This window comes from Cotesia glomerata, linkage group LG7 (genome assembly GCF_020080835.1).
Source record: "Cotesia glomerata isolate CgM1 linkage group LG7, MPM_Cglom_v2.3, whole genome shotgun sequence".
Taxonomy (NCBI): domain Eukaryota; kingdom Metazoa; phylum Arthropoda; class Insecta; order Hymenoptera; family Braconidae; genus Cotesia; species Cotesia glomerata.
The window spans coordinates 6,356,152-6,624,602 of record NC_058164.1 but is presented as its reverse complement, the minus strand read 5'-3'; the positions used below and the strand labels follow the sequence as shown (position 1 = coordinate 6,624,602).

The 268,451-nt window shown below is 29.9% G+C and overlaps 20 protein-coding genes and 1 long non-coding RNA gene across 47 annotated transcripts; 12 read left to right on the top strand and 9 right to left on the bottom strand.

Annotated features, from left to right (window-relative positions):
- The first annotated feature begins 57,721 nt into the window (after positions 1-57,721).
- LOC123269029 lies at positions 57,722-64,365 on the top strand. Of its 2 annotated transcripts, XM_044734522.1 has the most exons (4): positions 57,722-57,814; positions 58,669-58,874; positions 59,036-59,193; positions 59,595-64,365. In XM_044734522.1, exons 3-4 carry the CDS (start codon positions 59,110-59,112, stop codon positions 64,092-64,094), a joined length of 4,584 nt encoding a protein of 1,527 aa, XP_044590457.1. In that variant the 5' UTR covers positions 57,722-57,814; positions 58,669-58,874; positions 59,036-59,109; the 3' UTR covers positions 64,095-64,365. The 2 variants fall into 2 exon arrangements, with proteins under 2 accessions (XP_044590457.1, XP_044590456.1); XM_044734521.1 differs by lacking the exon at positions 57,722-57,814 and having other exon boundaries at positions 58,560-58,874.
- Positions 64,366-66,225: 1,860 nt separating this feature from the next.
- Positions 66,226-69,467, bottom strand: LOC123269031 (zinc finger protein 224-like). The gene is made up of 2 exons (XM_044734526.1): positions 69,030-69,467; positions 66,226-67,960 (listed from the first exon to the last, which is right to left on the bottom strand). Exons 1-2 carry the CDS (start codon positions 69,403-69,405, stop codon positions 66,291-66,293), a joined length of 2,046 nt encoding a protein of 681 aa, XP_044590461.1. The 5' UTR covers positions 69,406-69,467; the 3' UTR covers positions 66,226-66,290.
- Positions 69,468-71,509: 2,042 nt separating this feature from the next.
- Positions 71,510-76,120, top strand: LOC123269033 (plasminogen activator inhibitor 1 RNA-binding protein-like). 5 transcript variants are annotated; one of them, XM_044734528.1, is made up of 7 exons: positions 71,512-71,937; positions 72,829-72,979; positions 73,134-73,349; positions 73,494-73,502; positions 74,080-74,163; positions 74,283-74,805; positions 75,653-76,120. In XM_044734528.1, the coding sequence occupies exons 1-7, from the start codon at positions 71,676-71,678 to the stop codon at positions 75,758-75,760; spliced, it is 1,353 nt and encodes a 450-aa protein (XP_044590463.1). In that variant the 5' UTR covers positions 71,512-71,675; the 3' UTR covers positions 75,761-76,120. The 5 variants fall into 5 exon arrangements, with proteins under 5 accessions (XP_044590467.1, XP_044590463.1, XP_044590465.1 ...); XM_044734530.1 differs by having other exon boundaries at positions 71,517-71,937; positions 74,092-74,163; XM_044734529.1 differs by lacking the exon at positions 73,494-73,502 and having other exon boundaries at positions 71,517-71,937.
- A 2,522-nt stretch (positions 76,121-78,642) lies between these two features.
- On the top strand, positions 78,643-94,238 carry LOC123268890 (plexin-B). The gene is made up of 4 exons (XM_044734323.1): positions 78,643-79,470; positions 82,591-83,502; positions 84,679-90,308; positions 91,394-94,238. The coding sequence occupies exons 2-4, from the start codon at positions 82,980-82,982 to the stop codon at positions 91,499-91,501; spliced, it is 6,261 nt and encodes a 2,086-aa protein (XP_044590258.1). The 5' UTR covers positions 78,643-79,470; positions 82,591-82,979; the 3' UTR covers positions 91,502-94,238.
- A 2,412-nt stretch (positions 94,239-96,650) lies between these two features.
- Positions 96,651-98,839, bottom strand: LOC123268899 (integrator complex subunit 12). Of its 3 annotated transcripts, none has more exons than XM_044734343.1 (5): positions 98,626-98,839; positions 97,985-98,507; positions 97,487-97,852; positions 97,217-97,274; positions 96,651-97,152 (listed from the first exon to the last, which is right to left on the bottom strand). In XM_044734343.1, the coding sequence occupies exons 2-5, from the start codon at positions 98,141-98,143 to the stop codon at positions 96,947-96,949; spliced, it is 789 nt and encodes a 262-aa protein (XP_044590278.1). In that variant the 5' UTR covers positions 98,144-98,507; positions 98,626-98,839; the 3' UTR covers positions 96,651-96,946. The 3 variants fall into 3 exon arrangements, with proteins under 3 accessions (XP_044590278.1, XP_044590277.1, XP_044590279.1); XM_044734342.1 differs by having other exon boundaries at positions 98,630-98,839; XM_044734344.1 differs by having other exon boundaries at positions 96,651-97,137; positions 97,985-98,838.
- Positions 98,840-99,339: 500 nt separating this feature from the next.
- Positions 99,340-99,948, bottom strand: LOC123268904. Its single transcript, XR_006510327.1, has 2 exons — positions 99,766-99,948; positions 99,340-99,633 (listed from the first exon to the last, which is right to left on the bottom strand). It is a non-coding gene; the product is annotated as an uncharacterized LOC123268904 (long non-coding RNA).
- An 860-nt stretch (positions 99,949-100,808) lies between these two features.
- LOC123268901 (zinc finger Ran-binding domain-containing protein 2-like) lies at positions 100,809-111,645 on the bottom strand. Of its 2 annotated transcripts, none has more exons than XM_044734348.1 (6): positions 111,307-111,645; positions 111,140-111,192; positions 110,926-111,007; positions 110,361-110,700; positions 110,201-110,288; positions 100,809-100,909 (listed from the first exon to the last, which is right to left on the bottom strand). In XM_044734348.1, exons 1-6 carry the CDS (start codon positions 111,378-111,380, stop codon positions 100,809-100,811), a joined length of 738 nt encoding a protein of 245 aa, XP_044590283.1. In that variant the 5' UTR covers positions 111,381-111,645. The 2 variants fall into 2 exon arrangements, with proteins under 2 accessions (XP_044590283.1, XP_044590282.1); XM_044734347.1 differs by lacking the exon at positions 100,809-100,909 and adding an exon at positions 108,993-109,284 and having other exon boundaries at positions 110,185-110,288; positions 111,307-111,630.
- Positions 100,852-107,221, top strand: LOC123268891 (probable serine/threonine-protein kinase yakA). Of its 3 annotated transcripts, none has more exons than XM_044734327.1 (7): positions 100,852-101,295; positions 101,372-101,580; positions 102,776-103,444; positions 104,173-104,623; positions 104,714-104,921; positions 105,009-105,426; positions 105,469-107,221. In XM_044734327.1, the coding sequence occupies exons 1-7, from the start codon at positions 101,004-101,006 to the stop codon at positions 107,035-107,037; spliced, it is 3,816 nt and encodes a 1,271-aa protein (XP_044590262.1). In that variant the 5' UTR covers positions 100,852-101,003; the 3' UTR covers positions 107,038-107,221. The 3 variants fall into 3 exon arrangements, with proteins under 3 accessions (XP_044590262.1, XP_044590260.1, XP_044590259.1); XM_044734325.1 differs by having other exon boundaries at positions 105,466-107,221; XM_044734324.1 differs by having other exon boundaries at positions 105,009-107,221.
- Positions 111,646-112,870: 1,225 nt separating the features above from the next.
- Positions 112,871-115,849, top strand: LOC123268894 (general transcription factor IIH subunit 4). Of its 2 annotated transcripts, none has more exons than XM_044734332.1 (7): positions 112,871-112,986; positions 113,092-113,800; positions 113,922-114,127; positions 114,964-115,137; positions 115,228-115,314; positions 115,381-115,596; positions 115,692-115,849. In XM_044734332.1, the coding sequence occupies exons 2-7, from the start codon at positions 113,168-113,170 to the stop codon at positions 115,768-115,770; spliced, it is 1,395 nt and encodes a 464-aa protein (XP_044590267.1). In that variant the 5' UTR covers positions 112,871-112,986; positions 113,092-113,167; the 3' UTR covers positions 115,771-115,849. The 2 variants fall into 2 exon arrangements, with proteins under 2 accessions (XP_044590267.1, XP_044590268.1); XM_044734333.1 differs by having other exon boundaries at positions 112,871-112,989; positions 113,094-113,800.
- Positions 115,850-116,488: 639 nt separating this feature from the next.
- Positions 116,489-118,387, bottom strand: LOC123268898 (cyclin-C). 2 transcript variants are annotated; one of them, XM_044734341.1, is made up of 5 exons: positions 118,280-118,387; positions 118,073-118,206; positions 117,893-118,002; positions 117,598-117,804; positions 116,489-117,083 (listed from the first exon to the last, which is right to left on the bottom strand). In XM_044734341.1, exons 2-5 carry the CDS (start codon positions 118,102-118,104, stop codon positions 116,629-116,631), a joined length of 804 nt encoding a protein of 267 aa, XP_044590276.1. In that variant the 5' UTR covers positions 118,105-118,206; positions 118,280-118,387; the 3' UTR covers positions 116,489-116,628. The 2 variants fall into 2 exon arrangements, with proteins under 2 accessions (XP_044590276.1, XP_044590275.1); XM_044734340.1 differs by lacking the exon at positions 118,280-118,387 and having other exon boundaries at positions 118,073-118,252.
- A 1,967-nt stretch (positions 118,388-120,354) lies between these two features.
- Positions 120,355-127,209, top strand: LOC123268897 (sprouty-related, EVH1 domain-containing protein 1). 3 transcript variants are annotated; one of them, XM_044734337.1, is made up of 6 exons: positions 120,355-120,902; positions 121,909-122,242; positions 122,987-123,155; positions 123,431-123,489; positions 124,630-125,201; positions 126,629-127,209. In XM_044734337.1, exons 1-6 carry the CDS (start codon positions 120,883-120,885, stop codon positions 126,783-126,785), a joined length of 1,311 nt encoding a protein of 436 aa, XP_044590272.1. In that variant the 5' UTR covers positions 120,355-120,882; the 3' UTR covers positions 126,786-127,209. The 3 variants fall into 3 exon arrangements, with proteins under 3 accessions (XP_044590272.1, XP_044590273.1, XP_044590271.1); XM_044734338.1 differs by lacking the exon at positions 120,355-120,902 and adding an exon at positions 121,226-121,794 and having other exon boundaries at positions 123,464-123,489; XM_044734336.1 differs by lacking the exon at positions 120,355-120,902 and adding an exon at positions 121,226-121,794.
- Positions 127,210-131,267: 4,058 nt separating this feature from the next.
- Positions 131,268-133,037, bottom strand: LOC123268903 (adrenodoxin-like protein 1, mitochondrial). The gene is made up of 4 exons (XM_044734349.1): positions 132,833-133,037; positions 132,345-132,396; positions 132,002-132,249; positions 131,268-131,464 (listed from the first exon to the last, which is right to left on the bottom strand). The coding sequence occupies exons 1-4, from the start codon at positions 132,936-132,938 to the stop codon at positions 131,361-131,363; spliced, it is 510 nt and encodes a 169-aa protein (XP_044590284.1). The 5' UTR covers positions 132,939-133,037; the 3' UTR covers positions 131,268-131,360.
- A 107-nt stretch (positions 133,038-133,144) lies between these two features.
- Positions 133,145-135,982, top strand: LOC123268900 (methylosome subunit pICln). Of its 2 annotated transcripts, none has more exons than XM_044734346.1 (6): positions 133,145-133,298; positions 133,370-133,496; positions 133,588-133,733; positions 133,843-134,016; positions 135,337-135,468; positions 135,539-135,982. In XM_044734346.1, exons 2-6 carry the CDS (start codon positions 133,378-133,380, stop codon positions 135,640-135,642), a joined length of 675 nt encoding a protein of 224 aa, XP_044590281.1. In that variant the 5' UTR covers positions 133,145-133,298; positions 133,370-133,377; the 3' UTR covers positions 135,643-135,982. The 2 variants fall into 2 exon arrangements, with proteins under 2 accessions (XP_044590281.1, XP_044590280.1); XM_044734345.1 differs by having other exon boundaries at positions 133,148-133,298; positions 135,331-135,468.
- A 590-nt stretch (positions 135,983-136,572) lies between these two features.
- LOC123268892 (regulator of nonsense transcripts 2) lies at positions 136,573-140,509 on the bottom strand. Of its 3 annotated transcripts, none has more exons than XM_044734328.1 (2): positions 140,216-140,509; positions 136,573-140,167 (listed from the first exon to the last, which is right to left on the bottom strand). In XM_044734328.1, exon 2 carries the CDS (start codon positions 140,159-140,161, stop codon positions 136,691-136,693), a length of 3,471 nt encoding a protein of 1,156 aa, XP_044590263.1. In that variant the 5' UTR covers positions 140,162-140,167; positions 140,216-140,509; the 3' UTR covers positions 136,573-136,690. The 3 variants fall into 3 exon arrangements, with proteins under 3 accessions (XP_044590263.1, XP_044590264.1, XP_044590265.1); XM_044734329.1 differs by having other exon boundaries at positions 136,573-140,165; positions 140,228-140,509; XM_044734330.1 differs by having other exon boundaries at positions 136,573-140,152; positions 140,228-140,509.
- Positions 140,510-141,187: 678 nt separating this feature from the next.
- On the top strand, positions 141,188-141,664 carry LOC123269009 (BCL-6 corepressor-like protein 1). The gene has a single exon (XM_044734498.1). It carries the CDS (start codon positions 141,188-141,190, stop codon positions 141,662-141,664), a length of 477 nt encoding a protein of 158 aa, XP_044590433.1.
- A 1,879-nt stretch (positions 141,665-143,543) lies between these two features.
- Positions 143,544-147,584, top strand: LOC123268895 (SHC-transforming protein 1). 2 transcript variants are annotated; one of them, XM_044734335.1, is made up of 9 exons: positions 143,544-143,929; positions 144,177-144,296; positions 144,360-144,430; positions 145,008-145,068; positions 145,133-145,470; positions 145,551-145,789; positions 145,878-146,024; positions 146,853-147,091; positions 147,186-147,584. In XM_044734335.1, exons 2-9 carry the CDS (start codon positions 144,195-144,197, stop codon positions 147,318-147,320), a joined length of 1,332 nt encoding a protein of 443 aa, XP_044590270.1. In that variant the 5' UTR covers positions 143,544-143,929; positions 144,177-144,194; the 3' UTR covers positions 147,321-147,584. The 2 variants fall into 2 exon arrangements, with proteins under 2 accessions (XP_044590270.1, XP_044590269.1); XM_044734334.1 differs by lacking the exon at positions 143,544-143,929 and adding an exon at positions 143,998-144,101.
- Positions 147,585-148,069: 485 nt separating this feature from the next.
- Positions 148,070-152,756, bottom strand: LOC123268893 (WD repeat-containing protein 97-like). Its single transcript, XM_044734331.1, has 14 exons — positions 152,523-152,756; positions 152,019-152,297; positions 151,601-151,913; positions 150,656-150,941; positions 150,395-150,570; positions 150,235-150,310; positions 150,104-150,177; positions 149,914-150,020; positions 149,682-149,857; positions 149,545-149,615; positions 149,334-149,473; positions 149,167-149,272; positions 148,525-149,090; positions 148,070-148,283 (listed from the first exon to the last, which is right to left on the bottom strand). Exons 1-14 carry the CDS (start codon positions 152,694-152,696, stop codon positions 148,197-148,199), a joined length of 2,631 nt encoding a protein of 876 aa, XP_044590266.1. The 5' UTR covers positions 152,697-152,756; the 3' UTR covers positions 148,070-148,196.
- A 346-nt stretch (positions 152,757-153,102) lies between these two features.
- On the top strand, positions 153,103-157,780 carry LOC123268868 (protein fem-1 homolog B-like). Of its 5 annotated transcripts, XM_044734292.1 has the most exons (12): positions 153,105-153,238; positions 153,306-153,444; positions 153,503-154,264; positions 154,735-154,912; positions 155,243-155,460; positions 155,536-155,876; positions 156,072-156,393; positions 156,467-156,607; positions 156,674-156,903; positions 157,166-157,282; positions 157,354-157,460; positions 157,523-157,780. In XM_044734292.1, exons 3-12 carry the CDS (start codon positions 154,130-154,132, stop codon positions 157,678-157,680), a joined length of 1,947 nt encoding a protein of 648 aa, XP_044590227.1. In that variant the 5' UTR covers positions 153,105-153,238; positions 153,306-153,444; positions 153,503-154,129; the 3' UTR covers positions 157,681-157,780. The 5 variants fall into 5 exon arrangements, with proteins under 5 accessions (XP_044590226.1, XP_044590224.1, XP_044590225.1 ...); XM_044734291.1 differs by having other exon boundaries at positions 153,103-153,444; positions 153,526-154,264; XM_044734289.1 differs by having other exon boundaries at positions 153,103-153,444.
- A 1,467-nt stretch (positions 157,781-159,247) lies between these two features.
- On the top strand, positions 159,248-160,891 carry LOC123268837 (probable ribosome production factor 1). Its single transcript, XM_044734233.1, has 3 exons — positions 159,248-160,042; positions 160,294-160,558; positions 160,626-160,891. Exons 1-3 carry the CDS (start codon positions 159,454-159,456, stop codon positions 160,801-160,803), a joined length of 1,032 nt encoding a protein of 343 aa, XP_044590168.1. The 5' UTR covers positions 159,248-159,453; the 3' UTR covers positions 160,804-160,891.
- A 107-nt stretch (positions 160,892-160,998) lies between these two features.
- LOC123268836 (THUMP domain-containing protein 3-like) lies at positions 160,999-163,917 on the bottom strand. The gene is made up of 6 exons (XM_044734232.1): positions 163,670-163,917; positions 163,000-163,112; positions 162,119-162,778; positions 161,861-162,040; positions 161,473-161,610; positions 160,999-161,209 (listed from the first exon to the last, which is right to left on the bottom strand). Exons 1-6 carry the CDS (start codon positions 163,761-163,763, stop codon positions 161,021-161,023), a joined length of 1,374 nt encoding a protein of 457 aa, XP_044590167.1. The 5' UTR covers positions 163,764-163,917; the 3' UTR covers positions 160,999-161,020.
- A 279-nt stretch (positions 163,918-164,196) lies between these two features.
- Positions 164,197-267,730, top strand: LOC123269007 (E3 ubiquitin-protein ligase Rnf220-like). 5 transcript variants are annotated; one of them, XM_044734492.1, is made up of 9 exons: positions 164,197-164,417; positions 166,821-166,934; positions 168,989-169,484; positions 191,824-191,961; positions 264,011-264,276; positions 264,764-265,031; positions 265,446-265,909; positions 266,678-266,752; positions 267,053-267,730. In XM_044734492.1, exons 1-9 carry the CDS (start codon positions 164,235-164,237, stop codon positions 267,122-267,124), a joined length of 2,076 nt encoding a protein of 691 aa, XP_044590427.1. In that variant the 5' UTR covers positions 164,197-164,234; the 3' UTR covers positions 267,125-267,730. The 5 variants fall into 5 exon arrangements, with proteins under 5 accessions (XP_044590427.1, XP_044590428.1, XP_044590429.1 ...); XM_044734495.1 differs by lacking the exon at positions 164,197-164,417 and adding an exon at positions 164,451-165,131; XM_044734493.1 differs by lacking the exon at positions 166,821-166,934.
- The last annotated feature ends 721 nt before the right edge of the window (positions 267,731-268,451 follow it).

Below are 268,451 nucleotides of genomic sequence, written 5' to 3'. Positions count from 1 at the left end.
CTAATTTTTTTCTGTTTTTTTTTTTCTGTTAAATATAATTATTATTCAGTTGAGGTTCTTAATATTTAATGTTTTTGTTCTTTTTAATTTTATAAATAAATTATCTGAGTGAGTGAAATATTCTGTGCTATTTGTAAACTCTTTAAATCTGGAGGTTATTAATATCAAAAACAATAAAAATATAAATAAATGTTTATGTAATATTGTACACTCTGCTCAGAGAACCATTCTGTTTTATTCAGATCTTGTATATTTACATTTTTAAATCTTTGATAACTCTCCGAGTTTTAAATTTAAATTATTTATATAAATATATACTGTTATGTGTAGCTGAAGAGAAAATTATAATTACATTGCTGATTAAACATTAAATATTTAAATATTAAAATTGGATTTTTATAAATTTATTTTACAAGTATTTAAATATTTTTAATAAAAAAATCTCGAAATTTTTTTATTGAAATAAATTTTCATCCAAATTTCATAGAAATGATTATTAATTTAAAAAATCTATAAATATATAAATTATATATCCTATTTTATTCTTGAAATCTTAATAAAATGAATTCTTAATTATCGTATTTATTATTAAAAAAAATTGTGTCAGTGAATTAATAATCACTTGTGAATCCGATAAAATTTATTCTTCGATAATTATAATATTTCTTATCAATACTAACATTATTACTATTATTATTACGATAATAATGATAATAATAATAATAAAAATAAATATTGCCTGTCTGTATTGGGTAAAAATGTTGATAGTTGTCGCGACCGAGAGGGAGAAATATTTAATAATTATAATAATAATATATAATAAAAAGAGTGCGAGATAACAAAATAGAATGAAAGAGAGATAAAATAATCTAAAAGAATATAATGTATCGTGGTACTGCAATAATCCGGTTTCTAAAAGTGTTTTCCATCGACCCGGGTAATTTAATTATCCATGCTGGTGTGTTCTTCCAACGACTGTTCAATCGATAGAAGAGCCGTGCCAGATATCTATACGTACACACATATACAATAAAATATTTCGGGCGAATCGAGTAAAGTAGACAAGCCGCTTTTTAAATAAATTATTTCTATTTAAATATTAAAATTAAAATTAATATAAATTAACTGAATACTGAACAATTATCAAGCGATCTGACGTAGCATCTTGCTCCCAAAATTTTGTTCAACTGCCTTGTGTCTCACTTACTCCTAAATTAACAGTCACCACATCCGCCCATTTTTTTCACCAACAAATTATTGGACTAAATTATTATAAAAAAATTTATATAAGGCCGTACAAATAAATTGCTGGTCGATTTGCGACGCTTGAATGACAAAGGTCACTATAAATAATAATAATAATAATAAAGATAATCTTGAGAGATTAAAAAAGAGCGTACAGAAGACAGTATATTATCTTGTAGGAGTATTTCTGGTAGCGGAAAAGTATGGGGACAGTTCCCTTGGGATTTAATCCGGTTGGAAAATTTCTTTATACGAGCGAGAAAGCATCAGGATTCCCGGTACGGAAAACGACGGGTATTACTTCTATATCTTTGAGGGAATCGGGATAACTGAGAAATTGGGAGTTGGGTTTATTGCGGCACAAGGTTATCAATGCCGGTGGATTTACGCTAAATGTATTTCTCAATATATATATATATTTATGAGGTTCTTCATTTTTTATTATCCAATTCTTTTCATTATAATATAATATAATAAGTACAGCGCATACGTCTCGTCATAAAATTATTATTATATTATATATTGCATAATAACTTTGACCCTGACGAAAGACGTTTGTAAGATAATTTGATGAATCTTGGCATCATAAAAATTTTCATTTTTTTCGTTTGTAATTTTAAAGATAAAAAATAATTTTTTTAAATTTTATATTTAAATTTCTTTATACAAAAAATTTTTCTCAGAGTTTAAATAAAATTTGATGTTATCTCCGTGCATGTCAGATGGATGATAATAATTTATAATGTGTAATTATTGAATAATAGATTTGAAATTCTTATTAATTATTTTAAGTGTCAATTTTTGAATAATGAATGATAACAGAAATAATTATCGTGGGAATAATTTATTAATGACAGCCCGGGAGTGTAATCAAAAGATATGAGGGGCAGAGGGTTATAGTTAGCCGTACAGATATACACCTGTGTTGGAATAATACTGCCAGATGTTGAACACGCGTCGCAATAACGCATTAAACAACAACATTAATAACACTTCGGATTATATGATAATATCGATTGACGTATTTTTTATTTAAAACATTTAGTCTGTGACGTCACGCGTCGGAAGAGTAAAGTGTGTTAACATTGAATTGTGTTGCTCGTTACGCAAATAACCATTGAGATAAATTATTTTATATCACAACACACTTTGTACTTTAAATAAAATTATTTATTTCAATGTATAATAGCAAAAATGGTTAATTGTATTTGAGTTTCATTTCGTTAAATCCGATCATTAAAGGTTCATCTCATGTTGTACATGATTAAAAGCGGGATCAATTTATTAAATTTGCTCAGATAATTACAACATGAGTGATGATTTAAATTATGATGAATAAATATTTGTTTTCTGTCTGTTTTAATTCCGAGGATAATATTTCATGCCAGATTTAATTGTACGTCACTATTAATTAATTATAAATGCCTCTTACAATAATTTGTTATTTTACTCGGTAACCTTTGAAATTATCAGAGATTTTATTTTACAGTATTCTTTTTTTTTATTTTATTAGAAAAAGATCTGATTTTTTTACACTCTATCTAATTTAAATAATTAATATTTTTTCTTATTTTAGACTTTAATTTATTGATTAAATTATTTTTTTTAATTGTGTGGATTTAAAAAATTTTTCATAAATTTTATCAAAATTCTAGGGTTAAAAAAAATAAAAAAATAAAAAAATTTTTTATTTTTAAAATTCCTAAGCTTTGTAAAAAAAATTTAAATAAAAAAAATATCAAATAAATCTTGAGAAAAAATAATTCAATTGAATCTAAATAGTTAAAAGTCTAAAAAAAAATTATGCAAACTTAATTTTAAGTATATTTCCTCATCACGGGTCTCAATTTCCATTTCAGTAGTGATAAACGTGATTGGTTAATAGAGTATGACAAAAGTGAGACATGAAACAGTTGAAGAAAGTTAAAGATAAATAGATAAAGATACGAATTATAAATTGTGAACACGTGTTTGACATTTCGATGTTACCAGGGCACGTTTCTGCAGTCCGAGACAAGACGAAATTATCTGTCCTACTCTCAATTACAAATACAACACATTGCATATTAATGTATTGACAATGTTTGTGTTTATTTAATTATTTACTAAAGAAAACAAAATAACTATAACAAAAAAAAATAATATTAATATTTATAATAATAATAATAATAATAATAATAATAATAATAATAATAATAATAATAATAATTAAATATTAATAATATATTTATATATTATTTGTACCTAATATGTTGAACTGAAAAAATTAGGAGATTTGTAATAATTTTTTGCGTACTTTATTTATTTAAATAATAAAAATGTATATCGGTGTTTGTGTTGGTGAATAAAAAATTTTATTTGACATTTTTGTGATGAGTAATTTAAGTGTAAGAAAATTACTTGGGACACTGATTATTAAATATTTAATTGTATTGCGCAAGTTTAATTTTCTATTATTGAAAATAAAAAAAAAAAAAGCTAACTGTTAATTTAGTCTTGTTAGGTTTTAATAATATAAATTTAATTAATGAGATATTAAACTATAATTATCGAATATCGAATCTAGCGTTGCATTTATTGCACATTGATTTATTTATGTTAAAGCAATTAAAAAATTTGTAAATTTTTTTTTTTTGTTTTTAAGTTTGTAAATGCGATTATAGCGAGTGCGTGCAGAAACAAGATTGGATAAATTATATGTTTAATTGTTGTTATTATTATTGTTTAAAAAAAAAGTTATTAGTTATTTTATTATTATCAGTTATTATTATTATCATATAAAAGAATCTCTGTGTATAGTGTGAAATACATGTATGAATGTGGTTAATTGGTATGAAATAATAAAATATTTAAAAAATAATATGGTGACAATTTTATGAGTGGAGAAGATGCGCCGTCGGTCGCAAGAATCTCGATGAAAATAAATTTAATTATTTATATCAGCTCGATTATAATTACTGAGTGGAGAAACAAATAAAAATATAATTAATGATGATTATTATTATTGTTTTATCAGAAAGGCTTGATGTATGTTTTAATTTTTTGCTGGAAAAAGTTACAAGTAATTAATTAAAGTTATTAAGTGAAAAGGGAAAATGATAATGATTATACAAATTTAACCACGCATCGAAGCATTATTAATTCGGTCGTGTCGCCTTGTGATTATGTTCGTAAATTTAGATTACTATTCGCTATAAATATATAAATATAAATAATAAATAAATAAATATATATAAATATATAAATATATGTAGGTGTTAAAAGGAAGATGAAGATGATTAAATAATGAATATTAAAACAAAATAATGAATAATAATATTAATAATTATTATTATGATAAATAAATAAATAAAACTATGTATTATTTGATCTAGTAAGAATCATTTATGGAGAAGTAAATTTACCAATCTCATTTTTTGTAAATATTATAATTTAAATAAAATCCTATTGTAAAGATTGTATGTCTTGGATGTTATTATGTTATATTATGTTTACTTTTACAATTTTATTCCCTCTAGATTTAGATTTTATTGTTTTTAAGTTTATAGTTGGTAAGGTTGTTGATTTAGGTGATAATTTTTACTTGGATACTTGGAAAATATAAATACCTTGTTTTTTAAATTTTTATTGTGATAATGTTACAAGTAAGAAAATTATTTAGTCAATTTAGATTTTTTGATTACTCAAAAATTGAAACTAATTCGTTCTTTTTTTTATTAAAAATTTTATATTTTTAAAATAATCCTTTTAACATTATTATATTTTTAGAAAAATTAAAAAAAATACTGAATATAATTTTTATAAATTTTCTAGACCGTAAAATTAAACAATTACCAAAAATTAAATTTTTTATACGGTGTAATTATCAATAATTGCAATGAAAAATTATCTTAATTCATCATAATTCTAAAAATAATTTTTTTCAAGTCTCAGAAAAGTAATAAATAAATTTTTCTATTTACTAACAATCAAAACATCAACTTAAATTGACAATTTAGTAATTAAAAAGCCGTATTGTTGAATAATTTATTTTCGATTGATTATTCATAAAATTCTTTCCAAGTCCACAACTTTCATTATAAAATTATCCGAGTAAATTATAACTCAGTAAACTAATTAGCTTGAGCTAGCATTAAGCCTACTAAAAATAAGACAACAACTTTAAAGTCAGGCACTCAAACGATTAAACAAAACCCTCTTAGCAATTATCCATTCAGCAATAACCGATTTGAATAGCAAACATAAGTCCAGCGCATTATCGCAAAAGCTTAGTCACTCGGTAAATAAACGCCTCAAGAGAGAGCTATTTAGACTTCAGAAAATATAATCTTTCACGATACGCATTGTATTATTGAACTTGAAAATCTATATATAATAATAGTGTCATAAAATAAATTTGTTATCGATCACTTAACTCTGCTCCTTGATATTGTGTAATATATATATTCAACTGATAACAGCTTCATACTCACGTTTTATGATTAAACCATTGACCGGTGTTTGTAATCGTAATTTCATTGATATCAATAAAAAGACGTCTCGCTCGAACATTGAATAAATAATAAAAGCCGAGAAGGTAAATCACTATTAAGCGTATATATAGTCTCTATACGTGTCTCAATGACAAATCATGCATTATTCATTTTTTATTAACTTCTTTTTAATAAAACTACAAGTTTAAGTTTAGAATGTTGATTCATTCATTCATTCATATTTTTCTCTTCACTGGTTTCTATATAAATTTCAAATAAAAAAGCTTCATAAATCACCAATCACTTGCAAGCACTCGATTACGCTTTTGCATTATTTATATCAGCTTCGGATCGCTAAAAAGCGACCATAAATCGCATTACAGATATCATAAGGACCTAGTCATTCTTAAAAATGATTAATCTTGCTATGAAAAAAATTATCAGTGCCAAAATTATTAAATTAAAATCCAAATTCTACAAAAAATATATTTTTTAAACAGTAAAAACATAATTATAAATAAAAATAAAGTGAGTAATAAAAAAAAAAAATTTATTTAATTGTAAAAAAGGCGTGGGGTATTTTTTAAGATATTTTTACAGTAACTCGACTTGAACAAATATTTACCTCAATTGATATTACGCATCCCACGCTTTTTTTTTTTTCAATAAAATAAATTTTTTTATTAATCACTCTACTTTTATTCAGAATTTTTTTTTTTTTTTTTTAATTTGTTTAGAGTCGCATAAACTGCTAAGGTCATGAGCGACTACAGTAGGGGGTAAACTTTTGAGATTGGAACTCGTTTTATTTTTTTTTTAGGCTGAGTAGAATAATACACTCAAATATTGAAAATATTCATTGGTGTACGCCGGACTCGAACCCGGTCCAATGCTTTGGTAAGCAAGGGCCGGATCCGATAGGGCTACTGCGCGCCTTATTTAGAATTATTTTCTGATTTTTAATTTAATTTTTTTTTATTAATTTTTCAATCTATAGATTGAATTATATATGATTATATAAATTATATATAATTTATTTTTAAGATAAAAAATGAAGAAGCCATCAGTGAACTTGAATGTCCTTCCAAGACATGGCCAAGATTATTTTTTCTTCTTCGTAGGCGGATCTAAGCAAGCTCATTGTTTATGCGTTATGATACTGTTATTATACCTCTGGCATTAATTGTGTGATCTTGATAGAGTCTCGGGGGATGAAGGATGAAAATCGAGACTCAAATCGGTTATCACTGAGATTGAACACCAGCACCGACTACCGATTACCGGCTTCTGGTATACGACGATGATGATATCACATACATATGGATATAATGTAATAATAGCGGTATGTGGAAGTAAAGGAGTATACATATATATATATGAATATAGGATATGATAGGAGCATATAGAGTGTCATCTCTCGAATCTTCTTCGATTCCATTTGGTCCTCATTTCTTCACTCGTTTGCTGTTAACTGAGGAGCGTCGTTGGGAATACATTATCTGTCCTTTATGCTGCTCTCTCTGTAGCTAGTTTCCTCTCGTGGATTAACTCTCGAGTAACTTGTAAGCCTCCGGCTATTCGTGATTATCTTTCGTCCCTTTTGATTAACTATCTGGAACATCGAAGCCCGTGTAAGTATTTGTGTGTATAAACTTTTAACATTTTCTCTTGTTTAACCAAAAAATCCGCGGATTACTCTCTTGTTTTGTTTTATATTTATTATATATTTATTTATTTTTCGAGAATTTTCGAGTTTTAGTTTGAATAAAATAACCATTAGAAGGAATTATGGGTTTTTTTTTATCATAAAAGTAGTTGAATTATTTATTAATAATTTTCAAAGTTTTTATTATGTAAAAATTCGAGTAGTTACAGTTTATTTCTTTTTTTATTTAACAAGCTTTATTAATTTTTATTAAACAATTTTTTAATATAAGATTAATTCATGAATATTTATTAAAAGTTAAGAAATATTTTCTAAGTGTATCAATATTTTTCTGAGACTTTGAACAAAAAGTAAATCCAAAAATTTTACTTTGACAATTTTTATAATTTCAATAGAAAATTTTATCAGATCAGATAGAATTAAGATACATTAAGAATTTTCTTATAAAAAAAATAGAGAAAATAAAATCAATAATAAAAGGGCGATTCCGCGGGAGACGATTTTTGACATAAATTTTTAAATCACAGTGTTTATTACTTTTTTTTATACCAATTTTTTTCAATTTGAGGAGGGTAAGAGCATTTGTGTTGCACGAACGTCAAAGTCTAATTTGAAAAGCAAATTAGTTTTGATAACTGCTACTAAAAAAAAAACGTAGAAAAGTTGCAAAAAAAGTTACGCAAAAGTTACGCGTTTCTGATGTTTACAGCGATTCTGAAGATGAACCTTAAGTCTGATAAATCGCCGACCATTCCAAACAAATAATTTATTTCAGTTACATAGGAAAGTGCTAATTAGTGATGCAGCATCTATGATCTCATATCTTTAATTTAAAGTTACATGGAAATGTTTATATTTACTACAGTGAGACGTGTTGCACCCGCGACTGGATAAAAAGTGAATAATTTATAACATTTATTTCTTTTAATAATTTTATTTAAATTAATAATTAGTTTGTTTTGTATTCTTTTAAAGAATGTAAAAATAATTTAATAAATATTCCATAATTAACAGACTTTTTTCATTCTAGCTTCATGACCTTTAATGGTGGGCCGATTTCGTTGCACCCGCGATAGCACTTTGAACCTCTCCTGTGTCTATTTAGACATTTTATTAAATGTTTTTTATATTAATTTTTGTAAAACAGATTACAATGTAATCCTGCGACCAGTCATTTCTTTAAAAAGAGTTTTTATTTTCTTAGTAAGAAGCCTTGAGTGAGTCTAAATGTTGCACCCGCGAGTACGGAATCGCCCAAAACAATAGTTGTAATAAATTACAGAATTTTTTTTTCAATTAAAAAAATTTATTAACTAGTAATAAATATTTGATCATTGTCAATATATTTATTAACAGCTAATAAATTTATTATTCTTCCAAAAAAATGTTTATTAATAATTTAAAAAAATATTTAGTTATATTAAATAACCCTGATTAAGAAATATGATTTGGAATGATTCGAAAAATTTTAATAATTTCATATTGTATGATATCACAAAATTATGATTCACAATTATTCAAAATGATTCAAAATTCTTAGTTCTGAATAATTTTAAATCATAATTTTATTATTCAAAATTATTCAGAATGATTCAAAGTTCTTAGTTCTGAATCATTTTGAATCATAATTGTATTATTCAAAATTATTCAAAGTTTTTAGTAGTATATGATTTTAAATCATAATTATATTATTTGAAATTATTTAAAATGATTCAAAATTCTTAGCTGTCCATAATTTTGAACCATAACTTTATGACTTAAAATAACTCGAAATGATTTAGAATTGCTCATTTTGAATACTTAAAAATTACTCATTTTAAATACTTAAAAATTGTAAAATTATGATTTAAATTAATTCAAAATAACTTGAAATTTAATTTCTATTAATTTTAAATTATTTTTTCGACATTATTATTAGAAATAATTTATCAAATTAAATTATTTTAATTATATTAAATCAAAAAATAATATTAAAATTGTCAAGTCCTTATTTAATATTTAAAAAAATTTTGGAATAATTCAAGCATTTGACATCTTTTATACTAGAATCAGAAAATAATATTTCATAATTAAAAATAAAAGGAAATTATCGAAAACTATAAAAGAAATTACTATTCAATTATAAGGATAACTTAATAGTTATGATTAGGACCTATAATTAGGAGACATCAAATTGAGGAAATTAATAAGAGATATTAAAATAATGTCACAACATCATAATTGTTTTTAGTAATAAACTTTTTATTAGTAATTTTTTGTTACATCTTACTATTGCTTTCATCGCTTGCTTCTTCATAATCTTTCTCTTCATTTTCCATTGACTCAATATATTGATTTTTTAATAGTTCTTCCAGTTCCTTGTCTGAAATTTCTTCATCTTTCTTTTTTACTTTTCTTGTTCTGGGAATTATAGATTCTTCTTCTTCTTCTTCTTCTTCTTCTTCTTCTTCTTCTTCTTCTTCTTCTTTTTTTTCCCTGTTTTTCTTCTTCTTCTACTTCGTCATTACTTTTTTCTTCTACTTTTTTCTTGCTGTTCTTTTCCATTTTTCTTTCAATTTTTGACCTTTTTACATTAGAAATGTACCTTCCCAGGTATGTATATAATTTTTTAAATTCCATGTCTTTTTCGAGTTTCCCTAAAGTTGACATGTATGGTGAATTTTTAAGGTAATACATATAAAAATCTGAAATAAATGAACAACAATAAATATATCATGAGATACAAACGAGCAGAATCATATGAGTAAGTTCAACCCATCAAAAATAATATTGTCATTATTTTTTTTATTATTACTTTGACTAAAATAATTACTACCATGTAAATAATGATAATTTTTGAAAAAATATCTGTTGTAGTTAAATATTATTTCACCTCAAAAAATAATTTGATACTGAAAAGAAAAATATTTAAGACAGAATAGGCACTATTTGAATAGTTACAAAAAATAGACGGTTATACACAAAGCACTGCACGAAATAAAAATGAATAATGATTTGGTCTTGGTAGGAATCAATTCAAGTTTATCAATTAATACGATAAAACGAATAACCAGAATTAAAATAAGGATACATGGAATAATGAAAAGAATATAGATTCAAAATCTGCAAATAAACTTTTAAATGGAGATAATGTAGTAGGAGGATATAGGATCTTAAAAAAGTACCAAGAAGGACATATTATTCCGTGAACTATGAGATATGACAAGAAAAGTCACAAGTCCTAAAGGGATCATGAATCAAATGGCGAACCGGTGTTTACGGGACAATATGTTCAGAGGTCAACTTTCGACGGCTTCAAACGAAACTACTTGGCAATTTTGCAAAGCGATATTAGATAAAAAAAAAGAAATAAGAAATTGTATCAGAACCAACGATGGGGTTTTATTAATACAAAATGATGTTAAAAACGTAATACCAGAAGAGGAACAAATTTATACCCGATGTATTTATAATAGTGTAGTGTTTTATGGTACACTTTATACTAAAGGCAATAAAACAAACAACACAACAGTCTACTTAGATAACAATAAAATTGCTAAGATTCATTGCTTTTATAATCGACATGATCAAGTTTACGTAAAGGTAACAGTAGCTGCAGTAGAAAAATTTGATATTTTTGAACATATATTTGTTATAAAAGAGTGGGAAAATAAATTTACAATTATAGATATAAAAAAAATAGTATCAAAAATGGTATTTATTAGAGTAGAAAATTTATCTTTGATTTCTATGACTGACTATGTATGTCTACAACTCAATAGTTTTGAGGTTCAATAAAAAATAAGATTATACCTATGTAACAATGACAATTCAATCTTTTGTATCCCTATAACGACACCTTCATTACCATTCTATTTATCAAACTAATAACAATTAAATGATTATGATCACTCTGGGATCGAAAATATTAAAAGAAATTTATAAAATTTAAAATTACCCAAACGAGCTTTCAATGTTATTCAGTATTATTTAAGATGATTTGGAAGTTGGAATCATTTCAAATAATATTAAATCCTCTGGAAAACCAGAAATTATAATATTATTTTATCATTCAATATTATTCAAAATGATTCGAACGTTTAAATTATGCTAAATAATTTTATATCATCTGAAGAACCAGAAATTTCTATATTATTTTATCATTCAATATTATTCAAAATGATTTGGAAGTTGAAATCATTTCGAATAATATTAAATCATCTGATGAACCAGAATTTTCAATATTATTTTATCATTCAATATTATTTAAAATGATTCGAACGTTTAAATTATGCTAAATAATTTTATATCATCTGAAAAACCAGAAATTTCTATATTATTTTATCATTCAAAATTATTCAAAATGATTTGGAAGTTGAAATCATTTCAAATAATTTTAAATCATCTGAAGAACCAGAATTTTCAATATTATTTTATCATTCAATATTATTCAAAATGATTTGGAAGTTGAAATCATTTCAAATAATTTTAAATCATCTGAGAACCAGAATTTTCAATATTATTTTATCATTCAATATTATTCAAAATGATTTGGAAGTTGAAATCATTTCAAATAATTTTAAATCATCTAGAAAACCAGAAATTATAATATTATTTTATCATTAAATATTATTCAAAATGATTTGGAAGTTGAAATCATTTCAAATCATTTTAAATCATAAAATAATATTACATTTTTTTATTATTTGATATGATATAAAATGATTCGTTGTAAAATTTATGCTTGAAAGTCAAATCATCCTGACAATTTGGGATGATTTGAAATGATTAAACCCGCGTCTTTTCGAATCATTCCAAATGAGATTTCTTAATCAGGGAAATTAACAAATAAATAAATTTATTGAAAATTGATAAATTCTATCATCAGTGTAAAAAAAAGTTTACTTGAACCAAAAAAATTGTAAGGAAATAATTTTGGGGAAAGAAGAAATTTTTTTGGTTAAAAAAAATTATACTTTATCGAAGATAAATTTTTTCTCTAAATTATTTCTTGTCAAGAATTTTTTCTTTCTGTGTAGATTTTTCTATCTTGAGAAATATCCATTAGTCTTCTCGGCTTAGCTGGCAGAAATAATCCGCCTTCATTGAGAATTTCTACGCTATCAATTTTGTTGTTGACGATACCTACAATAGAAAAAGCATAACTTGTACATAGTATCGATTATTGTAACTCCAATTAGAGAGTAGTAATAGAATGTGTATTTGCAGTTTAAGTTGAAAGGTATAATGCAAATTTATTGTAATAATGTACTGAATAATCAAAACACAGTATTAACTGACTAAGTATCTAAATAGAGTTGAATATTGAATATAATCCATAACAATAACAATAAACCTTTAACCAGTTACCAGAATTAGTACGAAACATATAAACCCATTAGTAATACAATTATTAATAATAGATAATCGGTCTTCTCAATCCCACAAATCATCTTGATTAGATGTTGTTGATCTGCATCCTACACACTTCCAGCTGTATTAATTACTTCGTATGGTTGCTTATTACCGGTGCATCCACCTCAATAATATTGACGTCTTAATTATTATACACATAATATGTATTCGGGTAATTGAACCTTTGTGAATTTTTAATATTCTACAGAGGAGTTTAGTTGTCATTTTTGATTATTAATTGATTGGCTTAGCGTTAAATGTAATACAAATTTGCATAATGACGTATTATATCCTAGATATTGAGGTAGATAAGACGCAAACGGAAATCACAGATACCACATTCAGATTGTAGCAATGATAGTTCCGTTCACTTATCACACTGATTGCGGTTAGGTGAGCTGATGGATTTATGGTCTTTTTATTGTTTTGATATTAACATTTATTTAGATGACCTTCTGAATATTTATAAGTTATTTTATTTTTAGGGTATCCTGTCACCAAATTTTTTTTTCACAAAAAATTTGTTAAAAATAACTTTTTAAATTGTATCGTATTCTGATCAAAAAAATTTCATCAAACTCTTTAAAAGTATGTTTTTGGTTCAAGATTTTTTCTCTTTAAATCAAATTAACTTGTTTTTATCAGTTTAGTTTGTTTATGTAAATAAAAAATTTTTAATTATTTAATTTAAAAATATTTAAGTTTTTAAAATTTAAAAGCAGTTATTTGGTATTAAAATTTTTGAATTTTCAAAGCAGTTTATAAAAATTCATTACGTCTATTAATGTCAAATAATTAATTAAAGATTTTTTTTTATGTAAATTGAATCTCTCAAATCTTTCAGTCTTATCTAATTAAAAATATAATTAAAAAATCTCAAAATCTCTCAATAACAAGTCAAAAAAATTCTATTTGACCTTTCAATGATCTCTTAAAATTTAAAAGAAAAAATGATCCTTGACAGTCAATAGCAAGCCTCAGGTTCTACAAGAAATAACTTTTAACACAATAATAACAATCATATTTCTATTTTCAAAACCAATAGTCTATTAATAAATTCAAAGTTATTGAATTAATTATTATTTTTCTATCGTTCACTGACGTAATGCTCGTAAATAAATAGGTCAAGGTAAAAACATTTTGAGATCACGGTTAGGTAGCGTTTATTAAATCCGATGGTTCAGCTCCACGGTCTGTGGACTACGGGTTACAAAGGATTTATTTATCAATGAGAAAGTATGATCATATTTTTATACACACATATATTATTTACTCCTATCCGCTGTCGTATTATACAAATCGGTGCTCGATTTAGCTTGGAAATAAAAAGAATAAAAGTTTTATGTCATTGCATTGCATTAAATTATATTTAATATTTTAACATTACCATTCAATTATTATGAATCATTAACATGAATATTTCCAATCGATTTTTAATTCAGTTCACCCGGAATGGAGACTTGAAGATAAATAAAACTAAAAATAAAAAAAACTGTATCAATAACGAGGTTTATTAGTTTATATTTTATTTCAAGGATACTTAATCAATTTTTCTTTCGATTCTTTTCATCTGGTAATTCAATAAAATTTCTTATTTTCTTAGCTATTTTTTTTTTTTTTTCAACTAATATAAATTTGTTTGCTGAAGTAGTCTCTGGAAATTCGATTCACTACCCACTATTTTTATTTTTATTAAATATATTTCATTAAATTAATTTGATAACTTAGAAAAATAAATAGAAGAATATTTAGTATTTCTTTAAACAGAGTTTGAGTTCAAGAGCGAGGGAGTAAATAAGTAAGAAATAAAAATGCGATATAATTTATATGTATATAGACAAGTAAAAGCAAGTGTAGGTGTGAGAAAATCCGCGTCATCTACGAGTTTACTTAGTCGCTCAAATAGTTATTGATGGAAAAGTAAAAAAAGATAAAAGTGAAATAAATGGAATAGTCAGTTAAGTCGAAAAAAGTATTTCTTGCATTAAATTTTCTCTATTTCATTACTCGAATCTTTCTGGTGCTCTCATTTTCCGTGGCTTTGCCTTTATGCGTCTAAACAAGCTTTTTATACTTTCCAGTCCAATAAAAATTCAACTGACAATTCAATTGCGCTTCTTCTTTTCTCAGTGCATTTGTACATTTATTTTTTTTTCTACTTTATTTTATTTCATTTCACTTTAGTCTATTTTTCTTTTCTTATTTTCCCTCAATCCTGTTCCCGGCGTTGTAACGATTGAAGAAAAATAAAAAACACTTGCCACAAATAAATATAAATAAATGAACGGTATTGTCAGTGTTATTTTGAATATATTTCAATTTACTCAGGGGATAAAAGCGTTCGTTTAATTTTTTATTTAAACTTTCATGCGGCAGTACTCGTGCCAGCTTGATATTATATCCCACTCGGTACGTATGAGTAATCGATAAATGACAGCAGAGAGCTTTTGCTCTTCTGTACTGCTGTACTGGGGAGTATAAATAAAAAATTGCGCGAGGACGACAGTTTTGGACCGACTAAAAAAATACTGTCTAAAAAAACTTCTAAAGTATTGTACTGTCTGTATAGTATAGTGCGACATTAATATCTTCTTTTGCCAGTGCGATAAGCCAAAAAAAGTTTTTACATTTTCTTTTCTCTGAGTTTCACTGGCAACTATTTCATAATTTTAAAATAGGTCACAGATTATGAATGATTTTTTGAATTTTATTTTTCCGCAGTTACTTTCAAGTTCAAAAAAAATTTAACCGTCTTAAATAAATTATGTACTTTGGTCGGTTAATTGTTGAAGCCCGGCAGGGATTACAATCTCAAGAAACAAATTATAAATAAAATGATTTTATGTTCTATCATATAACTTCAGTGTAGAGGATAATAATTTTTTTTTCCACGAAATATTAGGGAGGGAAAACCAAAAACGCACTCTCTGTATCGATCGTTACTGCTGTGAGTTGAAATAGGTTAAAATAATCACCGGTAGTTTTTATAATTTAAGTAAACTTTTTCCGTTATTTTATTTTTTGATAGCTAATAAAATATTGAATATTTAATAAAAATTTTCAAAAAGGAATTTTTGAACTAACACTGTACAAAAATTAACTTCATTGAAGCAGAATAATTTTTTTATTAAAAAAAAATTTATAGACGCGTCAAAATTTACTTGTAACAAGATCAATTTATTTAATTAAATAATTTTTAGGCTTGATACAAGAAATAAAATTCTTTAATCGTTAATTTTATATAATTAAAAATTTTTTATTAGAATTATATAGCCTGCGTAATAATTATTAAATCACTTCAGCTTATTTTTACTAATTAAAAATATTTAATAGTAATTATTTTCCCAATCTATGAATGAGGAATAACTAAATTTAAAAACCCGTCATTATTAATCAGCAACTATATAATACCGTTGAAAATTCACATCCACTCAGTTAGTATCTCTTATATCAAATATTAAGCATGTTGCTCATTAAGTATTTCTTCCATTCAATACTCTTAATTGTGTTAATTAACCTAATTGTGCAGCAAGGTAACTATTAGTGAATTAAAACAAAAATTTTTAATCACGCAAGGTGTCATAGAAATTTAAAATAGTTACAGGATGTTCTGTTACACCACGGCCGCCCTTGCTATTGATGTGTGATAAGAAAGGACAGCATAGGGATAGATTTGGGCGCTGCAAATAATACAGATTTGTATGAACAACCTCAATAAAAGCTCATAAATTTTTAGATTTTTTTAGATTTTTAGATTTCAATCTACCGTATTCTATCTATTTTGTATGAAATAAAAAGAATAATTTTTTTGAATCAATATAAATTTTTCTTTAAAATTTTTTTAATGATTAAAATTTTTAGTGCTTTAGATATTTATAATTAAGTTTTTTAATTGGTAAAAACGGATGAAGATTGATCAAATAAAAAATAAAGTCTTAAAAACAAAAAAAAATACGTATTTTTTATCATCCATAAACTCTAGAAGAACCAAAACAGCGTCAATTTTATTTATGTTGTCATTTTATTGATCATACGTGCTTTAGTACCTAAAAATATCGCTTAATCATCATAAAAATTCTATAATTAACAGCACTTACGGTATAACAACAGCGTGTCGGTATTAAATATATTTATAAGAATATAAGTCGTAGCTACAAGTGGACTGGTGACATTTTTTCAATTATTACTTCTTTTTTTTTTAATAATTGGTTGTAATTTAAATCATGTTGTGCATGAAGCATTTTTTGAACTTGGTAGTTTTGGTGATAATTGTCGACGCAATTGTTCAAGGTAATTATCTAATTATAAATAGAATTTTTATTTTGCCGTTCAAAAAGTCATAAGAATTTTGAGCAGTTTCAGGTTGTTCTAATCAATCTAATCATGTACCTCCTAAAAGATGCAGAAAAGGATACCGACATGATTTTAATGGTATCTGCAGATATAGACTTTTATAAGTACATAATATCTTTGGTCCACCATCCTCGGAGTTTATATTCACTTATTAATTACTGGATCGGAGCAACTCCATACATCATAGACTTGTTTCCTAACAAGCAGTCTAAATAAAATCATTTTCTGAATTTTTGATTTTAACTTTAATTATTGAAAAAATAAATTTTTCCTTTTTCCGTGTCTTGTTAATGATAATTTTTTTATAAAAAATAAACTACAGTGTTTTTTAATTTTTGAAAAATAAAAATTGATTTTATAATAGCTTAATTTAACAATGAATTCATTAAAAAAAACTGTTAAGGTTCAATAATTTTAAAATTTTGATTTAAAAGAAAAGTTTGACATCGAAATAGTAAAAAAATAAATTTTTTTCTTATTTGAAATTTATTTCTGATGATACAAAAAATAAAAGAAATTGTTGATTTTTGTGAAACAAGTATAATAAATGTTGCCGCGGATTTTAATCTAAAATAATTAAATTTTTGGTTAAAATCTTGATTAAATCCGTGAATTTCTTGAACTAAAACTGAAGATCCCGAAGAAATATTCAAATTTAAATAATATTTATCTTAAATCATATTTTTTTTTCAATGTAACATAAAACTAAACTGTAAAATAAAGTTGTCTAGGATGTAAAAGAAAGAACCCAAGGAATTCTTTATATGAAATTTTTCCGCGGATTTATCTATTGAGCATAGCCCCGAAGTAGGTGATAAAATTTCACCCCCAGTTATCCAAGTATTCCTCGGAATTTTTGACGCTCAACCAAAGGCTGTAGCTCGGATATCCGCGCCGGTGGTTGTCGTAAATTAATAGTTTATCGTAGCCGTAAAAGCTCTTCTATTACTCTACTCGTATTTCTTAAAAGTATAAATACAACGCCTCTACTCGTCGGATAGTTTCATTCAATAAATGGATCTCTTCCTCCGCCCGTCTCATTTAGATATCCAGACTTTTATTTTTCTCACTCTGTTATTTCTTGAAGGTATTATTGTCTGCCAGTTGTCCCATTGAAAAGCTTCGAGTTACTGCGTACCAGAACGAGCTTTCTCAATTCAACGAGGCTTTCATTTAAATTATAATAAATATAATAACTATTGCTATGCATTTATCAGCAGAACAATCGTCACATTTTAACAATTGCCCCGTCGCATAATTATTTTCGACGCCACCAACAAACTATTGATGCTACTGCAAAGTCAGTTAAATACATTTAAGTTGTAACATTTATTATAACATAAAAATTATGAGTGATTGTTTAAGTAAAGACGTTGCCTCGATTCTCATCTCTTATCTAACGCAAATATATCTAACGAAATAAAATAATAAAGTAGTTAATGCTTTGTTTGTTGATAATTTTATTTACCAAAAGCAAAGTACAAGGCTGTTGTATTTTTTACTTCTTATTTTATTTAAAACAATCCGGAATAGAAAAAGTTTGAGTGCAAAAAGTAATACAAAGATAAAATACAATAAAGTAACATTTTAAATGCAAAAAGCGCTGCACTGTTTTTTGCTTTTTCTTCAGTTGATGTTGATCTAACTTTTTTAGTACGTACATACTACGGGGGCTGGAATGAAAGTTTAAATTTCTGAGAGCAAAGAGAACAAGTTATACGTGGTCACGTAGTTCCGGGCTTAAAGTACACAACAAAGTACTTGTATGAATATTGTACTGTCACTATACTATACTCGAGCATTTATTATTAACTAAGTGTAATGAGTTGTCCAAAAATAGTCTTGAGTATTGAGTAATTTTTTATTTCAAATCAAATATTTATTATGAATAGTTTTTACAATTTTATTTCTTCTTCTTCTTTTTTTTTTTTTTTTTTAATTATTCAGTACAGGCTTTGTCTGTTTTTAATTGTCAATTTTTTGTAACTTCGAGGCTTGCTTTTTATGGGTATAATAATAGAAAAATAGCAGTTTCAGAATAATATTTTAGTTTAATTTTAAATTATTGATTTTTTTTTTTTTTATAATAATAACTAGCAACCTTACAGTCACTATATGACAGCCGAAATTTGTGAATTTTGCTTTATTAAATAATGAATTTTGTTAAATTCCACTGTACTTTTTTAACTATTGACGTTTTTAAAGATATAATCTCATCCCGATGTTACATTCATCAAGAGCTTTCATTTAAGTACCCACATGCATTTTCATATATTTTTCATATATACATATATTTAATATATATAAATATATGAAAAACTGATGTGGGTACTCAAATGAAAGGTCTTGATGAGTGTAACATCAGGATGAGCTTATATATTCCAAAACGTCAATAATTCACAAGATACCTGTTAAATTGCACTGTACTTTCTTAACTATCGACGTTTTTAAAGATATAAGCTCATCCCGATGTTACATTCGTTAAGAGCTTTCATTTGAGTACCCACATGCATTTTCATATATTTTTCATATATAGATATATACATATATATATATATATATATATATATATATATATATATATATATATACATATATAAAATATATGAAAAATTGATGTGGGTACTCAAATGAAAGGTCTCGATGAGTTTAACATCGGGATGAGCTTATATCTTTAAAAATGTCAATAGTTCACAAGATACTAGGTCATTTCTTAATTATGTATCTAGAGATAGAGCATTTTCGAATGCAGCTTAAATACTAATTATCATAAATTGACTATTGGTGAGAATGATATAAAACCTCAAAAAAGCAAAACTCCAGGTCAAGTCTTATCTAATGATACCAAATTAAACCATAAAAACCCATTTTATCATATAAATACACTGGCCACAAAATTTTTCTTATTCTCTTAATAATATAGATAATGGATGGAAATGTTGAAGTGAGTAAGAAAAAAAAATTGAAACCCCGGTTGTGTAAATTGAAAAAAAATTAAGGAGAATATTAATACTCGGATATACATAATATATAAATATAGTTGTTATGCAGAGTTGACATATTCCCGAGAACGTAACTAATTCATTTAATTTGTCTTATGCAACCGTCTTGTGATGCTCAGGAGCTTACGCCGTACGGTAGGTAGGTATAGTGATGGTGATATATAATATAAGTAGACTTCGACAATCTTATGCAAATGTACTTTAGTCTAGGTTCTCCGTTGCCAAGTGGATATCTTGCGGTTCCATTTTGTATATGTATCTGACTAGGTAAAGTTAAGTTAAGTAAAGTAATGTAAAGTGAACTGGTACAGCACAGCATAGACTGGTATATAGAAAATAGAATAAGAATGAGAGGAGATGAGACTCACTTGTATATTTTGAGGAAGATGGAAAACGAGATAAAATCATGCATGTACTTGCAGTACTTTCGTCTACTACACTTAGATATTATACTGCACTAGTGTTTTACAGTCAAGGTGCAATGTCAACGTCATTGTATTTTTCTTATCCGAAATAAAAGTTAACATTTTACTGATGCTGGCTGTTTAAATCTACTTAGATTTTAAATTTTAAGTTTATTGCTTCTTGACCCACTTTACTAAAGTCGTATAAATAAAAAATTTTCTTATTGTTATTATTATTATTATAATTATTATTCATTTTATAAAAAAAAAGACAAAGATGTAAACAAAAATAAATAATAAATGTAATAAACTAGATTAATCTAGTTTTTACTCTTTTAACATAAATTCAAGCTTGTCTTTTTATTTAATAAAATTTATCTTGACAAGTCGCAAGACATAAATATACATACATATTTGTGTATGGCTCTTACTATGTAATTCTTCATCTCTATCTTTATTTTCTAATAAGCTAATTCTCCAATTAAGCGACTTCCTACAATGAGATGAACGAGGCCAATATCTGTCAGTCGCAATGCACTGGTACTCGCACTAGTTATAATAATATAAACCATATGTTAACCTACACCACTTTATTTTAATTTCATTTATACTTATTATAAAATATCTGTATAAATTATACAGTAGATTTTCAACTACCTTTAAATAATAATATTAGTTTATTTCAGAATTACAACGAATGAACTCTCTTTTAATTACCAGTACACACGAATAAGTTTTTAAATTTTAATAACTGACCTGGACTACAAATTGAAGGTAGCGAAATTAAACGAACTTTTTTTACTACTCATAAAGTCGCCGAAAGAGAGTTTAAGGGTAGTTTCATCAAAGCTTTTAAATAAATTTCAGTTAGAAGCTTCTAGATCCTGTATATATGTCCTAGGACTATATATAATGTAACATTGAACGCAATCTCATCATCAGACTCGTCCCGCCTATTACAGACAGCAACTAACTTTCTCTAATGTGACTAACTAGTTTAAAGTCATGTTGATGTTCTCTTGAGATTTCCAAAGGAGTTTCCTTTATTAAATATCAGGAACATTGCCGATTTATTACTACCGGTTTTAATTAATTTTTATTTACTTTTATTGCTCTCGCTCTAGCAGATTTTAATTGAAAAAATTACACTTAAATTACAGCTAAAGACCATCAGATATCTAGAGGGGAGGTGTTACAATCCTAAAAAATTTTTATTCAATTTTTGAGGTCACTTATTCGTGCAATAAATTATTTTTAGCATTATTCGTAACGAAAAATCCGAAGCCATGTTTTATTTTTGACGTAACACGTCAAAGACTGATGTAATAATTCGCATTAGACTTAAAGTACTTACTCTTACGTATTATTTTGAGCTAAAGTATATTGTCCGTATCTTATGCCTAGTATAGACCAGAATTATGAGTATGAGTACAATATATAATATTGATATAACATATTATGTGTAAATACAGTAAGGTAGGTAAGTATCTTCTATCCACAAAATATCTGCAAGTTAGCTTTTATGCCAACCCACATACTAAGTGTTATATCTACTAGGTTGGAACCTGATATTGTTGGCTTTATTCTATATATTTACCAGTCATAGTCAGGAGTTTGCGATAACATGTATTAATTTAAAGGTAATATAATATTATACTTGAATATTATATATTAACTCTCAAGAGATTTTGACTAATGAAACGTTGTGTCGATATAATATTGATGGTACTTTCTGCCGCGCAGCATCTAACAACTTTGACTTTTAGTTTATTCATCATCCATCATCCATCATCCAAAGTCCTTCGGTTCTATTCGCTTTTAAATTTATAGTTCGTACCAAATGTTTTATGTTAACAAGTGGATTCTGTGTTTATAAATCACTCAAGACTTTTATTATTCAATCATCTTAATCTTTGTTTAATTTAAATTATTTATTCCGGGAGTGTTTTGTAAACTTTTCAATCTTATTGTATTCAAGGCTTTTAATTACTTCCCTGTAAAAATAATTACTCTTTAAACGTTTATTTTTTTTTATTTTAGTCTTTCGTAATATTTTTAATTTTTTTATTTCAAGCGTAAAATCATAAAATTAAAATTTTTTTATTCATTTTAAATTCTATTGAAAAAATTTTGACAAGAGCTTTTTTTTTTTAGTTAACAAATTCCTTTCTTTTAAAACAACAGCATCAAATTCATCACGAATTAACAATCGATTGTACAAACAATTGGTAATTTAATAAAAGAGAAAAAAAAAACAACGAGACTAAAAGTAATATTTATTCAATAAAACGAATTACTCGCTCTGATTAACGATTTTATTTAAAGACCAGTTATTTGAAACAACAATTCAATGAGATAATTTTTTGACCTGAATTTGCATCGACGGCCGTGAAATCAACAGTTTTTTTTTTTCTATCTACAATAGAACAGTAATAGTAATAGTAATAGTTATTGAATAATATTTAAATTCTCGTTGTTACTTCCTTAAACTTTTGATTACTCTGTGTAACCCTGGAGTGATCTTGACTGTCAAGGACGTTTGCGAATATAAACATGCCATACAACTTATTTTACTTCTTCTCTTTACTTATCAACAAACTTAGAGCGCCGTTTACTTGAATTTTCGATTCACGATCCGCCGTTACGAGTAAAGTAACTTTATCAAAGTTTATCGATTACATTTAACTGTGCCGAGAAACAACTTTTGCATTATACATATATTACATAAAAAGTATAACATATTGATTGAATTTATTAAAAGCTCTTTTGGGAGAAATAAATACAGGGCAAGGGTACAAAAAATTTTTTTTTTTTTTATATTCTATTTTGTATTTATATTTTTTTTAAAAATGCATTGAATAAATTTTTTTAATCATCAATTTTTTCAAAAAAGTAATAATTAATTAATTAAAATTTTTATTGTCTTAAAAATTGCTTTAATTAAATTTTTTTGTAATTAATTTGTCGAAAAATTAATATTTAAAAAAATTTATGTAAAATATTGTTTAAAAAATTAATAATTAAAATATTTAATTAATTAATTTTCAATAAATTAATAATTATAATAAATTTTACTATTAATTTTCAAAAAATCGATAATTTAATAAATTATACTTATAAATTTTATTTTAAATAAAAAATTCAAAATTTTTAAATTAAATATTTTGAAACCTTCGTTCAAAAAAATGTTTATACTATTTAAAGAAAAATACATATTTAATGTTTAACAATTAGATGCTTTGACCTATAAAAAAGCACATCAGTCAGTTATAGTTTTCATATTGTTTCCCCGTCTACAATACAAAAGTATTGTTTGTTTTGATTTATTGAACATTTTTAATTTAATAAATATCGAAGGTCCGTTTACAAAAGAAATCAATTTATCCAAAGGCTTCCATTCCATCTTTACTCGTCTATTACTGTATATGTAGCGGGTATTTTCCCGACGATAATACCTAATCCATCAGGTTTATTTTAGCACCGACAATAACTCAAATAAAAAAGTAAATTAATAGGCAAAGTATTGTTCCGCGAGTTTTAAACCGCGTCGGCCATCTTTATCTTCATCTTCATCTCCATAGACCATCAGCTTAATGACAGAGCAAAGTGCTAAGTGATTTTATTGCTCGCGAAAACATTTATCTTTATTGCTGGACATTTGACAGACTTCCTCAAACTCGTGTGGCCATAAGTACGCTCCGCGTTCTAAATCCGGCTTCTGCGAGATCTAACTGGTTCGCTGCACATGCTATCCTGTAAGAAGGAGACAGAAGCGGAGAGATTGAGAGAGAGGATTATATTGTGTGCATTAGATAGCGCTCACGAGTGCAAGGTCATCTGGGCTCAGCTGGAAGCAGTAGAACAGACCGATGAAAACGTAGATACCCTCGGAGAGCCTTTGAACCGCTAAATCTTTTATAACTTTCTTCATTTTTTTGTTTTATGTTTTTCCGGATAAGGATTACTTGATTTTTTCCTCATGAATTTTTTTAAGTCCAAGTAAATAGTCCTTGCTGAGCTCAGTATGAAAATTCTGTAATTTATATGATCGATAAAATTTTTAATTATGAATTAAATAAATTTCTTGCTTTTTTGAAAATATTTTGCGTGAAAAAAAAAATAAAATTGATCAACTTCTCTAAAAAATATTATTTATACTTAATAAATATTTATTGTAATTACCAAATATTAATCATTAATCAAAAAATATTTATTAACAATTAAAAAATTGTTAAATTTTAGTTTGATAAAAAATCTTGGATCAAAAAAATCCTTTTGAAGAAATTGATAGACTTTAATGTAGTAAAAAATTTATTTAGCTAAATACTATTTCTTCAAATCAAGAAAAATTGCTTGGCTTAAGAATTTCTTTACTAAAAATCATCAAATTCTTCAAAATGATTTTCTTAGTTGAAAATATTTTCTTATGATTCAGGTTAAATTAATTATCAGTGTAATTAATATTTATCAAAAGTTCTGACATATTAACAAATCAGTTTATTAATATTAAATGTATAATTTTTGCAACAAAACTTCTTTCACAAAAATAAGAATTTTATTAATAAGAAGCCTTTACTATCGAAATGTTTTAAAATAAAATATTTCATTTAAAGCAGCGGCCTTCGATAGATATTAAACTTTCTAAACAAGATTTGCTAAATCCTATGAAAAATATTATTTTATTTATCGACAATTCGTGATAAAAATATGTGTATTTTAATCTGCGGCTTGGTCTCGAAGATAGCCAAATGCTCGGAAACTTTCTATCCACGTGTACGGATTTTTCTCGTTCTCAACTTCAGAGTTCCTTTTGCTCAAAAAGTTCTCTTTGACGTGGAAATGTGTTTCCTTTTATCCAGTTGGTTTTATATATATATACATAATACAGTGGCATTGAAATACTATCGATGAGCTCGTTGCTCTGTTGAATGTGCTCTGTGTACTCAGAGTGAATGGTAACATTTACAGCTACAGAAACGTCAACATCACCACGAATCAGTATTATATCTCGTTATATTATATTCTATATATTACGGAGCTTTATAGTTACAGGATTGTCCATTACTTCTTTTGTACGTGTAATACAATTAAATACAATTTCCACTGGGATCGAGATGTCATATTCCATACGATGTAATTTATAATGAGAAGAAAAAACAATCATTTTTATTAAAAAAGTTTCTTTGGTACAACAATTTATATTCTTGATTATTATTGAAAATTAATTTTTTTTAATGAAAAATTGGTCGAATTAATCAAAATAATTTTATCATAATAGAGGGAGCTATTGGTATTATTTTGTCAATAAATAAATAAAAATTAAATTGTTTATTTTTAAAAATTCTAGAGCCTAGAAATTGTTGTCTAGATAATAATTTCTTCTTCTGTCAGTGTAATTTTTGTAAAGATAAAAAAACTATCGATAAATTTTGATGTTAATCATTTTTTAAAAATTTTAACAAAAAAAGGTAATTTTTAATATAAATAAAAATAAAATTAATTATTTGAAATGTACACCATAAAAATATTTATCTTGATTCAAGAGAAAAATTTTTAAACTGAGAAATTTTGATAAATAATTAAAATATATTAAAAATAATATTCCCATTATTGATCTTGACTACTAAAAATATTCAACTTAGTCTAACAATAATAAAATAAAACCTAATTATTTCAAATGTCTCAACTTTATTTTTTTAAGATAAAAATGATAATTTTTTGTTAATATTTACAGAAAATATTCAAACAATCATTAATATAAAAACTTGGTGATTAAATTGCTTATCATTTAATCAAAAATATTTCTTAGCCAGCATGGAACTTATTGACCGTCAGTACCTTACAACTATAATACAATAAGTACCTGGTTACATTGAGCTTGACAAGGAACTCAGACGCGTAAAAGATACTTGTCAAAGTCAATTGAAATAATATTATCGATTAAATGTTGCGTCTACGTTTTATTTGTATTTGTATTTGTATTTGTTGCTCTACATACTACTCTAGCTCTGTAGACTTCTTGTTCAGCTGTCAATATAAATACACTTGTTGTTATAACAGTATGTCGGTTGAATTATATACGTCAGATTGTGTTAGTAGTGGAATTACACCGCGCAGAGTACATGTATGCCCAGTATTAAATATTGTCCACAATGTTTCACCAGTCTGCTGGTATTATGTCGTGTCGTGAGCGGGCATGTGTTGGTAACATAATTGTGGTGGTTGTACACCAGCAAACTGAGTATACAGATACATATATGTACAGAGAGAAATGGAGATGTAGATGTTTATGTTGGCATGTTTTGTTTTTCCACAAAGGTGACGTTAAAGGAGCGCCGGATGACGTCACTGGACTCACTCACCCAGCAGATGACAGCCACTGAGGCGATAAATGTATTTATCAAGTACTCTGAGTAGAGAGACCCGAGCTGAGAGAACAGCATCAGCCTTTGCTGTTGACACATATTTATATTATATACTTATATATATATTTTTATTTTTACTTTGAGCTCCATTAATATTTATCGGGCGTCAATATCATTTTTATCGATTTTGTTATTAGAATATCAATCAATTTTTTATTTCGTTATAGACTCATTTAATTTATTAGGTTGCTTTTAAATCGTTTTTATAATTTCATTATTTACTAACTGGTTTATTTCTGGTGTTAATTTTGTCAATCGCGGATAAAAATAGAGAATATCAATTATTTTTTTTAAAAACTTCTTATTAAAATAATATCCTCTTTAAAAATTTACTTTTGCTGTAAGATGTATTCAGTTCTCTTGAGAATATATGAGCGTGATAACAATTTTTTATTTTTAAGGTTAAGAGCTCAAATTTTCTTTTCATGTAAATTTTTACTCGAAAAATTTCAATATAAATAGGGTAAAAAACCCCATTAGTGGCAAGGACCCCATTACTGACACTTTCTTTGATTTTGGTACTTATTCAATTAATGAAATCATTAATTTCAATAATGAATATATTATTTCTAATTTTTCAGACCTTTAGATGAAAAAAATTTTTAATTTTTATTCCAAATAGAACATTTTTTCATTGAAAGAAAAAGTGCCACTAATGGAGTCTTTTACCTTATCTGTTCACATTTTCAAGAAAAATCTGAAAATTGGAACACGGAAAAAAGAAAACTCGAAGATTACAGTATAAAACGTAAAATCGGTCCCGTCGTAATCAAAACTAGAAAAATTACAGTTTAAAATAACATTTTTCTAAATTCAATTTTTTAATTTAATATTCAGCGTTTTCAATGTAAATATAACATTTTACAATGTAATTTTTATAAAATCTGTAATAATTACAATCTGAAACTGTAATTTTTCCAGTTTTCATCACGAAGCGCCACGTTGCATTATATACTGTAATTTTTCGAGTTTTCTTTTTTCCGTGAAGTTGAAAAAAAAAAAAAAAATGATAAAATTATTTATTAATTTTTATTAAACAGAATTCAAGTCTATCAAAAGTCATCGACAAAAACGATAAGAATAATCTACAAAATCAAAAAAAAAATTCAATTTCTCAAAATGTATCTCAATTATAAATCATCTCAATTAAATTCGACATTAATCATCATTAAATAACCACAAAACTATAAATCTTGCGTTTTACAAATAATGAAATCCCGGCGGACTCAGTAATACCAAAGTGTGATCAAAGCAAATGAACCTCTCACACCTCGCGCATCTTAGAAACGATTCATCCGTACAAATATGACACGAATTACTCCTCAATTCCCTCCCAAATGCAAAAGTCACTGGATCAGTAGGCTCCTGATTTGGCTCTTCAGTTTCCAGGAACCCGAATTTCCGCCAGGCGTCAGCAAATAGCCCACTATACCGATCAGCCGTCAGCTGAGAGTGTACAAATGCTTGTATTTTAACAATATTATCAATTCGCTTTCTGTCAAAATCGCAACCTTCCAAATTATCAATATAATCATTAATAGCTTTAACAAAACGTATCCAAATTTTAGATCCCGCTTTCAGGGGCTCTAGCATGAACTCGAATCCAAAGGGAATGACTTCGACGTTCAACCGATTACTGAGCCCCGCATTAACCACGATATCTTTGACTATCGCAAGCTTGTGATTAATGAACAAGCAATTGCGAGTAGCTGCACAGTTCACGAAGACTTTATCGAACCATCGATTTGCCTCCTCCAGGTTTTGATCCTCGAGCCGGCCTCTGATGATATGTAGCCCCGAGATTGTGCTCTCAAGAAGAGACACTTCTTGTCTGCTGATCATCTGTTGGTCCGCGACCATGATCGTCAATGGAGGCAGCAACTTCCCGGCCGCTGATATGTTCAAGATTACTGAGAATGTCAAGTTGAGCAGACACTCGGCTACATTGAAAACATTTTCGCCTCCCATTTGGAAAATCCGTTCGTTTTTAATCATATCACGAAAATTTTTAATGACGTCCAGCTGCTCAGGACTGACCAATTCTTTCTCAGACCTAACTATCAACTTCCCAACGTCGCGACGCACGATGTTGTTATTTTTCTTGAAGTTGAAGAGCCAAGTCTTCGAAGCTATGAAATTTTCCAGCTTGAATTTCTCGTTCGCGTTCCGAGCCCACTTTTGGATGTCAATGTCGTGGATGATAGTATTGACGCCGGCCTCACTTCTAAATTTATCGAGAACCATGCTGGCAATCAGCTTGGATTTGTCGAAGCGACTTCCACCTTTGTCGATGTAGTTTTTCCAAGCATACAGTTGGGTTATGCTCTTAACACGCTTGAATTTTTCCTTGACTGATTGCAATGATCGCGTTGTCTTGCGGACTTTGTAACCTATTTTGTAATTACGCCAGTACTCGACCGCCCGGCGTTTGTAATCAAGGTCAGGATCGTCAAACCTCGAGGTTGATGGAGCTGGTGAAGGATCGGGAACGTATTCTTCGGAAGTGGGTGATACTGCTCTTTCTGAGTCTTGACTCGCGGATTTTTCGTAGCTCTCGAGAAATTCGAGAGTGGTGTCTGGAATCATTTCAAATTCCACGGAATTAGCGGCGTCTACTAATATCTGATACAGCATTTTTGCAAGGTAGATATCGAGATGAGAAACTAGTGTCTCAGGTACCTGATCGTCGGATAAGTAGTGTTCTAAATGGGATACGACTCGTCTTGGATTTATGTATGACATTTTGCTTTTATTTGGATTTAGTCTTATTTTCTTAACTAATAAACAGCTTTTTTTTTTTAATTTTTAAACTTTATATAATAAAAGAGTCAAATTGTTGGGTAATAATCTATTAAAAGTCATTTAATCGGTAAACTAATGAGTCGATCGTGGTGATGACTAACCACAGTTGTGCGACATGCTTTATAGAGTTATCATTACACTTTCGATTTTAATCGGACATTGTTCTTAAAATAGTCAGACTATTTATAATAATAACAGCAACAATATAAAAAATGTTTTTAAAAAAATTAATCATAATAAAATTTAAATCATTAAATATTTTTCTGAGATATTATTATAATTTTTTTTTAGTTAAAGCTTATAATTTAAAATAATAATTGCTTAAATTTAATCAATAAAATTTAGAAATTCTATTCTTAAAAATTATTTTTAATCCTCAGAAAAAAAGCAATAAACATTTTTATAATTTTTTTCCTACCGGCCATTCTGATCTGTGGTATTCATGTGACCTTATAAAACGAGCGTAGGAGTAGGATTTACCTAACTCCGACAATTTGTTAGTATTACCTCGCACAAATAAAGTTTATGTAGCATTTGTTGAATGTTTAATTAAAAACTGTTTATATTTAAACCTCAACAATGATTTACAGAAAAAAAAATTAGAAAAACGGTTGACCCTGAAGGCCATCCCTGCAACTTCCCGCTAATTCCATACTTAGGCGCTTAAAATTGCACCAATGATATTTTTGAGCTCTTCGAGCTTAAAAATACAATTTATGGGTTATTTTGAGCTCTCCGAGCTCAAAGAGATTGCTTTTCTATGCTTTTGAGCTCTTCGAGCTCAAAAGTCTGATAGAGATTTGATAAGACACTATTTTTTGAATTTTTAAACCGCAATAACTTTTGAATGAATAAACCGATTTTCACGCGGTTGGCAGTATTCGACGCAGTTTTTCAAGCCTCACAAAGAATCTCAAATTTTGAATTGATCGCGCTAGGAATTTCGGAGTTATTCCGAAGAAACACTTTTTTCGGTTTTCTTTCGTTCACGATATTTTCGAACGAATCAACCGATTTTGACCGGACTGGTGGCGATCGACGTGGTTTTTCAAGGTTAAGAGCTGATTAGTTTTTAGAATTGAACCATCAAGCCGTTTGAAAGTTATTCCAAAAAAACCAAATTTGAAAAAATTTTTTTTTTCAGTTTTTTTAAGATTTATCAAAATCTATTGATCTGAATCGGTCCAAATAGTATTCAAAATCTAAATTTGGTTAAGCCCTTTCGAATGGCACCAACCGCGATGAAATCGGTCAAACCGTTCAAAAGTTATAAGCGGTTCACATACTTTCACACACACACACACACACACACACACACACACACACACACACACACACACACACACACACACACACCGTGACAACCTCGCAGGGATAGTCAGGGAAGCTTCCTGTGACCTTCAAACGTCGAGATCTGATGAAAACTCGGTTTTTGCAAAACGGGGTGACAACAATAACTTCCCGATTTTTGAAAATCTTCGATTTTCGTAGCGGAAAGTTAAAAAAATGACATTTATTACTGTTAGAAAATTTTTCTGTGCTAACAGAAGTAAATTCGTTAAAATTACATAATGTCAGGTGAGAAAGGAGCTTTTGATCGAACTATTACCTGGCTGCATAAAGCCTTCTACATCCACAATCCACAATACCACTGAAGGAAAATTACAAAGTGTTCTAAGGCATTTGCTGGTGCACTCGGTAAAAGATTGCCGAGAGTCAAAGACGTATAAAAGCTCTCCAATTTCTTCTCAAGTCCTCGTAGTCGTATTTTGAGCTCATAAAGTCTTATTCCACGTGGTTAGACTAGTTGGTCTAGCCGCTGTATATAGCAGTAAGATTTGTTGAATACAATAATTCTCTTTCTTTTTATCTTTTTCTTACTCCGGTTTTTTTAATTAACAAAAATTCCGTCTCTTAACTTTACAATTTTTTATCTTATTATTTTTATTTCAAGACCGAGTCACTCATCAAAGATAAATTATTTTAATTACTCCAATTTCTCTGACATTCAATTAGTTTTTAATTTTCATTATTTAATTTGTTTTTATTTTTAAATCGAATCTTTATTTAAATATTCATATTTACAGAGCTGAGCAAGAGACCTAGTTTGTTAATCTGTCCGAGCAAGTGTAAAATACATAATATAAATAGAATAAAATCTGATGAAAAGAATAAGATTGTCGTGATTATAAATTATAATAGTTAGAATAATTTTTTGAGTAGACATTAATGCAAAAACTACAATGAATTTTTAAGATAATATTTTTATTAAATCTAAAAAAAATTTATTTTTTTAGTGTATCTCAAATTAATCACTTTTTGATAAGTCATTTAAATAATTGAGCGGCAATTTGTATCGTCATTAAACTTTCATGAAAGAATAATAGACCGATATGTGTTGCGTTATTTATTTTAAAATTTTATAAAATATCGCTCTAGTTCTAGCTCTGCAGTATGTCGAGTAACGAGATGAGAGTACAATATATACTAGTGTATATCCAGCAGTTTATATATTTTTTAAGCCTATTTTTATCTCGCGGGAATCGATTATTCCTGCAGAGTATATCCGAGTTTCGCACGAGGAGTCTAATAGTGAAGGCTATAAAAAGAAATTCCTTGATGCACTCCGGCCGATGTGCTTTGTGCTTGCGAGAAAAATAAAAAGAACAGGTCAATTGGCTGAGGTAGATTATAATGAAAAAAAAAATGAAAAAAAAAAAAAAACAATTTACACACCTACTTTTATGTTTTATTTTAAATAATAACAATAACAAAATATGTACCGGAGATAACGAGCTTATTTTTATAATTTTTATATACATTACTGGTTATCTTGTTTTTCCTGTGACATTTTATCCGTCGCTTTTCCGCCATTTTATGGTTTTATATTGACAGAAAATAGAGATTTATTGTTTGATGTATCTTTTTATTTGTTCTTGAGAAAAACTTGATTTTAGATTGAGAATAAAATGTGAAGATAAAAAAGACATGCTGAGATAACAGATCGAATCAAAAGTTAGAAAATTAGATGTACAAATTACATGCATATTTAATAATATTTATGCCATTTAAATAACTTTACAGAATTAAAATCACAAATATTTTTTCTGTAGTGTGATAAAGAGCAAAATTGATGGTTTTAGTAAATTCAATAAAGTGTTGCTTATGGTTAGAAATAATTTCTGGGCTATATTCTGGGAAATTTTTCGTTATTTTGGACATGTGAGGGTTTAAATTTAAAAATTTGTATACATAAAAAAAAATGTTCTTGAATCAAGTATATAATTTTGAAGAACTTAATCTTCTTGATTTGAGTAGAAAAATTCTTGAACTAATAAATTTTTCTTGATTTAAGAAAATTTTACTTGATTTAAGAATTTTTCGTCTTGATTCAAGACAATTACCCTCTTCAAAATTATGTTCTTAGTTCAAGAATTTTTCTTTCGAATCAAGTTAATTTTTTTTCAGTGTATTTTTAGATAAATTTGTTTAGAAATTCGATGATATCGCTGAAAAATAAAATTCAATATAAAAAGTTTTTAAAAAATCTTTTTATGAAAAAATCTCAATTAGGTTCAGGGTCTAATTCCTTCAAACTTTCGATTTTGGAAAAAATTTGTCTGACTTAAATTGTAATTAATGATTCCGTACGATTCCTAACACTATTTTATATAAAAAAGCGATCAGGCTTATTAAAATCATTGAGAAAGTAATTTCCTGTATGCTTAAATATTCGAATACTGTGTATTTATATGACTCCAAGGTAAAAAGATCGTGCAAGTAGATTGCGACGATTCTATTTTTGATCATACGAAGCATAAATGCGTGTCGAGTGATACGCCGAGCTCTGATAATATCATCTTATTTATGCTCTTTCTAGACTATTTAAAAACGCCCGTTACTTTATCTCAAAAAACATTAAAAATTTTTTTACCCTATCAAGCACACCCAGTACTTACCTTCTCAAAATAGCTCGCACTATGATTATCCGTTCAAAAGCGATCGGTAATCTGCAGCTTAATGATAAAACCATCAATTTTACATGGAAATTTTCAGACGTCAGACACAACGATCCAAAAATTAACATAAAGATATTTATATAGTTGAACTTTTGAATTCAATTAGTTTCTAAGAGTGTTTAATATTATTATGAATAATTAATAATATATCGAGCACAAAGTTCATAATATTCGTGATATGTGAAACTAAAATATGTTTGATAAAACCGCATGTTATGTTGTACAACAAAAATAGTTTAAAGTGGCATAATTCCTCCTACGTGTTTCTGAATTATTTATCCACGATCCTTTACATACATAAATATATAAATATATAAATATTTTTCTTTCCAAAGCTCGTACATTCTGTTATGTGATACAAAGCAAATTTCAATTTTATCCCAATCGTTTGCGTACGATACTCATTTCCAATTTTAAATAGATATGAAAATATACGTATGATAAAAATTGATATTTTAAAATTTAAAATATCCTTTTGGTAGAATTTTTTATCTCAAACCGACATTTATCCATTGAAAAATTGCGTGACGTCAAAAAAATTATTTCTCTAATACTTATTTTTGCCAGTACAATATTGATTCCGTTAGACATCCAATCGCTTTAAAAGTATGAACGTGATGGGTTTATTTTTAGAACAGAATAAGGAAATAGAATACGAGATGCTGAAAAAATACCAACTGATTGTATTACTTTCGATACCGGAATAAATATAAATATCTTCAATTTATATTCGCGAACGTTCAAGCACTTAATTTTAAAATTCTAAAACAATAAATTTTGTGTCAAGTTTATTCTTTTGATATCGATTATTATGGATATTTCAAGTCGCTATTGCCTCGTTTTAGTTTAATAATATTCGTTTATATTATTTTAAAATATTCAATATGAAAAAAAAAAAATATAAATTATAAATCAAAACTTGAAAATAATTTATATTATTAAATTAATTAAAAATATTTCAATAAATATTTAATTTTAATTACATTTAATTTAAAGTAAGTTTTGTTCGATACTTTGCTGATTGATTAAAGTTCTCTTTTTTTCAAACAATTCTGTAAAAAAAAAAAAAACATTAATGTTCCGCGTCAGAATCTTTAGATCCAGTAGGTTTATTTATCTTCGAAGAGTAATTGGGTTGAAGTCAGAAGAGGAATAGAACGGTAATTACAACTTTCAGTCTCTTGTAACGACAAAGTTTTCAAACTATGTAATACAAGGAATTTGTCCTCGAAGGCTGATCTACGCATTAAAAAACCAAAAAGTTTTTTTGTGATCAGTTCAATTATTAATATGTCCAAAAGATTTCTAATTTTTCTTCACGAGTATTTAATTACGAGTGAAGAAATAGATTAAAATTTTAATTTCCGATCACACGTGTTTCCACGGCAGTTAAAATGTTCCCACATATACCACTAGGAGCTTTGACAGATATCTATGTATAATAATCTATTTAATCTGTATATACAGATATATATTATAATATGTTATTGATCCATAGGACGATGAGTTTATATCCATTATTCGCTCAGTGAATTTATGGGTCTCTGATGAAATGTTTGTGATGATTCTATTGAACATCAAATTAGTGATATACAAGCTCATTATCTGCCAGTCTCCTATTAACTTAAATAATTTTTTTATTTATAGTAAGGTTGGGCAAATATTAAAAAATAATAATAATATAATAATAATGAAGTTTTCATTTAATTTTCTTTGATTGGCTGACCGCAGCTGAAAGCAAAAAATTGGCTTTTAAGAATTTTTAACAGTGAAAAATTGGTTTTTGCGATAAAGCTTTTACTTTTACTAAAACCCAGGGCTTTTACTTGAGAGAATGTTATTTAGGAGATTCAGGTTCGACTGTGCGATAAAGTTTCGCAAACATTCTCGTCTACTTTGTCAAGTCGGGGATACTCTAATACTAAAGTTATATTAGTAAGTCAAGTTTATTTATAGACCGGCTCTCACAACCTCTGAAAATTTATCGTCTGATACTTCGATTGTTTTTGACTTACATAAAATATTTTTATACAGCATGATTTCCGAATCATGAACTAATTTTCATTGATCTGAATCTTTTATTAAAAAATATAGCACGTAGGGCGGCACGTGTCATCGCAAGTGTAAATAAATAAAGAATCTAATTATGGGATTTATAAAAAAAACGTGACCAGAAATATGAATTGATGGTAGAAATCAATCCAGTGCATTTTGAATTCCTTCAGAGATGTAAATAAATTTTCCGACCGTTTGGAAAGTATTCAATTCATATATATTTACGTGGGAGTGCGAAGCGAAAAAATCGGAAAATGAATTCTGATTGATGTCGAGCTCTGAGGAATTAATCAATCTGTGAAAAAGATTATTTATTTTTTTAATCGAATCATTCAGTGGTTATTTGTGTTGTAGTACTTTGAATTAATTGGTTGCGATGTAAATTGCGCAAGTGGGAATATTTTCATTCAAGAAAAATATTCTTGATCCAAGAAAAATTTCTGTTTCTGAAAAATTAAGTTTCTATTTTTACTTAGATTTTAATGCTAAAAATTTTGTTTTTTTTTAACATATGAATGGATATGTGCAACATATATGAAAATTCATAGACAACTTTAAATAATTAACTTGACTAAATAAAAAACTTAAATAATTTTCTCTAATTTTTAAAGTTTGTATTATCAGCAAAGAGAAGGTATAAATAAATTTATAAAAAAGTAAAATCTATTGCAAATAAATTAGATCAAAGGCAACATGAATGTGACGAGAGTAGCAATCCGCATTTCCTACGTCCTTACCACAAGATAATTAGAGCGCGTGTCATAAGCACCGTACGGCAGTTCAACAACCATCATCTGCTCCTGTTCTGTCTCACCCACATCAGCTATATATGATACTTATACGTGGGAAATTTTCCGTCAGATACAATATCGATTCAAATACATCCACCTCATATCACACTCGCCCTCGCTCTATACGTGCTGACACATAATATCAATCAACATCATAATCATTATATTTTCTTCTTCAAGCCAGTCGCCGAATTTTATCTTTTCGTATGTTTCACTTTTCCTCCCTTATCTTACTTTATAAAATTAATTTCCGCAAAAAATTCAACCACACCCATGGAAAAAGTAAAATTTATTAAAAAGTGACATTTTTAATCAAATAACCGATAAAATTTCTCCTCTAATCAAGAAAATGAATATAAAATTCTTTAAAGCTTGGATAATTTTTAATCTTATATCATAAAAAATTCTCTTCACAGATAATTTATGTATACTTTGAATAGTTAGATCTCGATTAATTTTCTTAACAACTTTAACGATAAAAATTAATTACTGAAATTTATTGCAGAAACTTTTCTGCAAGTTTGTGTAATGAAAATAATTTAATTATTTTTGAGATAATAAAGTTTATTATTATTATTTATATTTACAGCAGTGAGTGTGTGTGTGTGTATTTTGTCGAGGAAAAAATAGATCACTCGAATAGCGCGAGGTGATAAGGGATAAGAGTATGACGAGGGGAACTTTTGACGGTATTGATTTTCCATTCCGAGCACCTCGTAGCTCGTACACCATACTAATACTATCTGCAACTCGACGGTCGGCCTTCTCACAAAAGAGGATGGAAAGTGTATGTAATATATGTGTGTATACATATACATCCACACATTCGACATTTATACATACTTACAAACTAAACGTGTTGTCATCGCAACTTTTCTCTCTTCGGGAGTTTCCTTTGTGAGGCTTAAACCTCTCAGGGTCAAAGCATTATATATATATATATATATATATTTATATATATTTATATATAATATAAGTAATTTCACAAAGAAGCGTGACCATATCACTGTAAATACTTTTAAAAATATACCTTACGTCACTTGCGGTAATTTGGTTTTGCTATGCCCAATAGACCCGTGATTAAAATAATCGTGCCCAGCTACCAGCTCAAAAACATCGCGAACTATAAATAAAAATTTAAATATATAGTATAAAGTATTTATCTTGGTAATTAAAACACTAAATAGAATATTAAATTTCTTGTTAAGCACAATCGTTTATTATTAAATGCATTCATTTAATTAGCGAGAGATTAATAATTTATTTTCATCAGCTAATTTTTCTATTATTAGTAGGAGTAATTATACTCAATATAATGATAATATTAATTATTTTTATTAACATTAATAATTGATGATAATAATTATAACTATCTAATATTGAGATCTTCCGAATTTTCTTTTAATTGAAATTATTTTTACAGATAATTTTAATCACAACTTTTTGATTATTTTGTAAGAACTTTGAAAAAAAATATTGGAGCCAAACCAAGCTAGGATTCGAACCTAGATCTCTCCGATTACGCGTCGAAGCTCTCTAAAATTACTGCGGAGACCTTTATTGAATTAAATGACTTTGAATTAATTTTCTAGGATTTAAAGTTTTTTTATGAAGAAAAAAATAGCATTAAACTTTGTTTGTTTTTTTTTTTTTTTTTTTTTTCAAACTTTATAAAACTGAATAAAATTGAATTTTTCGAATCTACTTTAAATGACACGTTAATATTTTATTTGAAAAAACAATTTCGCCGGGTAAAAAATATAAAAGAGTATTTTTATCAGGGCGTAACACGTCAGTCAAAAAGTTATTAATTTTATTTCAGTCCTGACTATTCACTGTGTCGGCAAAACTCTTATTTTCGTGAATGCGGATCCGTCCGAACAGATTTAACGGATAATTTAAATTTTAAAAAGACCGTGGGTTTATGCTCGCTTGCATCATTTATGAACCCTTTCTTGTCGCTGTACCAATATATGCATACGGAAAAAAAATACTCGCTACAACGTTATTCACTGATAGAAGGATTTCTTAGCATTTAAGAAGATTTCTTTGTATTTAAGAAATCATTTCTTAAACATCATTTCTTAGCATTTAAAAAATATTTCTTAGTATTTAAGAAATATTTCTTTGTATTTAAGAAATATTTTTTAAATATTAAGAAATGATGTTTAAGAAATGATTTCTTAAATACAAAGAAATCTTTTTAAATACTAAGAAATCCTTCTATCAGTGTTCGAAATAAGTGTTCTTCAAAATTACTTAATAATTATCAAGAAAAGAATTTTAGTTTTTCTTCAAAATTAGTCAAGTATTTTTCTTTTTATCGATAAGCTTTATTTTTTTATTCAATTTATAAATTTTTTTTAAAACAATTCTTTATAGTTTAAAACAAGATAAAAATTTCAATAATATTTTATTGAATCAAATAGTTTTTTTTTTCAGTGTAACTATAAAAATTTTCCACCATAAAACACGTTTAAAAAAAATAAATTATAAATTCACGATAGTCGTTGAATGGATGGCACAGCTTCATCATTTGCCGATAAGTGAGATAATTTTTAAGCTTTTTTCAATAAATTTTATTTTTAAAAATAGTAATAAATTAAGAGGCTAATTATTTCTCACAATTACAGTGAATTTAACGATAATTTTTAAAGAAAATTTTCTATCCGTGCAGACAAAAATTAATATTAGCATCACAAAACTAAAAACTCAAAGTAACAATGATTGGCAGGCTTGGCTATTACATTACTATCGATATTTGCGACAATTTCAATACGTTAATTGAATTGTTATCAGGATATTGAAGACCGGGGCATTCGTTATTGGAATTAAAACCTCCAATTGTCATTTTCACTCATCCGTATTCCTATATATATATATATATATATATATATATATATACATTTATACCGTCACAAATACAGAAGATACGAAAACGAACCGTTGGCAGATAGAAGAGCGTGCAAGTACAGAGATATAAATAAAATAGCGTCATGTATTTATGTCTGAGTGTATCAAATAATACGGATGTTGTAAAATGGAAGTAAAGGAAAGACAGAGGAGAAGTGAGACAAGATAGCTGTTACGTGATCCTGGAATTTTTGTAATATTTTTAAATGTTTGAGAGTTCTGGTGAGGGTAATGGGATCGTTTTGTAGCCTCGTATCGATCCTTCAGCTTCAGCTTCAGCTTGTCGATATAGATTCTCCAATAGGTAAATATAAAGCCAGAGAACAGAGTGTGGGAAATGGAAAATTCTTCACTCACTCGATCGAGCCTCCTTTGAGTATCCATTAACCTTTACATTCTTCTTCATCAATCCCTCGAATTAATTGACACAGACACTCTAAAAATATTTATCCTTTTTTGTGTAAATATTTTTTCTTTCGTCCGAACATTGATTAGAGACCCAACTATTTATTTATTCATTCTTACATTCGATTAGATTTTTTATGAAAAAAAAAATTATTAATTTTTAAATAAACACCTGAAAGCCGAAAAAAATTTTTTGTGAGGTAGCAATTAAATTATATTTTAATTAAATATAAATCTATGGAGTAAAAATCATTTAATAAATAACCAGCAATAACTATGTGACTGTCGGGACTTGTGAACTATAAATAAATAAAATTTTGCTTTATTAAATAATGACTAATGTTAAATTGCACTGTTCTTTTTTAACCATTGACGTTTTTGATGATATAAGCTTATTACGATGTTACACTCATCGAGGAGACCTTTCATTTGAGTACCCACATCAATTTTTCATACATTTATATATATTATATATATGTATATATGAAAAATATATCAAAAATGCATGTGGGTACTCAAATGAAAGTTCTTGATGAATGTAACATCGGAATGAGCTTATATCTTTAAAAATGTCAATATTTCACAAGATAAAAGGTCATTTCTTGATTATTGATATTTTTAAAGATATAAGCTCATATCGATGTTACACTCATAAAGAGCTTTCATTTGAGCACCCACATGCATTTTTGATATATTTTTCATATATACATATATATAAATATATGAAATATATGAAAAATTGATGTGGGTACTCAAATGAAAGGTCTCGATGAGTGTAACATCGGGATGAGCTTATATCTTTAAAAATGTCAATATCTCACAAGATACAAGGTCATTTCTTAATTATGTATCTATAGAGATAGAGCGTTTTCGAATGCAGCCTAAATACTTACCAAATTTAACTATGAAAACCCATTTTGTCATATAAACACACTGGCCACAAAATTTTTCTTATTCTCTTAATAATATTAGATTAAATTATTAAAATGAATTTGATTGAGTTAATGTCAATACTAACAACAATAAAAAAATTCTAATCTTGAGCAAAATAACATTTATAAAAAAATTGGCCAAATTTAGGTATTAAAAATATACTTTACACATTATCCCTTTATTTTCTATAAAAATTTTTTTCATACAGAATAAGTAGTTAATTGACCAAAAAACAAAAGTATTATTTATATCATAATCATAAATTATATATAAATTAACTTCATTGATCGAGGAGCGTGTCACGTGATAGAAACCCAGTGGATTGATCCGGATGAACAAGCTTAGCAAGCTTTCGTGTGGTAGACGGTTCGTTTGACGGATGGGACACAGGTGAGTTTTATATTTTTGAAAAAAAAAGCGTCAAAACCTGGCGACTCAAAAAGGCCTGCCATTATCTTTGAGATGAACGAGCCGAATGAAGATGCGCGACAAAGATGACGAAAAAGGTGCTGATGGCTAGTTTGTATTTCTTGCCGTTGAACGAACACGGGTACACACCCTTTGAGCTAAACTTGGATAGAAATAGAAGTGAGGATCCGATGGATTCACTCGATCGGTCACACGCCACGCGCTCAAGCCTCTACTATCGTTTACAAACACTCGCTATCTATCCACCTGCGACCAGGCTTTGTTGCTCTATTTAAACTCGTACAGTATACATTGTCTTTTATTTTTTGTTCCTAACTCTGAAAAAATGTCGAAAAAGTCAATGAGTTATTCGTGAAAATTGGATGTGAAAATTTTTAACTTTCATAAAAAAAAAATACTTTTTTTTTATTCAACTCTATTATTCTCGCCACATTTTACCCGTATCTGAGCGCCAAAGGATAAAAACAAATTTGAGGACTTCAACCTTAACATGACTGCTTCTCAATCCCGAGGGTTTTTAATCTATTCATTAATTCTTATTTTTATTAAACAATTGATTTATCACTCCCAATCTTATGAATTTCCATTATATCAGCTTACCGCCCCCAAAAAAAAAAACCAGGTCGCCGTAATTTTATCAAGCCGCTCCTTTTTCTAGACATGTTCTACCACACGGAAAATAAATACCCGGAAGTTAAGTCGAGATACTTGTAGAATGTAAGAGTATTTGTTTTTTTATAAATTAATATAAACAAGATAATGTTGAAAAAATCGATTTATACGCTTACTACAGTTATTATTGACGCTCTAAATTTGATTCGCGGTTCATGGTTCAGGAATTATTTTATTAATCTTATTTCAGATAAAAATATTGTCTTGGCAAATAAACTTTTTTATATTTATCACTGATTCTGAGTTATTTTTAGAAGTTTTTAAGTTTGCAAAATAGTTTTAGTGTGCAGTATTTATTTATAAATTAATATGTGTGTAAAATTCAAACTTTTGAATTTAAAAACATTTTTTATATTAGCTCAAAAAATCAGTACTTAATAGCAGTTTATTAAAAAAAAAAATATTTATTAAATGAAATTTTCTTCCCAAAAGAAATAAATTAATTAAAAAATGAAAAAAAAAATTCCTTATACTCAATAAATTAATAAATAAATTTATCATCATAGCAAATTGCCAGTTTAAATTGGCTTCTTTCAATTAAAAATTTCTCTCATAGTTTTCTGCCTAAAATATTATCAGAATATCCGAATTAATTATTGTTAAAAATATTATCGATAAATTTCAGACGAGTACAAATTATCTAGTCGGACATTGCCTGACATTAGCTGGTAGATTCAACAAGGAAATTACGTGTTAATTAACGAGAGCCATTTAACCGATGAATGAGTACTATGAGAGGACTTGAATGGCCTCCTCTTTGTCAGGTAATTTTCTCGTGAACAGCCTAGTTTAAGTTACAATGTAATAAATAGACATCGATCCGGATGTCAAAGGCCCGAATAAATTGATCGGCAGCTAGCTGACAGCCTTCGTTAATTATCAGCATGGTCTAATTGAATTGCGTAATAAGTAAGCTTAAAAAAAAATATAAAACTTTGCGCAAAAGATTGAACAACTGAAATGATTAATTGCTTTATTAAAGTTCTCCCTTTTAATTAAAAATCAATTGAATATGCTCGCGCATAAAGCTTCCAATTATAGAAACTGAAATCAATTGCAGCTAGTGCACATTCACCGGCAAAACATTAATTAAATGGAGTAAGAGTCTGCTAGTTACTTATAAACTTCTTGTATAAACTGCTGCTTATACAGCGGGGTAGTACGGGACAAAAATAAGGTGAAACTCTGGTCTACATTGGGGGGTTTAATTTAAATGTGTGCTTGAGCGAGAAAGTTTTGTAAATAATAAAACGCACGGAGCGTTCAATGCCAGCGTCGCGGGGCGAATTTTATCCGAGAACGAGACCCGCGAAAGAATTATGCTGCTCGTGGATGCGGAGAATAAACGTTAGATGGTGTGGGCGGATTTTAATCGAGAATAACCGAACGAGATTGTGAAGCTTTTCCAGCGCCGTCAAAACTGATAGCTACTGAAACTTAATTAATTTACATACGTAACTTTATTTTCGAGTAAATATTTTATTTTAAGAACGTACTGGACTCTTTAACTTTCAAACTGGCCATCATTCCACGCTTCTACTTCGGGTAATTTAATTTTCATTGATTTCTTCATTTTATTTGCGTTACGAAGTTGTTTTTATGGTTATTACATTATTTCACTGAAATTGCCTTGAAAAAATCTTCCTTTATTTAAAATTGAAGATTTTTTCATTTTTACTTGAAAAATTTTGTATTAAACTGAAAAAAAAAAAAAAAATCATTTGATTGGAAAGAAATATTTTTGATCCAAGAAAATTTTTTTTGAAGAAAATTATTCAGTTTGAATTAGTCACTAATTTAAAATAGCAAAATAAAATAAATATTCTACTTTAACTCATTCTAAAGGATGATTAAGACTTACTTTTGATATAAAAAAAAAGTAATTGTTAGCATAAATATAGGTTATTTTGTTTGAAAATAGTAAAGTGTTTCGTAAAATTCATAAAATTATTTAATGGAAAAATTTTCTCTTTATTCTAAAGTTGTATTATCTTGATCAACTTCGTGAATTTCTTTAAGTAATTCAAACTAAATTGCAGAGAATATTTTATTTGAACCAAGTAATTTTTCTGCAGTCTACCTAATTATCTTCTTTATAAAAATTGCAATTAATAAAAAATATGCATCAGAAATAAAACTGGATTCTCAATGAAAAAGTTATACACGATACTTTAACGACCGATAAATAAAAAGGATGAGCATATGGATCATGATCACATAAGGATTGATTCAACCAGCGAACTGTCTAGAGACTGAGATAATATACAGGAAATTTTATTCACGACCGATGGCATGAACTCAGACGGCTTTTGACCCAGTTGTAGACATATAAAACTCATTTCTCGTCATCAACGTCGCCACGAGGTCTCGTATACTTATTGCCGGAATGAATGATTTCTTTTTTATACTATACCAACAAATATTGTTTGTATATCTACACATATAAATGTATATCCAGACCAGTGGAGTGGAATTAAAGGAAAAATTTTTATCTCACATTCTTTCAACCTTTTCTTCATTCTCATTTTCTTTTTACCTTTTATGTTTTTTATCGACCAGTCGGACCTTTCGAGTACCGGAAAATGGGGTGAAGTGGCTGTGATAAAAAAAAGGACAGCGTTCTATACTATACTACTAAAGTCATATACATTATACATATATAAAGTTAGCTTAGTGTGCCGGCCGATCCGAGTTGTGTAAAGACTTAAATTACGAAACCACTCCTCTTTGTCCTCCCTCTCTGTCTATCTCCAACACTATAACAATAATTAATACAATCAATTTGCAACACAAATATTTAGCAACAGCTCTGTCCTCAATCATCCCGACTTTACTTCGAAACCTACATCCAAACATTTGCTGACACTTTCCATTAATAAGACAACACTTAAGCCCGCCTTTTATTTTAAATACTTTTTTTATGGATCCAACTTTTTTATTTCCATCGCTTATAGAGCTAAAACTCCTGTTTAATGTTTCGATTTTGACAGCTACGACTTTTGCTTGACTTTTTATCGCTCTAACTTGTCTAATAATTTTATACTTTTTTTTTTTATTCAGGCGAGCTGTTTATGGATACCATTTAATAATGCAGCCATAATTGCGGGGCTTTTATTGTAATTATTCAAATAATAGAGGGTAAGAAATTTTTTTTTCTCTTGAGCATGCTCAGTTGGTTTTAAATATCGAGATTTAATGTTCAAAATTTTTATCTTTAATTTGATGAAAAAATTCTGTAGTTAGAATTACAGAATTTTTATTTTTATCTATTAATAATGCTTTTGAAACGTTTCTCAAATAAATCTTGAGTAAAGAAAATTATCTTTTTAATTTTGCAATGTTTATTCATTATTAAATTTGAATTTATTAAAAATAATAAATTTTTTTAGATCAATTTTAAATCATAACATCTACAGACAAAATGTTAATAAATAAATTCAAAGAAAATTTAAAGATAAAAAAAAAGCAATATTTTAAACTGTAAATTGTTTTTTTATTCTGATATTTAAAATTCATCATTAAATATAATCCAAGTGACTATGTATTTAAATTTTTTATCAAAGAAATAATTTAAAAATTGATATATTGTCATAAAAAATTTAAAAATCTGTACATACAATTTTTTTTCCGTATTAAAAAAAATTAAATTCCTAAAAAAAGAATTTTTGCGGAAATTAAAATAAAATTATTTCGATTGAATAGTAATTAAAATAATTAATTCTGATAATTATACTCAACAATTTATTAGCGTCAATCACTTGTATCGTTTTTATTCAACATGCCTGACGAAGAAAATTCATCCGAAAAAATATCACAGTCATACTAATAATAGAAAAAATCCTTTTTTTGATTCATCAATCAAATGTTTATCAAAAAATGAAAAATAGTTATTTTTTCTTCTTGATTAATTACAAATTTGATAATTAAAGAAAAAAATGTAATCGTAATTTTCTTTTTCACGTTTAAGTACTCGACCTTGAATTATTAAAAATTTTTGCGCAAAAAAAAAAAAGCAAGTACTTATTAGATCAAGGAAAATAACAATTTTAAGGAGTAAGAAAATAAATAAATAATGTAGTAGTGGAGCGTAGGTAAATATTTGACGACTATAAATAAAGCAGAAGTTAGTACATCCTTGCTGTAGTACAACATCGGATAATCTTAACTGCGTACTTGATTTTCCGCGACTTTCCACGAGTAAAGTAAGGTCAAGGAAAGAGAGGATCAGATGAGAGAAAGTGAGCAAGGCGGAATTAAATAAATAAATAAGCACGAGGCACATATTAACACCACGTTATAGTCACAGTTATATTATATTGATGCTCGGCAAGTTTCCCCGAGTGAGCGTAATAATAAACAATTTAATTAAATATCGATGCGCTGAATTGAAAACAAACTCGCATCCTATCTGCAATCCGCTAAATATAATAATCGCGTCTCCGGTCTCTCGTTAGTGTAGCATGTCACCTTCAATATACAAGTTGTTACTGATTGCCTGCTGTTGTGTAGAAGCAATACACAACTTTAAAGATGGGCGTGTACTTTAAGAACTGAGTTGTGGAAGTCGTGACGACTGCACTTTCAAAGTTATCACCAGCTCAGTTTTCCTGTACCATTCAAACACTTCATTTTAGTTTTTTACTCTGTTTTTTTCCCCCAGAGATCTAATGTTACCTCACAAATTTATTCAAGGTGACGTTAATTAACGCAAAGACAAGGTAATTAATAATTTTGTACCGCTGCACAGAAAGAATGGTTTACTTGAACGAAAAAAATATTTTTCTTGCTAATTATTTTCTTGGGCGAAAAAAAATTTTTTTTTTGACACAAGAAATTTTACTTATTCCAACAAAATTAATTCTCTTGCTTCAAGAAATACGTATTTTGATCCAAGACAATTTATTTAAATCAAGAAAATTTTCTTGTTTTGAGAAAATTTTTCTCTTGCTCCAAAAAATTAAGTTCTTGACAGAAGTAAATTTTCTTGTCTTGAGAAAATTTTTCTCTTGCTCCAAAAAATTAAATATCTCGATAATAAATTTTCATTAATATTTTTATTGACGAATATGTCAAATGGGAAGATCAAATAATATTGAACTATTTTCTTTCATTCAATATGTATAATTGCGTGCTAAAATAATCTAAAATGGGTATCAAATATTCAAGAGAAAAATTTTCTCAAAGTGAGAAAATTTTTTTCTCAGCTGAAGTAGGTAGCGCTACTTCCCTAAAGTATCTAAAAATCTTGATCCAATATAAAAATTTATTGTATCAAGTATTTATGATAATTTGAATTAAGAAAAATTACTTCCACCAAGAATAGAATTTCAAGAAAAATTTTTACTTTGGCCAAGACAACTTCGGTCTTCCTTCGGGCACCCGAAAATTTACTTGAGCCAAGAATTTTATTCTCCAGTCAAGAAATCTTTTTTTCCGTGTGATTTAGTTATACTGCTCGAGTTAAAGGGATGCTTTGAATTTTTTTTAATATAATTTTTTATAAACATGTGCTTTCATAATTATTATACAAGACACTTCACACTAAATCGACAACTAAAAAAAATTAATCAAAATTGTCTTTTAATTTTTTTTTTTTACTTTTTAGAAAAAATACAAAAATTTTTTTATGATTCACTTTTTTTTTGTATATTTTTGTTTTTATAAAAATCTCTGAAAAAAATTTTTTTTCAAGAAAAAAAAACCTGAAATAATTTAAGAAGTTGTAAAAAATGTCAAAGTTTTTAAGTATGAAGTACATTTAAAAAAAATAGACAAGTCTATTTTTGGTAATGTATAGTCCATAAAAAAAAAGAGGAAGCAATTTTGTTTTTTAACTACATAACTTTTTTTTTAGGCTAGGCAAAAAATTTCCGGAGTAAAAAAAAGTTATTCCGGCAAATCGAAAGGAGTCGGGGTTCAAATTGGAATGATTTGCGGTGGAATACCCTATATATATATATTACTCAGCAAATTTATTTAGTCTCAGAAATTACTAAAATTAGCAGTTGAGCTTAAAAAAGTTATCCTTGTTGGTGGGAGGATTAATCCATTTTTCCAAGCCAGTAGAACGGGAACTTTCTTCTGGCCCGAAGGATCAGATTTTTTCCACTAAAGTAATTTTTTTTTCTCTAACGAATTTCTTTTTCTAGCTTCCAGATTTTTTCCTTAATTATTTTTTTTTACCCAAAGTTATCTGCCGAAAGTGCTTCTCGTTTATTCACAATCATAAGGGTGACTCAGAAAAAGTGCAAAAAAATTTCATAAATTGGCTTCTTCAACTCGTTACCTAATCCTCGCGTAATGGTTATACATCAGATGGAAAAAAAATATTCGGTGATGGTGATACTCTTATCCGTTGAACTAAAAGTTTTTTCGTCGAACGAATTTCTTAGGATTACAGTTTTTTATCCTACAAGTATTTCGTTGGTATAAAATGTAGAGATAGAAGGTAACATAAAAGTGAATTAAGAATAAAAGAAAGCACTGATTAGTGTAACAATATTTAGACAACATCTTTGAAACTAAAAATACTTTTTCGAGTTGTTTTATTAAATAAAACATCTCTCGCTTTGTTAGTTCACGTCTTGACATATATACATATGTATTTATATTTATACACGTTTGTATAAATACAAAGATGCAGATAAATAGATCAGTGATACTTTTTGCGAATGAATAAACATGGATTGGAAATAAATACTGAGAGATAAAAATTAAAATAAATATAATATAGACAAATTTGGAAAAAAATATTTTTTATACAAAAACAAATAGAATAATAACAAAAAAAAATTATTTTAAAGAGAACTGTCTTAAGAATTTTTCAGGACAATTATTTAATTTTTCCTTCAAGAATTTTATATTTTTAATCCAATAGAAACTTTCTTCATTCAAAATAGCAAAAAAAAAATCTTAAATTAAAAATTGTTTTTTGAGCCAATTTTAAAAAGAAATTTATTTTTAATGATTCTCAAAATATGAGACTTTTTATATTTTTGAAACAAATATAAAAAAATTTTAATTAAAGTTACCACATACACTGATAACTAAAATTCTTTTACTCAATTAACAATTTCTTGGTTCAAGAAATTCGATGACGATCAAATATTCTAATATTATTATTAATTATTAATTTCTGAACAGAAGAGCATCAATTTTTATCTTTGGATAATAGATACACAAGGGGATAGCTTCATTTAAATTAAGTAAAAATTACTTCAATCAATTTAAAAAGTTCTTGAGCTAAGAAAATATATTCTTGAAAATTTTCAAGAGCATGAATTCTTGTGTCAAGAAAATTTTCTTAATAAAAGTATTTTTTTTTTCTTAGTGTATTTTAATCCAAGAAAAAAAAATATTAGAATAAAAATACTTTATCTCATTTGAAAATAGTAATTTACAAAATTTTTCAATGGCGAACTTTTTCTTTTCATCCAATCCATGAATTTCTGGAAAATCCATAAAATCCATAAAATTTCTGAATAGATTTTTTCAGTGTAAGAAGTGGTACAGTATAATATGGACACGGGTGTCGAAGTCTAAAGCTGCATTTGAGCTCTTTTCAGTGATCGCAGACTCAGACTCAGGTCAATTCCATAGCTAGTGGAATAAATGTGAAAATAGGAGTCGTTTTGATCGCTCTAAGACATTATTCATGAAAATTGATCATTGATCACAATGCCTTTCTGGCTTTGTGCGGATCAACTAGAGTTATCTTTGAAAACCATTAGTGCTTTCATGTGCTGCTACAGGCACTTTCATCCCTTCTCACTTCTCCACCTCTTCTGACACTTCTACCGCTCTCTTGGTTCCATTTTTCCCTCTTCTCTTACACTAGGTGTACTATATTCTAGCGTGTAGGGTGCCAGTAGTATGCCGAGGTTCACCAAAGTGCCGAAGAGAATTGAGGTCAAGGTTGAAGAGAGTGAAAAATGGGGTAGTGCTGAACACACACTGAGGGTCAGGGGTAAAATTTCTGCCGCACTTGGCCAGCTTAATCATAAAAGGCTGTTTTTATTTGATTTATTGTCATTTTTATTTTAAACTACTGAATGCGAAAGCAAGCTCTAGACTTTTCTCCGTAGGGTACACTCGTGAAAATCCAAAAGGGTTTGATTTTAAAGAGTAAAGGGAAAATATTAACCCAGCACTCATAAAGACGGACACGGATATACGGTTCTTTTTCAATATTAACACTTTAATTTGTGGAAAGTACGCAGTCTCGCCGAAGGGTGCTTGCTGCATATATAACAGCCGCAACACGAGATTCAGATGATCGATCGTCAAAATTAGAACGCTAAAAGTGCTTTAATAATTAAAAAATAAAAATCCACTCAATATTACACTGAGTCGTTTAATTCTAAAAATAGTTTAGTTCTTTTAATGAAAAATCAATAGTAGTTATACAATCAAAATAATATTTTATTATTAACAGTCACTATCGTAATATTTACTTAATTAAAGAAAAAAATTCTTGAGCCAAGAAAACATCATTTTTGATTATTTTTATTCAAATTAATTTTATTTAATTAAAAAATTCTACTGTTTGTTTAAATTTTCGGAGTCTAAAAATTTAATTTTTATAATTATTATTGAAATTCAATACGCTCATTTTTTGAACTATTATCGAGGTCAAATTCAAAGATGAGCCAAATCGGTTGATTAGTTTATAAATTACAGCAATTCAAATCAAAGCTTCCAAAATATCAAAAATTCATGCTTTTACTTTTTTTTCTTTTTAAATTACTTTTTAATGCAACAACTTAACAAATTTTTGTAAACTATTATAAAAAAAGAAAAAAATTTCTTGATCAAAAATTTTTACTTTTGTATCAAGTTAATTTTTTAACAGTATACATATTTATTGAATAAAATTTTACTATTGCATTAATTTTTACAATCCCATAAAAATTTTCAACACCAAAAAGTTTTTTTTTCCTTTATCAATAAAATGACCTTTAAAAAAAATCATTAGTCCAATACCCAACTATTATTTTCGTAAATATTTAATAAAGTAAACAAATTAATGAAACTAATCTTATCAAGAAGAATTCAATGTCAACATAATTTGTTTTGATAAATCCGCTTTATTCTTAATACTTATCGCCGTCTCTGTTATTGTGTTATATATATTAAACACTTAATCATTTTTTTTCATGATTATTATGCTCGGCTGGTCGCTTACAAGCGTCAGAGCTTGATAACTGCTTTGACGCCTGGAACTTTTTTAACGCCGCAATTTAAGTAGAAAGAATACGAAATGTATTACATAAATATAGATCTAGATATACGGCATATGTACTTTACTTAGCGGGCTTCTTTCTCTGCACAATGACATTACACCAGGCTAGTGAGAGTGTACATGTAGTACGTACTTTATGGAACAGAGTAATGGAGGATTCGAAGCGTGACTAGAAGAGCAACAACTGCAACAAAGCTATTGGAGATTTTCTAACGCCTTTGATGGCGTAGATATATATATATATATATATATATATATATATATATATATATATATATATATATATATATATATATATATATATATATGCTATATATATATACATTTATGTATATGTATCTGGCATTATATTCTGACTACTTGTTATTCGCTTCAATTCATTGTCTCCCTTGTCTTCTCTCGATGGCAATAACTACACGGGTCGATGAACATGTAAATTACTTGGAGACTTTACTAATAGTGACTAATGCATCTACCATTTACCAAATACAACCTTTATCTTTACTTTTAATGCCATACGAAATTCAGCTTACTAACTGTTACAACATTTTGAATTTTAATGCTTCGGATTTCCTTGTAGAGCTTCTCTCTATTCGTAATTTACTTTATGATTATTGATGACATTTAAAAAATACTTTGAATTAATTTTATTAATTTATTTTTAGTGTTGATGAAAGTTATGATTCAAAAGCTCCTTTTTAGTCAATTTTCATGATGCCCGATTCTATATCAAGCTTTTTTAGATCAGAATAAGCCGCTCATGATTTTTCTGATCCCCAAAATTATTTTGAAAGCCCTTCAAATAAAAATAGAGAAAGTTTGGAAAGTTTGAAAACGCTCATTCATTTTTTAAGAAAAAAATTAATTGTGTAATTGATTAAAAAAAAAAAAAATTATAATTAAGTAATTTCTTACAGAGTATTTTTTATTTTTTTTTAAATATCGGCGCCCTTTTTTCTTGTCATATGTGCACGCAGTCTAAAAAAATTTAGCTTGATCAAGTGGCGCCATAGTTTTCACGTGACAAATAAGAAAAGTTCGTTTGGCTTTGTACGGTTGTATCGTAGTGAATTTTAATAAAAATTCAATTAAAAAAAAAAATACGTAAACCAGGCCACTGATATGAAATACGGACCCAGTTCACCGCATTCGTAAACTAATAAAAAAAGTCCGGTCTTGAAATATCAATTTATTCGGGAGTAATCATTGGTACATCCAAAATGGGGTAACATCCGGACGTCCACGTAAAATTTTTTTCAAAACGTTTTTTTTTTTCAAAATAGCTACATGAAATGATTTTAGAAAGTAAAAGATGGTTTAATTTGAGTGTTTTCTCCGTGTACATCTACTTATATTATTGTATAAGTGTAATATGGTTGTGATAGAGACATTTAAAGATCACAAAATTGCTTGACCTTCACGAGTCGAGTATAAAGCACAACCTCACGCGCTTCGCGCTATGAGGCGTGCAATAATCTAAGCCTTTGACTATAATTTTAGCTAGAAAAATAATTTTTAAGTAAAAAAAAATTTTTCTGGCTTGAGAAAATAATTATTTTGGATCAAATTAATTGTTTTAGCAAATAAAAAAAATTTATTTGAACAAAAATGTTTTGATGTTTTTTTTTTTAAATTCTTAGTTTGAGTAACTTGTAAAAATTCAATCATTAAACTGTAATTATTAAATTTATCTTTTTATTTAATTAAAAAGAAAACAATATAGAGCACAATATTAAAAGTTGACGAAAAAAATAGTGATTATGATTATAAATACCTTGTCTAAAGTTTTATCAAGATTGTTAAAAGTACGGTGGATACTTTTAAAAGATATTATTAACTTTATCGTAGACAATTTTCACTCCGTATACTTTTGTTAAATTATAAATTCAAAGGAGCTATCAGACTTATTATGAGATAAAATTTCATACTTAACGTAAATTATTTTTTATGCTCCTCAATTTCTGTTAAATTTTTCTAAAACTCCTCAGTTTATTTTAAATTAATGTCCATCGATCTCGAGAGTAAAAATAAAAAAAATTGAAGATAGGTGGCGGATGACAAATATTATTTATAAAAGCGGATCGGTATAGATTCACTTATTTCTGATACATGTGTCATAAGTATATTAATTTGTGGATGTGGATGTGTGACGGTGGAAGATAAGTAAGAGAGATTGGGAGAGAGCTTAGAGAGATAGAGAGATGATGACATAACGATTCGAGACATTGCCCGTCAACAGTCAGTGTGACCTTAACCACGGCATTGGGTTATAAATAAAGGAACCGACATTGGTGAAATTATTCAAGGAGTTGAGCTTTTGTGTGTCGACATGTAAAATGCCACATCTAACGCCCAGCGAAGTTACCTTTACTTACATCATATTGCCCATTATAACAGCACAGCGAATTTTTTTAAGCATAACACTGAAAAAAATTTGATTTGAAAGACAAATTTTTAAACTATAATAAATAATATTGTCTTTAATCAATAAGAAAAATTTTTAATGAAGAAAAAATACTCAGTTCAATAATTTTTCTACTTAAATCAAGACGAAGCTCTTTAAAATAATTTTCTTTGTTCAAAATTTTTTTTTTCAATCAAGTTAATTTTTTTTTAAAGTAAAGTTTATTAATTTTATTTAATCTATTACCGGTAGGACCTAAATTTCGCTCTTTTTAGATTTTTTTCATTCTACAATCAATAATAAAACCACACAAAAAAAAAGAAAAAGGGAAAAATTACAGTTTTAGATTGTAATTATTACATTAAAATGTAAGTAGTACATTCTACAATGTAATTTTTACAAAATCGGTAATAATCACAATCTGAAACTGTAATTTTCCAATTTTCTATACGGAGCGCCATATTTACATTATATAATGTAATTTTTCCCTTTTTCTTTTTTCCCTACAATGTCTGTTTTGTATTTTTTGACAGTGCTTCAAAAAATTAAGTAATTGACAAAACGCTACACTGATAGAAGGATTTTTTTGTGCCAAAAAATATTTGTTAATAGTTAACAAATCATTTATTAGAGACCACTTTTTAGTATTAAACAAATATTTCTTAGTATTTAAAATGATTTGTTTGTATTTAATAAATCTGATATTCATTTATTAAATATTAATGAATCTTTTTAAATACTAAGAAATATTTATTAAGGACTAAAAAGTGGTCTCTAATAAATGATTTATAAATATTAACAAATATTTTTAACTATAAACAAATTCTTCTATCAGTGTAGCAATAATATTTCTCAAATATTTTACAATTATTTTCTCCTAACTTGATCGCTTTTAAATGTTACTAAAATTAATAATTACACTCATAAAAAAATCAACTAGACTTAATAAAATTCTTAAACCAAAAAATTATCTTGCAGAGTTTGATTTTTTGAATCACGACAAAAAAATCATTTTGCAATTTTTCAATATCTTCAATACTTTACCAAACTTTTCCGGGTTAACCCAAGAGTAACTTTAAACCCCTAGCTTAAATTCCAGGATAGAAACTATCGAAAGACATTTAAAACCATGTAATTAAACCTAGTAATTAAAAAATTTTGATTCGGTAATCCCCAGCAGACATAATTAATCTAAGCGATGGAACGAATTATCGGATAACTATGGAAGAACTTGGGGATCGGTGATCACGCCCACAACGATTCGATTAATGAAATTCCAATTGACGTGCACCGACGTGTCCTTCTCTGGTCACGTGTGCTATCTCTTATACCATACATGCACATGAATATATGTATACATAGATAGTCATTCCCTCTCGGTGAATATGTCCATTGTCCATGTAAAGCTCAACTTCTGCAGTGAGTCACGTATTATCATGTATTGGTGGGAATTATGTATGTTATCTATACATATAATACATACATAAATATAGCTCATGCACGTACTCATTTATGTTAAACTACACATACAACTCTGCTGATTTTCCATTCTCGCGTTATCATCATCAACATTAACACTACCATCTACAATCACATCTACTTCCGGATATCGATCATTATCCAAACGCTCGAGAATCTCCTCATTACGTCATTATGACTGCGATATCCGTTCGAAAGACGAGAAAGACGAGCTCACACCTGCTCCAACCGATCTGCGATACGTTTTCAAACGATACGATTTATGTTATTATTATATTTGCCATCATCTCCCGGCATTATACTGTCATTTATATATTATATATTACATATATTATTAAACAGGCGTATTAGGCGTATATTTTTAACTCAAACTGCTAGTAGTTTAATAAATATCCCCTGTCTATTAATTATATATACAAAACCACGGACAGAAGTATAACACAATCCTGATATGATATGTGATGTCATTACTGTTACGCTCGTATTTAATAATGTATGCATATTTCATTTTAACCAGCCTCCTCATCAAGATTTTCACTACTTATTTATTTCGGGATATTGTATTTGCTTTGTATCGCCGTAACTCGTTTAATTTAATATCTCGTTAGCGTCACTCTAAAGATTGTTGTACGTTTATTAAATAAATCCCTTTTTTTTTTATGCCGCATAAAAAATAAATTGCGCTGTTAATCCATTGGAATTTCATATCATGGTCATAACTTTTATATTGTAATTAAAATCCTGTTCATAGAAATTGTAATCTTAGCGAGGAAATTTCAGTTTTTGAAAAATTTATCCGGCTCTTGTATTAGAGGACCCCTTGAAATATAATTGACAGAAACACGCACTATATTATACTCGTATTTAGGTGAATTAATTACTTTTTCAGTCAACATTTATATCGCGTGGGAGCTGATAGTATTTATAAGATTTATCGTTCACATCTGATTTGAAATGAAAAATAATATATATATTCAAGTTTATTTTTATTTGGTTTTAAGGCGTTGTATAGTCAATAGTAAATTGTCGGGTGTGTTCCACTTGCCAAAACTCGATAATGCCACTTTCAATGGATTTACATTTCATTTGTTTGTGTTTCCTATATAAATTCCATTTTTGTTATTTTTATTTATTTTTACTAGCCAAAAATCGCTTTTATTTTTCGATGCTTGAAATTTTTGCAAGTTATTAAAATAATTTATAATTTATATTTTTATGATTCAAATAAAGCTTATTTTAAATTTATCAAACTATAATTTTCATGAAAACAAATATTTCAAATTTTTTTGCGATCTTGTTATACATTGATAAAAAAATTAACTTGATTAAAAAAAAAATATTTTAGACCAAAAAAATTATTCTGAAGAATTTTTTAAATCATGTAAAAAATATTTATATTCTTCAAAATAATTCTTTCAAAAACGATTTCAGACCAGAGTGAAGTTGCCTGCTCGAGCGAAGCGAGGGCTGGCATCACTCGATCTGAAATCGTGTTTCATCCCGCGTCACACATTATATTTTTCATATAAGTTGCATTAAAAATGCTTGTTTCAATGTCTGGAGCCAACCAGAACTAGATAGTTTCAGACGAACAGCGAAAATACCATTTTATTATGAAACTTATATTAAAATAAAAAGTAATAGTTTATTTTTTACCAAACATTATTCGTAAATTGACAAGTTTTCTTTTATCATTCTTATTTATAAATAAATTTGTCCACATTCCTGAGATAAAAAATTTATTTATGATAACTATGGACGATAATATTGACTTTAATTTTTATTTATGCTTAATAACAGAATTATAATATGTCAGTACATTTAACGGTCAGAATGACAATTATAAAGGTATAAAATAAACAAACAATTGATAGGATTGAAAATAAAGCTGCAACTTCACCTCGCGGACAGAAAATCGTCATTTTCTGTCCGCTGGGAAGAAATAATTGATACCTGCCCGGCACAGTCGCATTGGTCTGAAATTGTCTAGTTTCGGTTGGCTCAACAGGCATTGAAACTCACATTTTCAATGCAGGTTATATGAAAATAAATTTAACCATCGTAATTAATATTCCGCAAAATATTTGATTAGAAAAAACTAATTATTATATTTATAATACTTAAAGTACTAAATCCAAATATTAACTAATTAAAAAAAAATTTTTTTTTTTTTAAGTTTTATTTTCACATTACGAAATAAAAATCTAGATACATGCAGCATTAGATTACATATAATAGAAAATCTATACTTGATAATATAAATATCCATAACAGTGGGACAAAATTGATAGACGATCAATGCTGCGTTAGTGTGTCGTACATACATATTAATTATATTATGTCGAGAGGCATGCCAGAGGATTGTTAAGTGTTGGACGTTGGAAGAGCTCATACGAGGGTTGTGGGTTTCTCTGGTAGCTTTGGGAGGCCTCTCCACCCGCCACCCCTCCCAGTAACCGCCGTTATCCGCCAACCCGCTGTCACTATCACTGTATATACTCTTCTGTTCTGTTCTGGTGGCTACTACCACTGTTGCCACGAGTTCACCACTACTACGCCGTCTAAACTCACCCCGTGCTGCAACTATTCTCTGCAAAGCTTTCAGTAAGCTTTTGTCAGAGACCAGAGACTCCTATCAAGTGATACGAGCTCCGCAATATAATACTACCAGAGATATAGACCTAGTAACTAGTAATAGCAGCACGTACCGGTACACCCACTATGATTATCAGAAATCCAATTGCTGTTAGTTGGACCGAAAATCTTCCCGTCAGCCAATCTTACTCCTAATCGATCCTTCAGACATATCACGGTTAGTTCTGGCACCCACTTATTAATTCGTGTATCCGTTAATAGACCGAACATTATCATTATCAATCTTACAACTATTGTTAATTGTTTTCTTGGTAATTTACAAAGATTAATTCTTTTTTTTGAGACTACAATTTACAAACATATCAAAATTTTCATGATATCGAAGTTAGCTGACGTTTTTAATTTTTTAATTTTTTTTTTCATTAAATTAAAACAAAAAATATTTTTAAAAAATTGTACGTGTAGTTTTTCAAATTTTTTTTAAATTTTTTCAATAAAAGAAATTCTAAAAATTTTTTAATTTCGGCAAAACGACTTCAAACAATTTTTTGTTAGAAAAAACTCAAAAATTGACTTTTTTTGATTTATTTTTTTCGTAAATTTTGAATGAAAGTAAAAATTATCAAAAAAAAATTTTTTTTTAATTGAATTTTAAATTTAATTTAGTTAAAAAAAAATATTTTTTTTTTTAAATATGAAAAATTAAAAAACTATTAGTTTAAATTTAATTAATTATTTTTTAAATAATACAAAAAAAAAAAAGATTACTCAATTAAAGATGAAACAAAAATAAATTAAATTTGTCAATTAAAAAAAAATAAAGAATTATTTATAAATATTTTGAATTCTGACATTTAAAGCGCGCTCATCTCCTTCCCGCGAAAAAAACAAGCAGCGCCACCACTAACAATTTTATCGACTGAAGAAAAAGGTAAGAATTTTCCGGCAGCGTTGTTTTTAACTGTTTAGTAAATCATATGAAAATGTCTCGGCAAATATAACGGTCGTCAGAGCGTTTCGTACAACAACAATCATTTTGTTTATTTGTTTTGATTATTAATTAAAAAATTAAGATAAATTTATTAATTTGTTGAAATAAACTCAAGATAAGAAAAAGTAAGGCGTAATTTTTAGAATGACTTCCAAGTGATGATTCCCGCGGGATTCTTTTAGAGGTTAGTATCAGCATCAATGTTTACTTACATTTTTATCTTTGTAATTTATTAAGCAATTTTATTTTGTACTATTTAAGATTTTTATAATGATCTTAAGTATTTTATAATAAGTATAAATTAATTCTAGAAATGATATTCAATGAATAATATTTTTTTTGCAGATTCAAGTTTGCTGTAGCGAAAAGGAGCAAGTGGATTTTACATTTAGATATTTTTTATAATTAAATAATTAAAAATGTCTGAAACACAGTTGATATTACGGAAGTGGGAAGATTTTTTGAAAGCAGGAAAATTCGAAGGTCTTGCTCAAGAAATAAAGGTAAAAATATGATAGAATCATTTTTTTTTTAAGAAAACTAAAAAATGATCAGTCTATTGATTATAGTAATGTTTTATTACATTATCATTTTTTTTTATTATTGTTTTTATTTTTTATCTTATAAAATATTTTTAAAATGGTCAACTTCAATTTCTTAAAAAAAAAAAAATAAAATACACCAATAATATAAAATTTAAGACATCTATTAATTTTTTTTTTTTTTCATTAAAATATTAATTGATAAAAAGAATTTATTAATAAATATCAACAGATGTTTGATGATTAAAAAAATAAAAAAAATTAATGATATTTATATTTAAACAGCTGATTGGAATTAAAAAAAACTCCAATAGTTAGCAAGCTTTTCAATTACTAATAAAGTTTTTTTTTATTAATTCCAGGAAACTGATATAAAACCATCAACTAAATTAGACACATCTTGGACACGTCTGTTGGTGTTTATTTGCCACTACGTAACATCCGACGAAAAAGTATCATCATCCACAGCTTCAGAAATCAAAAAAATCATCAGCGCAATCCACCTGAAGTTATTTTCTATACCAGACCCAGTAAAATATTTTTCATCGCTCTACCACGTGGTAAGAATATTTCTGTCGTCAAAGCACCATCAAGAGGCCCTCGAAGTCACAAATTATTTCCTACCAGGTACAGTATGGTCCTCAGCAGTCGAAGATCCATCCTATATTTCAAAACTGACAACTTTGTGGGCCTCCAGTCTGGTCAGTTATTTAAAGTCTAACAAAACTCGATTCGAGAAGGCGACAGAGTTAATTAAATACCAGCTGAAACTGCGCTTGCTCTGCGACCCAGACGAGCACCGAGTGTTCATCAACGATCTCGACTCCTACTTCATGATAATCAAGTCCTACGAAGATGAAAAGTACAAGGAAGGCTTCCAGAGCTTCATCATGAAGATTGAGACGTTGACTGACACAAAAATTTCTCTGGGAACGAAAGACAAGTACCGTACTTACGAGAGCTTCCTGCGGCTTATTACCGACATCTTGTCGGATAAAATAAATATCAAGGGAATTAAAAAAATTTCAGGCGAAAAAATCAAGCAGCTCTTCGACCCGTTCCGCGAGGCAGTGAAAGCCGATTATGAAATCAACAAATGCTTTGCAATGTACGAGCTCATGTGCTCAATTTTTACACGACCAGTTTCTGCATTTGACAAAGTTACCGTCTGCGAAATTGACACTTACATCCAAACGCTCGATAAAATTATCCAAAAACACGGTGTCCAGAACGCAGTGACTAAAAATTCTAACCACGTATTATTGCTGCTCCAATTCGTTTTATTTTACTGGGAAACTTATGCCAAGACAAAAGAAAAGTTTGACATTCCTGTAGAATTAATACCCAAGCTTCTGAGCTTGATAATCCATCAGGCTGATTTATTTTCTAAGATAGAAATTTCCTCTTGCAAAAAATGTTCGTCAGACAAGTGTACGGTAAAAAAAGACATTCAAAATTCTATTGGAGTTAAAATTCGAATTCTCTTGATACTAAGCCGAATCGCCGCAACTTCCGAAGACCTCAGACGAATCGGCTTTTCTGTCTTCGAAGACTGCGTCAAAATAGTCTCAGAATTAAAAGAAAACAATTGTGAATCTTGGTTGAAAAATTGGACTCTCTGTTGTTCAAGAATTTACAATATTATTCTTCAGTATGATGAAAATCACTATCAAGATTATATTCTATTCAGTGAGCTACTATGCACCAAGATCAAGAGCTTCGGAGTGGAGAAGCTTCTCGAGCCAGAAGAAAATTTCTTGGCTATTTGCTTACACCGACTTGGATCTACGCATTATCACAACAAAAACTACAAAGCCGCTATGGAGGTCGCATCTTTGAGCGCGTATGTAGGCTTGACTACCGGAGAAGGTTCATCTTTTCGTACCTGGGCAAACTGCAAGTACCGGTACCCATCAGCAAAGTCTATGACTATGGTAGAATGTCTGGAGTCCAACAAAACGGCAGCACGATTCGGAATCACGGTTTTATTAGACGACTCTCAGAAACGGCAAATATGCTTGCAAGAAATCAAAGGCTTGGAGAACTGTCCAATGAATATGGTGTCTTCAATCTTAGTAGTAGTTGAACTGTTGCAAACTTTAGATCCTAGTCCGATAGAGTACGCCGAGGCGATCCACTTGCTCGGTTATCATCAGCTGGACTTTCAAAATTCCGAGTCTCTAGAAAAATTCCTTACAACAGCTAAGATGGAGTTAAAAAAATCACCAAAAACACCGTCAAGACAATTGCTGTACGGAAATTTACAATTTTATTCATTCGTCCAAAAACTTGCAGACATTCGCAGCACCATTGAAGCTGAAATGCTGACATCTACCATGCGATTGTCTGTAAAAATCCGAGGCGACCTCGCGAGCAGCGTCGTTCCAGCTTACAGCTTGATAAACATCACCACTTCTTCAAACTTGGAAGCTTCTTTAGAACGAGTGCTGGAATTCTGGACAAAGTACTGCGAGCAAGAAGGCCTGATCGAGAGCTTCGGTAAATTTCTAACTCCCAGTATGATGATAAGGCTCGTGATAATCGCCGGAGAGTACGCGAAGTTCTACCACTTCCGCGGAGCGGAGATATCTGCATGGAAGCTGGCGATGAGTTTGGCGAGCAAGTTCAAAGACGAGCGGTCTATAATGTACATCTGCAGTCGCAGCATCATGTCGAGGTACCTGAACATCCAGTGGATCGCCCTCGCCCAGGAGACTGCTGATAAATTAAAAGCCTCTAGCGTCGAAGAAATAACCGAGAGCATCGCAATGTTTAAATTCAGCTTGTCAAGCTACTACTTCTACCTCGGTCGTATTGACGAGGCTAAAAAAATATTCGACGAAGCTTTGGAGAGTCCTATGATGAAATTCACCAAAAATTACCCTACTTATCTCTACGCGATGGACATACTGATATCCGAGCGACTGAACTACGACGAGTGCTTCAATAAACACAAGTACATGCAGGCGATAATTGAAGGCTTGTATACGGTGATATTAATCGAGGATAATTTTTTGTCCTCGCACAACCTTCCTCGAGAAGACCTGCTCTACAGACTGGACATCGCCATGGAATTCACGAGTCACATGACGCTGCGTATGAACAGTCTGTTGTCTTACCGCGAGATATCTGCGCACTTGATGCGTCGCTTGAAAGTAGTCCAGAAATTAGGATCCACTCTCCACGTAGCAGAGTATCTTAAAAATCTCTGCTTTCTTGATTTGTCGCGCAATCAATTAGAGGATTGCGAAGTCAAGCTTCAAGGACTTGAGCATATTTTGAAGCTGGACTCGTTTGACTTTGGCAAAGCGACTAAATCAAAGAAAGGTGTCAATATCTTTTACGATAACTCTCCTATAAAATTGGTTGAATTGGTCCGTGATATTCCACATAATGACGCATCGCCGGTGCTGATGACTAAAATATTTTCTTCACCTGATTTTATGGAGCACGATAAAGATTGCAAGTGTTTTAAATGCACAAATTTTGCTTACAAGTACATGGTGTTTTCTTGCACGCATATTCGCGCTCAGCTTTACGCGGCGCAGAATAATGTAGCGCAAGCGGTGGAGCATTTTTACGGAGCTTTGCAGATTATCAAGAAGCTTATTGATGTCCAGGTGGAGAATTTTGAGATTGTCTCCCAGCGATATGTGGAGTTTGTGCTTTTCTTGCTGGATTTTGCAAAGTTCATCAAGTACTCAGTGCCAAATGGAGATGCTGATGCTCTGAGTATGCTTGTCTATGCATTGAATATTTGTGAAACTCACAAAATAAAAAATCACCCGGTTTATTTTTGCGTCAAGGAGGTTATTTTTGAAGCTAGGTTCCAGGAGACTTTTCTAGCTGATCTTTATGCTAAGTTTGTGGTTCCTGATGCTAGATCTGAGGTTCAAGGTGATGAAATGATTACTAAGGGAGATATTTGTACAACGCCTGTTAGAGGAGACGCTAGAACTATTGTTAAAGTCAAGCGAAGAAATACTCCGCCTATTATAACCTTTGGTGGAGCGAATATTGATAGAATTGAAGAAGACAATGATTGCTTGACACCTGTTGTTGCTTGTGATAATCAGGTGAAGGTTGTCAAGAAACCGAGCAGAGTTATGAAGGTCAAGCCAATAAGACGGAAAATTTCAGACTCGGAGTATCTTACTCCGAATGGGAAAAAAAATAATGATCTAAACTCGGGGATTTGTCAAGTTTCAGGAGATTCCAAAGAAATTTCGGAGAGTAAGGAACAAAAGGGTCTTAATCTTAATCCTCCGAAGATTAAGATTAAATCTGTTGAAAAAGCTAATTTGGACCTTAATCTTCTTCGCAAGACTCGAGAAAAGTCAGAGGTAACTGGAGGTGATGATGTTAATAGTAATGCTTGTAAATCTAGGACAAAAATAGAAAATTCAACGGGAAGAACCGGGTCTAATTCTAAAGGTACCAAAGAGCAGAAAATTAGAAGTGAGCGTGAAGAGAATGTTAGTGATTTAGATTTGAATAATAGTGATAATTCAAAGGTTCGTAAAACAAGGTCTGGTTTAACAGCGAGAGCTAAGACTAATTTGAAGGCGGAGGCAAAAAATGAACTGGATACTATTGTGGAAGACTTACAAAATGTACATATTAGTCAAAGTACAACTGTTGGTAAGTCAAGATGCAAATCTAAGGATTTGAATGCTGAAGAAGAGACCAAAAGTACTCAAGATAAGACTTCTAGAAATACTGAGGCGAAGAATGTAATTGATTTGGAAAATCAGGATGAAGAGAATAGTAACACTGAAGAACCAAGAAGGTCGAGACGCATCGCTGCGAAGAAATCCGAGCCTGATATAAATAAATTTAAAATTTTGAAACTGAGGAATTGATGGAGAAGTTGGGTGATTTGTATTAGATACATGTAAATGAATTTAATTATTTTTTTTAATTAAAAGAGCCAGGTTTTTGATCCAAGATGTTGGAAATAATGTCAACATTTTGGAATTATAAATTAAATTATATTTATTGATGAGTTTATTTAATCCTAAGAGTTATAAGTGAAAAACTGATCTTAAAATTATTTTTGTAAAAATTTTTTATTACTTTTTATAGATATTGATTAAATGTAATGAGTGTCTGGAATTTTAGTACTATTTGTAAGTAAATTTGTAAATCAATTTTTAATTCATGTGTATTATTATCTTTAAGTTTAAATATTTTTTTTTTTAATTAAAAAAAAGTTTAATTAAATATTGCATCAATTTTATACCTATTATATTAGATTAAAAATTAGTTTTCATCCCAAATTTTATCTAAAAACTTTTTCTTTAATAAAAAAAAAATGAAAAGTAACTAAAATTTTTTTTTGATCAAGGTAAAAGCCCCAATAGATGATCACGTACCAGTATATGATCACTCCATGTATTTGTATATCTATATTCACAAATATAGGTATACAAATACATGGAGTGATCATATACTGGTACATGATCATATATTGGGGCTTTTACCTTATATGAAAATTTAGGAGCCGTAAATTTATTATAAATAATAATTTCGTTAAATTTAAAGGATTTAATAAATAAAAAAAAATTTTTTACATGAAATTAGAAAAGTTTATTAAAATATATATTGTATGTACATTTGTAGTTGGAGAAATTTTAGAAAGATTAGATGCTATCTGATCATATTTCAATACATAATCACCGACATTACAATTACGATTATTACTGATTGAATTTATCAATAATATTAAACATGGCATAAATAATAACTGATTTTTCTCAATTTATTTTTAAAGATATTTTGTTCAACTTAAATACTGCAACGAAAAACAGAGCTAAACGTTGGACCTAATACCAAGTCTTGCATTTTAATTTAATTATTTAAATATCACACATTGTCTCAAATCAAACGTTCTTTTAATCGACTTTCATTTCTTAATTTATCATTTATAAGTTACAATAAATAATTGCGGCTTCAATCATCGATTCATTTGTACACGGAAAAAACAAGATGACACTGAATATCATCCCAGATTATACTGAGTGAAAAAAAATATTCAGATAGTAGCTAGTATAATCCAGATATCACGCAGTATAATCTGGGATTTTCTAGCTACTATCTGAAATTTTTTTTCACCACAGATATCACTGAGTATAATCCGGGATGACATCCAGTGTCATCTTGTTCTTTCCGTGATAATAATACAAAAAAAAAATTTTTTAGAGAAGGCACTAAATTAAATGTACAAATATATTAATTTTGTTCATGCATTAAATCGAAAAATAATTTAATCTTATAAATATTATAATTTCAAATGAATAATTTTGATTTTTAATTGATTATTTTGATTAACTTTAAAACTGCATACCAATTACAAATTATTTTTATAATCCCAAAAATTTTATTATAAATTCAAGTATTTTACTTTTAATCTTTAAACCCAAAATTAAATTTAAAATAAAATTCCAGAACAAGAGAATAATCTATTTGAGTTAATCCCACGTACAAACATGAAAGCTTAAAATTTTTCTATTTCTAAAAATAACAATCCGAATACTTTAGAAATAGAAAAATCCGCAGTACAACTTTAGATTTCAAAATACCTCATTAAATCGTATTTGCTCACAATATTAGCAAAAAAAAAAAAATAATAATAATCTAATCAATCATTTTTTCATGTTATTAACTATCCCATTTATCACACAAAATTAAACTTATTATCAACAGCCATATGTAATCATAAAATATAAATTATGGAAGCTTCACAAGTAATTAAATCTTAATTTACCCTTAATAATAATAATAATAATAATAATAATAATAATAATAATAATAATAAATGAAAAAAATGATCAACAGTAGAAAACGTTCCGTTAATTACTTTGTACAAGAATAATTAAATAATTAATCCACGAGTTGTATAAAAAACATTAATAACTCTTTGGAAGTAACATAAATTTAAACGCAAGTAACAAGACAATGAAAAATATACATATAATATCTATAATAATAATTATTATAATAATAAATCAATGCTTATCAATGTATCAAATAATGAGCTTAGTATTGTAAATCACAGTCTAAAGTTGAGTATACTTTAAGTCAGAGTGAACTGCCATAATCTCAGTAGTGTCGACGGACCCGATGGCTTGAGCCCTGTCATCTTCTTCTTGAGTTTTAGCGAGTTCCATTAGCGCCAGAGCACCCATCCATTTTTTATTGTCAGGCTTACTCGCTGGATCTTTTACAATCTGTTCTCCGGATTCAGCCCCAGTAACTTTGCAATTATTATTATTATTACTACAAATACTACTGTTGTCATTAATATTATAACCAACTCTCTGGACGATATTACGTGAGTCGTGATGAGAATGACTGCCAGCGAGGATTAGAACAGTGGGCCTGGTTTCATTATCGGACCTTGTTTTATTGAGCTCATCTTCGACTCTAAGCTGAGGTAAGCGAGGCAGTTGCTCATAACCCTGAGGTTCATTATCTCTGCTCCATGATAAATCAGTAGCACTTTTATTTGTTAAATTATTAACATTAATATTAATTAAATTATCATTAGAGTGTAGATCACGGGCGGTATCCCTGCTCCAGGATAAATCAGTGGCGTTTAAATTAATATCATTTAAATTATCGTTCGCTAGACTACATTGAAGATCACGACTGTTATCACGGCCCCAGGATAAATCAGTAACGCTTAAATTATTATTAATATTTGAATCACTAATTAAATTATCAACTAGACTACCGCGACAGAGGTCATTGGACATTGGCACTTGGTTACTATTAATAGATTGATGGCTCCAGAGGTTCTGAGGTGGTGTTTTCTGATGTGGTGTTTCGTCAAACACCAGTTCTTTAGCGACGTTCATCCCAACTCTGTCAGACCTGGATTTGGGCGACGCGGACCGCCAGAGAGGTCTTTCGTACCCTTTGGCAGCTTCCTCACTGGGCTCTTCCTCGAGTTTATCGGGTGCGAGAGAGTGAAAATCGACTTCTTCATTAAAATTCCGAATACAAGAGACACTTCTCAAGGGAGTGCTTTCAATTTGCGCTTCATCTTGCTCGATTAATGGTCTCTTGGGCTGCGAGTCCCACTCCAAAGGCTTCGCGAGTTGTTCCCGACAAGCCTCGCGAAGCCACCGCTTTTTCGGCTGGAGTCTGTCGAACATGGGACGCACTGGAGTCGCGGATAATTTAGTGGCAGTGGTCACGGAATCTTCGTCCTCAGAGTGTTGAAGAGCTTGGCAAGCTTCAGTCGCCTCGTCGTCCTGACTCTCTTCCTGGCTGTCTTGGCTCTCGCTGCAGTAAATTCGCTGGTTCGGAGACTTGCAGTCGCGGTTCTCCTGCTCGCCGGCGTCCATCATCAATCCTTTTCTCGATTTTAGTCTCTTGTAATCGGAGCAGCTCTTCCAGGATTTTTTCTTGCGGTCTTTCCCGGTAGGTGTTCGGTCTTCGCGGTCTCGGGCCATTTTGTAGCGCTCCAGCCATCGTGTTACGTCGTGGGGCAATTCTGTGTTACCTGATACTGGTTTTAGGACAAAATCATCTGACCGGGTTAGTGTCGCGTAAGGATGATCCGGACAGTGACGATTTGCATGCGTAAATCTCATCTCACATCCTGGACCAGTGCATAAAAATGGCTTTTCTCCGGTGTGCAGTCGTTGGTGGGTTTTTAATTGGCCTGATTGAGTAAATGCTTTTGTACAGCCTGGATAATCACATGGATATGGTCTCTCACCTGTAAAAAATAGATTATTTATTCATTTTTATTATTTTATGTTTTTAAAATATTTTTTTTTTTTAAATTAACTTATTTAAAAATTAAATAATAATTTCTTAATAGAGGCTAAAATTAAAAAGATTTTTAAATGTTATTTAAATTATGAAAATTAAATAAGCCGACATTTGAAAATTTTTATAATTTATTTTATTAAAAAATTAAAAAAAAAAATTTCACATAGAGAAAATTTTAAAAATTATACGTGGAATTTTTTAAAAATAGTTTTTTAGTTTTAATTTTTAATTAATAAAAAAAATCAAAAATTTTTGAGTGTCGACTAACTTAATTTTCATTGAAAAATTTTAAAATTTTTTAGTAAAAATATAAAAAAAAAAATGAACGTCAAAATTTTTGTTTTTTTTTTTTTTTTCAAACTTACAATTTAAGAATTAAATTAATAAAAAATCTTTATAATAAATAAAGAAAAATTTCGACTATAAAATCATAAAAATTTCTAATTAAAAAATGAATTTTCCTGCAATAGTACCGATAATAAGAGCATGCACTGACTGAAAGTACTCAACAACCAACCAAATAGTAAAAAAGTAAACAAAAAGATGTTATCATAAGCCACATGTTTTAAAAAAGTTACTACGTGCTCACTACGCTACTATAGCTGCGTAAGCTTCTCAGCTGTACACAAAGAAACGAGTACAGAATGAAGAGCCTCTACCTAATACTCTACTCGTCCAAGTCTGTTGTGAGTCGTGAGTAAAGTGAGAGTAGCCATTTAACAATTTAAAGCGCGTGATGGCGGTTGGCTTGGCGGGACGCGTGCTCTCGCGTAACCGTTACATACAATCTTACTAACAAATTACAATAAATCATGGCCCAGTTATTACAGATAATCCACGATTCAAGTCCTCCACAACCTTTATTTATCGGTCTTCTACAACCACTCTTAACCAAATATTCTTCAAGCCCCATTCATAAAAATCTAAAAGTAAATAAAATCACGAATACACCACAAACATTCAATTGTTTCATAAATATAAATAAAAACAATAGTTAAAAAACAATATCTTACCAGTGTGCGTTCTCAGGTGAGCTTGGAGGCTCTTTTCCCTGGGGAAGACCCGGTTGCAGAAGGTGCACTTGATGCTGCTGGGCGACGTGCTGCCCTGCATCATCAGATTGGTCAAAGCATCAGCACGAGGTCTACCACGTCTGTGACTTTCGTTGCTGTTTCTCGTTCCAGGTGTAACGCCGGCTTTTATGGACCCGCTGCTGCCGCTGTGGTGGTGATCCCGGTACTCTGGTGAAGAGCAGGAGCTGCCCGGGCTGAGATTAACATTTCTGGCCTCCTCACCCCAATTCCAGGGGTACAGCGTTGTATCACTCATCGGTGGGCTTCTTGGCATCATCGCGTCTGCTGATGAACGTTGAGGCGTATGCATCTCCATCCCTCCGGTTATATACGTTTCACCACAACGCTTTTTTATAACACAAACTTAATTTTTTTTTATATCTTAATTAGTACCGTACCGTTTAAGTTTAATTAATTAATTATTTATTAACTGATAACTGAACTATTGATATTATTATTATTTTTAATTACTACTGGCGATAATGATCGGTCCGTTTTTTTGATCATTGATAAGCTGTTTGACGTACTTAATTTGTAATGATGTAAATTAACTGATTGTATGTTCGGTGATTTGATTTACAAAAAATTAATAATTGTACTCTTACTCTTGCTCTATTGTAATACGCACTCGTGTAGCATGAGTAAGAACGCAAGCGCGCCACCTTACTCCGCGTATGCTTTATCGGGACTGCTGCCGCGTGCAACTGATTCAAACCGCCAAAAAATAATACACCCGGCTAAGTATGCCTAGTCCCCTCTCTCTCGCTCTCGTTGCGCTCACCGCGAGGGCTGCAAGCAAATGCTTCATCTTCAGCTTAGCTTTACTTCAGCAGCTGCCCAGACAAGTCTCTGTCGACAAACAACAATGGCGCGACTTTTTTTGTTACACTATACACACAAATATTAACATTCGGCGTCGCTTATTTTGGTCAAGTTTCTGGGTCTCAGGTAAAGGACTGAGGTTTTTTTTGGTGGTTTTTGTAAGTATTTCGGGTTAATTCGGGAGAAATTTAAGGTGGTTATAATGAGGTAAGGGAAAAGTTTTTAGTTTTTGTTTAGATATTTTTTTAAATTATTTAATTGAATTTTGTTTATTTGTAGGTGCGCGTTTTTATGAAGCGGTGGTTTTTCGATGATAGCCAATCAGCTGGTTGCTTGTGTAAGTGGGAGAAAAATAAATGACAAGTGTTTTGATATTTAAAAGTTGATTATAAAATTTTTATATTTTTAAAAATTTTAATGTTGTGTTTTATTATTATTTTAATAATATTGTTTTGAAAATTTTCTTTTAATGTAAATATTATATTTATTATTAAAAATTTTTAATGATACTTGAAAAAAAAATAAAATGTTTCTTTTATTTAAAAAAAAAAAAAAAAAAAAAAAAAATAAACGTTATTTTTTAATGAAAATTAAATTAACTGACATCTGAAAATTTTGATTGAAAAAATTATTAAAAACAAAAAATTCAATATGTAGAAAATTTGTGTAATTTTTAGAAAATATTTTTTTAGTTATAAATTTTATTGATTCAAAATATCAAAAATTGTCAAATGTCTGTTTAATATCATTATTTTTTATTAAAAAATAGTAAATATTTTTTTAAAATAATAATAATAATGTATGTGAAGATATCTAATAATTTTATGTTATAAATTAAAAATGTATTTATTAAAATCAATTGTTGAGAAATTTTTTTTTTAATAATTTTTAAGTAATTAATATTTTATTTATTTATTTTCAGATATCTTTTTTATATTAATTTTTTTTCATTGTTATTTTATAGTCATTTATTATGAAATTTATTTAAAAAAATACATTGTAATAAAATCTGTATGAATAAAAAATATAAAATAATTTATAGTCATAAGAATAATTGTTTTTTTAACATATCTCATGTAAATACTTGTAAATAAATTTCTACAACACTTGAATAAAAATAATACTGATATTTACTAAGAAAATATTAAAATAAATTTTTTTTCTATTTGATAAAAATTTTCTTGTTAAAAAGATTTGAAATAATTAATATTTAAATTTTCGCGCTTTTTAGTTTGCCGGTTTTCCGTACGTAGCGCAACAAATATTTAAAAGAATGAACTAACAAAAACAACACAAACAAACTAAAAAATAATTATCATTTAACATTATGCAATTAATTGTTGATGATAAAAGTTAAAAAAAACCAAAAAGAGTATTTAAAAGAATAAAAATGCCGAGCGCGTTTTTTCATGAAAACCCGGCTGGTGATCACCAAACTAGAGCGTGTTATTTTATTAAATTACAAATAAACGGCAAATTATTTAATAACCAAAGTGACATAACAATTAAAATTTAATTTTTTCAGATCGAATTGTTCTATTAACTGCAATAATAAAGCGAGAAATAAAAAAAGTAGTAGGGGCAGATAGCGTCTGGGTTTGAGACTGAATGCGGTCCCTCCCCAAGCCCAGCACAGACCTCGTGGTAGACACGGACTTCTCGTATCAGCCATATTGAAAAATTGAATGTATCTGTTACACAAGGGCTCAAGAGTAGCCGATAATTATTTGCATAATCCTCATCAAAAAGAGGATAAATATCGCCATGGAGAATACGTACAGCATCACCGTAACTAACAAATTTTTGTTGGCCCTGGACGAGGATGAGGATCCTTTGGAGCTGCTGAAAGTTCGCGAACAAGAGAAGGAAGCCAAAAAGAAGGAAAAACTCTCCGAGAAAGAGAACAAAAGTAAGCAACCTGAGGCACCAGCCAAAACTCCTGGCGTGAAACCCCAAAAAAGCCGCGTTATCAAGGATGCGCAACAGCAGCAGGTGAAGCCCAACCAGGAGTTGAAAAAGGATCAAGGTTAGTTGATTTATTTTAATCTTAAAACTCTGAATCACTTGACCTCGTGTTTGCCACTATGGCCGACCACGGACCTCGTGTTCATTCAGCCGACTCTATATCCACTTAATCTCCCTTTTAATTGCCGCCTTATCTTACGCATAATAATCCATCATTGTTAAATAACTTGTTTACCATTTTTATTCCCAGTTTATTTAAATTTATTCGCAACAAACGGGCTCTGAAAAATCATTAATCTTTGGCGCGTTTTCATGGGTTAAGATGAGCATCTACCGGCGTGATAGAGCGCGAATTTAATCCAACAGAAGCTTCCTTTATCTTTATTCCTTTTTCCAGGCCCTATATTTTTTATCTTCAACATTAATTAAGCTGCATTTATTTTAGCATCAACATTTATGACGAGTTACCATATATGGCGCTAATTTTTTTTTTCTTCCTTCCGTTTTTTTAATGTTTTTTTTTTTTTAGAAAATTCGAGTGATTGTCGGGAGGAAAAAATATAATTAGTTTGTTATTTTGTGATCTAATAAAGAGACAATAATGTTCGAGAACAGCTGAGCGGTAGAAATAATTTAAAATTCCATGTGCTTACTCACAAGTCTAGCCAACATGTCCGCCATGAGGCATGATAAAAATACAACTATCACCTTACCTCCCACCGAGCTTACTATTTAGTTATTATTACTATTCCTACATCGAGTAATATATTTTTAAATATTTATTTTTTTATTGTAAATTATTCATTTAAAAAAAAAATTTTTTTTTTATAAATTTTTAAGACATAATTTTTATTTTATAATAATAAATTTTATTCAATAACAAGATAATAAAAAATTAATGAGTAAAGTAATTAATGATTTTTTTTTTTATTTTTTTTTTTTTTTTATTTAGTTGAGAAAAAGCCAGCTCAGCCGCGTTCAGGCGGTGATCGCAACGTTAAATTCTCCGGCGAGTCTCGAGAGGATCACAACAACAGACGTAACCGCGAGGACGGTGATCGTCCCCCTCGTGCTCAAGGAGAGTACAGACGAGGGCCTTCCGGGTAAATATCTACAAAATGAATTAATTAAAAGTCTTCTAAGTCACTATTGCCACTTTCGACTGATAGAAAAAAGTCTTTCGTAGTGACTAATCATGATAATGATTGATAAGATAATTAATTATAAATAAATTTTAATTAAAATTATTTTTAACAGTGAGGGTCGAGAAAACCGAGAGTTCCGTGGTTCAAACGATGGCCCACGCGGTGACTTTAGTGAACGTAGATCAGCACGTGGAGGTCCTCGTGGTGGTGGCGCCGGCGAGAGGGGCTTAGGCCCACGTGGTGGACGTGGAGGATCACGCGGTCATCGCAGTGGTTTTGATAATCGCGGCAAACGGGAATTTGATCGTCAATCTGGTTCTGATAGAACGTAAGTATTTAATTATATGCTTAAGTATTTATTTTTTATTAATTAATTAACCAAAAAAAAATTTTTAAGTAACTTATCAAAAAATTTTTTAAGTAGTTTTCTTTTTTTGCTATAAATTATTTTTTATTTTATGTCTGAACTTAGACAACCGAGGTAAGCATTCTAGCTACCTTAATAAATATTAATTATTTTTAATATAAATTTGATAATTATTTACAAGTGGGGTGTCCACCATTTTAATTTTCATTTTTTTGAACGAAATTTTTATTTAATTTTATTGGTATATTTTTTTTTAATGATACATAAAAAAATGAACAATTTAAAAAAAAAAAGTTGATTATCACAATTTTAACAAATTTTCAAAAAAATTTATAAATTTTTTTAAAAATTGTGATATTCAAATTTTTTTTTTTAAATTATTCGTTTTTTTATGTACTTTTCAGAAAAATATAAAATAGAAAATTTTATCCAAAAACATGAAAGCCAAAATTTTTTTCAACTTTTTAAAGGCAAAAAAGCTATCGAAATTTTTTTTTTCCTTTCACGACATTTTTTATCATAAATGCGCCGTAAAAATAAACAGAATAAGAAAAATTAAAAAATGTTAATTTTTCACCTAAATATGGTAAAAAATAAAGTGAACTCCAATTGTAAATAATTACCAAAAATTTTAATTAATTTATTGCAATAAATTGTATTGGTTGATGGTTGGCTGCATTAATGATAATAGGCATGCTTACAGTGGAGTCAAACCAGTTGACAAGAAAGACGGCGCTGGTAGCCACAACTGGGGATCTCACAACGATGACATTGCGTGAGTTGATAACTTATTTCTGTTATTACTTAACAATTTTATTACGTGGGAACTCTAGATTATTAGCAGATTAATCAGTGCTTGATAATTAAAATTAATAAAAAAAATTTTGTTAACAGAGAAACTCTAAACCAGGAAAACAATGAAGACTGGAGCAACTTGGACAAACCTGAAGAAGTGCCAACGACTTCAACGGAGACTAAGGACTCAACAGAAGCCCCGGCTAGCGCTGGAGATGCTTCTGCTGAAGAAAAGCCCGCTGAGGAAGAAACCAAGGAGCTCACTTACGATGAATGGAAGGCCTTGCGTGGAAATCGTGCTAAGCCGACTTACAACTTGCGTAAAGCCGGAGAAGGCGAAGACTTGACTCGCTGGAAGAAAATGTACGCTTTGGAAAAAAAGAAGGAAGGCGCTGAGGAAGAAGATGATGAAGAAGAAGAGTACGATGCCGCTGCTGAGTACCCTCAACGCGTTGGAAGGCAAAAACGCGTTTATGAAATTGAAATTCAGTTCAGCGACTCACGGCGTGGCGCTGGAGGACGTGGTGGCCGTGGAGGACGTGGTCGCGGTGACCGCATGAATGGTCGCGGTTTCGGTGGCAACCGTGGTGGAATGAGCAGAGATGATACTCGTATTGCTGCTGTAAGTATTTTTTTTTATATTTTTTCATAGCTAATTAGTAATTATAATTGATTAATTTTTTTAAAAAGGTATTCTGGTCTAGAGGCATGAAATTTCAGGTAATTTTTTAAGTGCCGTAAAAAAAAAGGCAATCAATATTTTTACTATACATTTTGTTATGTTATTTATCAACATTGTAAAAATACAAAAAAATTATAAAAGTTGAAAATTCAAAAAATTAGCAGCTGATAACGTGGAAGAAGAGTCTCAAAAAATTGGTATGATTCCAACCCTCTTAGCAATCGGAAGTAAAAAAACAAAAAAAGATTATTAATCTAGATTAATGTCACTATAGTTGGAACTACGGAAAAGTTGAAAAAAATTTTTTTCACAAAATGGCGACTGCCTGGAAAAAAAAAAAAAAAAACTTTTTTACCATTTTTTTTTACTTTCGAATTTTCTTTAAATAGTAAAAATTGAAATTTGGGTATGAACGTAGTTCGAACCATAGCGACATTATTATAGATTAATAATATTTTTTATTTTTTTGTTTCCGATTGCTAGGTGGGTTGGAATCATGAGTATAGTCACGTGCCACTTTTTTCGAGACCCCTCCACTTTATCAGCTGCTAATTTTTTGAATTTTCAACTTCATTTTTTTTTTGTACTCTTATAATGTTAATAAATAACTTATAAGAAAATGTATCGTAAAAAAAGTGATTGCTTTTTTTTACGGCACTTAAAAAATTACCTGAAATTTCATGCTTCTAGACCAGAGAAGAATACCCCTTTTTAATTTGAAAATTGTAATCTAAAAAATTATAATTATAAAATTTATTAATGATTTTTTAATTATGGTTCAATTTAGGATGTCATCAAGGCTCCAGCTCCAGTAGTAGAGCAGAGATCACCACGTGGACGTCCACAAAACGCTCCAAAGGTTGATGACGAGCACGACTTTCCGTCATTGGGTTAAACTTACTCACAGCTTCTTTATCTTCGCGCTGTATTGACATCTAAGCAACAAATATACGGAATTAAACTAAAAAAAAAAAAACCCCATTATAAAAAGAAATAATTTAAAATCACTACTCTCAAATACCATCAGTGAATGATTAAATAATTATGATAACTTTGAACACTAGCTCTTTATGCTACTCTTATTATCAATTGTCACCACAATCTCGCAATGTTTAAAAAAATACTTAGTAATACATTTAATAACAATACGTAAAACAACATCGGTACGTGTGCGCAAATTATTGAGTCAAGGCATAATTAAAACTCAAAATTGTTAACGAAAGTAGAAGAAAAGAAATACAAATAATTAACATTACTGTCTATAAATTATTAATAAATTAATTCGTTGATGAATTAATTAATTTATTAATTATTAATTTTTTTTTTGCCCTGCAGAATTTGTGCAGCGTTATGTAAAACGTTTTATTTTTAACATACTAGTCTGAGACCGACTGCAGGAGCAAGTCACGCGGAGACTAAGTGTTTATTTTTTAAACTTAACGTGCGTCTACGTAATTTCTCTCTGTCATCAATTGTAATGAAACAAACTATTTTACAGTGTAGCATTGTAACATTTAACGTTGTTACATTTATTATTATTATTATTAATATTAATTATAATTATTATTATTATTATTAATTTTTATGCAGAAAATTAAATAAAATGACGAAAAAATCCAAAGTACGAGTAGAAGAACCGATTTTTACAATCTTAAATATTAAAAATAAATTTTATTATTTAAAACAACCTCGTATGATTAATATCAAGATTGCAATTATTTTTTCAACACATTTTTTTGTGGTACTTCTTTTCGGTTTATTTAAGAATTAAGAGTAATCGAAGGCCTAGTTGCAGGCTAGTAAATATAAACTGAAAAAAAAAAACCTAATACGTATAAATATTAATATTTAAAAAAAAATGAAAAGCTTGTATAAATAATTTGCTTGAATACTAAAAATTAAGACTTTTGATGGCCTTTACTTTGATTTTTTTTTTTTTTTTAGTTACTTTTTTATATAGTTTAAAAATAATAATAATAATAATGGTCCTTCAGCAAAAAAAACTTAATTTTAAAAATAATTTTCAAATCTTTTCTTTCGAATTGATCATAAGTTTTTTTTTAGCTTATAATTGAAAAAGAAAAAAAAGAAATGTATAGAAATAATTTTCTTTATATAATTGACTAAAAAAGAAAATGAAAAAAATAATCTTATAAATTATTTAATAACATAAGCAACACATTTGTCCTCGATACATTTATTGGAAATAAAGATCAATTTTCTCGTATCGACATTCAGTAATTATAAAAAGAAAAAAAAAATTCCTTAAGTAGTTGATTAGCGGACTTGAGTACATCTATTTTATAGAAAACGCTACATGTACACTTGTATGTAAAACAAAAAGAAAATAATTAAAGATACTTTACGAGTTTTCCAAAATGGAAATAAAAATACAAAACTGTTGATACAATAATAAACAGTTTTCGTGGCTTTGGTAATAAAAATCTGTAAATAAAAATGATTTACAATTAAAAATAGTCGACAGTACCCAATAATTGCCATTAAACCTTAAGAAAAATTGACGAGTGATAAAAAAAATAACGGGTTGTGTTTGTTAATGGCTTTTGATGTGCATTTAATTCGTCGTAATTTACGTGCAGGTTTAAATAATAAATAAAAATTCTACTAATTATTTAGTAATTACAATTAATATATCTTTTAGTCATTTAACATTTTTGGGGCTTTTATTTATATTTAAAATTCTGTAATAAATATTTTTATTAAGTTTCCGCGAACAAAGTCATACTTAAAATTTATCAATATTTTCCTAAAGCTTTCCCTTTTTTTTAAATATTTTTACCATACCGAAATTTCATCATTAAATTTTTTTAATAATTTAGTAGTTTTATCATTAATAATTTATTTTACCAAATTAAATTAAGAGCTAAAAGGTTTCTATTTACAAAATATCAAATATGCATTCCAAAAAATTTTATCCAGAATCTCCAATCTTGGGCTTATGCAACATAGTTAAAAAATTAAATTTCTCTTTTTGCAATACAAGTATTTATTTTTTCTATAAAAGGAAAATTAATCTATATTAATTAAATATTTTCTAAACAAGGTATTAGATTTTTGTCTCTATCTTTATTAGTTCCAGCAATTTTATTTCCTGAAAGACTAATTATTCAAATTCAATTTTTAAAAAAATTTTTCAAGTCCTTGGAATACATTTTACAAAATTTCTTATCTAAAAATAAAAAATAATGACATAATGTTAGCAGTCTTGAGCATTTTTTAATTTTTTAAAACAAATTTGATTTGAAAAATGATTTTTAAAAAATTACATTTTTAAGTTAATATTTCTACATATCAATTTTTTTTTTACTATAATTTATTTATTGAAAAAAGTTATTAGATATCTGTTTAATTTATTTTCACTAAAAAAAAATATACAATTATTTCATTCTAAAAATCTACTTCATAAAAAAAAAATATGCAACAAAAATTATTTCAATGATACTCAAATTACCAAACATCTATCAATTTTTATAATTTTTATACCAATTAAATTATTAGAAAAAAATTCCAAGCTGAAACTTTAAAAAATTGATTTTTAATAATAAAAAAAGTTTTCAGATGTCTGGTAAATTAATGACATTAAAGTTAGCAGTTACGTGATAATTTTTTAATTTTATTCAAACAAATTTTTTCCAAAAAATTGAATTTTGTATTTTTAAAAATTTCTATATGTCAATTTTTTCTCATTTATTTTGCCGTAATTTATTTGTTAAAAAAAATTCTTAAAATTAATTTTAATTTAAATTTAGAATCATTGATATTAACCTCACATAAATAATTTCCAAATAAATACCACTACCCGCAAAATGAATCATAGCGAAAGAAGAAACACGAAAAAAACATTGAGCTGAATTTCCAAGATTTTGCTGAGTCACCAACGCCGTGAAAATAGATGTCGCCACCACCTTAAACCTCGTTTCTATGAAAGAAGCTTTGATTATTCCCAACCAGAGGGCGGTAGTGTCCGCGGGAAATTCAAAGCAAGCGCGAAGTATATCCGCGTGAGCGGTTGGAAGCGAGACAGCAAGAGCGTACAGGGAGCAGGATAACTGGTTGCTCTGAGCATGGGGGAGGGCGGCGGAACAGGAGCGCACGCCGTAGTAGTCACGGTATCCAACCCCCATGTACAACCCGTGTCCGTCGAATTTTAATGGCGGCCGACCCCGACGGTATCCCGCTTAGTGTTATTGTAATTGACACACTTGGTACGTCACAACTGTGAACGTTTCTGTTAAATAAACCATCGGATTACTCAACAATAACCAGTGCGTGAACAAGTGTATATTAATAATAAATATAAACAACCAGTGTATTATAAAAATCTAAAATCTATACCTATATATTATACATCTATATCTATATATACATATAGTAAAACAGTGAGTGGATATATAATTTGATATAATATATTGTTTATTGTGTGTCGCGAGCTCAACGACCTGGGCGACGATCGAATAAGATTCATGTTTGCACACCATCCTCATCATGCTCAAGACTGCTGTTACTCTCGATTTAGTGACTCCTTGATCCTCAGATTCAACAAAACCGAGAAACAATGTCCCCGTGTGTTCTCTATCGAATAAGGTAATTCCTACTCAAGGGATAAATAAATTTATTAAAATAAATTATAATTAAAATCAATTTACACATCTAGATGCTGCTGCTAATTTAAAACTCGAAATTTTAAAATAAAAAATTAAAAAAAAAGAAAAGGAATTTTGGTAAATGAAGAACACCGCGTGTAGACAAAGGTTCGGAGTAGAGCGCATTGATAATTGCATTTATTTGTACATACTTCTCCGCTGGGTACTCGAGCTTTCAGATAAAAAATATTTTCAAAAGCGTTTTCCGTCAATCGGATATATCAGTTAAAAGAGTATTTTTTTTTTTACAGATCGGGTGCATTGTACGGAGTTTTTTTAACTTTTTTTAGGGAAATAAATTGTCGGAAGAGAAAATTGATGATGATACACAGGGGGGACGATAGCCTTGCCTTTGTGCGAAGACAGTGGCCTTAGCTGTCAAGTGCGCCTACGTTTCTCTCCCTCTTTTCCTCTCACCCCCCCGCGCTTTCTCCCTATACACCATACATCGCTGTAATGTACCACCATACATACATATATATGTATTTATATATAGATATAGAGCTAAAGAGCTAAAGAGCTAGGTAGAAGTAGATATTTGAACAGTAGTGTGCGCCATATATATAGCAAAGGGCGGTGTGTATGTAAGGGTACTCTAGAGTAAGAGTATGAGAGGAAAGAGTAGAGTGAATACCTTGGTGATGGTGGTAGTTGTCGTGGGGAGAGTGCCACCTGGGCCCGTTTGTCATAGCACTGCAGCCATCTCTTGTGCATTCCTCATTAGTCATTATTAATTTACGAGCTGAAATGTCGATGGGCAAAAGGGATCCTGCTCCTACTCCTGGTGGAGCTCCTGCTACTGGTTATGCCTCAACTCCTACAGTTTATTGTTGTAAAAACAACGTCGTCGGGGATTCAAGTAGTACTTGAAAACATTGAGACTTCATTATTCTATTTGAATGCTTTATATGGTCTTTGTTTGTACGCTCGATACTTGAACCATCTCTTACAACGTTTTCACATTTTTTTACTTGAAATTTATTATTATTGTTTATAAAGTTGTTATAATAATCATAATAATAATTAATGTACAAGAGAATCTTAGATGACTGTTGGTTTGTAAGAGGCTTGGCTAATTAGAGAATCATTCAATCGGTTTAAGGACGCTCGTAATACCTGAAGCTTATTATTACATTTTAAATTTTGTCTTTGATGTTTGGAAATTATTTTTATTTGTTATTATTATTATTATAATTAATTTTATTTAAAATTTTGTTAAATAATTATTATTATTTTATTATTAAATAATTTTTAAAAATCTAAAATTATTTATTAATTTTTAGAATTTATAAAATTATAATTACGATACACGTTTGGAGTCATGTTAAACAGACAATAGCGCATGATTAATACAAAGCTAATTTACGTATCAAAAGACTTAAAAATATCATCGATTATTTTAGAGCTGTCAAAATATTTAAAGAACTAAAATTTATATGGTAACAAAATAGAATATTGAATGCTTTAATTAAATTTAAATTATAATCTATAAAAATTTAATTTACTATTTAAAAAAACATCAGTGTTGAAAAGATTTAAATTTATCTAAAAATAAAATCACTGTTTAAGATAAATTGTTATCTGATTAAACATTAGTTCAACAATAAGTTTTCTACAAATATACTGACTGAGATAAAAAAATAAATAATTTACCAATCATGAAAAGATTAGAAAAAATGTTAATGAATCGTAAATAAAATATGTAAACAGTTAGGTAGCATTGGACTCACAAGTACCTTACGAGCGTCTTTAAATGATTAAGCTTATAAATGTATCCTCTTGTAACAGATTTAATCTTGTTTAAACATTCAGGTCCCGATCTATCAGACACAGAGGATTAATTAAACAAAAGTTTTTACGTCTACAAAAGTTCAAGAACAAATATTTGAATAAAATTTTATCGAATCATAGTCTAGAGTTTTAAAAAAACATAGATCGCCTATACTGGCAGGAGATTAATGAGTGCTAAGCAATATAAATATCCATAATTATTCTACCGTAGATGTACAGTGTCTGAGACTCTCTGTACTGGCAAATGTGAGATAATCCTCATAAGGATTCATAACAATTAATCAAACGCAAATACTCACTGCAATATTTTATCAAACAAAACATTGATAATCACCCGGTAAATTAATTACACGTGTGTATAAATACTATTTTAATTATATCTATATTATTAATAGAATAAGAAGAATTTTTTGGCCAGTGTATTTATATGATAAAATGGGCTTTTATGGTTAAATTTGGAATCGTTGGATAGGTTTTGATCTGAAGTTATGCCTTTTCAAGGTTTCATATCATTCTCACCAATAGTAAATTTATGATGATAAGTATTTAGCTTGCATTTGAAAATGCTCTATTTCTAGATACATAATTAAGAAATGACCTTGTATCTTGTGAACTATTGACATTTTTAAAGATATAAGCTCATCCCGATGTTACACTCATCAAGACCTTTCATTTGAGTACCCACATCGATTTTTCATATATTTCATATATTTATATATTTCACAAATACCATATATATAAAATATATAAAAAATTCCATGTGGGTACTCAAATGAAAGGTCTCGATTATTGTAACATCGGGATGAGCTTATATCTTTAAAAATGTCAATAATTAAGAAATGACATTGCTATCTTGTTGACTATTGACATTTTTAAAGATATAAGCTCACCCCGACATTACACTCATCGAGACCTTTCATTTGAGTACCCACATCAATTTTTCATATATTTATATATATTATATATATGTATATATGAAAAATATATGAAAAATTGATGTGGGTACTCAAATGAAAGCTCTTGATGAGTATAACATCAGAATGAGCTTATATCTTTAAAAATGTCAATAGTTAAGAAAATACAGTGCAATTTAACAAAAGTCATTATTTAACAAAGCAAAATTTTATTTATTTATAGTTCACAAGTCACGGCAGTCACATAGTGACAGTAGGTTGCTAGTATAACATTGTAGTATTAGTGATAATAATAACAAAAATATTTATAATAATAATAATAAATATTAATGAATAAACATCTGTCGTTGTTCCAGGAATTCGAGACAGTGAGCATGATGCTGGAGTGTGAATACACACGGAGCTGGTAGCGCCTTTTAGACATTGGCCAACTACCAGCAGGGTTCTTTTTCCCTTTCTATTCCCTCTCCCTCTCTTTATTCCTTCCCCATTTGCTCTATACCCATTTCAAACTTCTTTATAAAAAAAAAGAAGAAAAAAAAATCTTTTTTTACCTTTCCTTTAACTACTACAACTACAACTATTCCTACACCACTGACACCGATACTACTACGACTACTAGCTCAGCTACTGGGATCACCTCCATCACCATTACGACCATTACTACAACTCATTATACATTATTTTTTGCTCTCCTTCCCAAACTCTTAACCCTGTATGTTTTATCCACTTTTACCACGACGAAATGAGACTCTTTGGACCAAAAGCTTTTGCCATTTTACTGGTGGTACCACCGCCACCACGATTACGTACGCCGACATCGCCCCAGCAAACAGCAACACAAACGCAAACACCCGTACTGAGATCACCACAAAGCTTGAGGTCCATCGAATCAGTCCTTTCATCAGTATGGCTATTCACACTGGTCCTTGTAACACTGACAATAAGTACAACAATAGCATCTGCACAGACCGTCCCTTCGTCATCATCCGCCTCATCAGCCTCCTCGTCCTCCTCCACAGCTTCGGCATCCTCTCATCTGTCCCAAGACAACTCGACCCAGCATATTGTCGCAAGGTATCCACCTGAATCCGGGCTAAGGCTCATCGACACTTATCCCAAATTGGACGCCAATTCAACCCGTGAAGGACCACTACGTTTCAATCATCTCACGATTGATCCAACCACCGGGAGACTCTATGCCGGAGCTGTTAATAGACTGATGCAATTTGACGCAAACCTCAAATTAGAGAAACTTGTATCCACTGGTAAATTTTCCGAGTTATATTTTTTTTTTTTTTTTTTTTTTTTTTTTTTAAATTTTTATTCTGCTTTGGTAAAGTATCCTCTGACAAAATAACTAAACCGGATAAAATATTTACCCAGTATATAATTGTGACTAAATATTGAATGAAAAGAAAGTTAGCCGACATCTAAAAATTTTTCGAATTTTTTTTATTAAAAAAATTATGACAAAAAAATTTGAAAAACTATAATTGCAATTGAAAAAAATTTTTTTTTAGTTTAAATTTAATATATGAAGCAAAATCAAAAAATTAAAAATGTCGAATAACTTTATTATAAATATATTTTTTTATATATTATAAAAAAATTAGTTCTAAAAAATAATTAAAAAAAATTACATATTTAATTTTTTTAAATTTCCATGTCAATTTTTTTTTGTCATAATTTATTTGTTAAAAAAAAATTATTAAAATTATTAAATATCTGCTAAATTTATTTTCATTAAATATTGAACATAATAAATGCTCTTTAATTATTTTATTTTAAAAATTTTTTTTTTTGGTAGAAATTTATTTCTCTAACTAAATTTTTTTAATTTATAAATTTTTCAAAGAGAAATGTACAGTAGAGTAATTTGTGAAAACTATATTCTACATGTTGTAACCGAATTTAAAATACTCTTTGAGCAAGCAATCAAATAAATTTTATTAGTTCCATAAAATAAAATGAAAATTATCAAGTTTCACATTTGAAAAAAAAAAAAAAAAAAAAGAAAAAAAAATTTTTTTTGCTGTTTGACTAGACCCAGAAAATTTAAATATAATATTAATTTATCAAAAGTAAATTGTGAGTACTAAATATAAAATCATACTTACAATTAATATTTAAAAAAAAATATCTCGGTTAAATATTTTGTCTGAGGAAAACTAAGAGTATCATCACTACAGAGAATTATCTAATTACTTATTCAATAAAATAAGTTAAACAATAGCCAAGGGGTTTAGCTGATTGGAAATAACAGATTGAGTTATTAGCAATGAAGCATGCTCCTCAGTCAGTAGTGTTATCTCTGAACTAAAAGCTCCTGCTGAAAACGAGCCCGTATCACTGTAATGATGATTAATAATAATAATTCAAAAGATATTAATCTTGATAAAAAACAATTGATAGTAATGATAGTATTTTAAATTTATTTGCAGGACCAAGGTTAGATAATCCCCAGTGCCATGCAACCGGATGTACATCACGTGAAATGACAACCTCGTTGATGGACAATGTAAACAAACTCCTGATAGCGGATCTGGAGTCAAAGACACTGATAGCGTGCGGTTCTTTGCTTCAAGGTGCCTGTGAGAAGTACAATATATCGAATATCTCACAGAAGCCAAATTTCTTACCGCACAGTGTAGCTGCCAATGACGAGTATTCATCAACGTATGCATTTATCGGGCCAAAACGATACAATGCCTGGGAGCATACCAGCAACATTCTCTACGTCGGGACAACCTTTACAAATAACGGCGAGTATCGACACGACGTGCCAGCGATATCCAGTCGTCAACTAGGTACTCTTGAGTATGCACAGTACACATTCCAGAAGCAATCAATACTTCACATTGACGTTAAATACCGTGATCACTTTCTCGTTAAGTATATTTATGGTTTCAATGCAAGTGATTATGCATACTTTGTTCTTGTACAGAAACAATCATATTTGCCGGAACAAGAGGAATTGGGTTACGTATCACGGTTGGCACGTAGCTGTATTAATGATTCTAATTACGATAGTTACACCGAAGTGACGCTACAGTGCAATGTTGATATGGGAAACGGTACCGAGCAAGTTTATAATTTAGTACAGGATGCCAAAGTTGCTGCCGCCGGAAGTGATTTAGCCTCCCAGTTGGGTATCACTACGGGTGATCCAGTATTTGTATCGGTCTTTTCGCCCAGCAAGGGAATCACCAATGACCCGCTGCCCCGTTCAGCCCTCTGTGTCTACAGTCTCCAAGACATCGAGGCTAAATTCAACGAAAACATCTACATGTGCTTTAACGGCAGCATCAAGTACCGCAACATGGGTTACATAAGCGGGCCAATACAGGACGGAGAATGTCCGGAGGCCGGTACCACCGGCAGTATTATTAATTTCTGTGAGGTTGGTCTCAAAATATCCGGCGTGTCGCCGATTATCGGGCATGCCATTCTACAGTTTCCCGATACTTTCGTCACCTCGGTAACAGTTGCCAACACCGAGAGCCATACTGTTGCATTTTTGGGCACCAACGACGGTCTGTTGAAGAAAGTCCTGCTGTCAGGCTCCGAGTCGTCCGTCTACGAGAGCGTCGTTGTTGACAAGGGACACAGAATAATGTCAGACATGATACTGTCCTCCGACGGGGCTTACATTTACGTTCTGTCGGCTGGAAGAATAACTAAAGTCAAAGTTGAGCACTGCAGTGATTACACCAGCTGCAGTACGTGTTTGGACGCTAAAGATCCTTACTGTGGATGGTGCTCGCTAGAGAAACGCTGCACTGTCCGCAGTACGTGTCAGAAAGCAAATCGCAGCAGTCCAAGGTGGCTGTCGTTGAGCACCGGGCAGCAGTGCATTGACTTTGAGCAAGTGCTACCAGATCGTCTGCCTATTAAACAAATGGCAACGGTCCAACTGACCATCAGAACACTGCCGGAATTACCATCTGGCGCTAATTACAAGTGTGTTTTCGGTAATTCTGAGCCGATCGACGCAATAATGACCGGTTCCGGATTGTCTTGTCCAGCTCCGGTGATTCAGCGTCGTCCTACGATACCCGAGGGCACAGATCACGTCTTGGTACCGCTGTCAGTCCGTTCCAGTGAGACCAACAAAGATTTTGTGTCGCGTAACTTTGCGTACTTTGACTGTTCAAGACACACTTTGTGCTCGGAGTGTGTCACCTCACCGTGGAGCTGCAGCTGGTGTGTTTACGACAACAAGTGCACTCACAACACAAGCGGCTGTCAGGGTAACATAATATCCGGAGAGAACGCCAACGCAGCGACCCTGGCTGCTCACGGTGTTCAATACTGTCCGAGATTTTCTCGACGACAAGAGCCGCTGATGCTACCGAACAACGTTCCGAAAGAAATAGTGCTGGAGGTTGAAAATTTACCGCATCCACAAATTGGTCACACTGGCTTTCAGTGCATTGTGTCAATAGAGGGAGCTAATTTGCGCGTACAAGCCCGAGTAGACAGCAGTAGGTTCATTGTTTGTGATAAAACAATATATTCATACGAAGCTACTACCGGCGAGTACGAAGCATCGGTTACTGTTGTGTGGAACACAAACCACCACGTAGATCGCACAACAATTATTCTGTACAAGTGCGAGGTACTGGGTTCCCACCGTGAGCATGCCGATTGTTCGCTCTGTATGACACGAGACCCAAGGTTCGATTGCTCGTGGTGTGGCAACAGCTGCATGAATCGGCACTCGTGTCTCCACGTTCCCTTCTCCGAGTGTCCTAAGCCTCGCATAGACATGATACGACCGCTCAGTGGACCTATTGAAGGCGGCACTCTTGTCACTATTGAGGGCAGCAATTTGGGATTGAAGCGCAGCGATGTTTCCAATAAAATTCACATCGGTAATACGCCCTGTGTTTTGATAGACTATGAAATCTCAGTGAGAATTATTTGTCGGACTGGAGCACGGGAGGCCACCGACAAGGCTACCGTTGTTGTTGGGAATGACGCTGGCTACACCGAAAGTACAGTATTGTTTCAATACAAAGATATACAATTGTCCGGTATTTATCCGTCCGTTGGCCCTCAAAGTGGTGGTACACAAATAGCAATCACCGGTGAGTACCTGAATATTGGAAGTACGATATCTGCATATTTGGACGAATTAAAGTGTCATGTTAATGCAACACAAGCTAGCAGTACACGTTTAACTTGTGTTACCAGTAAATCAAATAGTGTTAGACAAATTCAAATATTAACATTGAGTATAGACGGTGCTAATCGTACACTAACAAATAATCCCTTTAATTACACCCAAGACCCAACAATTATGGAGATAAAACCTTTGCGTAGTTTTGTATCCGGCGGACGCATGATAACCGTCCACGGGACCAATTTAGACACCATACAAAAACCCGAGATGGAAGTTTACGCAGACAACGAATTGAAGCCGGTAAATAGAACTGTTTGTAGTGTACTGAATCCCACTCAAATGGAGTGTCCGAGCCCCAGTGTTGCTGATAAGTTCTACAATCACCGCGCTAAGCGATTAGTCCGCTCATTGATTTACAAACAGCAGCAGCAACAGCAACAACAACAACATCAGCAGCAGCAGCAGCAGCAACCTCACTCGGTGATAGCCTCCCGTGGCACTAAAGACACTCAGCTGTCGCTGAAAATAGCCTTCGTCATGGACAACGTCGAGAGTGTCCGTGATTTAGAGAAGCACTTTCAAAATCTACGGCATCGCTTGCTCTATGTTGAAGATCCAAAATTTTTTTCCTTCCCTCACATGGTTAAATTATACAAAGGCGACACTTTGGTGATAGAGGGTGAAAATTTGAATTACGCGAGTGATGAAACTGATGTTAACGTAACAGTGGGTACTGCGGTCTGCAATGTTACGTCATTAGCGCACACACAATTAGTGTGTACGCCACCGGATCAACAGCCAGCGGCTACTGATGAAATGGGTATTAAAACAAAACGTGGCTTGCCACTGGTTGTAGTACGTGTTGGCAGAAGCCTACGTTTTCCGATAGGTTATCTGCAGTATGATGTAATTAAATCTTATCCAATACCACCGGAGGCTATCGCTGGTATTGCTGCCGGTACATTTGGTTTGGTATTTCTGTTTGTGCTAGTTCTCGTAGTGTACAGACGAAAAAGCACACAAGCCGAGCGGGAGTACAAGAGAATCCAAATTCAAATGGACACATTGGAGAGTAACATAAGAATGGAGTGCAAGCAAGCGTTCGCTGAACTCCAGACTGACATGACCGATTTGACAGCCGATCTTGAGTCCTCGGGTATTCCGACACTCGACCACAAAAATTATATTATGAAAGTATTTTTTCCCGGAGTGCTCGACCACCCGATACTCAGCGACCCGAGGTCACGTAGCGCATTATCCCGGTCTAATTACGACACCGCGATGATCCAGTTCGAGCAATTGGTTAACAACAAGTGCTTTATTTTGACGTTCATTGAGACCCTGGAAGCGCAAAAGGACTTTAACATCAGGGACAAAGTAAACGTCGCTTCTTTGCTGATGGTAGTGCTTATGGGCAAGATGGAGTACGCCACGGATGTCCTGATGAATTTATTACTGAGACTTATTGATAAGTCAGTGGATACCAAGCATCCGCAGTTAATGTTAAGGCGCACGGAGTCTGTTGTTGAAAAAATGCTGACCAACTGGATGGCGCTGTGTATGTATAATTATTTAAAAGATTACGCGGCGTCATCGCTCTTTTTGCTCTTCAAAGCCATTAAACATCAGATAGAAAAGGGTCCTGTGGATGTGGTGACTCACGACGCGAGGTACTCCCTGTCGGAAGAGCGGCTGCTGCGCGAGCAGATAGATCACAGTATCGTGACTCTGCACGTGGTCCAAGACGATCTTGACGAAAAAATCCAGTGCAAGGTTCTGGATTGCGATACTATTAGCCAAGTTAAGTCGAAAATACTCGACGCGTTGTACAAAAACACTCCCTTTTCCCTGAGGCCGTCCATACACAACGTAGACCTGGAGTGGCGGCACGGTCGCGGTGGGCATTTGACCCTCCAGGACGAGGATCTGACGACCAAGTGCAGCGGAGGGTGGAAGAAAATTAACACGCTCTCTCATTATGGAGTCAAAGAGTCCGCGGTGATGTCTCTGATTCCAAGGCAGAACGAGGCCTTCACGATGGGCTGCAAGACTCCTTATCACACGTGCAAGCCTTCCTCACACCATCAGCAGCACACGCATCACCACTCGCTGCACCGGATAAACCACTGCTCCACCGGGCATCTCCCCTCGACGCCCAGCCATGGATTGCTCAGTCCTATCATGTACCCTCATCCTCCCGGGATCTATTTTGACGCCCAACACTCGCCTTCTTTGATCACCGCCAATGGCGACATTGAGAGCTCTGGTAATCAGCGGCTTTGGCATCTGATAAGACCTATTGACGAGGTCCACTGTCCGCCCAGCAATGGATTCACCAACAGCAAGCATCATCATCATCATACTGAGTGCACGCACAAAGCTATCCCGGAGATATTCTTGACCAGGCTACTCTCGACCAAGGGGACTGTACAAAAATTCGTGGATGATTTTCTTAATACCATTTTGACGGCCAACGAAGCATTGCCCAGCGCTGTTAAATGGCTCTTCGACTTTCTGGATGAAGCTGCTAAGCGACACGGGATTACTGACCCAGAGGTAGCTCACGCGTGGAAGTCAAACAGTTTGCCGCTGAGATTCTGGGTGAATTTTATTAAAAATCCAGACTTTATGTTTGACATAAATAAGTCGACAACTGTTGACTCGAGTTTGTCTGTTATTGCCCAAATGTTTATGGATGCATGCTCGACGACCGAGCACCGGCTGGGAAAAGATTCACCCTCGAATAAATTATTGTTCGCTAAAGACATACCGCACTATCGTGACAAAGTTGGTAGATTTTATCATGATGTACAAAAATTACCGGCTATTACTGAGCAAGATATTTCAAGTGCCATGCAGCAATTAAGCGCGTCACACGGCAATGAATTTGACGTTATTGCTGCTCTTAAGGAACTATACATCTACGTCCATAAATACTATGAACAAGTTAGTATTCGTTATATTATTTATTACACTTTTTAATTCAACTATTTTATTTTTTTTTTTTACATAATTAATAAATAAAAAGGCTGTCTTGAATTTTTAACGCCACTAATTCATACCTTTTTTTGATCATTAAATTTTTTTGTAACCAACGTCTTGAGGTGCAGTTTCAAAAGAAATATTAAGTACCGCAAAACCATTAAAAATTCATACTTGACATTTTAATTATATATAGATTTTTTTTTTTTTAAACTATGAATAAAATTAATATTATCTATATTATTAAGAGAATAAGAAAAATTTTGTCTTCAGGATAGTCATATGATAAAATCGAATTTTTAATGAAATTTAGTGACTTGACTTGAATTTGTGCCTTTTCTAGGTTTCATATTGTTTTCACCAATAGTTAATTTATTATGATAAGTATTTAGGCTGCATTCGAAAATGCTCTTTCTCTAGATACATAATTAAGAAATGGACTTGTATCTTGTGAATTATTGACATTTTTAAAAATATAAACTCATCCCGATGTGACTCTCATCGATACCTTTCATTTGAGTACCCACATCAATTTTTCATATATTTATATATTTTACAAATACCATATACATATAATATATAAAAAATACCATGTGGGTACTCAAATGAAGGGTCTCGATTAGTGTAACATCGGGATAAGTTTATATCTTTAAAAATGTCAATAATTAAGAAATGACCTTTTATCTTGTGAAATATTGACATTTTTAAAGAAATAAGCTCATCCCGACATTACACTCATCGAGACCTTTCATTTGAGTACCCACATGGTATTTTTTATATATATGGTATTTGTGAAATATATAAATATATAAAATATATGTAAAATTGATGTGGGTACTCAAATGAAAGGTCTTGATGAGTGTAACATCGGGATGAGCTTATATCTTTGAAAACGTCAATAGTTAAAAAAGTACAGTGCAATTTAACAAAAGTCATTATTCAATAAAGCAAGATTTTATTTATTTATAGTTCACAAGTCTCGGCAGTCACATAGTGACTGCAAGGCTGCTAGTATTTAATTATTATAATTAATTATTTATATTTTTTAGATTCTTGAGGCCTTGGAATCAGACGCGGGATGTCGCAAGCTGCATTTAGCGCATAGACTTGAAAATGTAGCGTGCACACTGGAGGGTGAGGAGACCAGTGCCTGCTGACACAACATCATTCAAACGAACTCCATTCATTGAACAGTTAAATATTAAAAGCAAACCTCGGATTTAAATTACTGATTAGTGCCTCGATTTTGCGCATCAGACTTACACTCATTCACTTATGATAAATACTCATACTTACACTCTCACTCATTACAGATAAAACACAAACAATCCATTTAAAATCCCTAGAGATTCACATAACACATTAATTCTGCTAAATACATATAACATAAACATACGCATTAACACCTCGTAAACTTGTATAAAAGTGTAACACATTATCGATTAAGTGATACAAACGAGATTGCTAGTGACAATTGCGATAGCTGGACAAAGCTATGGACTTTAATAATAAATAAAATAAAAAACTTTAGTATTGCGACAGGTCATAAGTTCGTTGGTGACTCGTGACTCTGTGCATAGAAAAACCGGGGAATAGATGAAAAAAAATGAGAGAGAGAGACTAAAAAATGAGGAAATAAAAAGAAGAAACGAGTTGAATGAAGAGATAAATAAGTGGAAGAAATCAGTCATTGTGTCCATCAGTACTGTTTGTACAAATATATTTAAAGATAAAAGTGTACGGGCAGCGAGCAATCTGTGATCCGAGCACGTGTGGCTATGCCTACTGTCTTATCGTCTACGATAAATAATTATTATTAATATTATTCTTATTATAAACGATAATAATAATAATAATAATAATGATTATATTATTATATTATATTATATATTATTATTATTATGTTAGATATAGCGGACGGATTTGGTGGAAAGTAATCGTGAGTGATTATGGTATGCCTTTGAAAAATATTCAGTTTTATCTGAATAGTGTAAAATTGTGGGAATCTGTAAATTTTTTTTTATTGTATTTTATTTAATTGACTAATTAATTACTTAGATTTTTTTAAAGTTGACATTTAATGTCAATTTGTGTATAAAAACTTTAGAAATTGATTGATTATTGAGTAATAATAATAATAATGATAATAATAAGATTAATAACGAAGGCATTTAACCGCGTACCATTAAATACTCACTGATAATTAAATATTGCGTATCAATTCTTACGGATATATTTTATCTTTTTTTTTATACACGAGAATTGATATTTACGTATATATAAATATAAATTTATATATATATACATTGAATAAATTATATATAAATATAAATTTAATGAAAAAAAAAAAAAAAACAAAAATTATAAATATATATATAAATATATAAATATTATACATAAAAAAAAAAAATAATAACAAACAAAGCGCGGAAGCACATCCATGGAATGTAGTGAGCTAGTTAGAGAGGGATTATATATGTATAAATAAATATTATTATTATAATAATAATTATAATTATGATTATTATTATTAACAAAAAATTGTAAGGCTGAATGCCTCTCGTTAAGAGAATCGAATATAAGAAACAAATAATATTTAATTAGTTCGTAATAATAAGTAACGATTAATGTTTTAGAAAAATGTCGGTGATTAATTAACAAATTGATAAATGATATTATTTAAACAAATGTGACAACAATTGAGATTAAAATTATAGAATAATTATTTAAATCTGAGAGTTGCTGTGTCAAGTGTTATTAATTTAGTGCAGCTCACTTGGGCCTATAAGCCTACGTACAATTACAATGGAGTTGAGTACTGTTTAAATACTCTTATCTCAAGACTCATGGTTAATTAACAATTTATTTTTTTTTACTTACAATTTATTTTATACTTGTTATTACTATCATTTTTTTTTTACTTCGTAATGAATCTTGTAAATGGTTTTTACAATTAAGTAAATAGAAAAAAAAAATTAATTAACTAAACGTTTACGAACAAATAAAATAGTGTACTTGTAATATTTTTGCGCGGTATTTTCTCGTAATTTGCTGTCCGGTCGTTACGTCTGTATTCGTATTTATACGTCTGTATTCGTAACAATTATTATTATTATCATTATTATTAATGAAATAATTGACGACAGACTTATTAATTGATAGCAGAGTGGTTGAATAGTTACTTATTAAATAACTAACCGGTAATTAAAGTACTGAATTTATAAAGACTGTAACTAACAAAATTTTAAACTCACTACAACACAGTAAATAATTCATTGGTTAATTATCATACTAATATTTCTACATAAAATTTTTATGATAATTAAAAAGTTAGTAAATTATTATATAAAGGATTTTTGACTGGATCTGTAACTTTTTAAATTAAACTTTTTTTTTTTTTTTTTTTTTTTTCATTAAAGTTTGTAGAATTTAATAACTATTTTTTCTCAGTTTATTTAAAATCTCCGAAACTTTAAAGAGTAATTGTTTTTCATTTTTTTAATATTAAAGTTATTGAATTAGTTTACCGTGAAAAAAGTAACTTTATAACCACTTTGTGATATTATTAAATTAAAATTCATTAAGAAAATAGATAGCGGTAGTTGAATAGACGCGATAGAGCAAAAGCGGCATTTTTGTACCAGTTTCATGATTAAAAAAAAAAACAAATAATAAGAATCAAGATGTGCCTGAACTCCTTATTGTCAAATAATTATCGATGGCACAGTTGATAGATACACATTAGACAATTAGTTCGTTTGTCTCCGAGTATCTATTGTACATCGATTCAATGGTTCATTTATTACTGTATTATTTACAAATATTCATTAATTGAGTGTACTATTTTTTGTAATTAATTATTTTTAATATTTCAATCTGTTAAAATTATTCAATTATTTTTGTTTTTATTTCTCCAAAATTATATCAATATAATTAATTTTTTTTATACAGTGATTGAAAATTAAAAAAAAAAATATTCTTTACACTTAATTAATAAACATAGTTGATAATAACAGTTTTAATTGTACTGAATTAAAGGCTACTTATCAAATGATAAAAAATGAAAAACAGCTAAATGTGATTACACTTATTCAGTATGCAATAGCATGGCCATGTCTAAGTTTAAATACTCAGTATACATATATACAATTACATATACATATAAATATATATAAAACGAACAAAAAAAAATTATACATATTTTTTTTTTTTTTTAAACCGAGTGACTGACTGGAAATTATTTTTTTTACTTTTGTTTACAATCTTTTGTATTTTTTTCTCAATCTATTATAATAATTTTTTTACAATTATAAGCGTATATATATTTATATATTTTGTTTCTTTTTTATACAAAAGCAAATTGCGTGAGAATGAAACGCCTGGACTGCGCCTAAAGTAATGAACAAAAAGAAAATAAAAATTAAATTAAAAGTAAAATAATGAACTATAAAAAAAAAATAAATTGAGCACTGCCAATGCTCTCTCGGCGCTCTTCTACGCACATAACAAAAAATTTAAATAAATTATTAAAATTTAAAATTGACTATTGAAATCGTTATCGTCCGAATGATATTATTAAATTAAAATTAAATTTTACGTATACAGGAAATTTATATTGAGAAAATTTTTTTAATTACTCAACACTTGTACTTAAACACACAGTTTGTTAAATTCATCCGCAAAGTACTGAATTAAACTACTGAATAAATTTAATGATAAATAAGTCTATATAGTAAATAAATTAATTAAATATAAAAAAAAAAAAAAATTTTTTTTTATAATTTCTTGTGTACGTAATATTTGTTTTTATATTGTATTTATTTGCATTTAAGGAGTTGACTCCATGACGAGAGTACGTCAATCTGTGCATTGTAATTTAAATTATAATTATTAATTACGCAAGATATTTTTTTTGCTGTATAGTATCGTTAATAATTAATTAATTAAATATTAAAATTATCATTATTATTATTATTATTATTATTATTACTATAAAATGTATTATTTACAGACACGTAAATAATAAAACGTGTTACCCCAATGGGCAAAACGTCTTCCTAATTAAATTCATAAAAAAGTGCTTATAATTAATTGCACACGTGTCTTTAAAATATTTGTTAATTTAATTTTTTTATACACTAAATTGTTTATATATATAAAAAAAAAATTTACACTTTATTTTTAATATAAAAAAAAATTATGTCGCATTTGAAATGCGCAACTATGTAATTATTAATTTGCAATTGGACTTAAATTTTTTTATTTGGTCACTAAAATTAATATTTATTAATTTATGATTATTTAACAAATTGGGAATCTCAAAATTAAATGAAAATTAAACAGATTGACGTACACTTAAACTGTACGTTAAATGTGCACACATGAGTATTTAAAATTAATAATTTTTTACGCTATTTATTAAAAATAGTAAAGTATAAGTACATAAAAAGAAACAAATAATAATAATAATAATAATGAATGAATGAATAAAAACTTTTTGTATAATAGCTGTGATGTAAAAGACGCTAATTGTATTAATTGAATTTTAAACAAACTAATTAAATAACATGTACTAAAAATAAATGAAATAAAATTGTCAATTGTCCATGTATGTACAAGTTGTTCATGTACTTGAAGACTTTATAACAAAATAATAATAATAATTATAATTATAACATTAATATTAATGATAATGAAAATACAGTTGTAAAGTTGCTGACTTTTTTTTTTAATACTCGTGTGTGCCCATACTCATTGTATTCTATATATAAAAAAAAAAAAAGAAAATATCCATGTAAATAATATCCGATTCCCTCTCCAGCACTTTAGATTATAAGTCACGTACACACACGATAAAGTAAACAATTGATAAGTTTATTGATATAAATTAAAAGGATGGATTAAATGAACAAAAGTTAACGAAATGATTCTTGCCAAATTTTCATGGGACGTAGGAACAAACTTGATTAAAATTGCAAAAAGTATATTGGTATTATAAATAATTGTTTTATTTATTAAAAAAAAAAAAAAAAAAAGAATGAAAAAATCAAATACTGCTTCTCTACAATTAATTACTGTTTAATATTATATTTATTAATAAAATAGACAAAAAAGAAAATTTTATCTTATTATTTTTTTAGTGCAAACGTTTGAATGAATGAAATTTGTTGATGAAAAAAATTTAGCTCACACCCAATTAATTACTTTTTATTTTTAAAAATTGAAATTATATTTGAAAAAAGAAATTCGTTCAATTTTGGAGCTTAATTTAATTAAAAAAATAATTTTTCTTGTTAAAAAGAAATGGATATTTGTATAATCTTGTTTGTAAAATTCAGCAAAGATAAGAAATAGAATTATATTTTCCTCGCGATTGTACAAACAGCAGCTTCTAGGCTTGCTATAAAAATGAAGAATCAGCAAATTTTAATCCTAAGCTGCTGAAAGAAAACCAAATATTCCTTATCTGTCTTTAATAACCTTTCGTAAAATTTACTAAAATATTAATTTTAATAGAATCCGACAAAAAATTTTAAATTTCACTCTTTAAAAATGTAAACGTGTGAAAGTAATTTTTACTAGTATGTACAATTATAATTAACCTAGTCAGCATTTGATTTTGACTTGTAAGTTTTATCTGAACTCTTCGAGGAAGACGAAGGACTAGAGTGTTTGCTAGATGATCGTTTGTCTTTCGACTTTTTCGCAACTTCTTTGAACCTTTTATCACCTCCGATGATATTTATATTTGGTATTAATTTCGATGAAGATTCACTCGAGCTTTTATATTTTTCTGAGTGTTTTTGACCTAAAAAAATGAATAATTTCAGTTCTTGATTAAAAAAAAAAAAATACTCGACAAGTTAACTTACTTGAACTCTTTTTATCTTTTTTAGAGTCTGGTTTTGGAGAACCTTTTTCTTTTATCGGCTAAAAAAATTTAATCATCATTAACAAAAAAAAATCAAGACTTATAAAATATAAAATTAAAATGATACTAAAGTTTAAAAAAAAAAATCTTACAATAAAAAAAATGATTTAAAAAATTTCCACAAATAATTTTTTTTTAATTTTCACGTGGGAATTTTTTTTCATAATAATTTGATTGCTATAAAATTATAAAAAATTTTTTAATAAAATACCTGATGAGCTTTGATACATTGCGAACAATACCAAATATGTTTAGGTACATCTATTTGCGAGTCCTGTATCACGGGAGAGTGACACTCTTGATGATAAAGCGAGTGACAATCCGCACATTCAACAAGCCTGTTCCTCGCGCCGACGTCCATGCCCTTGCAGACCACGCAAGTTAAATCATCCTCTAGAATTTCTGCAAGATTATCTTCCTCGATTTCAGATATGTCAGGCGGAGTGTCACGTGCTGGAATTTCTTCCACAGAGTCGCTTTTACTAAACTTTGCTGAGTGTTTAGAGGAGCTGGAACTTTTGCTTTTTTTACTGCTGCAGCTACTGTGGTCACTTAGGACTGGTTCTTCGATAGTGTACTATTAAAAATAAATTTAATTAATTAAAAATAAATTTATTTAATAAAAAATTAATTTGTTTAATCAAAAATTAATTTGTTTAATCAAAAATTATTTTTAAAATTCAAAACTAATTAATAAAAATTAAAATACCTTTTTATGCAAAACATTGCAAAGCATTTTAGAAAATCCATGTTTCTGTTTGATGGCTTCATCTAGCAGAGTCCTCAGTTGGTCCATCGAGTCTTTATTGCTAGAATGGAGTAATCTCAATCCTTGTACAAATTGTGGATCCAGTTCTAATTGCGTCATTTTTTACAAATTTAAATTTAATTTTTTTTTTTTTTTGATTATTTAATTCTGCTCCTATTTAATTAGTCCTGCTCCAAGTCTCCAAGACAGCTGACGTTTATTTAGAGGTTATGACAAGTATCAATAAAAAGTAAATAAAAAGTAAATAAAAAGTAAATAACCTCTGCTCTGAATTTTATACCCAAATTTCTATTTTAATTTTCATTAAAATAGTTTTAATTTTGATTAATTTCATTTATTGCTCAATGCAAAAATTAGCTAATCAGTGGATGTATATAAATATGTACATGTATATACAAATATATTACAGACATGTGTATGTACAAGTATATAATAGTTTTAATGATGTCTGATGCGTCTAGGTCTGAAAATATGTACAGATATTTATAACCATCAAATTATATTTATAAATGTTGATAAAAAGTAAAAAAATGAGAGCAAATGGCGGCATTTGCGGTAGTTGTATTTATAATTGTACGTACATACATATATTTGTAAGTGTACAATATACTATACACATATATAATACTTATGTTCGCCAACCCCCTTTTTTCTTGTTAATCAAGAATTCAGGTTTAGTGCTCTTGTATCATCTCCAAGCATAAATTCAATCCTCATTAAATATTTTCGAGACGGCGATTTAATACAAAAACAATGAAATTAATTTAATAAAATATTATTTTACTATTGATTTATTTTTTAAATAATTTTAAATTACTATATTGTATTCCAGGATCTGTAAATAAAAAGAATTTTATTTTAAAAAATTAAAAAGCTGACCTACTATTTTTATAATAATTAATTATAAATTAATTTAACAGATACTTAATAATTTTTTTAACAAATAAACGATAGCACAAAAAAATTGACTTAAAGATTTAAATAAATTAAAAATGCAATTTTTTTTAAGTAAAATTAAAAATGACATTAAAGTTAGCTGTCACTTGACCAATTTTTAATTTTATTTTACAATTAAATTATTTTAAAAAAATTACATTTTTAATTTTTTTAAATTTCTACATGTCAACTTTTTTTTCTTATTTTTTTTGCCATAATTTATTTGTTAACGTTAAAAAGTTATAAAAATTTTTAAATATCTGCTAAATTAATTGTCATGATTAAAAAATGATCAAGTAACTGCTACTTTAATGTCAAGGAAAAAAAAAAAAATTTGACATGAAAATAATATTTTTTTTAATAATGTAATATTAAAAAAATAAAACTATTTATTGTCGGTCCGCTATTTTGAGTATCATTATCGAAGATCTTGGATGAAAGTAGCCGCTAACTATATCAATAAGCAGAGCTACTAACAATTGTACCACCATCACACTAGCAACAAGAATATCATCCATACATATTTAAGAGTTTAATTCTTGCTCTCTTTTCCTTCTTTCCAATCTCCTCCATGTTTATCCTTTTTTTACCTACAGGTACAATAAATTTATCTTGTTTCCTTATTCAAATAATACAAAAATAGCGCCATCTCACTGAAAAGGTAAATATAATTAGTAGTGGTATTTAAACTTCATAATTATATTATTTAAATAAACTAAAATAATAATAATAATAATAATAATATTAAGATAAATAAAACAAGTTTATAATTAATAAAAACAAACTTTAGGTTTAAAGTTGATATAAAAACAAACAGTTCTGGTGAGAATAAGTTAAACGTTTATCGTTTTGGAGTTAAGTTGTCTGGTTTCCCAACTAACGAACTTCAGTGAAGGAGTGAGAGAGCGAGAGAGCGGCTGGTAGTTGGCAACCGTGCGTAAAAGAAATAAATAATCAAAGTGACCATGAAGAGTGACAAATAAAAGTTGTGTGGAGCAAGAGAAAGAAGAATGCTGTGTTTTAAGTGATAGTTGTATTATTAAATATATACTCCATATATATATATACATATACATGTACTATATATACATACATAAATATATATGACAAATATATATATGTGTGGAGGGTACACATCTCGGTGATATATATTTAATAATTGTTATGTGTACATTAAGCTTCCATTATTATTATTTATAAGTATGTTTACGAATATTTGAAACAACAATTGTTACTTGTAAGATGTAATATCAAGTAAGTACTTTATTTTGAAGAGCCAGCCAGTTTGGTACGTAGTTGTGCGGGAAGGTGGTAGTGAAGGTGTTGAAAAAAAGGGACAAGAGTAAAACGTGGTCGCAAGTTACTTTTAAGACGCGCGAGTTTGCTTATTAATTTATACAAGTGTTTATCTGGGTTTAGTTTGACTGATCATGTTCCGATTGCTGCTGGTCATTTCGGAATATCGGAGGCTGGATGGGTGATTATGTTGCCAACTGATGCCGCATTGTAAGTTTTATTATTTATTTATTTAATACTTTATTAAATATAACTATTTTATTATAATTATTGTTTTATTTTTATTTTTGACAGATTTCAAGATTGATTGATGAGTTGTGATTTGACGGCTTGGAAAGTTTTTAGCGGGTGAATTTGTGAAAGATGACGACCAGTCGCTTGGATATTGAGTGTTTTGGTTAGCTTATTTATTAATTAAATGCATTATCCAGTGGTTTATTTTAAAGCAAACTTTAGAAATTGCTACCGTGGAATTATTTCCACAGATAATTTTAATGTAGCTGGAGTTTGTCTGGTTAAAAGACTTTTGTATTTATAAATCACAGGAGTGATCTCCATTTTTGTTTTTTTTTTTGTGCGCTTTTAACCTCAATCTTTTGGTTCGAGCTGAGGATTGTTTATGGTACGTACGCCAAGATACCCCGGAGTATAATGAGTATAATGAGGCTCTTAATTAAAAAATCAGCTGTTGATGTTTGACATTTAACCGCAACAAATATCTTGAGCCATGAAAACAGAAAAAAGTAAGGCCAACGAGTCGAGTTGTATTTCGAGCACCGTCGTCAAGGAGGAGCCTGACGGTGATGCGGTTAAGATCAAAGAGGAAGCGCCTGGTGGAAACCACGACGACGTCCCCGTCAACGATGACACCACCGAGTGTCCTCGTGACCCGGGGCTGGACCCAGCCAATGGGGATAATAATATGCCCGCGGATGCTCAAAACGGCAACGGAGGACAGTCTATGATCGGGCTGGTCAAGCAGGAAAGTGATCATAATCCCAGTGATGATATTTCCAGTGGTATGTTTTTTTTTTCTTAATGTTTTATTGGATGTTTTAAAAAATTGGAGTTTATTTTTGGTGTTATTATTTGCAGATGGTATCCAACCGTTGGTTAGCAATGTACTTGCTAAACAAATGGGCAGTGGAACTGGTGGTGAGGCCCAGTATATGCAGCAGCAAAGCCAAATATTTGTTTTTTCGACGATATTAGCGAATAAAGGCGCTGAAGCTGTTTTACAAGGACAATTTCCCTCTATTATTGCTTATCATTGTTCTCAAACTTCAACTAAAAAATTTCTCGAGGTATGTTTAATCTATATTATTAAGAGAATAAACAAAAATTTTGTATCAAGGATAGTTATATGATAATATCGGTTTTTTTAAGTGAAATTTAGTTTCATTGCAAAGGTCTTGATTTGAATTTCTGTCTTTTCAATGTTTCATATCAGTTTTACTGATAGTCAATTTATTATTACTAAGTATTACGGCTGCATTCAAAAATGCTCTATGTCTAGATACATAATTAAGAAATGACCTTTTATCTTGTGAACTATTGACATTTTTAAAGATATAAACTCATCTCGATGTTACACTCATTAAGGCCTTTCATTTGAGTACCCACATCAATTTTTCATATATTTTATATATTTATATATTTCACAAATACCACATATATAAAATATATAAAAAATGCCATGAGGGTACTCAAATGAAAAGTCTCGATGAGTGTAACATCGGGATGAGCTTATATCTTTAAAAATGTCAATAATTAAGAAATGACCTTTTATCTTGTGAAATATTGACATTTTTAAAGATATAAACTCATCCCGATGTTGCACTTATCGAGACCTTTCATTTGAGTACCCACATCAATTTTTCATATATTTTATATATTTATATATATAATATATATGAAAATGCATGTGGGTACTCAAATGAAAGCTCTTGATAAGTGTAACATCGTGATGAGCTTATATCTTCAAAAACGTCAATATTAAAAAAAGTACAGTGCAATTTAACAAAAGTGATTATTTAATAAAGCAAAATTTCATTTATTTATAGTTCACAAGTCACGGCAGTCACATAGTGACTGCAAAGTTGCTAGTTTTTATTTATTTTGTTAGTTATTCAAAAATTAATTTAAGATTTTTTACGGGATATTTTACACACTTTTCGTAATTAGTAAACATAATAGTATGAGTAAAGTAAGATACCTATTATATACAATGATACTTAGTATAAAAACTCACATTAAAAATTATTTAATTACAATTTCTCTGTCAATAAAATTATTATGATAAAAACTAGTGATTAAGTAACACTATAAAAAAAATAGTAGACATTTACAAGATAGTCAAGGTTACGAATTCAATTAATGATCAAAGTCAATGTCAATTAGATAAACCGACTTCAGATTATTATAATTATTGTGTAATTATAATTAATTAATTAATATAATTATTATTGTAATAACTATTATTTTTATTGCTCATTACAGAGACATCCAAATAAAGTAGCCCAGTTTCGGCAAAATCCTGCCCAATGGTTAAACAATTTGGCGGTAATGAAGCAAAAGAGTGGTGGTGGTCACCCGCCACCACCAAACAGCGGCTTTCCGACGGAACAACCGCCAGATTTGCCAGTCCTCGACCCTAACGCTCCGTCGTTTTGGAATGACCAGTCCAATTTAAGAAGCCTGAATGGTAGCAATACCATGGGTAACCCCGAGTCTTCGTTGGACGATACAAATTTAGACGTGCCTTGCCTTGTGCCGAATTCCCCAGGAAATCCGGCGAATAATCAAAATCCTAATACGACGATAGGTCCTAACTCACTACTGGGTGGATCAACAAGTCCAGGTCCAGGCGGACTACAGCCGTCGTTACAAGGTGTAAAGGTTCCTGACGAAAATTTAACGCCACAGCAAAGACAGCACCGAGAAAATTCCCTCGCGACGATAAGGAAAATGCAGATGATGTTTTTTGCTGAGCAACAAAAAGACGATCCGAATGCCCAGATGGATCCATCACAACCGGGACTGCCGATGCCTCCTGGGGGCATTCCTGGAAATATGCCGCCTGTTAGTACATCCGGAGGTCCCGGTCCAAATAACATTGACTGGAACGTAAATAAATTCCAGCAGTCATTTTTAGACGGAAAAAATAAAGTAAGTTTTTTATTTTTATTAAAATATAAACGTAAATAAATTAATTCATATCATTCTCATCAATAATCAATTTATGATCATAAGTATTAAGCTGCATTCGAAAAGCTGCTCTATCTCTAGACACGTAATTAAGAAATGACCTTGTATCTCGTGAACTGTTGACATTTTTAAAGATATAAACTCGTCCTGATTTTACACTCATCGAGACCTTTCATTTGAGTACCCACATCAACTTTTCATATATTTATATATTTCACAAATACCATATATATAAAATATATCAAAAATGCCATGTGGGTACTCAAATGAAAGGCCTCGATGTGTGTAACATCGGGATGAGCTTATATCTTTAAAAATGTAAGTAATTAAGAAATGACCTTTTATCTTGTGAAATATTGACATTTTTAAAGATATAAGCTCATCTTGATGTTACACTCATCAAGACCTTTCATTTAAGTACCCACATCAATTTTATATATATATATATATATGAAAAATATATAAAAATGCATGTGGGTACTCAAATGAAAGCTCTTGATGGCTGTAACCTCGGGATGAGCTTATATCTTTAAAAACGTCAATAGTTAAAAAAGTCCAGTACAATTTAACAAAAGTCATTATTTAATAAAGCAAAATTTTATTTATTTAACGTTTATAAATTACGGCAGTCACATAGTGACTGCAAGCTTGCTAGTAGTTTTTAAATTAATAAAATTATTTTTTTTTAGAGTGGAATAGGAAGTCCTGGATCAGTATCACTGCGTGGATCGGGTATGATGGCCGGTATGCCGCGGAGTCAAGGACCTCCGCCGCCTTACCACCAGACAACGCGGTCAGCCAGTGTGCCAATCGCGACCCAAAGTCCAAACCCGTCCTCGCCGAACAATCCGACGAGTAACCTGTCGTTGCCATCACCGCGAGCGAACTCAGCGCTCAACTCTCCTGCTGACTGCAATCGGCAGTTTCAGCTGACGTCTCAGCGGCCCGGACACTTGCCAGGGCAGAGTCCGACTAGTCAGGATTCGCCAAACCCCGGTTCGCAGTCCGCTACGTCTACCACGAGATTAAATCATAGTAATCCTGGGACTCCGGTTTCACACTCACATTTAACCTCACTCAGTCCCAGTAATACACCACAAAAAGAGTCTTCTCTTGAATTTCCTTCTAATCAATCCAATGGTAATTATTTTTTTTTATTTATTCATTAATTATACATACTATTATTAAGTATAAATAAAATATAAATACTTATTAATAATTTTTTAACAGTGGATAATATGTTTGGCCGGACGCTGCAAACACTAGCTCAACAGAAGCAACAGCACGGTGGTATGGTGAATGCAGCTGGCGTTAAAGAAGCAAGCTTGATGCCTGTACCAAGTCCTCAGCAGATAACATATATTAATTCATTTGAGGGACAAGAACTCACCATCCAAAAACAGCCTAATACTAGTTTAAAGGACGGTAATCTTCAAAAGTAAGTATTTATTTATTTAAATATTTATTATGCATACTTCATATTTTATCTTTTAGCAAAAATATAATTTTATTTTTTTATGTTCAGTAACAACAACGTCAACAACACAGACATGTCTGGAAGACTAGTATCCGGTAATATGGACAACAATAACCAGTATCCAGCAAGATCCGAGGGTTCAAGTCCGTCGATGGACAGCATGAACCGCGGGTTCGGTGCTTCCTTACACAGTCCTCACACGCCACACACGCCTCACACTCCAGGTAACGGCGCGCCTCAGACTCCAGTGGACGTGAAACCCAACAAATCTTCCGCTAGCGCACAAAGCAGTCCAGTGCCGATGAACCCCATGTCAGACAGCATGGGACCTCCAAGAACGGTACCTGCCTCGCCTAATACTAAGCCTGAAACATCACCGCCTTCTTCCAAGGAGCTTCAGCCGCCTCCGCAGCAGTCGCAGCCTCAAGTAGTACAACCACCGCCGCAGCAGCAACAGCAGCAGCAGCAGCAACAACAACAACAGCAGCAGCAGCAACAACAACAACAACAACAGCAGCAACAACAACAACAACAACAACAACAACAGCAGCAACAACAACAACAACAACAACAACAACAACAACAACAACAGCAGCAGCAAATGCCGCCCCAACAAATGCAACAGCCTCCAACGCAGCAGCAGCCTCCAGGACTAAACCAACAAAACAACCCAACGAATAACTCCGGGCCACCAATGGGCAACCAGATGGGCCACTTTCCCTGTAGTAGAGCCAACCAGCCAGACAATCAACCTCTCGATCCAAACAACATGAGAGGCCGTCTCGGTGGTATGTCTATGAACCACAGTGGTCCATTCATGAACATGGGAGGTGATCCTATCACCTCGCTAGCACAAATGAGCCAACAGCTGTCCAACACCGTGGCGAGCAACGCAGTGGGCAACGACGGCGGGCCAATGCATTCCGGCAACCCCGGTATGATGCCTTTCAACAATCCGCACAACATGCACATGATGCAAATGAGCGGCGGAGAAATGAACGGGGGCTGTCATATGGGTGGCGGAGTAAATGAACCCAACGACGTCAGTGGAATGTGTATGGGCCTAGGAGGACCTCCCGGAGGGAGCTACAGTCCGACAACATCTCACACAGGGAGTCCAGTTGGGCCTAACAAAATATCTCACTCCATGATGAGTCACGGTGGAATGATGGGACACAATGGTCCTCCAGGTCCTGGAGGTGGTGGGTACGGGGGCGATCACGCGCCACCTCCCAGACTGATGGGACAGCACATGGGTGGGCCCAGTCCCTACAATGGAGCTAACATCCAGGTGAAACCCAGCGCTCCAAACACAATACAGTACTTACCCGCGAGGCCGAACGTCGGGCATCCTCCCCGTGGGCCGCCGAGTCTTGACTTTCTTCCGCGTTTTGGCAATTCCATTAGCAACATGGAGAACAAAATGCAGCAGTCGCCGTCTGTTAATCTACAGTACTTCCCGAACGGCTGCATGCCCAACAACATGGGTGGAGGACCGCCGCAACCTCCTCAGCACTCTGTAGGCATGCCACCGGGCAATATGGGCGGTGGGCTTCCTGGTATGGGACCTGGTGGAGGTTTAGGCCCTCCAAGAATGGACGGTAGCCAGCAAATGAATCCCAACATGCATCCGTCTATGAGGCCGTCCGTCGGCAATATGCGTCCTCAGCCGAACATGATGCGCATGCAGCAGCACATGGTTGGTGGTGGTGTCTTCCCCGGCAGTCCGATGGATCCTGACAAAGTCTTCCCGCCGGATATGGTGCCGCAGAATCAGGTTCCTAATCAGAATCCCGGGATGTATGGACCTGCTGGCAAAGGTCCTATGGGATTAGGACCTCCTCCAGACGCCTCCCAACCGCTTCCTCCCAGCATGGGTGGCGGAACGGGGAACTTCAAGAACAGCCCTTTCGTCGGCGGTGGACCCACTATGAACGATCCTAATTACGCCCAACAATTTCATAACTTCCAGCAGCAATTGTACGCGACTGGAACGAGAGGCAGTGGCCCGCCTCATCCCAGTCTTCATCCACCGCCAAACTCCCACGCGCATCAACAGTTCTTCATGCCTAAATAAAATATACAGGACTACTTGTGCTGGTAAAAAAAAAATAATAATAATAATAAATAAATTTAAATGCCGATCGTTCAAGAACTGATTTAAATACTAAATATTAAATATGAATGATGAGCGAGCGTGTGAACGAATCGGGCCTTTTTTTTATTATCGATAGAAGTAATTAAATTAATAATAAAAGTATGGAAAATAAATAAATTTAGAATAATGATTATTCCCTCGCTACCACTTTCGCGAGTCTCTCCAATGCAACAACGGTGTTCCGTGCAATATAATAATAATTAATAATTAATTATTGTCATTATTAATTAATATATAATTATTATTAACTATATTCTTATTATTGATTATAATAATAATAATAATAATAATAATTATAATTGTTTTATTCGTTAGTATCTCCACGTGGGTATTCGGCTGCGATATATTATAAACATTGTAAATTCTCTCATACGTCATCTATTATTATTATTTAAATAATTGTACGGCTTACAAGTTAATTGGTGATATATATTGAGGGTGGTGTGTTAATAATGATATTATTAATAATAATAATAATAATGACGTAGTATTGTAAATATTTGTGTAAAATCAGGCTTATCTGTCCGAATAGTACATTGTTAATTGTATCGCTCGGAATGCACGTGTCATTAATATTGTTGTATGAGATTTGAAAAATGCGAATGTGGTATTACATTGCTAACATCTTTAATTTTTATTATTTTATTACTGATATTATTATTATTATTATTATTGTTATTATTATTATTATTATTATTATTATTATTATTATTATTATTATTATTATTATTATTATTAATACGGTAATGGATACACTAGTATGATTATAACAAAGAGAAATTTTTAACGATCTCTAAAAATAATTTTTTTTTTAAACTACATTTGATTTAAGAGCCAAGTGAAGAATCGAATGACTCCATTGACATGAAATTATTTTTATTATTATTATTATTATTATTATTATTCATGTCGTCGTTGACATGTGAATGAAATTTATAGATTAGATATATATTTATAAGAGCAGATAATTTAGTTAATAATAACTAAATTGTTTTTAAAAATTATTTTTTTTAATTTTAATTGTAAAATTAAATAACTTTTTAACGAGGAGAAAATTTAACAGGCTCAAAATAAATTTCGTAATTGTATATATACGCGATTATATATTAATAATCCCATCCATATTACATAACTTGGATAGTTATCCGTCTCTTTTATTCTTAATCCCAATTATTATTATTATTATTATTGTTATTATTATTATTATTTAATTTTTTGTAATAAATATCCGCATAATTATAACTTGCATATAAAAAAACATTAATTATTAGTAATAATAATTATGATAACAATTAGTAATTGTTATTATCATGGTTATTATTATTATTATTTTAATATTATGTATGAAATAATTAAATAATAATGGTAATAATAATAACTGACTAATTATGTTGTTGATGAATGATTTTTATTATAAAATGAAAAATAAAGAATATTTACAAGATGAATAAATAAAAAAAAAAAATGAAAAATAAGTCAAGTGCATAGAAGTCACTTTCAGCAAATGTTATTGTATTGATTGTAGTAATTTTAGTAGATGGTGAGAAAAGATGATTGTTTTTTTTTCTTCAATTAAATGATCCTACCGCAACACACAAATTTATTAATTATTATTATAATGTATTATAGAGTTCATTAAAATGATGTTTTTAATATTTAAATAATATTCTTTTTTTTTATTCCTTACAATTCTCTAATAAATATTAAAGCTTTAATTATTAAATAATTTTCTTTATTAAATTAGGACTGGAATTTTTAAATTAAAAAAAAATCTAATGCAGTTTGTTATAAAAAAATCGTCTATTGATTTATGTAATTTATTTTTTAAATATCACTTAACACTCTAATATTTCAAATAATAATCAATTTATCGCTCTATAATTATGATTTTATATTTTTTAATTAAATATATTAGAGTGTCGACTGTTAGAATATCACAATGATAAATTTAACGCGCATATGCTAAAATTTTACTTTCATACTCCTATAATTTTTAAGGAAGTATGATCTAATTTAAATCATAGTCCTCTGCGAGCAAATATACATATTATATATAATATAATAATTTCAAATCTTTATTATCTATCATTCAATTAATCAATTGATTAGTTAATTAATTAATCATCAAAGCTTGTGGCATTTTTCGAGCTCCAGTCTCCTTTTCATCTGAAAAAAATTAAAACAAAAAATCGTGTACTTATTTAAAGTCTATTATACTTCTAAGACTTATCAATTACTAGGTGATATAAGTACTGAGGTATTTAATTGAAGTATTATAGTTATTCGTAAGGTTATCAGTGCGATCTAACTAATAAATTACACAATCCCGAATGGAAGTAAACCTGTTAAAAGCCTTTCACTCACTGGAAGTTTTCGATCGGTAGTAAACTATCATAAAATCGAATTATGAATTAAAAAAAAATGAGTAATTATTTACAAGTAGGGTCAAACTCATTTTTAGCCATATCTAGGTGGAAAATTAACATTTTCAAATTTTTTTTTTATTATGAAAAAAAATGTCGTGAAAGAAAAAAATAAAGATTTCGATAACTTTTTTATCTTTAAAAGTTGGAAAAAATTTTGGCTCTTTTTTTGGATAAAATTCCTATTTTATCTTTTTTTGATGGTTTTAATATATATTTTTTTTATTTTAAAAGTACATAAAAAAATAATTTAAAAAAAAAAAAAGTTGAATATCACAATTTTCTATAAAATTTATAAAATTCGTTAAAATTGTGATAATCAACTTTTTTTTTTAATTGTTCATTTTTTTATGAATTAAAAAAAATATATCAATAAAATCAAATAGAAATTTCGTTTAAGAGAATAAAAATTAAAATGGTTAATTTCACTAATAAATATTTATTAAAAAATGAATTTTTACCAAGCGATAAATTTAAATAAAATGAAATAAAATTTTATGTCAACTCCCGTGAGATAAAAGTACGCGTTTACCTTGAGCGTTGTTTGTCAGTATAATTATCATTGATACTAAAAGAGTAATGAACAACTAAGTGCACTCATAATACTTAAATAAAAAAAAATATTTTTCATAAATAAGTAAACCTTTTTTTCTGCGGAACGAAATCATCCCATTCACTCAAATCATATTTTGATAAATCTCCTTCTTCATCGTCGTCTTCATCTTCATTTTCTTCTTCATCATCATACTGCAAATTATAATAATTAATTATTAATTATTAATAGTAATAAAATTATCATGAATTGCAAAGATTACTTACATTACTTTTAACTTTATCACGCAGCGCGGAATCATCAGCTATTTTATCATCACTAGAATCTTTTGACTTACTCCTCGGCGAGCTACTGTACTTGGAATCCTTAGAATCATCATCAGAGCGATCGATTTTTCTTTTCTTGCGTCGCCTACCGAACTCATCGTACTCGTCATCGTCGTCATTTCGTCGTTCTTTGTACTCGACTACTCCTCGATCATTGTAACCACCTCCATAGCCAGTTCGCTCTTCAACTTCACCAAATTTAGGTGCATTGCACATATTACATTGCTGTCGTCTTGCCCAGTTGACGTTACCACATTTGCTACACTGCCAATCATCAGCACTAAATACAGAAAAATTATTTTATTAATCAACTATTTATTACTAAAATTAAAAATTAACATCTGATAATTTTTAGTTTTATTTTAAAAATAAATTAGCGCCAAAAAAATATTTTATAAAATTTCTACATGCAGAAATTTTTTTTAATAAATTTTTTATTAAATAAAATTTTAAAAAATTATCAAATGTCTTTCAATGACAGCCTCATATATTATCGATAAATTACCTAAATAATCCGCGACTTTTTTCAGCAGCAACTTTACCTATCTCTTGACCGAGTTTTTTCTTCTTAGCATACTCTCCTCTATCTACAACAAAACAATTCCAATTAATTGAATAATTAATACTAAATTATATTATATCGTATTATAAAATAGTAAAATATTTAAAATTGACTTAATACATAATAAAAAAAAAAAATATAGATTTATTTTTAATACCTTTTCCACAGCGATTGCAAGAATTGCGTCTGGCAAAGTTGACATTTCCACACCTGTAAACGTTAAAAAAAATGATTAGCAAATTAACTGATAAATAAATAATTAAAATACCTCAACAGCTAAGTAAACAAATAATTGAAAATACTAAATACAATAACAATACTAACTGTGAATCAGGACAGAGCCAATCGCCATCGTTGATACTTCGCTGACTATCATCTTCACTTTTAATCCCATCCATCGTACTAACTTATTTTTTAATTCTACGGATTGTTTATTAACAACTAATTATATGACACCTATTAATTATAACTTTAAAAATTCTTAGCCTATATGACACTATCAAGAGCGTATTTAAAAAAATACAAATAAATATCATTAAATATTTGGATATGTGAACATTTTAAGGTGTCACGATTTAATTCGCGTTTATTGATATTTTATAAAGTCTAATGACTAACACTTGATAAACTAATTTATTTATTGATATTGTTTTTATTTAATATTTTTGTTTTGAATAAAAATAGTACGGCTATTTGGTATTTGGAATTTTAATATTTTTATTAAAAATAAAGTACCGAATGCACTAGACTAAATATAATATAGTTATAAATATATCACCAAATATATTTATATATTTAAATCTATGTGTATGTACATACAGTATGTAGAGTAGAATAGGTAATAATTGGAATTAGCAAATATTTTTTTGCAATAAAGATCAGAAATAAAAAGAAATATATTAACTCACAAGAGGATATATAAAATGTGTTAAATGTATCGACCGAATAAGATGGTACGGAGATAATAATCCATTTTATCGACACTTATTTTATTTCTATGTATTTTTATGTTAGAGCGACTACAACGCCATTGGTAGTTAGTGTCATTACATAGAAACTGACAAATTATACTTAAGAGTGAAGTTAGCTGACAGCTGTCAATTTTTTTAATTTTTAGAAAAAAATTAATTTCAAAAAAATATTTTTTTTTATTTTTCACATGTGGAATTTATTTAATAAAAATTTTTTTATAACAATTTAATTGATTAAATTAATTTAGACGATATTTGATAATCTTAAGAATTTTTTTAACAAATGAATTATGGCAAAAAAAAATGTAAAGAAAAAATTGACATTTAAAAATTTTGAAAAATTAAAAATGCAATTTTTTAAAAATAATTTTTCGGAAAAAATATGATTTTAAAAAGTTGTCAAGTGACTGTTAACTTTAATGTCATATTCAATTGTTATAAAAATTATAAATAAATATGAAAAAAAAGTTAGCCGACATTTAAAAATTTTTAGAATTTTTTTTTTATTAAAAAAATTATTACAAAATAATTAAAAAAAAATTTTTTCATTTGTTAAAAACTTGAAAAATTATAAGTAAAATTATTTAAAAATATTTTTTAGTTATAATTTAATAAATTAAGCAAATTAAAAAACTCAAAAATGTCGGCTACTTTATTATTATAAATAAATTATGAAAATTAAGTTAGCCGACATTTAAAAATTTTTAGAATTTTTTTTTATTGAAAAAATCATTACAAAAAAAATAAAAAAAAGTTTTCATTTGTAAAAAACTTGAAAAACTATAAGTGCAATTTTCAAAAAATATTTTTTAAGTTCTTATTTAGTAAATGAAAAATAATCAAAAAATTAAAAACGTCGGTTTATTTTAATTAATGACATAAATTTGTAATGTCAGTTAACTTCAGTGTCAAACTGAACCACGATAAATGTGCTGTCGCTGTGGTTGTTTGTTGATTTTATGATTTTCGCTCAAAGTTTTAAGTGCGATAACTTGTCAGTAGTTTTAAGTTTACCAAAAATCAACAATAAAAAAAGGTAAATAAACAAAATATTAACAATTAAATTAAATTATTATTAATATTAAAATTAAGATTTATTTTTTCTAACAAATCAAACATTAAAAACTCCATTTTTTTCAGGTTATACCTTGAAGTAAACACAAATGATGTATAAAAATTAATTAATTTAATAAAATAAAAATACCAAATAAAAAATGTCAGCACCAACTGGCCAAAATTTATTGCGTTCTTCGGCATTAGAATGCAAAGATTTACACGAGTATTTAAAAAGCCGACCTCCAGAGATCCTGAACAGACTCTACCACAATCCGCCAATTTGTCTGGCGGTGTTCCGCGAGCTGCCGACGATAGCGAGGCACTACGTGATGAGGCTGATGTTCGTCGAGCAACCAGTCCCTCAGGCTGTAATAGCATCCTGGTGCTCGAAGCTCCACTCGGACGATCACCGGAAAGTCGTCCAGGTTCTCAATGAACTGAATGTCTGGAAAGAGGCTTCGATCCCTGGAGGCATGCCGGGTTGGACGCTGAACTCTACGTTCAAGAAAAATCTTAAAATTGTTCTTATAGGAGGCGGCAAGCCTTGGACTATGTCCAACCAAATGGAGACTGATAATAAGCCGAGAGATGAAGCTTTTCTAGATTCGTATTCTATTCAGAGGTGGGAATGTCTTTTGCATTACATGGTAGGGTCGTCAGACCAGCAAGGAATCTCTGCTGACGCTGTAAGGATTCTGTTACACGCAGGACTTATGAGCCGAGAAAATGACGGAAGTCCTGTTATTACTAAAGCTGGTTTTCAATTTTTGCTACTTGATACAGCTTCACAAGTGAGGATTTTTTAATATTTTTTTTTTTTTTTTTGTAATATTTAAATATTATTATAACTAAATTTTCTAATTTAATTTGGAAATGACAATTAAATTTTAAAATTTTTAATTACAATTATAGGTCTGGTATTTTATTTTACAATACTTGGACACCATTGAGGCACGAGGTCTTGATCTCGTAGAATGTCTAACATTTTTGTTTCAATTAAATTTTTCTATACTTGGTAAATATTATAGTACAGAAGGTATGTCTGCAAATTTGCTGACATTTTTGCAACACTTACGAGAGTTTGGACTTGTTTTTCAACGTAATAGAAAATCAGGAAGGTAATTTAAAATTAAAAACAATTTTTAAAATTTATTTTTTTATTATTATCAATATCTATATTATTAAGAGAATAAGAAAAATTTTGTGGCCAGTGTATTTATATGATAAAATTATATCATTTTCACCAATAATCAATTTATAATGATAAATATTTAAGTTGCATTTGAAAATGCTCTATCTCTAGATATATAATTAAGAAATGACCTTGTATCTTGTGAACTATTGATATTTTTAAAGATATAAGCTCATCCCGATGTTACATTCATCAAAACCTTTAATTTAAGTATCCACATCAATTTTTCATATATTTATGTATATTATATATATGTATATATGAAAAATATATCAAAAATGTCATGTGGGTACTCAAATGAAAGCTCTTGATGAGTGTAACATCAGGATGAGCTTATATCTTTAAAAATGTCAGAAATTAAGAAATGACTTTGTATCTTGTGAAGTATTGACATTTTTACAGATATAAGCTCATCCCGATGTTTCACTCATCAAAACCTTTCATTTGAGTACCTACATCAATTTTTCATATATTTATGTATATTATATATATGTATATATGAAAAATATATCAAAAATGCATGTGGGTACTCAAATGAAAGCTCTTGATAAGTGTAACATCGGGATGAGCTTATATCTTTAAAAACGTCAATATTAAAAAAAAGTACAGTGCAATTTAACAAAATTCATTATTTAATAAAGCAAAATTTCATTTATTTATAGTTCACAAGTCACGGCAGTCACATAGTGACTGCAAAGTTGCTAGTTTTTATTATTGCCTCAATTTATTATTTTAAAATTAATTAAATCAATTTTATTTTAGATTTTATCCCACGCGATTAGCGTTAAATATTGCTACGGGAAAAAATAAACCAATGGCTCGAGATATTGAAAAAGAAGGATACATTGTTATCGAAACAAACTACAGGGTGTATGCTTATACTTCTTCACAATTACAAGTCGCGCTGTTAGGTCTTTTCTGTGAAATGCTGTACAGGTAATTTACTAATTAATTTTTCTAAATTGTGTTTATTAATTATTTTATTAACAAACGGCTGATTAATATTAAATAAATTAATTTTAATAGGTTTCCAAACTTAGTTGTAGCAATATTAACTCGTGATTCAGTACGACAAGCTCTAAAAAGTGGTATAACGGCACTCCAAATAATAGGGTATGTAACTAAAGTTTTTATTATAAATAAAAAATATTAAAAGTATATTATCGTTTTTTATTACAGATTTTTACGTCAACATGCCCACGGTAAAATGATTGAAGCAGGTCCACCGACGCTACCACCAACAGTTGTTGACCAAATAAAATTGTGGGAAAACGAGAGAAACAGGTTTACTTTCAGCGAAGGCGTTTTATATAGCCAATTTTTATCACAAACTGATTTTGAAACATTACGAGATCATGCTTCATCAACCGGTGTACTTATTTGGCACAATGACAGGTCTTTTAATTTTTTACAATAATAATTATTATTATTAAATCCATCAAGTGTTATATAAATGTGTTATTTTAATTGGTTGAAAATCTTTGTTGCAGAAAACGAACGATGGTCGTCGCCAAAGCTGGCCATGATGATGTTAAAAGATATTGGAAGCGTTTTTCAAAAGCTAATTAAGTTTTTGTGTAAATATAAATTATTACAATGTAATAATCATAATAATATAGTAATAAATTCCATTTTTTTTATACATTCATTAGTTTAATTAGAAAATATTTTTTCTTACAAAGTAGTTTTGTTTAAATATTTCTATCACAATTGGTCATACTTAAATTAATAAAAAATATCCACAGTTAAAATTTTTTTAACAGATATAAATTAAAAAATGATGAACGTAATATTTGACAGCGACAAATTTAATAATAAATTTATTACATAGCAATTAATTTTATTGTTCTAAAATTCATTCAATAAAAATTTAATTTACCTTCTTATTAATTTAAATTGTACAAATATCCATCGCTGGAAAAAAAATAAATTTGTAAGATATTGTTTCATTAAAACTTGTATATTGTTTTTTTTATTTATTCACAGTTCTTACATTTTATGAACTGAAAAAATTTGTTTCCATAAAAATATGCTACAGGCATTTTGCAAAATTAATTAAAGTATTAATAAATTAATATTAATAATTTTAATCTTTTTTTTTTTTAATTAAAGAACACACTTTAGAAATAATTTGGACTAAAACTAATGTTTAATCTAATTCAATAGATAAAAAATTACTATGAAACGTAATTTATTTCAATTTCTTATCCTTAATAAATTAAAAAAAATTTTTTTAATATTTTTACAATTAAAAATATGCATAATTAATTGAAAAATATTTTTGCTGCTAACAAAATTTATTTATATACTTACTCACAGTTAGTTTGGTTTATAAATAATGAGAATGATTATGGTCGTCCAGTTATTATACAACATGAGTGATGAATGCATTTAAGAAGATTCATAAATCCCAAATTCGTCCTCATGTCAGCGTGATGGCGCAGGTTTGGGTTTCGGCATTTTCCCAAGAAGCCCCTGGATCTCTTTTTTCTCATCATAAGTCTTCCAAAGCTCATATAAATTAATAATATAACGAGCTATCTCTTGGATTTTCTCCATGTCAGCATTAAGTTCGGCGAACCAGGACTTCAAATCTTTCTGAAGAATTACACAAGCAATTTGCAAGCATCCAATGGCTATTTGATAAGGAGGGTATAGAAGACAAACGTCAGTTCTTAAGCTGTCATTTATTATTCTCCACGCCAAAGTCAGCAGCTGATCGTCAGGCCCAACGTCTTGAATCAGAGTCAGCAGCGGTCTATACGGCTGGTATACTATCAGACAACAGTCGAGATGTTCCAAGAGATAAAATTCGCACTCCAGAATATTATTTGTCCGGTAGGGAAACTCTTGGGCGTAGGCGTAATTGAATTTGTTTTTTACTGCAACATAGTTTACTGGATTATAAAGTTTGCTTTAACATTATTCAAGTTTTAATGATGTTAAAATTAGCACACAGAAAAAATATTTACTTGAATCACGTGAATAATTTTGAAGAACTTAATCTTGTTGATTTGAGTAGAAAAATTCTTGAACAAATAAATTTTTCTTGATTTAAGGAAATTTTATTTGATTCAAGAATTTTTCGTCTTGATTCAAGATAAAAAACTTTTCAAAATTTTTTTTTTGGTTTAAGAATTTTTCTCTCGATTCAAGGTAAATATTTTTTTAGTGCAGTCACTTGACAATTTTTCAATTTTATTTAACAAAAAAATTTTATTATTTGAAATTATTGTTAAAAAATGACATTTTTTATTTTTTTAAATTTCTATTTGTAATTTTTTTCGTCATAATTAATTTGTTAAAAAAATTATTAAAATTATCAAACATCTAATAAATTAATTTCCATTAAGTTTATGTGTTTTGGTAAGAAGAAAAATGTTTTTAATTACTTACTAACTGTTTGACATGTGGTTATTAAACGACTGTTTGATATCACACCAAATTCCTCGACTTTGGATGCCAAAAATACAGATGTTGGAGCCAATAATAACGGGTCAATACATTTTAAACTATTTCGTGCGTAAAAGCGCTTGAAATAAACAGTCGCTGTAGCTATTACTTGTTGTCTTAATTTTAATTGCTCTCCTAATACTTGAATTACTAAAATAAATTTTTTTAATACAAAAATTATTAAATATTTGCTGGATTTGAAATTTTTAAATAATTAGTTGATTACTTTAATACTTACAGTTAGCAAAAAATATAAATAATTTCTGATATTCCTCTTCATTCAATCCCTGTTGCATGTCAATTTGTCTTTCTCTGATTAAATCTTGTTTATCCAATAACCATTGTTGGCTAAAAAAAAAAAAAAAAAAAAATCGGCAACTATTCCAAGTTACAACAATAAATAAAAAAATGTACTTACTGATGTGAACTTTGCCAAAAATTTCCAGCCATTATTAAACACAAATAGAATTTAATTATCTCCAGAAAATTTTAAGTTTTCCAGAAAATTCACAAACAATTAGCATTTGTAAATTTTTAATACTTATCACAGCTCTAAAAAAAATTTAATATTACTAAAAATGTTTTTTATCATTTATTATTATCATCACAATAATTAATTATATACCTGTTTATAGTTCATAAATTGTAATTATTAATTTTTGTTTATAAAAATTTTTCTCTCTCACTTTTTCAACGTTAAAATCAGCTGAGTTTATTTTAAGTTATCCTTTTAGCCACCAGAGTTGGCGCGCTTGCGCAGAAACTTTTTGCGGGAAATTTTGAACAAGCAGCGAATTAATTATTAAATCATTTATCTTTTGATTAATCTTTATTAAATTTTTTTGAATTAATAAAAAAAGTTTAAAAGTTAATTAAATAATTTTATAAATTGTTATTTTTTTAGAAAAAAAAAAAAAAAAAACGAATTAACGATTCAGATGATGACGAATTTTATTGACAAACATCCGGGCATTTAATCCGTCACACGATCCTCTAGTTAATTAGTATAAATTGGAATGCTCTCAAGGCTTTGCACAAATTCCGGACAATTGAATTATAAATTTCGACATTGTCATTATCATTATGATTATTATTATTATAAAATAAAAAATGCATGATAAAAAAATGACCGCCAGAGAAAAGTCGAGAATTTTTAATATGCTCGATTAACTATTTAGTTTGCGCAAACCATAAATAGATAAAACACAAGGTATGATAATAAATAATTAGAATTATAAATAATCAATAAACAATTGACCCATAATAAATAACTAAACTCGTATACTGTAATTTATTTTTTTTTTTACATTTTTTTATCTGCATTGTTACATACCAGTTTTATAAATACGCTTCGATATATTTATTTATATTTATTAATATCAAAGTTAATTGAAAAAATTAGATAAATTAAATCCGGTCGAAAAATTAAGCGGTAAAATGTGACGATTAATAATAGTTTTATTAAATAGTTTTTATCGGTGGAAATTTTTAGGGAAGAAATAATAATTTAATAAAAGTCTTAAATTACAGATCTCGTTTCCTGAGTCATTGAACGAGTGTTATTTTTTAAAAACAAGATTCCTTGGTTAGGTTCCATTCAAGCCGACTTGCCATTCATTTTCTATGTACTTATACTTATATGTACGTACATTTATATGTAAATTTAATTATAATGTCAGTTTCTTCAAATTATCTCGACAGTAATAAAATAGATTTATTAACTAATTTATAAATCTAAACAAAAATAAATTTTATTAATTTTTAAAACAATAAAAAGTAAAAAAAAATCTGTACTTCCACTTTATTAATTATTAATTTGACATTTGATAATTTTTTTAATAAATCATAGCAAGAAAAGTTTATAAAAAAAATTATAAATGTAATTTTTTAAAAGAATTTTTTTAGAGCTAGTTTATTCATCAAGAAAAATAAAAAAATCATAAAATGTCTGCTAACTTTAGTGTCATTTTTTTTTTTTTATTAAAATAAATAGAATGAAAAATTTCACATGTAAAAAAATATAGGTGTTATTTTTAAAAAATATTTTTCAGTCCTAATTAAATTAATTTTAAAAAATCAAAAAATTATTTAACATCTGTTAATTTGAGTATTATAAAAAAATGGACGAAAATTAATTTAGCAGATATTTAATAATTTTTGTAACAATTAAATTATGGCAAAAAAAATGAACGTAGAAATTTAAAAAAATTACAAATGCAATTTTTTAAAAATAATTTTCCAGAATAAATTTATTTGTTAAAAAAATTAATCAAGTGATTGTTAACTTTAATGTGATAAAAAATAGATGAAAATTAATTTAGCAGATATTTAATAATTTTTAGAACTTTTTTTAACAAATAAAATACGGCAAATAAAATAAGAAAAAAAAATTGACATAGAAATTAAAAAAAATAAAAAATGCAATTTTTTAAAGTTAATTTAATTGTTAAATAAAATTAAAAATTGATCAAATGTCAGCTAACTTTAATGTCATAAAAAATAGTGCTGACAATTTCAATTAATCATATTATTTTTAAAAATAACATGATAATTGTCTGCGTAAATAAATTCAAAGAAATAATCAAGACGTAAGATGAGTATATCAAAAGAGTAAATAAATAAATAAATAAATAAATAAATAAATAAAATAAATAATATCTGAAAAGTACTCGACAGAAGCAGTAACCAGTGGCAGGTTGGAGGCTAGGAGTGGAGCAGGCGTATTGGTCAGAGCAAAGCAACTTAGCCTTAGCGAACCAGCAACAGTAACAGTAACAGTAACAGTAACATAACAGGCTGATGAAACTGTAGCGGTGATGGTTGATATTGGTTGATATTGGTGATGTAGATGGTGATGATGGTGGACGTGGTGAGTACCGCTCGGTGGTGTGTGATGCTGGTGTGCATAATATACGTAGGAGACACATACATATATAAACACTAGACTGTACTGTATTTATGTGTGGAAGCATTGGAAGCATTGGAAGCGGACAGTAGAGACTAGAGAGTAGGGAGAGAAGCGTGAACGCCGAGAGCACGACGAGAGGGAGGAGCAGCGCTGCTTCCTGTCGTTGTTGGCGTTAGCCTAAAAAAAGGTTGGTTATACAGCCGTACTAATGCAATAGCTAGATCTTGTCTTACTGAAGACCGAATGTTTTCTCAATGCGACGAAAATGGTGAAGTGTGACAAGAAGTGGGCATTGAGTAAGGCCTTGGAAATTTCAAACCATGACAGAAGCCTCGGACGAGTAAGTAAAGCCTCAATAATTCATACAAACCCCATGTATTTAATATATTAATCGTCTTCTCAATCGACGACGACATTCTACTTTCAAGGGTGTTGTACCCGTATATCTCTACTTCATTGTGAACGTGTTTACTCTCGACTTGCCATTTTTAATCCTCATATTTATTTATTAATTAATTAATTAATTTATTTATTTATTTATTACCACTAATTTGTTTATTATTTTTATTTTAGATAGTGACTGTTGAGTGATCTATTGAAAAATGACCAGTTTGTAATATTTTTTAGTCGCTAATAAATCCTGAAGTTTGATTTGATGAAAAAGCAGGATTGTCTTGGTGCTGGAAGTTTGGAATAAATGTGCTTTATTATTATTTTGTAAATTGGAGATTTGCAAGTGGTTTTGGTGTGATTGAAATTGGTTCATCGGCCTAACCTTGACGGCGACGTCGTCGTCGAGGGAAATACCGATCGTTCGCGACCACCGACACCGACAAAACACCCACACACACCCTCCACTTGATCAACTTAACACAGACAGACACTAAACTCTGTATGGAGACAGAAAATAAATGTCGATGTATATGTAGGACTTGGAGCATTCATGAAGACAAGTCATGCGCGGGTGTGAGTGCGTGTGTGCACGTTGCTGCTCGTTCATTCATCGAATCGATGTCAATGCGTACGCCTATTTTCCACATATTTCCTAGATTTTTATTTAATTTCTTATTAACTCTATTATCATACCACAGTCATGGTGTTTCTAAATAAAGAATTATTTATAATTAATTGGTAATTGAGTATGCATCGACGGAGGTTTTCATTATTGAAAATTTTAGTGAGCTTTGAAGTGACATGAGTACTGAAGATGATTCTATGGAAAGTGATCCGGGGTAGGGCGTTACATTTTTTTTAATCATCAAATTCAATTTAATTTAATTTAATTTAAATTTTTTTATGTATAAGTACAAGTGTTCTAATTGCGAGGATTTTAATTTCTGTTCCAGTGGTAACTATCTGGTGAGAGTTCAAGCCCAGGTGATGACGAGAGATGACAGCTCCGGGGGATGGGTGATATTGAGTGGCGGAGGTTTAGCCAACGTCTCGGTAAGACGAAGAGTGACCTCCACCGCGAGCAGTGTGCCTCATCCACCTGGCAGTACCAATGGCACCAGCGTACCTGGTAGCACTCCTGTCACCTCTCCGTCATCATCAAACACTCAAAACTCTACGCCTGGGACAGTTGCCTCCTCCGCGAGTCATGGAGCCAGCACTTCGCCACCCAGCGCTAAGAGAAATCACGAGTATTTTATTTACGGTAGAAGAATCAAGGACCAGTCGGTGAGTTTCATTAATATAAATAAATTGTAATTATTTACAAGTGGGGTCACTATTTTAATTTTCATTTTTTTTCAAAATTTTGATATATTTTTTTTTTTTTTAAATACATTAAAAAATGAAGAATTTAAACAAAAAAAAAGTTGATTGCCTCAATTTTAACAAATTTAAAAAAAAAATTGATAAATGTTAATTATTTATAAGTGGAGTTTACCATTTTCATTTTCATTTTTTTTAACGAAAATTTTTTTTGAAAATTTTGATGTATTTTTTATTGAAAAATACACTAAAAAATGAACAGTTTAAAAAAAAAACAAAAGTTGGTTACCACAATTTTAACAAATTTTCAAAAAACTTTATAAATTTTTTAGAAAATTGTAATATTCAACTTTTTTTTTAATTGTTAGTTTTTTTATGTACTTTTCAAAAAAAAAATAAATCAAAAAAAGATAAAATAGAAATTTTATCCAAAAACATGAGAGCCAAAATTTTTTCCAACTTTTGAAAGCAAAAAGCTATCGAAATCTTTATTTTTTTCTTTCGCGACATTTTTTATCATAAATGCGCCGTAAAAACAAGCGGAATTAAAAAAAATTAAAAAATGTTAATTTTTCACCCAGATATGGCCAAAAATAGTGTTGATCCCACTTGTAAATAATTACCAAATGAATAAACATTAATATTAAAAAGCAATGGAGAGATAGTGATGAAATTTTTAATTTTTCTGCCCATGACTGCTGGCAACAGGTTGTTTTAAGCTGCACAATCAAGAAGGACTTCCAGTACAATAAGGTGATGCCGACGTTCCACCACTGGTGTACCGGGGAGAAGAGGTTTGGCCTGACGTTCCAGACAGCCGCGGATGCCCGTGCCTTCGACAAGGGAGTTCGCCGAGCAGTAGAAGAACTGTTGGAAGGTGATTGATAATCTTCGATTAATCATCTACTACTCACTTGACATTTCAACGCCGATTGTTTCATTTTCACCTATTTAACGCTTTATTGTCTTGTCTATCTGCTATTCTTTGGATTACCTACTTACTTGGTAAGATCTACAGTAGAAGCTTTTATTTAATTTTTTTTTTTTTTTTTTTTTTTTAACAATTAAATTTTACATTTTTTTTTCTTTTTTCACTAATCTAACTCGCTTGTCCTTCCTTTGCTGATTGAATACATAAATAATATTTAACAGGGCTCACCGATTCATCTTCACCTGCGACTCCAGACGCTGGTGACGACGGTGTTTTCATGGTGTGTATTCATATCATCTATTTTATTAAATTGGTAATTATTGACAAGTGGAGTCGAATTTATTTTTGGCCATATCTAGGTGAAAAATTAACATTTTTTAATTTTTTTTTATTTTGCTTGTTTTTACAGCGGATTTATAAAAAAAAATGTCGTAAAAGAAAAAAATAAAGATTTCGATAGCTTTTTGCCTTCAAAAGTTGAAAAAAATTTTGGCTCTCATGTTTTTGGATAAAATTTTTATTTTATCTTTTTTTGATTTATTTTTTTTTTTTTGAAAAGTACATAAAAAAAACAAACAATTAAAAAAAAAAAAGTTGAATATCACAATTTTCTAAAAAATTTATAAATTTTTTCAAAAAATTTGTTAAAATTGTGGTAATCAATTTTTTTTTAATTGTCAATTTTTTTTATGTATTTTTCAAAAAAAAATCTATCAAAATTTTCTAAAAAATTAAAATTAAAATGATAGACCCAACTTGTAAATAATTACAATTAAATTAATAGGGGACGGACGGGCAAGACGGAGAGGGCGGGTAAAATGAATAATCGTTTTAAATCGCTGGTCGGTCGATAGAAACATTTTAGACAGCAATCTATCAATCTATTATGTAACTACACTTACCGTTATCGATAAAGCATTGGTTTTGCATACTTGTGGGAATTTTTTTTTTATAAATATTGAAATTTAGGAAAAAAAATAAAATTTTAAATCGTAAGTATACAGTACTTAGTTTAATGTTGTTAAGGACGATGCAGATTTGATTTTTTTTCTTCATATTCAGGACGCGGTTGATATTTTTGCGACGATTGTTTTGATTGAAATGTATTTTCCAATCAGTATTCGTTTTACGCGACCTGAGTATTCATTTTGCCCGCCCTGGTAGGGCAAAACGGATAATGTTGACTTTTTTAATTTCGAAGAAGAATTTCTTTGTTATTATTTTTATTTTACTTTAATTATAAACTTCAATTACCCAAAAAATTATTAGCCAAAGTTAAGAATGGATATGATTGTAATATATATTTGTTATTTCATTTTCAAATTAACATATCCGTTTTGCCCGTCCTTCCCCTAAGAGAAAAAATTAATAAATTAAATACTAATGCTGTATAAATGTTTTTGCTGATGATAAATTTTAGACAGTGAACCTTCCAGCAGAGCCAGCTGACCCACGACAGTCCTCGGATCCACCCCGTGGGATAGTTCGCGTACCAAATTATCATTCCCAGTGTCCAGAGCTGCCGGATCCACACAAATCCAGTTCAATTCACTACATAAGCGGTCCATCGGTCAAGGTCGCACCCAGCCATCATCCCCTCGAGTCCAGTGGCGACACTGTCTCCGATAATTACCCCTACGTCCAGCTGACGACTCTCAACCACGATTACCTGTACCCTGTGATCGACGAGCAGAAGAGCGATCGCAGTCCCGTCGAGAGACGGCACTCCACCAGTTCCCTCAAGAAACCTGACATCATCATCACCCAGCCGACCAAGAGCCCGAGCAAGGAGCGCAACAATGCCAGGCTCAAGTGTAGGCATTGTCAGGAAATGTACACGGAGCACCAGAATCCAAGAGGCTCCTGTGAATACGCGCCTGATAAGGTCAAGGATGGAATTTCTACGGTGTCTTGTCTGCTCTGTGCGCGCTGTATGCTCTATCACTGCATGAGCGATGCTGAGGAAGCAGACTACTCACAAAATCCTTGCAGGTAATTTTTTTTTTTTCGCCATTGATTTATATTTTTATTGGTCTTTTTTATTCAAGGTGCAGTGTGTAGTTATTAAAAAAAATTCGAGCATAAATAAAATAATATTTCGCGTTACTAAAAGGGCGTATAAAAAATTTTTTTTTCTTCAATCTCGGGAATATTTAATTAAAAGTAAAAATCTGGTTGAAAAACGCAAAAAATTTTTTTTTTCGACATACGCCCTTTTGACTAAGAAAAAAAATTTTTTTTAAGCCAAAAGGGCGTATATCAACGGTCTAATAAACAATTGGTCTAACTCCTTTTTTTTAGAGGGTGATTTTATAACATTTTGATGTAGTAATAGTCCAATTATAAATTATTTGAATGATCCTAACCAAAATGTTATACCTCTATTAAATATTAAATGGTTTTTTAAAGTGATAATAAATTTCGAACTAATTGAATTTTCGTACAAATGGAAAATTCTCTAAAATGGAGTTAGACAATTTGCTAATTAGAACGTCGATATGAAAAAATAATCAAAGTAGCTTCTGAGGACCTTAAAACGTCGAGATCTAATAAAAAAATGATTTTTTAAAATTCAACTGAAAATACTATCACAGCTGAACCTTTTAAAATTGTCAATTTATATTAAGAGAAGTTAAAAATGTTATTTTAATTTTTTTTTTCAGTGAATTTATATAAAATACAAAAAAATGAAAATTCAAAGAAATTGTTTTAAGGTCCTTAAAAGTGATTTTGACTATTTTCTCATATACGCTTTTGGCTTAAAATTTTTTTTTCTTAAAATTAAAAGGACGTATGTTGAAAAAAATTTTTTTTTTTGCCCTCCGGGCGGAAAGTGGCAACTTTCGTCCCGCTGCGCTAAACAAAGTTGCCGCTTTCCGCCTTCGTCGAGCAAAAAAATAGTATACACTCCACGGGAAGTAAATAAGAAAGCCTCAGATCACATGTTTGTCAACCTCGGCTTCGCCTCGGCCGACAATTACATGTGATCCGAGACATTTCTTACTTTACTTCCCTCGGTGTGTAATATACTATTTGCGTTTTTTAACCAGATTTTTACTTTTACCTATATATTCCCCAGTTAATTGGAGACAAAAAAATTTTTTATACGCCCTTTTAACTCTGCAAAGCCACAAAAAGGCATATATTTTGAGAAACACCCTTTTGACTTCAGTAACGCGATTTTTTATTGATTTTTTTACTCAAAAAATTTTGCAATAAAAAAAAACTCGAGCATAAAATACTATTTATTTTTTAAATATAACTTCAATTGACTTGGTAACAATAGTAACTCTTTAATGGTACATTATATTACATATTATATTATTTTACATAGTTATCTTGTAGAATATTGGTATTGGTTTTATTGACGTATTTATTTTTTAATGAAGTAATTAAATTAGTGAATCGATTAATTGCAGTTGTAGTGCAGAAGACGGATGCTGCCGACGATGGTTCGGACTAGCTTTACTGTCACTAATAGTCCCCTGTCTATGGCTGTATCCACCTCTACGAGCAATCCACTGGTGTGGTATGAGCTGCGGCATTTGTGGAGGCCGTCACCATCCATCAGAATAACGTGAGGGACCCTTTGATATCTCTGCAGCGTTTACAATAACCGAGCCGCAATATCAATCGACACGCGGAGCCGTGGCAAATGTATATGAATGCCATGACTTGAATATGGGACGGTGCCAGAGATACCAAAGGGGCAGACAGCTACCGGTTCACGCGCTCATACATCAGCGTCATTTGTGAGTACTTCCAACAGAAGAATTCAATGTCGACACATTGTCTTTAGATAACGTGACCTTTAACATTATAGTCAGTGTTGAGTTTTATATGTGTACATGTACATTTATATATATATATATATATATATATATATATATATATATATATATATATATATATATATATATATATATATATATGTATAAGTTTATGTATATATATATATGTATAGTGTTGAGCACAAGGTATAGAGCCGGTTACGAACCAACAAACCAAGAGACTAGATAGACAGTAATGGAAAATTTTTGTTGGAGATGTTGAAGTTGAAGCCAGAAGTTAAGATCAGCTCTTGCGGAGGCGGATTTAATAGAAGTAATAACGATTACAAACGTGTATTGAGTTTGGACTGATGAGTACGACAACGATAAGCTCTCTAGTAGTTTGCTATTGATTTATTTAATAGAGCAAACTCTCAACGCCTGTAATTATTTATAAAAAATCAACACCCCCGATTTTTTAATTGGCCATGACTTTGATTTATTTTTTAATAAGCTTAAACTAAAATTTATTTATGCTTTTCGTTGCAATTTTAGTTTTTAAAAAGCTTTATATTGTAAACTGTCTTCAGGACATTTTTTTATAATTTTTTTATTTAATTTAATAACTTTTTTTTATAAGACACTTTTTAAAATATTTGATATTATGTTTATTATTATTATTATTACTACTATAATTATTAATTATTATTTTTAATTTATATTATTAATATTTATGTTGATTTACATATATGTGTCATGAGTAATTTATAAAAGTATATGAATTAGCTTGTGACGAATTTCTTCGTGTGTTTTAACAATGTTAAGCAACTCCAAAGAGAATTAATGGAAAGCTAGATACATTCATGAATGTAATTTAATGTCGCGTAGGTGTAATAGAATTTCCCAGACACTGAGAAACACTCAATCTTGATCTAGTGAATTTTATGGTACAACTCCTTCATTTATGACAAGATAAAACATCTTTTAAATTTGTCACATTATTGATAATAACTATTTGTTATTTTTATTTTTATATTTATCGGTAGATAAATATTTAAATATTATATTTATTTTTTTTATTTAATTCTAAAATGTTTTTTACCGTTTCGCTCAAATTTATTTTGCACAAAGTGAATGAGAAAAACTATTTAAAAATATATTTACTTTTTATTTTTTAAATGTCATGGACCTAATTTTAAATTCCGACTCAAAGCCAGTGAATCTCTTGATAAAAGTAAATAAATAAAACGATTTTATGCTCTATGTTTCTAGTATTCTAGTGAACCCCCGAGCTTTCAGTGTACAATTAATTGGTACGAAGAAAAAATTAGAAAAAAACGTACGTAGTTATAAATACAAATAGTTATTAATAAATAAATGGATAAAATAATTTAAGACACAATTTAAAATTAAAGGTGGAAAAAAAAATTTTTCTCCTTCCTCAATTATATGTACGCGTAAATAATTGTAAAAGTATGATTGTGTGAGTGGTAAATAATTTAAAAAAAAAAAAAAAAAAAAAAAAAATTAAAATAATTTTATGTGAAAATGATCATGTGTAAATGATTTAATTAAGTAGTATTGCTAAGAACCATTGAGTATTTCTTATAATATCGATTTGTTTCCCTAAAACATCTCACCTGGGAACACAATGAAGCTTTAATGTCGCTTAACTCCGAAGTTTTATTACAATTAACACGTCTGTCGTTGATTTATTTAAAAATTAAATTATATATAATTAATTCGCGTACTGTATGTGGTATTGATAAACTGAAAAAAATTAATTTAATATTAATTGATTAGCTGTCATTGATCTTCTGGAAACTTTATGACATTAATTTAAAAATTAAATAAGTGAATTGTAATTAAAAACTTTTTTAAAATTAATACCAACAAAAACAAACGTACTACCAATGAAATAAAATAATAATATATAATTGAAATCGTGTAATGTTTAATGAGTAATTAGTTTTTTTCATTGGTTGTATGAGGGAGCAAAATACTTACATTTATTTATTTAAAAGTAATTAATTGTGATTGTAAGTACAGATGCTTCTTTAGATTAAAAAAAAAAAATTATAGAAATGAATAAAAGAAAATAAAAAGAAACAAACGTTAGTGTATTCGATTTTATATTGACTTTTTTACAGTTTTGTATGTTAAAAATGTAAAAGTGTACTTTTGAAAGCTCACTTAAGTACACTTGTCATTTTTTGCTTTAGAATAGCACGTCGTAGAATTGTAAACGTTATTTTGTACACTCGTTTGAGCACTCCTATGCACATCCATTCAAATTTTTATTAATTTGTTAGATAAAAAAATTTTTTCAATTGAAATTATTGATTTATAATTATTGAGAGAGTAATTGATTAATAATTCGATTGGATTGAATGTATAAATATTTAAAAGCAACGCGCTGAGAATCTGAGGAAGTAGAAAAAAAATATTTAACACTGGATCTTGTTGGAATTATATTTGATATAAAAAAAAAAAAAAGTAATTCGAAAAAAAAATATATATATTTTTATTTTTTCGTGTAATTATATGCACGTACCGAGGTAGTCTGGTAGCTAAGCGCTTTCGAGACTAAAGGGTGAATTTAAATTTATTGCGACGATATTTTAAATGAAAAAAAAAAAAAAAAACATACGCTTGTCGTTTTGTGTCATAGAAAAAATTAAAATTTGTTAAATATTATTGTAAATTATTCAATCATTGGCCGAATTAATTTTTATAATTTAAAAGTTTTTAAATTAAGCTCAATAATTGAATAATTTATTTTATTTGTAAAAATTAAATTTTTAAAGACTAAAAAAATTAATTGAAAAAAATATTTAGATAAATTAAAAATTTTTCTCGATCATGTAAATATATAACGTATTGTTTACTGCCATAATTAACATTGTTTCAATTTTCATAGAGTAATTTCAAATCTTGTTTATTAAATTTGTTAAAAATTTATAATAAGTAATATTAAAAAAGATAAAAAAATTAATAAACAATATTGAAATTAAGTATTTGATTGTTAAACGTAAAAACGGATATATAATTTTTGTCTTACAGATTTAATAGGAAAGACAGTGGCGTTGAACAATTATATTAAATAAATATAAATATATATTTAATTAAATATCTTATTCTTTTAATTTATGAATAAGTACAAAAAGCTATTTTCTCAATAAGTCCGTTGTGATGACTACCAAATGATACGTGTGTAATCGTCTTGTATTTTTTTTGTCCGTGTTAATTAAATAATTAATTAATAATAAAATGATATTTAAAAAAAAAAATTAACTAATTGAAGGGAAAAAAAAACTAACAAATAAAAAAGACGATAACACGCGATGATTTAATGGAAGCACTGGGTAAAAATGTATGTGTATTTGCGAATGATTGTTAACTTTTGTTTATTAACAAATGCTTATTGTAAAATGTATGAGTGTAATGAAAGCGTATTTAAGATATTTTATGAAAAAAATTAAATTATAAATCGAACAAATACAAAAATAATAATAAACGTGTCTATTGTATCGAATATATAACGCATATTTATTATTAAATTAATAAATAAAAGTAATTATTATTCGTTTGATTATTAAAGACATTTAAATAATCTTACGGATAAATGTTGATGTGTAAAAAAAAAATAAATTAATATTTTATGAAGAAATTAATGGAACAAAGCGACATAGGTGTAATTAATAAATTTCTAATTGAGAAATTTTATTTGAGATTATCAGAGCTATCGGACTTAATATCTACCACGAGTACGAGGGATTAAATATTTAAAATAATAATGTAATTTGTAAATGTGGTAGTTACATATGTGTCATGACCTTTTTCTCTCTCTTAATAAACCCTCAAGGGCGTCCCAAAATAATATTAATAAATAAATATATATATTATAATTATAATATTAATTTAATGCTACTGCAAACCCATCGAATAAGATTTTAATTGATAAATTCATAATATCATAAATGTTTAAATCTTGTATCATTGTAATTAAAAAAAAAAATGAATGAAACTATGTACCATAATCTCCCATGAAAAATAAATATATTGTATCATGATGGAATATTTATCAAACATATTTATTAAAATATCCTTTTAAATTGATAAGTATATATAATTGGATTTAATTGATAGTTTAACTATCGGCTACTACATTGTAAGCAATAATTGGCATATTTACATTTTTTTTTTATAATAATAATTGGTAATAAATAATTATCAATTAATATTAATACTAAGGAGAGTGATGATTTATTACATGCAATAATTTTTAAATAAATAAAATATTCTAAAAAATTTTTTTGATCTAAAAATTTTTTCAAAATATTTTGTTTAATAAAATAATTAGCGTATATTTTTAAAACCATTAATGAGGTGCTGGTGTGTGACCATCAACGTAGAAATTCCTGGTAGCTTTCGGCAGCTCTAATTTAATTCCTTCAAGGTCTTTTGTTAATACTATTTGACAACCTGTAAACACATTAGTTTACCCGATAAATTGAAGGTCGTAAATACATTACAGGTAATTTGTTAGTTATTTTTTTTTTTTAGAAAAATAATTATGATACTGAAGTTATCAGACGTCTAAAAATTTTTGATTTTTTTTATTAATTAAATTACAACTAAAAAGATACTTATAAAAAATTTCACTTATAATTTTTCAAGTTTTTTACATGTGAATTTTTTTTTAACGTTTAATTGAAATTTTTTTAATAAAAAATTTCTAAAAATTTTGAAATGTCGGCTAACTATGACAATAAAGTTAGCCGACATCTAAAAATTTTAAGAATTTTTTTTATTGAAAAAATTATTAAAAAAAAATTAATTGAAAAAAATTCACATGTAGAAAGTTTTAAAAATTATACGTGCAATTTTGTAAAAATATTTTTTTTTATTCTAATTTAATTAATATAAAAAAATCAAAAATTGTTGAACGTCGTTTAATTTTAATATCATCGGCTAACTTCATTTTCATAAATAATTTTGTATTTTTAAGTTATGATTTACCTAATCGCGAGTTTTCTTTTAAAAAAGGAGCAAGATCCAGTAAATCTTCCTCTTTTTCAGTAGCTTCTGGCAATTTATCCGCGAAATTATGGTCAACGTAAACATGACATGTAGAACATGCTAGAGAAGCTTCACAAGCTCCTTCCATTTCAATGTTATGTCTGTGTGCTAAATATAAAACGTTATCACCAACTTTCCCTTTTATTTTGTTTTCTTTTCCTTCTCTATCTACAAAAACAACATTTACTCTGAAACAGATAATTTATTACTTAATTAAGTTTTTTTTTTTTTTTTTTTTTATCAAATTATTTCAATTGATCAAATTGTGTTAATTAATACTTACATTTCATCAGGGGACTTAGGGTCCTGCCATTCGTACTCTCCATTATCAAGACCTAGAATCGATAAATTAAATTATAATAAAATTAGCTAACATTTAATAATTATTTTTTCACTAATTAAATTAGAGCTAAAATATTTTTTTTAAATTTCAATAAAAAAAATTCTAAAAATTGACAAGTGTCTGCTAAATTAATTACACTAAAATCAGCTGACATTTAATGATCTCTAGGAATTTTTTTTAACAAATAAAATTAACTTGTGATGTATCAAAAAATCTTTAAAATAATTGAAAAAAAAAAAATTTTGTAGTATTAATTCAATTGTTGTAAAAAACCAAAAAAATGACAGATGTCAACTGACTTTAGTTTAAAGAATTATAATTATTCATTATTTAAAGTTGATTTGATAAATAATTATATTTATGTATTCAAAACAATTCATTTCCCGCCATAAAAATAAGAAGTGTTTATAAAAAAAATAAAAACTTACGACTCGTAGTCTGAAAACATCGGGGATTTGATTTTAATAAGTTTCTAATTAGTAAAGGATCATTTTTATATATCCAGCCAAATATAAAATGTTTTAATAATGTCATTGTTATTTTTAAAGGTATTACTAAAATTATTTATTTTCTAGGTTATACTGAAGCCATTTGCGTTCCGGAGCACGCGTAATGAACTTGTCTAACTGAAATTAAAATGTTGTTTAATGTTTGCTGATTTAACCGATACGCGGCGACACAGTACGGACTAAAAAATCAACAGAGCAGCGGCATGTTACTAAAGCCAATTTGGTTTAAAATAACCTAAACATTTTAAGTGATTTTAAGTAACTGTAATCCAAAAGCATTACACATAATTTATCAATTGCAAAGATAATTTATCAATTATAAATTATTTAATTTGCTAACAAGTTGTTTTAAAGACTGAAAAGTTGACATAAAATTAATAAAAGTGTAAGTACAAAATTGAAAAACATTTTTTTATTTTGTCAAAATACTAATTTTATTTTTTTGTTTATTTTCAGGTAAAATAATGGTTGTATTAAGCAATTTCTTGGCGCCCCAAGAAGGCATCAGACATGAAGAACCAAACACAACTCTCTACTTAGATGATAGAGAGGTAGGAAAAGGTACACTTTACATAACAGAAAGGTAAGACCTTAAAAGTAAACTTGAAACTTGCTATAAAAATTCTTCAAGTCGGTTTCGTGTTTACTCAAACCGGTATTTTGCTATTTTTCAGCGTATTGTCATGGGTAAATAGCACTACGCAGCAAGGCTTTTCTCTAGAGTATCCTCACATATCTATCCACGCAATTTCACGAAATGAAGTAAATCATCCTCGACATCATCTATACGTGGTGGTTGATGCTAAAGTTGACCTTCCAGGTAAACAATAGGATTATTATATTTTCGTGATTTGCAAATTTATTTTTTATAAAACAATGATAATTTTCTTTAATAAATAAGTGAACTTAATTAATCAATTATTGTGTAGGTTTTGAGGAAGTACAGCAAAATGAAGAAAATTCAGATGAAGATGATAATTCAGAACATGTGAATACTCATATGAGGTTTGCACCTGATAATACCCAAAGCTTAGATGCCATGTATCAGGCGATGAGTCAATGTCAGATTCTTCATCCTGATCCCAATGATTCTCATTCGGATGGTAATTTGTTCAATGCTATTATTATTATCATTATTATTTATTTATTTTTTTTATTGCTAACTGAGATTTCTCTTTTATTCACACTTATATTCACAATATTCACTGTACAAAGCTGATTGGCGTAAACTTACCAAATAAATAAATTAATTAATTATTATCATCTATATTATTAAAAGAATAAGAAAAATTTTGTTTCCAAGATATGATAGAATATGATAAAATCTTGACTTGAATTTGTGCCTTTTCAAGGTTTCATATCGTTTTCACCGATATTCAATTTATATGATAAGTATTTAGGCTGCATTCAAAAATACTCTATCTCTAGACACATAATTAAGAAATGACCTTGTATTTCGTGAACTATTGACATTTTTAAAGGTATAAGCTCACTACGACGTTATACTCATCGAGACCTTTCATTTGAGTACCCACATCAATTTTTCATATATTTTATATATTTATATATTTCATAAATACCATATATAAAAAATGCCCTGTGGGTACTCAAATGAAAGGTCTCGATTAGTGTAACATCGGGATGAGCTTATATTTTTAAAAATGTCAATAATTAAGAAATGACCTTTTATTTTGTGAAATATTGACATTTTTAAAGATATAAGCTCATCCCGATATTACATTCATCAAGACCTTTCATTTGAATACCCACATCAATTTTTCATATATTTCATATATATTATATATATGTATATATGAAAAATATATCAAAAATGCATGTGGGTACTCAAATGAAAGCTTTTGATGAGTGTAACATCGAGATGAGCTTATATCTTTAAAAATATCAATAATTAAGAACTGACATTGCTATCTTGTGAACTATTGACATTTTTAAAGATATAAGCTCATCCCGATTTTACACTCATTGAGACCTTTCATTTGAGTACCCACATCAATTTTTCATACATTTTATATATTATATATATGTATATATGAAAAATATATCAAAATACATGTGGGTACTTAAATGAAAGCTCTTGATGATTATAACATCAAGATGAGCTTATATCTTTATAAATGTCAATAGTTAAGAAAGTACAGTGCAATTTAACAGAAGTCATTATTTAATAAAGCAATATTTTGTTTATTTATAGTTCACAAGTCACGCCAGTTACATAGTGACTGCAAAGTTGCTAGTTATTATTATTATTATTATTATTATTATTATTATTATTATTATTATTATTATTATTATTATTATTATTATTCAAAATGTAAAATTTAATTATACAAATTGTTAATCTAAGCAAAAAATAAAAAAGTACATTTAACTTTATTTAATAAAATTATATTTTTTATATGAAGAAGATGATGAAGACAAATTTGAAGATGCTGAACCACATCATGGAGCAAAAGAAGACGACGGAGAAGAAGAAGAAGAATATAGAGATGCATATGAAATTGGAGCAGGCGACGCACCACATATTTTACCGCCAGGTATTTATTTTATTTTCACTTAAGAATTTGATGATAATTAATAGATAATTAATTGTTACTAAATTTTTAGAATCAGTAGCAAATAATCAAAACGGAAATGGCAATGGAAACAACTTTGAAGATATGGATGTCGATGATGGACGGTTCGACGATGTTCCAGATCAGCATAATTAAAGAACAGAATTATTAAGCATTAATGGTTAAACACTTATCGATTTGGCTATAATAAATACTAAATACTGCACTCGATAGTTTAGATCAACGCTACTCACCGCAGTAATTCATAAATATAATAGTGAAGAAATAAGAAAAAAAAAAAAAACACAAAATTAAGTATTCCACCTTAGAATATCACTTAATTACATAAATAACATTAGCTACTGTACAATTAAAACATACTGCATTTCGTTTTTTTGGAGCACTAAACTTTATTTATATTCATTTTGTACATGGCAATAGAGTCTCATGAATTGACAACAATAAAATCATTAACATGATAACACTGACAGAGTAACTGAATGGCGTAGCATAACTTTGTTTTAGTTATTATTTTATCTTATAGTATATCAACAATTAGTATTCATTAGTATTTAGTAATCACAGAGTAATTTTTACTTTAATTTACTTTTTACTTGTCCATCCAAATTTTTACTCTAAGACTAAATTACATCGGAGTTATATTGGTGATAAAAAATAAGTACTTCTTTGGGTACTATTCGTAAAAAATACAAAAAATTATACACTTAAATATTTTATTAATTAATCAAATTAACATTTATTTTAATTAATTTTTTATACGAAATAAAATCGCAACTAAAAGTAACTAATTTTATTTTTTGAGCTTGACCGAATATCAAAATATATACAATTTATTGGTAATCGGAAAAAATATTAAAGTTGTGAAAAATTCATATTATTTCATTAAAATTATAATAATAATAATAATTGTATCACACCCACAATTTTCCTGAAAAATAAGCACCCCCAGAATGATCGTTCCATTTTTTGTTAAAAAAAAAAATATTATTATTTTATAATAATTTTAATGAAATAATATGAATTTTTCATAACTTTAATATTTTTTCCGGGATTCCAATTTATTATAGAAATTTTTTCACTTATTTATATAAATACTTGGACGTTGGAAGTTTCAAAAGTATTTAATTATTCCTCAATAATTAACAATTAATTATCCAAAACAATAATCATTACCTTCCATAGTCTACCTAATTTTTTTGGGCCCAAAAATAAGATCAGCGTCCGGCGCGCCTTTAGGATGATTATACTTCTGGCGTCTCTCCCTATTTAAATTAACAGTAACAGGCCTAGCACCCTGATTAATCGTCTCCTGATAGTCTTCTTCTTCTTGCCGCTCGGTAATATTAAGCGTCAACCTCTTAACACGTTCCTTTTCTTCCTTTTGTTCCTGTTCCCGATTCCTCAAGTTCATCGCCAATTCTGAGGACGACGGAACCGCGAGGTTCTTATACTGCTGTTTATTCCCCTTCCTGACCATCAAAATAAAGTCAACCGTGGACTTATCCGAGGGTCCCTCTTGAAGCTGTTCATAAGTCTTCTTAGAATTCTTAACATGAATCGGAACCGAGATATCAACCTGAGGAGGCTTGACATTGTCTCGCATTCTATCCTGAATATTATCCGACACAATTTTATCCAAAGCCGAGAGAAAGTCGTCGTCTTCCGGACAGTTGACTCTTTTAGGTCCAGCAGGTAGCGCAGCATCTAGCTCAGCAGAGTCTAGAATCACTCCTTCATTGATTCCTTGAGACAAACTTTGCTCCTGAGTGTTCTCAGCAGTTCCAGCATTTTCATCTCGGTCTCCCATGACCCAGTCTTCTTCCGACTGAGCTTCTGAAAAGTCCTCAGCTTCTTCAAAATGTAACTCAGCCATTCCTTTGGCATCTCCACTCCCACCATTACCTCCCACAGCTTCTTCATCCCCTTCGGGAATCACTCCCATGTCCATGTCATCGCGTTCTTCATCCTTGACCTGCAACGACGGGTACAAAGTGTTCCTCAGCTCTTCAATCGCACACTGTGACTCCTTGTAGCTGGCAAACAGCTGCATCTTGGGTCTCAACATCGCCAAGGTGTCGCGGTACATATAATCAATTCCAATTGGAAAAACATTGTCCGGAGTCCAAACAGGATCTGTGTACTTGAACCAATAATAATTTTGAAAGAAAATAAGAAAGTAATCCAATTTCTTCTTGCTAGACCCACCACTGAAGTACTGTCCGCAAGTCTCCAGAAGCGTACAAACCAGCCGGATGCGAAATAAATGATCAGGAGGGTCCAGCGGACTGGGAACTGCATGGTCCATGCTCACGCCAAAAGTGATCAAAAGATAAAGCGTTCTAAAAATATCTCCACTCTCTACCATCCGGTAATTGTACAGCTCGCCTAGATACTTAACCATCGCGATTCTCCGCTGATTATATTTAGGTAAATTGATCTCCATGCAGAGACGTATGTCTTCTAGGACACCATCAACCACGTGAGGCCCGACCGCTTCATAGTGAGCCACCAAGCCTGCTAAAAGACTCCCGACGCACCTGATATTTAAATACTTTACATTATAAGCGGCAGTAAGACACTTTATGGCATAAGAAGCGACGTTCTCGTCGTCCCAGTCGAGCTTTCTCATCAGCTTTAATACTTTATCAGTGTTGGTCTTAGACAGATCTTGGTAGAGCAGCTTTCGGATGAACTCGTGCATCGGCGGTCGATCTTTTTTAGAGACTCCTCCTGATGACTCAGGTGGGTTCACAAAGTAATAAGCGTTCTCTATTATGGTCACGTATCTAGAATCCAAAGCAGTCACCGCTTTCTTTCTCATCATCTGCTCCAAATAGACTTTGGTTCGCTGATGGGAGTCCAATGAGCAGAACAGGAACCTCCCGCAAGTCTCCAGAAGATTGCAGGCCATTTCGATGTGGTGGTGAGTGAAATCATGCAGCAGAACTTTGAGACAGTAAAGAGCTTCGATCTTGGAGTACAGTTTGAATTTAACCAGCTCGCCGATGTATCTTACAACCTTGACCTTAGATTCAATGTTTATCTGGTCCTTCTTGCGCACGTGGTACCTGAAGTCGTGCTTTAACATAGTACAGAGCTCGTTAGCGACGTCTGGCATTACTGGGTACAAAATAGCTGCCAAGCGAGAGTAAAAAGGCAGCAAATCCAAGCGGATTCTAGAAACTCCAAACAAAGCTTTTATTAACTTTTTCTTGTTGTGTTTGGTGTTGAGATTCATCAGGAAGTCCACGGCGGCGTTGTCGATCATCTCTCTGTTCACGCAATTGGGTAAGTGGGTCAGAAACGCGTCCAGTAGAATTTTGTTGCTAATATTGGCTACCTGAGGCTCTTCAATCTCTGGTTCAGGCTCTTCGACCTTCTCGATGTCTTCCAGCTCTTCTAGAATTATTTCTTCGTCCAATGCTTCCTCAGTAATCGGAACTTCAGTCTTCGGAACCTCTTTCAAATAAGAACCCGGCAGAAAGACCGTCAAGTCAGGAAGAACTTCGTAGAATCTTCTTGTCTCGTCATCACCCCACATGTCTTCCATCAAACTGTTTTCTTCGCTTTCGGTAATCAGCTTCAAGGTATCATCAGACTCACTCTTAACTTCGCTGGCGACTGGCAGCTGCGGCATGGGTTCGTCCAGGGTTTCTGCAAAATTTTGGACATTCGCGATCAATCGGTCGTAAGACACCTGAAGCGCTTCCATTTTTTCCTTGCGCTCGGAACTTAGCTCGCCTCTGGTCTGAAGAATTTTCCGGTTCTGCTTCTCGAAAGCCTGAAGCTCTTTGTGGTCCTTCAACAAGTGCTTGCACAGTGAGTTGTAGTAATCTCTCAGCAAGGAACGGACATTCTGCTGCTTCTCTTGGGTCAGCACTTTGCTCTTTGGTATCTCTATCTCCAATTTTTCAGACAACTCCCGGATTTTCTTCGGCACTAGTCCTGCGTAGTCTTCACCGCAATGTCTGCAAAAACTCAGGATAATATTGGCGTTATTGTGCTCTTCTTTGTCCATGTTTATCAGGACAGTCAGGACTGACCCCAGCAGCGGTAGGCCTTGCTTATGCGTGAAAATACCAGCGTTGACCAGCTCTGCGTAGAAACGCAAATCAACGCGCAATTTTGACGGATTATTTATTTTTTCTCCTACTTTGAAATTCAACACGCGCTGCCAGTTTTCAAAAAAATGCGTGGAGAATTCTGAGTATGTTTGATGTAAAAATGTACAGATTTTAATAGCTGCTTGCACGTCGGTCATTTTTAACTTTGCGTCAACCAATGCGGTTGCTATTTCACTCACATATTTGGTCAAATTTAAATTTGCCATGTCTTTTAAAAATTGGTCGACTTGCGCCGCGTTGAAACTCTTCAATTTTTTTACTAGGGTCGTATTTTTTTTTAAATTTGAGTCTAGCTTACTGAAATAAGAATCGGGAGGTCTCGAGATGTTGAGATTTGAATTTCTGATTTCTTCTTTAGCAGCCAGTCGCATCTCTACGTCCTTTACGTAATCTAATACCAATTGTCGTTCTTCCTCGGCAGTATTATCACCAGCTTCAACATCTCCGGCTGGTGGATCTTCAGCTACAACTTCCATGGCTTCCTGAGAATCTTTCTCTACTTGTTTCTCGTCTTTTTCCATCTGCGTCATTGTTCTAACGAATAAATAAATTAATTAATATAAATAAATAATTTTAAAATTTGTTTTGTATTTTACCTTGGTTAGTTTCTGTTATTTGAGGTTAACTTTATTCAATTACTCCTCGTGATATTCCCCCGCTGTTTTAATTTAGTCATGCTTACAAAAATTATTTTTTTTTTTTTTTTCACCACTTTAATTACTTAACTATTTATTTGCATCAGTCAATTATTGTTTATAATTTTTTCAATCTTACTTGTTATTGTAAATTACTTAATCAAGTACAATCTATCCACACAAAAAATAAAAACATATGTTTTTTTTTTTTTTTTTTAATAATCCTTTCGTACTAATTGCAAGTAAGTTATAAATCTGTCACTGTCGGTTAATGAACTATAGCACTTTTGATATAATATAATATAATATACCCTCCATATTTATTCCACACTGTAATAATTCTTTGTTTATAATTTAAATTGATAACCTAACTTTTGTCGGCGTTTACGTTTTTTGTTTATAAAAATATTTTGTCATAAAAATTCTTATATAAAATAACTTATTTTCTAAAAAAAAAAAAAATATATTTTTTAATCACGATCAGTGTTAAGGTAAGAGAAATGTTATTTTTATTAGAAATCAATTATGAAAAAAAATATTTTTTTTTTTTAAATTTGCACTTGTAATTTTTTTTAATTTCTATGACATTAAAATTAGCAACCACTTGTCCATTGTTTTAAACAAACAAACTTGTTAAAAAAAAATTATTTTTAAGAAATTGCATTTTTTTTTTAATATCTAATTGTAAATTTTTTTGCAATAATTTATTCGTTAAAAATAAATGCCTAGTATTATTGAATATCTGCTAAATTAATTCTCATTAAATTTCTAAGTGTGAAATTTTTTTATTAAAAATTTTTCATAATTTAATTGTCATAAAAATCAAAAAAATTGACAACAGGTGTCTGTTACTTTCACTTTTAAATCCATTTTAATAATATTTATCTATCATTATTATTATTTTAGTGAGCGAGATCTAAAATGAATACTGAGCTAAGTCCATCTCAAATGGCTTGCAGCGCAATGATGTATCGGTGCATCAAAGATCATCAATTTGATTATATAAAATTGTTATTAGAAAATGGAATGGATGTAAATCAACCAATCATAACAACTGGAGAATTTGCGGGCTACACAGCATTACATGTTGCGTGCATGGAAGATGACAGTGAATTGGTGCGGTTACTGGTTGAGAATTATGGAGCAGATGTCAATGCCATGGCTGCTGATGGGACTCAACCCATACTTTTGGCTTGTTTTTATGAAAAATGCCACGATGACCTATGTGAGTGTTCTGAGGAAAGTACAACAGGCATATTGGCGCATGCCAAGGCAAATAATGATATCGAATTTGGTCCAGAAATTTTGTCAAAGCACTTTAAAAACAGACATTGGTATACCGATTTCGGTGACAAAATTCCACTCGTTGCTTATCTTATTTTTAATGATGAAACGTAAAAAGCTTGGTTTTTCGAAGAATGTAACGTAAACATTATAAGCCTGACAAATAAAACATTGCTAATGTACCTTGCGGAAAAAGACAATATTTGTGCCATTGAAAAATTTATGTTACATGTCAATGATCCAATATTGAAAGATAAGCTGATAAACCATCGCGATGATTATGATGTACCGCTATCTCATTACCCGTTTCATCCTAAAAAATATGGAAATTTTCGTTGTCACAAAGATACGTTGTTCGAAGCCACTGGCTACAATTTTCTTATTGAATTATTGAAGTCGGGCGCCGACATGTCTGCACTGATAAATAATGATCCGGCAACATTTTTATCTTATCTAGCAGCTTACAGATGTTCTCCATGTATACTAGATGATTTTTTACCTTATTATACTTCCATGTCCCTATCTAGAGTTTTACACTACGCCACGCTTCCTATCGATGAAAATTCTGATAACTTAATACGTAAGGACCCAATAATTAACTGGAATCGTTATCTGGAAAAAATAAAAATAAATCGAGAACTGTGCATCGACATGCTTTGAAAGATATGGTCTTAAGGCGTTCGTTTAAATTACCTGTTCCAAAAGAAGAAATAGTATTAATGGATAAATTAATTGTCAGCGACCAAAAAATCAGTGACATTGTAAAAAACTACAACAAACAAATGACTGAATTATATTCCCTGAATATAATTATGGAATTTGGCGATAAAAAAATGAAAATTGCTGATTTTCTAATGCTAGCTTATGACGATAAAAAATTAAGATTATTGGCGCAAGAAGACAGTTTACTGGATGCCTTTATCGAAGCTTCCAAGGAGCCAGTTAATTTTAATAGTTTCTACAGGTACTGTTACGAATCAATTATAAAGAGGATAACAAATGCTATGGACAGATTAAAACATCTCAAAAATTTGAAGAAAATTTTTTCTCTTAGAAAAGCTATACCGTTGTCTTATGAACTGGTTATAGAAATTGTTGAGTACCTAAATAACATACACTTGGCCTCGTTCATAAAAGCTTTTTATGTCTAGTAATTTTATACGAAGTTTCCTATATTTTGTAAATAAATCTGTTAATTAAAAACAAGAACAAAAAATCATCTTGCTATCTAATTTTTCCAATCATTGACACTCTTTGTTTTAATCAAAATTATTGGTAAAAAACCATCGGGAGTTAAAATAATTATGACGGATTGTTCATTTGTGGTAAGTACTTTTATTTACAGATCTGATACAATTGATAGGAAATAATTATCGATTAAAACACTTTAATTTTGCAATTAATTAAGGCTGGTTTTTTAATCAGGGATAAAAATAAAATTATTTTATATTAAAGATTAGATATACTTAAATTTAAAAAACTGGTCTTTAATTCAAGTAAGATTCATTATATATATTGTTCTATACGTATGGAGTATGGAGGGGAGAAGTACTTATACCCTTCATGTTTATTCCACAACTATAATAATTCTTTTTTTAAATTGATTGAATCATAACTTAAATCAAAAATCTTTATGCAGATCTAAATTTTTAAAATTATAATTTAATTAATAAAAAAAATTTTTTAATTTTTAAATAGTGTAGTCTCCATAAACATGATATTAAAGTTAGCCGACGTTTTTAATTATTTGATTTTTTTTAAATAATTAAATTAAAACAAAAAAATATTTTTAAAAAATTTCACCTACAGTTTTTGAAGTTTTTTACAAGTGACTTTTTTTTTATTTGTTTTTAATAATTTTTTCAATAAAAAAAAATCTAAAAATTTTTAAATATCGGCTAATTTAATTTTAATTCCATAAACCTCTTGTTACTATTTGCAGGTAAGGTAGAACTATAGCAAAAAAAATATGATCATGCGCACAAGTGTTCCTCATCAGCTGTCAAATTTCATGAGACATTGTTCTACGGATTTTATCTATTTAATCGGTTTTTACAGACATTTGTACACATATATAAGAGTACTTATATGTACATATATTAATACACTTACATGTAGCATATATTTATGCTATTACCATATTTAAATTTTTTACACTTGATAGCAGTATTGTCACACTGATGACTAGTTAATTTTTAACCCTAAAAATTACCATTATTTATTACGTTTTTGTATATATATATATATATATATATATGCACGGCAAAATATCTTAAGCAACATAAGCAACGCATTGACCCAATAAAATTGTTTATTAACAATAATGTCGCTTAATAAAGTTATTTGTAGTTATTGATATAAAAGTGATAAAAGTTTGAGGTAAGAAAGAGTTATAAATATATTTTTTTTATTGATTTCCTCTAAAATCATTATAAATGTTAAATCTTTTCAAAAGACATTGAAATTCCAATTATATTACTCATTTCGTACTATCATTTGATCTACTTTCTCGCTTGAGATATTACGAGTAATATTTTTCCTTATCATGGAAGTATGTATAGAATGTAATTAGTTGTAAAAACTAGTTTGATAGTAAATTGATATTAAATTGCTTGTTTTTTAACAGAGAATTTGGAATGTAGTCATGGCTGCTGGAGGCGGCGGAAGTTTTATAAGCAAACCTGCACGAGGATGGCTACACCCTGATCACTTAGTCAGCAAAGAAGGAATTACTTATGCTGTCAAAGTAAGTATTTTTTTTTAAAATAATTATTCATTAATAAATATTAAAATATTTTTTTATTTTCAGTACATTGGATGTCTGGAAGTTTATACGTCTATGAAAAGCCTGGATTTTGAGACTAGATCATGTGTTGCCAAGTAATTTATTTAAAATAATTTACTATAATTAATTAATGATTTTTTACTCATTAAATTTTACTCATAAATTGTATAATTTATAAGATGTTGCATTTGAATTACGATAATTTGTTACGTGATGGCTTTCGTATTTTGCTTTCTGTCAGAGATCGTGCAGAGCGTAGAAATGATGTATTTTACCAACCAAGTTGTCGTACAGTTACCTTTGAGCGTTCGTTCTTGTTAACGGCTATAAGATCTTGAAATCAGCTCCCGTCTGATCTTGTTGCATTAAGCACTTTTGCTGAATTTAAAGTAGCGTGTTTTAATTGGCATTATAATAGAGACCTTTAAAACTGTGTAAACAATGTTGTGAAGAATCAAAGACAATAAGAATTATATCTTTATTATAACATTATTAATTATCATGTTATGTTATCTTATTATTTATCATGTTATGTTACCTGTAAATAATTTACTTTATTAATTTTGTATGTACTCATTATGTACTTGAATAAGATGGTCCTTAGGGAGCACTAGATCTAGGATCAAAATTTAATAAATAAAATAAAATAAAATAAATAAATTTAATTTTCAGAAAATGTATAAACCGAGTTTGTGAAGCAGCGGGTTTGAAAACTGCTGATAAAAAACGTAGAGTAAGTTTAATAATTTCAAGCAATGATTGTTAATTAATTAATTATTTATTTGAATGCTCAATAGGTTTCTCGCAGAGTACTAAATGCGATTGCCGATAAACCATGCATGGAACATGCGGGGGATAATATAAATTTAACCATAAGCAGTACCAGCTTAACGCTGACGAGCTTGGATACTGGTCAAGTGATTGCCAAGCATGCGATGCCTCGGATTTCATTTGCCTCAGGAGGTGACACTGAAATTCTAGACTTTGTCGCTTACGTCGCGAAGGATGTCCAGGAATGGCGAGCTTGCTATGTACTTGAATGCGGTGGAGGACTGGCTCAGGATGTTATTTCGACCATTGGTCAGGCATTCGAGCTGAGATTCAAAGAATTTCTGACCAAGCCGTCGAGTTTGCAGTAATTATTTAACTATTTATTGTTATATAATATTTATTTTTAATGGCATTGCTATGACCAATGATTATCAATATTTATAGCCCTGAATTGAATGGTATTCGAGAGCCAGATCGTGATTATTATAATGATCTTCCTGGTAAAGTCCCGCCGGATATAGGACCACCTCCGGTACCGCCACTTCCTATTACGGCTTCAACGCTTCCTAATTTGAAGCATCATTCAAGTTCAAATTCAATGAGCTCAAATAATGCACAGTGTGCGTCTTCGTCAGATTCCTATTCTAATGGAAGAGGAAGAAATTCTTCTGTTCAATGGCCTGGTATTTTAATTTATGATTTATTTTATTTTATTACTGATCGAATTAATTGGAAAAATTTGAAGCATAAATTTTATTTATTTATTGACAGAATCCGGAAATCTTATTGATTTAAATTCCGATGGTGCAACTGTGATGCCTTTAACTCCACCTGAGCATAATTATGTTAATGATACAGTAATTGCTGCTAATAGAGACACTAGAAAAGAACCATCCTTATTTGATGCCTTCGATATGCGTAAGGATTCATTTAAAACTTGATAATTTTTTAATTATTAAGTTACAATTTATTGTTATTATTATTATTTATATTATTAAGAGAATAAGAAAAATTTTGTGGCCAGTGAATTTATATGATAAAATGGGTTTTTATGATTAATTTTGGTATCGTTGAATAGGTCTTGACCTGAAGTTGTGCCTTTTCAAGGTTTCATATCATTCTCACCGATAATCAATTTATGATGATAAGTATTTAGGCTGCATTCGAAAATGCTCTGTCTCTAGATATATAATTAAGAAATGACCTTGTATCTTGTAAACTATTGACATTTTTAAAGATATAAGCTCATCCCGATGTTACACTCATCGAGACCTTTCATTTGAGTACCCACATCAATTTTTCATATATTTATATATATTATATATATATATGTATATATATATATATATATATATATATATATATATATATATATGTATATATATATGTATATATGAAAAAAGCATGTGGGTACTTGAATGAAAGCTCTTGATGAATGTAACATCGGGATGAGCTTATATCTTCAAAAAGGTCAATAGTTAAAAAAGTACAATGAAATTTAACAAAATTCATTATTTAAACAAGCAAAAATTTTATTTATTTATAGTTTATAAGTCCCGGCAGTCACATAGTGACTGCAAAAATGATAGTTATTATTATTATTAATCGCATTATTTTGATTATTATCATTATCAATTTTCAAGCATGTAAAAATAAGTAATAATAATAATAATAATAATAATAATAATAGTTTATGTTTAAAATTTTAAAGAAATGATTATTATTAATTTTTTTTTCTTTTTTTAGAGCCATTTAGTACAGCTATATCTGAAATGAATAAGCTGAGCCCCAGGTCACAAAAACAACAATTAAGACAAGAGGTCTGGTATCACGGGAGTGTTAGTAGGTCTGAGGCTGAGTCAATGCTGACTAAAGACGGCGATTTCCTTGTACGAGAGTCCCAAGGTTCTCCTGGACAATATGTTCTCACGGGTATGAACAATGGAACGCCTAAGCATTTGCTTCTAATTGATCCAGAGGGAGTGGTAATTTTTATTTTCATTTGTATAACTTTCTATTATTAAATTATATTATAATAGAACTGATTTTTTTATATTTTGTTGGAATTAAAAATTCTAGGTCCGAACCAAGGATCGTATATTCGACAGCGTTAGTCATTTAGTTAATCATCATTGTGACAATGCCCTGCCAATTATTTCGGCAGACAGCGCATTGGTACTGCGATATCCAGTACCTCGGCGTACGGAGTTTTGATTTTAAGCTCTGATTAAATAAATTTAATAAATTCACCAGGAAGATAATAAATTATAATAACTTATTTAAATTAAAACTTGGAAAAAACAAATTTTTGAATGGACGTTGAAGCTTCAGGTGATTAAAAAGTCTCTAAACCTGATGTGAACTTTGATCATTGAGCTTCCGTGAAGAGACACAGACTGCAGTTAAGGCTTTGTAAAATAGTGCCACATTCAACGCATTTTTATTAAAATTTTTAGATGTATTTGTTTTTAAAATATTCTTCCTGCCTATTGAATATTTTTTTTAACCAGCGATTTATCTATTGATTAATCGGCTGAATATTTAATTGAATGACTAATTATAAATATAATATAAATTGTAACTATTATTTGTAAACGTTTTAAAAGTTAAAGTAGCTACGTAGCAAAATATCTTCCTACTTTTTCTCGAAGCATAATTTTATTTTTATATATATGTATTTTAGAGAAAAAATATACACTTTAGACGTATACTAATTGCGATTAAATTAAACCAATTACCAGATGAAATATTGAAAATAATAAATGTATAATTAAATAGTGTCATACTGAGAAGTATTTAATAAAAATTATTGTTCAGAGAATCATTGATTATAATTGCGAGTATATATTTTAAAAATATATATCAAATTATAACGCACTTTTTTATATTTTCATACATGAAAAAATAATAGTAATGCATTGTAATAATTATTAATATTGTTATTATTTACTTATTTGTTAGAAATTTCAGTTGTAATTTTATGAACGAATGGTACGCATTTTTTATCATACTATCATATTGATTAATTATAATCATTCAAGTCATTTACTCATGTCAATAAAGTCTTTTACCTCATAAATTAATCTGTGTTTATTCATTTGTATCATTTAATTTTTTATTCAAGTCTTCGAGTAAGGGCAAGCTTAATAAATCTTCATCTGAATTTTTATCCAAATTCTAAAAACAAAAAATTTGGTAAAAATATTTTTTTTACTTTAATTTTATGACATTAAAGTTAGCAGTCACTTGATCATTTTTTAATTTTTTTTTTTTTAACTTTTTTTGAACAAAAATTTGTTCTGAAAAATTATTTTAAATAAATGGCATTTTTAATTTTTTTACCATAATTTATTTATTACAAAAATTCTTAAAATTATCAAATCTCTGCTAAATTAATGTTAATTTTAATTTTACAAACCTCAGGGTACTCATATTTATAAATTTTCTTTTCTATTGGGGCTTCAGATTTATCTTCTTCTTTTTTTGACTCTCTCACTAAAGAATTAGGAATCATTTTACTAAGCCACTCAAAAATTTTCAGTTTACAATCTTGAGATTTATCAAAAATTTCGCGCTTTTGTTCATTAAATTTATCCTCGACCCTTTTTTTCTCCTCAATCTCCTTAGCCAGGCCATCAACATACTTTTCCCAATCTTCATAGTTCATCACAGCCTTTTTTTTCTTCATCTTCTTACGTCTTTCAGAAAGCTCCGCGATGCCCAACTCAATAGCTTTAATGTCACGCTCACGCAATCTTAAATGCATGCCTTTTTGCTCTAGCACCAAGGCATCAAGACGCGGAACTTCTGAAGAAAGAGCCAGAGAACACAGAGGTACACTGCTCACCGGATGTAAGACTCGGCTTTTAATCTCATTCTCTTCATAATCCAGGTATTCATCCTCATCTTTAGCTACAAGATCCTCTTCTTCCTCCTCGCTGATGTTCTTTATTTTTATCTGCTCTTTATACTCCCTCGGTAAGTCTACACACAAAATAATTATTCAAATTATTATCTATATTATTAAGATAATAAAAAAAATAAAATTAAGATTAATTACAATTTTCATGAGGAAGGATATATAGATGTTTTGCAACGCTAAAAATAATGTCTCCTCGCAATGAAGAAAATGTTAGTCGCCTTGCAATTAAGTTTACTTCAATTATCTAAAAAATAAATGATAAATTTTATTATTGCAATTAATTATTATAAATATATATTTTTTACTCTTAGTAGAATATTTTGTTCGTTCCAAATTTTTATAGTGAAATCTTCTGAAGAAGTTGCGCAAATTTTTAAAGATTCCAGAGTTGATATGTCTAAAATTCGTTTTTTATGATCATTTGATAAATTATTTTCATATTTAACTAAAAAATTAATAATAATTAATTATAAAAAAAATTTCTTCTTTAATAATTAATAATAAGTTTTTAAATACTTTTTTTCTTGACATCATACATAAAAAGTTGATCTCTTGAGCCATTTGCGCTAATTACACAAACTGAAAATCTTTTAAAATAATTAAAATAATTTAATTTTATTATTATTAAAACTTTAATTTTAATTAAAACTTACCCTACAGATGCGATATTAATTACTGGAGTAGTTAAATAAATACAATATGAAAACGCGAGAGGGTTTGTGATGTAAGGAAATATTTTCCAAAATTTTATACACCAATCTTCAGCGATCGAAAATATGTGGTGAGACTTATTGGAGATACATAATTTTTTAATTGGTCCATTGTGTGCCTAAATTTTAAAATTTTAATTATATTTACCCAGAAGTTATTTTATAATTTAATTACTTGGATAATTTGTTGGAATTTTCCGGTAGATTCGTCGATAGACACCAGCTCGCCTTTATTTGTCCCAGCAAAAATGCGCACACTAATGGGATTTATTGTTCGGGTTTCTAAAAATTAATTAAATAATTTATAAATAAAATATTCTTTAACAATTTTTGATTGTAGTGATGATTAATTATTATTACTATACGATTAATTATAAGTTCGCTGTAATGATCGTAAACTACGACGGTAGTAATGAGTTTTTCACTGGTCCAAGAATTTCTGGAATAAAAAATTACAAAATTAGATAAAAATTTTTAAATTAGAAAAATATTTTACTTGATTTTCATGGGAAATATATTAGAATTGAGGATTAATATATTTCGGGTTATTAATGGGACAACATAAATATCTCCTGGAAGAAAAAAAATATTTTCAATAAATATGTGTTATATAATTTAAAATTATAATAATTTTCAGAAAGCAAAAAAAATTATACCGCTGATAGAACTAGAGGCAATAGAAACTGGCTCAACATTTGTCGAAAGAATAATAGCATTGATTTGTTTTCCAGAAGCAGAAGATAAGACACTGATAGAATGATCGGAACTACTCACGATAATACGAATCGGATATCTGAGATTTTGTGTAGACTGCAGAATACTTGCTTTTGTTCTAAAAGGAGTGTGTAATTTTTTTTTTTTTAATAATTTTAGTAATTAAATTTGAAAGAAGAAATAAGAATTAAAGGGATCTTTACAAAAGTGGAGAGTAAAATAAATAAAGCTGATGCATGAAGAAAAAAGTCAATTTCGTGCCCAAAGTCACTACTGAAGACGATTCATTAATTGCAATTGCATTTATGGATCCAAGATTTGCAAAATACTCTGTTTTGTCTTTAAAATTACAGCTCCAGACTTGAAGAATGTCATCAGAAGACGAAGTGAGGAATCCGCAAATAGAAGGATGGGAAATGATAGACTTTATAGCTCCTTTGTGCCCGACATGATTGAACACTCGGTCTAGGTTCGTTGTCCATGCATAAACTGGAAGAAAAAGTTGTGCTCACCCTGATGTTACACTTATCAAGAGCTTTCATTTGAGTACCCACATGCATTTTTTATATATTTTATATATATAGTATTTGTGAAATATATAAATATATCAAATATATGAAAAATTGATGTGGGTACTCAAATGAAAGGTCTCGATGAGAGTAACATCGGAATGAGCTTATATTTTTAAAAATGTCAATGTTTCACAAAATAAAAGGTCATTTCTTAATTATTGACATTTTTAAAGATATAAGCTCATCCTGATGTTACACTAATTGAGACCTTTCATTTGAGTACCCACATGGTATTTTTTATATATTTTATATATTTTATATATATGGTATTTGTGAAATATATAAAATATATGAAAAATTGATGTGGGTACTCAAATAAAAGGTCTCGATGAGTGCAACATCGGGATGAGCTTATATCTTTAAAAGTTTTAACAGTTCACAAGATACAAAGTCATTTCTTAATTATGTATCTAGAGATAGAGCATTTTCGAATGCAGCCTAAATACTTATAATAAATTGACGATCGGTGAGAATTATATGAAACCTTGAAAAGGCACAAATTCAAGTCAAGTCACTAAATTTCACTAAAAAAATTTTTCTTATTCTTTTAATAATATAGATTAATAATTCACTTGCCATTGCCTGATAAATCACCGGTGATAATCCAATTACTAGCGGGATGAAAGTAAAGAGCTGTGATTGCTGAAGCTGTCGCATTCAGTTTTGTAGTAAGAAATTTAACATAAAGACCTGCATTTTCATCTTCTTCGGAGGACAATGGCACTATGTACATTGTTGTTAAATAAGATACAGCTAATTTCAACGACTCAGTGGTCGTTGCAATCAAAGAAGAATACTGCATTGACCATATAGGTCCATAATTAGTATCCATTGTATTTATTGTCTGGTAACACTCGTAGGCTAATTTAGATTTGTTTTGCAGGTATCTCTGAAGATTATCCAATTGATTATTATCATTATTATTATTTTTGATAATTAATTTGGATGGTTATTATATCATAATCAAAAATCGAAGATAAAGAAGAATATTTACCGTAACACTTGTAGAACTAATTACAATTAATTCAGGTGATGAAAAAAATAAATTTTTTATTCTAAATTTAGTTTTGATCGTCTGGATTAATTTAAACTCTTGATCTAGTAACCAAAAAGTGTCATCATGAAGGGCGTAGCAAGCGAATGATTTAATACTTGAGCACCAAATTATTTTAGTGAATAACATACTGGGATTTAATGTGAACGAAGGGTGGATTTTTTGACCGTCCAATGAGTATCTGTGGACTTTTAATCCGTCATCCAGCACCAGAAATTCCTAAAAAAATAAAAAGATATTTGATAATTTAAAAAATTTTTTTAACAAATAAATTATGGCAAAAAAAAAGTAGAAAAAAACGTTGACATGTAGAAATTAAAAAAAAAAAAAAATGCAATTTTTTAAAAATAACTTATTGGAAAAAATCTATTTGTTAAAAAAAATTAAAAAATAGTTAAGTGACTACTAACTACACTGTCATATTAATAATAAGAGATAACTTACTCTAGTGTCGTTGCAATAACAGATATCTAAAAATTTTTCAAATAATTTTGTAGAAGATATTAATTTTAATCCGCTGAATAATTTTATTTCTTCCTGAAGATTACGAATTTTACTTGGACTTTCATTAGTCTTGCTTTCTGTAGTCATTAAAGTTTTTAATATTCCTGCTGACATTTTAGTATTTTTAATTTATGTCAAAAGAAAATATTTATGAGATTAACCTATGTAAGTAAATCTACGATACTAAAATTAGCCGACGTTCAATAATTTCTGTTTTTTTTTTTTTATTAATTAAATTAGAACTAAAAAAATATTTTTAAAAAATTGCAGGTATAATTTCTAAAATTTTGTACATATTAAATTTTTACTTTTAATTTTTTTTAAAATAATTTTTCAATAAAATAAATTATAAAAATGTTTAGATGTCGGCTAATTTAAATAAATAATTCAATTCAATTTAAATAAATAAATTTAATTTTCATAAAAAATTGACAGATGCCCGTTAATTTCAGTACTACAGTAAATATACACAAAAATGGCGGGCTTAGAGGTAGTTTCCACCATTACCGACAAATTGTAAAATAAAAATACAACAGTGATTATTTTTCCATACCATATAAAACGTATACGTTTTTCTCCTCTCTCTTCATGGTCACAAATAAAAATATAAATATAAATCATAGCACTCTTAGCACCCACAAGCTTAAATTTTGAAGGTCGTGCAAACACATACAAGAATAAAAATTGCAACACGTCTATTTAGAACTACCTTTTTGTTTTCAGCCACTACACTATTGAATTAAACATCATTTATCACCAGTACAACCATCGGCAGCAGATTAGCAGATTCAGCTTCAGCATTAGCCTCTGTGCTTCGTGCAAGACAACCCAAAAGGTGGAGGCCGTTCTTTGTCTCCAACATGTACGTTCATTAACCTACCATCTGCTAAATCAAATATTTATTAATAACATAATTTCAGTGTCTTGTGAATTTAATTTCTAGATCTCTAAACACGAGACCTAGACTCGGAACTTTGGATCAATTCCATTTAATTTGATCGGCAAGCAATGTCCAAGTACTCAAGTGCATTTCATCAAGATCAAATGGAGCTTCTTCAAGTGACCAAGTCTTTGTTCCCATCGGAAGCTCGCTAGACTCCCGAGCTTCGAGTTTTGTTTGATTGACGTTGACTGTCAGTGAGTGGAAAAATAAAAAAAACATCTTTGGCAAGTATTCCTGCTGTTCTCTCACCCAACAAGTCACTGTCTATTTTTACAACAGAGACCAGGATCGATAAATTTTTGTGTGTAAATTAACTTGAAATAGACCCCAAGATCTTCAGTCTTCTCTGCTGCGTATTTATAACGTAAATAGAGCGATGAAAGTGGCTATTGAGGTTAACGAGTCGTTGGGCAAAGAACTTGACTGCTTCTTTTGTCATTTTCACTGTTGTTATCATTGTCAGTGCAATTAAATTTAATAATTGCCGTTGTTCATTTAATTATTGTCCAGCATTCAGTGGAAAAATTAGTGTGGTGGTTTTTATTTTTAAAGAGTTATTAAATAATCAAAACTGACAAGTTTGTACGGTGTTTATCCAGTCACAATGGATGACGAAACGGATGATATGATGCCATTGATCAATCGGATTTATTACATGGCCAGAGAGGGTATGTCAATGGCGTTATACGCGTTCCTGAGTGGTCTAGGTAAACAGCAAGTTGATTCGATTATTAATCAGGTGAATAATTTTTTTTTTAACTCTCTAGACTGTTTAACTTTTTTTTTGTAGTTTTTAATTTATTGTACATTTAATTGTAATAATATAAATAGATTTGGCATTAAATCTATCATATGAGCTCAATGTTAATTTAATTGACACGTGTGTATATAAAAATGTTTTGGTGTTGGCAATTATTCAGGCGACCTTTACTTATCTGATTATCTTTTAACAAAGAAAAATTTATTTTAGTTTTTTTTTTTTTTTTTTTTTTTTTTTGCTAAATTTATAAAACTATGCTTTATTTTAAAATTATTAATTTTATTAATTAATTAATTTATTGGTTTATATTTCTAATAAAATTGTAATATTACATCAGTCAAAATAAATTTAACAAGGCTATAAAAAATTTTTATAAAACATTCTTAAACTCTTACTCAATTTAAATGAAATTTTTCATCAACTTATGAAATTTATTCTTTGTTTTACAGAAAGTTCTAGATGAAGATGGACAAAAAAGTACTCCACTAATAATAGCAGCCCGTTATGGTCACAACAGAGTTGTCAAAATGTTTATCGAAAAATTTAAAATGGATATTGAACAAGAAGGAACTGTTAAGTTTGACGGATATGTTATTGAAGGAGCTAGTGCTCTTTGGTGTGCAGCAGGTATATATTTTCCCAATTATTTTTTGTAATCATGCAGAAGTGGGGCTCCACCTATTTTAGATGAAATTGAAATAAAATGAAAATCAAAAATTTACGATTTCACAAATTTTCATACTTTTTATTATAAATCCGCTGTAAAGAAGAACAATTAAAAAAAAATATTCCAAAAGATCAATTTTTTACACTCAAAAATAGATGAAGCCCCACTTCTGCATAATTACCTTATTTTTTAATAAATTAATCAATAATATAATTAAAAAATTTATCAAGACTAAAACCAAAAATGGCTGTTGCTTAAATTGGGAATTTTTAAGCAAAAGCTTCTTTCAGGGGCGGGACATCTCAATATCGTGAAGCTTCTCGTGAAAGCTGGGGCGGACGTGAACCATCCGACACATACCAACTCGACACCTTTGAGAGCAGCTTGTTTCGATGGAAGACTTGATATTGTCAACTATTTAATTGATCATAATGCGGATATTCACATTGCTAATAAGTACAATAATACTTGTCTGATGATTGCAGCTCACAAGGGACATTTAGATGTCGTAAGTTTTGTTTTTTTCTTCATTACATCCTTTAAAAATTTTTTTTTAGCTAATAAATTAATTTTGCAATTACAGGTGACATTTTTACTCGAACACGGAGCAGATCCTAATGTTAAAGCTCTCTGTGGAGCAACAGCTTTGCATTTTGCGGCAGAGTGGGGTCACGTTAGCGTAGTGACTGAATTACTGAAGTTTGGAGCTAAGGTTACGAAGAATGAGAATGGAATGACACCCCTGATAGCTGCTGCCGAGCGTACGCGTGCTCATATTGTTGAATGCTTTATTGAGGAGATGGATATTAGTCGGGAGGATAAAATAGAGGCCTTCGAATTGCTCGGAGCATCCTTTGCTAATGATAAAGATAATTATTGTTTATCTAGTGCTTATAAATATCTTCACAAAGCCATGGAATTACGGTAATTTTTTTTTCATAGAAAAAAATTATTTATCAAGATTATTTGCTTATTTATTTAATGCCTATCGGCAACATACATCAACATATAATTTTTTATATTTAATTATTAATTATAAATTGTAGCTGAAAAATTATAACAATTTTTTTAAATTATAAAATATCTGATAAATTAATTTAAATTATCGGATTTTTTTAGATTCGAAGATCCGTCTAATATTATACGTAAAAAATTAAATGAACCCGTGTCGGCTTACGACAACTGGAGAGAGAGCGAGACTTTACAAAGACTGGAGAGTATTAAGAATGACGCCAACGCTATTCACATGGAATCGCTGGCTATTAGAGAGAGAATATTGGGCACTCATAATCCAGAAGTACCACAGCCGATTATTTATAGAGGTGCTGTACTAGCTGATAATGCCAGATTTGATAGGTGTATTGATTTATGGCTTCACGCTTTACATTTGAGGCAGCAAAATAATACTTCTGTCGTCAAAGATCTTTTACGGTTTGCACAAGTAATTATTTTTTTACCTAAATTTTTTTAAATTTTTTAAATAAAAATATTTTTATTTAAAATTATTTGTTCAGGTTTTCTCACAAATGATTCACGTAGGAGTCGACTTGCAATTTCCTCAAGTAATGAATGTACTTGAATCAAGTGTTATTGAATTGAGTCGGAATCAATTGAAGATAAGTAATCCCGATGCTGAAGATATTGACCAGTATCTTGTAAGTTAAATTTTTTTTTTAATTATTTATTAAATTTTTTTTTTTTTAATTATTTATTATTTATAGGATGAAACAGAATCTAACATTACGTCAGCGTTGTACATCCTGACAATTCTTGTTAAATTAATGGCTTTAAACCAAAAATCATACGACGAAGAAGATATTAAAAAGGCTCATTATCTCGTTTACAAATTATGCGCATTAAAAATGACACTGCGCGATGGCCAGACTCTGCTGCATCTTGCAGTTAACGCTAAAACGCCAGTTGATGATTTTCATACCAATGACGTTTGCAAGTATGTAATTTATGATACTGAAATTAAAATACATTTTATAATTTTTTTAACAAATAAATTATCTTAAAAAAATGTTATTTGAAAAATTCCATCTTCAGAAGCTTTAAAAAATTATCAATACAATTTTTTTTTAAATAATTTTTTTCATCTAATTTGTTTAAAAAAAAAATTGTCAATGTTATTGTAATTTTTATTTATTAAAAAGTTGAAAAACAAATTTTTTTAAATAACTAAAAATTACACTAATAAATTATTTTAATAGATTCCCGTGTTGCGCTACAGCAAAATTATTAATTCAATGCGGCGCAGATGTTAATGCGATGGATAACGAGAGAAACACTCCATTACATGTGATAGTCGCTTACGAGAAGCCTATCAGGTACTTAAATCTTTTAAAAATTATTAAATTTCAAATTTTACAAATAAAAAAACTTCTAAATTATTTTTTAGCGACTTTTTGACCCTGCATGGGATTATCGTGGAACTTGTCAACGCTGGAGCTCATGTTGACACGGTAAATAGCGAAGGAAAGACGCCTTATGATGCAGCAACTACAGGTAGTTAAATATATATATTTTTTTTACATATAGAGTGAATAATAAATTAAACTGTTGAATAGGAGTAGCGGAAATAGTATTAAGAACCCAAACAAAATTGTCGCTGAAATGCATGGCGGCAAAGGCTGTTAAAACCTACGGACTTTCTTACACTGGGTACGTTCCTCGTTCTCTGGAAAGTTTTATTGAACTGCATGGTCCTGGATTGAATCAAGGATAATATATATGACTATAATTATTGACTAATTTGATAATAATAACTATTTTTAATATTTTATGTAACACGTAATTTGATAATCGAACGTTTTTCATTATTATTATTATATTTTTTCTGTAAATAAAATGTAATATATTAATTATTTAATATAGAATAAAAATTCAGAACTTTAAAATATTTATTCATTTATTAATACCAGTTGTACAGTTTGATGTTAATAAACTCTTATACAATTTTATTTTTAAATTTAATATATTTTTAAGAGAAAATATTTAACATTTAGATATAGATTTATAGAATTAATGAAGTTATGTTTATAGAATTTATTTTTTATAATTAGTATCCTTACTTCGCTCTATCTCCTTGAAAAAAATACAAATTTCCTTCATGGAAAAATTAGTGATAATTTTAAAAGGGGAAATAAATAGGGATCTGTGTATATATGTTAGCGAAATGGAAAGATTATTTAAAGAGATTGAGTAGTATTACAATATTGAATGTCAGAAAAAGGCTGTCATTAATATACAGGGATAGATACTAGGAATAAGTATGAAATAGTATTAATAGTATTGTAATGCGACTGTGATATGAAGGATGAGGTGTGTAAAAAGTTAAAAGAGAGTACAAACAGTTGAAATTTAAGCCAAAACTAGTGTATATGCAGATGTAAATAACTAAATTAAGTTACAGTTTTGTAAAACACAACATGTGATACAAATAAAAACGATATTCTATTCTATTCTACAAATTTCCTTCATTGGATGTCCTCTTAGTAGTTTCCATATACATGCGTCGAGGTCTGCTTCATAATTTCCTTCTGTAAGATTTCGAAGTGAAGTTCTTATTTTATCAGAGCACAGTTTTCTGGCCTCGGCGCAGATAAACAAATTATTAAGCTTTAAATTATTTATTTTACGATACTAAAAGTAATATTTATCTGTAATTAATATGAAATTTTTATTTTTTGAGCGCTAAATTAATATGAACTCGAGATTCAGTGTTTTTAGAATTTAAATTTAAATTTCGCGCGTAAAATTGAGAAGTTTTAGCGCCTCCAAGAAATTTGAAAACCTTCCTCTAATCACAGACTTGCGTTTATTATTATTATTACTGATTTCTAAAATTATTTATTATTACAATGATATCATATAAATTAATGTAGATAAATATTTCACTTAAATTTCGGCCAATATTCACACTCATTTTTATTATTACTTTTATTTATTAAAAAAAAAAAAATCAGGATGCATGAAGCGAATAATTTTATATTAATAAAGTTAGCCGACATTTTTAATTTTTCGATTTTGCTTAATTTATTAAATTAAGACTAGAAAACACTTATAAAAAATAGCACTTATAGTTTTTGAAGTTTTTTACAAATAAAAAAACTTTTTTTTAATGTTTTTGTAATAATTTTTTTGATAAAAAAAAGTATAAAAATTTTTAGATGTCGGCTAATTTTATTTTCATATAATTTTACGTTTAGTTTACGGAAGCAAGCGTGCAAATATTAATCATGTTAGTTTATATACCATTGCGTGATGTTTGTGGGTAATGTAACGTGTAACATCGCGTTAATTAAATTAAATTTATCAGTGGTACAGTGTATATAGTCTAATCACGGTATGTATAGTGTGAATCTTTAAATAATATTTGAGGTTATGTTTAAATCTCAGTGCTGGTGAATGTGAATGGTGAAACGCACGTAAACACACGTGAGTCGTTGATAATTGTTGCGTTGTATAAATTTTATAAAATAAATATAAAAAGAAAAAAATGAAGTTGAAAGATTTGCGTAAAAATCCATTGAGCCGTAAAAAGCCACCGCAGGATGACGAAGAAGTTGAAATTAAAGAAGAATCTGGTGAAAGTGCGGGCAAAAAAAAGAAGGTTAGATTCCCATCAGACACTAATTTTAACCACATAAAATGCAAAGCCGTGAGGCAGATGAAGGTCCAGAAGATGCTGAAGGAAAAGGCCAAGGAAAAAAAAGCCGCGAAGAAAAAGCGGATCCAAGAAGGAGCTCCAAAAGGTGTCACTCATACTATTGAAAGTTTGAGGGAAAAAGATGAGACTATGATCAGTGGAGACCTAGATGATGAGGAAAACGCTGAGCTGAAAGCCGAGCTGATGAACGATGAGTTCGCTGATTATTATAAAAAAGACTACGAGCCAAAAGTTCTGATAACTTACTGCGATAATCCCACCAGGAAGACGAGGATCTTTGGCAGAGAACTTACACGGATTATTCCAAACTCAATTTCTCTTTATCGAAACCGCTCTGGTGTTAAAAAGATGGTAAAGTCTGCTACTGCTAGAGGATTCACTGACATTGTTGTTATTAATGAGAATCAATGCAAGCCAAGTAATTATATTAATCATTTTTTATTTTTAATCCTCTAAATTATTTTTTAAAAATGTTCCAATCTGTCTTACTTTGTTTTTTATTTTTATTTTTACTTTCTTTTTTGGCCTCATTCTCATTATTTATATTTATATTCAAATATCGTTTAAAATAATTGTTTGTTAAAACTAATGTACACTGCCGATCGGTGTTTTTGTGCAATAAATAATTAAATAAATAAAAATACTTATCATATTTTTTTCTGTCTTCAGATGGTATGCTGGTCGTACACTTACCAGATGGTCCAACGGCTTTGTTCAAGCTCAGCAATGTTAAGATAACGCCTGAATTAAAACGGAGTCATAAAGAAATAACAGATCACAGGCCAGAAGTGATATTAAATCATTTTTCCACGAGACTAGGTCACACTATTGGACGCATGTTAGGTGCTTTGTTTCACTATCAACCTGAATTCAAAGGTCGCAGAGCTGTCACGTTCCACAACCAGCGTGATTACATATTTTTCAGGCATCACAGGTAGTTATTTTGATCTTCAATAAACATAATTGTTGTTAAAATTTATTTTATTTTATTTTGTTTGCAGGTATGAATTTGATTTAGAAAAAGGCAAAGCCAAATTACGTGAGCTAGGTCCAAGATTTACTTTGAAATTGCGCTCGCTTCAGCACGGGACTTTTGACAGTAAATATGGAGAGTATGAATGGATCATCCAAGGCCGTCGTCATGCGATGGAAACAAGCAGAAGAAAATTCTTCTTGTAGTTTTATTTGCTTACAATAAAACATAGGCTAATTGATTTATTAATCATGATATAAAAATAAAAGTCGAACTTGAATATTTAATAAAAAAAAAAAAAATAAAAATTTGATATTTAGTTTTGAATTTTAAAATCTTTGAATTCGTATCATGATTTATAAATCAAAATTTGTATTAAATTATAAATAAAAAATCAAGTTTATATACCAGTAAAAAAATTTATTATTCTGATTTATCAGAAGATGAAGATGATGATCTAGCTTTTGGTGTCACCAGTGTTATCACTCTTGTTAAAAAACTGTCGTAAGCTAAATTTGTACGTTTTAGAACGTAGGCTGCTGCATTTAGTCCTCCCATGCTTATTGATAGAGTTTTTTTCACTTTAAATAAATCTGTAGCTGCTTGTAAAGCCTAGTTACAGAAAACAAATAAATTATACAATAATTGTAGATACTTAAGATAAAAGACTCAGTTATTGACACTTGCAATTTTATTCTAATTAAAAAAATAAAATGTTCTTAAAAAAACAATTATCTTGAAATTTATAATTTAAAAATTATATTTATTAATTTATTAGAGTTGACTTGTTTTTTTTTTTAATTAAAATAAAATTTCAAGTGTCAATAACTGGGTCTTATTAGCTTAATATATTATAAACAAAATAATAAACTTACAATTGTAATACTTCGTCGATCGTAAGTCAGTAAAACTAGTCGCCCATATTTCATCCTAACGACACGGCCTAATTCCAGCAAATATTTTTTATATTGAACTCGATTGTTTGACATTGATCCCATTCTTTTACCAAAGGGCTGAAATAAATTTTTTTTATTATTATAAAAAATTAAAATGATATCTTAATTTAGCTGTCACTTCACAATTTTTTAATTTTCTTTAACAAATTTGTTCCAAAAATTTTTTTTTTAAAAATTACATTTTTACAAGTCAATTTAAAAAAAAAATTTTTTTTACCATAATTTATTTGTTACAAAAATTCTTAAATATCTGGTAAATTAATTTTCATAAAAATAAATACTTGATTATTAATAAAAAATTGATTACCATGTCTGTCACAAAAGCATCCACGGAAGAATCTTTAAATGGCAAGCGCTCCAAATTCCATTGAATTAAATCTGACTTGTACGCGGTCGGTAGCATTGCAAAATTCATCCTGGATCTTTCCATGGCTTTTTCATGATTATCTCCACCAATTATGTAATTCAATGGAAACTCTTTAGTAGCCTGAATAAATAATAATGAATTTTAATAAAATTTCTGAGTATTAAAATTTTCATCGAGCTTTTAAGTATCAAGGCTTACTTCAATAGGAATGGATCCACCACCACACATTGGATCAATAATAATTTCCCCAGGTTTAGGTTTAGCCAGCCGCAACAAATTGTAACAAACAGTCGCCCTGAGAGTTGTAGGTCCAAAAAAAGCAATGTTTCTCCGGTGCATCGACTCAGTAGTCACGCGTAGCAATATTAAAGTTTCAGCGTAAGAAATTTTGTAAAGTATCTCCAGCTGGTAATCAGTTAAATCAACTATCCAGTGGTATAAGTCATTAAATTCTCCGCCTAATTTCACTGCAACTTCTTGAGACTCAAACGCGTGGACCCCAGTTCTTTCACATGAGACTCGGTAGGATAAAATATCAGTCTCTTTAGACGACGAAGGATCCTTGCCTCGCTTTTTTCTACCTCTCACAGTTTCTTCCTCTGGACCTTTCCTCTTTTCTTCTTTAACCGCCTTGTAGTCGTCTATTACTCGCTCGTACTCTTTAATAGAAGGAAACACTTTACCGGGAAACTTCGTGAACTTTTTCCACGCGTTTATACTCTTGTCTAATTGAGACTTATTCGATGATAAAGTGTCTCTGAGAAGCTGAAAGCAGGACTCCTTGTCGTTTTTGTTGTATGAGTGATAATTTATATCAGCTAAAATGTAAACATTGTCTACTGACTTCAATTGTTCTACCTATTGAATAAATAAATTTATTATTAATGTAATTTGAAATGTTTTTAATTATTATGAAAATTAATTTAGCAGACATTTGACATTTTTTAGAAAAAAAATTGACATGTAAAAATTTTAAAAAGTTAAAATTGCAAATTTTTTTAAAACAATTGTTTTGTCAAATAAAATTAAAAAATTGTTAAGACTGCTAACTTTAATATCATTAATTATTTGGGTTATACCTTGTCATATTTATCTATTGGGATGTTGAAACATATTTTTCCACGGTCTTTGAATACTCGTAAATTTTGTAATATTTTTTCTCTGCACTCATCTATTGCTTGCCATTCAAAACCTGTAAAATATAAAAATTAAAAAATATAATATTTATTATCTGTAGATTTTTAACATGATACTAAAATCAGCTGATATTTGACTTAGTTTTATTAGAGTAATAAATAATTATTGAAAAATATTTTTAAAAAATCAAATTCATTTATAAAAATTTTTATTTGTAAATTTTTTTATAATTTATTTGTTAAAAAATTAAACTTTTTGAATCATTTAATGTAAAAAAATTATAAATGCAATTTTTTTATGATATTAAAGTTAGCAGTCACTAGAGAATTTTTTTAATTTTTTTTAACAAACAAATTTGTTCGAAAAAATTACTTTTAAAAAATTGCATTTTTTATTTTTTAAAATGTCTACATGCCAATTTTTTTTGCCATAATTTATGTAAAAAAAAATTCTAAAAGTTATTAAATACCTGCTAAATTTTTTTTTTTAATATTTTTCTATAACAAATTTATTTTTTGAAAAAAATAAAAAAATTATCAAAGTCTGTCATTAATTTTATAATGCCATTATACGAAATGTAATGTAAATATAAAAGAAATAAATAAAAATTACCAGTATCTACCGTAGCAACTATTGTTATTAAACTCTCATCATTTTTAGCAATATCAAAAATTCTTTCCAATTCAGATTTATGTTCTTCAGACATTTTCAAATTAAATCCACTACTTAAAAAGCAAAATTGCAAAATCAGCTGTTCAGTCACAAACTGCACGTGTTTGCAAAATAGTAATTTTATTTATTATTTTCAAATTAAATCCATTTGAGTTAAAAAGCAAAATTGCAAAATCAGCTGTTCACTAACAAACTGCACATGTTTGCAAAATAACAACAATAATATTTATTAGCCGTTGTTAAGTGGAACTACCAACGTACACCTAACCAATAGACACTAGCACTGATTTCTTCTTAACCAACTAAACAAAATTTTTCAATAAAAATGAATTATAAAATTTCTTCTTCAAGATTTATAATTTTATTTAAAAATTTGTAAACTACTTAAAAATCTTAATTGATTTAAAAAATTATAAACAGCCTTAAAAAAAAACAAAACTAACAAAAAAATTCAAATATTTCAGACGAGCGTGATTGGTTGGCTACTGCGCATCGACGCCGGCGCATGAATACCGTAAATTGTAGATGGCGTGGCGTCAGTCTGTGGAAACACGCGTGTGAGCTGGACGTAGGAGCTAGAAATTGGAGCCTCCTGCCTCCGTATCTGGCATATCTGTACCTCCGCCTCCGCACCACCACCTCCGGCACCGCAACCGCGGTCGCGCTCCTCTGCGTTCGAGGGACGTGGGTAAGTACCCTCACTCCACGCTCCAATCAGTCTGCACTCGCATGTCCACGAGGTAGCTCACCGGGCTGGCAGCTTCCTCTAGCATTCAATACCCCGCTTACCTAGCTTCTCAGTTTGTCTCTCACGTTTTGCCGTGACGGGGTGACAGCTGATAACTCTTTTGCTAGGGTACCAACAGTACTTGCCGGGGTTTAGGTTAGGTCGAATCCACCGAAAGCGCGGGCTCATGCTGCCGTTTGAATTAAACTTTTTCAACAATATTTACTCAAACTGTCACTTGTTTTTATCCAACAAAAAACATTTACAGATTGTTGTTATTTTTCAGCGCTCCCGTTTTACCCGGTGTCATTGCTTTTATTGCAATTTATTTACTGTGTCAACTGTGCGGTTTTCAAATACGTGCGTGTAGTGCGAGCGTGACAGCTGGAAGAGGTTAGGTCTCTTTTGCTCAGCGCGCGGGTTTTAAACTTTATTTTTTTTTTTTTTTAGTGATTCTAAATATTTATTTATTTCTTCGCTAGTTATTATTTATTGTAATTTATTTATTCGTTGCGGATAAATGACACTAAAATTCATGAGAATGAATTTTCGACTTGTCAATAATCAATGGTTGTAAATTTTAATTATTTTAATTAATAGCTGAATTTGTTAAATCTTTCACAACAAGATTATCATCGCACCTCAGCAATCATGTGGAAAGACAGCGGTCCAACTGTAACTATTCTTTTTCTTTTTATTATTATTTGTGAAATGCATCTTCAATCGAGTGGTCGTTTTACTCCGATATAAAATTTTTTTTATACTGAATGACAGTGAAAAAATCTACGACAATTTTTTTTTTTAAATTGAAAAATTTTATATTTTTTTATTCATTTTAAAAAAATTAAAAATTATGTCGTGTAAAATGTTGACAAAAATCAGCAGACTATTTTTTGATTTTTTAAAAATAAATAAGTTAGTTAAAAAATAATTTAAAAAAAGTTTGATTAATTTTTTTATAAAATTTAAAAATTAAAAATTTTTTTTTATAGTAATTTATTTTTTTAAAAATGTTAAATTTTTGTTTTCAGTAGAATGAAAATAGTCCAAATTTTTTAAAAATAATTTATATGCTTCCCATAATTTCATTATTTAAATTTTTAAAAACAAAAATTCGATTATTTTTGTGCTAATAATTTTAAAAAATTTATCTATGACATTAAAGTTAGCAGTTACTTAATAACTTTTTTTAATAAATAAATTTGCTCCGAAAAATTATTTTTAAAAAATTGCATTTTTTATTTTTTTAAATTTCTAAATGTCAATTTTTTCTTATCATTTTCTTTGAAATAATTTATTTGTTAAAAAAATTATTAAAAATTGTAAAATATCTGCTAAATTAATTTTAATAAATTATTTGTATCAATTTTTAGTTTTTTAAAAATAAATGTATAAAAATTGTCTGGTATTTTCAGTGTCATTTTCAGTTGACGGTTACAACTTGATTGCGGTTGTTAAAATGTGTCGATAATAATAGTAATGACAGAAGAAGAATAATAATAAATATAAATGTAAAAAAAAAGGCATAGGAGAGTAGTTTATCGAGAGTTAAATGATCGATTAAAAGAGGGATGATTGATGAGCCTAGGCAAGAACCGAAACGATTTGTCCGCGGCGATGGCTCGTGATGACGACAATTATATGCTCAACCGCTGTGGACACACACTGGTGACATGGTGACTGCTCCGCGACGGCGGACGTAATATAAAACCAATTTGATTTTGATTCCGGCATTAATACATTGGCATTGGGTGATCGGGGAACGACCACGATGATGCGGGTGGTACTGTGTGTGACCATTGCGGTGAAGCATTTGTCCACGCAATTTGGTTTTGCGTGGCTGGTTAATGCCGGATGCGATATCGATTGTTTACTGATTTAGATTTCGGCTTTTATACATTTAATTCGCCTACCAGCTGATTAACACGCGAATTTATCTCTTTAATGCTCCGTTTTAAGCTAAAACAGCTCCACTGTTTTATTTTTTATCGTTTTCGCTTTTTTGTTTTCATACACAGAAAAAAAAAACTAATTTGAAACAAGAGAAAAATTCTTGAACCAAGAAAATAATTTGGGAAAGTTTCATTTTTTTTAATCAAGGCGAAAAATTCTTTAATCAAGTTAAATTTACTTAAACCCAGAAAAATTTCTTAGTCTAAGAATTTTTTTACTCAAATCAAGAAAATTGTTCTTCAAAATTATTTATTTGATTCAAGTTAAATTTTTTTCTGTGTAAAAGATTTTTTTACGTCTGATATAATAAACGCGCACCGATCGCGATGCGTCGGAGTTAATAAAACGCAATGTTTTATTTTATTTAAAATTAATTGAAGAGTACAGAAGAAAAATCGGTGTCTGTTATAGATGGACAATTCTTCATATTTGCCGAATCATCTCCCGCCACCGTCCTTGGTCGTGTTTTCACAGGCCGGGGGACTCCCCGATGGCTTGCGAATGCAGAGACCCTTCAATCCACAAGTTAGTGCCCTTTCCTCGCAATCGTGCTTTCGTAATTGCATGAAAAGTTATGCAGATTTAGAAACAGAGATTAATACTACTTTCTCACCGCATGTCACCCGATTTATTTCTTACAGTTTATAGATTATATATTTGTAAGAATGTTTTAATCCCCTTACAAGTAATAAATTTTATAACATTACTAATTTATTATAATATTTACGTTCATTTGATTAAATGCTAATAATTTTAATCTCATTTTTTTTCATCTGACATTTAAAAAAATTTTAATTGCCATTTTTTTATTATGCAAAATTTTTTTCCAGACTAAAATATATATGTTATTTTATTTATTTATTTATTTATTTATTTATCTGGTAAAGAATTCTATCGAGTTGTAAAGACACCTGTTTATAGAACCAGTACAAAAATACCAATTTTACAATATATATAATTTTTACAAAATTTTTGTCGATAATACAATGCAAAGAGATAATAAGTACAAAAGTAATAAATTTATATAGAAAGAAATACAAAATTATAGATAATTATCATAAAAAGAAATATCCAATCAAATACTCGCATTTTCCATTACATTTTTCAAGCATGTTAACCATTAAGGTTTCTTATCCAGTAACTTAACTTTTTTTTTAACAATTTTTTACTACAGACTATAGTTTTCATATCAGCAGGGAGTTTGTTATAATATTTAATTGCTACATAATAAGCATTCTGAGTACTAATAGTTTTGTTTATTTTTGGTAGAACTAACAACTTAGATCTTGTATTTGTACATTTTTCATAAAATAGGCTTTTACATTCTTGATAGTAGTAAGTTAATGCATTTATTATAAATGAGTTTCTTATTATTAATTAAATTTCTAATATTTAATAAATAAATCTAATAATATAGTTTAATTTATCGGTTTCAATTTAAAATATAAAACTCCAGTTTTATTTTACTAAATTAATTACATCAAATTATTAAATCAGTTTTTCAATAATAAAAAAAAAAAATTCTATTTATTTTAAGATAATTTATTCTTAAATTAAAATTTCTCTTCGAATTTAATTTAATTTTAGAGCAGAAAATTCAACACAAAAATTAAATTAAAATTTTCTATATTAAAAACAATTTAATTTTACTATTAATCATTTATTTTTACTTATTGCAATTAATAAATAATATAACATAAAATAGTTGTCTCCAATTGTGTTGCATTAGCTGAAACTATCGCATAACCTTTGTTATTAAATTACTGACTTTATTATATATTTTACGAATATCGAAATTATAATTAGCAAATTATCTAACTCCATTTCAAAGAATCTTTCATTTGTACGAAAAAAAAATTAGTTCAAAATTTATTATCACTTTAAAAAACAATTTAATACATAATAGAGGTATAATATTTTAATATAATATTATTTGAATCGTTCAAATAATTTATAATTAGACTATTGCTACATCAAATATTAAAAAATCACCATCTAAAAAATAAGGAGAAACCAATTGCTAATTAGACCGTCGATATATTATTTATCTTACGCTGTGATACATCTCGTTAATTCTTCATTAATTTTTAAACCTAGTAAATCACAGACAGTGTATCAAAGATTGTTCTTACAAAATTAATAAATAAAAATAAATAATATAAAATTGCCGAACGGCGTAAAAAAAATATTTATCAAAAGCTTAAACATTTTTATTGCATAGTAGTTATTAAAAAAAAATAATAAAATAATGATTGTATTAATTTCCTCAAATGACAGAAAGAAGAAATAAAATTATTAATACCGGAGAGATAATTAGCAATAAACGATTTAGAATTCCGAATAGTATATTAATTAAACGCAATAAAAATATCAAATGAACGTTAATAACTTTAGTTATAGAGTAGTTAAAATTTATCAAGTTATTATTTTAACGGTAGATTTTACAACACAAACTATTAACCTCACCGCTTATTGCATGTAAAAAGTGCAGACTGGTATTACAAAAAGCCTAATGATTATAACTAATTAATATAAATATATAAATAAATAATAAAATATTATTTTTATCGAAACTAAAGGTAACCGATTCGAAAGAGCTGCAAGTCCCGTTCAGCACCGCCGCGCAACTGGGCTACGGACTTCACCATATGTTACACTTGCCACACCAATTTTTGCATCCTCTGGACCCACGACTACCCTTTGGAGCGTTTCGTCCCCTGGGACCGTCGGCATTTGCGCCTCCAAGCAAGTGCCTAAAAGTTGAAACCGGAGGCTCAAGTGTGTCTTCTGGACTGGCGAGCATCGGCTCGCTGTCAAACATGTCGAATATGTTTTCGCCGTCATTGCCGTCTTCGGGAGTCGCCGGTGGACTACCTGGCGGTCCGAGTAATCAAGAAGTAGCTCCGCAAAGTCCAGCTGGCTCCGCGAGTCGTTCACCCCTGGGTACTGGCCCCGGCTCGACTAATGCCTCTAATCGCGGACCCAGTCCTGATGATGATGATCGCGACACAAATGCTACGCCTGGTTCCGAGAACACCGAACGGTCTACGCCCGAGGAAGGACGGCCCTACAGACGTAAGTTGATTAATTTCTATTTTATAAATTATAATAATAATAATATTTACATTCGTAAATGTTTACGAGACATGTGTTGATGAAAAAAAAAAAAAATCTATAATAAAAAACTGGGAAATATTTATACACAAAAACCCGTCGCGAAAAAATGATATTCTTGTGGCTTCTGTTCGGGTGAATTTGTGTACCTTAATTGCCAGATGATGGAGCCATTCATTTCGCCCTCACCTTTGTGGGATACTTTTAGTTTTTTAATTCTTATTCATTTTTTCATTCTCGCTTTGTCCGCGGTTTTACCCGACCGGTCATATTTTATTTTATTTTTAATATTAAATAATTCTTGTTTTTATTTTTTTAACATCCCGGGGGTCTTTTTGTCGCTCAGGTAATTATTTACTTTCACGGTCATCTAAATTTTTTTTTGGAAAAAAGTGTTGGTTTTTAATAGTAAAAATATAAAATTTATTTATATGCTTAAAATAATCTATATTATTAAGAAAATAAGAAAAATTTTGTGTTCAGGATAGTCATATGGTAAAATTGGTTTTTTTAGTGAAATTTTGTGTCATTGCAAAGGTCTTGACTTGAATTCGTGCCTTTTAAGATTTCATATCATTCTCACCGATAGTCAATTTATTATAAGTATTTAAGCTGCATTTGAAAATACTCTATCTCAAGATACATAATTAAGAAATGATCTTGTATCTTGTGAACTATTGAAATTTTTAAAGATATAAGCTCATCCCGACATTACACTCATCGAGACCTTTCATTTAAGTTTCACAAATATAATATATATAAAATATATAAAAAATGCCATGTGGGTGGTACTCAAATGAAAGGTCTCGATTAGTGTAACATCGGGATGAGCTTATATCTTTACAAATGTCAATAATTAAGAACTGACATTGCTATCTTGTCAATTAATGATATTTTTAAAGATATAAGCTCACTCCGACATTACACTCATCGAGACCTTTCATTTGAGTACCCACATCAATTTTTCATATATTTATATATATTATATATATGTATATATGAAAAATATATCAAAAATGCATGTGGGTACTCAAATGAAAACTCTTGATGAATATAACATCAGGATGAGCTTATATCTTTAAAAACATCAATAGTTAAAAAATTACAGTGCAATTTAACAATTGCATTATTTAATAAAGCAAAATTTTATTTATTTATATTTCACAAGTCACGGCAGTCACATAGTGACTGCGAGGTTACTAGTATTTAATAGAAGTATAATATTTTGGTTAGGATCATTCAAATAATTTATAATTGGACTATTACTACATGAAAATGTTAAAAAATCACCCTCTAAAAAAAAAGGAGTTAGACCAATTGCTAATTAGACCGTCGTTTTGTTTAAGTAAAAAACTACTAAATAAAAAAATAGATAATATAAATAAAATATACAAAATGATAAATTGACAATTAGATATCCAATCGTGTATTTTGTCAGATTAAAACTGATACTCATAATAATACATAAACAGAAAAGATAGGTATGAAAGAGAGAAAGAGAATGATATATAGAGAGTGTGGGTTTATTCGCGTTATCAATTTCCTGACAAATATCTGTGTTTCCACGAGTACACACGTTACGTTCAATCACGGCGTGTGTGTTTGTCGCGAGTAACAGCAAGGGGCAGAGGCTTGATGCGTGTAGTGCATATATTTATCCACATCCACACATATAAATATGTAGTACAGATACGGGGGGTGGACCTAGTGGTGCGTTTACCTTCTCCCCGATTTGTTAGCCGCAGAGGTATCGACTAGTTCGCTCGACACGTTTCATTTCGACATCATATTACGTCCGTTATACCGCGGACGCTTGAAATATTGCGGACTATGTCGTTATACACGAGGTAAAACTCACTGTATGTACACACTATAATACACTTAAACTAGCACATTACCTATACTCCTCTAGCTACCACACTATTACGAATACAACCATAACTACGCATCAACAAAACGATCCGTTCTGCTAACTGCTCCCCGTGATACTAATGTGTATTTATAATTTACTCGCTAATAATAATCATTACTTCTGCTATTATTATTTTCATCGCAAATAAGTGTCATTTATTTATTATTTTTTACTCTACTCAGCTTACCGGCTGCTGTGAATAAAAATACAACACTGGTCAGTGGTTAAGAAAATTTTGCAATCAATAGAAATTAGTCCGCTCTTTTAATTTATTTTTTTTTTTAATGAAAATCTGAAACTTTAATCACTTTAAGACCTTTGCAATGACACTAAATTTCTAAATAACTATCCTGGACACAAAATTTTTCTTATTCTCGTAATAATATAGATTAAATAATTTTTTTAAAGCGATAATAAATTTCAAAATAATTGTATTTTCGTACAAATGGAAGATTCTTTAAATTTGCTAATAAGAACGTCGAAAAGTAATTTTACTTTTTATAATTAATAAGGGACACAGTAAAAAATTTGTCGGAAAAAATAAAAAAATAAAATGATTTGAAAGAGTAAAAAAAATTTTCGTGATTGTTACTTTTGAGTGTTAATAAATAAATAAAACAAATAATTAATATTACTCTTTTATTTATGTATGAAATAATTGCTTGACCAGCAATAATTAGTCGTAGTCTGAAGCCCGTGTTGAAAATGAACGAAAAAATAGGGATGCCAACACTTTTGTCTGTTAATTGGCGTTCTTCCGATGCCAACGAGCTTGTTATCTGTCACCTTTTCTACACTTTCAACTTTCAACTGATGTAACAAGCCAAAGTAACTAACAAATATAATTACAATTTTCAAAGATTTTCTATGCGGTCTAAAAAACTCTAGAAAAAATCCCGTTTTTTTTTTTATTATTAATTAAAAAATTATTATTATTATACTAGACAGCTGACATTTTGCGGTTTTTAATTTAATTGATAATTATTTAACACATAAATTATAAAATTTTTATTATTAAAAATCTCTTACCGGTAATAAAAAATTAATTACATAATTAAATAAAATGTTTTAGCCACAGCGTAAATTAATGACAGCAGTAGTAATAATAATAGCAGTAACTAATAATAAAAAAATATTTTTTATTTGATTATTGAATAATTTCGTGGTGCGTTATGGTTATGGTAAATCGAGGAGGACGCTGGACGGAATATTTTCGCTCTAAGAATACAAATGAGGCTAAGTGCTTTTCGAAAGCATGACAGATACGTACTGGGAGTTGTAGGTTGTAGGTACGAATGGTAGGTACTACTACTGGTGTATGTCTGTACATAGGGTCGTTGTTACACGTTTCCGATTCAGATGTACGTACGTGCATTCGGGCATCAATTTCTCACCCTCTTGTTCTCACTCGTCTAGTTCTATTCTCTTCCTCCTTTATTTTATTTCTTCTCCTCGAGTAAAATCGATCAATGGATCATTTGTCATTTTATTTGTCTCAGTGCAAAAAAAATTATGCTTTCGTGCATAATTTTTTCAGATTACTCATTATTTTTCGTATAGGTGTATTTGCTTCTGTTATTCTCACTCCTGCATTAGGTTTAAATTTAAAAAGGACAGGTAACGCGAGACTCATTATATGCTCAGGCAGTAACGAGCTACCGTTCAAATTACCGCCAACACAAACGGAATGAAATTATTGAATTACACACATCAAATATTCCCATCTTCTTTCATCTTTTTAGTATTCTTTTTTTTATCAGTTTTTATCTCATGTTTATTCATCCTTACTTATATTATCTTTATTATTATAATAATAATAATTATCATTATGAATTATACAGATAGTATTTATAAAATTTTTATTTGAATTTTAATAATTAAATTTTAGACATTTTTTATAATTTTTAAGTAATTATGCCTCAAAAGTATAAAAATATAGTGCAGAAATATTCTTTTGATATGAAATAAATATAAACTCAAAAAAATATTCATTTCAAGTTAAAAAATTTTGGAGCAAAAAAATTTTTTTTGAAACAAAACAATTTTCATTTTTTAAAATATTTTATTCAGTCAAAAAATTATTTTTCTAGATAGTTGAAAATTTTATTTGAATTGAATAAAAATTATTTTAATCAATTCAAACAAGAAAATATACTCTGAATAAATATCAAAAATCTAAATTGTGTTAAGAAAATTTTCTTTTTTTTTTTTTTGTGTAAATTTTAAAATAATTTTAGAAATTTTAATTTTACTTATCTGAGTAAAATTAAGCCTTATAAAAAATCCGAGTTTAGTGTAAAATTATTTAAAGTATTTTTTATTATTTTGGCAAGCAACTACAAGGCTATTATTAATAAAAAAAAAAAATTTAGCTATTCTTTGTGGAGAGCTTTTGATAAAAACTATAAAATGTTTTTTTGTGGATTGCATACCGGTATTTTATCTTTTGCTCTTTGGCTAGTTCACTTGCTCGTAATATTGGCAAAGTGTCGGAACAGTTGCTGTCTAACGGTGTTACACATAAATGACTGAGGAAAAAAGAGGGAAGAGGAATGAGGAGGACTCCTCCCTAGTCCTCCTCATCACCACGCCCCGACATAACACAGTAGACTGCTACAGTTATGAAAGTTTCCGCGGTTTCGTGGAGGGGTTCAAGCTTTGGAGGATAAAACACCGTGGAAGTGCAGCATTAAGCGGGACAGAGAAATAACTACCCCCGGTGCGAGCTGGGTGAGTGGGTGGCTAAGTTAAATGCCTGTTTCTAGGAGGCGGAGCTTCTATTTCTAGAGTCATACGTACTCTCTACATTCTACTCTCAACTCCACGGGTTTTGTTGTCTACTGCGCGAGAATTGAGTATCAAGCTTTGATTACATGTAAGTAGCAAGGTTTTATCTCGCTGTCGATGGACAGCTTCAGGAAAAATTTTCGCTTGATTTAGAATCATTCTCTTTCGGCGGAGATGACGGATTAGGGATGAGGGACAGGAGCTTGTCTAGGAATAAAAGGGTTAGTGTCTTAAGACAATGCTCGTACTTGCGCGAAACGCCTGCTCCGCCCAGGAATCTTCTTCATACCGGAGTAATATACAGAGGAGGAGAACCGACGCAGACTTGGGTTTATTCTTGCGCAGTAGAAAAATTTATAAACTTGTACGACCATCATTTTTATTTATTTACGGTACTTGGGGGTAGGGTCGGGTTATTGCTTTATTTTGTCAGTTTAGAGGGATTATTTTCATAAATTTTTTAAAGATTTTTGGTCACTGGAAATTTGTTATCAATTTTAGGGAAATTTTTGGATAAAACGAAATTTTATTTTAAGATTTAGTATATTAATTATTTTTTTTTTTGAGGCTCAAATGATTGCAAGTTAATTATTACTCCTAAAATAATTAAATAAACAATTATGTACAGAAAAAAAATTAACTTGGATCAAGAGAAAAATTCTTAAACCAAGAAAATAATTTTGAAAAGTTTCATTGCCTTGGATCAAGGCGGAAAATTCTTGAATCAAGTAAAATTTACTTAAACCAAAAAAAATTTCTTAGTTTAAGAATTTTTCTACTCAAATCAAAAAGATTAAATTCTCCAAAATTATTTACTTAATTCAAGTAAATTTTTTTTTCTGTGTGGTAATTAATATACACTGTTATTATTTTTATTAATATTTCATAGAAAATATCCTGAAATAATATTTAAAATTGAAATTTTATGGATAACTTTCTCTTTATTACAAATACTTTTTAATTAGGTCTTATTACTCGAGGCTTTATTACCCGTGAGTACCTTAAATTTTTTTTCAATGTCTTTTTGTATCAACTTATGATATAAATTAAATTTTGCAATTAATTTCTAAAAACTTGGAATAAAATGAGACATTTTAAAAAAGATTTATCCAAACTTTAGTAAAATAAATAGGCAAAAAATTTCACTCCAAGTTTTTAATCTTTTAAAAATGAAATTCTAAAAAAATTTCACAACCAAGCTCAAAAGCTGGACAATTTATTTTTTATTCCAAAAGTACAAGTTTAAAAAACAAAAAAAATAAGTTTTCATTCTGTTATTTTTTATTTATTTTTTTTGAATTGATTTTTTGCAATCCCACCCTCTCCCTTAGCCACTGGCTGTCTCTGTACGTTTACATAATACACGCATATATATGTATTTGGTTTTATAGTAAACGTACGGGTTGACTCGTGACAGAAATTACTAAATGGTCACGCGGGCAAGGGAGAATCGGGAGTCCTGGCGGGCCAGTTAAACCAAATACATATATGGAATGGGCAGTCGCGAAGCAAAGGGAGCAGCCGAGAGTACAGAGAGTAGAGCGTTGAAGTGAGTTGTATGTACCCTGCGAGGGTGAGTGATGAAAAGGGGTTGAGGGCAAAGACAGAGACAGAGTCGGTGAGTTAGGTGTTGGAGCTCCGCGTCGAGAGGAAGTGGCGGTGTGTGCCTCACGCGCATATTAATCTCTTCAACCGCACATCAGCAGCTCCAGCCTAAAGCCTAGTGCCCAGCAGACCCGGAGTACTACTATACTCCATCCATCTCAACTCTGAACTCCGACCCCCTCGGGTAGGAGCAGTGCAAGAGTACAGGGCGAGGAGTTTCGTCTCTCCTCTCTGTGCTCTACGCACTTGCTGTTTCACTTTGACTCGTTCCGCATGGCATTGTGTCGGCGATAACTAACGTCCAGTTACGCTTGCGGTAAATTCCCAAATCTGGAGAGAGGAAGTCCGCGGCGCGGCCTCATGCCAAATGTGTAGCTTGTAGCTTGTAGCAATGCGTCGAAATTGTCGGGAAACGTGCTGAAGCAACTAAAATCGACGTATGCATGTTATGATTGTTCTTCAGGTCTTATCGGGTCCTATCAACGCGTGAGGAGAATAAAGTTGTCATTATTGTTGAGCTTTGATAGGTGTCATTAAATTTTTGGGCTCTAATGGAAAATTATTTGATTTGAGAAAAATATTTTTTTTTGAATTTTAATCTTTGTTAAAAATATTTATTTTTTTTTTTTTTTTTTCATTAAAATTAAATTAAAAATTTTGAATAAGAACAGGAAATTCTCCAGAAAAATTTTAGTTTTAATAAAAAAAAATTTTATTTTATTCTAACAGAACAAAAAGTTTACTTGTTTCAAGAAAATTTTTTAAGTTTGTTTGAAGACTCAAGTTGTTTTGGAGCAAATCAAAAATTTTCTTGTCAAAAAAATTTTCTCTTTCGACCAAAAAACTTTTTTTTTCTGTGTAGAGAATTTTTTGATTAAATAAAAACAATTAACTTTCTTAAAAGAAATTTAAACTGAATTAAATTTACTTACACAAAAAAATTTTTAATTGATTAAAGAATTTTTTTTCTTAAAATCAAGATAATTTTTCTATTGAAAATTCAATTTTATAAAAAATTTAATATAACAAAAATAAAATAAACTGCCTTAAAAATTACAGATTATGATTTTGAGTTTGGGTAAAAATAAAAGAAGGGGTTGTTGAGCGATTTCGCTGTAAAATTATTATAAGTGGTGATGAAACTCTCGCGCGATGAAGAGGAGAAAGCGATAGACAGAAATCACGCGTGTGGTTTTGCGGGCAACATTTCTGACCGCCGAACACTAAAGTTCGAATTGAACTGTCACCATCAGCTGATGTCGAGCGTGACCACGCGCAGGTTAACGCGCGAAATGTTCGTTCATAATAACTGCGGTTGCTAGTCAGGAAATTCTCTAAACGCCTGTTTGGATTTCGCGATGGCATTTTCACACCTCGGTTAATCTGCCAGCTTCGAAATTCTTTCCATTATTTACATTGTTATTATAACATTTATCCTGTTTTACGGATTAAATTCCACTCTTTTAACAATTACATGGATACAATGAAAATGACATTTTGGTCTCTTCTCCAAAGGTCAACAAAATGTTTAAAAAAATTATTAATATGTAGAAAATAAGTACAAATATCAAACATAAAATCCGGAAGCTCATTGTCACATTGGATGTGCTCGTGTAATATATAATGCCCATAAATAATAATGGATAGCTTCTCAGTTAGGTGATAACTCCTCAGTAATCCATTCCAGGCATCAGTAGCGTAGCATAGAATTATAGAGGCATAAAAGTATAAATAAAATGTGAAGTGAGAAGCTCAAAATCTTTCTCTACTCTCATCCCGGATGTCATTACACTTGGGGCTACTTACAAAAGAAAAGAACAAGAAGTAAAGTAGTAAGTAGTAGTATAAGTGAAGACCCTTTTTCTCCCTTTAGAAAGTCGTTGTGTCTTAAGCCTTCAAGTAAGACATTTCAACCTTTAGCCCTTTCGCTTGTACGTTGTACGACACCCTACAAGATATTTACGAGTGGTAAAGACCCGCACACCAATCCTACCAATGTCTTGTACAAACGCCAACGCATTTTAGCTTCAACTGTCTTTCTTTTATTCTCTTTTTATCCTCTTTATAACTATAGTTGAGTGAAAAATGGCCCGACCGACAATTAACCGAAATCACTGGAACTAAAAGCGTTTGTCACTGTCTTCTGTAAGCTCGTATTTACTAACTTTTATCTATGTCTATTTGTAGTCGATAGTTTTAGAAAATCTCATTCATTTATTTTATAAATAAATTTACATCTATAATTTTTTTTCTTATATTTTTACGAGGTGTAGAGACGAAATCGGTTGATTTATAATTCTCAAAGTGTCCATGCATTAGGTTAGTAAAAAATCGAAAAATTTCTTTCCACGTTTATCCACCTCTTTTAATTTATTTATTTTCGTCCCGCTTCTTTTTTCGCCTCCTGACTACTAATGTAAGAGCTCTTTGACACGATCGCGCTAACACAATTAACCAATTAGGGCATTTTTAATCTCGTTGGTAGTGTTTCGCTCGAACGACTTGCCACCCGACGTCGTCATCCTCACTGTTCACTGGTCACGAGCCACCGGAAAAATAAATTTACTCAAACGTTGGACGGGATTAAATCGCTGATTACACTTTATTTTTATTTTACTATCTATTCATTTTTTTTTTATTTTATTTTTGTCTCAGTCTTAGTCTCTACCTCTACTCTATTTTAATTAATTTTGTACTGTATGTGTATACTTAAATAAGTCGATAAATTATTTTTCACCAAACTCTTCTCGTCACTGTCTTCAATTAAAAACCCACGATGTTTTTAAATCTAATTTTAATTTATTCCTACGCTTATAATTTATTTAAACTGCTGTTTGGTATTTTAAAATTTCTAGATAAATTACATCGCTAAAATGTCTATCGTAAATTAATTATAAATAAAATTTATTTTTATCCAACGAATATATATGAATAAAAAACAAATTATATTTTTACTTTAAATGTATTTTTTTTATTTCTCACTACGCATTTGACAATTATTCGGTAATTTATCAACGAAATCCTTGAACAATGGGCAAACGTTAAACTGCAGCATTACGAATAAGAAATACGCACGTGACTTGTTAGAGTCTCTTTATTCGCGCCAAGAATTTCGAGCTCACAAACAGGGTGTTTGAAAAATTTACTTATATTTAGTATTAAAATTTATGTTCATTGAAAAAAATTTGCGCTTAATTTTAGAGAAAAGTAAGCTGAAAAAACGAGGGGTGGAAAGTTTTTAGGAATAAAATATTGCAAAGAGAAAAATTATAATTGGGGAGGTGTAATGAAATGGTAGAAAATTAATAGATCACCCGGTAGGTAAGAAAAAGATTCGAGATGGAGAACAAGTTCACGTTCGAATCTTGTATATATATGTATAAGAAGTAAGAAGTAAAACCGAATATAAGCTTGGAAGGAGGAGGTAAGGGTGAAATCTAAAAACAAAAGTATCTCATTGTGTGTTAATATGGTGCGTTGCTTTTGCTCTGTTCACTCTGTTCTCTGTTAGTCCTATCCACCTCGCTCGCCTCTTTGCCACTCGCACCATTGCAAAAGACATATAATGCCTTTTTTACTTTAGTTTCTTTATAATATATTTTATTATTATTATTATCATTATTTTATAAAAATTTACAAACGATAATAATAATCTATATTTTAAAAAGAATAAGAAAAATTTTGTGTCCACGATAGTCATATGATAAAATCGGTTTTTTTAGTGAAATTTTGTGTCATTGCAAAGGTCTTGATTTGAATTTGTGCCTTTTCAAGGTTTCAAATCATTCTCACCGATAGTCAATTTATAACGATAAGTATTTAGGCTGCATTCGAAAATGCTCTATCTGTAGATACATAATTAGGAAATGACTTTGTATCTTGTGAACTATTGACATTTTTAAAGATATAAGCTCACCTCGACATCACACTCATCGAGACCTTTCATTTGAATACCCACATCAATTTTTCATATATTTTATATATTTATATATTTCACAAATACCATATATGTACTCAAATGAAAGGTCTTAATTAGTGTTACATTGGGATGAGCTTATATCTGTAAAAACGTCAATATTTAAGAAAGTACAGTGCAATTTAACTGTGCAGAATATCTTGTGAACTATTGATATTTTTTTAAGATATATAAGCTCACCCCGACATTACGCTCATCGAGACCTTTCATTTGAGTACCCACATCAATTTTTCATATATTTATATATATTATATACATGTATATATGAAAAATATATGAAAATGGATGTAGGTACTCAAATGAAAGCTCTTGATTAGTGTAACATCGGGATGAGCTTATATCTTTAAAAACGTCAATAGTTAAGAAAGTACAGTGCAATTTAACAAAATTCATTATTTAATAAAGCAAAATTTTATTTATTTATAGTTCACAAGTCGCGGCAGTCACATAGTGACTGCAAGATTGCTAGTAACACTTAAAAAACTTATGATACGAGAAAATGATAAGAAAGCATTTTTATAGAAAACTTAATTCTCTACAAAAAAGTTTTCTTTCAATTTTATCGTATCAGAATTTTAATTTTTTGTGTAAAAGTCCCTAATATTAAAAATTCATAAAAATTTTGGATTTAAAAATTGATAATTTATTATTTATGATATTCTTGAATCAAATAAAAAATAAATTTTTTTAAAACGGTTAAGTATTAACTATAAACCTCGGTAAATCGGTTTCCCCTTATAAAGTTAACGTATGTACATATCTACAGGCCTAGATGTCCTAAATTACGATAAAATTCTAGCGTCAATTTTCAGCAGCTTAGGGCGTAGGGCAGTACAGTGGGAAGTGAGCAAGAAAAGGTAGGATATAGGACGTAGAACGTAGAGCATAGTATAGCTTCTCGCAGGGGTCGAGCACACTTGGGCCACATATTGGATCATATCGTATCTTCTCACAGCCCATGAATAATGCATTCGAATTCTCCACCTCTTACCGTCTCGTTACTTTATTCTCTTTCGTTTACGTTTTACTATTTCAAATTTTAAACTCACGATTATATTTTTCTCAAGCCGATACGGGATATAATACTTTACTTTGTACTCACTAGGTAGCTTTCCCGTCCACCGTCTACGTCTGCGTTCTTCGGAATATTTTATCGGGCTATTAAATGATTATCAATTACCGCGTTTAATTGTGGTCATAAATAAGACGGGCCAAGAAAATAAATAAAAATGTGAGGAAAAAATAAAATTTATATTTACATCGATAAATTTTTTTTCAAAGATCGATTGTAAAAATTCTTGTTAAAATATTTGTTGGATTGCGTATATTAACCTTCAAGTGAAATTGCCAAATAAATCTTGGATTACCTACACTCTGCTCCCTTGTCTTAGGTATTTTCATGATACTTTTATTCTTTCTCTTGTCTTACAATTGTCGTAAAAAATAGCCCTCTGTCAAGGGGATGATATGAGGTATGGCTACAGATATATAAAGTGTAAATATATTTTTTTTTTATGTTGTTTAGTTGAAAAATTTTTTTAAAATTTTTGTTCAATGTTTCAAGTGATTTTTCAGTAATAAAAAAAAAACTTCTGCTTAAACCCAAAATTCTGAGTTAAATATTGAATATAAAAATAAATTCTAAGAAATTGTTCAAAAGTCTGAAGAATTTATTTTTTTAATTTTTTGAACAATTTTTTAGAAATAAAAGGTAAAATTTTGAGTGAAACATTGAAGATATAAAAAAATTATAAAAAATTTTTTTGATAGAAAATTTAACCAAATTTTAAACCCAAATGTGTTAAGAATTTTTTTTGGAGTTGATTAAAAAATAATTTATCGAATTATCAAATTAAAAAATTTCATTTTTTTGTTAAAATTTTTCAGTTATATTCATTTATGAAAATTAAAATTACTGTAACAGTCAAGTTCATAGATATAAAAATAAACATGTAAGAAAGATAAAGGGGTCATTTGCGGAGTAAGAAGCTCCAAGATCGTAACTAGCTGGATTGAAAGCGGTTTCTAAAATTAATTACAGAGATCTGTGCTCCAGACTCTGTTGGTAGTAGTGAGAGTGAGGGATGAGGGCACCCTTGCACTAAAGTATTCACGAAAGGCTCGTTAGTTGAGTAAGAAGGACAGCAAAGACAGCAACGGAGAAGAGAACCGAAAAAAATCTCAACGTAAAAATTCCGAGGCGTACTAGTTCTGGTTCTGTAAGCTATAGGTTCAAGGGGATGAAGGAAATTTAAGTAGTCTGCGAAGCCAGGGTGCTTAGCTCCTCGTTCGACCCCAAAAAGACGTCCACACGTTTCTCGATATATGTTTTACAGTAACATTTAGTCTTTATATTGAATTTATATTCATTCTATACTCGGGTTTGGATTCACAGGATTTTTCTTTTATGGCTCGAATCAAAGAGTATTTATACTGTTTCAAAATTATCTGCTTCTTTAATATTACTTTGGTCTGATTAAATATTCAAACGATTCTTTTAATAGTTGATTACAAGTTATACATCTATTCAAAATATATTTTTAATAATAAAAACTAGCAATCTTGCAGTCACTATGTGACTGCCGTGACTTGTAGAATATAAAAAAAATTTTTGCTTTATTAAATAATGACTATTGTTAAATTGCACTGTATTTTCTTAACTATTGACGTTTTTAAAGATATAAGCTCATCTCGATGTTACACTCATCAAGAGCTTTCATTTGAGTACCCACATGCATTTTCATATATTTTTCATATATTTATATATGTATATAAATATATGAAATATATGAAAAATTGATGTGGGTACTCAAATGAAAGGTTTCGATGAGTGTAATGTCAGGGTGAGTTTATATCTTTAAAAATGTCAATAGTTCACAAGATACAAGGTAATTTCTTAATTATTGACATTTTTAAAGATATAAGCTCATCTCGATGTTACACTCATCAAGAGCTTCCATTTGAGTACCCACATGCATTTTCATATATTTATATATACAAATATATAAAATATATGAAAAATTGATGTGGGTATTCAAATGAAAGGTTTCGATGAGTGTAATGTCGGGGTAAGCTTATATCTTTAAAAATGTCAATAGTTCACAAGATACAAGGTCATTTCTTAATTATGTATCTAGAGATAGAGAATTTTTGAATGCAGCCTAAATACGTATCATAATAAATTGACTATCGGTGAGAATGATATGAAACCTTGAAAAGGTACAAATTCAAGTCAAGACTTATGCAATGACACTACATTTCATTAAAAAAACCGATTTTATCATATGACTATCATGGACACAAAATTTTTCTTATTCTGTTCGTAATTTAGATTATAAAAAGTTCGCAAAATTAAAAATTTTTTAATTTTTACATCAATTTAAAATTCTGTCCAACGAATGCGAGATACGATAAAAGTGATAGGAACCTTTATTGTAGAGAATTAAATTTCCGACAAAAAAGCTCTCTTTTCATTTTTTCGTATTTTTAATATTTAGCCTAAAATACAAACTTTAGTAAGTTACGACTGCTCAAAAATTTTTTTCAATCTTTTTTCGCAGTTTAAAATAATTTATTTTTAATTTCCAAACTAAAACCCGAACAAAATATTTAGACCGAGGAATTAGCCGAGAACATCAGTAAAAATAATAAGATTGATGGAGCAATGCGATTTAAAACATAATATTTATTTAGTTTTTATTATATTTTTTTAAGGGTAAACTTGTTCACCCAGCTTATCGTGAATCCCACATAACGAAAGCGGGTTTGTCCTCTGGTAATACCTATGTAATCCCCACGTATAAACGTAGTAAGTCTCGATGACTGGTTGGATATCACTGGTAAGCTTCTAACCACTGCATCCGCGCCCTGCTCGTTCGATTTGTTTTCCTACATCCTACAATTGTGCGGGCACTTGTGTCTATCTGTCCCACACCCATACCCATCCACATTTCTCTTCCCTCTTTACTCTTTTCTCCTTCATTTCTCGACGTATTTATATATAATTACGTATAAATATGTAGTGTTTGAGTATCGAGTATCGAGTATTCCAGTATCTCTGTACATACTAATATAATACAAGTCACAGTTACAAGTGGTGTTTCTCGTAAAATATTGCTTTAATTACATCGAATTTACGTGTTGTATTGAATACGTAACGTCTTATATGTGTCGACTTTTCTCACGGTCCTTAGACAATGAGGACATTCATTGGACGGCAAGAACCGTCGCATTCTATCGTGCAGTTAAAGTCTTAATCGTTTGCCACGGAATGTTCGATAGAGGGAATGAATTTTTAAATAAAATCAAACAGACAACAAGAATAGAAATTTTTTTATTATCATTATTGTTATTATCATAATATATTTATCCTGCCTTTATAGTTCACCATGGACCTTATATTAACAACAATCTCCACATTACTTCTGCATTCCGATCACGATATACAATGTACTCTCTCTTGTACGTCGGTAGAATTTTCGGTTTTTTTAAATAAATATGTCTTATTATCTATATTATTAAGAGAATAAGAAAAATTTTGTCTCCAGGATAGTCATATGATAAAATCGGTTTTTCAAAATGAAATTTAGTGTCATTGTAAAGGTCTTGACTTGAATTTGTGCCTTTTCAAGATTTCATATCATTTTCACCTATAGTCAATTTATTATGATAAGTATTTAGGCTGCATTCGAAAATACTCTACCTCTAGATACATAATTAAGAAATGACCTTGTATCTTGTGAACTATTGATATTTTTAAAGGAATAAGCTCACCTTGGCATTACACTCATCGAGACCTTTCATTTGAGTACCCATATCAATTTTTCATATATTTTATATATATTATATATATATGTATAAATGAAAAATATATGAAAATGCATGTGGGTACTCAAATGAAAGCTCTTGATGAGTGTAACATCGGGATGAGCTTATATCTTTATAAATGTCAATAGTTAATAAAGTACCGTACACTTTAACAAAAGTCATTATATAATTATGCAAAATTTTATTTATTATAGTTCGCAATTCTCGGCAGTTACATAGTTACTGCAGATTGTTAGTTTATTTTATTTTCACTATAAATTTCATAATTGATTCAATTAAAAACATTTTTACAAGTAAGGTAAAAGCCCCAATAGATGATCATGTACCAGTATATGATCACTCCATGTATTTGTATACCTATATTTGTGAATATAGATATACAGATACATGGAGTGATCATATACTGGTACGTGATCATCTATTGGGGCTTTTACCTTACTTAAAAAATATTTTCAGATCTTAAGTTTTTGTAAATTTCAAGAAATTAATATTAAAAAAAAACTATCTATTTTTTTTAAGGAAAGATAAAAAAATGTACGTACATGTAACAATATACATATGTTAAAGAATTTAACCCACCGAAGAAAGTGATCATACATGACACTACTATACGGCTATTACGGAAATTGAGGCATTTGAGCTGTACTCATACTCATGAGTGAATGAGTGGGTAGGGTTGCATCCAGTTAGACGGTTCAGTACTTGCCGTGAGAGATCTTGCTATTCAATCCTCTACTCTGTACACATACTACACTGTATATGTATATTTATACGTAGCTACTTCGCTAAGTACCTGTTTGTGTATAATGTGTATCGTATATAATACACTGATCCTTATTCATGGACCGACACACACAGCTAAACCGGCAGAGGTATAAAGAGCAAAGTATATAAACAATACACTCATATGTCATGGACATTTAATCTATCCAGCATCACAACACTGTAAACTGCAAACAAGATCGAAAAGAGCAAATGGCAATAGTAGTTTTGCTTAAATTACCCCCGCGAGCGGAGGGAATCAAATCATTCAAGCTTGCGGTGATACATTTCAAAAACAAATAGTAAACCGTATCCCCAGTCAATATTAGTTGTCATATTGTTGTTGTAATGTTAATGTTAAATTATCATTATCATTATTGTTATTATCGTCATCATTACAAATTTGCAAGCATCAAGAAGCTAAATTTTCAATCGATTCGCTAAGTATACAATGCTACTGAATAAAACAAATAATTTATCTAGATTACGGTGATTTATTTAATTATTATTAATAATAATAATAATTTACGATCTGTAATATTAAATTTTGTGGTTTAATTTTGACATTCAAATAAACTCTTCGATATTATATTAATTATTAATTACTTTATGATAAATTTGTGTTTCAAAATATTTAATAATTCAAAATTTAATATTGTCGAATATGGTTTGTTTGCAAAATATTTAATATTATAATAATCATAACAATCATCAACAAATTTATTAAAAAAATTTTTAATAAATTGTCAAATTTTTTTCTTATTTGAAATGTCTTCCATATTTTGACTTTGTTGGAAAAATAAATACTTTTGATTTGAATATTAAAAGGAAAAATCAAAAATTTTATAGTATTAATTTTTTCCATCATACGAGATTTTACCTCAGAATTGGAGGATGTAGCCAAATCAGGGCGATCAAGTGCCAAAGTATTCTCAGGCCGTTCGAGTTTCACGGTTGATATTTCATACAGACGCGTGTAACCTGCGATGGGTATACCCACCTAGGTCTCTGCATTGTCATATTATATAGTATATGGTATAGTTACCTATAGATCACCAACAAACTTAACCGACATATTATATGTACTCCCCGTAGAAGGATAGTGCTATACCGAGGAGTATATATCCTTACATTACCCTTGAACGTCGAGTGTGGTTTCGCGTCCTGTCCGAACGATACTCCCGATCATCGGGGCTTCTCTTCACATCTACCTCACATGTATAAATGTATAATCAAATATAAAATAATAATAATACCCAAATTATTTATAATTTGAAAAAAAAGTGATAAGAAATTGCACTGTACTTTCTTAAATATTGACGTTATGAAAGATATAAGCTCATTCTGATGTTACACTCATCACGAGCTTTCATTTAAGTACCCACATGCATTTTGATATATTTTTCATGTATACATATATATAAATATATAAAATATATGAAAAATTGATGTGGGTACTCAAATGAAAGGTCTTGATGAGTGTAATATCAGGGTGAGCTTATATCTTTAAAAATGTCAATAGTTGACAAGATACAAGGTCATTTCTTAATTATGTATCTAGAGTATTTTCGAATGCAGCCTAAATACTTATCATAATAAATTGACTGTCGGTGAGAATGATATGAAACCTTGAAAAGGCATAAATTCAAGTCAAGACTTGATTAAGTTCCGATAAAAATAATTTATTTTATTAAATATAAATATTTTATTTCTTAAAAATAATACTGGCAACAACACCTGAAACTTTTACAAAATAATAATTATTATTTGAACTTTAATAATTTGATAAATTTTCGAACTTTAAATATAATTTTTTACACTCTTTTTTTCTTCAGAAAATTTTTTTTTAATTTAATATCAATATTGTTGAAGAAAAAAAATTATTGAAACAAAACCAATGAATAAAATCAAAATTAAAGTGTTAATTAGAAAGATTGCAAATGAATATCTTGTCTGCGATCAATTACAGATTGACAATAAACGATTAGTTCCAATTAACAGAGTGTCGAATTGAGTATTTATCTATTTATAAGGCCTTTAGTCTGTCGATATAAAGTCGTATATATATTCGTATTATATGTAAAAAAAAAAATAATAAAAAAAAGGCTCGGTAGAACACAGAGGAGAGTTGAAATCATGAAAATACATGGTGGAATTGGCCATAGAAGGCACGCGAAACGCAGTAGCCGCGTGCGAGCAAGAGACACGGGACTGGCAGCTGACAGTCCGCTGCAGATCCTTGCGATCTTAATCTCGGCAGTTTCTTCGCGGAAGGAGAGAAGATTCGTCTCGTGTGTGCTGGATGCACAAAAAAGGGACCCGGGGGAGACGGAGGGGGCAAAAAAGCAGAGACCAGTGGAGAAAAGCTTACAAGAGCTGGGAGCAAAAGCGGATTGAGCGGAGATAAATGAAATAAAATAAACAGGAGTCGGGTGCTCCGGTACCGGAGTCGAGAAACAAAATGAAAAAATATTTAAGGAGTATGTTGAAAAAATAAAAAATAATGGGAAAAAATGCGAGTGCAATCCGAGGATTGAGGATTGAAGATTGAGAGAGGACGAGAGACGAGAATCCGTCGCCCGTTGGCAGCCCGAGATTCGCGACTTGGTAAACCAAAGACGACCGTATATATATCGAGACTTTGAATAATTCATCGAGCCGCGGACTCGTCGACTCTTTACTTCGCTCCTCTATTTTATGTCTTTGAGTTTAAGCCTTCCAGCGCACGCTCACTCATTTTTTTCCTTAGACACACCCCTTCGATAAGACCATCCGTCAGGGCTTTTTTATTATTTTTATCATTATCAATTTATACATCACAATCACATATATATAAACCAATCATACATTTTTAATACGGAGTTTTTTTTTTTTTAGTTTTGTGAGTCAATTCTTTGAACATTTTTTTTAAATAAAATTTTTTATTCGTTTTTTTTAATTTTATATTTTATTTAAAATTGAATAAATATTTAAATAGTAAAATAAACTAGCAGCCTTGCGGTCACTATGTGACTGCCGTGACTTGTAAAGTATAAATAAATGAAATTTGGCGTTATTAACTAATAAATTTTGTTAAATTGCACTGTACTTTCTTAACTATTGACATTTTTAAAGATATAAACTCATCCCGATGTTACACTCATCAAGAGCTTTCATTTGAGTACCCACATGCATTTTTGATATATTTTTCATATATACATATATATAATATATATTTTAAAGATATAAGCACATCCCGATGTTACACTCATCAAGAGCTTTCATTTGAGTACCCACATGCATTTTTGATATATTTTTCATATATACATATATATATATATATATATATATATATATATAAATATATGAAAAATTGATGTGGGTACTCAAATGAAAGGTCTCGATGAGTATAATGTCAGGGTGAGCTTATATCCTTAAAAATGTCAATAGTTCACAAGATACAAGGTCATTTCTTAATTATGTATCTAAAGGTAGAGTATTTTCGAATGCAGCCTAAATACTTATAATAAATTGACTATCGGTAAAAATGATATGAAACCTTGAAAAGACACAAATTCAAGTCAAGATCTTTGCAATGACACTAAATTTCACTAAAAAAAAAAAACATTTTATCATTCGACTATCCTGGAGACAAAATTTTTCTTATAAAAAAATATAAGAAGAGAATATATTCTCTTAATAATATAGATTATTTTTAATTTTTATTAAATTTTATTTTATCGTTTTAATTTTTCTAATATTTTTTTTTTTATTTTCATCGAATTTTTAACAAGTTATTTTTCGAAATAATTATTCTCATTTTTTACTTTGTGAAAAATAATAAAAAATATTTTTCTGTAAGAAATACCCATAAAAAAGTAAATAAAAACAAAAACCACCTAAATTTTTTTAAATATTAAAAAAAAATGTTTCATAAATATTCTTACCAAAACATATTTAAAGAAACAATTTTTCGATACTTGAAGCCTAATTTATAGTTACACCGGGCACATATATAATATATAATAACATTAACTAAAAGTACATCTTAAACATTAAGACCAAAGGAATAAAAAGTATGTGTCTTGTCTGAATTCAGACACCCGTTGCGTTTAAATAAAACTCACCTCTTACTCTAGCAGGTTCCGTCTCATCTACATCGTCGGTGAGCCGGTGAGCGCCTAATGTAAACCAGCCTCCAGCCTACTATACAGATGAGCAAGATCTCTCGCATCTTTTGAGACTCTTTTCGCCGCCTAATTGTATCGGGTGTCTTAATCAGCGTGTAAGCTACCGAGTCAAAGGCAACGCGCTTCGTCTTAAACTACAGCTCCAGCTTCACCTCCGTCTCCATCTCCAGTCCTATTGCTCCTCTCTGCTCGCTACTACCACTTTTTCACATGGATTTAAACTTTTATACACACACATTTTAACTTTTACCGTTTTTATTCTCTTCTGCATTTCAAAGACGCTATTTAAGAAGAGTATGTTAAGCCGCCGGTAGCATATTATCTATATATTGTTAAACTAAACCGTGGATGATGATGATAATAATAAACATCATAGCTTCTCCCGGAATTTTTAGCCAGGCCAGGACCTTAATGTTTGAATATCATGTTAATAAATATCGATTTGCCGCTAAGTGAAAAGGGGAATTCTGATGTCTACTCTCTATATCTATCTACCTATATATTATTATATATAATATCATACAAACAGTTCGGTAGAGCAAGAGTCAGCTTCAAAGGACACGCGATCGGGGCGAATTGGCACGTGCCTCTGCAAAAAAGCAATACACTCCTCATTGATGATCAATCCAGAGTAGATAATAAAGACCTAAAAATTTACTCGTAATTATAGACTTTATGGTTTTTGCTGCTCAAGAATTTTTGATTTTAGGGTAGATAATAGTACTGATTTTTTGACATTTTTAATTAATTTATTATTTATAAAACTATCAATTTTTTACTTAAAGTTTTAATTTTTTATGGAAAAATTTTCAAGTTTTTTAATAAAAAATAATTTTTTTCAATCATCTGTATTATTAAGAGAATAAGCAAAATTTTGTGGCCAGCGTATTTATATGATGAAATAGGTTTTTATGGTTAAATTTGGTTCCATAGTTTCATATCATTCTCACCAATAGTCAATTTATGATGATAAGTATTTAGCTGCATTCGAAAATGCTCTATCTCTAGATACATAATTAAGAAATGACCTTATATCTCGTGAACTATTGACATTTTCAAAGATATTAGCTCATCCCGATGTTACACTCATCGAGACCTTTCATTTGAGTACCCACATCAATTTTTCATATAGTTCATATATTTATGTATATTATATATATATATGTATATGTGAAAAATATATCAAAAATGCATGTGGGTACTCAAATGAAAGCTCTTGATGAGTATAACATCAGGATGAGCTTATATCTTTAAAATATATATTATATATACGTATATATGAAAAATATATCAGAAATGCATGTGGGTACTCAAATGAAAGCCCTTGATGAGTGTAACATCAGGATGAGCTTATATCTTTATAAATGTCAATAGTTAAGAAAATACAGTGCAATTCTAACAAAAGTCATTATTTAACCCTTCAGCACTCTCACTATGAGATTTTCTCTCACGCTCATCAATAACTCAAATTTTCTTTCAAATTTCAAATGGAATGACTATGTGATTTTTTCTCTATTTGCCAAAAAATTAATATTATTTCAGATTGCAATATTATTATTTTAATTGTTCTATATTATAAAAAAATAAAATAAATTTGATTAACTCTGTGAGATATTTTCTCATCGCAATAGTAAAGTAGGGGGGTCAGAATTTAAAAAATCGGGTCTGATCGGTACAGTTTGGAGGTTCCCGTAAAAGTGCATTTGTGTTTGGATGTATTATTATTAAATATTATTTTTAAATAAGTCAATTTTTTTTTTGTTTTAAAAAATTTATCTTGTTTGAGATTTTTTAAATTAAAGGGGCTATAAGCATGCGTGCGCTTCCACAAAAGGCGTGAGAGTTTTTCTCATCGCGCGAGTAATGATAGTAAATCGTTTTGCGAGAGTACTGAAGGGTTAATAAAGCAAAATTTTATTTATTTTTAGTTCGCAAGTCACGGCAGTCACATAGTGACTGCAAGGTTGCTAGTTAAAATTTAGATAAGAAAAAAAAATGTATAAAAAAAATCATTTTGGACCAAAAAAATTATTTTTAAGAATTTAATTGTCTTAACATTCATTTGAAACAAAAAAAAATTTTTTTTTTTAAGATTTTTTGCCTCAAATTAATTTTTCCATCAGTGTAAAAAAATCTGAAGGAAGTTTCTTTCTCCGAAATTTTATTAATAAATCATAAATGTACAATAATAATAAAAATAAAACTGTTATGTTAGAATGATAATGCAGATGACTGACGATGAAATCTTGTGGGTGATTCTAGTGGGGCCAGTATTCGGGGGTCGATGCGGCGCAGAGGCGCTTGGTTTGGGTCTAGGACTGTCACTGGGCCCAGCCTACAGGTTCGCTCTGCCCCCGGGACTCGCTGCCAAGACCACCCGTTGTCTTGTACAAGACCAAGGTAGGCTGCAGCGCTCTTCATTATCATTATAACACCATAACACCCGTATACATATTATTTAACATTTATTATTATTATTATTATTATCACTAATATTATACAGTTGGTTATTACTTATTACTCGGTTCTAATAAACGGTTAAATAAGCTCATTTAAATATTATCAAACAGATTGATGCGTTTGATCGAAAAGAGAATAATTAAATAAAACGTATTGCGTAAAAAAGTAAATAAATAAATTTAACGATCTCACGTGAACAAGCTCAAATATTCCAACAAATTTACGGAGTAATAATCTTGTTACTATGTTGACGGCTAATTGAACGAGTAGTTAACGGGATTTGTTTTTGATGCCGTTTAATTGCGGCTTATATTTAACAATAGTCTGCATAAAATTTTTTATTTCAGTTCTTTCATTTTTTTATTAAATAATTATTATTTAGAAAAAAATAAATTATCAAGCTAACACTGTTTAAATTTCCCCTCGAGTATTGCAATAATTTTTTTAATAAAAAATTTCTATTAATTAATTGCAAAATAATTGTGCTAATTAATATCTAATAGCCTGTAAATTTTTTCAATTGAATTCCAAGTGGTCAGAGAATTTGATTCGCAGCAATGTAACTGTTAAAATTGATAGGGAATCCGTTGAGAGTCGCGAAACATTGATACCTATACAGGATAGGACTAGCATACACAGGTATATTTATATTTATATATTTATACGGATAACCAAAACGGCATATCGTTCTCCAGCTTCCCAGTTACAGGCAACAGCAACGAAATACGTGTCGGCAATATCCTGTAATACTTTACTCTCTTTCCGTTAAAAACACGCGCATATCACTATTCATTTCCGAATACCGTTTTATATTTCATTTTGTGGACTTTTGTTTTCATTTGTCTATATTCCAAACACAAACACACATAGGTGTAGTATGTACAGACATATAAACGCATGTATGTATATAATATGGCTATGTAATAATAACATTCACGCAGCGTATATTGCTCACTCGCCATGCGTTTTATTTGAAATTTGCTTTCATGTCTATCGATTTACATTTACCCTTCTAAATTGATTTCATATCTTATATTACTTTTATTAAATCTCTAAATATTCGTATTCATTCAAAAATAATAATAATAACAAAAATTTTGAGTTTTATTATTGTTTTTATTTAGCTATTTAAAAATTTTATTAATAATAACAGAGAAACTCAAAATTTATTATCATTCAAAATTTTAAACAGCTGATAACAATAACAATAATAATAATAGTAATATTAACTAGCAACCTTGCAGTCACTATGTGACTGCTGTGACTTGTGAACTATAAATAAATAAAATTTTGCTTTATTAAATAATGACTTTTGTTAAATTGCACTGTACTTTCTTAAATATTGACGTTTTCAAAGATATAAGCTCATCTCGATGTTACACTTATCAAGAGCTTTCATTTGAGTACCCACATGCATTTTGATATATTTTTCATATATTCATATACATATATAAATATATAAAATATATGAAAAATTGATGTGGGTACTCAAATGAAAGGTTTCGATGAGTGTAACATCGGTATGAGCTTATATCTTTAAAAATGTTTATAGTTCACAAGATACAAGGTAATTTCTTAATTATTTTAAATTGCACTGTACTTTCTCAAATATTGACGTTTTTAAAGATATAAGCTCATCCCGGTGTTACACTCATCAAGAGCTTTCATTTGAGTACCCACATGCATTTTGATATATTTTTCATATATACATATATATAATATATATAAATATATAAAAAATTGATGTGGGTACTCAAATGAAAGGTCTCGATGAGTGTAATGTCAGGATGAGCTTATATCTTTAAAAATGTTAATAGTTTTTTTAATAATATAAATAATAATAATAGTATTAATAAATTTTTGCATTTCCTAATTTTTAAAATACTATATAATAATTTAATTTTTTATCGCGATAATATAAAAAATATTTTTTCTGAGCGAATTATATTACGAGTAAGTGAAAACAGCGACCATTAAATTGAGGAACGTGAAAAAGTAACAAAATTTTGATTACAAGCCCCTAAGAATAAATTTAAAGCTTAACCACGACTCTTAATTTCTTTTTTTATATTTTATTATTTTTTGTTCAAGCTTTTTTTTTCAGTTATTTATTCCATATAATACTTTATTTCCTTTTCTCACATTGATTATATACATACTAACCTTAAAATGACCGTCTGGAGATGGCTACTAGGAACAACACTAACTTAATACCAAAACTGGTCAGTGCAAGAGTATTAAAAAGTACCCATATTATTCCCCATTAAAAATTCTCAACCAGGGGGGTCTCACATACACATTACTAAGTAAAATTACTATACAAACAGCTTTGATCGTCATTGAACATCACAACAAAGAACAAATATCGCTGTACGCAGAATAATATTTATCTTGAACTGGTAAAACTAAAACTTTTTTTATATCTCGTCATTTATTTTAAACGTTATAAGTACTTTTTACCTTTTAATTCAAAGTTAAGAACCTTGAAAAAAGGTCCTCTCATTCTCATACTTGACTCATAATATCTCAACTCCCCGTTTATTTCTCCTCGGGAATATTTAATTACTTTTTCCACCGGCGATAAATGTTAATTGCAGATGAAGTGGTAATAAGAGAGTGATCCACATAGCGAGCAAGCAAGGTTCACCCAAACTTCTGTGTTTAGAAATGACACCGAGAATTACAATAATAAGTAAGGGAAGACTTATAGTTTGTTATACTTTCTCTTTTACTAACATTTTATTCGAGTAATCAATTTTACTCGGTAACTCTGTGAATTCTTCAGTTTAAATTTATTATTCAAAAATTTATTTCAAATTTTTTATTTAAAAATTGAGTTCTAATTTTTTATTTAAAAATTTAATCCAAATTTTTTATTTAAAAATTTACTCTAAAAATTTTATTCACAAATTTTTTAGAGCCAAAAAATGAAAAATGAAAACTGTTGATCTTATAAGAAAGAAATTTTTTTCAAAAATTATCTTGAAAATTACATTAATTACATTAATTACATTAATTCAAAAATTAATTCTTTATTAAATTCTTAATTCAAATTACAGAAATTCAAAAATTTCTGATTTAATTAACTATATATATTTTCAAATGAAATAACTTTAAAAAATAAATAGAATCAAAAAAATTAATTAAACGTTCAATCTGATTAAACTAAAATCTAGTTTTTCCAAAATATTAAACCTATAAAAAAATAATAGCAATATGTCTAAATTATAACCGTAAATTTTTTTCAGTGTTCAGACAATTTCAAATTTTGACGTTTAGTTCCTCACCAATTCAACTTAGCACTAACAAAGCCTCATATCAAGTGTCATATCACTTTTGATAAGCCCATAACTAGGTCGTTACAGATGATTGCTCTCTACTTTACCTAATACAGGCCAACATTCTCCAAAAAATCGTTCTCCACTCTTCGTCTTGTACCACAAAGACTAGTGACTGTTTATAGGACAAAACATCGGTTTCGCAGCATAAAATGATGCAAAAAAAAATAAAAACGAAAACTACTTCCTCGCACTCTTATACAAAACACAAGAGTAAACTTGAGTTAAGAGTGAGGATAAGACATAAGGAGCTTGAAGGCAAGAGTAAGGGTAAGGGTTCAAGACTGACGAGGGGGAAGCGAATTCGTTTACTTTCTATTACTTTGTTTTATCAAGGGATGAGATCATTACCCTGCCCCGTATCTTCTGCCCTTCTTTTCTGGTCGGGCAAGTGTGGGTGTGAGAGACTGCTGGCTTGCATCGTTACCTTTCGGCCGACACCCTGGCGGACGTACGGCTGCCTTGCTCCGTTCTTGGTGGAAGCGAAAGAAATACTCCGGGTCCTTGTCGCCTTTAGCGACAGTAATTTTACTTAATTAAATTCCGTTCTTTCTGGCACTGGTGTCCCGAGGCGTTTCGCAATTTCCTCCCGATCTTAGTATGTTTCATTGCGTCAATGGAAATGCGACATTGTTTGGACTTTTCATAGATAATATCCCCGAAAAATTGCCCTTATCACTGAAGTTAAGGTGGTTAAGAATACTAACGCGGTGTCGTTTATTTTTTATTTTTTAATAAGAAAGTTTTGCTTATACGCACACCTATTTAAATGAAATTTAATTTTTTTATTGCATTTTAGATTATTAGTATTACTGTTGAAATATTTTTAAGCAATTGGGATTTTTTTTTCAATTTTTTTTATCAATGGTTTAAAAAAATTAATTTTTTTTAATTCTGCCAAATAAAAACATTTTTTAAACTTTAAATAAATTTTGCTTGTCTCAAAAAATTCTTTCTTTTCAATTCAATTCAATCAAATTTATAAAAATAATTTTTCCGACTTAAAAATTTTTTATTTAAATCAAATCGATTTTTCTACAAACGTTTAAAATTATATTTTTTTTAACAAATAAATTTGTTTTGAAAAATTATTTTTAAAAAATTGCATTTTTTATTTTTTAAAATTTCTACATGTCAATTTTTAAAAAAATTTTTGTTGCAATAATTTATTTGTTAAAAAAATTATTAAATATCTGCTAAATTAATTTTCACACAATACTCTCGTACTATTTTTTCACATCCTTAAAAAAATAATTTTTCGTCTGTATAAAAAAAAATTTTACCCACTTACAATGTATTTTCATATACATCTACAACAAGCAAATGCAATCATACTCTCTTATGAAAAGTAATACGACAGTATAAGCGATCCGTAGCATGATATCCCCAGAATTACATGTTAAAGTTAAGTTAAATAGCAATAAACCCATGACAAAATGACAATCAGGGTACACCGACATAAATATAGACATATTCGTCGTATCGCGGGCTGACGTGCTGAGCAGAGAGTCGAGCAATTTGTCGACAGCTCGTAACGTTAACCTGTGTGTAAGTGTGTACATATATATCGGCATGACAGTACCCGAAGCCGAGCAAAGCGTATGTGGGATATAATAGGGGGTGTGGGCGTAACACGTCGCTCTACCCCGGGTCGTTGCAATCCCGCTAAAGCCCTTGCTGATAAGCTCGCCGATAACAGTGAGCTTGAAATCCTCCTAGCCCATCTAGTGCCGCGATTGCATGCCACGGAATTTTCCACTTTCTTTAAAATCCTGCTGGCCAGACTGGAACTCCAAAAGGAGGAGAAGCTAAGGGCGGGATCTGAGAGCGGGACTTTTCTCTTGGAGAAAGGACTTGATGTGAGCGTGTGAGTCGCGGGACTAGTGGTAGAACTGGAACTAGTATAGTACTAATACTACTTTTAGCTGGTTTGTGGGAACGAAAACTAAACGGTGCCGAGAGATAGAGATAGCGTTGACGAATTGTCCGGGTGGTGCCGGCTGTTTAGAGATTTTCACGCCGATAGAGAGAGTTTAAACCGCAAATGTTTGCGTACACCAACAAACTCTCTCTGACAACCATTTCCGGAGATTTCCACTGATTTAGTTTACAAACGCGTGCGTGGCACATATGTATGTTACTCTACATATGTACTACACGCGTCTTTTTATGTTCTTGGATTAGGTAACGCCGTTTATTAACACTATCTGGGTGTTTTGTTGTTTGGGTTACGCTTAGACTGAATCGCTTTTTTTATTTTTGGCACTTACTAATTTATCAACACTTTTAAAGGGGGTTCACGGAGAAAATTTCTAGTATAGGATTTTTAACGAGGGATAAAAAAAATAATAAATTTGTAGGTCGTTTTTTTAAACATTCGCACTAAATTTTGAGCCAAGAAAATTATTTTGAAGAGTTTCATCGTCTTGAATTAAGATGAAACATTTTTTAATCAAGTTAAATTTTTTTAAATCAAGAAAAATTATTACTTTTTTAGGAAAAATTCGCCACAGTCAAGGATAGAGAACTAGTTAACCTCTTAAAATTATCGCACTGATAGAAGGATTTATTTGTATTAAAAAATATTTATTAATAGTTAACAAATCATTTATTACAGACCACTTTTTAGTATTAAACAAATATTTCTTAGTATTTAAAATGATTTGTTTGTATTTAATAAATCTGATATTCATTTATTAAATATTAATAAATCTTTTTAAATACTAAGAAAGATTTTTTAAGGACTAAAAAGTGGCCTCTAATAAATGATTTGTTAAATATTAACAAATATTTTTAACTATAAACAAATCTTTCTATCAGTGCAAAAGTCCAAAAAATGAAAGTTTATGAATTTTTTTGCTTGAGTCAAAATGATTAAATGCTTCAAAAACTTTTACTTTAATAAAATACAAGAAAATTTTAAACAGAAAAATAATTAAGTACACTGGAAAAAAAAATTCTTGACTGTTGGGTAAATTTTCTTGACTCAAGAAAATATTAAGGAAGATTGAAAATTTCTTGAATAAAGTCAAAGTTTGTTGAGCCAAGAAAATTTCTTCTTTTGTTTTCCTTAAAATTTTCTTCGTGCAAGAAGTTTGTTTTTTCTAAATGTAAGCAAAGAATATGTTAATAAAAGTCGCGGTACAACGTCAATTATATTATATTACCTTGAGAATGGAAGGAGAGCACCCCGGCGATTCCTTATGCTTATGATACTATTTATGTTATTTGGCTTATTTATTTTGTTGTACAGCTAGTACTGTAGAGTCTTACCATGAATTGAATCTCACGAGAATGAGATGAAAGATATTTACTTATATATATATATATATATATATATATATGAGTAAAAGGTAGGCACGGGCAAATGTTTATGCGAAGCGTGTGTTATACGTGAGTCGGCAAGGGGTGGTTTTGCGGAGACCCTTGCATGACACATGATCTTCTATATTGCCAGTACCTACACCATCTACAGGCATACTCACTCTCTCAGTCTCTCCACTCGGTCTAGTCCGATTTTGATTTTGTTTCATGCTTGTAGTGCGAATCCACCAGCGAACTTACAAACACTTGTCATCGTATTATATTCATACACGTTTATTTCCCGTGTATTTGTATAGTAGGCATATAGTTATAGCAGGACGTTTGTATATTGAAGTGTAAGTAGTTTGTCTCGCTCGCTCACGACACTCGCCTCTACCTTTACTTGTGCTACTCGCGTACCCGTACCGCGAACGTTTGTCATCGGGCTTGCACGGCTACATAATATCTCACGGTTAGACCTCGGGTCACGCACCCAACAAATATTCTCTCCTATGTTTAGTTTGAGGTTTCAAGATTATTACTTATTACTTTTATAAAATTGTTTCTTTCAAGATTGATGACTAAATTAAATTATTTCTTGATTTTTTGGATTTAAATTTTCTTTAGACTGATGAAAAAATTAACTTGATTTCAAAGAAAAATTATTGAATCAAGTAAAATTTATTTAAAATAAAAATTATTTTTAGTTCAAGAATTGTCTTTAATTTATTTAAAATAATAAAAATTTTTCAAAATAACATTTTTGGTCCAAGATTTTTTCCTCTTAATTTTTTTATCAATTTTCTGAAGAATCAAATTATTTTAATTCAAACAAAAAAAATTTTTTTTCTCTATATTTTTCTATGAAAAAAATCTTTGGAAGTTTATTACAACTATTTTAATATATCTGATTAATCAAAAAATTTTTATACATATTAAAATGAGTATTAATTTTTATCTTGTTTTATTTTATTCAAAACCATGTTCTACTTTTCAGTTCAATCCTCAAAAAAGTGCATTTTTAATTTTATCAAACTTATTTATAAATTCGACCATATAATTGATAATTTTTTAAATTCTCGTCTTAACCCCGCAACATTTCACATGCAATTCAGAAATATAAAGAGTTGTTAAGTGTTACGTAAAGAGTTAGAGAAAATGTAAAAATTGTTGTGCAGCTTATTAATCAGGCGATAAAGCGAGCGCCCACACGACACACACGACACTATATGCTTCATACTCACCTTTTCATGACTTCTATAAAGAATGTTGTGATACATTTCTTGTAACTTTTTAATACTTGTACTCCGTTGAGATTTATTGCCGGTCATTTTAACTGCGGTAAATTACAAATCACTCAGAAACGTTAACTTATTGTTAATTTTCGCCAATAAAAATAAGATTCACAAATTATTTCTTAAATTTTTTCATTATCAAAAAAAAAAACTAACATGTCAGAAAAAGTCACGGTAAATTTTAAGAAACCGACAAAAATGTTGCGGAAAATTTATCGCCCTAATAATATAAAAAAAAAAAAAAAAAAAAAAAAAAAAAAATCAGGAGAAAATACGAAAATCCACATGTCTATAAAAATAAAAAAGTGAATAGTTTAGGTATTTTATCGTTATGAGTTACAAGTAATAAGTTACAAGGAATTCGCTGGTATTGTATATCGCTGCCCGATATTAAAATACCAGTGATTGATGCGTATACCGTGCACTGTTATGCGCACGTTACTGTCATCATAGTCCGGCAATACGAGCATTTCTCTCTTAACTTCCCTCGGTAATATTTTCCCTCTCTATCTCGTTCTCGGTTGCCCTTAAAATACGAGGCTTGTCATAACACGGTGATATTGCATCTTTCTACCATCATGTTTTCTACACTAGTATATAGCGAGAGAGAGCCCCCTTGGGTTTGTTTCACCCTTCTTCGTGTAGTAGGTACTCCTCCACATCGACATCCAGCTTCTCCGCCCAACAACCCCCATCAGCCGGCTCGCTACAAGACCCACTGGCTATTTATAACCAGCTAAATCACTTTAATCTCTATTTCTGGCATTTTTGGCCTTTTACCTTTTATCGACACTTTGATTCCGGTATTTTATTTTTTTATTATTATTTTCAATAACGTTGACGTTTAAATTGGGTTCGTAAATTCTCGATTAGATCGCTACTGCAGAGTACACTTGACCGGAGAATGAGTGGATAGATGATTTAATTTAAATAGAATTGATTTTGTGATATTTAGTCAGTAGCTTTTGGTAATTCCTCATTGCCAGTCATTAAAATTTATTATAAACACGAGCCGGAATTAGCTAACTAAAATACATTCCATGTTCGGTTGTCAATCTGCGGTGGACCATCCAAAAGTGTCGATGATACTTTATTGAGGAAAATCGTTGTGAATAATGCTAGCACAGGAAATATCTTTCGCAATCTGTACTGGGGCTGTTTAATTTTCGATGTTATTCATTTCAATTGTCATTGACGGCGGAAATCAATGTCCAATCCAACGAGAACGGTTAAGTGTTCAAAAGATCACAGAATTCAATTTGTCCATTATGGTTCTATCTATATAATTAATTGTGTCATGTATTTTCACCCTATCACAGTCAGCTTACTTCCTTTTTTGGGCACATGCAGTGTCATATGATCAATTACTAAATTTTGTAGGGTTGTATTATTAGATTGGAATGTTTTAATCAAATTTTTTCCTTAGTATCATTTGCTTCATTCTTTTGGTCTTTAATTTTCAAGATTTATGATTGTAATCGTTAATTTTTCTTTTGTATTGTTAATCATTAGAAAAATTTTTTATTAAACAAAAAGAATTTAAGGGATTGACATTTTTTTTCCTGTAAGGTTTGATTAAAAAAATTTAATAAGTAATTAATTTATTTAAAAAAAAAAAATTATTTTATGCTACTTAATATTTTAATCATACATATTTTTTAAATAAACTAATAAATTCTTGTTAAATTTTTTTTACAACAATAATTATTTAAAAATAATTTTACAAATCCTTTAAAATTTTATTGAAAAAAAAACTAATAAATTTTGATAAAATAAAAATAAGTCATAACAAATAATTTGGCAACGGTACTAAAGGACATAAAGAAGTGACTAATGATAACAAAATCTGTTGAATTTCCGCAAATAAACGGTGTTATTTTATCGAGTTTATATACAACCACTAACCATTCGCTGATTAATTTAAAAATATATGCGCGGTGATATGAAAAAGAGCAAGGGTTACGATAACTATCCTCATAAAGCATCAAGTATAAATAAAATACCTCGAAGCCATTTTTCCATGTTATACATCCATACATACATTTTATAGATATATAACAATTACAATTAAACTTATCGGATTTCACGAGATATAATTTCAAATTAACTAAATTATATCATATCATTTCAATGAAATTTAAATCATTTATCCTTCTATCACATTCATATTTTTGTTCCACTTTCCTAATTCAATTATCACATGTTCATATTATTTTATTTTTAGTTATTCAATAATTCAGTACCTTTTTTGCATAAGGTGAAAATTTACTCAGTAATTAAATTGACAATCGAAGGATTGATAAATTATATCAAATTATATAATATTAATACTTTTTAAATTTAATTCATAAATCGTAACGTTAATAAACTATCACACACGGTGAACTGCACGTCAATTAAAATAAAATTATTTTAAAGATAAGATGACTTGAAAATGTCGAGTGTATTTAATTGCATGAATAAAATAAAAATCACTTTGAAATTATAAGAGTTATCTAAATTAAATGAAGAACGGCATGCTTCGAAAAATATTAAAAACTCCGTGAAAAATTGATAGCCCTTGGCGATGAAAAAATAGTTGATATGTCAAAACGATGCAGAAGATGATATGGCTTGAAGTGATGAATTAGAATTTTCGTGTTTAGTTGGTTACGCGTTCTCCTTATTCTCAGCTGGCTGCGTACGTCTGTTTCCACGTTCTTCCGTTCTTCTGGTGCTTGAGTCAGACATTGAGTAAACCCATTCCTCAATCTGTCTTTCATCCTTCTTCTCTCTTCCTCGGATCGTCGAGTTACGAGGGTGTTAAGCCGGGCATCTCGACGTATTTTAAACTTCTTTTGCATATTACATGTATTTTCCCTACTCCTCTTCACTTCTATGTTATGTATATGTATTTTTTTTCACCACTTTCATCATGAATTTTATCTGTTTATCTAGAACCGCTGGATTTATTTTTTTTTCTATATTTTATGGTAAATACAATTATTTTAGTTTTTATTGAATGATTGTTTGATTTTTTTAACTTCAAAAAGGATGAAAATAAAGTTAGCCGACATTTCAAAATTTTTAAAAATTTTTTATTGAAAAAATTTCAATTAAACAATTAAAAAAAATTTTTCACATGTAAAAAACTTGAAAAACTATAAGTGCAATTTTTTAAAAATATCTTTTTAGTTGTAATTTAATAAATAAAAAAAATTAAAAATTTTTAGACGTTTGCTAACTTCAGTGTCATCAAAAAGGATAAGTGTAATAATTTTTTATAAATTATTACAAAAATTTGGGCTTTTAGTAAAAATTTGTTAAAATTTCAATCCATACAAATTTTAACTTTCAAAAATTAAAAATTTGATATAATACACTTATTTGTTCATAAAAAAAATCTAAAATTAATATTAATTATTAAAAAAAAAAAAATACAATTAATAAATATTATTCTGAAAAAATAATTAATTTTTTCTAAAAATCAAAAAAATCTCATATATATGATAAATATGAATCTACCTTCAAGAAAAAATTAAAAAATGTCTATCATCTCTTACCTAATTATCAATTACCAATTACCAACAATAATACCCAAAAATCAATACTAATTGGCAGAAAAATGGACAGTCTCCCCGAGTGAAGCAAACAAAAAAAAATAACAATATTGTTTGTGTTAACGAGTCTCCGCACATGAAGTGATATAAATATATGTGCTGATAACGGACGAGTGCACGCGTCATGGACGTCCATCGACGAGTAACAACCGATAATCAAAGCTCAAGCCATCCCAAACGAGATAGACATCACCGTTATAAATGTATTTATCCCTGTAGCTGTTGCTATATGTATATATGTAGATATTACTCTCACAGTGATATATTTTCAGCACCTCACTCTCTCTTTCTGGCGTGCTCACGTTTGCGGCAGATTTAATTTCGCCCCGTGGGGCTATTGGATATCCGGTGTAGTGCACTGAGTAGTATGTAGTGCGCTTTCAACCGACAGGGATATTATTTTATTTACCATTAAACTCATTGGCGAATACATTTGTTATTAATTAATAAAAGGTACCTACCGCGAACAGTGAGTCCACATCATATCATATCACTCTTGTGCTGTTATTCATACATATTATATGTCGATACATAAACATATATACGGACGCAGTAATACTGGAGCAAGTTTATCAAATACGTTACACTTCTATTCTACGTATTCATTAATTCGGTCCTCCTTTTCATTGACACTAACACACATGTCCACATATTAATGTGTAGTCTAGTGAATCTAGAGTCTAGTGCAGAGTTGGTGCATTTCGAAAAGCTATATCTGTTTTATCGCGAATCTATCTGTAATGTCATATTCCAGCCTGTGGGGTCAAAATACTGTATAATATAGGTTTTAGTGATCAGAAAATCCCCGGTTTACTCTTCGTATACATACGTGTCATCATCAAGCACCAACGCGATATCAAAACAGCTACCAAAATATAAATATAAAATAAAGCATCATCTGCAATGACATTTCATTTTGCCATACTATAAATATAGTACATTGTGTGCGATATAATATTCGTGCGTCCCAATCCAGATGTAGGGAGAGGCATAGATATTTATACTTGTTTTTTATTGCCCTCCTGTTTCTGTGTTTTCCTTTTTTTTGTTCATATTCAGTTTGAAGTTTATTTTTATCCTCGTCAAATATTATCCTACATAGCAGTAACCTCTCTCATCCCTTGGATCTCTCATTGATGTGTGTCGATAGTTTGTCATATTTCAAAAATCCCTCAAATCCCGATTTTTCAATTTTTCTCTTTACTTTCCGAGGAAATATATATGGTAACTATTTAACTGGAATAAAGGAACTATGCCTGGTTTTATTAACGCTGGGAGATATTAATTTTTGGTTTTTAAGTTCAATATGTGATATTGAAAAAAATTTTTTTTTATTTTTGGAAGGTCTTGTTGGTAAACAGTAGTTTTTAATATTAAATATTGATCATTCAAGTGGAAATTATCGAAAATTTAAAACTGGTATTTTAACTGAACCAAAAATTGATGAATTTTCTTTTTTTTTTTAATTATTTAGAGGAATTATTTTATTGAGGAATCACAAGACATAAGACGTTCGGATAGGTTGGCTTCAAAATACAACAATATTTTGTTCAGTATTCCAAAGTATTCAACAACAGTATATGAACACTCTTTTTTAATCTCATCAATACGTCTTTGGCGTGAAATACCACTCGAAGTCATAAACTCACTTAGCATTGAGGCATTTAAATCTAGAGTGTTCGATTTCTTCTACGATCTTGAGCTCAGGGAGACCAAAGAGCCTAAGAACCATTGACTGCAAATAGTTTACTTAATTTATAATTTAAACTGAGATATATATACAAAATTTATTACTCTAATTAATGAGTGTTTTACATGTCATCTTACATGTTATCTTATCATATTTTAATATCATCTTTTTCATATCACCTTTATACGATTTTCCATCTTTTATTATTATATTTTATATTTATACTATCACTTATTAGCTATAATGCAGAATATTGATATTGATATTGATATCGACAATGTTTATAGATTTACAAATACTTATGTTACTCTATGTATTAATTTTGCCATTTGGCTTTCGCCTTGGCATTTAAATTGAATAAATAAATAAATAAATAGATATTTGAGTTTTTTAATTAAATATCTGCGACTTTTAATTTGGAGACAAAAAATAAGAATAAACTAATAGAAAAATTTTCTAATATTTAATAAGCCTTTTAATAAATATTTATCATAATTTTGAACAGTTTTTTAATTTGTAAATGAAGTTTTTTTCATTAAAAATATTTGTAAATTTTTCTAAATAATTGAATTGATTCATTAACAGTTGATAAATTTTTTTATCATAATACAAACCAAAATTATATAAATTTGGCTCGCCGACAATGAATAAATAGTGAATTTTTCCCGTCTTTTAGTTAAGTGAAAAAGTAATCAGATACTCGGGGAATTGTTCATCACTCTGGAATAATTTTGCCGGAGCGAGCGATTACCAATTCAAAAAGGCCCAAGCTACAGTTCACAGTCGATGTGATATTCTTTTTCGTTAATTACTAATAATATTCCAGCCGGTCTCTTCCTGTCTATACACACTGGCATGCGGACATTTATACATTTACAGATTTATACATGGATAAAAGACATACATATATAAAATTCACAGCTGGTGAGCCTAGCATTTCTCGAGAGGGTGAAAAATCCAGGAGTAGTACGGAGATACCAAAAGAGATAAAAGTAAAAGACAAACCGGTGGCAGTATCGCATTACCATAGGCAAACTCAGCGACTGAGGATCCTGTCTGGCTTAGCCGAGAAAAATGAATAAAATTATCAGGTCCAACAGAAATTTTAAAATGACGTGCGGCTCTTCAACTTTCTTCCCTACATGTTCACACTTTTATATACATATATCATTCATAAATATATGTATGTCTTTCAATCTAGAGTAAAGTCAGAAAATATTTGCACCAAATTTTTTTACCGGTTTAATATGTACTGACAGAAAAAAATTCTTGAGCCAAAAAAATTATCTGTTTTTATGAAAAAATTTCTTGTCTTGAAATTAATTTTTTTAGCGGAGAAAAATTATAAATTTTCGATCAATTAAATATTAAACAAATTATTTATTAAATAAGTAATATTTGTTTAGTGCAAAAAAATAATTAAATATTAAGAAATCTTTTTAAATACTCAAAATTTTTATCAGTGTATTTTTAATTCACCAAAAAATTTTTTCACTTAAAATGTAACAAAAAATATAACATAAAATTACGGCTACACCTAAACTTTACATTTTTATGCTGGAATTTTATTTTTTTGATTCAATTCGTGAATATCTCAAACCAAGATTGAAATTTTAAAGATAGTATTTTTCTTAAATCAACTAATTTTTTTAATTTGATACAAATATGACGATAGAGACCGCTCTTCTTAGCGATTGAATACTACCAGACAGAAACGGCATCGCTGAACCATACAAGTACTCGAAAGGCCGTTTCATTTAGAGGGTGTGCCATATAAACAACGATATATCTATATATAATCGCGAACACGGGGTGAAGGATGGCTAGTATAAGTCAGAATGCGGACAGACGCGTGGTAATGGGGGATGAGAAGTTTAAATGGCTCGTCCGTATGGCGCGTCTCTTCCTCCACCTCCAGCTTGATTCCTCTTTCTGTTGTTCGTCCTTTACCCTCTTTGCTCCGCAAGCTTCTCTCTCTGTTGGTTTGCTCGGATTGAATTTGCTCTTCCAGCCACACTGGTGTTAGCAACTACTGCAGCAACATACTACCCTACCAACCCCTTTTCACCCTACATTAGCCTCGCGAGCTTTGAACGCATCCGCCGTGCGACCGCTTACGGGATAACGTTCAGTCAAACCGCGTTATTCAATTTTATTACACGTCGATATTAATTCATTTATGGTACACGTCCGTTCGTACAGATAATATTTCCGTACGACACTCAGATATACCTAGATGTATATTCTGGACCGAGAATATGTAAAGCAATTTTGTTCCAAACCCGACAAACCATCAGTGTATGCTGATCGCCGATTTTGCCAAAGTCTTCTATTAAACTGCGCGTCTACTTAATCTTTTAGTTGCGTAAATTAATATCTTGCCCAAATTGTTATTATCTAAAGATATTTTCAACTGTTGAAGGGTGCGTTTTAGTGTATGAATGATTAAAAGGTTTCACCGGATTTCTCGTGGCTGCTTCAGTTTCCGAGCTTAAATTTATCCTGGCAAAATTTGTGGTTTGCTTTGTAACTCGTCAATATAATTAATTAATCAGCAGAAATATTTTTAATTAATTGAATGTTGATCGAAAGAAGAGAGTAGAAAATATTGTAGGCTCAAAAAAATTGATGAAAGCAACAAACTGTCCAGTTGTGGAGAGAAAAGAAGTCAAAACTCGCCTATATAGGGTCCTAGGGTGAAACAGCATCAGTGTGGGTGTGGGATTAATTCGAGCACGAGATCTGAGGGACTACTTTGATGTAATCTGCATTCGGGCTCGGAATAATCGAGAAAAGATTTGACAGCGGGCAGCTGTGGATTTTATCCGCTAATCACCCACTCGGTCAACCGGATAAACCAGCCAGGACTTTAAGGTTTTTGCTACGTCATTCATAACACCGACCTTAATTCAACGGCCCGGTGATCGGCAAAGTTGGTTAACGCAAACTCACGCTCAAACTTGCCCTGCTATCGCAATAAAGACCGCTTTCAAGATGTATACATCATGGTTGATGGTTGATGGTGTATATGCTGCTTCTGGAGTTGAAGATGGAGATGGAGAGCCACGTCGTGGTAAGGAACCGAGAGTGATTTAAGCACAAGTTCGTAGGGCTGCACAGATGCGACAAATCGACACAAGTTTTGTGGATCATAAGCGTCTATCAGCTACGAGCTACTCAAGAGTAGAAATAGAAGGGGATTCCACAAACTCACTAGTGACGCTAACGCCCTCTCATTTGGTGTCGGTTCGACTCATTTGGAACCTCTTGGCGCATTTGGGGTCTCATTATTTAATGATGCTCAATTTGATATAAATTAGAGCAATTTTGGTAGAATTTATATTGATCCATTGCGTTTATGAGTGAGTGGATTGAACAAAATTGAACAATTTTGTGGAAAAATTTATCATATGCTGAAGCCGATTCATATATTCTGTATTTTAAATGGAAAAGTTATTCATATTAAATAAGGAATAAATTGTTTTTCAATGCAGTTATTTTGTTAATTCAAGTTCAAAAAATTTATTGAGTTGAAAAAGAAAGCTTTTTTAGTCCAATAAAAATAAATTTCAAAAGATCAAATTGCTGTTGGTTAAAGTTAACCTTTTTCTGTATGACGGTCGGTAGTGTGATTTATCCGTGTAGTAAAAAAAAGAAAAAAGTAAGTAAGAGCAGAAAAAGAAGATAAGAGCATGTAAACCTCAATTCCACATAGTTTGGATTATTGGCGAGGGCATGAAATTTAAACGGAAGTACCCTGGTACGCTCGAAAAGACCAACAAGTCGTTTTCGCGCTTCCCGTTCCAGGACGGTATGAAGACGAGCTCTTTCCAGGGGATTCGTTTCGACGTTAAACGAAACGGAAGCGCCCCGAGCATCAAGAACGGTGGCTTGCGGTAGAGATACGAGTGAAGAAGAAGAAGCTTAAAAATACGCAATCTCGCAAACCCGTCAGGCTGAAGAATTGAAATACGCGTTCCACCTACTGACTCCCGCTCTTCCCCTTTGATATCGTTTGCCCATAATCATTTAATTTCACCGCAGAAACGACCACCATCTGGAACTTACCTTCTTCTCATGTAGACGCTTTTTGTACGTTTCATCTAATATTTTTCTTTGCCGCGAACCAACAGCTCAAGGAAGTTCTTTAAAAAGTGTTATCACGCGTCGCCGATCGCGATATTTCTTTATTCCTACAAGAAACCGCTTTCTGTCATCTTTTTACACTTCGCCAAATTTTAGGAAATAATTTACTGTTTAATTTTATTGAATTAAGGAAGTATGAGTGTGACAGCAATTTGAGATTTATGGGTTCAAATTTTTTTCTGTAGATTTTGCTTTAAGAAAAAACAATTAAAGTCGACAAAAAATTGCGGAACAATCGGTAGTTTTCGTAAAAAATTTTCTGATGTGCCCTTCTACAATTTAGAATATCTCCTGACATATTCATTCATAACCTGAAATGAAAAGTAGCCATATCAAGCTTGATATAGTCATTTATGCCCATGTAGAATTTTTTAACTAAAAGTAGTATTAAAAAATCTCCTACAGGTGGCGCATGGTTGTTGAATCGTTTCGTTACTAGAAAGTTAACTTTAAAGTATTTAAATCTAAAATAAAAATTATTTCAAAAGATTCTTGATACAAAATAAATTATAAATAAAAAAGTTGATACTTATAGCAATTTTTTAGTAAAATAAAAATACTGTTTCGGTTTATTGTAAAAAAAAAATTAATTTTAATTCAAATTATTTTTTTTGTAATGATAAATGAATATTAAGGTCAATTGATTATTTTTATGACATCTCGTACTTTCTTAAGGATTTGATAATATAGTGATAAAATCGAAAATGTTGACTGGATCCAGAAAAATATAAACTGAGGTATGAGTTTGAGAATTGGATATTATATTATGATATTGCTTTTTATTTTGTTTCGTTTTTTGCCTGATAATGTCAGACGACGCGAGACACTTTGGATGCAAACTACGACAGCGACGAATCCAATCGGTTATTGAATCGTTAAGCCTTACAAGACCTTCGAATAAAAAGATCTACATAAAGTTATATAGATATATATATATATATATAGATATTAGTCGTTGTTTCGCTCCCTTAGAAATAGTCGGAAGTTGGCAGTAAACCCGTGGCTTTAAAGTATGCGTTATTTGTATTCCTAAAGATTCACGTTCCGTGGTGAGTGGTGGAGGGGCGCTGGAGGGTCGAGAGGATGAAGAAGTGCAAATAATATTTTGAAACGTAAAAATGTGTCAAATGGTTGATCCCAGCTGACATTTGAATACACAGGGATATAAAAAACGGCTCGATCCCCAAGTCCTTTTTTAAGGGGATGACTTAGGGTGAACTTTTCATCTAAACTCATTGGTCATTCCTCATTACTGTCATTTTTATTTTCACTTCTCTTTTACTTTTGCATTGTCAATTCATATTTATTAAATTTTTTTAATTTTAACTATTCAATTGTTTCAACAAATTGAAACAGAAACGGAAAAAATATTATAGAAATAGTTATGTAAGAAATTACACGGCCATTTCATATGCTTAAAAAATAACAATAACCAAAAGTTACAAGTATTAAATCCCAAAACTAAATAAATAAATAAATAAAACGGAAAAAGAGAAAGACAGCAGCAGTATAAGTTTACAACACCGCGCCGACATGACGATTAAGTGCGTGGTTTAACGATCGATGAAACTTACGATCGGCTGAGAAAGCTAATGGTGAGTGGCCCATCGTTATTTTCTTTTTGTAACTCCTTCAACTTCTTTTAGTTTTTTATTCATCATTGTATTTTATTTATCTCCGCTAAACTCTTCAAAGTAACCAACAAACACACAACTCTCGGTATTATATCTTTGTATTCTCCCTTGCCTCCTGCAGCAGTCATCCTATGAGCACATATATAAATTCTGCTGCCCAGAGTGTATCACTATGACCATCGATAGGAACTAAACTGGTTAATGGACTCCTCAGATCTTACCAAGTCAATACATTTACAAGCTAGTTTCAAATTATTGTCATTTCTTATCCTTATTCATTCGATTATTTTTTAGTAATCTTTATTTGCAACCTCTATTCTAAAAAATAAATACATTAAAAATCAATATTATAAATTTCCCCGATAGTAATGAAGATAAATATAATATAGAAGTCCATTAAAATGTTAGTTGCTGGAATATGAGCTGAATTATCAATAGGAAAAAAATTTATAATTGAAATAATAAAAATCCTCACGAATAAAAAGTAATCTAAATAGGTATTAACATTATAAAAAAAAAAAAAAAAAAACGTATTCAAAGAAGATAGTTTAAAATCGTGTAATTGGTGATGATCTTAACATTCTTGCAAAAGTGGTAATGAAATTTAAAATGAACTCGATTTAATAGTATCGTAAATACCGGCTTATTAGCTATATATTATTAGTTAAGTCAACCGTTGCATTGTATCCACATCCGGCGACATTGACGTGGATGCAAATTTGCAACTTTGTTGCCAACATATGAGCATACTTGTCCTGGACCAGCGTGAGATGTGGTCCGTCAAAAAGCTATAAAATCTTGCAAGGCCACGTCGTTGGACTTATACCAACTCACTCCTGTCTTATTCTTATTTTTATTTTTATTTTATCCGAGGATAAGATTTTTTACAACACAATGAAGAGGAATCTCCACTACATTACACTCTACCTTGTGCTTCATTTCGGCCGTTATCCGCTTCCATTTTATTTGCCCAGCTTCAAGTGATTAGCCTGAAAAAAATACCGCAAAAAAGTGATAATGGCAATGATGATAATGATTACAATAATAAAGATAAAGATAGAGGTTTCGGGCGGATCTCACCGAAATACATAATAAACTCGGAGTTCGCGAATCGCTCCCGATTGCGGTCTCATCCTCATAACTCGAGTGCATCGTTCAATTAAGGATTCGAGGATATAATCGAGGATAGTATCCATCCACTCATATGTATGCCAGAAGATGTTCACACAAGCCAGTGTGTATACTTGCAACGGGTGTGGATTGCAATCGAAAACGATTGAGTGGAGTGAAGCGATAAAAAATAAAAAATAAAAAGTAAAAAACAAGAGCATTGAGGATAGAAGGAAGCATTATCCTCGCGAGAATGCAATCGACGGAGTTTTCGTTTATCGATCCACTTCTCCTTTATTTCTCGTCTTGTTTTCTCGGGTCCCCGCTTTTGCTCTTATAGGATGTGTTTATTTCAATGAGTGTACCGGTGTAAGGAAGGCTTTTTTATAGGAATATCCCTGGGACGCAAGAGGAACTATAATACTTATTATATTGAAGGCAGATATCGAGGAACGGTTAATAACTTGCGAATTGCGTGCAACAAGCTGTTATTATAGTTTCTACTCTGCGACTTCTTGATGTCTCTTTCTGGCTCAATTTATCTCATTTGTATGTACGCCTGCTTGGAGCTTCTTTTTTACTCGTTATTATATTAATAAATCCAGATAAATATTTTGTTAATTAACGTTTAGGATTTAAATGCTTTGATGTTAATCTTTTTGTTAATTAATTGAGATAAGAGTCGACTTTTAATGGAAAAATTTTTGATGTGGTGAAATTTTTATTTTAATGGGACATTTTTTTTCTACAAAAAATATTTTATTAAAATATTCAATGAAATTTATCAACTGTCCAAAAATTACTTTATTAAGGATAAGCAATTATTTAAAATTTGTAAAAAACTGTTTAAAATTATCATATTATTAAGAGAATAAGGAAAATTTTGTCTTCAGGATAGTCATATGATAAAATCGGTTTTTTTAGTGAAACTTTCAAAGGTCTTGACTTGAATTTGTGCCATTTCAAGGTTTCAGATCATTCTCATCGATAGTCGATTCATTATGATAAACATTTAGGCTGCATTAAAAAATGCTCTATCTCTAGACACATAATTAAGAAATGACCTTGTATCTCGTGAAATATTGACATTTTTTAAGATATAAGCTCATCCCGATGTTACACTCATCGAGACCTTTCATTTGAGTACCCACATCAATTTTTCATATATTTATATATATTATATATTTATATATATTATATATATATATATATATATATATATATATATGTATATATGAAAAATATATCAAAAATGCATGTGGGTATTCAAATGAAAGCTCTTGATGAGTGTAACATCAGGATGAGCTTATATCTTTATAAATGTCAATATTTAAGAAAGTACAGTGCAATTTAACAAAAGTCATAATTTAATAAGGCAAAGTTGCTAGTATTTATCAAATAATTTATTAACATGTATAAATATCAAATCTATTATTATAAAAAAAATTCAATAATCCTTTGACTGTTTTTCAAAAATATTCTCTAATACAAAAAACAATAAAAAAAGAGTCTTATCTGCATATTTACAAAAGCAATCTAAAGTTATTAATACTTTGTAAAAAAGAAAAAAAAGTCAGACTAGCGTTAGAAAACGGTGGTCTATCTTCGTCATAGGAAGCCCTATCTGCGGTTGACGACGGTCAGAAAAGTCGTGGTTCGGTTGTGTATCCCACTCTAGTGTATACTGGTATCCTGAGGACTTGTCACCCCATTGCACGCGTCCCGGTTGCCCGGGTATAATTTATCCCGTTATGCTAATCGAGACGATTTGTCTAAATTAAAAGGCGCTCGTCGTTGATCCGCGGTCAGGTTCCCATTTTCGCTTGTCCTACCGAGTGTCTCTTTCGCCACCTCCATTTATTTAATGCTTTTCTCTTTTTCTCTTATCATTGTCATCCTGACCTTCTACACACATGTACCCATACACACACACACACACACACACACACACACACACACACACACACACACACACACACACACACACACACACACACACATTAATACATATATTTATTTAGGGGATGGTATCTGGAACAAATAAAAGAAACAACAAAAAAGGCGGGTGTGGTCCAACAGTTAAGCGAACAGCAGAAGAACAACGGACTTTACGCGACTACCGGCGTTTCCCGGGGGAATGATACTCGCGTTATCGCACTAAATCCCCGCGGATGATGAGACTTTAGTTTATTGTTCGTGGATGTCAGGACAGTCGACATCGGCGATGTTGAAGGAGGAAAAAGGAGAAACCGAAATATTCCTCGGGAAGGAAACAGTTATAGTTGTATAGCAGTAATAGAGGATGAAAATACACTGATGTAGGATTTGTTTCTTTGGTACTTTTTCATCCCCTTCAACAGCGGTAGATGGTCAGTCTCTAAATCCTACCTCCTACATGACTAGACTACATCATGATTTTCTTCTGTCCAAAATATGGATTGTATAAATGTATATATGTAAATGGATAAATAACACATGCACTGGTCACCACATACACCCACTCAAATCGCTCCAATCTTTTTGAGCCCTTCGGGATACATGCCGATCAACAATTTTATTCATGAATACCAATATTATATCTTTACTTGCCTTTTTGATATTTCTACGGCTTCGGTAATCTTATTTTGTTTTACAGTGCATGGATATTATGACAAAGATGAAATTTATCGACGTCTTTTTATTATACTTTTGGCTTAATTGTCAAAATTTTACAGGGAACATTTTTTCTATTGAAAATTTATTTTTGGTTTGAAATATTTTGTTCAAATTAATTGAAAAAAAAAACCATTCGGCAGCCGAAATGGAAGTAGATTTCATTTTATTACTTATCAATCAAATTTTATTTAATTCAAGAAAGAAAACTCTTCAAAATTATTTTTTAGGTTCAAGAATTTTTTTCTTGATTCAAGTTAATTTTTTTTTTTTTTTCAGTGTAAAATTTGAATTTAAAGAGTAAAAATTTTTTTAAATATTTTAGAATTAAATAATTAGAATTTTAAATAATTTCTAATTAATTTTAAATAATTAGAATTCGTATTATGATGCCTGAGGAAGGTCAAATAAATGACCGAATATTGATATGATCCTATCTTGTCCACATTCCTGAGATTAAAAAAAAAAAAAAAATTTATTTTTAAATAAAATTTTGCACTCCACCGAGTAAAAAAAATTTTTTACAAAACAATTTGTTAATTTTTTGGGGAAAAAATTATTTTATAAAAAAAATACATACCCATTTTTATCACTAGCACGAATCGATTGACCGTCCAATCTACAAGTGCGTCTTTATCAGCGATTAATGGCTGAAAATTATCAGAGGGTTAGTTGCCGCTTGAGGCACTAACATAAGTGAACACCAAACGAGGATATTGGATATTATCACGCCCGCATGGCCACCCGAATCGACAACTAAAGGTCGTTGAGTTTGGTGTGTCCCTCATCACCAGCACTTACACTCTTTACCTCGCACTAGTACAGTCAACTTATCTATCGTGTCTCATTTATGTAGATAAGAGCCAAGGTGTATCAGTATTAGAGTGTGCCATTATCCTGCCTAAAAAGAGGACACGCCAAGGAACAAGAAGATGGAGGAAGAAGGCCAAGGACCCGGTTGGAAAACATGTCTTCTATTCATCCGGGCCACTCTATATATATTTATAGATATATATAAATATAGGATCCCACGGGATACAGGATACTGAGCAGAGAGCTCGCGTCGTCAAGACGTTTGTACTAAGCCGTATAAATCTGGGCATCTTACAGCGGCATAAGTCTTAGGATTAACACGCTCTCTCGAAGGATCTCTCACCACTCGGCAAACCAACCTCATTCATCCTACCACGTCTCTTTCTTCACAAATAAATGTATACATATATATAAAGAAGTATCCTACTGGAAATAAAGTGCCGACGTGTCATTTCATTTAAAATTAAAAGATGTTAATTTCCAGCAATAAGTAGACTCACTTTTAGGCATCTGAATCGCCGCCTGCTTACTCCCTAATCTGCTCGATTTATCCGCTTATGAGATAAAACCTCGCGGGAAATGACTAATCGAAATTTTGTCTCCGAGATTACGTTGTATATTAATATAGATGGAAAAAAATTATATGTGAAAAGGAGAGGAATGGGTGTAAAAAATTATATTGTTAAATCATGTCAGATCTGTAGAAATAACTTGATCCAACAAATATTTTTGTATAGTTTTATACAATGCATTTTTTCAATGTAAAATTTTTCATTTGCTATTTACATTTTTTTTTCCAAGTAAATTAAAAATTTTTTCCACAAATTAAATTTATATTTTTTCCACAAAAAATATGACATTTTCTTTAGATACTAAATTTACATTTTTTTCAATGTAAATATATATTTTTTCTATGTGTTAAATTTACATTTTTACAATGTAAAATTAAAATTTTGAGGTTGACAATTTTTAGAATGTCAAAATTACACTGTAAAATATTTTAAAAAGAGTAAAACTTTAAATTTAACAAATTTTCCTCTAATTTTGACCACACTGATAAAAGGATTTATTTGTATTAAAAAATAATTGTTAATAGTTAACAAATCATTTATTAGAGACCACTTTTTAGTATTAAACAAATATTTTTTAGTATTTAAAATGATTTGTTTGTATTTAATAGATCTAATATTCATTTATTAAATATTAATAAATTTTTTTAAATACTAAGAAATATTTGTTAAATATTAACAAATGTTTTAAACTATGAACAAATCTTTCTATCAGTGCAGGAAATATATTTTCCATGTAAATATAAATTGAAAAGAAAAAAAATTTCGAGAAAAATATATAGTGTTAAAAAAATATGACTATCTTGTTGGTATTCTTGGGTGAACCCGAGGCGACGATCAAGGGATACAGTCGGTAGAATGTAGTACGTAGTTTGTAGTGAATATGTAGGGTCAGAGGATTGAGGGGTGAGGACTACGTACACACATACTCTATATTCTAGACTATACGTCTGTATGTATCTGTACTAGTGTAGGGGTTCGGATTCAGAGGATACAGGTTTCCCGGGGGCGGCTGATGAGGTATTGATGATAGGATCGCGTCAACACCAGCTGAGCCAATTACATGCCTAAATCTCCTACAACTCAGCACCCAACGCTATCACTTCTCTTCTCTTCTCTTCTCTTCTGTCAAATCGACGACAGAACGCGAGGTGATGTAACAGAGTACAGAGCAGAGTAGCAAACCCCCGCGGCTATTTGCTACCGGACCTGGGATCTGGGATATCGATGATGTCGATCTTCAGCCCTCCGCCATGTAGATCCTTCAAATCGGTTAGCTAATTAACGACGTTTAGCTTGTATATTTACGAACAAATTTTTTTATTTCAATATTTTGTATGTTTAATCTTGAAATTTCGGTTGGAAATTTAATTCTCTACAAAAAGGAATTCTTTTAATTTTTTCTGGTCTGCATTTTACAACAAAGTTAAATTAATTTTTATTATTAATTATTAATTAAAAAAATTTACTATGTAACTCTTCTTTTAAAATAGAGATCCAAAATTTGTCTCCGCAACTAAAAATGTTTAAAAAAATAAAAAACTAACATAAATTTTCTATTTTTGTTTCAGGTAAGTTGCCCAGACATTTCATTTCTTTTATCACATCGGATCATTTAGCTTGAGATGGAACAAGTGGCACTTGGGCTTGTGTATCTAAACCGTATGTAGCGAGGGTGTTGTGCGTCATATAACTAAAGCACCCAAGAATAAAGAAGCGTATACAAATATATATATCTGCAGAGGATGGTAAGTTTTAAAAGTTAAAAAGAGAGTGAAAGAGCGGGACCATTTGTCCCGAAACGGAAGCCCGAGAGCCGGTTCCGAATAACAAAGTGCCAGAGAATAACAAACGCGTGGCTACATTGAAATGGCCCGCCGGCCGTATCTCATACTCTGCCTCCACCTTCCGCACATATACTTTATACTTATACATATACATACGCATATGAGAGAGTGAGAAGGGGCTAATATAAAATAAGCTCGAGAACGAGAAGACTATACTATACTATACTTCATGGGGCCAGCGGACCAAAGTCGTAAACAGAAAACGAATAGAGAAAGACTAGACTATACTAAAAGAATAGCCAGAAGAGCTCGCGCGAAATCGCCTCCCAAATCTCGCGTGAAAATTACCCTATTGTAGCCCCTTTCTCTTTTCCGACGGCAACCCTCGTATTTCATCCCTCGGTTGCGTAATCGGCTTTTTGTTTCATCTTTTTATCCCGAGTCTGCCTAACCGAGGCAAAAGCTACTAAATAAATACACCTATAGGATAATACATACTTATACTATACATATGCTACAGTAAAGTATCCTCTACTTTGTCCTCAATTGCCCGAGCTCGCGATGACACGAGACCTTCCGAATTTAAGGGGAAAAAGGGGAAAATTTTTAGGGTTAAATTACGTGTGCAAGGATTCGATCCCGAAATTCAAATGGTCTAGTACTTTTATTTTCCGGAGTGAAAAAGGTACGGGTGTCTATTTTGAACCAGTGGATGAAATACTGGCGAACATATGGCTTGGTACAGTATCGTACAAAATACAATATACATGTCATCAATGTGGTTACGTTTTTAGCACCCTCGGTTAAATAACCTTTTTTATGTTTTTCTTGGGATGATTAATGCCCCTACGGTCAAATTATCAATCACTATTTTATCGCTTATGTACTACATATGTTTTAGAAGTACTCGCTTGCGTAATAGTGTAAATATTGGATTTTATGTTGGGAGTTTTTAAAATCCGGTTAAAGAACTATGTGAAATATTTTTTTATTCGGATTAATTGCTTACATATTTTTCTGTGTTCAAAGTAAGAGTTGGAGGGAGAAAAATTATATGCTATTAGAAAATCGAGTGCGCTTCTGGTAAAATGTTTATTATCGACAGTTTAATTAATCAATATTTTTACAAATTTTGTTCATTAATATTTAACCGTGGCCAAAGTGATTACTATAGTAACGAAAAGCGACAACAATGGAATTTTTAATCAACTTTTTAATAAAGGATTAAAATTTTAATATACAATTTAACTTAATTAACAAGTTTTTATGGTAATCATTATTCAATATTTTCGTTTAAATATTAACAATAGTAATTTTTACCATAAAAAATATAATTAAATAATTTAAGAGCAGGAAAAATTAGAAAATCAATAACATCATTTTTAAAAATTAAATCATCTTGAATAACAATGAAAAATAGTTAAATTTTCCTAAACTAAACCAAAAAAAAAATTTTTAACTCAATTTTTATTATCAATTTAAGAAAAAATTGGTGCTTTTTATCAGTACACTCAATTACCTATAAAAAGTTTAATTTTTTTTGTTCATGTTAAAAATATTATAAATAGAAATTAAAAAAAAAACATAAATAATTATTCCAAAAAATTTCATTCCTAAATTTTTTTGCCTGATTTGTCAATCAACTTTATCAAAAAGAATATAAGTACTGTCAGATTAAAAAAAAAATAAAAAATAAAGAAGCGATTGAACGATCACTAATTACGAATTATGAATTAGATAACCCAAACAGAAGTAAGCAAAAAGTACTGCTTAAATGTAAATGTGTAGCATGTTTGGAGGAATCACGGTACGTGGCGATGCTGCCGGTGAGCATTATCGGGGGTTATCAGTATCGGACAAGCCGGAGTAGTAGCGTAGGGAAGTGCCGAAGAGGAGGCGTAAAGCAAACTAGATATAGATATACACAATATGCAGAATGAGGATGAGTATGTGTATAGCCGGAGTACAGAGATGAGAGATGAGAGGGTGGGTTAAACGTAGACCATATGCTGCCAGTATGTTGAACACTCTCTCACTGGACATGCTTCTCGATATGACTGGAACCTCTCGATCTATTTATTTGTCCATCCTCTATACTAATCTCTTTACTCTCTTTGCTCCCGCAACTCACTCACACTCATATCACCCCCACACTCTTTATCCTCACCAGTCGAACTCGTTCACTGCCCACGCTGTCATAATCGATATATTATTACAACACTATCTCTATTTCGCTTACACGCTTAATATATTCCCCATTTGCCGGATAGGACCAAACTTCCTCATCCTCATCCTCCATAGACTCGTGCAGATACCGGGCAGTAGTGCACCTACTGCGGTAAATTATTTCTTCAATATGTATCTTTTTATCCAGCATCGTTTCATTTTCATTTAAATTTTTATATTGCCGGATTTAGCATTCATTGTCACTCTCATCGATGTATTGCTTTATTGTACTCCATAACTGTCCACAAGCTTTTATTAAATCATTAGAGAATACTTTTATTTTGTTCCGTTTAATTGTTGGAAGTTTATCTAATTCGCGGCTAATAAAAGTATTTTTGGAAATAAAATTTTTATTTGAATGTGTGGATAAATATTCTTGATTCAAGAATTTTTTGCCTTGAAACTTTTCTTAATTTAATAAATTCAAAATTTTTGATGAATATATATTCTTATTATTTTTGTAAGATTCAATTAAATTTTTTATCGAAAAAAATTATTATTTAAAATTACTATTATATTAATTTTCACGGATAAAAAGCAATTGAAAAATTATAGAGGAATTTTGTTAAATAAAATTTTAAGTTCAAAAATCTCGAACAGATTTAAAATTTTTTCTAAAAATTTATAAAACTTCTGGGTCAAAAGAACAAACCTGTTTTAATTATAATTTTAAGTAAAAAATATGAATATAATAACAGTTCCAATTTCTATTTTCACTCATTTGTCACTCAAAATAGATAGATATCTCTAACTACACTTACCACCAATCAAATCCCCTTCTTAAATTCTTATTTTCATCCCAAATTTCTCCAGAAACTCCATCACACAAATATAAATATTAAAACCTATTTAAAGCAAATGATAATTGCAATTTCGATAACACAATTAGCTTGATTGACAATATCAATCTATTATTAAATTTCCAATATATAAAACCCACCATAATTATTCCATAAAATTAAGTTGATATTAATACTTTAATTGAATTACTATGAACCGGTGTACTAAGATATCTGTCCAGAATTCAGATCGATCATCTTTATTTTTACGATCACCTTTCAAATGATCAAATTAACTATTAAAACATACAGTTTTAAGATTCATACCCGTCAGCATTAATCAGGACAATAATCTTGTATTTTTTTTTTATTCATATCAAACCCATTTCACATTCATTAATTATTTCATATTCATATTCATCTGCATGATAAAATATAAATGCAATTTAAACTATCGTATTAATATTTCCATTTATTTTAGAGCAAATCTTTTATTCATCCCCTAGATCACTTATTCGCATCAAGAAGTGATTAAATATCCAAATTTTTTGGGATTAATATGAATAATAAAAATATCGGAGTATTTCTACCGATAGAACTTAAGCTATAAGATGAATAATTAATTAGGAATTCATTTTTGGATGGGTTAAGCCAAATTTGACTCGGACGTCATGTTAGGATATTTATAATCTTGAAATGTAGTTACCAAGAAGTTAAATGATCGATAAGCCGGAAAAAGTGAACAAGAATTTGATCCAGTGTCTGGGGATGAGAAAACGTGTTAGTTGTGTAATAAGTTTGAATAAAACTTTTGGGAAGTATAAAGCTCAACTAAATGACACAAACATTTCGTACGGCTATTGTGAGGAGAATCACGTCCAGTCGCATATTGGTAAACTTGGACACTTGTATTTGCTGTAGTTTAGTCCACTTACACTGTGTACGTCACTGTATATATGATAGGCTAGTGATAGTATAGACACGGCCAGAATATATGAGAGATAACTCCCGTGACATGTGACATTAATTTACAATTTTCCGCGAGAAACCGTGTGATAGCGCGATGACTCACAGCATATGCCACATGCTGAAGATTTCATTATCTGCTATGTGTATTATGATACCGGCTGCACAGTATTAAAGTACTTTCAGGGTGCTGTTGATCTCATCTGATATTTGCTGTTTGGTTTAGTTAGAAATTCAATACTCGGGTTAATAGACCTTATCATTTAATTATCATTAGAAGCCGAATGGTCAATTTTCGAGAATTAACTGGATTTTGATGTTGAGAAAAATTTAATAAATTTTTACCGTAAAAATTTGATCCAAGAAAAAAAATTTTTAATCGTTTAATAATTTTGCAAATATTTTTTATAGCTCTGAGAAATTTTACTTACATCTTAGCTTGCAAATGATCTTCATCAAGATATGATGAATTTTTGAACCAACATAAGTTAACAGAAAACTAATATACCGCCAATTAAGAGCGTTAAATAAATCAATATCTCACAGAAATGAGTAATTTATAATTTGTAATAAGGTGCCGCGCTGAACAAATTGGATTTGTGAATTATAAATATGCCTTGAGTTTGAGCGAAAGTGATGAAATCACTGGTACCGTTGCTGGTATCCTTTTAGTTAATAATGATGATACTCAAAAAGAAGAGTATAAGATAAAGATATTAAAGATGAAGACACAAATGGTTTTTGAGGTCTGCCGCTGATTTATTTATGCCTCATATCGTTTCGAGTGACGTATATAAATGTTTCCTACGATAATTTAGTAGCGGTATTTCGTAGTACGCAAGTGTGTAACCGTGAACACTAAAAAAGAGTGTCTGGTCTCGGTTATAGACTTGTGGTCAAAGCGTAAATCAACGAGTCCCAACTCAAACTCAGCATAGTGTAATGCAACGCAAAAAACTAAAACTGCATCAGAAATGAGACAGCTCTTACTTTCCTCCTGCGGGACTTAATCTGCAAGATTCTCCATCAGGACCAGGTGTCACGTAAACTATACCATATAATTTTATTATTTTACAGCCAAAATGTATCAATGGTGAAGAGACTAAAGTTGAGTTGACAAAAGTACTTTGGGTTCTCAGAAAAAGGAATAGTTAAGGCTGTTAAGTTATTCAATAGAATATTACGAATTGAATGCAATAGTTTCTTTTACGATCTGAGTTAACTTATCGGAGTTAAAGTTGTCCAGAAAAGTGGCTTAGAATCTGCCGGTTTGGAGTGTAGCCGGGACTAAAGTCTTGGTAAAGTCGTACTCGATTGAGAGCATAAATTATCCTGGGCATTCTTTGGTGGCTGCCCGAGTTTACAGCAGAACTTTAAGAGAGAAGGAGATAAAAAGAGGATGGCAAGATTCCTTTAAGGAATCACGAGATCAGTGGCTGATCTCGTAATTTACAACTTGACTGCGTGCCTCCGGTTTTCTTGTGATTCTGGTACCGCTTCACATGTGGACGTAACACTGAACAGAGAATACTGAACACAGGTTAACTGTTAACTGTTGATGCACCTACTGGAGTATTGTGTGTAATAGTTGATGTACGAAGCTAACCAGCCAGAAGTATCACCGTCAAGTGGACACATTGTGAGAGTGTAAGAAAATAAAGACCTTAGTCTTTGCCAAGTGGATGTGTGGTTAAGAGATATGCCGCTTAAACCACGATTCAAAAGGACGATTCTTGATCTTTGATGTATTATAGTTACACATAACTAATGTCCATTCTATTCGATTGGATTATATTATATTATATGGCATGGTATGGAGTAAGTTAATGTTACTCTAAAGACGGAAAAGATAAAAAGAAGAGTTATGGGTGCAATAGTGAATTAGCAAAAAGGATGATTGCTCAAGTTAATCGATAGGTCGAAGATCGAGGATTCAGGATATAATCGAATTGAGTAAATCTCCCGTGTAAGATCTACGATCGGTATGGTATATTATTGTATACCATACGGATAGAAATAGATTGATCAATAGTGCAATTAGAGAACGACAGCTCTAAACCTACTGAGATCAAGGAGACTGACTATCATTACGAGCACTATTATATATGTTCTATACCGAGCTATTCAATTACTTCTATGGAAATAATTACCCATTTCTTTTGGGCTTTAGATATTATAACAGTTAACTTTACAGATTGAAAAACGGGTTATAGGATTTTGATTAGTAGATTTATGCTCATTGTTCAAACAAGTTATTGATTTTGATTTTAAGATTACTTTTTTCTTTTTAATTCTCCGCTATGAAAATGAACTATTCTCAAAAATAGGATGTTGTTATTGAAATTTTTTTGAGATAACTTTCAAAATCTTCGACCAATCGACTCAAAACCTTATATACACTTTTTTTCCTCATCAAATCGCGTCGAATGCCGTCAAAAAAATCAAAATCGACCCTCGCGTTCAAAATATATCACAGTTTTTAAATTTCCAAAAATGAGACATTCTGAAATAATTCTAAAATTTTTAAGAATTTATTTTTTCCCTCAAAAATATCACGGAAATTCGGATCAAATTAAATGCGAATCATGACCAAGTCACTCAATTAGTTCGACGGCCAATTAAAAAATTAATACTTCTTTTTAACATCGCCAAAAGCGGCTTATTTTTGTCAAAAGGCCGCTAAAACTCTAACTTTTCCATTTTTTGCGTTGCATTCTCCACAATCCAATCCCTTTATCGTCATTTAGATAAAAAATGGACGGAAAAAAAAATTCTTTCCCACTTATTATCAAAAAAGTAGAAAGTGAAGGTAAAAAAATAATCTCTGAATAAATCACTAAGCAATGGAATAATTAAATCGTAAAATTATCGGAGTAAAAAATGGAGAAAGTTGACGGCAATTAACAACAAAAGCACAACACAGATGGAATCGGATATATCGGTAGTAAGCCTCCTTAACTACAGACTACTCGAGCTCCGGTCTTGATTCAGTCTCACTTACTATACTGTCCCGTATGTACCATCCAGTATAGTACAGTGTATGGAGTATATACAAACAACTAGTCCAGCGGATTGAACGTCCCTACACGGCACACTCACATACACAAGAGAACACAGCTAGTGCAGCACAGTAGCCAGTTAGGAGGTTCTCATACCTCGGAATACCGGTGCCTACCGAGCAATTAACAAGTCCCCTTGCACACTAATCCCACTAATCCCTTGACTGATGCCTTGATGGTGTCTCAGTCCGGCGTGCCGGCCACGGGTTCAAACCACTGAGTATGTTCCTTCTCTTCTGCACCGTAACATCTTCCATCTCCCATTGTCAGCTCCGATACACCAAACTGAATCTCCGAGATTTACCGCGTCTTTAAATCGTCGGCTTTCATCGCCAAATTTATTATTCCTCCTTATCTGGACAATATCAATTTATCCTGGTTATTAATCAATATCAACATTTATTAATATTAATATTAATATTAACTACTTTATTAATGTTTCTTATACTGCTGATTTGAGAATATGGAATCCTCAAGGTTTTTTTTATTTTTTATTTAAACTATCGTTTGTTTTTCTTACTTAGCAATAGGAAAAAATTGTACCTAAATAAAAAACCCTATTAATGATTATGGTTTTTTTTTTCTTTTGATAAAAGTTTATATATTTCATACAAAACAATTATATAATTATAAGTTAAACAAACTAAATAAAAAACTTTTTAAAATTATTTGAGTTTTTAAGGTTAGTAGTGGCTAGTGTCATCAGCTCTGGGCTCCTTGCTGTCTTGATTTATTAATAGAGATAGATAGATTTGTTACATTGTACTGCAGTAAAAATTGCCTTTTACAATTTTTTCATCACAATTGTACTGCCTCTCTCTATTTCACTGCGTTCGAATTTCTTTCAAATTTTCACTGCGTTCAAAGTTTCTGCCTTTCAAATTTCGCACCTAGATATCGCAACCTGCCCATTCAACTTTTTTATAATCTCTGCGTATCTCTTGCGGCTGTGGACCGACTTGTGCTTCCTGTACTGTATTTACCCTATTCCTCACCTCTCTCGAATGGCTGTTGGAATAGTGACGATAGGGAAACCACAGAGAAAACCCATGCCAGTACAAGTCGGCTACTGGAGCGACCCCCGACGGTTGGTTTGGAACTATTCGAATAACCGTCGGGGCTCGAACCCTCGCCTCACGGCATGATGTACGAACGAATTAACGATATAATGACTTAACCCGCTCGGCCATCCTGCCGCTTCTTGATTTATTAATATTTAATGCTTTGTTTAAAAATTTTTGTTGGAATAAATCCTATTTAAATTATCATCTTTTTTCTTATTTAGCTATGGGAAAAAATTTTATCTGAAAAATAAAACGCCCTATCTTAAGTCTCAATATTAATGAGTATGGTGCGGTGGTTTAAGTGGTAGAACAACCAACATGTAATCGGAAGATCCAGGTTCGATTCCCGGCTCGGTAACTTTTTCTCATTTTTTTTTTTAAATGATATAAACTTCCAAAAAGTCGATTTATTGAAAATTTTGTTTTTTTCTGATCTATTTACAATTTTTTTAATGGTTATTTACAAATGCAGTAAAAAAAATATAGAAAAGTACTATTAATTTTTACTGTAGTATTGTTAAGGTAAAAAATAAATAAGATGAATGATTATTTTTGATTTTTAATATTAAAAATTACAGTAAAATAAAATATTTTTACTAAAACTACTAAAAAATCAACCTGAATTGAAAATAAAAAATTAATCTGTTGGTATTATCCACCTAATTTAAAACGGCGCTTAATAAAAAACTGTATAAGCTGTATAAAAAATTACACTTTTCAGTGATCAATTATTGCTCAATTATAAATAATTCTAACAACTTTTTATACAATTCTCGACAATAATTTCTGAGTAATTAAAAAAAAAAAAATAATTCCTAACACCCTAATGCAATATATAAAAAGAAAGAGAAATGTTAAATAAATTCTAATGCAATTACGCGTTAATGGATCGTTACCGTGACCCTCGTAGGCATTAGAAAAATCAATTAAATAATAGGATAACACAATAACTAACGGGATTTATTGAGCGATAACTCTTTTGGGGAATTGTCGCAGAAAGTAACCGCGATTTATTTTATTTCATTTTATTGAATAATCGTATTGTGTATTGTGTGTTGTTTGTTGCGTATTGTTTGGAAACTCCAGGTTGAGTATATACGTATTATATAGTCAGTATCATATTGAATTTGAATTAAATTGAAAAAGTAAACATGGAGATGGGTGGATAGATTGACGGAATATGCCAGATAAAGTTTCATGTATCAGACGATCTGTCTATTTATCTGTTGATACACATTTAGCTCGAAAAATGTTTCATTAACTTTTTCGTGTACATAATATCTGTCGATATTTTGATAACTGGATCAAACTCGGCTACGCGGTGTATTTTCCCTCTCCTCATTTATATTGAACACCGAGATATCGTTATTAAGCTGAATTTTAGTTTGATCAGCAGGGTTTTCGGTTTCAATTGTATTGGATATTATAATTCTGACTTTCGATCTATCAATGTATGGATTACGAAAATTAATAACCGACATCATGGAGAAGTACAAGGGAAGCATAAATATGTGTTCATATTGTATGCGGTAAAATACCAGTTTACATGCTCCGTTACATTGTCAAAAATCGGGAGTGAATATTTACTTCCACACGGAAAAAAAAAACTCGAAAAATTACAGTATATAATGCAACGTGGCGCTTCGTGATGAAAATTGGAAAAATTACAGTATCAGATTGTAAGAATTACATTGTAGAATGTAATATTTAGATTGAAAGCTCTGAATATCAAATTAAAAAATTTAATTTAGAAAAATGTTATTTCAAACTGTAACTTTTATAGTTTTGATTACGACAGGACCGATTTTACATTTTATACTGTAATTTTTCGAGTTTTCTTTTTTCCGTGCAGTACTCGGAGTAACAAAATTAATCTAGAGTTGTTTTTTTTAAAGAGTTTTTAGATTTAAAAAAATATTATTCAGCTAAAACAAGTTTCAAATTACGAATTATTGACAAATACTTCAAATAATTTACCTCAAAATTAAATTTTTTTTTTTTTAAATTAAACTTGGGAACATTGAAATAAATTTTTATAAAATTTATTTTGCTTTTAACCCTTGTTGGTAAATCTTAAAGTCAAAAATAATAAATTATTAAAATTACTACGTTTAATTAAATAAAATTAAAGACTTTAATGTTATTAAAATTGAATTTTATACGGCAAATTTTAAGATTTTTTAACAAATAAATTATTATAAAGAAAATTTATCAAAAAATACCACTTGTAGAAATTAAAACATTATTTTGATACAATTTTTCTTTTTAATTAAAAAAAAAAAGTTTTATTAATTTTTGAACAAATATTTTTGTTATTAAATTTCACTCAGGAGTTAATTTTTAAATTTAATAAAAATTTTTTAGGAAAAATGAATCGATAAGTGGCAGAATATTTTCCGAAGAAAGGTCCGACGTGTAGTTACTGCTGAGTAATGAAATATGCAATAAAAAATATTAAAAAGCGAGAAGAGGATGAGTGTGCTTAACGTAAAAAAGTATAAAATCAATGTAGTAGGATTGACGATGGGGCACGAACAAAAGCGTATGGCGTATCATAGGTATGTTCGCCGAGTTTGATTTATCATTTTGGGAACCCGGGTGTGTATAAATCTAGAGAGGGATATTTGTACTGCAGTTCGGAACGAAATGTGACATAATAGGCTGCAATAGATCGCAGGAGTCTATTGTAGAAATTTTAATAGGTAACAAGACCACCGAACATCCGAGAGGGACAAGTCTGACTGAGAATTCGATTTATTATTGATGTCTTTTTTTCTCAAAGCTTTGCTAGTTATGTTATATTTTATTGGTCACCATTTTTGTACCAATATGCTACTGTGTGTTTTATTCACTGGATTACACATTTTGGGACTGATTTATTCCTTCAGTCAATTATTATTTGATTTTTTACTATGTTTTATGTGTCAGAAGTTTTTTTTTTTTTAGATTATATGAATCATTTATTACTTCGTCATTTATAAAAAATTTTTTTTAATCTAGAATTTTTAAAAAGGTAATTTGAAAAAATTTCAATTTTTTTAAAAATTATATTCTGAAAAATTGTTCTATTTTATGAAAAATTTTTATGGAAAATTTTGAATAAATTATTTTCTAAAAATTTGAGTCTTTTTACGATAAAGATGTTCTGAAAAATGTTTTAATCTTTAAAAATTTATTTTATAAAAATTTCAATTTATCTTGCAAAAAATTATAAAAATTTTCTGAATCCAAATTTTACAAAAATAATAAATTTAAGACTAGAGCTAATTAATTTTAAATCTGACACGATAATTGAAAAATTATTCAAATCCCAAAAAAAGGTCATATAGATATAACTGTCACAAAAATAAAAAAAAAATCAAAACATAAATCCATTGGAGTGAAAAAAGTCTTAAAGGCGAATGAAATTAATAAAAAGATAATAGATGGAGATAATTACTTGAATAAAAGTAGTAAAGTAATATAATATAATATAATAAATATATAACACAACAAAGAAGGCAAGATTAATACAATACAAAAGTGGCTTTTATCTCATTTAGTTGATTTGTGACACGTCTTAAGTGTAACCTGTCCCAGCTCCTTAGACATCATTCATCCATATAACAGTAATATAAAGTGAAGGTAGCGTAGCGTAAGACAAGAGAGTAGAGGGACATACACATCATGAGATACATCTGTGACGTGTGGACGCGTTGACAGCTACTGACATCAACGGCCCCTTCAACTGATACCCGGAGGTCATTACCCTGGATATTCACACTAGCATATTAGTGTTTAGTCTTCACTGTAGCTCCTTGCCATCAGATGAGTATCACATGATCTGCCATTGAATTCTCAATACGCATCTCCATATTCTCTATCAGCATAGCACCTCTGCTACACCTCTGAAGCTCAAAACAACGAGCCAACGATCTACATAACATCTTGATCTACGTCCACGCAAACGCTAATTTCATTACACCCACCCACATACAGATCGTCGTACCTCTCTCTGTATTATCCATAATAACATTAATTATCCCGTAAGTTGGGTGTGAACTCGGCCCCGGGCTATTAAGACATTTGCGTTTCAGATAAAAGGAAGCCAGAGTATGTAGTTGAGTTTTTAAGACCACTTGTGTTGGTGTTTGTGTGTCTCTGTTATATCTTTATTCATCGGAGGATTCTTCACGAGAAGAATTAACGTGGAAGACCTAGGAGGAAGCAGAAGAAGCTCCGCTGAACAAATAAACGAAGTATGTAAGGGTAAAACATAATCAGCGAGTGGATAAAGAGAGATGAAGAACGATAAATGTAAAGCGCGTTCAGCTGAACGAGTAGCTTGCACCATTAAAATGAAAAATTACAATCCTACTGACATCCCTGCGAAAGCAGTGCTTGTTCCCTGTTGTTACACGGCAGCCCTATCTCGAAAAAGCAAACAGCCCGCTGAAATTATTGGTGATTTTTAAAATCTGTTAAACAGCCAACGAGCAAACCGCAGTTGCTCCCCTGCCTACTATACCCCATACATCTTTCCTTTCTATTCTATTCACTGTTTTTTCCTTGTCAAACTCTTTCTCATTCCGGCTTAAACTGGGGTCGGGCTCCCCATTCCCATTCTCATCTCGCTTACCGGCGCTTAACACCTTGTTATTTATTTTTAAAACTTTTCTTCCAACAGATTTTTGTTTAAATTTCCCTGTCTCGTAGCTAAGTTTGCTGTGTTTTTTAGCTTGAGATAACGAGGCAGAAATTTATACAGACTTTGAAAAATTGAAAAAAGCGTTTTTTTTAGATAGGGAAAAAAATATAAATGGGGAAAAGTTTTTGTGATTTTTTAGGCAGTGTTTAATTTTTGATTGGTAAAAATTTTGAACAGACAGGGTAAATTTGTAGAAATTTAATTCTTTTACATACTTTCTTAAAGATGTTCCGAGAAAAAACCATTTTCTTAAAATTTTTTTTTAATTTTTAGTACTTATACTCATAAGTATCCTCTATACGCAGGAATTTTTTTTAAATAGTCGTTTTATTAAATATCAATCGTACTTTTCTTAGGATCGTTTTAAAAAACTGCGAATAATTAATTGAAGATATAACGAGTATTTTTTATCAAAAATAACATAAACGAGCGGTATTTATTTTTTTTATAAAAAATGTTTGAAGTTAGTGATTTTTGATATTTTACGTGAGTGGAAGTAAGTGCGCGATAGTCTGTAGAGAGAGGCAGCACTAGTGCATGAGAGAGAAACCAATACCCATAACCTATTGGTCTCTTTTTCTTGTCTAGGAACGTTCTTAAAGTGACAAAAAAAAATTTATTTTTTTTTCTTTTAAAAATCCTAATACAATACAAAAGAAAAATTTGATGGTACGTATTGACAAGTGAAATTTCCGACAAGTTTAAAACTGTTGTTTTGTCGATACTATGATATATATATTTTTCGATGGAATGGATAACAAAGAAGACACACTTCCGGCATAAAAAATTCTTACATATATCGTAATGCTTGTGATGGCAATAAGTTATTGGTATTATCATTATAACCATATAAAAATGGTGAAAAGTGAATAAGTATGGTCGGCTGGGAATAACGACTTTTGATTGGTACGTATTGACATGTCACTGTCATCGGTGGTAGGTATCCAAGAAGTATCACACAAGAACTACTATACATCGAGTAGTCCTGTGTGACTTCTTGTCGTCATAGGACCGGTCTCATACTCAAGCAAGCCTGAGACAACAACAGAAGATATAAGACACAAGACAGTGGGATGGATCGTCGAATCGACTGACGGACCTTTTCAATTGCGTTCATTGCCGCAAAAAAGGTGTGCCGCCGTCTTAACTTCTCTCTCCCTTGGCCCTTCCGATCGCCGATCACTTTATCTCTTGGTTGTTCTTTCTCAACACACGCGAGCCTCGCCACGGCAATTTCATTAAATTATTTTACCTTTATTTTTTCGTTTTATTAAATCCTTTCTTGCCTATTTTTTTCCACTGCAATTTAATTCAATAAGAAGCTGCACAAACGTCTGCTGTCTGATGCCTAAGTCTGGTAGCCAAGTCCACACATATGAGCCAGTGAGACGACCATTGATTCACCGAAGTTCATTTTATTTAAAACCATCGAAATCCAACGCCTGGATTTCTCTGAACCGAATCTCCATAATCTCGATCGATCAGTCGGATGAATTTAATTAAACTGCTCTGTGCTTTACTGTCTCAAAGTTTATTGCACGCCTCAAAAAGTCTGATGTAGTACATTCGTTTTTTTAATTAATTATGCTGATAATGTACCAGTTTTTTTGAGATAACTTTTTAAATATTCAACCAATCTATTCAAAACCTTATATACAATTTTTGTGCTTGAAAAACTGCATCGAATGCCGTAAAAAAAAAAATCAAAATCGAACTATTTGTTCAAAAAATATCTAAAAAAGAATTGTTTTAAAACAATTCTCAAACTTTTGAGCTCAATTGGTAAATTTTCAAGTTTTTCAATCTTAAAAACAGTGGAAAGTTTTAGGAATGGCCTGTAAGGACAACTTAGACAATTTTTGATAAGGTAAATTGATCGAATATTAAAAAAAAAACATCAAATTTAAAATTTTTAAATGTGCAAAGTATCACACTATTAATAATTCTTTTTAAAATAAATTTTGAACGCGATAACTTATCAAATTTATGTAAAATGTATCTGAAAGTTCATCAAATAAGCTTTAATTTACTCACCAAAAATGACCTGTTTTTTTATTCATTTAATAAAATTTCATGACTTTACAATTGTTTTTGTACACTGATAAAAAAATTAACTTGACTCAAGAGCCGAAATCTTAAACCAAGAATACCATTTTAAAGAAAATGATTTTCTTGAGTCAAGAGAATAAATTTTCTTGGTTCAAGATTTTGGTTCCTGAGTCAAGTTAATTTTTTATCAGTGTATTTAAAAGAAATTTTCTTATAATTTTGGCTGCCGACTGACCTTTTTTTCCTTTTCAGCGTTTTATGTACTTAATATTTAACCTCAAAGAATCTTTTGCAGCGATACAAGTGATAGAGGTGTAGCTTATGCACTCGGGGAATTAAAAATGCAAAACATGCTCAAGCAACAAGAGGAAGCGTGGAAGAAATCGGTTCTTTAGCGAAATAAGTATTATATTATATACTAGCCGATGTCGGTGTATACATTATATATATGTTATTTTCTGGACTCTGGGCCTTACCTCTGGGCTCGTAGTCGGGCCTTGGCAGTATATCAACAATGATAGTTATACACGTACGTTATAATCGTAAATTAGCCACGGCAACATAATATATTCGTGAGCTGTGTTTGCTTCGCGCGTATCTGTTTTATGCGGTTATTATATACGACAGCACCAGTCATACTTGACTGCTGGTGTACCTCCCCCATTCCTCCTCCTACCTTCTTAATGCCGAGCACTAATCAAAATCAAGTTAAACTTTACTTCACCAGAACTCGTCTCATTTCTTTCATTAGTGTTTCATTTTCATTCGTCAAGGTCCTAAAAGCTACCGGTTAAGTAACTTCAAAATTTCTATCAGCAATTAATTGTCATTATTTTATTCACGTATGACGGCGATTTTAAAATTAAAATCCGCTTTATTTTATTAGTCGTAATAAATTGTTTTTTCAGGTTAATTTTATTTGATAAAAATACTACAAGCTAAATCATGTATAAACATACATGGAAATTATTGTTTACAACCTATCACGTACAAAGGCTGTGGTGTCTTTAGATTTATCATTAAACACCTACGGACAAACGATTACTCATTTATCGCTGGAGTATCAAGTCTTGTACGAGGTATAAACATTTTTGAAGGTTTGAGAAAAGTTTTTAAAGGTTAAGAATTTTTTTTTTTTTAAGTGTTAATGATTTATTGGTCGAGATTTTTTACTGCACACTTTTATAGAAAATTAATTTGATTAAAGAAAATAAATTTTTAGTCGAGGAAATTATTTTTAAATTGATAAATATCCAATTTTATTAAAAAATAGATATTTTAATGATTATTCAATTTCATTATCTTCAAAATATGAACAAAAATAGTTATTTTTACCATAGACAAAAATAAAATTGAACCTTAAGTACCAAATATATCAAGTGAAGTTTAATTATCCTTAACTTTTCAGCCTTTTTACTTTTCAACACTCTAAATGTTTAATTTTGTTTTTTTTTTTTTTTTTTAGTAAAAATAACCATTTTTTGATAAAATTTCATAGAAAGTATCTTCAAAAAATTATTAACGCCAAAATTCATCAATATACAAAATTAATTAAATCCATATCATTTTAAACTGAGTAAAAAAATTCTTGAATCAAAAACCTGTCTTTATTTCAAGTAAATTTTTCTTAATTCCATCCGATCAAACTCTTGAAAAATTGTTCTTTTGAATCAACTTAATTTTTCAATCAACTTAATCAACAGTCTAGTTAAAATACCTCCTAACTAGACCTTATTACCCAGAACCTTTTCCCCATTCTAGACTCCTAAAAGCCCATAAAAAACATTAGCATCACCAGCAATCAGTAATCAGGATTTAACAATAGCTCTCCTTGTCAGGAGTATAGTTTACTCTACACTGCCAACAATACATCCACGGAAACTACTTGTCACAGAGTTTCGATATCCGGCATACCGGTGCAATTAATGTCAGCGACACCATTATCAGGCGCGGTAAACTCCTGGCTACTGTTTCTATTCCATTCTGCCGTCGGACTGGGGCTTACCAACCCCACATTGATCCCACAGAACAGTAGCAACCACCAGCTGTACCATCCTTTCCCTTATTCTCTTACCATCGAGCAATCCGGACATAATGCACACACATATTGTAGTCCGACATGCGTTACCGCGGGCGCGGAACGCGAGTATTTCACCAGACTCTGTCCCTATTAAGGGTAGATTCCTTCTCTGTCCTTCTCCACAATAAACCTCACACTCATACAATAATTCTACCGCGTGCTTCAGATTAGCAACCACTTACTATTACACTCGACTGATTAATTTTAGCTCGGCTCAGCACGTGCGTCCTCATAAACCAGCTCTTTTAAATCGGCTCCAACATATATATTTATTTCGTCGCAAAAAGCTTAAATTTCTTGTCCTGTCATTAATCGAATAAACTCCTCAATTATCTTTCCTCTTTTCTCTGCTGGCAAGGTTCAAAAAAAGAATCAATACCTCCTCTAAGTAAGTGGCCCCTAATAAAATAAAATAAAATAAAATAAAATGGGATATTGAAAATCCACATCTGGAATCTTGAGTTCTTAAAGGGACAAATTGCTCGTAACAACGCGGCAAGGCACGACGAATTATTAATTGTTCCTCCGGATCGTCACTTTTTGTTCTATTGGGCTTATGACGTTGTGGATGTCCCATAGCTGGAGCTGGAGATTAAAGCAAAAGGAGCAAGCAACACGCTGGAGATCAAGTTTCTCTTCTCGGCTGGCTGCTGCTGCTGCTGCTGCTGATCTCAACTCAGGCTCGTGGTTTGTAGTCTGGAGTCTTTAGTCTGTAGTGGCTGCGAAGACGACCGGTGGACACGCAGGATTTATTTATTGGCCAGTTGCCCCTGGGATATTCTCTCATACCTCAAGCCGCCTCACATACTGCTGCTGCTGTTGCTGTTGCTGCCTTCAGTGTGTATAGGTAGAGGTATATCTGTGAAAGAGGGAAAATAAAACACCAACCTCCAAAGGCACCGATAAAAGAGTTGATAGTTATCATTATCGATCGTGTAAGCTTAAACAGTAGCCGCGATATCTCAATAAACGACAGCAAGAATAATTGTAAGGTTTTTTTTTAGGGGGATTAATTGAGGGGAATTATTATTTTGCTGAGATCGCGAGCTGTCAATGAGAGAGTTGTAATTTTTTGGGTTTACGGTGGAATATTTTAATAGGTGAAAATAATATTTGAAATTTTTTTTTTTAATTTATTAAAAAAAAGAAATTTTGAGATTAATATAAATTTCTTTTTAATTAAAAAATTGATATTTTTTTTTACACGTAAAATACTAAAAATTGGTAAATTTTTGTGGAGATATTTTATTAATTATTTTTGATAATTAAAATTAATAATTGAAAAATTTTTGGAGCAAAAAAAATTGAATGGTTGTAAAATTAGGAAATTATCAAAAAATAGTTTAAATGAATCATTTAATTTTTTAATAAAAAATGTCAATATTTATATTTTTATTTCAATGAATTTAAAAATGAATAGCTTTATTTTAATTAAAAAAAATTATTTTGATCAATTCAAAAAATTTTTCAGGCAAAAAAATTAATTTTTAAAAGAAATTAATGTTTGAAGTCTTCAAAAAAATTTTTTTATTAAGATATTTATCCTCTTCCTTATTTTCCCAGTAATTTTTATCATGAAACAAAAAGAAATTTTCCACGGCAATTATTATTCTCGAGCTTGAGCTGAAAATATTGTAAAGAAATAAAAATAAATGACGAGTCTTAGCTACTTAATCTTAAACTTTGGCGTTGTCATCCTCGAAAATTATTAGACTCCGTGACACGTCCTCGAGACTCTCGTAAGTTTCTGTCGGAGGCTCGTAAAAGGCATCGCGACTCCGGGTCCTTGCAGAAGAGAAGAAGATCTAAGGAGTCGCGGGTTCGCGACGAGACACTCGGTTTTTAATAAGCGACAATTAGCCAAAAGTATGGCTGACTACCTCCCGTATCTGCTTCAACTTGTTCTCCTTCTTCTTGTGCTTCAGCTTCAGCTTTGTATTTGTAATCGCATTCGGTGTAATCTTATAAGCACTAAAACGGTGTGGTGGTGTCTCGAGGTGACTGAGGCTCGTAAACAAGGTGAAATATTACTGGCTGCCAGTCTGCAGAGCACTGAGCACCGTGTGATGTTCCCCCGGTTATTCTTTTCACTGTACTGTACTATAGACAGTGCCTTTTATATCAACCCAGCTCAACTTTTCACCGATTACTTGCAATAAAAAATAACTTGTAACCACCTGTCGCCAATAAAACACCCTGTCAAGCAACAAACAATTATCATCTTCAATCTTTGTATCATCGGATCACTCGATAGTGGAAAAAAATTTATTTTACCATTTTTGAATTAGGTACTGGCGAGTAATAAAAGGTCTAGCTGATAAATATTTGTGATAAAGTTAATAAATTTTGGTGTTAAATATTTTTCAAAGATATTTTATTTCAAATTTGGAAATTTCACATTTCTTTTGTTTAATAAAATATAAATTAATTAATTTTGAATCAATTTAAAGCATTAAATAATTTTGATTTTAAAATAAAAATCATGAATTTAATTAAAATTCACTTAAAATATTAATTTTTAGTTCAAAAAATTTTTTAAGTTTATTCAAAGTTATTTTCTTGAAGATTTTTTTTTCTTTTACAAATTTTTTATCAGTATTAATTACAAAAAAATATTATTATTAAAATTAGTAAATATTAAAAAATCATTAAAAGTAATCAGACAAAAAATAGATCATATAATTTTTAAAAATTAAATAAATAATATCGTAAATAAAAATTTTATAATAATTACCTTTGAATAATTTTTTCCCCAATAAAAATATTATCTAAAAAAAAATTTCCTTAAATAATGATAACCATTAAAATTAATCAACAATTATTTTCTTTTACCCACAAATATTTCTTAAGGCCTTATTACCTTATTCAATTTTATTTTCATTGGATCTTATTATAAAATCGAATAAAAGTAAGACATTAAGATACTGTTTTGAGAATTTAATACTCCCGATGACCCTGTTACCGACCAGAAGTCGTCCCAATAAAGTAAAACAGAGCCTGTGAGTAAAGAATTATTTACTCAGTGCAAAAAATAAATAAATTAGTTTTTAGATAGCCATATCTTATCGGATGTATATGGTATTAAATTCCGTGCCTTTTATATTTATCCATATACATATATAAATTTTTTTATTCCTGTAAATTGTTTTATCCTTCTTTTACGAGCATGTCTGACTACTATGTATAAGCCGAGTCCGGAGTGTTTAAGACTGAAGATGTGTTACATACATACACACATCCGCTAAAATATTTCGTATATTCACATGAGTCACCAATGAAGTAAGTGATGTTTTAGTGCCTAGCCGGCGAATATATATGCGGAAAAAACATAAAAATACATGACAGAGTAAGACGGAGCATCAGCGCCCCTTGACATTATGTGACACGTATGACCCCCCCCCCCCCCCCGAATATTGAATCCCGATTTTACGACCCCAACGGTCGACAAAACTTTTATCTGAAAATTTTGAAGAATCAAACAGTAAACTTAAAACTTTAAATAAATATTACTGTACAAAACAACAATGTAAGAAATTTTACAGCCCAGGGCAATAAAAAGTATTATATTGAAATAAATGAAAATAAAAATAAACAATTTTAAAGGCAAACTCCATGATTTTATTTTTATGTCGAACAATTGTCTCGAGCAGTAGTTTTAAAAGCCAAATGACTGTTTCACGCCTGTTATGCTCGGCCATATACATTACAAGTACGTAGATATAAGTAAAGTACATAACATGGTGGTTGTCGGCGTGAATGGAAGCAAACCAAGCAAAGCGAGCAAAGTGCGTGCGAAAGCCCACTGGGTTTACTATCGTCGATTAGCAGGCTCTTAGTCGGATTTCTTGAACAGTGTTGTTATTCTGCAAAATACAAACCATGGGGAATAAAAAATAAGTAAAGCATTACTATATTACATGCCCGGGGCGTTCCTCACAAGTGAAATGGAGAGAACGATTTGAGTTTAAAGACGCCGAGATGTCTTACACTGTACTTGCGTACTCTCTCCAGTATCTCTTTGAAAGCCCTTTCGCTAAAAGGCTAGTCGATAATAAAACGCTAATTAATAGGTTGATGCCAAGTACTCTGCCGCCCTCGAGTGTTTGACGGCGGTACTGAAAGCGCAAAGGGGTAAAGCCCTTGCCCAACTTTCAATGTGGGTGCATTCATTTTTATTAGTAGCATATTAAATATTTTATTGTAATTATTAAAACCGGCGAATTCACGGTTTTACGGTGGGAAGATTTGTTCCTTCTGTTTTACGGGTTGTTGGAGTTATTGTTTTTGAAGCTTTAAAAGTTACTGCTGGATAATTGATTTATAAAAATTTTTTAAATGGGTTTACGTGGGAGTTAAGGTTGTACAAACTAAAATCGAATGAAAATAAAAGAGTTAGAAAAATCACAATACTTTAAATAGCTACAAGGAAAATATTAGATAAATTTACAAAAGATTTTCCACAACAGGTACCGTGAAATTGTCTATTTATTTCTTTCAATCCTGACCACTATTACATGCTCAGCGTGACTTCTGCACCTTAATTCTCACGAAAATTTCCCACCAAACAGCTTACCAATTGGATTCCACATTAGTTAAATTCTCGAGTTTATCAAAACTCATTCACATACCTTCAAATTAATCTCTTCCTTCAGATCACCAAGAACAACAATCGGATCTTATAACTTACGCCTTAGATTTTACATTAATGGTGTCTGCAGGAAGCACTCGGGCACAGTTTAGTTAATATATCCCTCATCCACATATCCATCATTTGAATGAGAAAAAGGAGAAAGAAAACGTACTGTAGTGCTGATGAAAAGAGAGTTTGGGAGCCGTACAAAGAACGTTTCCCAGTGACCAAAAGGATAAGGCTTTGGGATTATACAGTCAAAAGTCACAGTTCGAATTAGATGCTCCATTGAGCTGAATATGCGGTCCGTTCAAAAGGCTTCCGGTTTTCTAACACCTGCCTATTTATGTGATGATTGTCGCTGGTTGGATTTCACCCCGGTATGTTGTATTATACTATTCGAAAGAGCCAAACTGAACACGGGAGCCAAACTCACTGCTAGCCTATAGCTTATATTTTGTGTAATACATATATTGTACATCACACATTATATTACGTTCTACAATTAGTCTGCGATGATGGAGCATAAATGGTGTTGAAAAGTACGATTTTGACTCTTTGTAAAGAGATCTGGGAGTGGAATGGAAATATGCTTGGTCTGGTGAAAATAAGGCGGGTAGAGGAAGACAGTTTAATATCCTTCCTCTTCCTTCTCTAAGTATGAAAGTACTTGGTAGTAGTGAGCAGTAAGAGTCTCGAGGACTGCTGTTAAATCCAAGGAGGCAAGGACTACTCGCTCGTCGGTTTTCCCAGCTTCTCGGGATGGATAATAACGAGGATAAGACCAAAGATATTAGTTGTAACAACCTACCCCAATCAGAAGTTAACCCGCTAGCAAGGGTAACGAGGATTTTGGCTAATTGTTTGATGCTACCGCCCTTCTCTGTTACGCCGTCGAATTTTCCGAGGCTACACTTCCGAATTACTCTACTCTACTCTACTACTTATATTACTCTACGATTTATTGGTTGGTATTAGTACGATGAGCAAATTTCCTTTTGTTTATATCGCCTTTGTTATTCATTCTTAGTAGAGCCTTCATTACCAATGTATTTGGATATGGCCATAATACCCACAGTTTTGGAGGGGGCTCTATGAAACTGAAGGGACTTCTTTTTTGGGTTATTTTGATGAGTGAGACAAAATTTGAAATTAATCGCTTGATTAGTTTCAAAATGGCCACTATTAATCATTTTTGAACGAACGAAAAAATTTCTATTTAATATCTTTTGAGCAGATCACTTGACTGAATTGCAACTAAAAGCTTAAAAAATTGGCTTTTATTTTATACTTTTAGTTTGGATCAATTTCCAAGAATCATAAGCTAATTAATTATTTTAAAAAAATTAATTTGTTGTTTTAACTGATGCACTTCTAACAAAATTATTGAAAGTTCTCTTTCAAATTGTTCTTCTTCAATTCTGAAGAAATCTTGCAGACTTTTGAACAGAATTAAAAAATTATAAAGTTATTATCATTATTTGACAGTATATCTATAATATATTTGATCATAAACTAACAATTATAAAGGAAGTTTAATGAAATTGAAGGGGCTTTTTTAAAATCAAAATCAGTTGATCCAATATATCAATTTTACAACATCTTTAGTATAAATAAATCTTATTTGGCTCAAAAAATCCTTTTTTCCTCGATGTAGGGCTATAATATAAGCATAATATCCAAGCAAACAAGCATTATTTGGAATAAACGTAGCGAATTAAAGGCACATGGTTGGTTGGCGATTTTAAAAATACACATAATATAACACCATGCTGTTATTGTTGTGAACTGGGTATTTTATGCGTGCTTGGTAAATAGTGTATGTTATTGTTATTGTTATCATTATTATTAGGAAGTATAATGTATGTGAGATGAACTGAATAGAGGCTGGCAAGAGTAGAGGGAAGTAGATGCCTGATAGGAGGGTGAGGGATAAGAGTAGACTCGCAAACGTTTTAGGTTAGGTCGGTCTAAAAGGATTCGCGTGAGTTTCTCGGAGCGCTGTACGGTCCGTCGCGTACATAATAGTACCATACGCAGATACCATTGGCCATTCGCGTCTCAACTCTCGCGCTCGAGCACACCATGTTCATGTAGATGTACATATTTATTTATGTAAAATCGGTGCAAACCGTACCGGTGGTGGACGTGTATATCGCCGTACCGTACCGGGTAAACGGGAATGCCCGAGCGATTTATGAGACGTCATTTTGCGGATTTGCGAGAGTAAGCTTTTGCAAAAGATATCCCCTTATAATACTCACACACACACACACCCTACACATGGTCTATGGTCTATGGTTTGCCTTCCTACGGCCATTCCACATACGCGAATCGCGGATGAATAATAATCCTACAATGAGCTGGGGAGGATTCTCATCTCATCGCTGGATTAATCGTTTATTGTCCGTTTGACGGAAAAAATAATGGTCATTTTAGTTTTTTTTTTTTTTTTTTTTTTTTTTAGGTTTGGTCGCTGGTGAATCAAATAAAAATATTTTATGGAGAAAAATGGGGAATTTTAAATAATTTTTTTAAAGATTAAAATTTTTCTTAAATTGGGTTTGATAGATGGTATCAAAAATTTGATATTTTATCAATTTTTGACAAAAGTTGAATTTAATTTATCAAAATTTTTTTCTAATTTATAATTTTTGATAATTTTCAAGTTTATTAAAAATAAAATATTTTTTTTTTTAATTCCAAAAGTATCTTTGAAAAAAATTTGTGAAAAAATAGTACAAAAATTAAACAATTGATATTTTTTTTTTAATTGTTTATTATTATATTAAAAATGGGTGAAAAAATTGATAGTTTCATCTCGACAGATTTTATAAACAATTCAGTCGACAAAATTTATTTAGAAAAATTTAATTTTATAAATTTTCATGATAAAAATTTAAATACCGCCGTAAAATATAATAATATAGAAAAATGAAAAAAAAAATATAGTAATTTTACAAACTTTCTTTGTCAAAAAGAAAAATTGAATATTTGGATAAAAATTATATTACCTTAAAATTTAGTATTGTAAGTCTTTTTTCACCTAAACATCTTTTTATTTAAAAAAAAAACAGAATATAAAGGAAGAGAATGTTGACTTTCCGATTGATTTCCTCCATGCGCTTTCACACACCCATCAATAACAATAATAATAATAATAGAGATCTGTAGATTTAGTAAAAAGCTAAATGCCATGGAATCGTGTTCGTAAATTGAATTGACAAATCGACTCATAGATGTTTGTCCAACAATAGGGCATATTGTCCTGATGAGCAGATTAGTGAACTGCTGGGCTCAGCTTACAAAGTACCGTCGAGTATGGCTGATGTTGTCCAACGATTTGGACTCGTATGTCGTGGATGTGCGTGAGGATATAGTAATAGTAGTAGTAGTAGTAGTAGTAGTAGTAGTAGCAGAAATCGAGATCACACCCTCAGTTACCCGTCATTCACGTCCACACCTATTCCGTGTCCTCCATCCACGAAAACCGGCTGCACGTCACGTATCTATATCCGTCTACCTTTCTCTTCTTGCTCGCACATACATATTTAAGTATGTATATTGTGTGCATTCGGATAATCTCGCACCCCTTAAAAACGACCCCATAATCTCGGTAATACAGATGTCACTGCTCCGACACCCAGCCCTTATACACACAAGAAACAAGAATGCCAGTCTCACCCTTTGATATTATGCTCAGAAATACATCCATGGTCCTTACAATGCATAACTTACTTACTTTAGTCATGTATTTTCGGTACTTTCATGCCCGACACAATGTAAATCTACCCGACCTCGTGGTACAGCGTCTTTGGTACCCCGCAATGCGTCCTACCGTGCAAAAGGCCATCGTGTCACACCACATTAGCTTCATAGTCACTGACACATCCGACAAAAAACAAATTTTTACTATAAATATACATAATTTATTGTTGAAAAATATTTCGGATGTTTAAATTCATTTTTGATGGAAAATAGTTTTTGGTAAGAAAATTTTTTACATAAATAATGTCAAAGTTATGTCAGCAGACTATTGAATTTAGATCCTGACAATTTGATGTTCGGTCGTGAATAAATAAATAGAAAAAAATATTAATTTTTAGTATATTTCACAAAAATCTAACTATTGCATTTTTCCTCATTGTTTTTCTTTAAATTTCAAGTTAAAAAAAGAATTTTTAAACTAAAATTGCTTAATCTGTCAAGCTAGTAGAGTCAAATTTTATTTTTCAGCTCTACACGGAAAGAACAAGATGACACTGGATATCACCCCAGATACTCAGTGATATCTGTGGTTAAAAAAAATTTCAGATGATAGCTAAAAAAATCCAGATTATACTGCGTTATATCTGGATTATACTAGCTACTATCTGAATATTTTTTTTCACTGTATAGTCTGAGATGATATCCAGTGTCATCTTGTTCTTTCCGTGTACACAGAAAAAAGAGAAAGGGAAAAATTACATTATATAATGTAACGTGGCGCTCCGTATAGAAACCTGGAAAAATTACAGGTTCAGATTGTAATTATTACAGATTTTGTAAGAATTAAATTATAAAATGTATACATTACATTGAAAGCTCTGAAAATTAACATTCAAAGTTTGAATTTATAAAAATGTTATTTCAAACTGCAATTTTTCTAGGTTTTCATACGAAGGAACAATTATTACTATTTACAATGTCATTTTTACATTTTTCTTTTTTGCGTGTACTAGCCAAAGCAATTTTGATTACTTGGCTTTATTTACAATAATAATCTCGCTATTCTAATTTAACAAATGTTTTTTTTTTTTTTTTTTTTTTATTATTAAAAGAAAAAAATTAAAACTCGCAGAAAAAAGGAAATATAATTATAAATTTTCTTTTTAATTATTCTGTATTTACTTTGAAGAACTTCAAAGTCTGAAAATAATAACTTTCAAGTTTCAGCTTTGAGCTTTTAGTTTCTTTCAATTTTGGTTTAATTTTCAAGCTCAAGCTTTGCACAATTATAGTTACTTAAGTATTTAAGATAAATTTTTATAAAAGTTATTTAAAAATTTTTCCGACACCCCCACCTTGCATCAAACCAAAGCGGATATGAACAGGTCAGAATAATCTTAAAGACACAATATAGTATCAATAGTTGAATAGGCCGTGTTAGTTTACTATAGTTAGTACAGTGTTATGTGGATTAAGGGACTGAGCTGCATACTCCTGACTCCTCTAAACATCTCTCGGTCTCTCTCTTAGCTACTGTATTACCTATAGATATACGGTGAATGGTGAATGTTGAATGCTCATAGTAGCTATTATACCCTGTATCCTATATCCTAGTCGGTATAACTAGACAGTTTGGCTCCTTAGGGCGAGTCACATCCCCCCAACATAACACTCTCGCGTCCAAAGAGTCACCCCGAATGCTCTGACATCACTAGTCGAGTGCGGATGCTAAGGACCATTACATTACGTTCTGTTAATGTTGATATATTATAAATGTCTAACGCATGCGTTTATTTGTTTACTCCTTTTTTAAGTTTACGTGATAAGTGATAGTTATTTGTTTATTTATTTATTATTAAGTCTTGTAATTCTCAGTGTTATGTTTATCTTCTAATTCACTTGTAATGGATATGTATCACAATGTTAATCTTTCGCTCTTTTGGAATTTGCACTGTAAGTAATTAATTTTGTAAATAAAAAAGAGTTGTAATATTTATGTTGATAGACTAGTTAAACCTGTTCGCTTTTTATAAGAAGAAAAATATATTATTAAGTAGGAAAAATAAGTTGTCACGTAATGAGAGATATTTGTTTACATTTAAGATTCAAAATATATTTTTTTAATTAATGGAAAATTTTTTTAATATTTTTCACATGTTTTTTTATCAAATAAATATTTTTGAACTTGATAAAATTTTAGAAATCTGTTTATTGAAATATTATTATTTATAAATTAAATATTTTTATAGTAAATAAAAAAATTGGGTTATTTTAATTTTTCGGTTACAAATTTTTTTTTTACAATTTTTTAAGAGAAAAAAAATTTTTTTTATATAATAAAAAAATACAGTTAAAAACATTCTAAATTTTAATAAAATAAATAATTAATGAAATTTGAGAAAAAATCTATGAAAATTTCAATTAATTCATTCTATATATTTTGAAGATATAAATTTGATTTTCAAAAAAAATAAATAAAAGTTCCTTATTTTTACTTGAATTGAATATCAAAAAATATTCACAAGTTTTTACTTTCAAACCCAAAAAAAAAAAAACTTGATAAATAATTTAATACTTGTGAATAATTTCATTAATAACCGGATTGAATTCAATTTAAATTATCTCTGAATCGTTAAATTTATAAATGTTTTTACAAGCTATAGATAAACATGCGTGCAATCTATTATAAAAATAAGAGTTTAAAAAAATGTATATATTAAAAAAAAAGGAGAAAAAAGCTAGTGAGAAACGATAACAAAGACATTTTAAGTGTCGAAAGACCGGTTAGATATTATACAGTAAAAATACAAAAGTAACTTCCTCCCAGTTTTATAGTGGCTCAATTAAACTTGCTAAAGAGTAGTTATAACGGGCTAAATAAATTGAGAGAAAAAATTATAGTGGTCATTGTATTATTGGCAACAAGTAAAATAAGAATGAAAATAATAAAAATGAAAAAAAGGTGATACGATAGGATGAGACAAGAGACAGAAGGTGAACGTGAACTTGAGAATTAAATTGAGCTGAGATGATATGGGATGATATTAAAGCTCACTACGCCAACGGAGATCCAGCACCTAATTTATAAAAAGATAATAATAACTGAACGGTGATCCTTCTTTCATTTCATTCGTCTCTTAGGTATTTACAACGGACCTTAGTTATGCGTAAGAGTCTGTTACGATGTACCGGATCTATCAAAGGGACCGCAGGTTTACAGCCCCACCATATACTCTTTACGGCATTTCAAATCTTACATCTATATAAGAATAAGATATAAGTGCAACTTTTTTTACTTTTTTATTATTTTAACATTATAAACTTTATGTATAATACTGATATTTATAGTTTATAATATAGTATATATATACGATATCACGAGGGAACGGGTGAATTGAGATGCTGGCTATTATAGTCGGGAAAAAATGAGACATCACTCGAAGAATAGATTTTTTTTTCTGTTAGTTAAAAATTGTTAGATGTTAGAATTTTAATGAGTGACGGAATGTAAATTTTAGGGGGTTGAACTACTGATTTTTACCGCTTCCGTGTTCTTTCGAAATTAGAGGTGATTTGTAGAAAAGTCTAGAACATCGCAGGTCTATTGTGTACTTTATAGTGATAGAATGTTCATTTTCTTCATAAATAATGTGTCATGATCAAAAGTGTCTTGGATAAAAAAAAGGACTTTTAGGCCAAGAAAAAAAATTTTTTTTACTCATCAAAATTATTTTGCTTTAACAACAATTAATCATTACAAATTAATTTATCGAAAACTTTACTTTATATCTTATTAAATTTATTCTTGAACGGAGAAATTATTTTTTTATCTATTTTTTTAATTCATTTTTGTGGTAATACAAAAAAAAGGTCTTTTTTCCTCCATCAAGTTATCAATTAACACCAAAAAATTAAATTTTAAATTTTGAATAATTGAAACTTTATTCTAAATTTTTTTTCACTCCAAAACATTATCTAAAATTTTTTCCAAATATATATATTCTTATTTCAATGCATGCTCTTAGAGTATTTTCATTTTGCATACAACATTTTACATAGTTTAAATTTCTACACTGAAAAAAAAAAAAATTCTTGACTGGAGTGTAAATTTTCTTGGCTCAAGAAAATATTAAGAAAGATTAAAAATTTCTTGAATCAAGTCAGAGTTTCTTGAACCAAGAAAATTTCTTCCTGCTCCAAAATAACTTTTTTTTTCCTTAAAATTTTCTTGGCGCAAGAAATTAATTTTTTGTGTGTAGGCGTAATTATTCCAAATATTAAAATTAATCCAAATATTAAAAAATAAATTTCATTCATTTTCTTCCCAACTAAATTTAATAATAAATTTAAAAAATTTCTTCTGAAGAAAACAAATTTACGATATTGATTTTCTCAGTAGTAGTTTGGAAGCAGACTATGGAAATAGTTCCAGCATGCATTGAACTCACTCGGTTCAATTCAATATAAAATCCAAAGCGTGTAAGCTCCATATAAAACAATGTAATAACTTTACTCCTCTTATAGAATTATTATTGCGTAGTATATTGTATAGCAAGAATTTTATTATTTGTTTAATTTTATTCCCTTTGATTCGATCTTAAATTATTGGATCCGCTTGTTCTTTCCATAAAAAAATCAAAGATAAATTTTATAAATTTTCTCAATAGCGGTGATATCCATTCGCAAGAAGGTTAGTAATGTTATAACACAAATAAAGAAATCCCTTATCTCTATGGATGGACGTTTGCAAGTTTAAGTGTACTAGAATAAGAGAGATAGTATCATCGAGTACTTTTGCGTTTGCGGTATGCTAATATATACGTATATACTGCTCCTGTTATACGCAAGTACGTCCTTGATATTTATTGAAATCCTTTTTTATTTTATACTTTAGCTTGACTCCTTAGTTGTTACCTCTTACCGGTGTATATAGTTATAGCCAAGTGTATCGGTTTCACCCGCAGCTAAGCCGCCAGTCTTTTAAGCACGCGTTATTTTCTTTGTACTTGTTATCTCGATAATAACAATTATCCGGACGAAGGAGCGCGATATCACACCTTATAGATTGTTACTGCTAATATAGGTAATAGTTTCTAGCCAAATAGCATTTATTAACATTTTCCGAGTGCTAAAATCTGTATTTCCACCTAACAAAAGATAAATATACCCGCTGTATTATCGTATTGATACTTTTATTACCCCCAACAATATCTTGTACTTATGCTAAGTATAAATTTTGTATAATAAAGACGTTCATGCCCACTCGTTACTAATTTACTTTAATTTTTATTTCAATAAGGAGTATTTTAATATCTATTGAAGTTTTTTTTATCGAAAAATAATTTAGATAAATTTTATTTTCACACTTTTAATAATAACGTGTAATTTTGATCTATATATAATTAAAGATACTTACAAATAACATATATTACCAGAAAAATTTTACAAAATTGATCATTTATTTTTTTAATATGAATTTTATTATTTTTTTTTTTTTTTTTTTTTTTTTCAATTATTTCCATAATTCATTTTTTAATATTGATAAACATTTAAGTTTATGTTTTACAATTTTTAATCAATTAAATTTTTTTTTCTAATAAATTAAAAAGAAAACGATATTTATGAGGTTTTTTTTAAATATTTTTCTGCTATTGATTAATTAGAGTCAAATTTTAGTTTTTTTGATCATTCAAAATATCATTTTTAGTATAATTTATAATTTTTCTTGAAATAAGAAAAAAGATTTCAGAATATATTCGATTAATTAAATAGATGAATTTTTTAATAATTTTAATTTAAAAATTTAACAGACTTACAAGTGGAAATTTTTAGAAACTATTTTTGTCTTATAACTGAAATGTAATAAAAAATATTAGTATCATCTTCATATTTCCCCCCTCCAAAAAATTAATGTAAAATCAACACAATTTTTGTGTTAAATACGGTCCACACAAAATTATTGTAGAAACTTAACGCGCTATATTATTTTAACAGAAAAAATTTTTAACACAGACCATATTTACGCAAATACACTGAAAAAAAAATTAACTTGATTCAAGAGGAAAATTCTTGAACCAAGAATATAATTTTAAAGAGGGTAATTGTCTTGAATCAAGACGAAAAATTCTTGAATCAAGTAAAATTTACTTAAACCAATTAAAAATTTTTTTACTGAAATTAAGAAGATGAAGTTCTTCAAAATTATAAACTTGATTCAAGAACATTTTTTTTTCTGTGTATACAATATTTTTTACTGTGTATCCAAAATGTCTTAATCATTAATTTCTTATCGAATTCCAAAAACGATCATTAATAAATTTTTTTTGTCCATAAAAAAAGGCAATATGAATTAAAATTAATAAATGAGGGCTTGTACAAACGAGCATAGTTATGCGAAGCATAATACCAACAAGAACAGCAACATATATTAATATATATAATATATATTATTAGTTTGTATACACAGTGAATGGAGATGTGTACTTTGGAGAAACATAACGTCAACAACCGACGGGCAGTTCTTTGATATCGCTGAAGCGTGAGGACGTTTTGGCAGACGGACGAGCTTACGGATGGACAACCGTGGGTCTAGTTATGATTGTGATGTTACAATGTTGCTCCTCCGTACCATACCTACTGTGTATAGCATACAGTATATAGTTCACAGTAGGCTCACGGAATGTGGCTTTATCTGGTTTCCCCGCGTTTCTCTGACGTTTCGCCGTCCACTGTTACCATTCTCATCTGCGCTATCCCCTTCTGTGTTTAGACTACTATTCGCACGTATAGTACGTATGCATGAACCTCCGTAACCTGCACCATCTACCATTTACCATTTACCATTTACCATTACTGCTATACAATCTACGTAGCGTTATGCCACAAATATCAAAACATCTATACATATATATGTATCTGTTATGCGCCTAGCGGATGCATCGGGAATTCAGTACTCACACTTTGAAAGTCGGTACTACACTACTGTACTCTGTACTCTCTGTGAGCGAGCTAATCAAACGGGCCAACCCGCTGTGCGAATATTAATTAAACTCAGCGTTATGGGTGAATGCCGAACAAATGTGCAGGGAGACGACGATTGTAGACACGTAAAGTAACCTAAGAGTCCAACTAAAATAACATCTATTCTGAATTAATCCTGCATCCCGATACACTGCTCATTATTATTATTATTATTAATAATATTATTAATATTATTATTGTCATGTTATCGTTTTATACGTGCTAATTTAATTAGACTCGATTAAAGATTAAGATACTTTTAATTTTTATGGCGTTTATTATTATACATTACTCACGACTAAAACACTTTTTATTGAAGGGTTTTTTTATTATAAAGACGTTTATTTTATTAGATTATTGGCTAATAAAAGTTATTATCGGCGGTGTTATGGGTTATGAATTATGATAGAAGTTGAAACTCATGAAAGTCTTTTTTGTTGTAAGGAAAATTTTTATTTATTCAAGAAATAAGTGTCTAGATTTTCATTATATGATTTATTTTGTTATTGAGTTAAATTTTATGTATGCTGAAAGGTGAAATTATCTTAAGGAAATAATGGTTAGATCTTAAAACTGTATTTTAATAGAATTTATTTAATTGATTGATTGATTAATTTATAAAAATTAATCATTTTAAAAAGACTACTTGATAATATATCTAATTTGTGGAATTTATTATTATTACTAGCAACCTTGCAGTTACTATGTGACTGCTGTGATTTGTGAACTATAAATAAATAAAATTTTGCTTTATTAAATAATGACTTTTGTTAAATTGCACTGTACTTTTTTAACTATTGACGTTTTTAAAGATATAAGCTCATCCCGATGTTACACTTATCAAGAGCTTTCATTTGAGTACCCACATGCTTTTTTGATATATTTTTCATACATACATATACATAATATATATAAATATATGAAAAATTGATGTGGGTACTCAAATGAAAAGTCTCGATGAGTGTAACATTAGGATGAGCTTATATCTTAAAAAATGTCAATAATTAAGAACTACCATCGCTATCTTGTGAACTATTGACATTTTTAAAGATATAAGCTCATCCCGATGTTACACTAATCAAGACCTTTCATTTGAGTACCCACATGGCATTTCTTATATATTTTATATATATGGTATTTGTGAAATATATAAATATATATGAAATATATGAAAAATTGATGTGGGTACTCAAATGAAAGGTCTCGATGAGTGTGATGTCGGGATGAGCTTATATCTTAAAAAATGTCAATAGTTTACGAGATACAAGGTCATTTCTTAATTATGAATCTAGAGAAAGAGCATTTTCGGATACAGCCTAAATACTTATCATCATAAATTGACTATTGGTGAGAATGATATGAAACCATAAAAAGGCACAACTCTAGGTCAAGACTTCTCCAACGAAACCAAATTTAACCATAAAAACCCATTTTATCGTATAAACTTTATAAACTTATCGTTTAAAATTTTTCTTATTCTCTTAATAATATAGATTATTATTAATCAATGAAAAATTAATACTAATAATAAATATTTAAAGCCCTCAGTCATTATTATTTTATTTTATTTAATTATTATTATTATTATTATTATGATAATAATAATGCAATTAAATATTAAATTAAAAATGAGTTAATTTTGCGAGCGTGGTATCTTGGAATAATTTTGTATCAAGAATTTATTATCGTCGAGCGTTAATACGCAGTAGCAACGTATTTATTAGCAGAGATAGGACCGGGACGTCCCTTTCTTTTTACTCGGTTCCAATTACCCGGTCGCGGGGAGGTTTTAGTTTAGTACCGTTCTCACTGGCCTGTTACATCTACACATTACACATTTGCAGATTAAAAAATTTATTAAACAACAACACATGCGTCCCACGGAGTTTGGAGTTTGGAGTTGTCGGGTCGCGAAGGGAGCTCCATGAGTTTACGGGAGAGGTGAAAGACGAGATGAGATAGTCCCAGGACCCGGAGTAAGTCCAAGTCGAAGGCGGTGCGTGTTCCCTGATAATGTAATAACGTATCCCCGTCTGTGTCCACTTCATAAACCAGCCAACCTCGTACATTATATGTTATATTATTCATATCGTTATTTTTTCTCGCTCGGTCTTTTACTCCTCGGCCTCTTCGTATACCTTCTGCTCGTGTTTTAAGTATTACATCAGTTAATAAGAACCATACTTATGCTTTAACTTAAATCTTAACTTATTCTCATCTCTACTTACACTTTATTCTTTATTTTAATATTTTCTCTCACTGGGACTTTTTATTTACGGAACAACAATTTTAATTAAATTATTTTTATTTTATTTCTCAGAATTTAATCAGCTCAGAAATATTTTTTATTTAATTTAAATTTAAAAAATTACAAACTTAAAAATTAATTTTTTTAATTTTCATAATTTTACAATTTAATTAATTAATTAATTTCCTACAAAAAAGGTTTCATAACTTTTTAATATTTTCAATACTTAGCTCAAAATTAAAAAAAAAGTTTCAAACTCTGAAATATCTATTTATGATTTACGATTTACTAGTTTAAAAAAATTTTTCTTAGCTAACACAAAAAAGCTCGTCGATGAAGGGACACAGTAAAAGCTCGCGTAAACTATAAAGCATAAAGCACGGGTGATATATAAGGGATTTGTCTCCGCGGCAACGTCGTGCATCATGTCGCAAATATTAACTCTGATACAAGCCATCCATTCTCTTAATTACAAACAGGGTTGATTTAAGGCAGGTAAGACGGTAGGGGGTCACCGGAGAACCAGAGTCCGACCAAGACAGCAACAGCCGAGGTGTCCGACAGCCAACACGAGGAGGAGAGACGCATCCTCTTCCCCTCCTGCTATGTACTTTCCAGTGTAGTGTCTACGTCAAGAAGCTAACTTCATAACTTTGGTTGTATTGGTGTAGTTGTAGCTTTCTTTACGACCCCTCATTTACACAACGGGAGTCCGGACAGCCAAACCCCAAAACACTTCTCCATTTTTATTTATTTAATTACATATATTACTCTGACAGCGCAGTACTTACTGGAATACCCACTTGTTTCAGGTTAAAGTTCATTATAATCTATATTATTAAGAGAATAAGAAAAATTTTGTGTCCAGGATAGTTATTAATAATTAATAATTTTTTAAATTATTTATTAAAAAAATTTTAAAAATTAAAATTAATTAAACTTTGATTTAAAGATTCACCTCAAGCGTGTGGTAATTTCAAATAAATTTAAAAGGGCTTTAGCTTGACATATAAATACGTCGGCAGAGTGTCAGACTAGTATTTTTTCTCAGCAGGGTCTAAAGTAGTAGAGTATAGAGTATAGACCTATACTACTTGCCGACTGATAAGTGATACCACTGGCATGGGGGTTGACGGGTAGAGGGTCTGGTAGTAAAGAAGCGAATTGAGGATGGAATGGAATGTCTATATGAGAGCTTACAGCCATGCATCCGCGAAACGAACAGAAGTGAACGCGGTGACGCGTAAGTCGCCTGCACATCGGCAAAGGAAAATAACGTCGACTATCTTTTGGTCTTGCTTTCCCTCAAAAATAAAGAATTAAATCAGGTCCTCTGATACACATCTGATATCCTGAGAAGAAGAAATAAATTTAAGTACTTTCATGTAAGCTTTTTATCTTTTAATACTATTCAGCTTTTTTGGCATACTTTGAATTAATAAAATCCTTTGAATTATTTAAATTTTTAATTAATAGTATATTGTGTGACTAGGGATGAAACAAAACGATTTCAGACCAGAGTGAAGTTGCCTGCCCGAGCGAAGCGAGGGCTGGCATCACTCGGTCTGAAATCGTGTTTCATCCCGCGTCACACATTATATTTTTCATATAAGTTGCATTAAAAATGCTTGTTTCAATGTCTGGAGCCAACCAGAACTAGATAGTTTCAGACAAATAGCGAAAATACCATTTTATTATAAAACTTATAATAAAATAGAAAGTAATAGTTTATTTTTTATCAAATATTATTCGTAAATTGAATAGTTTTCTTTTGTCATTCTTATTTATGCTTAATAACAGAATTATAATATGTCAGTACAGTTAACGATTAGAATGACAATTATAAAGGTATAAAATAAACAAATAATTGATAGGATTGAAAATAAAGCTGCAACTTCATCTCGCGGGCAGAAAATTGTAATTTTCTGTCCGCCGGGAAAAAATGATTGATTCCTGCTCGGCACAGTCGCATTGGTCTGAAATTGTCTAGTTTCGGTTGGCTCAACAGGCATTGAAACTCGCATTTTCAATGCAGGTTATATGAAAAAAAATTTTTTTTGTACACGGAAAAAAGTAAACTGTAATAAATAACAGCCGATTTATAATAAGTAATGATCAACTGCTAAAAATTACCATTTCAAACAGTAAAATCGTGATTTTACTATCCACTTTATAATATTTACCATTTAAACATTACAATTTATTATTTACATGGAAGAAAATACTATTTCAAACAGTAATATTCGCTATGTAAATGTCTAAAATGTTAAAGTATAATAATTAATAATTCAGACTTTGATATTTATCATTTCGTACCTAAAAAATGATCTTATGATATGTAAAAAGTATAAAATAAAGTTAGTAAATTTCTGATACAAGCAACGTCAATATTTACAAAGTAAAATGGTAAATTTTAAACGCAACGCTAAAAATCGTACTGTAATTATTGACTTGCTTAGATTGGTAAAATGTTTATTTTAAAAGTATAATTTTTACTGTTTCAAATGTTAAATTCTCCCAGACTGAGACCCCCTTCTCTTTCATCTGAGTTCCCCTTCTCCTCATAATATGGATTATATGTTGAAATGGCAATTTTTACTGTTTGAAACTGTAATTTTTTAAGATGAAAGAGTCGTTATTTACTATAGTGACAGCTACTAATCACTTATTTTGAATATTAAATTATAAATTGTGGCTTTTATACTTTCTACATTAAGTTCTGTAATATTTATATTTTTGCCACCCCGATGTCCGCTTTACTGTTTGAAACTATAAAAATTAACCGGAATCCGAGTGAATATTACAGTTTACTTTTTTCCGTGTATTTATTTTAATAAAAAGAATTTTTAAATGATTAAATAAAAATAAACTAGCAACCTTGCAGTCACTATATGACTACCGTGACTTGTGAACTATAAATAAATAAAATTTTGCTTTATTAAATAATGATTTTTATTAAATTGCACCGTATTTTCTTAAATATTGATGTTTTTAAAGATATAAGCTCATCCCGATGTTACACTAATCAAGACCTTTCATATGAGTATATATGAAAAATATATCAAAAATGCATGTGGGTACTCAAATGAAAGCTCTTGATGAGTGTAACGTCAGGATGAGCTTATATCTTTAAAAACGGCAATAGTTAAGAAAGTACAGTACAATTTAACAGATATCTTTCGTGAACTATTGACATTTTTAAAGATATAAGCTCACCCCGACATTACACTCATCGAGACTTTTAATTTAAGTACCCACATCAATTTTTCATATATTTTATATATTTATACATATATATATATGTATATATGAAAAATATATCAAAAATGCATGTGGGTACTCAAATGAAAGCTTTTGATGAGTGTAACGTCAGGATGAGCTTATATCTTTAAAAACGTCAATAGTTAAGAAAGTACATTGCAATTTAACAACAGTAATTATTTAATAAAACAATATTCTATTTATTTATAGTTCATGAGTTACGGCAGTTACCTAGTGACTGCAATAGTTGCTAGTACTTGATAAATTAATTAATTTTTTCTAAATAAATGATTTTATTAACAATTAATAAAATACCTTTTATTCGCTATTATTCTCTCAAATAAAAAATTTTTTTATAATCTTTATTGTAATTTTCTCAAAGGCGTATAAAAATTCGACTGAGTAATTAAATGATAGCGGTCCGTTTGGAGTTTTTTAAGATTATATAATTATATGTATCTATATATATATATATCGGAGAGAAATAGTTCTCTTTCATTCGGAAGATCTTGAGAGTAAATTACTTGAGAAGGGCTCGGCTGGTCTGGACTGGGGTGAAAGGCATAAGTTCGGCAGTTAAGGATATTTATCTATAGATATAAGATATAAGATATAAGATGTAGGAAGGAGCAAGAGGATCTGAAGATGAGATGAGGAGCCCGAGACACCGGGTGGTTTGCAATCCCTTTAAACGCGAGTCCTTTCATGCATACCGAGTGCCTTGCTACTTATACTCTCTTACTTGTTCTTGTTACTTTACTGGTACACGCACCACACCGTACACCATATATACACTCTACTTATTATCTTGTCGGATAGGAAGATCCTCCGACGTATGAGATGCATCCACAGTGTTAAATCTCTTAGTATCGCGACACCATCTTAGAAACTGAGACAGTCCCAGAGAAATTGTAAATAAAACCAGTCAACTCATATTTTTCTCTATTTTATTGTGGTTACTCCTGGAGGATTATATTTTTAATTAGTAATTGCAATTATCTGGATAAAATAAGTCTGAAAAATTTCAAGCTTTTAAAACCTTTTTTTTTTGTATGAATTTTTTATTTCTATTTTTAAAATTTTATTTTCATATTAAAAAAATGATCTAAAAATCATTTTTAGAATTTTTTCAATGAATAAATTATTACAAAAAAAAATTTTTTAATAATAAATTTATTTTAGAAATTTTTTTAATCACTTTTAAAGCTAAAATTAAAAGTATTGAATTATTAATGAATTTTTATCGTATATTTGATTAATGATTAAAAAATTATTATTTTTTAATAAACTAACATAACTTTTCAAATTAATGAAAAATTTTATAAATTAATAAATAAAAATTTTTTTAATTATTTTTCTAAGGCACTGCAATTTTTTTTATAACTGAATTATAATAAATAAAATTGTCCTATAAACATTACAAGTAGAAATGAAAATTAAGTTAGCCGACATCTAAAAATGTTTAGAGTTTTTTTTATTAAAAAAATAATTACAAAAAAATAAAAAAAAAATTTTCATTTGTAAAAAACTTTAAAAACTAGCAGTGCAATTTTTAAAAAATATTTTTTTCTAATTTAATTATTAAAAAATTTAAAACGTTGACTAACTTTAGTATTATCAAGTGGAAATGAAAAAAAAAATTTTTTTTTCTCAAAAAATTAAAAAACCGGCAATTTCAATACTTAAAAAAATTTCTTTATCACTTTCAACAAAAAAACCCAAATATGAATTAGTCAATACAACAGTAAATAACAATCAATAACCCATCTATAAAAATGCTGAAAAATAACCTCGCTAATGAGTGTTTACGCCCGTTTTAATCTCGATAGAGCAATTAGTATCCGATATCGACGGCGATAAAGTTAGACCCGGAGATAAGTATAAGTATAAAAGAGACAGGAAATAAATAACGAAGAAAAATGCAAACGCACTGCACGGCATGAAGGAACTTGAAACTTAATCCGGTTTTAATTAAATAACCAAGCGCGACGGGTTCTCCCCTCAACTTTGTGCTCTTTCTCTTTCTTCATGCATATAATACTAATATTAATACTATCAAACCACGTCCTATATTACGCGTGTCAACTTCTGTGCAAGACAAAGACGGAAAACAATACTTGCAGTACTGTTTAGATAGTTAAATTTGTCGGTATTGGCGTTTCTAACTTAACAGAGCAACGCACAACACAAAATACACAGATATTACAATAATGCAATGTAATATAATGTAACCGAGGGTCCAAGCGGTTAAAACACTACTAGCCATTTAACCACAACTGTTGTCACGCGAATGGGGTGAGTAACCACACCAAGTACGCGGCATTCAGCGCACCGGGGGGCCAACTCAGCCAAACTCCTCTTTACTTCTCATCCAGCTCTTAGCTTTTATTATTATTCATCCTAACCAATAATATACACACCTTTAAACTCAACTAAATCTCCCGTACAAGGCTTGTACTTCTTCTTCTTCTTCGTCTTCTTCTTCTTCTTCTTCTTATTATTATTCTTCTTGGCTTGTCTTCTTCTTCATTTAAATCCACCTTTTAATTTTTTTACCCTGGCAAATGTCTCAATCAAATAATAACCCCTTACTACTACTAAATTCATACCCGAATAAATTTACCATAATTCTTAATCGTATGAGCGGCTGAGCTGAAGCTGGATGATATTCGATCCCATGTACGACATCATAAGACTTATATATATGTATGCATGTATATATTGGTGTATGATGGCTCTTTCTTCCTCGCCATTACCCCTACAGCCTACAACTACCTTTATAGACATTTTACGGCTCCAAGTGTGCTCTTGCTCAAGGGAAGATATAAAATTTTGGGTAATTTATAATAAGAAAATTGCCCATGGGATTCTATGGTGAAAATTTTCTATTTTAATTTATCAATAATTTTATTTTTATTACGGAAATATCTTTAAAAAGGAGAGAAATTATTTTTAACTGAGAAAATAATTTTTAAAAATTATTAAAGTGAGTGAAATTAAAGCAGAAAAATTTTTTTTAGTTGTAAAATATTTTTTATTTGATTTAAAATAAAACAATTCTTTAAAAATTCTTTATTTTTTATAAAATAAAATTTTTTATCAATAAATTAAATACAAAAAGTTAATATTAAAAAATTGAGTGAGAAAAAATATCAAACACCGTTAAAATTTCAGCTTTATATTAAAATTCTTTATATAAAAACTCAAAAATTTTGGGTTTAATATTGAAGATATGAAAATATTATTTTTTAATTTTAATTTTTTAATTATCAAAATCCAACTAAAATTGTTGACCTCACTTTTCTTTATTTGTAAGATTTTGGATGTAAAAAATTTTTCATATCTTATAAAAAAAACCTATAAATATGTAGACTAAATTTTTCTCTTCCTACAAAGCTGTCATTTCTCCAAAAAAAAAAATCTAACTTGGCCCAAATTTCAAAAAACAAACCATTAAACACCTAACGCAGGCTACAGACTCTATAAAAGCCTACAGGACAACACTTACAGTGTTGTCGCAATTCGGTATATAGTATAGTAGTACCATGCCGTCAAGTATGCCCGTTGATGCTCACTATTAAATCAAAGAGGTACTCGAACGGCGCCCGATGCCCTGGGAATTCAAATCGGCCTCATAAACCTCACACATCCCTCGCGGGCATTCCCTCCGAGAATTCTTGCCAAATGTCTATTCCCGATTATTATAAATGTCTGCTGCCGATATCCGATCACGTACCTTGCCGAAACTTCCCTTTCCTTTCTAAGAATAGAAAGAAAGAAAAAAAAACAACCCTTCTACTTAAAAATAATCATCGGGACCTTAAATCTAAATAGCGAATTAATGAGCTTAGAGAACATTAAGATTACCTTTATTTCTTCAACACTTTTTTCTCGACAGATATATCTATTAATTTATTTTTTTTCATTATCCCGAGGGTCATTCCGTTCTTATAATTAAAGATACCAAATCGCTCTATCGTCGGAAAAATACTTTTGTCACCCCCTTACTGGGATACTTTAGCCTTTAACTCGCTCACTTTTCTTCTTCTTCTTCTTCTTCTTATTTTGTTCAGTCAAGTCCTTGATACCGAACAAGAAAGAAGAGCAATGTATAAATATAAAAGAAAAGGTGAGAAAATTTAGGGATTTTAACAGTAGCTAAGTGTAAATGATAGCGCGGTTGGAGATACTCTCAAAAGAACGGTTACGACGTCATCCTCCAGAGGGTCCCCATCCTCATTCTCATCCCCGTTCTTTCTTCTTTCTTCTCCTTAAACTTGTTATTATTTTTTTTCTCAGCCGTACCGGTACGCCCGACGAAAAAGTGTCATGATAAAAAAAAGAATAAAACGTTATACCTTATATATTCAGCCTTAAGGTATCGCTACTATACCCACCTTACAACTAAACTCGCTACAACACAACTAAGATTAAATAAAGAGGATAAAAAACATAATGTTAAGAAAGAACCGTAGACAAAAAGCTTCAAAGAATCGCTTCTTATTCTTATGCTACATCTTTTTCTTATTATACATATACATATATAGATAGCTAACCTCCTTCGCTTCTTTTTCTGGACCGAGAATCGTTTCGAGGTTGTGCGCAAAAAGAACAACGTTCGGAAAATTTTATTTTTTTTAATGGGAAATTTTTTAATAATTTAACTATTGTAAAAATATATTCTAAAATATGGTTAAAAAAAAAATTGCATTGAATTTGGAAAATTTAATTTACATTTTAAAAGCGATAAAAAGCCAAATGATAAATGGAATAATATGAATAATTTTCTTAAAAATTACTTCAGAAACATAATTTGAAATTTTTATAGAATAATAATTTATTATTTAATGTTTTATTACTTAAAAAAAAATTTTTTTCCTTCTATTTATTGCTGAAATAAATTTTGGAATCAAAAAAAAAATTATAACAGTTTATTAAAAACTTTTTTCAAATATTTATTTAAAAAAATAAAATTAAAATGTTTACAAGCTTTTAAAGTAACACAAAAATTTTTTTCAGGCCGATAATGGATATCAAATCTATAAAAATATTAAATATTAGTTAGAAAGAAAAAATTCATTGATTTTTGTCAATATTTTCTTTATATTAACAAGTTTAATAATGAAAAAAATTTTATTAAAAAAGATTTAGCTTAATCTTTCATAATTTATCAAGAACTAATTAACAAATCTTGGATAAAAATTCAAAAACATTGAATTAGATGTATAATTAAAAAAATTAAAATCTTCTTAACTTAGTATTGAATTAAAAAATAAAAGATGATAAAAATCTAAAATTTAGAGAAAGTCAGAGGTGCATTAGGAAGCGTGCAAAAATCCAAATATCTCAACACCCGATAATTAAACTCTCCAAATTGCCGACGGCTGTTCGCAATGTAAACACCTAGAAGCCTATATCCAAGGAATTCTCAAAGCAAAATTGGAAATAACACACCGGTTTTATACCTCTGTCTCTAGTCCTACCGTCGGATCTTAACTAAGGTGTCTTTGTTACAATAAAAGACGACGGAATATCGAATACAGTAGCGGACATAAATTTGCGAGGCCACTTAATTGAATAGGGAAAGTAGAGGAGCGAGAAGAAGGAAGAGAAGAGCGAGATATGTAGAGGGAAGAAAAGAAGAGGGTTAGAAAAGCAGGACGGTGCGGACAAAGAGTAAAATTTGGTCTTGTTTTGTTCCCCCTGTCCTAGAGGTAGACTCTGTCTGTTTCTTACACTTGTATCTTATTTTTCATGCTTTGAATCTTCTTCTTCTTCTTCTTCTCTTTCTATCGAATAGACATGAGACATGGATATGTTAAACGGGCGAGGAATGCAGCGAGGTATTTGCCGAATAAGCTTTATTTGCCGTGAGAGGGCTTCAGCTTCCGAATAAAAGATCAGGAGTAGTAGTGAGTAGTATTCTTCGCTATAATAGTAATAGTATAAGATTATATAGAATAAGAAGAAGAAGAATATCATACAGAATGAGAATAGCAAGGACGTAAGACGTCACGAGTCGACGAAAACGGCCTTCGCGTGCCAACCAATACTTTTTTGCTGTGTTATTTGTCTATTCTTCACACACCCACACATGAATTTCTTCACATGTGTGATAGAGATATTGAGTCTTATTGAAGTGTGGGTATTTATTATTTTTTTAATAGACGCTGACGGGCAAATGGTCCGTGTCACGTGCTGTACCATTAAGTATAAATATATGTATATGGATGATGATATGTGGAGGTTTAGGTGTGTAACCTATCCGTGGATCATATGTGGCCTGTAAAAATAAAACCCACAAATTATGTATAGTACTAGAGAAGAAACGATACGTTGTTTCCGGGAATAATTGTTTTATTTTTGCTCTACTTTGTTTTAGAAGAATTAGTATCTTGCAAGAGAGCTCTAGAGAACAAATAAATAAACGGATGAAGGACCACAGCTGGTCGATTATCACTTTTCAGCCTGGAGCTATCATACGTAATGTGAACTATGTCTTGCCAGAGGAAATTTTGTTTTTTTTAATGATTTATTGTATTATTCTTAATCTTGCTTTTTGCTAGTTTTGGAATAAACTTGTGGTGGAATTTTAGATGGCTAATTATTAGTTTGATGGGTTCAGAGTTCGCTAGAAGTAAGAACTTGCAAATTTAACTGTACTATTAATTTATTAAGACAAAATTTTTATATGGGAGATTTATGGAGGTTCAGAGGAATATTCACTGAGTTTGCTGTAAATTTACTCCTCGTCTATGAAAATGTCTGGTTTATTTTTTATTTATAAGAAGGTGATAAAATGAAAATTGATACTGCAATTGACCCTTTCATCGTAAATAACTTATTTTGTGGGATAAACTTATGGCTGGTTTAAGATTTTATTGGGAATTTGTAGTAATTATGATATTAAAGTTAGCTGCTGACTGCACTGATAGAAGGATTTGTTTATAGTTAAAAAGATTTCTTAATATTTAACAAATCATTTATTAGAAGCCATTTGTTAGTCCTTAACAAATATTTGTTAGTATTTAAAAAGATTTATTAATATTTAATAAATGAAAATCAGATTTATTAAATACAAACAAATCATTTTAAATACTAAGAAATATTTGTTTAATACTAAAAAATGGTCTGTAATAAATGATTTGTTAACTATTAACAAATATTATTCAATACAAATAAATCCTTCTATCAGTGTGACCAATTTTTAATTTTATTTAACAATTAAATTTATTATAAAAAATTATTTTTAAAAAATTGCATTTTTTATTTTTTTAAATTTCTAGATGTCAATTTTTTTTTCTTATTTTTTTTGCCATTATTTATTTGTTAACAAAAATTCTAAAAATAATCAAATATCTGCTAAATTAATTTTCATGTAATAATTTGTAGATTATTTTTTTTTAAAAGCAACAGATTATTTAGAATTTTTGCTATAGTGATATGGAATGTCAGGAAGATTTTATTTTTATCTTGTTGATGATACTCTCAGCTTCGTTATGGCTTTTTTAAATACGGCGTGTATAAACGCAGTAATTAATAACAATTAACATGCTGGCGAAATTGATAGATATATTTCTTAACAACAGAAGAACAATTATAAATATTTGATTTTTTTCTTATTAATTTTATTGACAGAAATTATTGTCAAGGTAATTTGTAGTTGGCTAGTCCTTGGATAAGTTTCAGTGAGAACTAGAAAAATCTGAAAGAATTGAAACTTTTTATAACTAAATATCTTCTGAAGAAGATGCAAAAAAGTTTTAGATTGAATTTGAAATCTTGTTTTTTAAGTTAAAAGTCTCAAGAGATACACCTTTGTTGTAATTTTACTTTTTAAAATATTATTTTTTGTAATGATTCGATAAAAAATTTCTGCTTTTTTACAATATTGATAATTTTTTGATAAGTTTGATTTACAAATAATTTGATAAAGAAACTAATTGATGAATCAAAATGAATTATATGAATAATTTATCACACAAACAAAATTTTATATTTCCAATAAGATAAATAATTGATTTTTAATCTCTGTAAATAAGGAATAACTTTTATGAAAAAGTGTAATACAATATCGTGTAGTTGTTTCAGTAGACGTTTTCAGCGATAAAATACAAATTTATAAGTACATACAAGTAACATTTCTATAAAATAATTCCCATGGAGCATCTGCAGATAAATACGTGGATGTTTTTTCGAGATTGTCATAATATAAAATGAGATTACAGAAATAATTTAACAGTGTTATTAATTTCTCGGTATTTACTTTGTTCCAGGTAAAAAAAAGTTTTCATCCGACCCGTCATGTTGTCCGGTTTGCGGCGTTACAGTAAGACCGCAAGAACTCGAGCAGCATTTCGCCCAAGAATTAGATCGGCTTTACAAGGTATCTGTCAATAATTCTCGACCGCGACAGAGGTTATCGTTGCCGCCGGGACACCAAGATCACCAACATGGACCGATGCTTCATGCTCCTTCCACTACTGATGGAACGATACAGGGACGCTGGGAGACTTATAAAAGGATTCGAGCTAATCGTCAAGTAATTATTTCATTAATAACATTAAAAAAAAATTTTATTAATTATAAAATTAAGAAAATAATTTATTATTATTTCCAACACTGATAAAAGGATTTGTTTATAGTTAAAAATATTTGTTAATATTTAACAAATCATTTATTAGAGACCACTTTTTAGTCCTTAACAAATATTTCTTAGTATTTAAAAAGATTTATTAATATTTAATAAATGAATATCAGATTTATTAAATACAAACAAATCATTTTAAATACTAAGAAATATTTGTTTGATACTAAAAAATGGTCTCTAATAAATGATTTGTTAATTATTAACAAATATTTTTTTAATACAAATAAATCCTTCTATCAGTGAATAAAATTTTATTCTTTAAAAAGATCACAATAATAACAACAAAGATGATAATAATAATAATAATAATAATAATAATAATAATAATGAATTTTCATATAAAATTTTTGTATTAATGTATGATGTAAATATTTTACAGGCGAGAATCCGTGTCAAAAACCGTAAGAGAAAAGCAGATGAGCCAGTGTGTCCCGTATGCAACGAACGGCTCTCAGGTACTCCAGAAGAGCTGAACCAGCACGTGGAGCGATGCTTAGCGAAGCACAACGGTGGAAATCCGGGGTCACATGTAAATTTGGACGACGAAGAAGTCGACGTGGAGGGTGACGCGGAAACATTTGAAGAGTACGAATGGGCCGGCCAGAGAAGGATCCGAGCCACCTCGATGCTAGTCGGTGGATTCTCCGGTGAGTATCTATTGCGTATCGCATATCGCAAATTAAAAATATTTACGCGGTTCAATTCGTTCAAAAGTAATAAGATACTAGAGAATCCAGAGTAATGACATAACGTTTGACCGCGTGGAAATAAAATCGGAAATTCAATATCGCTGCGCTCCAAGTGGATTCTTTAATAAAAAATAAAAGCACAATATTGCGTTTAATTGCCTCTATATTTTTTAATTTTTTTTTTTTTTTTATTGTTCACTGAAAGAAAAATTTATTAACCATTAATTGATTAATTTATTTGGATACAATTCATTAAATTAAATTTAATAAATCTTTTTATTAAATTAACACTAAAATTTTTTAATGTTTAATAAGTAATTATTATCAAAATTAAATTTATTAATGATAATTTTTTTTTTCTTAAATTTTCAGCTGCCGGATTAGCCACGGCAACGAGCAATCGCTCAAGTAACCAAGAAGAAGAGGAGGATTTGGTGGTCGACGGGGATGACGCGGCGCAATTTGGGCCAGCTCAGTACTCGGAAGCCGACGTGATAGCTCCTCGGGGTGAAGGCTCGTTAAGGGAGCAAAAAGAGCGCGATGCATTGCGCGAGGCGGTTATTTCCCCGAACGCCCCGCTGACGCCTCACACGCCACCCGACCAGCCCCATGGCGCCCAGGTCGACGTCAAATCCGAACCAGGTACCAATAATAATTCCATGTCCGTGTCGCCTTCTTCTACGCCACGACAGCGCTCTGACAGTGATGACGCTGGATCCACGTCGTCTCCGAAAAGGGAGGGCAGCGACGTCCCCATCGTCGACGCTCTGCGCAGCAGGATTCGCGAACTCGAAAATGAAATGCGGGGTCAACCTTTCAAGTGTTTAATTTGTATGGTTAGTTGATCATTTATTTTATTTTATTTTATGTGTTGCTTTTTTAGGAAAAAATATCTCTAGATACATAATTAAGAAATGACCTTGTATCTCGTGAACTATTGACATTTTTAAAGATATAAGCTCATCCCGATGTTACACTCATCAAGACCTTTCATTTGAGTACCCACATCAATTTTTCATATATTTATATATATTATATATATGTATATATGAAAAATATATCAAAAATGCATGTGGGTACTCAAATGAAAGCTCTTGATAAGTGTATCATCGGGATGAGCTTATATCTTTAAAAACCCCAATAGTTAACAAAATACAGTGCAATTTAACAGATATCTTGTAAATTATTAAATTTTTTGAAGATATAAGCTCATCCCGATGTTACAATCGTCAAGACCTTTCATTTGAGTACCCACATCAATTTTTCATATATTTATATATATTATATATATATGTATATATGAAAAATATATCAAAAATGCATGTGGGTACTCAAATGAAAACTCTTGATGAATATAACATCAGGATGAGCTTATATCTTTAAAAACATCAATAGTTAAAAAATTACAGTGCAATTTAACTAGTCATTATTTAATAAAGCAAAATTTTATTTATTTATAATTCATAAAAGTCACCGCAGTCATATAGTGACTGCAAGGCTGCTACTTATTAAAAAAAAAATATTTTTTAAATTGTCAGATATTTGTTATTATTAAAAAAGTAAAATTTATAAAATAATTTTTTATATTTTTTTTTTTTTTGTAGGAGCAATACAAAAAACCTGTAACTTCAGTCTGTTGTTGGCACGTTCATTGCGAGCAGTGTTGGTTACACACTCTGGTAAGTAAGCTATCAAATTACAGACATAAATAAAATGAATTGATTAAAAAATTAAAAAAAATTGATATAATGTCGAATTGTAACACAATAGATTGTCAATTTGTGACAAGTCATTAATACATTACGTTATCAAAGCGACAAAGCCCGTATGATTTTATGCGGACAAATCAACGGTATCAAATTAAAATATCTTGTAATGTGTTACATGTCATAAACCTAACAATACTGTTTTGATTATGATTATTATTATTCATCAATACGCAATAAATTAACATAGGAATGTTTAAACTGTGATTACAGGGCGCGAAAAAATTGTGTCCGCAGTGCAACATGATCACCTCGCCGTCGGATTTACGGCGCATTTATATGTGAAACATAGTAACAACAATCCTGGTAAAAACCGATAAAAGTGAGGGAGATAAAAGACCTAGTCTTAAAAGCGAGTACGCAGATAATGATTTTACCAGCAATTAAACTTTTATGGACTCTAAAGAACAAATTATTGTACATTTTGTATATTTCACTTAAATTTATTGATTCAAGTCCTGTTGTCAATTTAGCGTTAGTAAATTAACTCTAGATTATAATTTAAAGATATTAAATAATTGTAACTGACTATTAATAACAATAATAACTATTAAAATAATAATGATATTAATTAAATAAATAAATAGTATTACTGTGCCCGCCTAAAATTTATCTGAATAAAGTCACTACTAACTAGATAAAATAACTTAACTTTTATCTAAAATGCACTCATGTAATACTGTCAAGTTAATTAACAAATAGTTGTGGTAATAAAAAAAAAAATAAATAAATAAAAAATTTAATTAACAAATTGGTGCATAGATAAAACGAGAGACTAAGCCTAGATAGACTTCACTTTAGCTGGAAGATTATATTAAAGTTAAAAGTAAATAAATATATGAGTCGACGGGCAATACTCCGTCCGAAGGCAATTTTTTTTATGCACAAAAATATTTTTTTTTTTTTTTGTAAATTTGTTTTATTTGTAGACGCAATTGAACTCGACTGTATTAAAAAGAACAAAACAAACTAAGTAATAAAAATCTTAAAATAAACTAAAAAGACCATGAAATGTATATAAAATAATTTGTTGTTTCTTTTATTTATTCCGTCCTTATAACTGAATTATCCCAAAAAATCTTAATACTACTTATCTGATAAATGTAACACATGATAAATAACTGAGTCAATATTTATTATTTATTTTTTTCAGCTTCACAACCCTGGATAGCAAAAGTATCTTAAATTTAACTCCTCTGTTCTGTAATAAAATTCAGGGAAATGAATACAAGAAGCAAAGAGTAAAAGTGTGACAATGTGCTTGTATAAAATGTATAAATTACCATGTTAGCGAGGATAAAATTAAGCATTAACCGCGGAATGTATTTCTCAGTGGAGAATTTCGAGGTTGTTTATTTGAGCTTTGTTATTTATTTATCAGAAGCACCTATAAATACCTGGTGTAATTTCCGCCCTTGTGTTATCTGTATCGCGAGCCCGTTTGTCGCAAACAAGACGTCCTAATTAAACTTTCAGAGTGTATTATATTACATGTATAGCATATCTACTGTCTACTTGCATTTTATTATTATTATTATTATTATTGCCCATAAAATTTTATTCTTTAAAAAAAATCATAATAAAAGCAACAATAATAATAATAATTTAATTT

Bases quoted from the DNA above. Each gene is read 5' to 3' on its own strand.
- LOC123268836 (XM_044734232.1), bottom strand. From the start codon at position 163,763: ATGTCTGAAGAACATAAATCTGAATTGGAAAGAATTTTTGATATTGCT. The intron at 162,779-162,999 runs GTATAACCCAAA...TTTATTCAATAG, and splicing joins CAATAGATAAATATGACAAG to GTAGAACAATTGAAGTCAGT. The intron at 162,041-162,118 runs GTAAGCCTTGAT...TTATTTATTCAG, and splicing joins GTGGATCCATTCCTATTGAA to GCTACTAAAGAGTTTCCATT.
- LOC123268837 (XM_044734233.1), top strand. From the start codon at position 159,454: ATGAAGTTGAAAGATTTGCGTAAAAATCCATTGAGCCGTAAAAAGCCA. The intron at 160,043-160,293 runs GTAATTATATTA...TTCTGTCTTCAG, and splicing joins TGAGAATCAATGCAAGCCAA to ATGGTATGCTGGTCGTACAC. The intron at 160,559-160,625 runs GTAGTTATTTTG...TTTTGTTTGCAG, and splicing joins ATATTTTTCAGGCATCACAG to GTATGAATTTGATTTAGAAA.
- LOC123268898 (XM_044734341.1), bottom strand. From the start codon at position 118,104: ATGGCTGGAAATTTTTGGCAAAGTTCACATCA. The intron at 118,003-118,072 runs GTAAGTACATTT...TTTTTTTTTTAG, and splicing joins TTTTGGCAAAGTTCACATCA to CCAACAATGGTTATTGGATA. The intron at 117,084-117,597 runs GTAAGTAATTAA...ACTATGTTGCAG, and splicing joins AACCACATGTCAAACAGTTA to TAAAAAACAAATTCAATTAC.
- LOC123269033 (XM_044734528.1), top strand. From the start codon at position 71,676: ATGGAGAATACGTACAGCATCACCGTAACTAACAAATTTTTGTTGGCC. The intron at 71,938-72,828 runs GTTAGTTGATTT...TTTTTTATTTAG, and splicing joins GGAGTTGAAAAAGGATCAAG to TTGAGAAAAAGCCAGCTCAG. The intron at 74,164-74,282 runs GTGAGTTGATAA...TTTTGTTAACAG, and splicing joins TCTCACAACGATGACATTGC to AGAAACTCTAAACCAGGAAA.
- LOC123268895 (XM_044734334.1), top strand. The intron at 145,069-145,132 runs GTAAGTTTAATA...AATGCTCAATAG, and splicing joins CTGCTGATAAAAAACGTAGA to GTTTCTCGCAGAGTACTAAA. The intron at 145,790-145,877 runs GTATTTTAATTT...ATTTATTGACAG, and splicing joins TTCTTCTGTTCAATGGCCTG to AATCCGGAAATCTTATTGAT.
- LOC123268899 (XM_044734343.1), bottom strand. From the start codon at position 98,143: ATGACGCAATTAGAACTGGATCCACAATTTGTACAAGGATTGAGATTA. The intron at 97,853-97,984 runs GTATTTTAATTT...TATTTTTAATAG, and splicing joins GCAATGTTTTGCATAAAAAG to TACACTATCGAAGAACCAGT. The intron at 97,275-97,486 runs GTATTTTATTAA...AAATTTTTTTAG, and splicing joins AATGTATCAAAGCTCATCAG to CCGATAAAAGAAAAAGGTTC.
- LOC123268893 (XM_044734331.1), bottom strand. From the start codon at position 152,696: ATGTCAGCAGGAATATTAAAAACTTTAATGACTACAGAAAGCAAGACT. The intron at 149,474-149,544 runs GTATTTAAAAAC...TTAATTTTTTAG, and splicing joins GTATGATGTCAAGAAAAAAA to TTAAATATGAAAATAATTTA. The intron at 149,091-149,166 runs GTAATTAATCTT...TTTTGTGTGTAG, and splicing joins TATCCTTCCTCATGAAAATT to ACTTACCGAGGGAGTATAAA.
- LOC123269007 (XM_044734492.1), top strand. From the start codon at position 164,235: ATGAATACCGTAAATTGTAGATGGCGTGGCGTCAGTCTGTGGAAACAC. The intron at 191,962-264,010 runs GTAGGCTGCAGC...ACTTTGTTCCAG, and splicing joins TTGTCTTGTACAAGACCAAG to GTAAAAAAAAGTTTTCATCC. The intron at 266,753-267,052 runs GTAAGTAAGCTA...CTGTGATTACAG, and splicing joins AGTGTTGGTTACACACTCTG to GGCGCGAAAAAATTGTGTCC.
- LOC123269029 (XM_044734522.1), top strand. From the start codon at position 59,110: ATGTCTGAAACACAGTTGATATTACGGAAGTGGGAAGATTTTTTGAAA. The intron at 59,194-59,594 runs GTAAAAATATGA...TATTAATTCCAG, and splicing joins GTCTTGCTCAAGAAATAAAG to GAAACTGATATAAAACCATC.
- LOC123268868 (XM_044734291.1), top strand. From the start codon at position 154,130: ATGGATGACGAAACGGATGATATGATGCCATTGATCAATCGGATTTAT. The intron at 155,877-156,071 runs GTAATTTTTTTT...GGATTTTTTTAG, and splicing joins CACAAAGCCATGGAATTACG to ATTCGAAGATCCGTCTAATA. The intron at 156,394-156,466 runs GTAATTATTTTT...TTATTTGTTCAG, and splicing joins ATCTTTTACGGTTTGCACAA to GTTTTCTCACAAATGATTCA.
- LOC123268901 (XM_044734348.1), bottom strand. From the start codon at position 111,380: ATGGATGGGATTAAAAGTGAAGATGATAGTCAGCGAAGTATCAACGAT. The intron at 110,701-110,925 runs GTAATTTATCGA...TTCTGTATTTAG, and splicing joins AAAAGTCGCGGATTATTTAG to TGCTGATGATTGGCAGTGTA. The intron at 100,910-110,200 runs TTCCGCAGAAAA...CCGGGGTATCTT, and splicing joins GAGTGAATGGGATGATTTCG to GGCGTACGTACCATAAACAA.
- LOC123268890 (XM_044734323.1), top strand. From the start codon at position 82,980: ATGAGACTCTTTGGACCAAAAGCTTTTGCCATTTTACTGGTGGTACCA. The intron at 83,503-84,678 runs GTAAATTTTCCG...ATTTATTTGCAG, and splicing joins AGAGAAACTTGTATCCACTG to GACCAAGGTTAGATAATCCC. The intron at 90,309-91,393 runs GTTAGTATTCGT...TATATTTTTTAG, and splicing joins TCCATAAATACTATGAACAA to ATTCTTGAGGCCTTGGAATC.
- LOC123268900 (XM_044734345.1), top strand. From the start codon at position 133,378: ATGGTTGTATTAAGCAATTTCTTGGCGCCCCAAGAAGGCATCAGACAT. The intron at 133,497-133,587 runs GTAAGACCTTAA...GCTATTTTTCAG, and splicing joins ACACTTTACATAACAGAAAG to CGTATTGTCATGGGTAAATA. The intron at 134,017-135,330 runs GTAATTTGTTCA...TATATTTTTTAT, and splicing joins CAATGATTCTCATTCGGATG to ATGAAGAAGATGATGAAGAC.
- LOC123269009 (XM_044734498.1), top strand. From the start codon at position 141,188: ATGAATACTGAGCTAAGTCCATCTCAAATGGCTTGCAGCGCAATGATG.
- LOC123268897 (XM_044734336.1), top strand. From the start codon at position 121,757: ATGAGTACTGAAGATGATTCTATGGAAAGTGATCCGGG. The intron at 121,795-121,908 runs GTAGGGCGTTAC...TTTCTGTTCCAG, and splicing joins TCTATGGAAAGTGATCCGGG to TGGTAACTATCTGGTGAGAG. The intron at 122,243-122,986 runs GTGAGTTTCATT...TGCTGGCAACAG, and splicing joins GAAGAATCAAGGACCAGTCG to GTTGTTTTAAGCTGCACAAT.
- LOC123268892 (XM_044734328.1), bottom strand. From the start codon at position 140,161: ATGACGCAGATGGAAAAAGACGAGAAACAAGTAGAGAAAGATTCTCAG.
- LOC123268903 (XM_044734349.1), bottom strand. From the start codon at position 132,938: ATGACATTATTAAAACATTTTATATTTGGCTGGATATATAAAAATGAT. The intron at 132,397-132,832 runs GTAAGTTTTTAT...TATCGATTCTAG, and splicing joins ATGTTTTCAGACTACGAGTC to GTCTTGATAATGGAGAGTAC. The intron at 132,250-132,344 runs GTAAGTATTAAT...TATCTGTTTCAG, and splicing joins CCTAAGTCCCCTGATGAAAT to AGTAAATGTTGTTTTTGTAG.
- LOC123268894 (XM_044734332.1), top strand. From the start codon at position 113,168: ATGTCAGCACCAACTGGCCAAAATTTATTGCGTTCTTCGGCATTAGAA. The intron at 114,128-114,963 runs GTAATTTAAAAT...ATTTTATTTTAG, and splicing joins CGTAATAGAAAATCAGGAAG to ATTTTATCCCACGCGATTAG. The intron at 115,597-115,691 runs GTCTTTTAATTT...TCTTTGTTGCAG, and splicing joins CTTATTTGGCACAATGACAG to AAAACGAACGATGGTCGTCG.
- LOC123268891 (XM_044734324.1), top strand. From the start codon at position 101,004: ATGAAAACAGAAAAAAGTAAGGCCAACGAGTCGAGTTGTATTTCGAGC. The intron at 101,581-102,775 runs GTATGTTTAATC...TGCTCATTACAG, and splicing joins CAACTAAAAAATTTCTCGAG to AGACATCCAAATAAAGTAGC. The intron at 104,922-105,008 runs GTAAGTATTTAT...TTTTATGTTCAG, and splicing joins AAGGACGGTAATCTTCAAAA to TAACAACAACGTCAACAACA.
- LOC123269031 (XM_044734526.1), bottom strand. From the start codon at position 69,405: ATGGAGATGCATACGCCTCAACGTTCATCAGCAGACGCGATGATGCCA. The intron at 67,961-69,029 runs GTAAGATATTGT...TATTTTTTACAG, and splicing joins TCACCTGAGAACGCACACTG to GTGAGAGACCATATCCATGT.